Source organism: Sciurus vulgaris (assembly GCF_902686455.1).
Source record: "Sciurus vulgaris genome assembly, chromosome: 5".
NCBI classification, from domain to species: domain Eukaryota; kingdom Metazoa; phylum Chordata; class Mammalia; order Rodentia; family Sciuridae; genus Sciurus; species Sciurus vulgaris.
The window spans coordinates 20,279,758-20,486,589 of record NC_136465.1 but is presented as its reverse complement, the minus strand read 5'-3'; the positions used below and the strand labels follow the sequence as shown (position 1 = coordinate 20,486,589).

At 37.6% G+C, this 206,832-nt stretch overlaps 2 protein-coding genes and 4 long non-coding RNA genes across 12 annotated transcripts; 3 read left to right on the top strand and 3 right to left on the bottom strand.

Moving 5' to 3' along the window:
- Positions 1-17,053: 17,053 nt before the first annotated feature.
- On the bottom strand, positions 17,054-31,385 carry MSMO1 (methylsterol monooxygenase 1). Of its 3 annotated transcripts, none has more exons than XM_079143367.1 (7): positions 31,258-31,385; positions 28,441-28,535; positions 26,544-26,829; positions 22,668-22,816; positions 21,117-21,243; positions 19,072-19,226; positions 17,054-18,056 (listed from the first exon to the last, which is right to left on the bottom strand). In XM_079143367.1, the coding sequence occupies exons 3-7, from the start codon at positions 26,796-26,798 to the stop codon at positions 17,864-17,866; spliced, it is 879 nt and encodes a 292-aa protein (XP_078999493.1). In that variant the 5' UTR covers positions 26,799-26,829; positions 28,441-28,535; positions 31,258-31,385; the 3' UTR covers positions 17,054-17,863. The 3 variants fall into 3 exon arrangements, with proteins under 3 accessions (XP_078999493.1, XP_078999494.1, XP_078999495.1); XM_079143368.1 differs by having other exon boundaries at positions 28,441-28,539; positions 31,258-31,324; XM_079143369.1 differs by lacking the exon at positions 28,441-28,535 and having other exon boundaries at positions 31,258-31,345.
- Positions 31,386-31,516: 131 nt separating this feature from the next.
- LOC306663030 lies at positions 31,517-37,230 on the top strand. The gene is made up of 2 exons (XR_013764332.1): positions 31,517-31,866; positions 36,782-37,230. It is a non-coding gene; the product is annotated as an uncharacterized lncRNA (long non-coding RNA).
- KLHL2 (kelch like family member 2) lies at positions 37,090-134,100 on the bottom strand. 3 transcript variants are annotated; one of them, XM_079143352.1, is made up of 15 exons: positions 133,846-134,098; positions 122,223-122,348; positions 110,870-110,976; positions 98,141-98,262; positions 74,872-75,034; positions 58,612-58,721; positions 55,201-55,317; positions 53,875-54,036; positions 48,759-48,876; positions 47,466-47,663; positions 46,928-47,029; positions 45,438-45,566; positions 44,476-44,616; positions 39,515-39,658; positions 37,090-38,208 (listed from the first exon to the last, which is right to left on the bottom strand). In XM_079143352.1, the coding sequence occupies exons 1-15, from the start codon at positions 133,869-133,871 to the stop codon at positions 38,180-38,182; spliced, it is 1,794 nt and encodes a 597-aa protein (XP_078999478.1). In that variant the 5' UTR covers positions 133,872-134,098; the 3' UTR covers positions 37,090-38,179. The 3 variants fall into 3 exon arrangements, with proteins under 3 accessions (XP_078999478.1, XP_078999479.1, XP_078999480.1); XM_079143353.1 differs by having other exon boundaries at positions 53,887-54,036; XM_079143354.1 differs by lacking the exon at positions 39,515-39,658 and having other exon boundaries at positions 133,846-134,100.
- Positions 114,015-116,747, bottom strand: LOC306663029. Its single transcript, XR_013764331.1, has 2 exons — positions 116,243-116,747; positions 114,015-114,947 (listed from the first exon to the last, which is right to left on the bottom strand). It is a non-coding gene; the product is annotated as an uncharacterized lncRNA (long non-coding RNA).
- Positions 134,101-134,414: 314 nt separating the features above from the next.
- Positions 134,415-139,206, top strand: LOC306663028. Its single transcript, XR_013764330.1, has 3 exons — positions 134,415-134,800; positions 135,541-135,693; positions 136,982-139,206. It is a non-coding gene; the product is annotated as an uncharacterized lncRNA (long non-coding RNA).
- Positions 139,207-171,036: 31,830 nt separating this feature from the next.
- LOC306663027 lies at positions 171,037-205,402 on the top strand. 3 transcript variants are annotated; one of them, XR_013764328.1, is made up of 4 exons: positions 171,037-171,357; positions 172,097-172,249; positions 196,668-196,703; positions 197,587-197,819. It is a non-coding gene; the product is annotated as an uncharacterized lncRNA (long non-coding RNA). The 3 variants fall into 3 exon arrangements; XR_013764327.1 differs by lacking the exons at positions 196,668-196,703; positions 197,587-197,819 and adding an exon at positions 204,663-205,402; XR_013764329.1 differs by having other exon boundaries at positions 196,668-197,819.
- The last annotated feature ends 1,430 nt before the right edge of the window (positions 205,403-206,832 follow it).

Genomic DNA, 206,832 nt, shown 5'->3' with positions numbered 1-206,832 from the left:
TTGAATGGGCATTACCGAAAGGACTGAAAAATCAACAAGATGCGCGTCAAAAGTCGAATGCATAAAAGAAATGTGTATACACACACACACACACACACACACACACACAATGGAATATTATTCACTCATATAAAAGGATGGAATTCCATCATTTGCAGCAACATGGGTAGAGCTGGAGGATATTAGTTTAAGTGAAATAAGTCGGGCACAGAAAGACAAAGACCACATATTCTCACTTATATGTGGCAGTTAAGAAGTTGATCTCATATAAGTAGAGAGTAGAGGAGTGCTACCAGAGCCACTGGGAGGCAGTGGGGATGGAGGATGGATAACATGTACAAGGACAGGAGAAATAACTTACAAGCTTACGTAGCACAGTTGGATAGCTATGCTTGACAGCAATAAGCTGGATATTTCAAAATAGCTAGTAGAGGATTTTGTGTGTTCCCAACACAAAGATTTAAATATTTGAAGTGACAAATATGCCAATTAACCCTGATTACACATTGTATATGGGTACCGAAATGTTACGCTGTATCCCATAAATATGTACAACACTGTGTGAATTCAAAGTAAAAACACATGTTTAAAAATCATTTCATTGAGGATTCTTCTAAGCTTCAATTTTTTGTTTTTTCTATTACCTTGCCTCAGCAAATTAATATTTTAACTCCCTGACTATTGTTATGGTTTTGATATGAAATGTCCCTTAAAGGCTCTTGTGTCAGACAACGCAAGATTTTTCAGAGGTGAAATGATTGGATTATAAGATCTTTAATCTAATCGATGGGTTGATCCACTAATGTGGGTTAACAGGTGCGAACTGTAGGTAGGTGGGGTGTGGCTAGAGGAAGTAGGTCACTGGAGGCTCTCTTTGGAGGCTCTCTTTGGAGGTTCTCTTGGCTTCCTGGTAGCAATATCCTGAGCTGCTTTCCTCCATCAAGCCCTTCCACAGAACAGGTGATGTTCTGCCTCATCTGAGGCCCAGACCCATGGAGCTGGCCAACCATGAACTGAACCTCCGAAACTGTGAGTCCAAATAAACTTTCCCTCTCTAAATTGTTCTTGCTTGACCAATAGTTCTTGGTCACAGTGACATGAAACTGACTAAAATAGCTATGTTTATATTTTATCAAATATGTACAGAAACCCTAACAACCTAATGACTGTCCCTTCTTTAATCTAGTTTTACTCTTTCCTAAGAACTAACTTTTTATCACCTCATCTTCTTCAGGCTGCCTCCCCAAACCTCCATGATTCGATTAGTCACTTTAATCTTCCTGCTCTAGGCACACATGACAAAACCATGCATGGCTGGCTGGGCAGCCAACAAGGTGCTGGGACAACAGAACCAGGGAAAGGAAGGCTCAGTTGGAGCTTCGGACTGACCAGATTATGAAGGAGAGGAAACAGAGCCAGCAGGGAGGCTGAGTCAAAGCGCTCTGGTGGAAGACAAGCCACCAAGGCTAAGGGCGTCCCTCCACCTGGGTTTGCCTCTGTGCGTGGCCTCAGCTCCAAACACTTCAGAATGGAACTCCAAAGAACATCGTGACCTAGGTTTGTTCCCACCCTCCCCCCAGTCCCTCCAATCTTTCATTATCTAGACTATTCCACCCTCTCTCTTACTGCCAGATCTTAGCACATTGTTCTCTTTACTTGGACGTCCTTTGCCCTTCTGCCTACCTCCATTTCTAGGTAACTTTTAGTTGTCATTCAGGTCTCTCATTACCCAGTACACAGTACTTTCCATGAGAACCTTCTCTGACAATCTCCACCAAGTAGCAAATATCCTGCAGCCACAGAATTCCAAAACTTCCATGCCTCTCTCTGCTTTCAGAGGTTTTAAATAAAAACTTACTTAATTATCTACAATCTCCTTAATACCCTACATCGTGAGGGCAGGAATCATCCCCCAGTGTACCCTAGAGTTTTGTAGGACACATGATAGAAACAAGATAAATATTTATTGACCAAATGAATGAATTCTTGAAGCAATCAAACCATGGTTCTCTGATACTCTGCCATTTAAGTGGAGTTTCCACAATTCAAAAATAATTTGCCCAAAAATCTACATTCATCAAGCTGCAACCTTTTCCATAATAGCAGAAACAGCTGATGGCTGTGGTTATATGCAGATCTGAGAAAGGTATTGTTCTGAACTTGATGAAGAGCCCAGCATACCACCCACTCTGCCAGTTCACATGGAAATACATGTTGTAACCAAGGAGAAACCACAGCTCTCCTGACTTCAAAGTCCTAAGTGGGTGAACTAGTCAGGACTTGCTTTGTTGCATCAAAATAAACTGAATTCAAATAAACTAAGTAAATAGGAAGGAAGGAAAGAAGGAAGGAAGGAAGGAAAGAAGGAAGGAAGGAAGGAAGGAAGGAAGGAAGGAAGGAAGGAAGGAAAGAAGGAAGGAAGGAAGGAAGGAAGGAAGGAAGGAAGGAAGGAAGAGAAGGAGGAAGACTGACTCACTCTCTCTGTAAAGACCAAGAAATGCTTTGTGACTTATTTCTAAAATGCTTTTATTTCTGGAAGAGAGTGTCTCCTAATATCCCTTGGCCAGGAATAGACGTTCATCGCTGCCAAGTTTCCAGTCTGCAACTCTTCAGGCTGTAAACAATTAACGCTGTAAAGCAGGCACACTGCCATATTAAAAGAGAATACATCTTAATAGTGAGGTCTCTCAACACTGCTGCTGCCCTGTAACCTGTCCTCACGGCACCAGATTAATGCTTTGGAGAACAGTTCTTTGCTAATCCTCATAATCTTATCTAAGGAACACTTTCTAATGTATGAACTTAGTGCAGTAATCAAGGGATAGCTGGAGAAAACTATTTTAAATGATAAAAATCAACAAATAGAATTTTTTTACTTGAAAAAGATTATTCATCTGGATAAACCGAATCGCAGTAGGGGATAGCCACTGGGCTATCTAGTCCAGAGTTATTTGACTCTTTCTCCTGCACAGCACTCCTCACAGTAGGAACATCACTTTCATTTTGGAGGTGTTAAAAGAGTTGTTACAGAGAAAGAGTGAGAAAGAAGGAATGTTACAAAGTAAGACATGATTCATTTGGACTTAAGTGAGAAGACTAAATAGGATCAGGAACATCACTTGAATAGAAAATTTCTAATAAAGTTGAAAACAAGGTCAACAAGTATTTGTTGTTATTAAAACTACAAAGTTATAAACTGTGGAGTTAATAGGTCTTAAGTTGAAATGTATACTTGGTAATGACATCAAATTATTTTAATGCATTGAATATTGTCTATCCATCACATGTCCCATGAAGCAATTTACAAAAGTTATAAACGTTTGTAGGTATGTCCGTGGCAAAGTAATAGTATGCAAGGAAAAGGATCAGCATTTGTTCTTCAGTTTTCCTATTCCTTGAATCTAATAGGTTGGCAGCTCATTTGAAAAATACTAGTGAAGTAATTTATAAACTCAAACCTCACTTGCTCTCTTTAATTTGTCTTTTGTTGCTTTCATTGTTTTTATCATGAGTTGGGTACCTTGCTGATTTTTTTTTTTTTTTTTTTTTTTTTTTTTTTTTTTGGTATAGTTAACTATTTACTTCTTCAGATTTTGCAAGGTACACATGATTATTTCCACTTGACATACAAGGAAACAAACTCAGTCAAGCATCTTGTCTAAAGTGATGCAGGCAATTCAGACAACAAATGGCAGTGTCTGACTCCAAATCGAGGTCTGTGCAGTTCTTGGGCCCTTCCTTGAGACCCACAGCTTCAGGTAAAATGCTGTCACCAGAGGGCAGGCAAATACTATCCAATGGTGAAGTTACTTTCCATTGATCTCAAATGGCAGCCCCTGGTCATTTCTGTCACAGCAAGGAGATTCAGACCCTGTGTAGGTGACTAAACCGGATGACTTTTACAACCATTGAGACACCATCGGTGAAATGTTTTCATCAATTCCAGAGACTCTCACTTTCTTCCGGGTGAGTGTTCAAGCAAAAAGAGGTAGAAAAATAGCTTCCCTCTGAGTTACACTCTTAAAAAGGGATTGTGATGAGCCGTTTAAGTAAGCTCTATTCTAGCATCAATTTCTAATCTTCTACTCAGAATTAAGAAAATAATGTCCCTCCATTGTTTGTTGCAGATTAAATTTTGTCCCCCAAAAGAATGTTGAAGCCTTAACTCCCACTACCTGCGAACATGACCTTATATAGAAAGAGGATCCTGGCAAATGTTCAAAGTGAGATAAGGTCACTAGGGTGGGCTGTAACCCAATACCATTTGACTGGTGTTCTTACAAAAGGGGAAATTTAGACACACACACACACACACACACACACACAGAAAATGTCACCTGAACATTCATGTTCACAGAGATTGGAGAGATACATTTACAGGGCAAGCAAAGCCAACGATTGTTCTTACTTGCCCACAGAGATAGTGCCACATTATTAACTTGCCTTAAGCAACTTTTGGCCAGCCTCACTACATTGGGGTTACATGTGGCAACTGACAAGGTTTAGCACCAACCACCCTTTGAGTTTTTAGGATATAAAATTTCATCAAAAATTAGGCCCCTCAGACCAACTATACTTATAAAACCTAAATATACCATAAATGAATTACAACAGCTTTGTGGACATGTTAATTGGTTCAAACCCTTTCTGCCCATCCCTCCAAAGGATTTGACCCCCTTGTTTGACTTGCTCAGTCAAGACTCCTGCCCTTCAAAGAAAATTACCCTAACTCCACAAGCCTTGCAAACAGTTAATCAATAACTGTCTTGCTAAACAGACAGGCTTTAAGGGGTAGAAAACATGAAATTTTGCAAGTCTTGGTCACAGTTGCAAATGCATGGGATTCTGAATTTTTTCTTTCTTTTTTTTGGATGGGGCTTGAAAAATAGTCTAGTAGAGCTGGGCATGGTGGCACACATTTACAGTCTCAGCTACTCCGGAGACTGAGCCTGGAAGATCACAAGATTGAGGCCAGTCTGGGCAACTTACCAAGACACTTAGAAAAAAATATAATAATAAAAAGGTTGGGGATGTGGTTCAGTGGTAAATTGCCCCTGGGGTCATTCCCCAGTACCATGAAAATAAAAATACACACTGAGACTCAGTGGTAGAGTGCATGCTCATAATGCGAAGCCCTGGGTTCAATCCCCAACACTGCAAAAATAAGAAAAAAGAAAGAGCCTAGCACATTCCCGGATTTCTGCTGAGCACACAGCTGCAGCCTCCAGAGGCCTGGATATTTTCCTCTGTGTGCAAAGGCACATAGTCTCTTTTGGCTCGTCACTGAGACCCCCATTTTTTGGTGGGATCCATCCTTGAGTACTGGGGTTTGGGCTCTGTTTGGAAGTTCTTTTTGCAGGAAAGCCTGCTTCTGTGCTGACTTGCAAGATTTTGCGTTTGTTCAGGCAAAAACTGGTCAAAACGGTTAATATGTGATTTGTTCCCCAAGGTTTGAAACATTCAGTGAAACTTTTTAAAAATTTGATTGCATGATGTATTATTTTTTTTTTTTTAGAAAGTTATTGTTTGGGAATAATGTCTTTTTATACCAGGAAATAGTTATCCTGAATGACGTTGAAAACTTCCCCTTCCCTTTATTTTTTTTTAATCAATACATGTTAAAGTAACGAAAAAAAAAAAAAAAAAATAACTGTCTTGCTGACCTCCAAACACAATGTTATGATGAAAGCCATCCCCTGCTAGGGATTGTCTTATTGTCCCCAGGGGCACCCCTTGGTGTCATTTGGCAGCAACATGGCCCTCTGTTCTGGGTACATCTTGTGTGGGTCACTGTCACAAAATCACCAGCAAACTGGAAAGCATTATTCTTATAGCACTTAAGATAAGATATTATTGTAATAAAGTCTTCAATGCTGAGCCAGATACTCTGGTACTTCCATTAACACAAATTGAAATCTTACACCTCATACAGAACAACACTCAATTCCAAACCTTAATCTCTGACTTTCCAGGACAATTAGATAATCATCTTCCTCCTAACAAGATACTTCAGACACTACAATCCCTGGATATTTCTCCTCCAAAAAATGCCTTTCCTTCCTCACCACCCATACCCAATGCCCCATGTGCATTTACCGATGCCAATAAGCAAAAGTTTGGGGTGCTTATAAAAACAGTAAATGAACCAGACATCACACATCTAGAAAACCATACAGGGTCTGTTCAACTAAGTGAATTGAGGGCTGTAATTCAAGTATTTCTTCTATGCCCAGAAACGCCCATTAATATATTTTCTGACAGCAAATACACTATACAAGTGGCAAAACACTCACCTTTTCTGTGTTCAGACTGACCAATAAACCCATTGATCAAGCCCTCCACACCTTAAAGGAACTTCCTGAAAGCAGACAGTTTTCATGGTATATTACCCATGTATGATCCCACACAAATCTGCCAGGGATCATTGCTCAGGGTAATGATAAAATAGACAAAACTTATCTCATGTTACTCCATTTCGTTGAGTGCCTTAGAGCAAGTATGCATACTACATACTAAGTTTCACATGTCAGCTAGCAATTTGAAGGTTTTGTTTCCTGAACTCACTTTGGCACAATGTAAACACATGGTGCAAGCTTGTAAACATTGTGCCCCTATGGCACCACTTGGTCCCTTACAACCTCAAGGAGTTAATTCTAGAGGCCTATCCCCTAACAAGCTCTGGCAGGTGGATGTTACCCATATTCCTTCATTTGGCAAATTAAAATATTTACATGTCATTGTGGACACCTATTCCAAGCTCACTTTTGCTATTGCACAGTCTGGAGAAAAAACCTCAAATGTAATAAAGGCTATAAAAATGGCTATGTTAATGATGGGAGTTCCTTGGGTCATAAAAACTGATAATGGGCCTTCCTATACCTCTTCCAGCTTCCAGCAGTTCTTAACATCACGGGGTATCTCCCACACAACTGGCATTCCATATAACCCACAAGGGCAAGGAATAATTGAAAGGACCAATCGCACATTAAAGGAAATGTTGCAAAAACAGAAGGACATTCATATATGCCTGGACCCTAACCTCACACTCACACACATTCTATTTACACAATGGAGTGAGCCCCGCATACAAACATTGGGGCTCCTTTCCTTCTCTGAGCCCCTTACCCCTGGTACACTGGAAAGACCCTCTTACAGGTGCATAGCAAGGACCACACCCTCTTATCACCCAGGGATGAGGGTTTGCTTGTGTTTTCCCAGAGTCCACTCCTAACCCCATTTGGATACCAGCCAGAAATGTCAAGCCAGCCACCACTAGCCAAATTCCAAAGATTAAGCCTATCGGACAAGAAATGACGCCGACAGGCCCTGCATCAGAGAGCCCACAAGATAATACGGGGTGACATAAAGGCATTAGCCACCCAAGCCATGGAGATGTCACCATCTGGGGACCGTAGCCCAGGCACTCTATTCTTACTCGTGTGATACTATAACTGCTAAACTCTCAGGTAAGTACCACACAGGTAAGTTCTCCCCACCACCTTTGGACACTTGTTCATCAACCCCCCATTCTTCAGATTGTCCATAATCGGGCTCCTTCATTTCCTAGGTTTTCCACTGTGCCAAATGCCCCAACAAAGTCGCCCATTAACATCAGCACTGATATAAAGAATTCTCTAAGTTTCTTGCTTATAAACACAACTTTTATAAATACATCACTTCATACTGATGATCACATCCAATTCAATTGTCCAAGTAAGGGAGGCGACTTTCTACAGTATTGCTGGACTAATAACATCTTTGTCTCCTGAATGACCTAGAATCCCTAGAAAGATGCAAGGTGTGTGACTTAAGTCACCAAAAGGCCAACAAATCAGGCCCTGGTGGTCCTACATTGGCTAATCCCATTTACTTTCAGGGACCACTAGACAACATCAAGGAGACAGATCTCTATCCAGATGCCCCCAATGACACAATGAAGCCCCCCAATCTCCAATGTACCCTTCCCGATTGCTCCAAACCTAACACATTTAATTACCCTCCACCTCGTGTTCTATGCCATGGACCCTACGTGACTGAAATTAGTGGAACACTGACTTATCACGATGCAGCCATTCCTGTGGTCTTCACTGATCTATCATTCAATGATTCATCTGCAGCCACGGTATTTCACTTCGAGGCTGATAGTGCTAGTAACCCTTTCGGCATAAAAAAAACTGTGCAACAAGTACGCTTGCACAGACCTTTCTCCTCTGAAATTCCTGAATGCCACTGTGTATGGAGATAAAGGCCATCACCACTGGCAAGATAAAATGTTTGTACATCCTCCATTTTATGTTATTCAAGTTTCAAACTTCAATTCGACCACCCTCGCAGGTGGCATGATTAACTGCGCACAATGAAGCTGTGCTCTTGCTAACCATCTGGATATTAAGGTCCCACTTCATATCATGGTTCATACCCCCTCATTTCTGTATACCATGGTTACTGACAAGGATCTAATATTCCCTATCACGTTAACAGAATCACTCTCATCACAACCATCAACTGGATTCCACCTGCGAATAGACTTCTGAATCTCTGCTGCTAGCTGCTGCCCTGATTGCCTCCATTGCTGCTACAGCTGCCTCCTCTGCTGCCTTAATCCAGTCTGGATCCACTGCTACTGCCCTTCAACAAACTATACGCACCTCCTCTGATTTGTTCTGTGGCCTTACATCATTAGCCGCACTTACCTTTGATGGCATACACAATTCACAAGCCCAAATAGACATACGACAACAGCAAATAGATTATTTCATGGTAACAGAAGGTTTTCGATGTGCCATTATCGCTCAGCCTTCATCTGTTTGTATAACAGATGTTACTGTTCGTAACCTTACACACGCCAGAGATTCACTTGGGCAACGGCTGAAGGCTGAATGGTCACAAAAATTTCTCAATGTAACACGCCTCATTGAACAGGAAATCACAAACATGACAAAAATCAGGGTTAATCAATTTGATACAACTACAATACAACGAATATGGTCAAAGCTAAAAAACATGCTGAATCCTACAAATCTGATAATGTTAGGACTAGTCTGTATACTCTTCCTTATCATTCTTGCAGTTCTTTAAATGTTTGTGGTCCATTTTCAACAAGAGACTCACGAGGGTTCAGGTCGATCAGGTCCTCCTTGTCCAAATTAATAAAAATGGGGGAAATGTTGGGAGAAATCCTGAGTCTTGGCTAGCAGCTATGAATGTCTCAAGTGTATAAGGAAAACCTTCACACGTTCACGCCCGTCAGGAATACCTACGGAGAGGAGCATTCCACTCTGGTCACTTAGGAAAGTAAACAACTATCCCCAAATTTACCTAGTGTTCCAAGGGAACCTGTATAGGGGCCTGGTGGTCTGATCCCCTGTGGCACATTGTGATTGGGTTAAAAATCTATAAAATGTATGGTTTCTCCTGCAATAAACGAGTTTGCAGGTTGCTCACCACAAGCCTACTTTTACCCAACTCCCGGGGTCTGGGTTATGACTCTGTCGGCTCTTACCTGCACCTGAGTTAGCTTGGCACCCCTACAGATTGTCAGCAAACTCTTAGCAACAAGGAAAGAAGCAAGAACAAATTTTTCTCTCTGAGAACTGGGAAGGAGCCAGACCTGCCAACTACTCTCATCTTGGACGGGAAATTTCCAGAACTGTGAGGGAACACCTTTCTCTTGTTTAAGCTACCTGGTTTGTGATGCTTTGTTATGGAACCCTGGCAAGATAATACACTGTTAACTGATTCAAACAACAACAAAATAGCTTTATTGAGATATAATTAACACACCTGTACAACTCACTCTTTTAAAGTAAACAATCCACTGTCTTTCAGCATATCCATAAAGTCGTGCTGCCATCATGACCTAATTTTGGAGCATTTTCATCTTTTCTAATGGAAACTCCAGAGCTTCTGGCAGGCAATCCCTGTTTCTACAGCTAACTCCTCACCCTTACCCTGAGCAGTCACCAATTCACTTTCTCTCTCTATTAATGTGCCTCTTAGGGATATTTCATATAAATGGCATCATACAATATGTGGACTTTTGTGACTGTCTTCTTTTGCTCAGCAGAACATGCTCAAGGGTCATCCATGCTTTAGCATGGATGAAAGTATTCCAGCGCATGGACAGTCCATATTTTTTTGTCCATTCATCAGTTAGTACACTTTGGGGTCACTTCCTCTTTTTGGTCTACTATGAACAATGTTGCTATGTACATTCATGTATGAATTTTTGCATCCACATCCATTTTCATTTCTCGAGTACATACTAGGAACGGAATTGTTGGCTCACATGCTAACTCTGTGTGTAATATTTTGAGGAACAAACAAACTCTTTTCAAAGCAGTTGCCCAATCTGACATTCTCCCCAGCAGTCTAGGGGATTCCAATGTCTGCACATCCTTTCCGACACTTGCCACCGTCTGTCTTAATTGTAGTCATCCTGTGACTATGAAGAAACATTTCACTGTGGTTAGGCTTCCATTTTTCTAATGAATAATGTCGAGCATCTCTTTATATTGACTGACAATTTGTTTATCTTCTTTGAGGAAATGTCTGTTCAAACCTTTTGCCCTGTTTCGTCCGGATTATCAAATCTTTTGTCCAGATTATCTGTTGTTCTTTTTATTATTAATATTGAATCTAAGTTCTTCATACAATTGGATACTAGACCTTTATCAAATATAAAATGTGTCCATTCTGTGGATCGTCTTCATTTTCTGGACAGTATTATTTGCAGCACAAATTTTTTAGTCTTTTTAAAATTTTTTAAAAAAATTTTTTACAGCTGCATTTTGATTCATTGTTCAGAAATGGGACTAATTTATCCAGTTTTTTTTTTTTATTTTGTGCCTGTACTTTTGGAGTCATAACTACTATGAATCACTGCTTAGCTCAAGACCAATTCTTAAATTTTCTCCTAAGAATTTTGTCATTTTGGTTTTACCTTGCTATGATCTATTTTTAGATAATGTTGTGTATAGAGAGGGGTAGGGGTCTACTGTCATTCTTTGCATGTGGACATCTGGGTGCCCCAACACCCTTTGTTGAAGGTTATTCTTTACACCTTGAATTCTCTTGGTACCTTTACCAAAATTGGCCAACCATCAACATGAGGGTTTTCAGCTGAATTTCAATCCTATTTCCTTTATCCGTGTAGCTCTCCTTAGGTCTGTAATTCAGCGTCTTGATACTCTATAATTTCATAGTAAGTTTTAAAACTGAAAAATGTGAGTCCTTCAACTTTGTTCTTGTCAAAATCGTGTTGACTGCTCTGTCTCCTAAACTTCAGTATAAATTTTCAGATCAACTTGTCAGTTTCTATAAAAAGGTAGCTGGGATTTTGATGGGGATTACACTGAATATGTAGATAAATTTGGGAAGTATCATCATCTTAGCAATAATATATATTTAATTAAAACTAAATTATCTACATTAGAACCATAGAGCTGAAAGTATCATTTGACATAACCCAGTTCAAACTCATCCTTATTTCAGGGGCTTCTTCCTTTATATACTGATTAAGATTCTATAGATGCTGCCTAAACCATCAATGAAGAAGCAGATAATCAGCTCTAGTTGTAAGAAAGTTTTTCGAATAGTTGGCACACACTTCTATAACTGTACTTTCTGGTGAAATTCTTTCTTCTGTGATAATAAAGAATGTCCACCATGGGGCTGGGGGTACATATAGCTTGGTGGTAGATGTTTCCCAGCATGGGAGAGACCCTGGCATTGAAATGGGGGGGATGAAAAAAGAAAGAAGAAAGGAAAGAAGAAGGAAGGAAGGAAGGAAGGAAGGAAGGAAGGAAGGAAGGAAGGAAGGAAGGAAGGAAGGGATACCCACCTCACCTCTTTTACACACCATTCAGATATTTGAAGGCTATTTTAGTCAGCTTTTCGCTGCTGACTAGAAGACCTGACAAGAACAACAGAGGAAAAGTTTATTTGGGGGCTCACAGTTTCAGAGGACTCAGTCCATAGACAGCCAGCTCCATTCCTCTGGGCTTGAGGTGAGGCAGAACATCATGCCAGAAGAAAATAGTGGAGGAAAGTAGCTCACGTGATGATCAGGAAGCAGAGAGAGAGAGAGACTCCACTCAGCCAGATACAAAATATATACCCCAAAGCCACACCTCCCCAGGGACCCACCTCCTCCAACCACACCCTACCCGCCTTTAGTTACTGCTCACTTAATCCCCGTGAGAGGATTAATTCACTGATTCAGTTAAGGATCTCATAACCCAATCATTTCACCTCTGAATGTTCTTGCATTGTCTCACGTGTGAACTTTTGGGGAACACCTCACATTCAAACTGTAATAAAGCCACTTTAGATATTTCTAATTAGGCCTGTTTTCTCTACCCAGTTCTGTGTGATGTAACTTTCTGCAATAATGGAAATGTTCCCTAATGCGGCTGTCAGATATGCCAGTGACCACCAGGGTTAATGATTACTGGGTTAATGATTACTGTACTTGAGACAGCTGCTGTAGACTTCCTTCTATGTTTCCTTCAGTTCTTTTGTGGCATTATTGCTAAACCATCAACTATCTTTGACTCTTCTTCTTTGGAATGTTAGTCAAGCTAGAATGCACTAAACACGAGATGTTCATCCATGTCCACATAGGGCCAATCGAAGCAGAGTAAAAAGAGCGTTGCCTTCTCTGTAATTTAGACTTCCTTAGGCAATTCAGTTTAAGACTGTCTTAAAATGTTGAGGTGAGCATGGAGTTAACTCTTGCAGTCTGCTAAAATCATAAGGCTTTCAGGTTTATATTGCTACTGATCTTGGTCCATAACTTCCCCATCTGTGCAGCTGAACTTCAAGTCGAGGCAAATGGTTACAGAGGGTCTACATTCTGTCAGGCAAAATGAAGTGCTAGCTTCCTTCCCCTCCATCTCAGTCACCAATTTGACAAGTGTGCCAGAAGTGGCCTTATCCAAGTCAGCAACATGTCTAACAGGACAAGACTACAGGGAAATCTTCAAGTCAAAACACCAGACACCCTCTCTGGTCAAGATAATTTGAATTCAGTTGTCCAGCAAGCTAAGAATCTTAACTGTATTTCTGGCCAAAAGTAGAAAAGTGATAAAGGAGGTAGTCAAGCCCTTGATCAGAGTAGAGATGAAACAGATGTGATCACCATGGAGCTGTGTGATTTTCTTCTGTGTTTGTGTGATGTACATCAGATAAAAATCCAATACCATGTCATTGTGAAATACTGAATACCAGCATTCCCAATCTCTGTTCAATACTCTTACAAACCCTTAGGCCCCAGTTCCCTTCTCCAACTCTGTAGAGGCTGTCTGGTCACCTAAAATGGTTTCACAGTCACATTTGCAAATTCTTTTCCTCATCAAAATTGTAATTCTTCTGAACCCAGAGACTTCAAAGCTCACTTAAAGGCATTGGGCACTTTGTTAAATATTTCCTCCTCCATATTGGAATTCAGTTCCCTCCTGACAGAGCCACTTGTTTCCTTTTCCAATTTGAAGATTGTTTTCCTGTGGTAGAGTAATAACCAAGTAGTTCAGATCCCGCTCTAATATACGAACAGTGTATCATCTACTCCCGAGTAGATATTAATTCCTTCCTTTATGCCATCATGGTACTTCGTATTACCAGACGGATTATTTCATAGCAAAAGAAAGCTCAGAGAAACGTCATGGAATACAACACTGATTCAAACCTTCCAAAAGACTCAACAGTTATAAATTTTCTTCATAGAGTGGACAGAGTCTTTTGTTATGCTAAATGGACACAAGGGCTTTCTAATATATAATTTGTTTCCTCAAAGAACATATCAAACTGCATATTTCATAAGGACCTGAACCAATGAAATCAAACTTTAAGATGCCAAAGCCCTAGAATGAGTCAGATAGCCTTCAGGCCTGGTTCTAGCTTGGCATATACTTCAGGAATCCCCTTGTTGCAGGGAATGGTGACCCATGCTTTTAATCCCAGTGACTTAGGAGGCTGAGACAGGAGGATTCCAAGTTAAAGAAGGCTGGGGATATAACTCAGGAGTAGAGTGCCCCTGGGTTCAATCTCCAGTACTCAAGAAAGAGAGAGAGAGAGAGAGAGAGAGAGAGAGAGAGAGAGAGAGAGAGAGAGAGAGAGAAAGGAAGAAAGGAAGGGAAGAAAGAAAGGGCAGGAAGGGAGGGAGGGAGGGAAAGGGAACCCTTTCCTTCCTCCCTTATCTTCTATTACCACTTAAAACTTTCTGAATTAATTATTAATCTGGCAGCTTAAATGCCACCCTGACAATAAGTTAGCTATTATGATGTTGTTAGTTTTGATCACAGACACTTACTGAACGCCTACCTTGCATGCTCAAAGCACTATGCCAGGTGTACAGAGGACAGAAGGGAGATGACTCCGAGCGGGAAATCCCAGCTTTGCCACTTACTACCTTTGGCCACGTTAATAACCTCACTAGCTAGTGAGGAATAAGCCTGAGCAAAGGTACACAAGGGTGAAAGTACAAAGTGCAGAAGAGAAATCTTTGGCTAAAGATAACAATACGAGGTGGTGCATGCCCAGGAGCAGTGGAGGCGAGCATCAAGGAACTCGGAACTCGAGTGGGAGATTTCAGTCATCTGAAGTAGAAATAAGACCTCAGTAAGGAAAAAAAAAAAAAAAAAAAGGGCTGTGCTGGTAGGGTGAGCCTTTCGCCAGCTCCTTAAAGGGAATTTAAAGATTTAAAGTAACAGCTATCATTTATTACATCACACACTCATGGGAAGCGTCGTCCTTATTTCTCAACCTCCCTGGAAAGTGCTAGTCTCATTCCACAGATGAGGAGACAGGTTGGGGAAGGGCTTTGGGAAGTGGATCTATTATCAGCAACAGAGGAGCAAGGCCTGCTGTCACAGCATGAGCAGCCTTGTCTCCTGGCATTGTCCCTACAGTGTAGGCAACAGTCTGCTGCGAGCACAGGCATGGTTATCGTGTGGCCCCATGAGACAAACTGCTTATTTTCTTAAGGGTTAGAAGGTGCTATTTCATATATCAGCTCGTAGCCTCTCACACGCTTCCATCCAACTTTCAGATCTCAACAGTGCTCTAAGCATACATCCTGGACACTGGAAGGGCCTCTGGGGATTCGACCTAAGAATGACAGCATTTGACAGTCACCTGCCAGAGAGCATTCATTAGACCAAGGGCATGCCATTTTTCTGAATATTAGCTGAAAATCCTCTTTTGGAAGAACAAATCAGGAACTAAACCTAAGAGACGAGGGGGGGATCATTCTTCATGGAGAACATAGGTGCTATCTTACCCAGCTGTGGAGTTCGAGAATGTGAATATGGCATTTAAAAGCCCTAGGTTCCTCCGGCCTGTGATATTAACAAGAGGTTGTTAGCCTATATCCCACTGAGAATGGAGGATCCCAAGTTCCAGGCCAGCTCCCAATCATTTGGGAGTTGAGCTAACAGACTTATTATCACAGGCCTTGTCTTGTCCAAAGGTATAAATAATTAGCCTGTATTTTACTGTTCTACGTATACATGAACATAACCTACTATTTGTTTTTTGGGGTGGGGTACCGGGGATTGAATTCAGGGCCACTCGACCACTGAGCCACATCCCCAGCCCTATTTTGTATTTTATTTAGAGACAGGGTCTTAATGAGTTGCTTAGTGCTTTGCTATTGCTGTGATTGACTTTGAACTTGCAATCCTCCTGCCTCAGTCTCCAGAGCCACTGGGATTACAGGCATGTGTCACTGTGCCTGGCCTACTACTTGTTTTTAATCACAACATTAACTGTAAAATTAAAAACTGTTACTTTAATAAAGTCTAAGATAATCCGAGCAACAAATTTATCTCATTGTTTAGAGTAGAATCAATGCTAACGCGTTTTTGCGTTCTAATCTTCATGTTTATTTTTGTCCCATTGTGAAGTGCTAGAGACTTACTTAAGGTAATTTCAAAAGGTTTGGCTGTTCAATTATCTCGAAGTCTATTTTTGCAATAGCACGCTTGAATATGAGTCTTAGCACTTCCTGACTGGCTACTGCCAGTAACTTTCTTCCTTTTTGGAATACCACTCTTCTTAAAAAGTATCCTGATATTTTCAGACAATTCTGCAGTGAACATAGTAGCCACAAGTGCAGTTTCTACGGTCTATGAAGACCTATGAATTCTCAGTCAATTCTCTTATCTTAGAGAAAATGGCACCTAAGAGATTAAATGAGAACATGCATTAAAAGCCCATACAACAATTCAGGGTATACAGAAGTGCTTGAGAAGCACTAACTAATATGAAGAATGAGCTGGGGATGGAGCTCAGTGGTAGTGTGCGTGCTTGGCCTGCACACGGCTTGGGTTCAATCCCCAGCAACAAGGAAAATGTGAATTGGAGAGCACCAAGTTGTTCAAAAATGTTAAGCACCATTTCTAGCAGTAGGGGTCACTCTCGCCCCAAATCCTGAAAAGGAGTCACCGCTTATTGCTAATTCAGACATCTGTGTGCTGCATTTAGAATTTGGGGGGGGGGGGGGGGGGGAGAGGCAGGTTTTAAAAATCTTAAAACAGCACCAATTTAAATGCAGCTCCAAAACGGCTATTTGAGAATCAAGAGATCACAAATTTGTGTGCACGCACACACAGGTAGAGGTATGTGAACCATGTACAAATTATATCACATGGCCTAGAAAATGACTACATAGTTCAAAAAATACTAACTATAACCACTGCCATATACTAAGAATTAACAACTCTTCATTTGATACACGAGAATCTGGAATCTAAGATTCTAGATTCTGATTCTATCAGTCCTAGAAAAGTCTAGCTTTATTTGTGCACCTGCACAAAAAACATGCATTTTCTAAGCAGAGCAGACTTCATTATCTGCTACTTTACTAGGTCAATGGAATTTCCCACAATAGATAATCCTGATAAACACACATTGAAACTGGCAGGAAACAGTAAGTGAAGCACTTCAGAAAATAGAACTATTCCTTTTATTATAAAACAATAATTTAATGACTTCTGTACTTTCCCTTATAATAATAAGTTGACAGTTAAGGTTCAAAACTGGAAACCAGACAATCAGACAAAAATCACATTTATTTCAGTAGCTCAAAGTGCAAATACAGCAGTCAGTTCACAAAATTTCAAGACACATTCTTAAAGAAAACTTGATAAACAAAAATGAAAGGGTAAATAGCAGAAATAAAGCTCAATATTTTTTAAAAATTCAAGTTTTGTAAAAACTTTAGACCAAAATATTCCACTAATATCTGAAATCTGAAACACTATTTATAGATGCTAATAATACCGCAATACAATTAATAAAGACTCTTCAAAGAAGGAATCATCCCAAACTGGCCAGTTCCAGATAAAAGTAGATGATCTTGATGTTGGCTATTTCTGATTTGGCAGACTCAGTCACTCACTGTTATCAGTTGATGTGGTTCAATTCATGATATTTCAATTTTAGGCAAAAATCTATAATAAATGTTTTAAGTCAAATATAAGGCCAGGACCATTATCAAAAATTTTCTAATTTGATAAGTATATACCTAAAAGACCTAAAGACCCATGTCAACTTCAGGCCTCTGGTATTATCAGGGAAAAAGACATAGATTAATATTTCTTCCTTTACTTAAAAACTTTTTGTAGGGTTAAAACTTCCTCATGAAAATGGTACTTAAATATATAATTATTTATTCCTACATATACAGAACTTGTATGTAAAATACAAAAAGTTCCCACCAGGAAGATAATTAAAGGTTGTTAATGTTGTTTTATCATTTAGCAGCCAAGACACTTGCTTATTTCTGCTCCCCAGAAGCAATGTTAGCTACCAGTTTCAATTCAGGAAAAGGTGAATCTTCAGGGATGTGTACAAGAGACATTTATTCAGTCTTTTTCCCCATCTTTTTCTTTTCATAGTAGGCATGAAACTGAGAGTCTGTTCCAAAAATCCTATCCCACCATGTAAATGTTGAAGCATAATTTCCAACGAAGTTCATGTGGTGGAAATCATGATGCCGAGAACCAGCATAGAAAGGGATGAGGTTTAAAGGGTTCAGAGGAATGTCATAACCACTGAAATAAAATGATAAAGACTGTTAATGAAAAATACACCTCAAAGAACTGACATTTTCATCGAGTCATGAATGTCAAGTAACATTCCACTTTGCCTAAGTCAATTTGTGACATGTTTGCAAAGGCAAAAAATGAACAGAAAAAAGATGCATGGTTTAGAAACCACTTAAGGAAATTTGAAAAAAAATCAAAAAAGCAAAAAGCTTCAGGGCTGGGGATGTTGTTCATTGGTATGTACTTTCTAGCATGTACAAGGCCCTTGGCTTCTATCCTCAGCACCATTTAAAAAAAGGAGACAGGAATGACTGTGGAATGAAAGGGACATCAGTAATAATTTTTCAGCTGAAAGATATTCTCTGCCTAGGTCTTATTTTTGCCACTAAGTCATTCAAAAACAATTCTCAGAATTTGATATTCTGCATTCCCCAGTTATAACTGGAAGCCCCACATCAAAATGCAATGAATGCTATTTTGAAATAATGAAAAATTAGGATATTAAGCATTTAAAATGACATTCTATATGAAAAATTTACCACAACATGCCTTCCAATCCTCAGAAAGGAAGCATCTAAATATGTCCATACTACAAGCAGGACTGTCATCTTGTGCTTTTACAAGTGTCGGGGAGCAGAGGCTAGAAATAGCTTTATTCACTGAAAGGTAAAGGTTTCAATATACTTATTCAAATCAAGAGTTAGATTTAGGTTTATTACAGAAGGATACAGAAATTGATGGTCTGGAATATTGATTTGGCCAAATAACACACTAACACTATAAAAATGGTCAACATACTGGGATACAAAAACATCTTTATTACTTTAACTTTTATCCAATGATATGTTCTTATTTTCTTAAAATTAGTAACATGCAACAGATCAACTTCTATTAGTCTACTCAGAAATACAGATAATCTTATCACTGTGATAAATCTTATCACCCTCTAGTCCGCCATCTTCATCACTGTGAAAATAAAGAAATTTAATAACATCTTCTGCCCAAAGAAACCACAACTCACCTATGGACATCAATAGTTTCTATCAAGCGAATGGTCACCCAAGCCCAAAGAAGAATCACATGATCACACAAAAGCATGATTCCAATAAAAAATCCAGTTCCAAGAATTATGGTTTCCAAAGGATGTGCATATTCAGCTTCCATTCCAAATGGAGCCTAAACAAACAGTGCAAGAATTCATTAAGACATTGTGATGGACAATTTCACATGTCAACTTGCCTAGGTTAGAATGCTTATTGTGTGGTCCAACGCTACTTAGTTTTTGCTGTGAAGATTTTGCTATGAAGGTATTTTTTATATGTAGTTAATATTAAAATCAACAGACTTTAAGTAAAGATTATTCTCTAGAATGAAGACAGGCTTCAACCAATCAGCTGAAAGCCTCAGGAGCTAAGGCTGAGGTTTCCTGGGGAAGAAGGAATTCTCAGGTGAGCAATACAGAAACCTGTTTGTGTTCCCAGCTTGCTGCTCTGTAGAATTTGGACCCAAAATTGAAACATCTTTTTGTTTTTTTAAGTTGTTAATGGACCTTTATTTTACTTATTTATATGTGGTGCTGAGAATCCAACCCAGTGACTCACACACATTAGGCAAGCGCTCTACCACTGAGCTACGACCCCAGCCCTACAACATCGATTCTTACCTTCATTTCCAGCCTTCCAGCCTGCCCTGCCAAGATTTCAGACTTGCCAGGGACCAACAATCCCATGAGCCAATTCCTTAAAATAAATCTCTCTGCATGCATGTGTGTGTGTGTGTGTGTGTGTGTGTGTGTGTGTGTGTGTGTAATTGATTTCACTCCCTTAGCAAATAAACACATTTATTCTATTTATTCATAGTTTTATAAAATTACATTGTTTCTATGTATAATAATGACATCTAGTCAACAAATATAAATAATGGTAGTTCTCAACAATAAGTATATTTTTGTTCCTACCTATTGAAAGATCTAGGACATAAAAATCTTTAAAACTATCTTTAATGTTTAAGATAATAGCATTGAACAACTGACTTATTTTTGTTTTCATAGTAGGGATTGAACCCAGTGGTATTCTACCACAGAACTACACCCCAACCCTTTTTATTTTTTGAAATAGAGACTTGCTGAGTTGCTGAGACTGGCCTCAAAATTGTGATCCTCCTACCTCAACCTTCAAGTAGGTGGGATTACAGGTGTGTACCAATCCAACTGGCCTCTAAGTTTTTATTTATGAATTTGTATTTGTTTTGCCAAGAAAAAGATGCCTGATTTAGTACTCCACGTACAAGAGTCCCTCCTTAACCATGGTTTTCCAAGGTTTCAGTTGTCCCAGGGTCAACCACTTTCAAAAATATGAAATGAAAAATTTCAGAAATGAGCAATTCAAAAGTTCTTAAATTGTGCACCATTCTGAGTAGTATAGTGTAACAAAATGTTGGTTCATCCCTTCTGGGATTTGAATCATCCCTTTGTCCCATGCATCCCGTACATTTGTCTATGTGTGCATATCTTGAGGATTAGTCACTTAGTAACTGTTTCAGTACTTAGTATAGTATCCCATCTGTGGTGTCCACTGGGGCTCCTGGAATGCACCCTATGGATGAGGAGAGACCACTTTAAACAAAGTTATTGCAAAGCAGTTTGGATTTTTTTTTTATTGTTTCTGTTGGAATCAGCTATGTGATAAAATTACATGAAAACTAAGTCAATAATTGTTTAGAAGTTTAAACACTAAAGGTTTATTGTTTGGGGATCTCATGTAAATGACCCTAATATTACTATAGCCATTATCAAACAACTAGGTATCTATTTGTGTCAATACAGCATCCTGGGACTGAGATGAAAATCCAAACTTTTTCACATAACATTTTTCCTTAAGCTCTCAATTTACCATGAAATTAAGAAACTGAAAACAAATTTTTAAAAATGCTTGTGTGTTTGTGCGGTTCTTACTAATCAAGCCAAAAGAAAAGGAAATAAAACATCAATGACAAGTTTTTTAAATGTTCAGGCAATAAAAGTAGCCATTTTGCCTTTAAAAAGCATTAAATATGATTCTAACATACCTGAAATTCATGATGAATTTTATGAATATATTTATATATTCTTTTATGGTGTAAGAGTCTATGCAGGAAATAGTGCCAGGTATCCTCGATGACTGCACAGCCAAAGCATCGTGCCAAAAGCATACACCTTTGGAATGAAAATATTGTAATATTATGAATATGAAACAATTCAAACAACCCAGACTTTTACTTGGAATCACTACTTGAGACATTATTAAAAAAACAAAATACCCAGCTACCAGTTTGACATAATTGTATACATATTAATCTACAAATTCTCAAAACTGCTAGATATGGCTGTATGATATAAACTGAAATAAAGTTCAAGAGAAAGACCACTAGTCAGGCACAGTGGTGCACACCTGTAATCTTAATAACTTGAAAGGCTGAGACAGGAGGATCCCAAGTACAAAGCCAGCCACAGCAGTTTAACAAGACCCTATGAAATTTAGACCCTGTTTCAAAATAAAAAATTAAAAGGGCTGGGGATGTAGTTCAGTAGTAAAGCGTCCCTGGATGGTGTGCACCTTGCAATCCCAGTAACTTCTGAGGCTGAGGAAGGATGATTCTGAGTTCAAGACCCCATTTCAAAAAAAATAAACCAACTAAAAACTCAGATTAATAATAGTAAGCTACTTTTTCTACCAGAGAACATAATTTAAATGAAATGGCAAAAAATAATTTATAATACACATACATAATACTTAGGATTTCTTTTATATGCTGAGTATCCATTAATGTATAAAAAGTATACAATCATCCCTCAGTATCTTCAGGGGACTGGGTCCAGTACACTCCATAGATACCAAAATCCACAGATACTCAATCCAGTTATATAAAATGATACAGTATTTGTATGTAGTATATGTATATGCATATCCTCTGGTATTTAAATCTTCTCTAGATTACTCACGATACCTAATACAATGTAAATAACTGTTATGCTATATTGTTCAGTGAATAATGACAAGAAAAAAATGTACATGTTCAGTAAAGATATAATATTATTCTTTAAAAATATTTTTTGCATCTGCAGCTGGCTGAAAACAGGAATGAGGAACCCCTGGGTATGGAGGGGTGACTGTATATACATTGGTATACCTGTACTCAGTTATGTCAGGTACAGATAGCTGAATTTAAATATTATCTGAGCACATATACACTTATATATGTGTGAGTGGCTATGTGGACTATGGACACAATTTTATAACCACAAACTATTCTCCCATCTCTCATTTTCATACTTAACATGTATGCGCTATTTCTTAAGACAAGCATATGTATCTATACACAAATAAGTATGTACACCTATACACAATTTTATAAAGGATGTGACAGAAACTTGTGATGTCCAAAACTTATCTTTCAATAAAATATTACACTAAAATATAGAAAACATGGGAACACTTTACTTCTGCAACAGTTTACTTTTCTAATACTTATTTACTTCCAATACTTAGAAGAAACATTAATTAAAGATAAATAGTAAGCATGATTTAATTGGAAAGCAAGTCAGAACTGAGTACAAATATCAAATTTTTATGAACATACCATCTTGGCATTCTTTCCCAATCATAAGGAATATTGAAATACTCTGTAAAATAATAGGTTCCACAAATCAAAGGCAGTTGGATACAAAAGTGATTAAAAAGAAGTACTTTAAAGCATTTCCATTGGTTTTCCCATGTTTCTGGTTTATCCTAAGGAGAAAAATCACAATATTTAATATTAGTCTATTATCATTAGCTTAGCTTGATGAATATAAGAAAATTTCTAGTGTTCATAACAGACTTTAATTCTATTTTAGTTATATGAATTTTATGTTATAGTAGCTAAGGCTCTGGAATCACAAGATCCTTCCTTCTAAATTCTCAACAATTTGTCACTACTTTAGGTAAAGAAATTGTTAATAGTCATACTGATCTGAAACAAACCAAAGAAGTATTGCAGAGGGAATTAATTCTCCAGGCTTTGTTACCAAGAGATCATGCACTTATTTTGCCAAAAGTCTCAAAGAAATAAGTTATGCTAGGGTTATAGCCGGTGACCCCAACTGATGCATCTGTACACACAGCATCAGAAGCAAACTGCCAGCATTCATGCTAAGAAATAAGTACATTTTCTTCACATACAATGTCAGAATTATATTCAACACTGAGTTGGAAGAACTTCAGAGATGTGCCCCAAAGATGAAGTTCACAGATTTAAGTAAAGATGAGAAAAGTGAGATCAATATGAGAAAAACTCATAAGACTAGCAAGTCATTATCAAAAACACTAAATTTATGAATTTAAAGTTCTGCTTGTAGATAAGAAAAAGTACTTCTGGTTTTGTAAAAAGATGGTGATAACAAGTATTAGTTGTCACTTTGCTTTAAACATTCATACTTAAAAATTAAGAAATGTGCCAATGAAAAACTCTTAACTGAACCACAATATCCAAAATATGGGAAGTATTGCTCATCATCAGAGTCCCAAAGAGGTCAGCCATCTTGTGCAGGACTATAGATTATAGAGTTATTAGCAGCATTTGGATTAACAGAAATCTAGGTCTCTTGATCCAGTTGTTTTGAAATTCTTAAGAGATATCTTCCTGACAAAAACAAGAAAAATCTTTATCTAAGATTTAATCCAGAGACTCGGGCTCTAACACCAGACTGCCACTAACCAATTAACTACCTGGGGATGCTTGCTTCCTCAACAATAAGAACAAATATAATTTTACAATTGTATTTTTGCTCTGAGTATTATTTGGCCCCATTGCTCCAAAACTTCCATCTGTGATTAAGTACAAAATAAACTGAAGATTCAGGCTTGGAGTGGCAAGGAAGTTTCTAATTTCCTGGGGAGAAGCCAAGTAGGCATAAAAACTAAAGTTTAATCAATTATAGCAAATAAACCCATAATGCTATACTCTTCAGTTTATATTCATTAGAAAAATGGTTAATAAAAAATTCATGCCTAGTGCAATATCAAAGCTTATTATATTTTACTTTAAAATATTTTTAAATGTCTTACTTTTTCTATTTTTGTCAAGAAGATTATCTCTTAACTGTACCCTAACAAGGAAGAATACCTTCTTTAGGACCATGGACTTCATAAGTTTTTAGCACATTTATCTTTGAGGAAAGTTTTTGGAGAATTTTTATTAAAATGTATGATTTTCTGAAAGAAAGAGATCCTGCAAGGCCTACTTCACTTTTTCATTCCTATATTTCTTCTAACTAGTAAACACATGTGTTAACGGTCAAGTTCTCTATTCCTTTTTAATATTTCATTACCAACTAGCAGTTTCTATTTTGGGGGGATAGGGCAATTTTAAAAAGAAAAATGTTTATTTTATGTGTTACATAATATAATTTTTAAATATTCTATCTTAGAATTTATAGAGCACTTAGCAATCTTCTTCTAACTTCAACGCTAATCAGAATATTTGCCTTCAATATGTAAAAACTGCCAGGTGCAGTGGCATCCACTATAATCCCAGCTACTCAGGAGGCTAAGGCAGGAGGATCACAAGTTTGAGGTCAGCCTTAGCAATTGAGCAAGATCCTGTTTCAAAAAATAAATAACGAGGGATGGCAATGTAGCTCAGTGGGTACCTCTGGGTTCAATAACCCATATGGGGGTGGGGGGCGGGAGGAAAGCCAGTGTAAACCTACACTGACTTTTTGCGATGTATTATTTTGTTGTTTTGCAGTGTAAGAGTTAGAACCCAGGGTCTTTCACATGCTAGGCAAACAACGTACCACTGCAATAGCCCTTGGTTTCTTTTTAGATCCCTTCATCTTGTGAAAACTTGTACTGATTTGACATTACTATTTTAGTAATGAAAAAACATTAAAGGAGGGTATGCTGAGTACAGGCTTGCTGCCAGACTACCCAGTCTCTATAAAGAACTAGTTGTAACCAACTAGATTACCGCTTGCTCTTTCTTCTGCCACATACCATTTTAATGCCCTTCCCATACCCAGGACTGAAAAAGTTTTACTTTGGGAAAGTTACCTCCTCTAATCAATGAGTCAGCTGCAGAGGCCAATAAGGAAGGAAAAGGATGCTTCTGCTGGCCAGCCATGTGGCAAATCAGCCCTACAAATAAATGCATGGATGACATGCCAGCAGCCAAAATCACCTCACACTCATCAGACCTTAAGACATATATACTAAATTCTGCCTCTCAAAGCAAGCACTTTTATTAAAAGTACGTTGGAATTTCTGTGATCTTCAAAGAGGCTACTAGGGTCCTTTTGGTCACATCCTTTTCAATTCCTTCATCTTTTACCTGAACCCCTTGCAGTATCCTGAGAGGACCAATGTTAGTACTTGCTAAAAGTGATTCACTAGGAGAGGTGATAAAGCAATAGAGAGACAAAATGCATGCACTCAGCTAATACGATGAACACTCTCATGTGTCTACTTTATACCAAGACTACGTGCCCTGGAGTTTTAGTTAGTGTGACTTTTAGAAAAGTGAAAGTGGCATTTAAAACTACCATTGCCTTACCAAACACTGATAATCCTTTCATTCTCTACACTTGTGCAAATTCTTCACCACCCATGTATTTATTAGTGGAACTTACTCTATTCTTTTTGCCTAGAATTGAGAAGAGGCACTGTGTACATCTCGCTACCTTGCCATCTACACGGTGTGCCTCCTAGAGACATTGAGTGCCCTGAAGCGAACACTACCACCTGGGATCACCTCCTTACCTGACATAATCTGATTATTTAGGGAGTGAAACAAAACTTCCAATAGCCCTGATCAAAGTTTTTGCATATTAATATATACTTAAGATTTGTTGGGACATCAGAGTTTGGGGTGAACTACAAGATAGTAGCAACAAATTCCCATACCCTTCTTTCCTAGCTAGCTGTGTGTGTGTGTGTGTGTGTGTGTGTGTGTGCGCGCGCGCGCGCGCTTGCAGGAACTCTGGAAATTAAACCCAGGGCTTTACACATACTAAGTACACATTTTACCACTGAGCTACACTCCTAGCTGTCCAGCCAGCTTAAAAAGGAAAAGTTATAAGCCCAAATTAAATAAATATCCCATCTACTTAAAGCCCAATTTAACAAGCAATTCCTGAAATATTATCAATAATAAGCTAAGACCATGATACCCAATACAGTATCAACTAACAATGTGACTACTGAACGCTTCAAATTGAGATGGGCTAAAATAAGTGCAAGTACATGCTAAATTTCAAAGACTTATGAAACAGGAACATATTTCATTAAGCGTGTTTTTATTTTGATTGCTTGGTGAGATGATAATTTACATTTAATGGATTAAAAATTTTAATTACATATGTGGTTTCACTATCTTTCTACTGGATAGTATTGATTTAGAGCTTTTCAAAACAAAACTATATTTATCTTAATAATATTCAGCAATACTAATTGTAATATTCTAGTCCATCATACTTACCTTCTGAATTTTGTACTTTCTCATGTAAGGTATAAATTGAAATAAAAATCCAGGTAAGCAGAACAAGAAATAAAGGGCTTCATGAACTATAAGGGATCCCCACGTTGCAATCTGGAACTTTGTATAATTATTCAACATGTAGTTCCAAGCATTTTTAAATGGCTCTTGCAGAGGATTCTCAGGTAAAAGTGAATCTACATACTCCACAGCCAGTGATGCTGAACTAAAGATGCCGACACTTTCATTTGTTGCCATTTTTCAAATCTCTGCACACAGCCTTATAATTCTGAAACAAGTAAACAAATAAGCTGAACAATGAAATTCTAAAAAATTTGTAAAATGCACTGTTATATAAATGATAATTATTAAACAAATACCAATTTTTCAGATTCTAAACATGTGATTAAAAAAAAAAAAATCTACTGCATTGAGCTCCCAGCTACTCAGGAGGCTAAGGCAGTAGGATTGCCAAGTTCAAGGGGGGCCTGGGCAACTTAGCAGGACCCTGTCTCAAAATAAGATGGAAGGAGGGGGTTAGCACAAGCACACACCTGGCAAATATGATCACATAAAAATTAAATATTTCTGACTGGGGAATAAAAAGACACTCATAACCAAAATCAGAGATCAAATGACAAACTTAGAAAACTATTTTCAATACATGCCAAAGGGTTACAAAGTGTACTTTAGAACAAGACTAAAAATCTCCCCAGCATTATGGGAAAAAAACCCAAAGACTAAAAACCCAATAGAAAGTGACAAAGGTCTTTCACAGGCAGTTTAGAGAAAAATACAGGCAAATGGTCACTAAATATACAAGAAGCAGCTTAACTTAACTTAACTCAAATGAGACAGAGATCCCCAAATAAAGATGCATTTTGACTGAGTAACAATCTTTAAAAGCTTAATAGTGGGCTGGGGAGATAGCTCAGCTGGTAGAGAGCTTGCTTTGCAAGCACAAAGCCCTGAGTTCGATCCCCAGTACCGCAAAAAAAAAAAAAAAAAAAGCTTAATAGTGTCCAATGCCCATTACCCACTGCTGTTAAGGGTGTGAGGAAGCAGGCATCATCACACATGATGTGGGGAGAATGGGGGGCAGGTGTAAACCAGTTTATCATCTGAGGAAAACTCAGCGATATCTATCACAATCCAAAAATGACTATATCCTTTGACTCAGCAATTTGCTCACTCAAATGTAAAAGACATATATGCTAAGATGGAAGGAAACATTGCTTCCAATAAAAAGAACAAAGAGGAAAAAAGACATGTCAATCAGCAAGAGATAAGTAAGACATTCACCCCAATAGCAAGTTGCAGAATATGTACAGCCAAGAGCTCCACTTAGGCTTTTGTGAAAAGGGTATTTTATCTATGCACTCTCATGCTTGTGCACAGAGGTACACACTCAAACAAAAAATGTACAGAAAGGCACAAGGGGAACAATTTGGAGTGGTAATCTATGAAAAAAGATTACATGAAGAGAAAGAATGTGTGTGTGTGTGTGTGTGTCTCTCTCTCTCTAGGGGATGGAGTATTATGGAAAAAGAAAATCTCACTTTCCATTTTGTATCTTCTGTACAATTTACAGTCATGTTGTACTTACTATACATAACAAATATTAGTTTCATAGGTTACCAATGAAAAACAATCAACCAGATATTGTGACACACCTGTAAATCCAGTTACTCTGGAGGCTACAGCCAGGAGGACCAAATTCAAGGCCAGCCTGGGCAAATTAGATCATCTCAAAACAAACAGATTTAATCCCCAGAACCACAAACACATACAACCTTATTAAGAATGTCACTCTCCTGAAAATGTTCAGTGCTGCACCCAATTTATGAACTGTGACAACCCACTCAAAGAATAAATATTTTGGCAGTGCATTGGCACTCACCTGAAATCCCAAGGACTTGGGAGGCTGAGGCAGGAGGATCCCAAGTTTGAGGCCAGTCTCAGCAATAGCAAGACTCTCAGCAACTCAGTGAGACCCTGCCTCAAAATAAAAGAATTGAAAAATGAGCTGGGATTGTAGCTCAGTGGTAAAGCACCCTGGATTTGATCCCCAGTCCAACAATAATAATAAATAATAATACTACTAATAAGAAAAAGATATATTTAAAGGCATGGAATAGTTCCTAAGAGTACTTCAAATGCTTTGAACTCTGACCTCTTATCCTATTCCACATAGGATATATGAAAAAGCATAGCTAACTTCTTCAGGTCTCTGAATTCACTTTCCATCCTTATTCTCATCTTTGTACTTCCTCTTCACTGAACCCATTCTCTCAAATCTAAAAACATGTACAAGTCTTACTTTCTTGAGAAGAGCTTTCCTAACCTCTATCACCTCTTCCAGGCCACTGGTGCATTTCTCTCTTTGAACTCATGGCTTCTTTCTAAGAGGAGAGCTGTACACACTGGCACTCAGCAATCCACCTACACTAAGAATGTCTTCAGTGACCTCTGAAGTTGCAAAATAAGACAATCATTACAATCTTCATTTTTCTTGAGATTACTGCCAAACTCAACAATGCTGAACCAACACCACTTAACTAGCAGTGTGACCTTGAACAAGTTACATAACCTCTCTGAGCGCCAATTTTTATCATCTGCAAAAATAAAACAATATTATCAACTTAATAATATCAACTTAGTCAAACTCAGGATCCTCTTGCCTTAACCTCCTGAGTAGCTGGGATTACAGGTGTGCCCCACCTTGCCCAGTTAGTTTCTATTCTCTTCACTACACTGAATTTATTCTAACTAAAATCATTAGAATCTCCTAACTGCCAATCTAACAAGCATTCTTTGCAGTTTATTGTACTTAACCAAACTGGAAGATGTGATATTTCTATTCTTTAATTCTCCCTAGTTCTTGGGATTCACCCTAACAAATACTCAATTTGTGTTTACTATGTGCAGTCCCTGAGCTAGTTGCTGTCCTCATCCTGGACTTCCCAAAACATAAAATCTAGTCAGAAATGCAAGGAAGTAACCAAACCATCCTAAAATGACGTGATAACAACAATACAGGGGAGAATACAGAGTGCTATAAAGACACAGAGGAACAAGTAAGTTTCTAAAGAAAAGTGCTGTCAAAAATGAGATATGGGCCATGAGAAGGAGTAAAGCGGGGAGGGGTGAGGAATAAAGGAGATGTTTTGAGCAGAGGGAGCAGCAGATCAAAAGACTTATTGGAAGTTGAGTGCTTCCTGATTTCGTACGAGTATGGTATAGCTTTTGAGGAAGAAAGTCTTGAGAATTGAAGCTGGAAGTTTCCAAGTGATGATACCTTCCTTACTCCCAATAATTGCAAGTTTACCATGAGCAAACTATTTCCTGTTTAAAAAGATATACTGATATCTGCCATCTCTACTCTAACCCTCTCCCCACAACTCCAGGTTCTGATTATCAAAAGACTACTGGCCATCTCCACCTAAGACACTTCAGAGGGACTGTCAAACTCAACATTCACAAGTTCAGTAACTGCTTCACAACTCCTCCCCAATATTCTACTTCCTTTAATGACTAACTGGGTGAATCACACCTTCACCTACTAAATCATCTCAAAGAAAGTTCTCAATCTCTCCCACCTGGCCTTCCTGGACTGTGTCTTCCAGCTCTTACCAATGTTGAGACACTTGGTTCAATTAACATGCTGGAGTTTACCCTCCAAAAACAAGGGAGGGAAACAAGAGAGGGATACCTTGCTGTCAACTAACAAAGGCAAAAAACAGAAATTAAAGAGGAAGACGGGAAACAAGGTTTTACGAGAATGACTTTTCTGTCTTCTCATCCTTGGGCAACCTGCTTGACTGATTAGTTTCTCAGAAAAAAAGAAATTTAGTTATTGTTGATTCTCTGAGAAACCTTCAAGTTCAGCTGTCAGTCAGTGTCTGTCCTTTGGCACTTTACCGTAATGAAGCCCTGACTGTACCAATGCCCTCATGTTTTGGAGATGCCTTGCCTCCAGTTTTGGCCTTTTTAAACTCTAAGATAAATGCCAGGATCTATCTACACAGCAGGGCTAAAACACTCGAGGTTCAAGGGGGCAGTTTCCCCACAGATAAAGACTAAACCCCTTTGAGAAGCACAAGAGGCCCGGTCGGACCTCTCCGTTCTTCATTTCTCCCGTTCTCACGACCCTACTCTTCACCTAATATCTGAGCACTACAGATTTCTGAGCTTCTTCCGTCTATACCCAGAGCAACAGCATTCCCTTGACCTAAGGTCCTCCTAACCAACTCCTATGCATCCGTCGGTAACCTCCCACACGCCCTTCCCAGTCCCACTGGCCCCAAAGCAGAAACAACACATCTTATTTCCCCGAGTTGTGTTTTTGTGAGTTTCAACACTCACAACTCAGTGCTGTAACCACCTTCTAACGTGCCCGGTCTCCCGATGGCTGCAAACTTCAAAACGCCAAGACGCACGTCCCCGCCCTGTTCCATCCCTCGGCAATCTCACTGTTGTTCACCTGCTCCTTTCCAATCAAACAGCACCCACCCGCTTCCCCTTTCACTGGAGAATCGTTCACAGCGATTACATAGCACTCTGCTCCGGTGGGGACCGGTGACCGGTACCGGCGCGGCTTCCCGCCCTGCGCGCGAATCCACGACCTGACCCGCTCCTCTCCATCCCGCCGATCACCGGGTCGGAACCCGCCGGCTCCCACGTCCTCGCGCACAAGCCGCTCTCCCGGCCCCCTTACCTGGACGTTCGCGAGTAGACTGCGGGCCACCGTCACCCGCACTCGGCCAGGTGCTGCGGCCTGGGAACCTAACGCTCCTGGATGGGGGTGGAGCCTAGAGAGCGAGGCCGGTCCCTCCTGCCGTTATTGGTCTGCAAGGGCTCTAGCCCCGCCTTCTACGCGCGGTGATTGGTCAGTACCGTTGCCGAAAGCGTGTGACTCGCGCCAACGAATCCCTGGCGGTTCCAGCCATTGGCTCCACGGATGGAGTGAGGATAGTGAGACCCCGGCGTCCAGCCAGTGGTTGGTGCCGCAGTGCGCCTGGAGGCGGGGAAACGCAGAAGCGCCTGACAGCGTGAGGGGGCGGGACGAACTCCGTCCGGCTCGCCGCCTGGCGTCGCCTTGGCAACTGGGGCCCCAGCGGGACCCCATCCTGAGTGAGCGCTGCCGGGAACAGAGTACCAGGCCACTGTCCCGGGAAGGCTACGTTATTAAAACCCGGGAAGAATGGTACAAATGAGTTTCTGAACTGTTTTGACTGTTCTGTTTACAGATGGTGTCGCCTTCCTCGGCGACCAGCAACAATAGCTGTTATTTTATTGAGCGTCGTCTGTTTGGAGGAAGTAACATGTGTATCCTTTCTTAAAATCCCACAATAACTTGGTGACATAGCACGACTGTTATTTTAGTGATGACAAAATAAGGATCAGTGGTTAGATAATGTACGTCACAGCTAGTGACTAGATTTGGTTTTTCCACCTTTTTCCCAGCCCCAGGTATCCCTTAATAAATCCTTGTACCGGAAGAAAATTTCAAATGCAATGTAAATTCTGCAAAACCCAGAGGTAGTGGCCATTATCCCCATTTTGCACATGAGAAAACAGAGGCTCTGAAAGGCTTAGAAAATAATTCTAAGTCAAGGGAGATGGCAATTATGGGATCGTTAAAGCCTTGACCTAACCCAGAAAGTGAGCTGGGAACGCCCAATGTGGGCATTGCAATGGGCATTGCGATTACTTCCCAGGACAATGATGGCTGGAGGACATGGGCTGGGGCTTGACATACTTTGTCTTCATCTCTAGGCATATTTCATACCATTTCTTCCCGCTGTGTACTGTGGTGTAATAAGCCTGTGTGTAGATGTGATGATACATATATATAGAACCTAAGCTTTCAGGTAAGGAAAAGGTGCATTTAAAAATACACAAAAATAAATCGCATAAGGGCACCATTTGAGCCAGTGAAATTCCCTTTTTTCCCCCCACATCTAAGGTATAATTGACATGAAAATTGTAAATATGGATAGCATGCAATGTTTTAATATACATGCATATCATGTAAAGGCCCTTTCTATAGTTTCTTAAGACAGGATGCTATTGTTCCTCTCCTTGCTTTTGAACAGACCAGCCCTTCTTCCTGGAATAATCAGCCATCCTTTCCCTTCCCTATCAACTGAGGTACCATCTTCTTGATGAAGTTTCCTCTTGAAAGGTGTCTTTCAGAGGTCCAGTGTGACCTGGACCCACTCATCTAACTATTCCATGTATTTGGCACACACATTCTTTGTAAATTATCAGGGCAGGGATCATACCAAAGGGAAAGAAATGGGATCTGTCCCTTGGGTGGACAAAGACAGAATCCTGTCTTTAGGATGCTGACAGAAGGTGAATCATGTGCATGCTGTCGTGCCCCTACCAGGACCTTCCTTCAGCACTTAAGAGCCACTCCCCGCCCCACCCCACCACCTCTGCCAGAGCACATAGTGAGCTGCTTGAGTACAGTGCTGATTGATGAGGAAGCATAAAAGTCCAATCCTTCACCCCAGTTTAGCACTGCTTTACTTAAACATTCCAGCTTCAGAACTCCACACCTATTGGCCAAGTCTGTGTAACTGCACTGTAGCCCAGTTTTTCCCCTCTGCCCAAACCTGCTGCCCTGTCAAGTAGCAGTAACAACATACACCATGAGGTCAGACTTACTTAGCTTGTCATTTATTAGTGAGTGCAGTATCTGGTATACAGAAAGTGTTCAGTATCTCATTCAAGGGATCAGGAGTATAGCTTAATGGTAGAATACTTGCATAGCATGCACAGGTAAGGTTCAGTCCCTACTCAGAACCTGCCCTCCACCCCCAAAATGTGCTCAGTAAATGCTGGTTATTAGTTCTGACTTAGAATTCTGCCACAGAAGATAAGTTTTCTAAATCAGAGCAGAGATGTATGTGTAGAGGAGTTAAATACTTTAAAACACTGAAGATTTAGAGGTGAAAAGAAATGTACATATGGTAGCTTTGAAAGAATGGACATTTTTTTAAGCTGTCTGTTTTATCTCAACTCCCTAAGGTTTCCCTCCCAGTAATGGGAACAAAGCCATTAAAGCTGTTCTCTGTTCCCAAACAGAGAGTAAAAGAGTAAATTGAGCCTGATAGCCAGATAGTGCTCAAACAGTAGGATTACCAGAAACTATTGACCAGAATCTACAGCCTGTTGTAAAACATTGTGAAACATGTTGTCAGCAAACCCAGACCCCCTTTGAAATTTCCTGGCAGCTTTGTTCCCCCTTTCCCCCTTTCATGTGCGACCCCTCCCAATGTGTGGTTTCTGCCTTTATAAACCTACAAGATTTTCTGCTAGGGACTCGACTCCTCGAGTTGGGTCCCAGCGCGCTGGAATAAACACCTCTTGCGGTTTGCATCAAGTGACGCCTCCTGCGGTTGATTGGGGTTGCCGTCCATCCATGGGACAGAGTTGGGGTTTCCTTTTTGGGGGGCCTTACAGCTTAACTCACTTATTTCCCTATATTGAAGAAAAGATAAGCTCAGAGAACAGTAACATTAGTTGCAACTTACTGAGGACCCTGTTTGAAAAACAATAATATGCATATTTTTATCAAATTTCACAATAACTTTGTGACATAATACTACTGTTGTCATTTCAGCAGTGATAAAAATAAGGATCAGAGGTTAAGAATGTACTGAAAGTTACAGTCAGCAAATGACACAAGGGAACACAAACCCAGAGCTTGCCCATGGGCTTGTCAATACATCACACTCCATTTTTCCTTAAAAAAAAAAAAAAAAGTGGTGAAGCCCAGAATTAGAATTCCAAAATCTTGACTCAAAATCTTGACTCACTCTCCCACACAGCTTCCTCTATAAAATGAGGCACTGGCAGCCATTTAAGTCAGTACAAGACAATTTGTTCAAGACCAAACAGAAATAAGGCAACCTTAGCACACGGCCATGTAATGGTATGCTACTGTACGCACCTATCATCAGTGGCTGAGATCACAAATACTAGGGTTCTCATGCTAAAAGGGACAGGAAGGAGGTAATAAGTACTAGAAATTATATATCAGTCTTCAAGGAACAGGGAGAGAGCTGACTTCCAGCAACTTTCATACCATCCTTCTTAACCCTAGCCATCACAACAGCCAACAAAGCAGACCAAGCAAAGTAGGTGGCAGAGCTACTTCACAGCGCAGGCACACTAATCCAGCCTTGAACTCTGCTCAAAGCTGAGGCTAGGAACTCTGAGCCAGCCTTGAATGCGGCACACAGCTGGGGCTGCTTTCTTGGTGAGGTTTCTAAGATACCTCTCTGAATTAACTTCTGACCTCATTTTCATATAATAGAACAAGCTGGGAGGCTTCTCTGTGTTAGAGGAATAAACAAAACAAAACAAAAACACAAGATGTTTCAAACTAGAAAGACAAAGATTGGCCTGGGGGAGGAAACTACCTTTGAAGGTCTTTGAAATCATTGTTATGAATCCTGCTACTGACAAACTTCTGCAAACTAATAAACTTCAAAGAGAAAATCAAGACAAAGAGGTGTTTGACATAAGTAGCTAAGACTTTGTTACCCTAATAGATTATATTTTAAGAAAAGCTTTTGAAATTTTTAAATAAATCTTTAATTCACACTCATAGTTTCCTAGAACATTAGTGTTTAGAAGTGTGATATAATATGAAATATGCTTGGTCTTTGTCCTGTTACTGTCACAGCACCCCTAAAGCCCTTGGGATTTCCTGAGTGATAATGTCTTGCTATTTATTCATTATGTATATTAATAATTATGAATAATAATCATGAATAATGAATAAATAGCATAATGATCACACCTGAGTTTATGCTAATGAGACTTAGGGTAGGATCCCTAATATCCTCAGAATGGTACCAGTCACCAGAAAAAACAGTTGATTAGAGAATCAGAGGGCTGAAACTTTCAGCCCCACCCACCAACCTCTGGGAAGGGGTCTGGGCTGGAGAGCAAGCTCTGCTAAAACTCAGGAACAAGGTTTGATGAACTTCGTGGTTGTGAACACAGAGGTGCTGAGAGGGCAGCAGGCGCGAGGAGGACATGAAAGCTCGGCCCTTTCCCCTCCCCCACCCCCATCTCACCTTTTCTCTTAATCTGTATCCTTTATAAAACCTTTGAACCAGTAAGTGTGTTTCCCTGAGTTCTATGAGCTATTTTTGCAAATCAATCTAACCAAGGAGGAGGTCGTGGGAATCCCAATTTGTAGCCAGTTGGCTCAGACCTGCAGTGAGCATCTGAAGTTGGGGCAGTCTCCTAGGGCTGCAGCCCCAACCTGTGGGATCTGACACTATCTCCAGGTAGGTCTCCAGGGAGATGCTGTTAGAAGTGATTTTTAGGGTGTCCACTGGCGAATCAGTTCGTATGGGGAAAACTCCACATTCACGTGGTCACAGAAGTGTTCTGCATTGCGAGAGTACAGTAGGAGAAACTGTTTGGTTTTTTCCCTACATTTTTTACAAGAAATGATTAGGAAGGATAATGCCCTCATACTTTTCTTGGTTCTGCTGTCAGAAACATCTAACAGAACTCCAAATTCATTAGACCTGTAGCAGTTATTGACAATAGACCTGCCAGGAGGCCATACTAATGCAGAAATTAGTGTTTTCAAAGTGAACACAGATTTTTTCTGGCTAAATTCTTTATATTTTCATTTATAATAGAAGGCACAACCAAGTATTTAATGTGGGCCTGTTTAGATTTGAAAGAATCTATATTAAAACTAAATAGAAATGGTATCCATCCTCTTTTCTCATGATTACCAACTATTTGGGCAACAGCTCCTACTTTTTTAAAAAGCTTTTATTAGTGCATTATAGTTATATAAAGTTCATTTTTAATGCTATTACTAGTGCATTTTAGTCATGTATAACAGATGGGTTCATTTTGACATAATCATACATGCGTGGAATTTCATTTGCTGCATTTCAGGCCCTGGTGCCTCCTCTTTCTTTTCCCTCCTCCCTCCCCCATATTCCCCTCCTTCCTTTGTTCTACTGGTCCTTCTTCTAATTATTGACTTATGATGCCTTATTCATATTAAACTTTTAAATGGCTCTCCTGAGAAATGTCCAGTCTTGTCTCATCTCCTCCTTTCCTGCCCCTCCTCCTTACTCTGTCCAGCTCTGTAGCTGTCCACCCCGACCCCACTCCCATTTCCGTAATTCTTTTTGTATGCTTCTTAGTTGCTTTGGATAAGTTATTCTGTTCTTGATCTTTTTATCCAGTGCTACTCGCTTTATCTTTTTCTGGCATCCTGCTTATTGTGAGGGACAGAGAAGTATATGAAGCTTAAGTTTCATCGATCCTTCAGAGATCTTCCTTGATGGTTATATGTTCTTAATAAATCACTGTCACTGCTATCAATTACTGATTTCACGGCATTACCTTACAGGCTACTTTGGCAAGAAATTTTTAAAAACACAGATTTGGGAGGTCACGAAATGCAGATTTTACAAAAGAACAGAAAATGTTAACAGGCAACTTTCTGAGTATCAAACTAAATAGATAAAAATCAAAGACATTGTAAAACAAATAATATACAAACTTTTATTCAAAGATAATTCAAGAAAGACATGTTTTGGTCATCTTTAAAGTAAGATTAATTGAAGATCTCAGAAAAACTGTATCTGATCAACACACATGGCTACTCACAGAAAGCTCTCTCTTCTGTTAATAGCAGCTAAATTTATACACACAGAAAAAGTTCTTAAGACCATGCAAATTCAGTTGAATTCCATACATTCATTATATTCATCAAAAACCTGCAGTATGTTCATGCCAAAGTGTTACTTTAGGAAAATAAAAATAAAAATACACACCAAAACATGACCAAGATTAAACTAAAGAAAATAATAAATAAGCATAATTTATACTTTATTTTAAAAAGTTTGGCATCACACATATTCAAGTGTGTTACACCATGTTCATTCCTCAGAAGTGGCATTTTAAAGTGTTAAGCATTGTTAAATATCAAAAAATACAACTCTGTTTTACAATGTAGTACTGGCATAATTCAAAGTACTGTGCCAATTATAAATAGTATAATCAAGTTTCAAACATCTTTTCAAACATTTAAAGGAAAGCATATAGACACACATTTATATGCACACAATTTATTATATTCATGTAATCAAAGATATTTATAAAAGCAAATAGTTTTATCCCTCAATCACTTTGTATACTTACGCAGATATTAATACCTGTTCAAAGATTTTCAGTTCCTGGGTATACAGATTTTCAGGAGAAGGAATAAAGATAAAATTTAATTTTACAAGAACACACATTAACTTTATCCTCCTTCACAAAATAATCCATAGTCATTCCAGGCTGATGAGAACTAGTCTTTATGAAAGCAACTGTTAGCTAAAGACTACAGAATAAGTACTGCAGTCCAGGTTTCTTATTAAAATTCAGTCAGCTGCTGCTCATTGCAGAAAAAGCCTACACGGTGCTTCTACCAAAAATAATCTTCAGTATCCGAGGCCTATAAAGGCAGACGATCTTATCTTCTGCTGAGCCTTAAAGTGCAGCTACAAGTGGAGAAGTGCTAGATTCTCAGTCACTTCAGAAATACTTGTGGAAGCCTGTTTCTCGTGTAAATATGCCGAAAATGTCCTCCAGGCTCATAATGGTTTATCAATAACTGTGACCCCTGAGCAAAGAAATGAAGAAATAAAACAGACATCACAGGCAGCATTCTGTAACTCTACAAAAATACTGAATTTTATAATGCCAAAGCCACAGGGACTGAACAAACATGATGTTCAGAATCTCTTTACAGTTTAATGTTACTATCATTTCAATCTAAATGACAGTGAATTCTAGTTACAAACTGGGACTACATCTGACTACTTAATCCAGAACTAGAATTTATACATACAATTTGGGGAAAATAACTTTATTTAGAAAATACCAAAATTCACCTAATAATAAGGCAGAAAGAAAATAGGGGATGATGGACACATTCATTATCTTGATTACGGTGATGGTTTCATGGGTGTATACATATGTTGAAAGTAATCAAACTGTATATTTAAATATACATTATTGTATGTCAGTTATATCTCAAACTGTTGAAAAATTCACCTATTGAGTCGTGTTATTTTGGGATCCTACTGTAATAGTTCTTGGACGATGTATAAACAACAGTGATGATTAATTAGTATAACAGACTTCTTTTTTTCTCCACTATTGGATTGATTTTGCTTAAAAAGCATTCTAGAAACAAATATTTAAACACTGTCATCAGAATAATAAAAATACAACATACAGTTTTAAGACTTCATATATATATATACATATATATATATATTCATTTCTCTTACTAAGAGAATGGAAAATTATATTTTCTAATTCAACCAATGATATGCCTAAGAAAGAAAAATTACTCCACGGCTTCACTATACTATCTCTTGGAGCCTGGTCATGGGAAGATGTTGTAGGGATCACATCTTTGGGTGGGAAGGGTTACCAGAAATCATACCCAGGTGCATTCTTACCACTGAGCTCCATCCCCAGCCCGTTTTATTGTTTATTTTGAGACAGGGTCTAAGTTGACAAGGCTGGCCTTGAACTTGAGATCCTCCTGCCTCAGTCTGCCAAGCAGCTGGGATTACAGGTGTGCACCACTGTGCCTGTGGGATCATACTTCTTGGCTATCTGAGGAATTAAAGCCTAGCCACATAAATGTATTCCTCACCACTGCATACAGATTCTAGTTATTAAAACTTATTGTATGCTCTGTACTGCAAAGATGGGATTTTAACTAAACGACTACAGATATAGAATGACAAATGAATACTGGTGCTTTATTTCAGAAGATACATACCCAATATAAATTATTTTGAGAATAAGATATAACATATAAGTTGAGAAAAGTCTTTCTTCTTATTAAAGAAAACCTGTTAAAAATGTCATCTTTTTATAATAGAAGACTAAGAAAATTAGACAATTATTACCTGCATAACTTCTCCCTGTGCTCATACAAGATGACACAACTGTCCATTTATCTGTTGTTGGGTTATAATATTCTACCGATGCCAAGTTACAGGAACCATCATCCCCTCCAACAACATATAACAGACCATTAACTGCACAAACTCCTTTAAAAAAATTATGCAGAGAGAAAACAATTATTTAAAGTCTTTGGATAATCAGGAACAACCCTGTACATGTTTGGTGAGGTGATAAAGAGAAACTTCTTCCTTGAAAGGAGCCAGGAAGAGAAAATGAACATGTAAAGAATTCCTTTTGTCTCTGAGAGTCTAAGTCCACTGCTAAGCTCTTACTGCATGTCATTTATGAAGCAGTTGCTTCACATATGCATTATTTCATATAATCTTCATGACAACCTATGTTGTACATTAGAAACTGTTTTAATCTTCCCTTTATTTTTTAAAAATAATATAAAATTAGAGGTCAAAGTCATAACTCTCATAAAATCAGCTTTTTTGGGACTCCTAAGGACAAAATATGTATTAATAGAGGGTAAAAATTATTCTTAATTTTATTAGTATACCAAATGATTAGCTATCTTATTTTCTTTAAAAGCAAAGAACAGTATTATCTGATTACTAGAATAACTCATTTCTGCAAAAATTCAAAAATTTCTAGAATGATCATTAAAATTTTTATCTCAACTCTGGCTGACTTTTATCTGTGCCCCATATATACATATATAAATACACCAAGACACTTCCTTTTTTAACCCCAAAGTAGCTGATACTATATATGCTGCTTAATACTCACCCTGACAAACAATATACCTTGGCTATTTCCCCAAGTTAATAAATACTGATCCACTCAATTTCAATGGCTGTATAGTATTCCACATATACAATAACATAATTTATTTACTCCTCCTCTATTGATAGATATTTGGTGTATTTTTTTGCTCTTGTCAACAGTATTGCAATGAATAAGGATCCCTCTGCATAGTTTTTTGAATACATGTGCAATTCTTTTTTTTTCAATTCTTTTTTAATATAAATTCTAAGAAAACAAACTACTGAATGAAAAGAAAATGTCTTTTAAAAGCTCTTTATTTCAATTTAATTTTGTCTATCTTAATAAATGTTTGGAAATATTATGAACTGGTACTAGAGGGTGTCAAAGAATCCAGAAGAATGGTGTTCTACCACTGGTCTCTGTAGGTTTAAAGATGGTTTTGCTAACCTAGTTAATACATGTTTACAGATTTTTAACATAAAAAAACAAGCCCACATTACTACACAGTATTTAAAAGTGTACTTGAATGGAGGGGACTGTCTCTGTTCTACTCAACTGTGTTACTAATGTCAAAGGAAGCAAATTCCTACCTTTTCATTCCTGTACCCTCTTAGGTACTGGCAATTAAACCAAGGTCCTTGCACCCAAGGCAAGCACTCTACCACTTAGCTATATCCCCAGCACTTTTTATATTTCATTTTGAGACAGGGTCTTGCTAAGTTACCCAGGTGACCTTGAACCTGCAATCCCCCGGCCTCAGTCTCCCAAGCAGCTGGGATTACAGGCATTACCACAGTACCTGGCTAAACGCACACCATTTTGCAGTAGTTCAAATACTTGAAAGCCAAGAGCCAAATACTGCTGCCACACAAGCGCCCCAAAGTTGTTGTATTTGTATGCAAGTCTGTATTGTAGCTCACTGACAGATGACACATAACTATGGAAAGACAAAATGGCCTCCAGAATGCCTCAGCTGTGACAGATGAGCTTCCCCCATTACATCTACAAGGAGCTGACAGATGAAAGAACATTCCACCACAGAAGAGGAACTCCCTCTCTACACACATTTGAATACACAAGCTGTATATTCAGAAGATGTCATTCTACTAATCCACTAATTCACAACACCAGAATCTTTTAGGCAGATGGAAGCCAAATCACTCTGCCAAAGGATGAGCTTTCCTGCAGTCTTCAATAGTTCCAGTCTATTTGGTATACTTTGTCACAAACATGTACTGAGAACCTATTACAGGTGTGCTAAGTGTTCACAGGTTATTCATAATCTTACTTTTCCTCCATTCTTGATGTCCCCAATTCACCATACATATGAAAACTTAAGAAATCTGATTTGTATGTTGCTTGCTAATTCAAATTTTTATGATGTTCTCATCTTTCTTATTTAAAACTGAACTCATGTCCTGCTCTCCTTACCAGTCCAGCCCTTTTGTCCCAATTTAGGTGGCTGGATGAGATCCTTATCTTAGGATATTAGAAAGGAAGGGCTGGACAGGTCTTACCAGAAATTTGTTTTAGATCAGAAATAGGGAATGGGGGTTACTTTTTAAAAAACATTCTCTTATGAGCTTATGTGAAAAATTAAAAAATGTTTATAGTAAAATCATATTGTATTTTTCAAATGGCAGAAGTAAATTATTCAAATTCCATTGTTTGCACAGAGAATAATAGGTTTAGTTGACTGAGAAAGAAAATAAAGACTAAGTTTCTATATTTCCCTCTCTTTCTGAGAATTACCAAATAAAGTTTGATTACCTACTCTTCAAATCAAAGTATGAAACTTTTTAATAGACTTAGAACACGTCTTTTTCCTAAATCCCACACTTCCCTTTTTTAAATTAAAAAATTTTATATTAAAAAAATTTAAAAAGTGGGTTAACAATAGCTCTCTCTGTAGAAATTATCTTTTTTGTTCTTCTGGCTAATTTTGATTTAAAAACAATAAACATGTATACAGAAAATACTATTTAAATCTTTAAGAAAATAATAATAGTTCAAGTTACAAATTATAGTTTCCTAAGCCAGAAAGGCATGTGCACATATCACCATAGTTTTTCTAATTCCATATGTACTGGAGTCAAGCACTCATTCTACTAAGAGCCCAGAACTGTGCATCTTACTGTGGAGTTCTAGATTCTATCTTACTGAGGGTTTTGTTTTTTTTTTTTTTTTTTAAGCGCCTCACCAAATACAACTGACTGGATAAAGTACAAGTTCAAATAGAGTTAAATAAATTCTGCCCTGTTGCTGACAGTTTTTCAGTCTCACGTACTTATTAGTCTTCCTTAGTAATCACATTTAAAGTAAGGAGAAATTAACCAGAGCATTTGGAGGGGGGGGTGCATTGTGAAACCTAACCCAGTGGTGTAAGATGAGTTTGAGAATCACAGGGAATTTTAGACTATGAGAAATGCCATGAAGGTAAGTGCATTTTGAAGAAGACTAACATTTCCCAGTCATCCAGCTATCCTGAATCTATTTTTCTATTTGTATGTCATTTCCTTGGATCTTTATTGATAGTCATGTGCCACATTAACCATTTTGGTCAATCATGGACCACATATATGGTAGTGGTCTCATAAAATTATAATGGAGCTAAAAAAATTCCTATTACCTAGTGATGCTGTAGCCTGGTGCATCTGTCCTACTACCATAGTTCAATTCATTATCCATGAGTCTATGGTAATACTGGTGTATTACAAAAAAAAAAAAAAAACCCACTGCACAGCCAATGTATAAAAACTAGCACAATTAAGTACAATATAATATAATAAACACCAAGTTACTTGCTTATATATTTATTGCACTTTAATGATTTCAGAATGTATTCCATCTACTTATATAAAACAGGTTACTGTCAGTATGTCATGTTAAGCCAGAGCAGCCTCAAACATCTTGTGTTTACTGTGGCTCCTGATGGCATCAATATGAGGACATGTGAAGTGACTGACCACTATATAATATTCTAGGTTTGTGTTTGATGTTTGCACAATGAGAAAATCATTTAATGAGCATTTCTCAAAATGTGTCTCTGTCATTAAGTGAAAGGTGACTATAGTTACTTTTCTAATCTTGAAGACTTTTCTGTTCTCAAAATTATATTCTGTTATTTGCTTTGGTTTGGACCTGCCGTGTATCCTACAGGTTCGTGTGTTAAAGGTGTGGTCTCCAATGCAGCAATGTTCAGAGGTGGGGCTCTTGGGAAGTGACTGAATCAGGAGCACTCTGACTCTAACCTAATGGATCATCATTGGGGTTACATAACTGATGACATTATTGGGAGGTGGTGGAAACTGCATGAGGTGGAACCTGGCTGGAGAAAGCAGATCACTGGGGGCATGCACTGGAATGGTTATTTCTTGTCCCCAGCCCCTTCTTCTCTCTCTGCTTCCTGGCTGCCATGAGGTAAGCAGATTTCCTCTGTCACACCTTCCACCATAATGTACTGCCTCACCACAGGCCCAGAAACAATGCAGCCAGCTGACCGTGGACTGAAACCTCTGAAACCGTGAACCAAAATAAATCTGTCTTCCATTAAGTTGATTTTCTCGGGTATTTGTCACAATGAAAAAAGGCTAACTAACACATTGTTATTGCTTTAGTTTTTTCTATTTTCAGGAGATCTTGAACTGTATCAAATTAGGATTACCTCTTCAAGTTTCTCCTTCAGATTCAGATAATCAACTAGCTTTTAAACCTGGAATAAATATTTAATCAACTAGACAAATGACCTGAGAACTGGGATCTCCAGTATGTGATACATGGTAGGCACTCGAAAATGCCTTGTGGTAAGTATGGATGAATTCAAATATCAAATAAAGAGAATTCTATACCCGTAACAAATTAGTATCCATATTCACCACGAAAGATATTTGCTAGCAGAAATTATAAGTTAACTGAAGTGTGATGGCAACATGTTATATTCCAGTTATGATAGCAGGCATTCACTTTTATAGGATTATTATATAAGCTTCTGCCTTTAAAGAATTCAAAGTCTATCAGAGAACACAGATCAGAAAAAGAAAAGTGGAACAGAATGTATTTAAACAAAACAAAACAAGACAAAAGAAAAAACAAAAAAAAAAAAAAAAAAGGAAAGGAAAGAAAAAGAAAAATGGAAATATACAGCAATACTAGTAAAACTTCCAAAATTTCTATAACTTAAGCTAGACAATACCTGCATTTCTTCTGCACATGTTCATATCTGCAACCTGTCTCCAGGCATTTGTGGTGGGATCATATACTTCAACACTTTTTCGTACTAAAGGGCCATCATGACCTCCTACAGCATATAATAAGTTGTTTAACACACCGACACCTATAAAACACAACCAAACAACTATAGTAGAGAAAAAGTGACAAGAAATATGTACCAGTTTATGTAAATGTCTTATAAGTAACATTTTTGAAATTACAATTCATAATAGAAGGCAACATTAAAGCATACAATTTAAGAAATGGAAATGAATAGATCTGAATAAACTAGGATTTCAATAAGAACTATCACTCTGAAAAAAGATGCATGTCAAAGAGAATAAAAATAATATATAGGTGAAATACAGGGCAAAAGTCCTTTAATAGAATCCTCTTGAAAACTTCCATAATAAAAGTAACTCAGTGTAATATTAAAGCACCCAGTTTCTAAGAAATGGATAGCTTATTATTTAGGAAGTTCCCCAAAAAAAAGAAAAAATCAAAGGAACAACGAACATTATATAAATGAAACAAAGAAGGCTTTTTTGGCAGTACTAGGGACTAAACCAAGGAGTGCTCTATTATTGAGCTACGTCCTCATTCCTTTTTATTTTTATTTTGAGACAGGGTCTTGCCAAGTTGCCCAGGTTGGCCTTGAACTTGCAATCATTCTGTTTCAGCCAACTGAGAAGCTGGGATTAGGTGTGAACCACTGTACTCAACAAAGGAACCCTTTCATAAAGCAATTAGATATTAAATTTTACTTTGTAAAAGTGCACAAAAGTACTACCTACCACTACTTGCATAATTCAAAAGACAATTTGTAGTACCATTAAACTCAGCATATATTTGCAGATAACATAAAGAGATATCAATGAATCACTGTATCTGTTTAATTATTTTCCATCATTTTGTGCTTTAATTGCTATATGGAGTTCAATTTACCTGCTCCACTCCGTCTGGTGCTCATTTCTGCTATATAGGTCCACTCATTTGTTGTAGCATTATAGCATTCTACTGTGCTAAGACACTGACGTGAAGCTCCATCATAACCCCCTACGGCATAGAGCAAACCTAAACATGGAATCACAAAGAAAGCCAAATTTACAAAAATGCTATTTTTTCAAGTCATATAATATTTACATATTTTCTCCCATGGTAGCAGAGTTTCCTTTTAGAGTGATACTATTTTTATAAAATATATTAAGGCCTTCTCTTAATGGTAGTAAATGACCAAATTATATTATGAAGATCTGCAGAGTGTATATGATGATGCTAATTTTAGATTTTCATCAGTAACTTAACAGAACAGAAATTACACTCATTTATCCTTAGATAACACTAGTTAAAAGTGGCAACATCCTGGAAAACAATTAAATAAAGTTATCTTAATAAATTGGAAAAAAGCTAAATTATGAGTTAATACCAGAATACCATGAAATACTTAGCAAATTAAAAAAAAAAGAAAGAAAGAAATATGTGGGCTGGGATATAGATCAGAGGTAGAACACTTGCCTAGCATGTGTAAGGTCCTGAATTTAATACCCAGCACAGAAAATGGGGAAACAACAACAACAAGAAACCCAGGAAGTACTAATAAATGTGTAATACAAATGACGATGAAAACATGCTAAGTGAGAGAAGCAAGTTACGATGCACCACATGCCATAAAATTTCATTTATAAAATGTCCAGAAGAGACAAATCTACAAAGTGGCAGGAAGTAGATTAGTGCCTGTTGAGGGCCAAAGAGGTCAGGGATAACAGCTAAGGGAAGCAGGGTTGCCTTTGGGGTAATAAAAATGTGCTAAAATGAAGTGCTGTGATAGATGTACACAGAATTGTATCCATTATATGAACAAACTGTATGGTATGTGAATTATATTTTAGTAAAATTATTTTTAAGTGCAGAGAATTATACCTGTAGTAAAGAGGAAATGAGAAGCCACAAATTTGCATAAGCCAGTATTTTTTAAAGAAAAAAAAGAGCCACACCACAGCTTAGTATTTGTAGGACTCGTTAAATTCTACTGGGGAACAAGGTAGGGTTTATATATATAAGTAACTATGGCAATCCATCCCTAAAATGTTAAACAGCCCTTCTCCAGCTATACAATTTTGTATATATATCACCTGATTTTTTTCCCAAACAAAAGTATTAAGATTAGTCAACAGTCTTATATAGAGTACATACACATACACTGACAAACACAGAGAGAGGAGGGGGAGAATAGAGAAAGGGCCTTATACAGGTTAGTTTATACAAACAAGCTAATTTTAAATAATTACAATTTTATAGTACTTACTATTTTTTCTTTTCAAGTTATAATTTGCTTGCCCATTTATAAGATGAGTGGTTAGATTACTAGAACTCTCCAGAATCAAGAAACAATATGTACCTGGAAGTGTTCACCTGAGAAAACTGCCAGAACCTACCTCCAACAACACCCACACCAACACTGCTCCTCCTCGTGTTCATTGGCGCTACATGAAACCATTCATTAGACTTTATGTTATATGCTTCCACAGATGATAAACCTATAATAAAATACAATACTCTTAATTTCCTCCTCTCAAAAATTTAGTTGTTCTCTCTATAGATATTATTAGGGAAAAATACTTCAGGCCTTTTACATTGGGCTAAAATTAAAAAGGGGAAATGGTAGAATAGAATCATGTTAATTATGTGATAAATAGGAACAGCTTTTTTTTGAGGAACTCCTTCCTATTCAAACTACTGTCATTTACAAGCTTTTTAAACATGGTAAGATAACTGATACTGATGCATGATAAAGGAAATTTATATACTCAGCACTCTGACATACGTCATTCAAAGAAATTCTTGATGCAATTTTAAAACATTTTAAATATAATGCCCATTATGTGGGCACTCAAATGTGCTATAATTTGCTCTGTAAATATGATCACTATGTTAACTGTAACAGCAATGTAGAAAAGATGAGATGGAAATTACCTGTGCTCCCGTCAAAGCCTCCCACTGCATATAACAATCCATTTAACACAGCTGCTCCCAAAGTGCTTCTCCGGTCTCGCATGTTAGCCACACTGGTCCACTGGTCCTTCACAGGGTCATAGGAATCTACAGTGCGAACTCTTAATGAGCCATTAAAGCCACCAACGGCAAAAACAAGTCCAGCCATGTAGACCATCCCTGCAAAAAGAATGCAGCATTTGATGATGAATATGTGACCCAACTACTACCACTATTGGAAGACTGCTTTCCAGTAAGTCTACAGTGATTGTTAGACCATGCTACTCATAGGTGGAACCTGACTGAATAAGTCCTAAAAAATACTATTCGTTTGTAAGAATATATAATCACAAGTGCACAATGATGTATGTATAAGGAATTCATTGTAGCACTGCTTATAGTAACATAGATTAAAAAGTTTTAATATTTAATTAAAAATGAATGGGCTGGGGCATGTATAGCTAAGCAGTAAAGCACTTACACAACATGTGTAAGGCCACGGGTTAGATCCCCAGCACAGAAAAACAAAAACAAAACCTAATAAACTTATACTACATCTAGACCAAAATAAAGTACTAACCAACTTTATTCTTTCTTTTCTTTGTAGTGCTAGGGATCAAACCCAGGGTCTCACACATGCTAGGTAAGCACTATGCCACTGAGTTAGACCCCAGTCCAAGACAAATCTGAAAAGAATGAAGTGACTCTAGATATACTCATATGTAATGATCTCCAATATATACTCAACCATCATAGAAATGTTCCACTGCATTTAAAACTCGTTTTGCTAAGGGAGATAGGAATTTATGGATCAGATTAAGTCCTGGGAAAGATTCCCAACATTTGCAAATGCCTCTTCTGATCACATTTTTAGCTAAATAAGATATATTTCAATAAATGTTCATGAAACAGATGCCTGTATGAAAGCAACTGTGGTTTACAGCAGAGTCAGACATCTCCTAGAACTAAGGATCCCAAGCTAAAGAATTACCTTCTCAACATTTCTGTAAAGGTAATTAGAAAAATATCCAGCAAATTGCCAGCTCCTCCAGTTTATTCTAGATAACCATAAAGATATCTAAAAATGAAGGCAGAGCAGCTATCCCTATCAATGTCTCAGATGAATTGTATGAGGCCTGAATCCCTACTTAACCACAGAGTGGCTTGAATCAAAACTTTTCTAATAGTCTGTCTTCTAATTAATAAAATAAGACCTGAGAGAGAAGCTCTCAAAGACCCAATAATGGAGAACTGTGCACAATGCATCATGCCTACCTGCCCGGCATCTCCTGGAAGGCAATTCTGCTACTTGGTGCCATCGTTCTTCCTTAAAGTCATAGCATTCCACACTTCGAATAGCCTTTGGTGCTTGGCCCCCAACCACCACCATCAACTGGAAGGGCAGAAATATAAGCACTTGAACAAATGATTCTTACATGTTCTGAGATTTAATATGTCCTACAAAGACTGGTGTAGGGAGTGTTAGAATGAGATGGCAGGGTGAGCGGAGGGAAAACAACCCCCTAACAACATGTAGTAAACATCAACCACAGGGAACATGTTAGAACTACAATTCCATTATTTAGCACATTTAGTCAAAAATAAGGATTTCAGAAACTAAAATAAGTTTCTGATCCTTGAAGCAAAAGCGGTATTTAAGCCAAAAAACAGCAGGCAGTCAGCACTGGCAAGGCTGCGGTAGATCACAGGGCTTGCTATAAACCTGATCCTGGTTTTGCAATGACCAGGGATTAGATTTCCACAATCAAGGACAGAGAGAAATAAATATATGTCACTGGGTAGGCGAGGTGAAGAGGACAGTAAGGTATTAAAAGAAAGACGGAAAAATATCCAAAAGGAGTGATTGACAAAAGAGCATAGATTCCTGAATTCCAAGGAAAGAGATCTCCCTTGATGTCCCTCAGATAAAATGACCAATAGGACAAATAATGGAGATGCTACAAATCATAACAAATGAATACACTATACTCTCCTGCTGAGAATAATGAGGTCTATAATAAATGTCCTCAATTCAATTCAACAAATATTTATTAACTGCCTATCATTTGTATCTGTCCAGAACTGTGCTAGGTATTATATGAGAAATGTAAGACATGGTCTCTGCCAGTCAAGAGCTGAGAGATTTCACTAAAGAAAAAGGACCCATGAAATAATTAAAGAACAAAATACAATTATATGTGATCAAAAAGTATATGATTAGTACAGATGGTAATTGGTTTCTGCTAATCAGAAAATGAAAAGCTGCCACCATCAAGCAAAATCTTCAGTCAGGGAGGGGAACCAGGGCCTTGAGAGATGGATGGGATTTAGAAACTTTTACTGAGTATACCCGGGTACTTCCTGGCACCAATGAAAATACAGCTGTCAAATCAGGGAGGTGTCAGAGTTAATAATGTCTCATACGGAAAACTGTAAAGAATGACCAGCACTTTGAGAAAAATGTGATGAGATGATTATACGAAAAACAGATGTTAAAAAAAAAAACAAGGGCTGGGGTTGTGGCTCAGAAGTAAAGTGCTTGCCTAGCAGGTGTGAGGTGCTGAGTTTGAGCCTCAGCACCACATACATACAAAAAATAAAGGTATTATGTCCATCTACAACTAAAAATATTAAAAAACAAAACAAAACAAAAAAATCAAAACAGAATGATGGAATAACTCATACATACAAACTGGGGAGATCTGCGACTTTGAATAATGGCATAACTATTCTTAGAACTATAGAAAGATGGATACTTAGAAAATATGATTCTTGAATCAGAGAAAATCCCAAGTTTTCAAAAAGGAGCCTATGTTAGTTATTTAATAGCTGGAGGGTAGAAAGAATCTCTAAAGATCTTAAAATAAGATTGAACATAGATCAACCACACAATTTATTTCAAGTCTATCATTCTTCTAGTGCTGAATTCAAATAAGCAGAAGGAAGAATTAGCAAAGGAAACCCATAATGCCCTCCCCTTCTACCACCAAAAGAAAAAAAGGAGGGGACAAGGTTATTAAATCACAGAATTATAATGACATCAAGATCAACCTTGTATTTAGGGATCTGTGTTCAAAACTGCCTGAAGGTTTATACAAAAATCTTAAATATTGTTATCTGATAAAGATCAATTTAAAAAAAACTCAGAATATTTATTTTACATCCTAAAACAGCACTGATTTATAGATTTCATGATTCTCAAATTCTGAATCTCATAATTTCTAAACAATAGTTGTTTTGCACATCAAAATGAGGATGGAAGTGAAAATGTGTTACTACAGAGAACAGTAGTAACGTGTCCTTCACTGAACCAAGAGACGCACAAAGAGGTGGGGATTGGGAGTCCAGCAATCAGAGAAGGGAGAAGGTACAATGGGAGGACAAGAGAGCTGGGACAGAGATCAAGGCACTGGGCTCTAGACAAACGTGCTAACCACAAGAGTTGTTCATAATGCTGACACCCCACTTATCTGTAAAACACACCTGACCCCATTTGAGAAGCAGCACACTAATTATGCTATAAAAGAACATGGAAACAGGGAAAATCTTACATGGCAAAAAGTTACATGTAACATTTGAGGAGGGTAAGAGCTATGAAGTTAAGCAAATTCAAGTGATCATCCTGAAATGTGGGTCAATTAAATTTTGTTCTTTTTGTTTTCTCTACCTATTAAATATTTGTTTTAAATGTTTCTGAAAAATCAAATTTTATGATTTCATTGGAAATTTTAGTAGACTCACTGAGTAAAAAATACATACCTAAAAATAAGACAGTATTTGTAAAAGTACAGATTCTAAAGAGAAAACAAAGTACACTACAAAACAAGTTTTCTCATTGAGGCTCAGATACAAGGATGCCTTACACAATCCTAACACTATTTACTGAGAATGCAAAACTAATGTTTAACATACAAAAAGACCCAAACATGTAATTAGTATGAGTTCATAAAATGAGATCCTAATATAAAAAGGACTAAGTCACTGTGATAGAAAAATTATCCAAATCTCACAATAATTTCCTCAGCACTACCACCCCATCTTGTTTCCTTTGACTCATCTGTTTGATGATAAAATGTATCATTACTATGAAATACAGATGCATAAGAAATTAATCTTTGCTTCATTCTTGCTTGCTCAGAATTAGTCCTGAATACAGTCACCTTACAGCCAACAGTGCTGCTGAAAAGCTTCCTACACAAGCACCTTTTCAAAAATATGCATGAATAAACAAACAGTGAGAAGGGATCACTTAGGTGAGACATGCAAAGTTGAAACAACAGTGCTGCTCACTATTATCCACGTCTGTTGCACACCTTGCTAGCACAGAAGCAGCATGTAAGAGAACCTCCATGAATCTGTCTACCCACCACAAAATAAAAGCAACAGAATTGCCAAGTCAAGAAGTGTAACACAGTTGGAAGGGCAAAGTCATACCAGTAAAGTCCAGGAAAACTAAACTGAATAGATGGCACAGCTTCATTAAAGAGAAAATATTTTACCAAGAATTCTTTAGGAGGTTTACAAAAGCGACATGTTAATCCCAGAAATTGTAAATTTGCTTTCACTCAAATTTTCTCTGCAGTATAGTTAAAGATAACAAAGCTGAAGATGCCAGAAGAGGGAATATATAAGAAGACAGTTTTTTTTTATAAATAAGAAATGATTAAAAACTATTAAACTAGAAAGAAGTTACAAAGACTAGCATTAAAAAAAAAAAGTAATTCTAAATTTATGGCCAAGATTCTGAACACTTTTTATAAAAATTGTTTTTTATAAGAATAAAAACACCAAATAATATGAACAAATACGAAGTAACAGAGAATTATAAAGATGGCTACTTATTAAAGCAGGTAAAGGGGTTTTGGAAAATATAAACACTCATAGAATCAGCAGACCCAGATGGCATGCATACTGAAGTGTTAGGGAACTAGCTAGTGTACTTACTGAGCCACTTACAATTATTTTTGAAAAATCTTGGAGAACTGAGGAGAGATCAGAAAATTTAAAAAAGGCAAATACCAACTTCCAAAACAGGGTAGGAGTGAATGCCTTGCAAATATTTTTTTTAAAGTAGTAATAATTCTCAGTAAAAATTTAGAATATTTTGAGAAAAGCATTCAAACTTCTAGAGAATAAAATGATGAGTAACATGCAGATGAATGCAAAAAAAGAAAATACCAAATTTGAATCCTTTTGATTCTCAAAAACTCAATCTTACCAAATGTTATATGCCAAATTCTCATTTTTGGTTTAGATAATAAATGTAATCATATGGACTGAAATTTTCTACAAATGGATTGTCAGTGGGTGGGTATTTCTAATGAGGTGTTACCAGGGCAAGTGCTGAGGTCCACTTTAAATTAATGCATTTACTAATGATCTAGAAAATTAACTACAATGGTATAATGGCAAAATCTGCAGTGACCTCTAAATTGGGACTGATGTTAACATTGAGCAAAACAAAAAACACCAATTAAGATATGAATCAATTAAAAATGTAGATTACAGAAATAAAACTTGGAAAAACAGTAAAAGCATTATTATAAGTGGAAGAATTTTAAAGACATAATTCAATGGAAAGGATAGAAGTAATAACTACAGATGTGGAAAAACAGGTTAATTCTTATTTCTTAAGAGGTAAACACAAATCGATAAATAAAATGTTATACTATGGATCATTCTGATTAGACCACACACAAAATGGGGCTTAACGTAGTACTGTAAAGAGGCAAATAGACCAGAAAGAACTGCAGACAGAGAAAGAAATGAGAGGTCATTCTGAAAGAAAAATCAAAGCAGTAAATCATGAGTGGCCACAACTAAAAAACTGAAGGTACAAATATAAATTTGCCACAGGAAAACATGGACACTGGTGGTATGGGAAGATACACAGGAAATCTAAGTTGAAACGGCTACGTATGAAGTATGGGAAACTCTCAAACAGTATACAATAAAGAATATGAAGAAAAATTGAATGAGCTATTTTATTATCCTTAGTTCTAATATATAATTCCATGAAACTACCAGGTTTTTTTGTTATATATCCTATAATTTCTTACACAGAAATATTCCTGCTTAGTCTGATCTTCTTCTTTTGACCACAGCTAGTGTTTCCTACTATAAGAAGAGCTAGTGAAACTCAAAGGGACAAGACCCAGCTGCCCTCCATTCCAGAGGAGTAATATCATGCAGTTTATTAAGAATAAATGAAGCATACAAACCCCACCCTCAACATATAAAATTAACAAGGAGATTAAATCATATATTCTACAATGCATTCTTAAGCATACTGCATCTTGCAAGATAACTAAAGTAAGCGTGGGAATTCAGATGATCAAAAACATTAACAGCTTACTATAGGGCTTAGGCTGAAGTAAAAACAAGTACGAACAATAGATCCTACTTTGGGAAGGTTCATGGGTGTCCTCAGTCGGGTACGGACACTCTTCATTAATATCCGCTGCTCTGTTGGCAGCAAATGATACTTCATAGCTTCAATGAGGTAATCTTTGCAAGCACTGCTATTCTTGACCAATGCCTCCTCTTCAACCCTCTGTAAGGAGATAAACCCCATAAATAAACAACTATTTCATGATGTAACTACTGAAGAAACAAAAGTAAAGAAGAGGAAACAGCAGTAACCATCTTCTCTGTATCACTCTTTACTTTTGCTCATGTATGACTCGCAGAGAAAAACATGTATAAATAAAGGAGAAGAACTGCAATGAAAATTATAAACATCAAGGTCAGCTAGATAATATGAACTCTAAACATCAAGTTACATAGTAAAAAAAAAAAAAAAAAAAAAAAAAAAAGCAAAACAAAAATCCAATAAACAAAATTTAGATAATGAGTCCTTCAAATGGGAAAGGCAAAACTAATAAGTTAACAATACTTTTTTCAAACTCAAGAGGGCAAATAAAATATCTGGAAAAGACTCAAAAATACTTTAAAATATTTGTTCAAAAGAACAAAGCCTACATCATAAATAAATCTTGTCCTGACTATGCCTGACCTCAAATGCAAGACAGGTTTTTAAAATTCATTTCTTTAACACCAGAGGACCAATAGTTACACAGATTAATTTCAATAATGCATTTTCTAGTAATTCTAAAAGATTCAGATCTAACCTTTTAATAAAGAGATGTTTCTTTAGATGGTTTCAATTACGAAAATAATGCTGAAACATTCCTATAAGAGTGCCAATAAAAAGTAAATTTAAAACTGTTCAGGGATTAATAAGGAATCATTATTCCTATTTTATTTCAAATAACCTTTTTTTTCTTCAGCTTAGAAATTAAAAAAAAAAAAAGAACTAAACACATCTCGCTGTGAAATTATTCTATTAAGTAGAATTTAACAGCATTTGGGTCAGATCTTAAAATTCCATTCCTGCTGGGGAATCAAAAGAACAAAGCAAAGAAGATGTAGAACAGTAACACAAAGTCATGGCCCATTTATCATATGTACTTAAATGACCACAAATACTACCTCTTAAAGCTGTATTATCTACTTAACCAAATCGGAAAAGGGGGCTGAAACAAATTTCTAAAGAATGGGGAATGTTAAAAAGAGAACAGTTCCCAAAGACTGCAGGTGTCCTAACTGGCCCTCCTTCCTGTATCCTGCAGATCTTATCAGTGTGCGACTGGGATCTTCACACTGTCAGGTCAGTGACAGGGCATTATGCATATTCCTAAGTTTTGCATGTTTTTACCTGAACCAAATACTCCCGAGGAAGCAAAGGTAACCGTACGTGTTCCATTAGTCGAGCCATCAACTCTTGCCTCACATCCTTGTCATGGTTCACCCATGCTATTACTGCTTCAAATACCTTGCAGAAAATATGGAGAAAGAAAAAATAAGTAATGAATTATATACCCAAGCATCTGGACAAAATATACTACATGTTATACACAACCCTTGCTAAGACACCCAAATTTAATCCATGGCTTAAATTTTATCAAAATCCTGATTTGCAACATACTTACAAAGCCATTCACTCATTTCTTTGTTTTTTTAAACATGGAATTTAGTAAGTACTCTAATAAGTACTGTGTACTTAATAAGTACTTTTCATTTGATATTTACCAAGCATTTTACCAAGTACATTATCTAGGCTCACTGAACTTGAATGGCAGCTGTGATAATATGATGATACATGATCTATTTCACTGTTGATAACTTTCCAAATTGAATTTTGTTCTACTTACACAGATTTAAATCTCAAGTTCCTTTGGAATAAAGCACTCAAATAATAAAATAAAGTGATATTTGGAATGAAAACCATGTAGACTTATACAAAACTCATTTTTCAATTTTTCTCTAGGTTTACAAACCAATGTTGAACCATACACTTAAAAATTGAGGATCTGCACAATAGGTTAGTTCTACACTCTCATAATAGTAGGATATTAAAATGTAATAATGGTGTGAACTTTTTTACAACTTAAGAAGGGCATAACTACTTAAAACATATTTCTATGAGAAAGCTAATAAACTAATATGAAGACAGTGTTTTTCTATAAAATTTCCTCCCAGAGTGATGAATATAATACCTGTTAATCTTTAAAAGGTTATGAAAAATGTAAAAAAAACATGCAAATGAATTACTGGAGGCAAAAATGTTTTTTTTGAATACAGAAATAGAGAAACTAAAAATAGCACACACTATAATTAACTTCCCTCTTTAATTCATTCTGTCAACAAATACTTATTAAGTACTTCTGCGTGCCAGGTGTTAGAGATAAATAAGTGAACAAGACAGTCTGCAGTCTGTCAATTCTATCTATTATTTCTCAGTTCTGTTTTCTCTCCTGTTTCCATCATCCTATGTCAGACCCTACTGCTCACCAGCATGACTTCAACATTCTCCTCTCTGACCCTCACCTTGGTTCCTTCTGCTTACCATCACCAAGAAAGCCAGTCTGCAAAAGCTGGTCCCCTAAAATAATCACGGCTCCCAGAACCCACATCTTCAGGTAGTAACCTCCCACAAAGAATGCAAGATGCCCTGTGCAACCAACAGAGAGCAGCAGAAGCAGAACTGTATGATTTCTGAAGGTCACCAGAAGCCTTGTGGCTTTTTACCTGGTGTCTTGCAATGTTCGTTTGGGTAAGCCAGATGTCATATGAGAAGTCTGATTACTTGAAACCACCTTGCTATGAGAAACCAAATCAAGACAGAGAGAAGGAAGGGAAGTTACAAATAAGGACATAGAGAAAAATAGAAAACAGTCTCAGCCCAGGAGTCAGAGTCAATGAAGGAGCCACCTTGGACATTCCAGAACCATAAGATGCCCTGTGCAGAACGGAAGCCACAGATCTCTGGCTCAGATGTTACCATGCCAGATATCTTCAACCATTTGGGCCACCTTAACTGAAGCCTCAGGAATTCTAACCATAAAAGTTTGGACATGATAAAATGGTTATTGCTTGTGCTACTACATTCTGGGGTATCTTATTAGGAAGCAGCAAAAAACAGAACAGCCCTCATGTTATTTCTCTAATGCACATATTATCATGGTATCTTCTTGCTTGAAACCTGTGAAAGGCTCATCATCACTATAATGAAGTTAATTTTCTTTAACACACTGAGAAGTTATTTTATGATGTCATCTTCCCATTTCATCTCTTACCACTGTCCCAAACCCATTCTAAACTCCAATCATACTTAAACAAATTGGATGCAATTATTCTTTCATATTTCTTTATGTTTGCATATTCTGTTACCCATCCCTGGGATACTCTTCCCATTATCACCCATTCTGACTCTTCTGGCAAACTCAAACTCATTTTTAAAGACTTAAATCACACATTTGGACCAAACATACCATCCATCCCCATGCCATCCCCTCCAAAAATTAAATGTTCCTCTGATGCCTTTTATGCATTTAATAATCATTTATTTACCCCACTGGTTGTCCCATTAGTCAACAAGTAAAGAAGTCCATTCTATTAATCTTAACATATTTAGGACCTGAAGACAATGCCTGGTATGTAGCAAGCCCTCAATACACACCTATTAAATGTAAATAGCAATGTCATTCTTCTATGTATTTCTTATTTTTAATTTCTTTTTCTCCATATTTCTTATTTTTAATTTCTTTTTAATTTTGAGACAGTGTCTCACTAAGTTACCCAGGTCAGCCTCAAACTCATGATCCTCATGCCTTAGCCTCCAGAGTAGCTGTGATTATAGGGGTTCACACTATGCCAGGCTTCTCTTATGTATTTCTAAAATGCTAAGATTATGCATCTCACATACAATTTTCCATATTTTCTCACATGATGAATATTAGAGTCATGTGTCTTTTCATCCCCAGGTATGAATGTCTTGAGAAATAGGATAGTTATATATGACTTTATATGCAAACTACACAAAAGAGAAACTCCATTTCCTCTAAGCAAACTGTTTTGTGCTCTAATATTCATGTGGTACAAAGACCACCCCCCAAAAATTAAAATAAAACAACAACAAAAATCCCAACCATCTGAGAGAAGTTTCTCTCGGCTATATGAAAGATACAGAAGGATGATAAAGGCAACCCAGAATGTGGAGACAGAAGGCCAAGTCCAGAAGCAGCAGCTGCACAGCAGGAGGGAAGGAAAGAAGGAAGGAAGAAGGGAGGGAGAAAGAGTAGAGGGGAGGTAGGAGAGAAGAAGGACAGGCATGCACTAGAGGAGGTGAAGCATAAGTCACAGGAACCAACCTAAAGGAAGATTATAATCAAGGATGTTCAGATTGTAACTGGCAAAACTTTGCCTCCCTGAGAAACCGTTCAACTCACAAGATGGTAGAGTTAATTTAGTGAGAAATACTGGTGTTTAGATCCTAATTCTTATAGGAATCTAACTGCAGAAAGACACCTATTTCCCAAAGGGTACTTGTTTCAGTGTGTAAGCTCTTGCTGGGGGTCATGTATAAAATTCTAATGTCTAACAATTTGGGAAACCTTCCAAGAAGTGAATATACAGAGATAATTAGCATGTCAACTAGTTGAGTTTCTTAATCTCTAGATCAAATATGACTGGCTGTCACTACAAACAGGATCACAAATTTATGAAACAAAAGGAAGGAAACATAGTCCATCAAAATTTGTTAAAAACTGAGAAAAGAAAAAAATACCTTCTCTTCTGAAGAAATGGTAAGTTTGTCACTTGAGATTAAGCTGCACACTTGTTCAATGCCTAGGTTGAGAAATTCTTCACTAAGTACGACATCTGCAAAATGTTGCTCTGTTTGGGAATTAAAATAAAAATTAATGCGTTTACACCAATATCCCATTATCACAGTTTCTTAACTTAGTCTAAACTACAAATGAGAAAAACAACTGCATTTCCTCCAGGGAAGAACTAACCTCAGCAAACTCAGAGATCTTGGGGGAAGTTTCTACGGGGATGTGTTCATGATACAGCAAAGCAACAGCACATGTGGAAGGCTGCCTTAATGAACAGGCACTTAGCTCTATCAGTTCTCTTCTATAAAGTACACTTTAGAGTTAAACATCTATTCCTTATATGGTGATAACCCAATCAGTATTTAAATTTGTAAAATCTTTTGATATCAGAGTTGTATCTGATAGAAAATAAGGTTTCAAGGCCTACCACGTGTGAGACACTGGGTTTGATCCTCAGAATCACATAAAAATAAATAAATAAAATAAAGGTAATGTGTCCATCAACAATTTAAAAAAAATAGTCCTTATTAGTATTGTTATCCCTAAGTTCTAAAGTAAAAACTTGCTTTACAAACCCAGTTTATCTTCTAGGTCTTCATAATTAAGCACAGGCTAATAGTACTTTTTAAAAATATTTTTCAAGGATGAAATAAAAGATTCACTTCAAATATGAAATAAACACGAACACCATAAAATACCATAAGAAGGACTAGGCGGCATCCCCTTTAGAACAGTTGAAAAAAATCTGTGTTTTCAAAAACCTCACAAATAACTATTCACTTTTATATAAAGTTTCATCACAAGATGACTTTAAATATAATAAGCAGCTCTGGAGTCATTACAAAATGATTGGATTTACAAAAATCTAAGAGACACAAATTTTTTTGAAATTCAAAGTCTTGGTTATGCAAGGTATCACACTAAAATAAATATAAAAAATCACAAAAACAGCAAATAAATCAATAGAACAGAATAGACAGTCCAGAAATAGCACCACATAAACTGATCTTTGACAAAGAAGCAAAAGAAATTCAACACAGAAAGGGTACTCCTTTTAACAATATCCCAACAACCAGTCATCCACATGCAAAACAATGAATAAAGACAATGATAAAGACCTTATATTCTTCACAAAAATACACTTGAAATTGTCCATAGACCTAAACATAAAAATACAAACTTTAAAACTCCTATAAGTTAACAGAATAGAAAACCTAAGAGACCTTGGATCTGTCTGGTGATGACTTTTTTAGATACAACACTGAAAGCATGATTCATGAAAAAAAATTTAATAAGCTGAACTTCATTAAAATTATAAACTTCTGTTCCCTAAAAGATTCTAAAGAAATAAAAAGATAAGCCCCAGTCTGGGAGGAAAATCTCTGCGAAACACATATCTGGGTCAAATGGTGGTTCCATTCCAAGTTTTCTGAGGAATCTCCATACTGCTCTCCAGAGTGGTTGCACCAATTTTCAGTCCCACCAGCAATGTATGAATGTACCTTTTCCCCCACATCCTCACCAACATTTATTGTTATTTGTATTCTTGATAACTGCCATTCTGACTGGGGTGAGATGAAATCTTAGTTTTGATTTGCATTTTTCTAACTGCTAAAGATGTTGCACATTTTTCCATATATCTGTTGATCAATTGTATTTCTTTTTCTGTGAAGTGTCTGTTCAGTTCCTTAGCCTATCGATTGTGTTATTTGCTTTTTTGGTGTTAAGTTTTTTAAGTTCTTTATATATATCCTCGTGATTAATGCTGTATCTGAGGTCTATGTGGTCTACATATTTTCTTCCATTCTGTAGGCTCTCTTCATGTTACTGATTGTTTCCTTTGCTGAGAAGAAGCTTTTTAGTTTGAATCCATCCCATTTACTGATTCTTGATTTTACTTCTTGCACTTTAGGAGTCTTGTTAAGGAAGTCAGATTCTAGGCCAACATGGTGAAGATTTGGGCCGTTTTTCTTCTATTAGGCAGAGGGTCTCTGTTCTAGTACCTAAGTCTTTGATCCACTTTGAGTTGATTTTGGTGCAGGGTGAGAGACAAGAGGTCTAATTTTATTTTGTTACATATAGATTTCCAGTTTTCCCAGCACCGTTTGTTGAATAGGCTACCTTTTCTCCAGTGAATGTTTTTGGCACCTTTGTCTAGAATGAGATAACTGTATTTATATGGGTCTGTCTCTGTGTCTTCTATTCTGTACCACTGGTCTACTTGTCTGTTTTGGTGCCAATACCACACCATTTTTCTTACTATGGCTCTGTAGTACAGTTTAAGGTACATTTAAGGTACCCAGCTATTCCACTTCATGGTTTATACCTAAAGGACTTAAAATCAGCATATTACAATGACATAGCCACATCAATGTTTATAGCTGCTCAACTCACAATAGTTAAACTATGGAACCCACCTAGCTGCACTTCAACAGATGAATGGGTAACAAAAAAAATGTGGTACACACATACACACACACACACACACACACACACACACACACGATGGAATATTATTCAGACTTAAAGAAGAAATTATGGCATTTGCTGGTAAATGGATGGAGCTGGAGAATATCATTGTAAGCAAAGTAAGTCAAACTCAAAAAATTCAAAGGCCAAATGTTTGCTCTAATATGCGAATGCTAATTCACAATAAGGGAGGCAGCTAGGGAAGAACAGAGTTACTTTAGGTAGTGGGGAATGAAGAGAAGGGAGGGGGTATGGGGTAGAAAGGATAGTAGAACGAATCAGACATTAATACCCCAGGTACATATATAACTATACAACCAGTGGGAATCTACATCATGTACAACCAGAAGAATGAGAAATTATACTCCACCTATGTATGATATATTGAAGTGCATTCTACTGTCAAGTATAACTACTTAGGACAAATTTTAAAAATGAGTAAGAGACTAGAAAGATCAAGCACACTGATTAGGTGATGAGGACCCAATTGGAATCTCAAAGACCTGTAAGTAGATATAAAGTTATTCAGGGAAAGTTACACTCCGTTTCATATAATATCCATTAAATTCTCTCAACAAAAACAAAACAAAACAAAACAATGGTGCCCAGAAAACAACTCTAATCACATAGTTTATTATTTAACTGTTGTGCTTCTATTTCATAAAAGACTGCATTGTGCTTTTTTGCACCTATATCGTACTTTATTGTCCCTGAAGTTGTAACTTGAGTGTATCTTTATTTTCATTTTAGGTCATATGGTTTGCAGTTTTGCAACAACTGAAACAAGTTGGAGTTATAGTAATTTGAAGACAGGCTAGTCTTTGAAGTCTATATTTTTAAGGGGCTTGAATTAGAAACAAACAAACAATTGATTTACTTATTTACTGTGGTTAAAAGGACCATTATGCTGGGGGTGGTGGCACATGCCTGTAATCCCAGCAGCTCGGAAGGCTGAGGCAGGATGATCACGAGTTCGAAATCAGCCTCAGAAAAAACGAGGTACTCAACAACTCAGTGAGACCCGATCTCTAAATAAAATACAAAACAGGGCTGGGATGTGGCTCAATGGCCATGTGCCTCTGAGTTCAATCCCCAGTATCCCCCAAACAAAAAGGACCACTACATTTGCTTGTAAATCAGTCATAACTTGAGAAAGGATAGTTTTTTTAGAGCCTCATAAAATGTCTACTTGCTACCAACATATTTTCCATTTTGACTCAATAATATATTAGTATTCAGTAAATGAAAGATAAAAATAATCCCACATATCTGATAAAGGACCATTATTCAAAATATATTAAGAACAAGTGTTCTTGTTCAAAGAAAATGAACAACCTAATTTTAAAATGGGCAACAGATCTGAATAGACATTTCATCAAAGAAGATACAAAGATGGCAAATAAGTATATTAAAAGATGTTCAGCATTTTATGTTCTCATAGGGTTACACATTAAAACTTTGATAAGATTTATATATTTATTGAACTACTAAAGTTCAAAACAGACAACAGTAACTACTGATAAAGATGTGGAGCAACAGAAATTCTTCTTCATTGCTGGTAAAAAGAATTTGGCAGATTCTTCCCAAAATAAACATACTATATACATTACTATATAATCCAGCAATTTCAACCCTTGTCATTTACTGGAATAAGCTGAAAATCCATGGTCAAACAAAAACCTGTACATGAATGTTTAAAACATCTATGAAAGTTAAGTATACAAAATAGGGTCAGTGACATCATAGCCAACTAAAATGGAGTTAACAGAAACATACATATACCTGTTTCAAAACTGTCTTGCAAGCCCAAGCCTCCAAGGGCCTAACTCCATTATTACAAGTCTTACCTAGCAGTTACAGTCACTTGCCAATCAGGACACTGCTAGCACCAAGAACTCTCTTTTTAAAAAACAATTTATATAACATTCTCTTTCTCCCCAAAATTCCAACATTTTCCTTTGTTTTCATTATTTTGCAGACATACTAGAGGCTACCCTGATCTATACGTATGTCCTAAATTGCAACTGTATTCTTTGCATATCCCCAAACAGACCCTTGGCTTGGACATCCATCTTTCTCTAAAAAATATTATTTCATGTTAACACAGCTTTATTTATAACTGCCAAATCTTTGAAGCAACCAAGATGTTCTTCAATAGATGAGGATAAATAAACTGTGGTAAAACCATACAATAGAATATTATTCATCTGAAAAAAGAAATAAGTTATCAGGCCATGAAAAAATATGGAGAAATCTTCTAAACACATATTGCTAAGTGAAAGAAATCAATCTGAAAAGGCTACAAAACTGTATAATTCCAACAATAAGACATTATCAAAAAGGCAAAAGTACAGATGATAGAAAGATCAGTGGTTGCCAGCCTATGTCAAAGGAAGGAAGAGAGATGAATAGGGGATTTTTTAGGGCAGTAAAAACTATTCTATAATGAATGCATGTCATTAAACATTTATCAAAACCTACAGTATATACTGCACAAAGAGTAGGTAAGCCCTATTATAAACTACAGATTGTAGTTAATAACAATACATCAATCCTGGCTCATCAATGTACTACAAACGTACTACATTATGCAAGATGTTAGTAACAGGGATAACTGGTGGAGTGGGGAGACTGAGAGAGAATATGAAAACAGTACTCTCCTCTCAAATTTTCCATAAATCTAAAACTGCCCTAAAAATATAGTATACTTGTTAAAAAAAGAAGGCACTAAAAGAGAACAACATTGTGATACATTTGTGATTAAACCTGAACATGATCAAAAGTCAAACTGCAAAGAAAGTCAATAATAAAAACTGAGGAATAAATGTAAACATCTACTTTTAAGAGATCTAATCTTTATAGTATAATAGTAATTCAAAACCTAGTACAAAAGAATTTTAACAAGGTTACAGATTTTAAAAAGTCATCATAATTAATTGCACAGGTTCTTCTACATCTAAAAATATTCTATTTCCTGACCTTACCAGAAGTTCATGCAAACAATCATTTCAAAAGTTTTTTGGTATGCTAACAAAAACAAAAGAGAAAACTCTTCAATAGTTGAATCTGTTTACTGAAGAGTGAATTTAAGAAAAGCATATAGCAAGATCCTTTAGACTAAAAGTTCTAAAATACTGAGAAATAAACCCATTTTAAGACCATTTAAAATAGCATATAATTTTTAAATATGTATAATAATTTGGTTACTCAGAAAATACACAGTACATACTGAATAAAAGAAATGCTAACATAAATCTCTTTCACCCTACTAACAATATTTCACCTCCAAATATATGTCTAAAATGGTTTTGGACTAAGTTTCTTCTATAAATTATAAATCTGAAGCAAAGTAAGGTATTGTTGGCCTCCTTATAATTTTCATGTGGGAAGAAATTCTCCAGGAATGATGAACGGAAGAGAAAACACAACTTCTCTGTACTGTGACTATATATGTTACCTTAGCCTCTGCTTCAAGGATCAGAAAAAAAATGGACTTGTTAAAAAACAAACTTGAGGAGTGATATTGGTCAAATGATATTGTTATATTGTGTGCATACATGAATAGGTAACAACAAATCCCTTCATTACGAACAACTATAATGCAACAATTTGAAAATGTGAAAAGCATAAAAGAAATAAAAATAAAATTGAATTAACAGTAATATATATGAATTATATACAAATTTACATAAATTGTTTTAACCTAATATGATAAAAACAAACTTGGAGATTTTTTCTGTAATTATTTAATAGTACTTAGTAGCATGATGGCAGCCTTACTATGAACCAATTAATTAAAGATTGTTACCCTAATTTGTCATTCACAAATGTCTTTCCCAAAGCCCACAGTTCAGAAAAGTTAGATGAAGTTTTCAAAGTGGGTAATTTGTTTGAATATTAGCAAGGGCATACATTTAAAAGTTAGGACCCTATCCAAAATCAACTGTGGGATCTAAATTCATTGTGTATTCTTTACTAGTATATAAAAGGAGGTCAAGAGGGCACAGTCAATAGTCAACTATACTGCATTGATGAAACTGTAACACAGCTACTACTCAAACAAATGAACACTGTCCTTCACAAACTAGACAAATTAAAGGACAAATGAAGAAACAAGAAACGTTCAAGTTCAAAGTAACTTTGTAGACATATACATATTTTTAAGTTGTTTATTATTAATGTTATTATTAATTTATGTTATTTCAATTCCTGCCAACCTTCTATGGAAACGATCCCTCCTCCTTAGAAAAATCTTTCTGTATTGATATCTGATGTTTACACTCCCATATTAAATTTTCTTTGGAAAGAGTGTGGTAAATATGTGATGCATCCCTAAATATGGAGGACATTATTTGGCAGTATCTGGTGGAAATCAGTTTACTTTAGTACTTTAGGGCCTTCTTTTCCTCTATTTAGATTAACTACGTATTTCTTCAAATGTTCTGCTGCATTAACTGGTAGGAAATTTAACAGGATTGTTGCCTTTAACATACTTCCCCAGCATCCAGAACCCAGGACCCAGCAACCTAGGCAATCAGGAAGCCCCAGATGATTAGCTGAGTCACTTTGAGTCATATGTTTAGAAATGCACTGTTGATATTTTAAACTCTGGCTATTCAAGTTTGCCCTCTGAATAATCTAATTGGAGTATTTATTAATCTTTCCCACTAAAACAAGGTTCTTCTACACACCTATAACAATTCACACAATTCATACGGCATGAGTCTGTTCACAAGCCAGCATACCTCATGAACATTCTAGGATTGCCATTGCTGGCCCAGTCCTCTTTGTCTTCACCATGGCTGGATGCTCAGATAGTGCTAAGCACATGTCTGCTGCCTAGGTTGCAGTTTTCCTTGTTTCTTGCTTCTTAGTGATCCATGATTGCTCTGCATGATCCTATCAATCCTAAAACTTACCATTCACTTAGCATCAAACTGAAAACATTAAAAATCATATCCAAACTAATTACTGTATTTTCAAAAGCATATATCATTGTTCCTTTCTTTTTTATAACCGTTATAACAAAATTAAAAGATTTCATGAAAAAAAAAAAAAAGTTTGTTGATTTAAGCTTCCGACAAGCACTACTGACAACTGGAAATAAAAAAGTGAACTGAAGCCAGGCACGGCAGCGCATGCCCGTAATCCAGCGGCTCAGGAGGCTGAGGCAGGAGGATCACAAGATCAAAGCCAGCCTTAGCAAAAATGAGGTGCTAAGAAATTCAGTGTGACCTTGTCTCTAAATGAAATACAAAATAGAGCTGGGCATGTGGCTCAGTGGTCGAGTGCCCCCCAAGTTCAACCCCCAGTAACAAAAAAAAGGGGGGGGGATTCATTATTATTCAGCTAATGAACCATTTCTAATGAGTGACATATCTGAATAGTATACTAATTAAAGCATATCTAAATAATATACTAACAACCTCTCTTTGAATGAGACCTAGATGTACTTTACCACCTCCACAATGGTGATTCTCAAACTTAATGTTGAACGTGACCTTTCCATTTTTGCCATCAAAGCATCCCGCTTTTTGAGTCTGGGTTAGAATGAAACTACTGTGAGAAAACCAGACAGGTATTCTACAAAATGAATAAAACTCACTATCAAGAAGAATCATCACACAGTTGAGTACAATCATACACACCCACACAGAGACACGCACAGTTACATGAATCTGCCATGTCTTAGGCAATTTATGTTTAGGCTTCTCTGAGGAGAAGAATGGAAAGTGCTTGTTGTGAAAGCACCTATATCTAATTCTTTGCAACTAATGAAATGATCTTATCATTTTGGTGGGTAAAAGATTACCTCTATTTGCTGGAAATAAAAGCAGCTGATGTCAAAAATTTAGGGGCAAAAGATGCTGTACAAAATTGTTATGGCAAAATAAAAAATCAAAATACATCTCTAAAGGAAATCTCTTGGTCATCTCAGACCTGTGGGTGAGATAAGACCACAGATTTAGTCCATTTATGTGAGACACATACATAAGGCACATCACTTCCCAAATATGTACACAAAAAAGCACAGCTGCCTACCAAAATAAGGCCTTGGGTATAGTTTTCAAAAAATTTTAAATTTACATATTTAAATTTGTAGGTATCAAAAAAGCAACGGAAAACATGTTCAGATAGAAACTGGGTCACAGGAACTCTGTGGGAAGAAGGCAAGAAGGCAGTGCTGCCCATGTGTTATTTTATGTTCTTGATCCATCATCATCCATCATGACATTAAATGCTCTTATATTACATTACTACTAATAAAAATGATATGACTGAACATTTCTTGCCTACTCTCAAGCCACAAAAATAAGGCAAGAGATTTTTAAAAACTGAAAAACAAAAAACCCTACCATGAAACACTGTGCTACTTCAAACTGCTGGAAAGAGACTAAATTAGCACAAGTTCTACAGAGAGCATTTTTGAAATCCTACAAATTATACTTGGCCACTTATAAAATGACACTTATTTCATTATGTTATTCTCTCCTACACTGTTTTTTGGGTCCCCCCCCCCCCCCGTTTTTACAGTGCTGAGAATCAAACCCAGAGCTTTGTATATGCTAGGAGCACTGTCTTTTAGAATTACATAAGAGAGCTAATCAGCAGGAACCGGTTAAAAATATAATATATCCATACAATAGAAAGTTCTGCATCTATTTAAAAAAACAAGGAAGTTCATGTTACAAAAGCTCCAGAAAACATTGCCAACTAAGTAAAAACAAAGCATAGACCAGTAAATATAACATGTTAGCTATTTGTTATATAAGAAAGAAGAGAAATAATACACTGTACATTGAGAAGATATAAAAGCAACTAATAAAAACATACATAGCAAAGCATTTACCTGCAATATGAGGCCAAAGAGCAGGTCATCTCAGGAGTAGTCTGTCTCTTCTACTCATAGCTATAGTTACTTCCTATATTTATAATCTCGCTTCATTCAACTGCTCTCTATTTTCTTTACCCTACTTCTCACCTAGTTACCTACCTCAATATTGCTTCTAATCCTTTCACCCAATATTGGCAGATCATCCTGCTTGTAACATGCAGCTTCACTGTGACATTAATTTATCTTCAGTAGTTTACTGATGGCCGCCGAATAAAATTCAACTTCATTATACTGGCATTTAAAAATCAGTTTCTTGGGCTGGGGTTGTGGTTCAATGGTAGAGTGTTTGCCTAGCATGTGTGTGAGGCACTAGATTTGATTCTCAGCACCACATATAAATAAATGAATAAAATAAAGATCTATCAACATCTAAAAAAGAAATCAGTTTTTTTTCCCTAACAAATACCTTAACAGCAATATAGAATAAACACTATGCCATCAATACACAATAGACATTAAATACACACACTGCACAGGTGCAACATACAGATGCATCCTTCCAGAGAGAGAGAGTTAAACTCTAAAGCAGTAAGACTGACCAGTGAGTCTAAGTCAAACAGTCAAGTACTGTCTAGAAGAAATTGACTCAGGGAGTACAGATTTATGAAGAAATAGGAGAGAATGAGAAGGAAGAAATATAGTCAGCACAAACTCTAAAGCAGTTTAACTTTCCTGTTTGCTTCTCCACAGCAAATAAATTAAGATTATTAATAAATAAAGGACAATCCCTAGGATTTGTCACACCAGGTCAATAGAGCTCATCAGGTCAGGCTCTAATCCCAAGTTAAGTACAGTGAAATCTACAATATATGTTAAAAAAAAATCCTCCTTGTTCCATTTTGTATCCTGTAATAATGTGTAAAGTACCATTTGTATTTGATTTCTAAAGACCAAAGACCTTTTTCTTCACAACTGAACACCATGAGGGGTCTCTGTAATTCCTCTACACTCCGCCTAAGGCAGAATCCCAAAAAAAGTCATGGCAAGTGCATGACTATCGATAGTATCTCAATCCATAAACTTCTTATTCTTGATAGACAAAAGTGTTTTTGTAAAAATATACCTGATCTTCATTTTCCTAATTAATAAATTACAGTGTTAGGTTAGATAGCTGCTAAGGTTCTCACAAGTACTGACACTCTGTGTTTTTGGATTCTCAACACTGTTAGTATCCAATGGAAAATAATTCATAAGTATCTTCACCAATTTCATTAATGCAGACAGTTCTGGAGAAACCAAAAATAGCTCATTTCAGTAGAAACACTGACCAAAAAAAAGCAGAGCAAAGATTGTACTTAGTTTACTAGGGCATAAATAAGGACCACAATAAGTACAATATAAAAATGATGAATTTTTTAAAGACATGTCGTTTAAGTCAGCATGAATTTAGTTAAGAAGCACTGTACATCAAATGCTTTCAGTTATCCAAAGGAAAAACCTTCTGCATCAGAAAATTAACACTGTAATAGACAAGACAATCAGCATGAATTCTTTAGTATGCATATCACATAGTCAAGGCTAGTAATATTATTAAAATCACTCAATCAGTAAAAGTTTCTTTCAAGAAGGCAGCATTCAAATCATGGGCTCATTCTAACAGATATTTACCCTAAGCAGTGATTGCCAGCCTAAACTATAGAGAGATAAACAAATAACTAAAAAACAAAAATCTGCACAAGAAAATGTTCTAAGAATTGCTTTCATAGAGAGTAGGTCATAATCCAAACATAGTGAATTTGGGTGTGGGTTTATTATAATTGGAATATAAACTTCTTATAAACAAAGGCTAAAGCCTGTTATTGAGCCTGTTATCTATCACCCATAGCAGTTTGGACAATAAAGAGAGTAGCTTTGAAATGACTGACCACTGGGTCCAAGTCATATAATCAAGTATTGTCTGGAAGAAACTTACTCAGGGAGTACAGATTTATGAAGAAATACAAGAGAACCAGAAGGAAGAAATATAGTCAGCACAAAGGTTGAAACCATGGAGTTCCAAATATGACAGTTCAATATGCTCTGGAAGATTATGGTCTGAGATAACAAGTGAATTTATGGAAGAAAGATGATGGCCACAAGGAAATATGAACAGGGGCCTCAAGGGAGCCAACAGTAGATTTTGAAGCTGCTGGCAGCAGGAGAAACAAAGTATAGAATGAAAAGATAATCTGGATGTTAAGGACAAAGTATGCCTAGAAGTCAAGAAAGAACATGGGCTAGAGAGAATGCTGCAGACCACAAATGTCCGTGCAGAAAAAAGACATGGCAGCAAGAGACCAACAGTCTGGAAGTAGTAACCTTCTACTCATGTTCCAGAGAGTCCAGGCTGTGGCTTCAAAGACATTCCCCTCCAATATGAAGTTGAGGTAAGAGGAGGAAAACTTCATTTAAGAGGAAGGAAAAGGGAATGCACATGAAAATAACCAGGCAGCTAAAACAGCTGGATCTTTGACAGGTCTAGTGGAAACGTGAGAAGTGGTGTGGGTGCTGTATAAGGTGTTACTTTGGGGGCCAGGGAAGTATTAACAGAACAGGGTAAAGAGCAAGAAGCAAACAGGAAACAAACTGAAAGTGTCTGGAGAAGAGCGCTTCTCCCCAGGTAGTCCTGTTGCTGAGAAATGCATTGCTCACCAACCCAGAATTCTAGCTAGAGCACTAGCCCAAAATGACAATGTGAATTTTCCTAAACGTATTAAAACTGGAATTATGGAGTTTCTCTGATTTTCAGTATGGAAGTGATGAGGTACAGGATGACTAAGAAATTACAACAATTTTTCCCTTAAATAAGCTTGAAATTCAACCTCTGGCAATTCTTGGTGATCAACAAGAAAGTCTAAATAAAATTCATATTGTAATTTATAATTAAAATCTAATTTCCAAAAAAAGAGTCTTTTGCTGTTTTTTTGCTATTAAAATACATCTAAACTGTAAGTTCAATTTTTATCTCCTTTATAGTTCTGGGTTGCCCAAAATGCCAAAAGCAAAGCTTTTCATGATTTAAGAAATCATTAAAATATGGACACCACCAGGAAAACTTCTCTGTGAGAAGTAAAAAAGAATTCACAAACAAGCAGTCTCCTAATAAGTCAGTACAATACTTGGAGTTTACTAAAATTTTTCATTTTTAAAAAAATAATCTTAGTATGAAATTAACTGTTGAAGAGCCTAACAAAGGCTGACCTTAGTTCAGCACACCATGCCTCCAGGGCAGGTCACTGGACCTGGCTGGTCTAATCACTTCTGTTGTCACTGGATTGAAGCAGTTTACCGCTTGCCTTAGAGAAGCACAGTGGCCAGTGAGACAGGCTGTGGCTGGCAGCCCCTCAGTGTGGATTCCACCCCTCCCCACTGGCTTTCCAGCCTTCTTACCTTCTCTGAAGAGCTCTGATATTGTGAACACTGGAAAGCTTATTTCTAATCTCCATGTGAAAGAAAGGAGGCAAATCTTAGTCAGCCTCTCTGGTGGGTTTTTAAGGAGTAGGCATACTCTAGGTTCTAGACCATTCTGAGCAGGATCATCTTGGATCAGAAAGCAACCCAAAGGTATGAAGGCTTTCTTTCCTTACCTATCCTTTCTCTCCCTCAGATCCTCTCTCCCCTCCCTTCTTCTATGTATTTATGTATGTATGCAAGTACTGATACTTCTATTGCTATTTTCTTTCTTTTCTACTTTCTTACTCAGATAAGCTTATGGCAGGCTCTGCTCAGCTCTCAGTTTATGATAAAGAAAAGAAAAATATGTTGACTTTTTCTATTGCCATTGCCCCCCTTCACTTTGTCAGATCTTTTCACATGGTATATGATTTGAGCTGGAAGTAATTTAGGAGTTTGGGTAGATTTTCTGGATACATAAAGTACTTGAAGATAAACTAAAAATCAACTCTTTGGCAGCAAAAGAGAGCTATGGACAACTTCCTAGGTGGGGTCCTTACCTCCCCATCTCCTATTACTTGAAAAACATACACCTTAACTATTAAGAACAACCGTTTTTTAGCATTATTCTGGATTATTTTAGAACGTTTGTTGCCACAGGTATCAATACATCAAAGATATAGAAATGACTTCATTATATGTAGTTAGATTTCATAATTATATTTGTACTAAATAAAAATATAGTGGTGAAAGTATGTAGATGAAATGTGACAATTGCTTCAAAATAATGTAAGAGGATGCAAAAAGTTTGTCCAGCTATATATAGACTAGTGATTTGTGTACTTTTCTATATGTATCTTAGATTTCATTAAAAAGTTCACATATCAAAAAGTAACGGAAAAGGGGAAGTAAAAAGGGTTATAACTAAAACAAGATTACCCATAAGTTAATGACTCTTGAAGTTGGATTATGAGTACTATTTTATTTTTGTACATTTGTAAATTTTCATAATAAAAGATGTTTTAAAATTGTACTTATAACCCTAAGAAACTCAAGCAAATAAAAAATTCAGACTCGTGGCATAAAAGCAGTGCGTCCTTAAAAGTAGATTCTGATTTAAAATACAGTGCACTAAAAATGAGGAATCAATGATTCTGTGTAATTTTGCTAAAAGTGGCAATTATTATTCAAAAAAGAATTTTTGTAGAAGGATTCTACTAAGATACAGAGATGTTCTAACTCTGGGGGAAATTTCTTCTTATTCTGTAGTAAAATACAATAAATGTAAGATTTTAAATCAGAGAAGGAAATAATCAAACCTAACTTCTCCTAATAACACAGCAAATGAGTTGGTCCTAATATAAGCAAAACTAAGAGTACTAGTACATCCTAAGAATTGCATTTAGGTATCTTTTGCATGAATCCTACTTTATTCATTCTCTCCCCAGGGACCTTTTCCCCATTAAGAGTCAATTATATTTACCAAGAACTACAGGGTCAATTAGCATTCTGAAAAAGATATAAATAGCAACTGCTGCATGCAGAGAAAAATTACCCCAAATGTATAAGCCTCCTGGGATTTCCCATAAGTCACTTACAACAGGTGTATTATGTCTAGCAGTTTATGGAGACTGGATTTAGAAGGAATATTTTCTACTTAGCTGAAGAACATAATAGGTTGCATTAGAATGTACCAATGAATTAAAATACCTGTTTTTTCTTAAAATGCCTTATCTCATGCAAAAGGTTTACACCTTATATTATAATGCAGGCATTTCTCAACTTACAGAAAGGTTGCTTCATGGAACTCAGATTACATTTTCCCACTGTAAACAATTTTACAGAGTAGTGAGGCCATCTTTAAGAAATATGTAAAGCTAAAATTCATTGAACCTATTGTGCTTTACTGAAATACTGGGGGTGTTCCCTGCCTTCACCTAACCACTCACAATTACTTGGTTAATATAACAGGGATTCTAGGAATATGTCTCTCCATTGCTCTGTGCATGTGAAAACACACACACCCTCTTACCCACATCTATAAACCAAAGTTCCTTTTCTCATTAAAGTAAGCACACTAAAGGAAGCAGGGCTTGGAAAAAAGGATTTTGCATCTGAAGGCTGGGAGAAGTAGTATGCTAGAGCTTATTAAGAGGCAATGAGGGCTGAGGCTGTGGCCCAGTGGTGGAGCCCTTGCCCAGCATGTGAGGGGCACCGAGTTTGATTCTTAGTACTACGTAAATAAATAAATAAAAATAAAGGTCCATTGAAAACTTAAAAAAAAAAAAACAACTTTAAAAAGAGGCAATGAACATTACAAACTTCTGTAGGTATGGTTCTACTGAATCCTGAAGATGTCGGACAAAAGTCTTGCAAGCAAATGGTATATTACAACTTCTACCAGTTGTCTTCTAGAGAGATGGTTGGTTTTTTTGGTTTTGGATTTGGTTTTGGTTTTTTTGCACCAGGTACTGAACCCAGGGTTACTTAACCACTGAGTGACATCCCCAGGACCCCCATCTTTTTAATATTTTATTTAGAGACAGGGTGTCGCTAAGTTGCTAAAGTCTCACTAAGCTCCTTAAGGTAGCTTTGAACTTTCGATCCTCCTGCCTCTGCCTTCTGAGCTGCTGGAATTACAAGTGAGCACCACCATGCCCAGATGGAAAGATGGTTTTTATAAAAAGCTTAATAACTATTTTCTCTCTTACCCTGCAGGGAGACACTCTGTTTGCTTAATAAACTTCCTTATGTGGAAGGAAAAAAAAAGCTTAATAACTTCCTAATAATCACTTCTACTTATGTATTTTTAAGTTTTTATAAACTCAAAGAAAAATAAAGCATAGGTTATATCCAAAGATCTAACATCATTCTCTCCTCCCCAACTATAGCAATGGGGGTCAGAGGGTCCGCATGTAGCTGAAGTGATGGCTCCCTGACAGGATCCACAGGCATCCCTCTGCCGGGTCAGAGGCCAGAAGGTCTTGGCAATGCAACTGCTATCTCAGGAGAGGGCTGCCTACACTTGTGATCTATTTTTCCACTCTACCCAAACACATCTGATTTCACTGCCTTGACATTTTTAAGCCACAAAATTGTTTTTAAGGATGCAGGAAAAAGACATAAAAAATCACAAAGACAAAATAACTTAATTTCACATGAATACATTTTCTCATATGCCTATTCTTTTGACAATTTGAAAGAAAAATACATAGGGATTGATACTTACATAAAACTAACTATTCTATTATTTAGTCCCAGTAGCAATTTATAGTCACTTTAAAGTTGAGAATTTTATGTTTCAATTATACAGTGCTACACTACCATTTTAAGATTTTAAATGTATTTTTTTCTAAAACTCATATTCAGAAACATGACATGGCTTTACAGAGACCACTGTAGAAGCACATCAGAACTCAAGAGTTCCACATTCCTCCTGGTCTCAAACTCAGCTGAGGTCCACTCCACTTGCCTGCATAGGTGTTGGCTTTGTTCAGGAGATCTGTGCATGCGTGCATATCAGCAAAAGCCCGGATTCCTAAGCAGTTGACAGGGTGAAGCTGGGATTCCAAGAATTCACAGCATGTCTTCTTCACATCCTGTAACTGTAATAGACCAGCTGCTGGGAGAAGGACCTGCAACACACAAGGGACAAGTGCTTAGGACACTGCTATTTACTGCTTCTCCAAAGGGCACAAGAGGTTCAGTCATTCACACCCAAATATTCCATAAAAACAAATGTAACAATTATTTGCAAATTATGGTGATGACTCATCATTCTCTGTGATTTCTAAGGAATCTTTCAAAGTTCTCCCCCACAGCTGCAAGGATATATCAGATCATACTGAATTTATGATTTGTTTAATAAACAAAATGTTCCTTTGAATTTTTTTTAAAAACACCCATTATGAGGATGCTAGGGGGTGCTATCGTTCAATGAAAATGGTTTTGTTTGCTTACTAAACAATCCCGAGCTTCAGAGTTTTATAAGGAAAGAGTGAGCCCAGAATAATACAGTACACAACAAAGCCACAGTTTTCAGAAGGCCTGCTATTCCACTGTCTGAATAATACAACAAACTGCTTTTCTTAGGAGGTAGAACAACTTTTTTATTTTAACCATTTTTTAATAGTGCATTTTAATTATACAGAAAATGTGTTTCACTGAGGCATATCCATAACATGTATACAGCATACTGTGATCATAACTACCAAGGATAGAGCAATTTTAAATTCAACAAGAGTCTCTAGCTACAAGCAATTTCTCTAGAATGTAATATATGTACTAAAATATAAAGCATAAAAGGTAATTGCCTAATAACTTTTAAATTTATATTTGTATTCCAATAACTCCAAGCAATTTTATATTAATTATCTGTTGTTCTGTAGGATTAAAGCACTATCCTCACCAAAAATATTACAACTAACATTACAACTCCTTTTCAAATAGGTCAATAATGGAGCCATTTTTTCATATAAGTGAATGAGGAGAGCACTATTTTAAGGACCAGATTTGAAAATGAAATTGAGGAAAAATCATTTAAAAAGTTATTGAATGTCAGGTACAGTGGCTCAGCATTTTCGCAAGGTTTTAAACAACTTAGCAAGATCCTGTCTCAAATATAAAAATGGGGGAAAAAATAACAGAATGAATCAAACAACATTACTCTATGTAAATTTATGATTACACAAATGGTATGCCTTTGCGCCATGTACAGAGAAACAACATGTATCCCATTTGTTTACAATAAAAAATAAATAAATAAAAAATAAAAAAAAATTTAAAAATGGGATAGGAATGTAGATCAGTAGTTAAGCAACCTCTGGGTTCAATCCCCAGTACAAAAAAGGAAAGTTTTACATATCTACTGTTCTTTTATAAAGGCCATTCCCCCCAAAATCAACTACTAAACAATGATAAATTTTAGAAAAGATTATATTAGCATAAAAATAACCTTCTAAGTTCCTTGAGGAATTACTTTAATATATACCACACTGTAGTACAAAGAAAATAACTACAGAAAACAATAGCTGATGAATACCTTTTACGATTTTCCTAAATTTATATAATGAGACATAAATTTGGAAAAAATGATAGTACTCATGTCTTTCTGTATCACACATTACCTGTATTTTCTTAAATGAAGCACATGGGCACTCACTCTGGGATCTAGAGGTCCTGAGTGTGTGTGCCAAACATAACCAAAGAGTAATGAATAGAACTAAAGACCAAGAGGGTGATATTTTCTATTTTAGTCCAACTCTGTCAACTACTAATAGTTTTCTCTGAAAAGAGGAAAATGATACCTAGAGACTGCCTTTTCCTTCAAAGAAAACTAAAATATAAATAACATGGTTATAGTCAAACCTTTTGCACAATATGGAGTGTGGTTCATTATGTTATGAGAATGAATCTCCACGGAAGGTTTTAATTTGTTGATAATTTTCAAATTGGAGGTTTTTCTATGCTGGTATAATGGTACTCTAAAGCAACATAAAGCACATTCCAAGATGCTTAACAGCACAGCCATTTAATTCAGCAAATACATATAGTTTAGAAAGTGGTCTTCAGCGTAATATTCAATCTGTGAAATTTACACAAATGGTAAAGATCACTCATCTAATCTACATTTTCCCAGGGACAAAAAAGTGCAGTTCAGTAGTATTCAAATTGTTTGGTAAAGCAGAAACACAGGGAGGAAAAAGTGGTTGAGCAGAAACAGACCTGCTTACACACTGCTGGCGGGAGTGTATTTTGGGTCAACTTCCATGAAGAACAATTTGTTTACTTCAATCAAATTACAAATTAACATAACCTTTGACTCAGCAATTTAACCCAGAGATACATTAATGTGCAAAATTTCCTATATACAAGATATTTTCATTACAGCATTACTGTGGGTAACAGAGGAGTTAGGGAAAAAGCCTGAATCATAAAGAGACTGGTTAAATAATTACAATCATCCATTCAATGGAATACTTGGAGTTACTCAAAAGAAGAAATTATACAAATGGGAGAGTTGATAAGATATATTCTTTTTTTTTGGAACCAGAGATTTAACTCAAGGGGTTTACCCACTGAGTCACACCCTCCCTCCCTTTTTATTTATAGACAGGATCTCACTAAGTTGCCTAGAGTCTTGCTAACTTGCTGAGGCTAGTCTCCAACTTGCAATCCTCCTGTCTCAGGGTCCCAAGTCCCTAGGATCATGATACAATATGTTCTTAAGTAAAACAGTATGTTCTTAAGATACAATATGTTCTTAATAAGTGATTAGTACATATTATGCTACACATGGTACATATTCACATTTACATATACACCATCTAAAGCAGCTAGAACAGGTTTTTAAATTTTTATCTCCTTTACTGATTTTAACTTTTTCACTACAAAGTCCAGATCTACCTTATCAGGAGATCAAACTCATAAAATTATAGAATCTCAGCTCCAGAAGGGACTGATATAACTCCAATATAAAAGTTATTTCAACAGTGGGCAACTAGAAACATAATTTTTATTGATGGCAGTAATGAATCAAATGGTTCCATGCTTGGCAAACATATAAACATAAACTTAGTCAAATGTATACAAAGTGCTTATTCATATTTTTCTTTTGTCAATAAATTCTTTCAAAATGAGTCTGTTTTATGATGTAATTTTACTAGTACTAAACTGTTTCGCTTATATAATTGGTTACATACAATTTCAAAAACAATCACTAATTGGCCCAACTTGCCAAACATGACAGTTCATGACCAACAATTAGTCGTAATGAAAACAGAAAAGTAGTTAGGGCCTTGCCAATGACCTAGTTTATTTTGTGTATTAGTTGAGCAGCAGTTAAAACAAAATAAAGGATGCTCAGACTTCAGATGAAACATATTCCGTGATCAAAATCACTTGGACAGCTGGCAACCTGCAAGCTAGACCTTGGAATTAAATCAAATCAAGTCTCCTAATTTATCAGTTTAACCCCCACGTGGGGCTAAACAGTTTGTACAAGTCAAATAGTTAGCCATTGAAACCTAGGGATACAATCAGATTGGCCAACTCTTTGGTCAGCTATAATAACTTCCACCCCATATTTAGGTGTAGAAGGAAGGCACTTACGTAAATTTCTAAATATCTCAGATTCTTTTCATCATAGTAATAAAGATAAACAACTACTTCGATAATGCATTCTTAGTTGCTTCCATTTACTGAGCAATTACTGTATCAAGCATGGAGCTAAACAATCTCAGGAAGGCTTGGAAAAGTTAGTCAACTTGCCTAAGGTCATATACTTTGAATGGGACAGGTCAAGCCTGCTACCTGAGCATTAATTCACCAAGACAGATACAACTACTTCAGAAGGCACACAGACCTTATGTTCATGGTTAGGAATATAACAGGAATATATTTTAAAAGTTACCTTTCATTTATTTCAATAATACAAACATTCTTTCATAAGTAAATTTATTTAAATAAAAATGAGGCCAAAGTAGAGAAAAACATTAAATATTTAATAGTATTCATGGTACAGAATATAGCAAAATTCTACAGGATACACGTAAGTGACTGAAATTTGGAAAACACTGATTTAGGAGATGAGATTTAACATTTAAATCTTTCATATCTGGTATCATGCTGATCCCTATGATTCATATATAAGTGAAAAATAAAAACATGCTTTAACCTGGTGTATTCTAACCCCATGACTTATTTTCTACCGAACTGGGTAAATTGTACTATTAATAACAAAGTGGAAAACACCTAGCAGAGCAAAGAAGTGATTTCTGAATTTCCTCCGGGTCACAAAAATATCTTGGGCATTGTCACTTCAAGATTCAACAAATAAATTTACATCTTAAAAACTTATTTTTCTGGGCTAAGGTTGTAGCTCAGTGGTATAGTGCTTGCCTACCATGTGTGAGGCACTGGGTTCGATTCTCAGTACTACATATGAATAAATTTTTAAAAAATAAAGGTCCATTGACAACTAGAAATAAATATATGTACATATATATATTTTATATTTCTGAGTTCTCTAGGGTAAAGGAGCAGCTGAACAGTGATACTTCTTACATGAAGTAGAATTATAATTACAGTAAATGCACAGTGGAAAATTTCCATTTATTTATGCTTCACTAATATAAACCGGAGATTAACAAACATAACCCTAAAGTACTCTAAGACAAGGAAGTATATTCTAAAACATGTAATAAAAAACATTATAATTTTCTATATATTTGAATGTTAATGATAGTCTGCGAATCTCAGAGTGGATTAAATCCTCTAGCACATTTATAGAGGGAAAGCCACATTCCCAAAGCCCGAACACCTCTCTTTGGTATATGGAGCTCTAGGAGGAACATAAAGTAGGTGACTCTCCGAGATTCTCCACTCAGACCCTGGTGTTCTCACCATGGGCTCAGCCCCTTTCAAGTCGCTACTAATAGCTTTGCTTCATTCATTCGCTTCGCAGCTCTAACACAACTGGAACGAACTGATCTTGTGTATCTGTTCCCACGTTCGCTGTTCATCTCCCACAGGGTCATGTGTTTTATCCCTTGTGGTATCCCCAGGTCTAGAGCAATATGTAGATTTTGTGGACAAATATTTAATGATTTGGAAAATATCCTTCATAAATTAACCAACTTGAATGTAAACTCATTTGTTACTTTAGTGGTATGTGCATTTTTAAAAGACAGACGGGGATGTAGCTCAATGGTAGAGCACCTCACACATGAGTTTCTGGGTTCAGTCCTCAGTAGCAGATTAAAAAAAAAAATGATAAAATGAAAGAGGTACATTCTGGATGTCCTCTGTGTCAGAATTACCAACACTCTATTTCTAGGACTGTGTCTGTATGGGACACTTCTAGTATCCTACCTCAGATCCTCTCAGATCTAACTCTTACTCTGGCTGCCACTGTAACGAGCAGGTTCCAGTAGCCTTGGGTCATCTTTGTAAAGATGTAATGCCTCTGCCATACCTTTGTCCAGATGCCTACCTGGACTCTGGTGATGCACTCAGACCTGCACATCCAGAAGCATGGGAAATAATGCTGGAGGATCACCCTTCAGCAGTAAAGAATGGTCTGAAGGAAAATAAACACTTTTCCCTTTAATTTCTAAGCAGATAGTTCAGAGACATATTTCATACAGCTCCTCTAAAGGGCCTGGCAAGAGTAAACACATTATGCCTAGCTGTGGCTGGATCCATACCATACCTCTCAACTGGACACCCTCCTTTCCAGTTTGAACCCCGACTCACTCACTGCTACTCCCTGGATCATTTACCAAATGAACCAACTGCACAAGACTTGCTTTCAAAGTAACCCCCAACTATTGTACTAAGCAACAGAATAAACTGTGAATGTAGATATTTTAACTATAAGAATGTTAACTATAGTGCTGTTTACAATATCAAAAGCTGAAAAGAATCTAAATGTCCAATAACAGGAGACAATGAAGCAAATTCTATAATGTCAATAAAACTGAACACTTTGCAGCTATTAAAAAACATTTGGGCCAGGCACATACAGAATCCCTGCTACTTGGGAAGTTGAGGCATAAGAACTCCATGTTCAAGACCAGCCTCGGTAACTGTGTAAGACCCTGTCTCAAAATAGAGTTGAGGATGTCACTCAGAGGTAGAGCACCCCTGGGTTAATCCTAATACCACAAAAAAACTTAGAAAGGGTTGTTAGACAAGCATTTGATAACTTGGAAAACGTTCCTAACATACAATTATGTACCAAATAACATGTCGGTCAACAATAAGCTGCCTATATGATGCTAGCTGTACCATACAGCTAGGTGTGCAATAGCTATTTCATTCAGATTTGTGTAAGTACACTATGTTTGCACACTGATGAAATCATCTAATGACGAATTTCTCAGGATTATACTCCCATCGTTAAGCAATGCATGGCACTAATTAGCATAAAAAGCTAGTTTCTAAAACGAATATTCAGTTTCTTTTCTTTTTTTTTTTTTTTTTTTTTTTTTTTTGGTAAAACACACAATACATAAACACAAAGATAATACCAAGGGATAAAACTACCATTGTTTGTATGTATTATCTCTGGTTAGTGATAATATGGAGGTTTTCTATTTACTTACTTCTATTTATTTCATATTTATTTTATATTTATTTTTAAAATTTTCTAAGTGTTCTATAATGGATATATACCATGAATGATAGTCATGTCATTCAAAAGAAAGTCAGGAAGAAGCAAGGAATGCCCTTCTACATCTGTAGAGTTCTAGTAAAGGTAACAGTGGGTAAGGAGAGCTGTTTAAGAAATGCAGCTCCCCAGTTACCCCTCACCCTGGCCCATCCTCTGAGTACCAAGAATCTCACAGGTATTAGATTAAGTTGTCCTAAAATATTTTGCAGGACATTAAGTAGGCTCTCCATAGCATTATTCTTGTTCTTGTGAGAGCAGTCATCTTTAAATGCTTACATAAATATGAAGCAGAAGAACATGGCAGTGAACTAAATAAAACAGTGCTAAAATCATTGAGTAAAACAGGGAAAAATTTTTTCATTAGATATGTTGATTTCCAAAACATAGAGACAAGTTAAAGACTATACATTTTATATTCAGGAAATGCTTCTGGTAATGAACAAAGAAATGGGGTAAAACAGCCATCACTGACTAGGGAAGATGACTAGAACACTAGACAAGGACAACGCCCAAGCCACACAATGAGCATTCGTGTGACACTCATACACAAACCAGCTGCACGTTTTAAAGTAAGATGCTTTCATCCTCCTTCACATTGTTTGACAAGCCAAATTACACATAAGATGTTTCGCTTAGACAAGTACATTCCTTCTGCTTGGCTATTAGGAGCTGTAGTTTATTTTCAGCTTGGGCATTTACTCCATAGGGGGAAATAAGTTATGTAGTAAGACTTAAATCCTGAAACATGAGCCATCTGTTTATTAAGAAAAGACTACCAAGTGGCTGACTGCTCCACAGATAAGGCTTGCAGATAGATGCCTAAGGATGCATGAAACATCAAACTCACAGCTCAGTCTCTGTTAACTTCGTTATAAGCATATTGCTAAAAGGTAATTTTCATTAATTTGTCAGCCATTTTACATCTATTATCAAAGCACCTGTTTATTTAAAGTGCCAGAAATGACCTAAAAACAAACAAGGAAACAATTGTCCAAAGGGCATGAGCAAAGGGAAGATATCGTAACTTTGATTAGTACATACCTCCTAAAATCTGCATTCAGTACCCCATTTACAAATAAGTCAAGCACCACAAGTTTATTTCCTCAAGTGGCTGTTTGCCACTCATTGCTCAGTTACTTTCAGAAACAGTGTACTAAATGGCTAAAAGCCACAAATAGGAAGTGCCAGCCTTGGCATCCTACCATCTCCTAATTCACTCTTCCGCTTCTTAAAACTAAGCCGCCCAACCAGGAACCAGTCCTCTTCTCTCTGCACCCAAGTATGACTCTCTACCCAGATCTGACCTGCCTTTTGTGAATGCTAAGTATTTCATCCTCTAAATACACCTAACTGGACTCTCTCCTCCCAACATACACTTCCCTGAGCTCCAGACCCTGGGATAGCTGCTGTCAGTTGAATTCAAAAAACAAACAAACAAATCTCTTACTGGCTCACTATGGTTAATAATGCACGGCCTTCCAGAAAAAAATTCCTTCAAGAAGTATTTAAAGTTTTAAGAAAGGTTGACTCTGAAGCAGAACATACCTGCAACTGATAGAATTTCCAGTAGTATAATCAGTAAGGTAGGAAGGCAAAGAGATTATGGAAAGAAGATATTTGGGGGTAATGGCCTGCAGGCAGTCTGCAAGTCATCTCTCCTACATTATCCATTTTACAGCTGCTATTTCCATCATTTTTAACCCAAGGTTTCTCTTAAAACTCCAACTTCCTTGACAGTGGCTCAAATGGATAATGGAGACAGAGCACCTACCTTGCAGAGTCATTGAAAATGTTAAATAATTTGCTCAGCCATTGAACAGCATTCGTTACGTGATCACGTAGCTCTAATTCAGGACTCTTTTCCCTCGGACTTGACTAGGCACTCACAATGGAACATGAGCCTTTACTCTCTCCCTCACAAGACGATGTTCAATCCCAGATCACTATTAATAGGTGACTTGCTTTTTTGATCAAATATTCCAAACACAAAAGATAAAATCATAATTTTATAAAATTTGCCGAAGTAACAGAGTATGTAAAAACAAGAAAATAAATATAAATTAAAACAATGAGAAAGCAGTTTATGACTACTGATGTAATTTTTTAAAAAACATACATTCAAGTCAGGGTATAGTAAGCCTTGGCCCCTAGCACACTTTTGCTGTCACTGTAAACTAGTCAACTCTTCTACAAAGGAAATAAGCCATTCATTAAGGGTTACCCAAAAAACCATAAAAGCTTAAAGCATCAATCTTAGAAATAGGCTTCTGTAAATTCACCCAGAGAAAATAGCTCCAAAAAACAGAACATGCTGTATCAACCAAAGAACTTTACATTAAACAGAAACAACTAATGAGCTAACAATATGGCAACAATTGAGTACACTGCAGCAAATACAGATGATAAAATGTTATGATCAGTAATAATGAAAACTATAAATTAACTGTAAAATAACATTTACAAAATATTTGCTATAACATACAACCATATTATAAAATTAAATGAGATACGATTTTAACATATAACCATATTAGAAAAACTTAATGGACATCAAGTAACAAAAGAATAAACACAATTTATTTCTCCTAACACACAGTGGACCTAAGTAAAGAAAGTGACCTACTAGTCAAATGACAATTCCTGCCCTTACATCCTGAAGTTCTAGAGCTGGTAGCACTAGATCTTGATGCAATTGTCTCTAGTCAGAGAGAATATCCCAGTATAATTAAGCAGCTCAACCCAGTTGGCTTTATGTCAATGCTTATGTGACCTTGGGCACTAGGACACATTGCTCCCCAGTCCCAATTGCAGCCAACCTGCCCTACCCTGCCTTTGTCCTATTAGGCATCAGTTCCCCGTCCTGCCTTGCTGGGCACTGACCAGTTCTCCCAGAACCTGAAATCCCTTGCTCCTTGTTCAGAGCATATGGAGAGTCTGCTTTCAGATTCTCCTTTTGTCTCATTCCAGCCAGTACCTCTGTGTGGTTCAGCCTTCACTCACCACAGGCCCCGTCTATCCTAATGAGCACTCATTCACTCACTATTCATTTAACAAATATTTACCAGGCACCAAAATGTGTACCAATTTCTAGTCTACGTTCCAGAGACATGGGAGTGAACAAAACATGCAAATATACCAACCACCTGAGAGCTCGCATTCTAACAGGCAGTGCTTCCGTTTAGTGGGGGCATATCCAGTTTCCCTCATCCCAACACCCCTGCCCTTCAAAGTGCTCTTTGTATCCAGACGCACGTATGGTAGGAATAAAGCTGGAAGAGGTAGGAGCTATAGATATTAATCCTAATCTGTCACTGAGTTCCTATAAAATCTTGGGGCAGAACAGTTAATATGAAAAGAATGCAGAAACCATACCACGGGCTTTAATCAGGGAGTTCTGGGCTTGAATCTAGATAGTTCCACACTAGCTGTGTGATCTTAGAAAATCACTCAGCCCCTCTGAGCTACAATCCTCTCTAAAAACACTTCTTTCTCCAGGATGTTATAAAAACTAAAAGAGGTCAGTAGTTGGCAAAGTGAATGAAACACATGGTGGGCAGTCCCTTCCTCTCAAATGAATAATGTGTACTATTTCTATTATCACTTGTAATAATTAAACTACTTCAATCACCTCTCCTTTAGTCCCTTCTCTTTAAAATCACTAGAATTTTTTAAAAATCACTTCTAGTCTCTCAACAAATGTGTTTTGCTCCTAATCATCAAAATCTCCTTCTGTATCTCCACTGGATCCTTCAGAATTCCTTCTTTTCACTCAGAATTCCTTGAATAACTAAAGAACAGACTAATATGAGTTCACATCTACCTTCCAAAACCATAATTTAAACTATTTAAATTACAATGGTAAGTTAAGGCACCAACCCACTGTCTAAATAAAAAAAATAAAAGACCAAAAAGTACCTTCTGTAGGCCTCAAAACTCGTTTTTAAAAAATTAAAATATAGCCAGGCGTGGTAGTACATGCCTACAATTCCAGCAGCTTGAGAGGCTGAGGCAGGAGGATTACAAGTTCAAAGCCAGCCTCAGCAACTTAGTGAGACCCTGACGCAAAAAAATTTTTTAAAAAGACTGGGGATATGGTTCAGTGACTAACCCTGGGTTCAAACACTGGTACCAAAAAAAATAATATATATATATATATAAAAAATATAAGAAAGCAAGTTTAGGAGACCAAAATTATCAGTTAACTCAAAGAACTGAGGTTAAGATATAAGACTTTTTTTTTTTTTCTGGGGGTGGGAAGTTACCAGGAATTGAACTCAGGGGCACTCGACCACTGAGCCACATCCCCAGCTCTATTTTGTATCTTATTTAGAGACAGGGTCTCACTGAGTTGCTTAGCATCTTGCTTTTGCTGAGGCTAGCTCTGAACTCATGATCCTCCTGCCTCAGCCTCCCACGCTGCTGGGATTACAGGCGTGCAAGAGACTCTTAATACAAGAGATATCTCTTGCTTTTCAAAGGTGGTGCATGGCTATCTTTATAACAATTGTGGAAGATAAATGCCAAATTACATGCCAAATAGAATTGTCAAAATAATTTATCTTCATTACCTTCTTTTTGTGGCAGTCATGCCCTAGGTCAGGGGAAGTAATCCAAACATCTCCCTGAGGCACTGAATTACTATATTACATACAACTCCCTACTCCTCTCTTCTTTATTTCTGTTCTTTCCTCTTTTTTCTCTTTCCTTCTTGCCTTTCCTCTATGACTACACCTTTTCCATAATCTTTCTAAACTGATTTGCATCATTCTGAGGGTATACCTTTATAAAAAAAAATTGTCAGTTATGATTTATGGTGTGTAAATTACACCTAAGGTACTTAAGACCAATGCTAAGGACTGCAGATGCAGTTCAGTGGTATAGCCCTTAGATCAACCCCCAGAAATACACACACACATACACACACACACACACACACCCCACACTAACAAATGAACCATTAATGGATGGCACTCATAAACCACAAAACAGTTTTACAATGGAAGATAATAATCCTATCTAATAAAATCAAAAATAAGAAATAATAATGAAATTAATTTCTTGACCAAATTTCTACACTAGTATTCATAAACTTAAAACAGGGTTCACTAACTTTATAAATACAAGTTAGTGATAGAGCTACAAGCTATTTTCACAAGAAATACAGTGTTAATAAACTGTATATTCTAAGGAAAGGCATAAGTACACTTAAACCAGATTATCAAAAGCACAGTGAATTTACTAACCTAACAATGAGGTTAGGATATCAAAGTTCAAAAGGTAATTACATTTTCAAAAATTGTATATCAAAAATCCTAGAGTTGTATCCCATTTGTTTACAATAAAAATGAATTTTAAAAAAAATCCTAGAGTTGGGTGGGAGGGGTGCAAGAATGGAGGAAGGAGGGACTGTATAGAGGGAAAAGAGGGGTGGAAGGGGTGGGGGAAATAACAAAATGAATCAAAAACTATTACCCTATTTAAATGTATGATTATACAAATGGTATGCCTCTACTTCATGTACAAAGAAACAAGATGTATCCCATTTGTTTACAATAAAAACAGAATTAAAAAGAAAATCCTAGAGTTTATGCTTTTGGCTGTCTCAAGCCAAACATGCCAGACCCACAGACAATGTAACTCTAGACTCCCATCACCTAGACTGATTTAGAGACATACCCTGCCTGAACAATGGCAACCAGACTGATCCAATCTTGCTATCTCACACACATGGTTCCATGCCTAAACAACATAAAGCAAGTATCAAAGATGAATTTTAAAAAGTCCACCCAATAAAAACATTTACTTGTATTTTCTCATTACTACTCAAATTACCACAATGCTATTATAAGATGCAAAGTCACAATCAGGATGAAGGCATTTTTGATTCATCAAGAAAAATGCTTTTTACATACCACACAAAGTTAGTTATAAAACATGAATCTCAAAATGACTCAACTGTATAGACATCTTCAAAGACTATATATTTTAATGATATAAAGCCACAACAAGTAACTTACTTACTAATGCTTAAGTACATACCTTTGTCCCAAACAAGAACTTTAAATACTTCAAATATGATACTTGTTTTATGAAATGTCCTTATCAGGCTTCTAAGTTTTCTCAAACTAGCTGACTCCAATGCCTTTCCATACTAAATTTTAAATAATAAGCTTTTCATTTGTTCTGTACTCCTAACTTACACGGAGTAAAATGGAATAAAATATAATTGAATTAGAATGACTGGAAAACAGATGTTCTAGATGGTCAAATATTTTTATCAAAATTATGATTACCAAATTCAGACTTAAAACATGACACAACATCAAAACTTAGTTGTAAATAATTTAAAATTTTATGCCTCTGGATAATAAGAAACTTATCTCTATCCTAATGAAGTATTAAAAGATTTCTGGGTTTTAGAGTATCAATCAGATAACGCACTTCAGTGACAGGATTTCCCATTGATATACCATAAACCGCACTAATGCTGAAGGTTTGACTCAGGAATTTTTATGTATATTTTTGTTTTAACCTGTGTTTCACAAGCACACCATCTGCCAAACCTTTTGCTCACAAAAGACTTACTCTATCTCAGAAGGGAAGAACACAAACAGAAAAGCAATAAGCCTTCCTCCACAGACTCTGCTAGGAAAAACACCACTTTCCTTCTTAGGCAACATCCATCAAACCAATGGAATGGGTTGTAATAAATCAAAGACAGCACATGGTACTACAGAGTGTTGTCTGCACACTAACTCATACAAACAAGACCCAGCAAGTAAAGAGAACTCCATGGCAAATTAAGAATATTTTTATACATCTGATTCAGAACCTAAAGAGTGAGGAAAAGGTCAGATGAGCCGTTTTCTACCCAGTGATCCCAAACAATCTTAACTAGTTCTTCTTCATGGCCTCAAGTCTTTTTATTGCTGCCCATTTTTATTTCTACTTAATATTCGCCAGGCATTTTAATATTTTTGCAAGCTTTAACTAGTATATTTTATGGCATTCCTATGATGCAACAAAGCATTATTAGTCTTATTTAATTGCTGAGAAACAGACAGAAAGGTTAATGGCCATTCTTGTAGTAAATGGTAAATTTAAGAGTTGGGCTCTGAATTCTAATATGATAATTAGCCAGAGTCCACTGGCCCATGAAGTTTTCTAGCACAGAACCATTCCAAGGTTTTATTAGTTTCTGAGTTGTTCAATTTAATCTAAATATGCAGCATCATACATTAACTTAAATAATTTTATCCTAGGAGGCCACTGAAAATACTTACGATACTGCTCAGTAGATGTTTTTGTTCTCCTTGAAGATGAGTCTTGTACTGAACTTCTTTAACTCCTTTAGTATTTGGGCAACTTCTAAATGAGAGTGAAGAATGGTCATCCAATCAAGATGACTGAAGGGCAATGTGGAGCAGATCTGGAATGTGGCTGTAACTAAACTTAAAACACAATCAAGTGTATGATTATAGTCTCTGTCAGAAGAAATTATTTTTAATTTATGGTTTAAAATGGTCTGCATTATTAAATCTCCACAAGGAGACACATAAAAATCCAAAATACTAGGGACCCTGCTCTCTAGTTGAGAGTCATCACTGTGGCTGGGAGAATTTCTCGCATCCTCAAGTCAACTACTAGATTGCAAAAAAGTCATAAATGGATTAGCTGAAGAGCAATTACTATGCAAGGTAGAGATAATGCATTTCATGATACACACCAATTAAAACACAGGTTCTGTGATGGGATGGTAGTTCAGAAGGGCTCTCTCTCTCTCTCTTATCCCTTTTGAACTAAAACACTCTCCCTGTGATTCTGTGCTCACCAAATGATCCTCTGATTACAAATTCCATCATTTATATGGAATCTTGAATAGACTTGAATAGAATTTCTTACTCTAATATCTTCAACTGCTTATAATAACCTACTAAATTTATTTCTTGGTCCACTGATTACCAACCACACCTAAAAAAAACATGCTTCTTCAGTGCCAGAAATGTTGCTCCCCACAGCTGCCTCCTTTCTCCTGAAACCCAGCTTCTCTGAAGTCCTCTCACCCTCCTTACTGGAATTATCTAGCAATCTCTCAGTCATTCCCACTCATTTACTGATCACATTTTCAAACCTAAATCACTGTTCTGTTCTCTACCACGATTTGACAATTCTTGATAACATAAACATCCAACAGAGAGACCACCTCAGTTTTTGAATTCCAACTATCTCTTTCTCTACCCCTTCTCAACTACCACTCATGCAGTTTTGTTCTAGACTCTGTTATACCAGAAAGAGGAAGCAAATGTGGATCACAGCCAATCACCAAGCCAAGCTTACTCTGGCTAGTCAATCCTCAGCCACTGTGTAAATACCTAAGAATAAATGGATTTTTGATTAAGCCATGGAACTTTGGTACAGTTTGTTTCACAGCATTTTTATGGCAATAGCTAACCAATATATTCGTCATCTCCATAACACTATGTAGAAGTGGCTAAATATAACTTAAGAATATCACATGACCACTCGAGCTAATCTTTATGACTTATGAATCTCAGATGAGCTCTCAATATGGCCTGATAATTCTCCTACACTTCACTAGTAAATTCACTTGCATCCTTTCCAAGACTATGATTTAACATCTTTAGTCTCCTTTCAAATCTTCAGCATCCCTTTTCTTCATCTTCCTCTTGGTTGATGACTTGCCACAGCCTTTAAAAAGAGATGCAAGCTGAAGTTACCTAATCTTTCCACCAGCCAAGCCACTAACCTGCTTACACCTGTAAACATAGTCTATCTCTCCTCTGATTAAAGATGCAGCACATCTTCCAGCTCCTACCCAAGGCAAACCCCCTATTTGTTTTAGATCTCAACCTTTCTCACTTTTGTAAGGACTTCCCAATTACACCCTTTCTCTCATCATTATCTGCTTTCCTGCTGGGTCATTCTAGCTGATATATAAATGTGCTTTAACATACTGCCACACACACACCCACACACACACACAAATTCCTACCCTTTAACCCAGTGACCCCTTCAGCCAGCACACTGCTATCCACCTTCATAGCCAAGTGTTTTGAAGGGATTCTCTGTGCTCTCTTCAGTCTACTTCCTCTCAGCACAGTCCAATCCAGTTTTCATTTTCACTATCACATCTGAATAGTTTTTTCAAGGTCATTAAAGACAAGTGAGACACTATAATTCACCATCCACCCTAGAATTTTTCTGAGTAAATAAGGATCAAAAATTCAAGGCAACCCTGGGCAACTTAGCAAGCTCCTGTCTCAAAATAAAAATAAAAAGGGTTGGGTGTATAGCTCAGTAGTAAAACACCCTTGGGTTCAATACCCAGTATTGGGGGCGAGGTGGGGATAGGGAGTTCATGAATAAATTTCACTGGCTCTACCTCCAAATATCTAAAAAATCTGACCACTGTTCATCATCTCATACCCAAAACCCAGACCCAACCCACACATTCTCTCACTTAGGTTACTCCAACAGGTATCTAAAGGAACTCCCAACTTTTATTACTACCTTCTACATTCAACCTCCATACAGCAGCTGGACCAGACAAGCAATCTGTGTAAAGCATGAATCCTCTTCTAAAGCCCAACAAACAAAATAAAATCCAACCTCCTTACTATAGTTTACAAATCCCACTTTTTCTGATCTGATTCTGTTTCATCTTTTTTCAACTCTCTCCATAATCTACTCTCCTTAAATAATAACACTTTTTTTTTTTTTTTCTGACTCTTAAATATGTCAAACTCATTCTCAGGTCCTTTGTACTTGATGCTCCTTCTGGGTGGAATGTTCTCTGCCTTGATCTTTGCCTCACTCTCTACTTCCTTTAGTTCAACTCCACTCAAATGACTCCTCCCCAGAGAATGACCATGTAAATTTGGCCTGTTTATCTGTGGGTTTATTATTTGTCTTGTCCCTACCTCTCTCCCACAGTATAAAGGTTTTCAAGACAGTGATCTTGTCGACTCTGTTTGACTCTGCATTTGTCAGTAGCTAAAACACTGCCTAGCATATAATAGATGTCCTATAAATGTTTAATAAACTATTGATTAAAAACTGAAATCCATCAGAATCAATACCAGTAGTAGAAGAAAACATGCAAACTCAATAGCTTAGAAGCAGAAAAGGAAAAAGGCAAGCCATGTATAAAAAGCAGAAAAATAGCTATCAATTCTTACCTGATCTAGCTTGGTCTAGGTACAGATCTAATAAACCTTAGATCTTCAAGTTCAGTCCAATTTAGTCCTAAAACAGTCCTAACCAAGACCACCACGTTTATTTGGCACCTAATCAGTGTTTATGGCCTGGCATTAATCTTGCTGTCCTAAACATAATATGCTCCCCTAAGTACATTCATGCTTACCAAGCCAAAACATGAGCCCCAAAGCCCCAAACAACAAGTCCCAGATCCTAGGCTTGCTGTCCTTTTGCCTATGGGAAGACTCTCCACAATCCTAAATTTAGTTGCCTCTGGTCATGGTAACTGTCTAGTCCCTATCAAGTCTCACTGCAGATAAGTCAGAACATAGGAGTTGTAGGCTTGAGTCAGTATTTACCGAGGGCAGCTCTTCCTGGACCAAAGACACCATGAACAGTCTAACGGCAGGTTCCACCAACACCAACGCCACCAGGATGCTCCCACTGCATGCCCCTTGCAGTACTTCATTTGGATCTGAATTTATCACTCACTCTTGAACATTTAATTTGAACTATATATTACCCTCAGCTTTAAAACTGGTTAGTATTTCGGTTCCTAGTCCCATTCATTTTTGGCTCCAATTCTAATCTCAACCATGTTTTTGGTGAGGTTCATATCTCACTTCTACATAAACCAGTTATCTCATAATTATGTTCCCCAAGTTCTTATGTAAGGAATAACAGCATTATCCTTCTTTTATAGGCAAGAATGAAGCTCAGAGAGGTTAACCAATTTGGGCAGGTTACATGGCATTTAAATACCAGAGCTAAAATCCAAACTCAGTAAAGTATTTATTTATTATGCTTTGCTCCCTGCTCTTTTTTTGTAGCACCAGGATTGGTTACTTAGCAGATACTCCACCAACATCTGATTAACTGATAGGGCATCTTAAAAGTCTGATTTTAAAAAATCTAATGGGTGTCAGGCACGGTGGCACAGGCTTGTAATCCTGTAGTGGTTCAAGAGGTTAAAGCAGGAGGATCACAAGTTCAAAGCCAGCCTCAGCAAAAACAAGGCGCTAAGCAACTCAGTGAGACCCTGTGTCTTAACCAAAACACAAGACAGGGATGGGGATGAGCCTTAGTGGTTGAGTGCCCCAAGTTCAATCTCTGGTACCTGCCCCCCCAAAATCTAATAAGAATTTCATTTCAATGTTCATCTATATAATATAGAAATACACACAGCAAAAGCACTCTGGCCAACCTCCCTTTAACCCATGTGCCTGATTAACCAACTCTTTCCATGACCTCAGAAAAGAGTACCCTGTAATACACTTGCACACATTTGCTCCGCCAGGTAAGCTGCATTTTACCAACACACACGTTGGATTTGCTCCCACATCTGTTTATGACAATTGAATTTGTTATTAAAATTAAACTATTTAAATAATATGTAATCCAATAAAATGGGAATGGAGAAAGAGTTGTTTCTATGAAAACTAAGTTGATTGCTTTAGAGTGACTTGTGACTGCACAAAAATAATTTTTGTTTCAAATTAGGTGTAGGAGGAATGAAAGAGAAAGTATATAATTCAAAGAAGACACTGCACTGAGATTTCAAGTGTCTCAGCTCTTGCTGTATTTTTTCAAAAGCTGGAAAATTATAGTTCATGCAAAATTATGGTTTGTTTTGTGTAAGAAAGAACATGTATGTCTCCACTCAGTTGACCATGCTTAGTTTTAGAACAAAGAATTGATATACAGTTGTATGTTTATAGGTTCTGGATTAAAATAAACTATCTAGGGTATGCACGTATTCTTTTTCAATGATTTTTCCACTTTAATAGTCTTTTATTTATTAAGTTAACCTAATTAAATTTTTTTTCAACTACGCCAGTGGGCCTGGTACCAGGTAAATCCCTCCACGAGATACACTTCTTTTAGGAACACTACATGGATAAAACACTATACAACATCACCTCTAGCACTTCAAAAACAACCTGTTCTATACCAATAGAATGGACACTCTATGCTGGATTTTCCACTGTACTGAGATTCTGTTAAACATTCAGTGAATGTATTATCAATAATTGATTTTAAATGTCTCTTAAAACACTCATTTGAATTCTGTTCTGTTTCTAAGAAAAAGAGATATTTCTGCCTCAAATAATTCTTATTTATGCAACACAGAAGCCTCATGAACTGTTTAAAAGTCATCCATTCAAAATTATCCAATGTTTCTTAAATTCTTCTGAGAAGATAAAAGTTCTAATATTGACAATACCTATTGAACACTTATAATATTAATTTGGAAACCAGAGCACTTCTTATATTGCCACTGTTTATTAAAATCCTCATCTTTGTTTTTCACAGTAACATCAAGTGAAAAACTCTTATCTATTTTTAGCAAGCCACAACAAATATGCAAAAGCTGAGAAGTGAAAATGTACGTAACAAAACTACAAATTTAGCAATGAAGTAAATGCTTTAAAAAATTCAAGATCTAAAGATACTCCAAAAATTGCCCAACATTTTGAATAATGAACAAAATTTCTTCTGTTACAAAGGTATTTATATTTTTCAATTCACAAAATCTCTTAAATTTGTAAGCTATATTAGTTAACAACTTAATAGCTGCTATGATGTTGAAAAAAAATATTTAACCTTTTTTAGGCCTATTCCTTCAATTTAAAACTGGGTTAATAACATGGCATAAAAACATCAAATGAGATACACATGCACACACATAATGACAAGCACATAGATGAAGATATACACATTTGAAAAATCTGTTTAATACATATTCATATATACACATACATTCACATTTATATATATATATATATATATGTATATGAAGGCAAATTTTTGCTTCTGGTTTGTGTTTGTTTATTTTTTTGTGGTACTGGGATTGATGGATCTGTTTTTATTTGTTTGCTTGTAGTATTCAGGGGTACAAACCACTGAACTGCATCCCCAGTCCTTTTTATTTTTATTTTTTTATTTTAAGACAGGGTCTCACTAAGTTGTCCAGGTTTGCCTTGAACTTGTGATCCTCCTCCCTCAGCCTCTAAAAAGTTGGGATTACAGGTGTGCACCATCACTCCAAGCCTAAGCCAGGTGTTCTAACAATGAAGAAGGAGCAACAAAGGTACATGAATTCTCTGAAAATATGCAAAGCTTAGTGTACACAGGCGTATTATGTGCCCTTTCCTTAGGAAAGTGTCGACAGTTTTTCATCAGTCCCAAAGGCATCCATGACTCCCAAGAGCTTAAAAGCCCATTTTATGACAGACTTTGGTTTTATTTTCTCTATTCCCCAGATTTATAAATTTTAAAAAGTTTGCTTGGAAACTTAAGTTATATTTTTTTTACTCAGCAGCAACAAGGAAGTTGAATTAAAAGCACAGTCATGGTAAAAAATGTTTTTCTTCTCTTTAGAAAAAATAAATTACTATAAATTCATTGAGTTCAAATTATCATCCATCTTTGCCATATATAAAATCAAATACCCAAACACAAACTTTAAAAACCTAGCCAAAAAAAAAAAAATCAGTAACACACACATACACACACACAAATCAGAGAAACCTGAAGTAGCTTTATTGCTTATATAACAGAGTAATGATCATCCCTTCTTTGGAGTTAATTTTTGAAATTACTCATTCCCTCATTCTGAGTCAAAATCAAAAACCTTCACTTCAAACAGCTATCATGTTGTTTTCAATCCGTGTAATAAGGAGACTGTATGGAACCATAGAAGGGAACCAAACCAGAAATCAGGAAAACTGGGTTATGGTGCTATGCAGACTCCAGGGCGGCTGGAACTCAGCATTCTGTGGTGCTATGAGTTCTATTCAGAAACATGCAATCCCAAAGACACTTGCTTCCTTATTCACTGCACTTCATTACTAAAATAGAAACTTACAAAAGGGAGGTCACCTAGCAAAAGATCTGATTCTAGGTCTAATGAGAAAATATACCAACAGTAATAAATATTTGAATTACAGAAAGTTCTGTCCCCACTTTAAGCACTCTAAGGAAATACACACTCAGAGCAGTACCAACGTAAGGCTTAGTCATTTAAAACTTCAGCTTAACATTTTAATAACATTAGATACCTCTACCATGCTGCTCCTTTACTTAACGTGTTCAGCACTTTACAAGAAATATTTTTATATTTATAAGTATAGACAGATAAAAAAAACAGGCAAAAGCAGTTTGATGTATCTTGATATGCAAAGCCTCATTTTTTAGTTCACTGGAAAACACTTGTTATGGAACAGGCAGCTTATTTTAAGCAATTTTATTTTGAAACTGACTTTTCCAAAACAAGTGCATTTCAAAGAACTATAAAATAGGGCTTTACATACGGATGTCCCTATGCTAAGAGACATTCCTCCCTCTCTAAAAAAAAAAAACTACACAAATGTTAAGAATTTTTCACAAGTCTGCCAAATGCAACTCTTAGAATATATTTCTGTAAGAAATGAGCAATGTAAACAAAAGGAAAATTAGCATGGCAAGAGGTTTTCTTAAAGGCTATGACTAATATTTCAGAATTAGAATGTGATAGTTATTAAAAGAAGCATGAGAAGTTTCTAATTCCTAATAGGCCAACGTCCCCATTGTGATAACTACTACAAATAGCATTCAAGGCTGAACTCATAGATTAGTCTCTTGGGCCTAAATCATCTTGAGCAATTTTCTTCCATGTGGCCCATTATGTCAATCAAAGAACTCAGTAATTCATTTGATGAAGGTAGATCTAGGACACAATGAGACCCATGCACTAAAATCAAAAAAGCAGCAGCAAAAAGAAACCAAGGTAAGTTCTTGTTGAAAACAATGCCCCAGAATCCAGCAAATAGTTTAACTCTACAGAAAAATCCAGAATGTGCTGGCATGTGAATATTATGATGTTAGGACTTATCCCAACAATTTCTTCCATGCTAACCAACATTCATCTGTCATATGTTATAACATTCATCTGTTATATGTCATATGATTAATATACCTTTATATACCACCCCAATATTGATCAAGATTCTTCAAATGTTTTACCTCATAAACAAGATTTCCAAGAAACGGCTAATGAGACAAGCTAGAGGACTATCACTAGGAAGCCTTATCCCTGCCCATATTTCACATTTAAAAAACCATAGCATATCTTAGCAAGTTCAAACACAAACTACACAAACACAAAAAATATTTTGTAGTATATTTGAATTGGATAGAAGGGATAAAGATTAAACCCTACTGTCCTATTTGTGCAAGCAGAATAATTTAGAAATTATTTAAGAATTTACTTCTAAGTTCTTTTGTTGTCTTCAAAACACAGCATTCCAACTGAAAGAATATAAATATTTTGAAGGCAATTTGGTATCACTATTTAAAATTAAAATATGCATGCATGTTTTGATCAACTAATTTCATTTTAAGGAATCTAGCCTATGAAATTTTTGGATACAAATATAAAAAAAATCCATCCACTACAGCATTTTTATAAAGGTACAAATTTATATGTGTTACTACCATATGGGCTACCACACAAAAGAATGAGCCAAACCTACAGGTAATGCAATGTTAACAACCAAGATACTTTGTTCAGAGAGAAAAGCAAGCCATAGAACAAGTACAGAACATGATTATCAAGTAAAGAAAATTGTGTGTTTGTGTGTGTGTGTGTACACACACACATTCACGCACACCTTTGAATGAATGCATGGGAAATGGTTTGAAAGGATTCATCGCAACAGATAACAGAAGTTATACTCTGGGGAAGAAGAGTGGATCAAAGTGTAGGTTGGGATAGGTCAAAAAAGAGGGCAAATCTGAGAAGGCACTTTCACTTTTTATTCCACATCCATCTGTATTATTTGAACTACATATATATGTGTATATATATATATATATATATATACACACATATATATATACATATACACACACACACATATATATAAAAAACCTTTTTTAAGAAAGAAAAATACATCAATTTTTAGCTAAATTCCAGAATTACTTAAAGAGAATAGCAAAACAGAGTAAAAAAGACATGCTGGCAGTCAAAAACATCCTTTCTAGACTTTACCCTTCGAAGAAATAAAGAAATATTGTGGGCAGTATCAATCAGTAGTTCTAAATGAATGACAGTGCTTTTATGAAAGAATAAGCAACACTCAAAAAACTAAAGGATTTGTATCTCAGATCTTTAGGAATACAAAAGATAGTGAAATCACAAACATTATTAAAAAGATGTAATCATTCAAAATGTCCCATAGAAAATTATAATTTAAACAACGAATTCTATTACTTTGGTACAAAATGTATACTGTGTGAGTTGTTTTTTCTTTTTTATTAAAAATTGTCATGTATACAGAACTAAATGATGTAAAGTGTTTGCTCTTACCTGCACATTTTCTTCTGTAACCTGAATTTCTGCAGTGTAAACATAATCAATTAGCATCCTCAGGGTCCAGCCGTCCACCTCTTTTATCCGAACTCTCTTTGCTCGGCTCTCACTCATCTCACCTAAAACACAAATAAGTAAAGTGATGTTAGCAAGACTCTACTCTGGAAATATCAGTGCCAAGACAGACTGACCTTCTTGCCACACACTATATGTGAGGCAATATGATCAGTCAATTTTGCTACCCTAAAACACTCCCCTAACTCTCCCAAAAGCTTACCTGAGCAAATCACAAAATGTACTTCTGCCACCTACTTGTACCTGAAAAATTACATCACAGCAACAAACATGCCATGTGTCCAGCTGCATGAACTACAACACGTGTTTGCTGTATATCAGTAACTGATGCTACTCATGCTTCTGAACAGTGTATTTTATTTATGAATTTCTAGTCACTACTAGAAGAAGAACGTCACTACCTTTGGCTAATGGCTACAAGCACTTGCTGAAAAGGACCCACTTGGTTAGTTCATTCATTCAGCACATAGATGCCTGCCAGGAGCCTGTGAAGCCTGTGCCAGACACAGAGACTCAACCCTCAGTGGGAGATCAGAAGCCTCATGCAGGAAACAAGGAGAAAACAAATTACATAAGATGCTGAGATTAGTCAATGGCAAAAGCTTATTACAGAGATCTTCTAGCCCACATTCAGTTCCTGTTTGTCACTTGCAGAAACCTCATCCTGAGGTCATTTCCATACCAGTACTTGTTACTACAGTCAGGTACCCTTTTGCAACACTGCCCGATAAAAAGTGGTTCAAGACCTCCTCCTAATACGCACTGTGGAAAGAAATGGGGAATTAGAATAAGAGGCAGAAATGAGAATGGATGAGCCCTAAACCAAGGGGACTTGAGGAGAACAGGAAGTAGGTTTGAGGGCCTAGGGGTATAATACAAAATCGCCTAAGATATAAGAAGACACAAAAAACTGAATGGGGTGAGGAAGAAAATCTCAATTACAAAATAAAAGGGCAATCCAAGAACAATGCTGAGTGCCATGAGACACTCTCAGCAAAAAAATTTACTTCTAGAATTCACTAGGTTTTAAAGCTAAAGAATCCAGGTAAAATGGTGCATGCCTATAATCCTAGGAGGATCACAAGTTCAAAGCCAGCGCCAGCAATTTAGCAAGGTCCTAGACAACTTAGTGAGACCCTGTCTCAAAGAATAAAAAGGGTTGGGGATGTGGCTCAGCGGTTAAGTGCCCCTGGATTCAACCCCTGGTATGTATGTATGTATGTATGTATGAATGAATGAATAAATAAATAAATAAAGTTAAAGAAAAGGCATAAAAATAATGCCACCACCCATCACCTTCACCTTAATCTATTTTCTCCCCTTAAAAAATTTCAGTGACCTCAGGGTTGGGGTTGTGGCTCAGTGGTAGAGTGCTTGCCTTGCACATGTGAGGCACTGGGTTCAATCCTCAGCACTGGGTTCCATCCTCAGCACCACATAAAGATAAATAAGTAAATAAAAATATTGTGTACATTGACAACTAAAAAATACTTAAAAAGAATTATAGTGACCTCAAGATTTCTTGAAAGTTCATTTCTTTTTTACAAACGGTGGGCTGTTAGTGACCACAAACTATTAGAAAAGCCTATGGGGCTCCTTGATTACACAACATGTCTATGCAAACACAAACCCTGGGAGGAAAGAAATAATAATAGTGATGTACATTTAACTACATACTTCCCTGGAGATTATGTGACAAGATCTCAAAAAGAAGCTGTTCTTCTTAGAGCCAAAATATCTCAAAAACTACCCCACTACTTCCCAGGGGGAAAACATCCATCAGTACTACAAGGGAAGGGGACTGTTAATGAGAAGGAAGCACATGGCCTACACAACACACAACAGGGAAAAAAGGAACTGAGTTATACGTTGCTACAGCAATTTTTTTTTTCTCTTTAAAGAAAGAAGAGAATGGAAGAATATGTAAAAATGATTCATCTGCATATATGGCACCTTCCTGTATCCCATATTTTGTGGACAGAGGTGGCTTGCATAATCTGAAGTTAGGACACTATGGTGATCCCCACTTGACTTTACACAGTAGGCCATATCTAACTCACTTACTCATCTACAGGGCCCCTGTGACTTGCAAAGCCCTGCAAGGCCTGGGGCCATCTGATCATAAAGCCAAGTACCTAGTTCTCAGGCATGACTTAGCTTAGACGAACGAAAGCAGACTTTAATTTACTTATATAACCGAAAAACAGTCTCCTGCCAAGCAGTTTTTAATATTATGGATTTGGGGGGAAGCAAGTACTGGAGATTGAACCCAGAGGGGCTCTACCACTGAGCCACATCTCCAGTCACTTTTATTTTTTGACATGAGGTCTCACTAAGTCATTGAAGCTGCCCTCGAACTGGCTATCCTGCACCCTCAGCTTCCCAAGTCACTGGGATTACAAGGAGGCACCACCACATACAGTTTACTATTATGGACTTTAAGGTATAGTTATACTACATACTTTATTAGTTTGCATATTTCCTTATGTGTCATTTTAAAAATTATTTCCCCTGAAAATTTATCTGCTTCCAATACAATCTCAATTACATAGTACTTTTAAAGTTTCTTAATCTTTATTATTTCACATTAATTTACAAAAACAGTAACAAAAACAAAAAGCTTGCTGTCAACTGTATTCATAAACTAAAAATTCTAATGATATTTATGAATCAAAGCATATACTAAGAGAACCGTAAAAGCTACTTATATCTAATTCTCACTGTTACATAGTATGTTAATTACTGCCCTTTGCTATTTTTATGGGGGAAATCTTTAAACAGTATGTCTTTGTAAGATTTATATTTGATAATGCATTTTTTAAAAGCTAATGTACAGTTTTTCCTGTACCATTTGTAGCTTCTCACAATCTCCCAACACTTTAGTCTGCTTACATGTTTTGGTCATATACCTCCAAATCCATTATTAGATAACTCTAAAGTTATACTAGGATATCCACAGGGACACTTATACTAGAAACCTGCGTGAGAGTCTTCCTTGATTCTTCCCCTCTTCCTTACCTACCAGTCCCATCATTACCAAAACCTGCAGAATTAGCCTCAGATGGTATCAAACCAATTCTCCCACCCTCTCTCCATCCCTTCTGCCACTGTGCCACTGGGGTCCTATCACCTCTTGCAACATTATCACTCCCATTTCTTTTTCTACCTCTCATGCTAACTCCACAAATCTGATCACAGTGCTCAAAGTCCTGCGACCTCTCCCAATCCAAGCATACAACTCCTCCATATCCAGCCTCTAATCCCGTCTCTCTCTCTCCCCCTTTAGACTTAAAATACACTAATAAGGAACTGTTCACAGTGTTCTACACACACCAAGCAATTTCTCACCTTTGTTGAGCTTTTTCCTCTTGGTCTCCCACCCCCCCTTCCCCAGGTTAATCTCCACACATTCTTCAAGATTCAGCTAGAACCTCTTCAGGCAGCTTTATCTGCTGGTGGCCAAGGCTAGGTTAGGCTTTTATCCTAGATACTGTTGGGTTTCTCATGTATATCCACTGTCATAATTAACTCTTTACCTACTTCTCCATACCTCAGTTCCTGAGGTTCCTGTGAGCAGGAAGCCCCCACAATGCTTGATATATAGTAAACAAATAAATATTACTTGAATGAATAAGTAAATGGATAAATGAAAAGTAAAATAAGCCAATTTGAAAAGTAGCATCTTTCTGGGGATGTAACTCAGTGGTAGAGCATATGTAAAACCCTGGGTTTCGTCCCCAGTACCACTGAGTGGGTGGGGGAGGGGAGGCAGCAGAGTTACTCAACATAATTATTAATGCCTTAGTATAGTCTTGAACATGGGTACTCCAGTTATGGATTTCAGTGAACAAATATTTATTGAAAATTCACTCTACATTTCAAGCTGAACTAAGCACTTCCACAAGCAAATACTGTATCATCTCTACATAAGAAATGAAGTTGGCAGGGTTGAGGTTAAAGCTCAGTGGTAGAGCACTTGCCTCGCATGTGAGAGTTACTGGGTTCGATTCTTAGCACCACATATAAATAAATAAATTAAATAAAGCTCCATTGACAATTTAAAAAGAACATATTTGAAAAAGAGAAATGAAGTTGTCTGAATCATAAAAGCTTAAAGACATTATGTTTGTGTAACACAAAGATACTATATTATATGTAATATATTTAATATAAAGATAAAAAGATATGCAATATATAATAAAAAGATGATGTATATTGTATTAATATATAATCTATATAATATATATGATATTTATTCAAGACTCCTGAAACCGAAACCCTGAACAAACTGGTGATTTCATTTATCCGTTCTGAATAGGATAAATGGAAAGTGAATAGGTTTGAGAGGATAAACACTAAGCTCTACTAAAAATATAAAAAAATTAAAAAGTCTGTGATTCTAATTTTTATTATTGTTTACCAGTAAAAAGTACTGGGGAAAAAACCACAAATACAGAAGCTCTGACTATTCTGAATACCTAAGAAATTAAAGACAAATTGGTAATTATACTTAATAAATAAATTTTCTTTCATTATTTTTCAATTTCCATTTGTCATCTATTGTCATATAACCATTACTGTCCTTGATGTTCTTTATGGCCTGGGGTTACAAAGAAGCTACTGGTACACAGGCAATTTCGGTCTGGCAAGGTGGCCCAGAAGACCTCACCACTTTCTACGGTGGTCATGCTACGTAACCTCCAAGCTCTACAACTGATCTAAGGCCAACATGGTAACCATGTACCCCAGTCAGTTCTGTTTAGTTTGGACAGTTTCTGGAAAGATTTCCTAGTTCCTCAAAAGGGAGGGAAAAAACAGCCCTCCTCTTTCTTCAAGATACTGGTTTTTCACTTTTGTAGGCATCTTACATTCAGAAGGAGAATCAACCTTAGGATAATATTTTTCTTGAGGGCAGGAGGGTAGAGAGAAGGAAGCAGGTTCCTAAGGAAATTCTCAAGCTGCAGTTCAAGTCAGGCCTGGTGCCTAGTGACCTTCTTACTAAACCTGTTTGAGTGGTATTTTCTATTGCAGCCTGAAGCATTCTGACCTATGCTCTTTATTCACAATGCCATTGAATAATCTTCACAGCAATCATCGCTATCAGAAGTTATCTTTTCTGTACAAGTTTACTAGCTTGTACAGTAGCCTTTCTCCTCTCCCTGGTTAGAATCATGAGAATAGGGATTTGTCTGCTTTGTTAATCTCTATGGTCCCCAAAGCCTAGGAAAATGTCCAGCACATGGAACAGGCTCAATAAATACTTCTTGATGATGAATATATGTAGGAATATTAGATAAACATAACTACATATACAACTTTTAAAAACTGCATTTCTTACTTATTCAAATGTACTATTCTAATTTACCTTACTGAATCATGTTCACTGTGACAATAGTCATCAAAATTCACCATGTCCACCTAGGATCTGACTTCCTTAACAAGACCCCTAAAGTGCAAGAAGTTAAATCAAGAATCAATAAACAGAATGGATTCAAACTAAAAATCTTCTTTCAGAAAAAGAAACAGACAATAATGTGAAGAGAGAGCCTACAGGTTGAAAGAAAATACCACATGCACCCCAGATAAAGCACTAATCTCTAGGATATATAAGGAAGTCAAAAAACTTAACACCAAAAAAATAACAATAATAACCCAATCAATAAATGGGTTAAGAAACTGAACAGACACTTCACAGAAGATACACAATCAATCAACAAATATATGAAAAAATGTTCAACATCTCTAGCAATTAGAGAAATGCAAATCAAAACTACTCTTAAGATTTTATCTCACTTGAATCAGAATGGCAATTATCAAGAATACAAGTAACAATAAATGTTGGTGAGGATGTGGGGGAAAAGGCACACTCATACATTGTTGGTGGGACTACATGTTGGTGCAACAATTATGGAAAGTAGTGTGGAGATTCCTCAGAAAACTTGGAACGGAATCACCATTTGACCCAGCTATCCCACTCCTCGGTCTATACCCAAAGGACTTAAAATCAGCATACTACAGTGACGCAGTCACATCAATGTTTTCAGCAGCTCAACTCACAATAGCTAAACTATGGAACCAACCTACGTGTCTTTCAACAGATGAATGGATAAAGAAAATGTGGTATATATATACGATGGAACATTACTCAGCTTTAAAGAAGAATGAAATTATGGCATTTGCTGGTAAATGGATGGGGTTGGAGAATATTATGCTAAGAAAAATAAGCCAAATCCAAAAAACCAAAGGCTGAATGTTTTCTCTGATATGCAGATGCTAATTCACAATAAGGAGGCAGGCAGCACTAGGGAAGAATAGTTACTTTAGATTAGGCAGAGGGGCATGAAGAGAGGGAAAGGGATATGGAGGTAGGAAGGATGGTAGAATGAAACAGACATTATTATCTCATGTACATATGTGACCGCATGACTGATGTGATCCTACAATATGTACATGTTAGAAAAATGAAAAATTATATTCCATTTATGTATGTTTGTCAAAATGCATAAATGCATTGTCATGTATTACTAATTAGAACAAATAAAAGTATTAAAGCAAACACACACACACGCACACATGCACACACACAAGTCAGGATCTGTGGAGCATGCCTGTAATCCCAGCAGCTCAGGAGGCTGAGGCAGGAGGATCACGAGTTCAAAGCCAGCCCAAGTAACTTAGCAAGGCTCTAAGCAACTCAGTGCGACTGTCTCTAAATAAAATACAAAATAGGACTGGGAATGTGGCTAAGTGGTTGAGTGCCCCTGAGTTCAATCCTCAGTAACCCCCCCCCCCAAAAAAAAAGCACATACAAAAATGATAGAAATAAAACTTCTGATATTTCCCACTACATTTCAGAAATTTTAGCTCTGTGGCACTAAATAGCCTTTTAAATGCCACATTTATAACAGACAAGTAATCTAAAAACACAAGAACCCAATATTATATGTTCTTTCTCAAGTAAAGGTTAAACCTGGCACTGCTCTAAAAAGGCTCACACTTCACAAGGTAAAACCCTGTGACTACATCATGGAATTATTTTTCACTTCCCTTCTCCACTCAAATACTTGGAACTACAATGAGTAACAGAATACTTTTTTAGGTATTTAATTTGGATGAAAATTTCACCTATGGTACATGGTACATAGGGGTCAACAAAGAACAACTGTACATTCCTCATTTCCAAATAGGCTAGTCACTGGAAAACAACCCTGTCACGAAGAGAATATAAATATATATGAAGTTTGATAGGTTGGAAACATCCAAAGGTCTACTTGTTAGCCTTACTATAATTTTTACAATAAAGTTTAACAGGGCTCAAACCAAGAACAACAGATAAAGAAATAATGGGTTAGGCATAGAAGTATACGCCTGTAATCCCAGTGGTTTGGGAGGCTGAGGCAGGAGGATCACAAGTTCAAGGACAAGGTCAGCAACTTAGCAAGGCCTTGAGCAACTAAGTGAGACCCAGTCTCAAAATAAAAAAAAGGGATGGGGATCTGGTTCAGTGGTTAAGTGTCCCTGGGTTCAATCCCCTGAATCCCCTGTACAGAAAAAAAAAAAAAAAAAAAAGAATGGATTTATATTCTTTAAATATTCTGGCAAATATTTAAATGAACATATGTACTCCAAATTACCTAGACCAAATCTCTGTATCGTTTTTACCTAATCTCTGTAAACTGTTGAATATATAGTGTATTCTAAAATAGAAGGAAAAAAGTATGAAAATTGTCACAAAGGTTAATAGCACCTACTGCTAAAGAGCCATAAGTTTAGCCTAAATAATATGCACATAAAAAGATGTTCAACATCATTAGGAAAATGCAAATTAAAACTACAATAAGATGTCATTTCATACCCACTAGAATGATCCACTAGAATAAAATATAAAAAAGACAGACAATAACAAGTGTTGACAAGAAGGTAAAAGAAACAGGAAACTTCTTCCATTGCTGATAAAAATGTAAAATGGGAGAGCTACTTTGAAAAACAGCTCAGCAGGGTTTTGCTTTGTTTTGATAGAAGGGATCAAACCCAGGACACTTTACCACTAAGCCACATCCCCAGATCTTTTTTATTTTTTTATTTTGAGACAGGGTCTCACTAAGTTGCTTAGGGCTTCACTAATTTGCTGAGGCTGGCTTTGAACTTGTGATTCTCCTGCCTCAGCCTCCCCAGTTGCTGGGATTACAGGTGTATAATACCACGCCCAGCAGCTTATCAGTTTTTCAAAACACTAACTATAAATTTACCACATAAATCGGAAACTCTACTTCTAGGTATGTGCTCCCAAGAAGTAGGAAAATCTATGACCACATAAGGAATTGCACATGAATGTTCACGGCAGCATTATTCCTAATAGCCAAAGATTGAAATAAAACAAATGTCTATCAACTAATGAATGAACAGTCAAAATGTGATACATCCATAAAGTGGAATACTACTTAGCAATAAAAAGGAAAAAACTTTCCTTTGAAACATGGATGAACTTCAAAAATGCTATGTGGATACTGAGCAAGAACAGTGATACAGGAGGCATCACAATACCTGATCTCAAATTATACTACAGAGCTATAGTAGCAAAACCAGCATGATACTGGCATCAGAATAGACATGAAGATCAATGTAATAGAAGACAGAGACAAACCCAAATTTATACAGCCATCTTATACTTGACAAAGGTACCAAAAATATAAACTGGAGAAAAGACAGATTTTTTTTAATAAATGGTGATAGGAAAATTGGATGTTCTTATGTAAAAGAATGAAATCGGACCTTCATCTTTCACTCTGCAAAAAAGTTATATCAAAATGGATCACAGACTTAGAAATTAGACCAGAAACCTTCCAAGTGCTAGAAGAAAACATAGGGTCAACAGCCCATATAGATATAGGCACCAACTTCTGCTACAAAACCCCTACAGCTCAAAAAATAAAGCCAAAAATCAATAGTGAGATGCCATCAATTAAAAAGCTTCTGCACAGCAAAGGAAACAAGAGAGTGAAGAGAGATAGGAGAAAATCTTTGCCAGCTCTTCCTCTGACAAGGGATTATTATCCAGAATATATAAAGAACTCAAAAAACTCAATGCCAAAAAATCAAATGGGCAAAAGAACTAAACAGAAACTTCTCAGAAGAAACACTAATGGCCAAGATATACACGAAAAAATGTTCAGCATCTCTAGCAATTAGGGAAATGCAAATCAAAACTACACTAAGATTCCATCTCACTCCAGTCAGAATGGCAATTATCAAGAACACAAATAATAATAAATGCTGAGAAGGACGTGGGAAAAAAGGTACACTTTTGCACTGTTAGTGGACTGCAAATTAGTACAACCACTCTGGAAAGCACTGTGAAGATTCCTCAAAAAACTAGTAATGGAATCGCCCTATAACTCAACTATCCCACTCCTTAGTGTTTATCCAAAAGATCTAAAGTTAGCATACCATATATATACAGCGGCACAATTCACAATAGCCAAATTATGGAATCAGCCCAGATGGCCGTCAACAGGTGAATGGATTAGGGAAATGTGGTATACTACACAATGGGTTTTACTCAGCAGTAAGGAAGAAATAATGACATTTGCCAGTAAATGGATGACACTGGAGAAAATCATGCTAAGTGAAATAAGCAAAATCAAAGGTCAATGTTTTCTCTCATGTGTGGGAGCTAGAAATAAGGGAAAGAAGGCTTTAGGGGAAGGGATCAGACAGTAAAGATACAGGGACTATCAATGGAGTAGATCAGGTGTAGGAGAATGAGCGGGAAGTAGGAAGGAAAAGGGGAAGATAAATGGAATGAATTTAACAGTCATGTTATATTCATGTATAAAGATGCCAAAGGGAATTTTACTCTTGAGTATATGTAGAAGAAAGTTTAATACAGGAGGGAGGAAGAAAGGAAAGGGGGGATGGGGATGAAAATAAAGTTTCTCACATATATGATTTTGTCAAATGAACCCAATTACTATGTATAGTGATGCTCTGATAAAAAAAGAAGAAAAATGCTATGTGGGAAAAATGATTATTGAACTATACACTCAAAATGGGTAAATTTTTATTATATGTAAACTATGCCTCAATAAAGTTGGGGAAAAAAACACAATTGAGATACTCAATTCACTTCCAACAAGCAAGTAGCAACAGCAGTTTGACCACAAGGAAGGTCACACAGAGAGGACGGTACTTCACTAGGAAATTCCTAAATTAGGCCAACACATTCTAGATTGGATCCTCGTCTTACAAACCTAGAAACTCTCTCTAGAAAAGTGTCTAGAAAACTCTCTCTAGAAAAGTTTGAGATATAAACCCAGAGACTGAAGTGAACCAGGGAACGTAAAACTGCCTAGTCTCAATTCATTAGCAGTGCCTTTTCAGATCAGGCTCAGCTGAAGGGGTCCTTTCAAATTCCTTCCTTAACTTGGTTCACAGCTCTTCTGCTCTTTCATCCATTCCTGATTTCTTAATTCTGTTCAAGAACAGCAAAACTGCACAAGACTGAAAAGTGAGGGGGACTCCATCCTCCTCTCTTCTTCCAAGACACATGGAAAGTGTCGCCAAGTCCACTCTCTCCACATGGCCTTTCTTACGGTTTGGATCTGGAATGTCTCCTCAAAATCTCATGTGCAAGGCAGTGCAGCAATCTTCTGAGGTGAAATGCCTGAATTATGAGGGATGTTACCTCACTGGTGGATTAATCCATTTGATGGATTAACAATTTGAATAGACTACTACATGGTAACTGCAGGCAGGTAGGGCAGGGCTGGAGGAAGTAGGAAACTGGGGGTGTGGCCTTAAGAACTATATCTGTCCCTGGCCCCTTTCACTCTCCCCTCTACTTCCTCAGCTGCCATGAGCTAAGTAGCCTTCCTCCATCACTCCCTTCCACCACCACGTTCTGACTCACCTAAGGTCCAAGGACTGAGAATTCTGAAACCATGAGCCAACATAAACTATTCCTCCTTTAAATTGTTCTTTTTAGGTGTTTTGGTCACAACAACAAAAATCTGACTAACAATCTTCTGCACTCATCTTCATCTGTGTAAGTGAAACATCAGAACCCTTCTCTCGATGCTGCCCAACACAGTCCTTACCACCAGGGCCACTGGTGTGGGAACACAAGTCTGTGCACACTGTTACCTATTTCAAGTACGCACATCTCATTTCCCCAACTACTATCGGGACAGGAAGCACATTCAGATTGTTTTTGTATTCTTTGAAGTACCTAGTAATATGTTAGGCACAAGAAATATGTAACGGTCTCTAAATATCTTTTTGTTTTTGCCTTTTGGTATCACTTTATTTAAATTTGTATTTTCTGTTTGTCATACCAATACAATAAGATTATAAATTCACTGAAGGAAGAGATAACTTCACTGCTTTATACAGGATTACAGATTTTATTTTTTGTGGTTTCAGTTACCCACAGTCAACCACAGACTGGAAATATTAAATGAAGAATTTCAGAAATAAAGGATTCATGAGTTTTATATTGTATACCATTTTGAGTACCATGTTGAAATCCTGGGCTGTACTGCTCTGTTCCCACCTGGGAAATGAATCATCTTTTTATCCAACATATTCATGTGTATATGCTACCCATCAGTTAGTCACTAGTAGTAGCCTAGATTACCAAATTAATTGTCATGGTATCTCAGTGCTTATATTCAAGTAACCCTTATTTTACATAATAATGGCCCTGAAGTATGAAGGTAGTGAAGCTGGTAATTTCATTATAGTCTATTATTATAACCATTCTATGTTAATACAATTGTTCTGTTAACAATATTACTGTTGTTAATTTCTCACCATGTCTAATTTATAAGTTTATAGGTATACATGTATGCATAGGAAAAAAACAAAGTATATGTAAGGTTTGGAATTATCCACAATTTAAGGGATCCACTGGGGATCTTGGATGATATCCCAGATGAATAAGAAAAGACCATATAATTAAATTTGTTTTTTAAAAAATGAATTTATGAACCAGGCACAATAGCACATGACTGTAATCCTAGTGACTCAGGAAGCTGACACAGGAGGATCACAAGTTTGAGAACAGCCTCAGTAACTTAGCAAGATCCCTAGCAATTTAGGGAGATCCTGTCTCAAAATGAAAAATAAAAGACTGGGGATGTAGCTAGTTCAGTTTATGAGAGGCATAAATCACTTCTTTTCCAAAAGTATTAGTGCTATATATTTTTATAGTTGCCAAATTAAAATGTAAATGTATAGATAAACCACTCTGTTTTTTTTAATATTTCCAAACAAAAGACATTAAACATTTTAATGAATGGAGCAAACATGAAATCATCTGAAAAAATGTAAAATAGTAAAAATGTTTGTTTTGCCCAAATTACAAAGTGCAAAAAGCTGTCATAAGTGGTAGGTAGGAAAGCAAAGTGAACAAACGTGTGCAAATATAAAGCCGAGCACAGACCTGTATATGTAATGCATGCTTATATGTATACACATGTTTACTGATCACAACAATGAAAAACAAAAATGAGCAGGAATTTGGAATAAAGCAAGTGTATTTTTTTCCAACTGAATTCAATTCACTTCATAAAAGTAAAATGCTATTAGCAAAACAGAAAGAAAAGCTCAGACTGCATACATTAAAAAAAATCCATAACTAAAATGTCATACCTGTAAACATGGCGTGAAAATAAGGACTACAGGCGGCCAGCACCACTCTGTGAGCAGAGATTTCCATGTCTTCTGCCACAATTGTGACATCACACAGCAAATTTTGACTGTTCACAAAGCAGAGAGAAAAAAATTTAAATGCCTCTAATAATAATATGTATTAAACATCCTATGAAAAACTATTAGACTAAAACTCACTTTTGGAACTTAACCATCCTTTAGAACAAGATCCCTAAACATGAGGTATATAAAAAATAATTGTGATAAAGGCCCAAAAAGCTTTGGGCCCTTACTCAAAATCTTGCCTTTGTTTAACTCAAAATCTTTCCCAAATTGATTACCTATTTCTAAACTAAAGGAAATTCTGGCAGCAAACCACCAATGAACTATAAAAGGAGAGGTAGTTTAAACAGACTACCAGCTTAAGAGGGAGATGTCAGTCTGACATTAAGGCTAATTGTTATTGATGGTCACTGGTCTAGATGATGAGATTTCTGAGTTTGTTATACTATTGTCTGTTTATTTGAAAATTCTCCATAATTAGAATGTTCTCCAAAACAAGTTCAATACTTATTCAAATGCTATGTAATTATTTTAAATTTTAAAAAATGGTTAAAAACTAAATTGAAACAATCCTACCTCCAAAAAAAAAAAAAAAAAAAAAAATTTGAAATGACCCTGGGTCATCAAACAAAGGTAAAATTACATTCAATTACATATCCTGCTTAAAAGGCATTTGGGCATTTGAAGCTTAACTTAGAACATTTTACCAATGCAAAATATCTCATTCCTCAAGACCAAAATACACTACCACATACAAAATTAAAAAGTATTTTGTTACCTCAAAACAAACCATTATTCTACCACTAAATTACACCTACAATTTTTAAAACATCTACTTTAATTCCCTTAAAAACTCATGGTGAGCACTCTGTACATGCAATATGTGGTGCTAGATCAGACTCACCAAGTAACTAATGCCACAGAACATTTTTTAGCAAAAAATGCTGCTAATACTTATTCTAGAACAAGAAAGTCTCAAAGCCTAAAACCTGCCTTGCTAGTAGCATGTCATGAATGAAACAGGAGTGGGGGATGTGAACATCTTTTTCACACCACAAATATCTGAGCACTGAACTTCTCTGTAGATGTATACAGTATACAGATCACAAGGGGCCCCCTCTTCAATAATCCTGCCTATTTTTTGCAAGTTTCCTTCAGTAACTCCCTAGTACCTTGCAAGCAACATTTTCACATGAACTTTTAACGAAGTCCTTGATTTTTCCACTTGACCATATTGCTCACAAATTTGTTACCATGGGGCTCACACTGAAACTTTTTGGAGAGACAACTAAAGTCTATTCTCTTTCTAGTTCAGGAGAAACTGGGGAAAAAAGGAGTACCATAGCACCAGTGTGACTGCATTCCAGAGCCTCATCATCTATAAGCCTGCTTTGCCATTTGGACTGAAGTATGGTTCACGGGTGGTACTGATTTAATGGCTCATGATGGTATCTGAGATATCAAGCAGCTCCCATATCAAAGTCAAAAAAGGAGGCACAATGACTTTAACCTGGAATTCCTCCAGATCAAAAGGAGAACTGACAAAGTCTACCATCAGCTCAGAGAATAAAAACCACTCTACATTCTATGAATTCCACAGGTTCACAAATAATGAGAATGAGAATGTCAGCAGTGTTAACAGGAGGGGACTATGCAAAACCTTCCTCTGCTTGTGTGTTTTTCAGTTCTTTCCTTCACAATGCTATGAGGTAGATATTATTATTATTTTGACCCCCAAAATATGTAGCTGGGGAAACCAAGGTTAAAGAAGAATAACTTAAGGCTAAGGATGTAGCTCAATGGTAGAGCACTTGCCTAACATATACAAGGCCCTGAGTTCAATCCATAACACCACAGAAAACAAAAGATGAATAACCTGCCTAAAATGTCCCTACAGGTATCAATATTAGGATTCAAATCCAGAGAAACCATTCCAAAGTCTCTTCCTGAAGTTGGGTGGTTTTAAGATTTATTAAAGGCCGGGGAGATAGCTCAGCTGGTAGAGTGCTTGCCTTGCAAGCACAAGGCTCTGGGTTCGATCCCCAGTACCGCCAAAAAAAAAAAAAAAAAAAAAAGATTTATTAAAGCTTGAATAAAATGGGGAACAGAAATTATAAATTAAAAGTAACCACGATTTGTTTTTTTACATGCTATATATATTAGAAACTATTTTTTAAGTTCTCTATATAGCTGATAAAAGGCTCTATTTAGTTGACTTTTAGCACTACCTCTACAGAATATTTAGAAAAATCAAATATTTATATATTAATTCAACAAAGCACCTTCAAACCATCTCTGCCCCTAAGAAAACTAACAAAAAGGACTGACAATACTGGCTAAAGTGAAAACAATACAATAAAGATGCCACGGGAAAAAGAAAGCAACTAAATCAGAGTAGGGGTTAGAAAAGCTTCTAGTAGCTACTATTTAAGCTAAGTTCTAAAAACAAGTTAGCGGGATCAAGGAGCAAGAGATCCCAAACATATAAAAAGAGAACGGTTAAATGCTGTTAAGACCAGAAGCAGCAAAGAGAGCAGGGGAACCGCAGACCAAGAAGAGTAGGGAGAGAAAAGGCAGGAGAGAAGAACAGAAGGAAAGGCAGGCAGGGTCTGCAGAGTTACACACTGTGTCTCTAAAATGAGGCCATCCAGGTTTTTCTGTTGTGACCAGGGGATCTGAACAAACTCAAACATGAGTCAAGTACATCGTTATGAACACATTACTTTTACTGATAATCCTTTACTGCTTTCCTTTCAGGATGGAACTTAAAGTGGAATTACAGTTGAATACCTCAAAAATCACCCAATTAATTACTGAGCTTCGATTACATTACTCAATGATCTAATCCTTCCAGCAAAACACCTGCTGGCTGTCACATAATTAGCCTGGCCTTACTGGCTTATTAGTTGATACTAGTTAACTAATAAGGTTAAGACATCACGAAAATAATACCCAGCCACACCCTGGCTTAGGTCCCAAAAAGTCTTAAGGGTCACATTACAAATCAAGGACATACTTACAGTGTTCAGTTTTCCACCTTTTTATTTCCAGCAATAACATATTTTATTTTCTCCCACTCGGATTTCTTTTTTTTCCATACTTTATTTTTTTCCACTTTTTTTTTAATTGGTGCATTATGGTTATACACAATGAAGGGATTTGTTGTTACACATGCATACATGCACACAATATAACTTGGCCAATGTCACTCCCCAGCACTTCCCCCTTCCCTCCCCTTCTTCCCTCAGTATCTTTCCTCTATTGATCTCCCTTTGATTTTCATAAAATCCACCCACAACTTTCTTTTTTTTCTCCTATTTCCACATGTGAGAGAAAACATATGATCCTTGACCTGAGTTTGACTTATTTTGTTCAAATGACATAATTTCATTTTTCTTTATGGTTCAGTAAAACTCCATGATATATATGTATATATACCACATTTTCTTTTTCCTTTCATCCACTGATGAACACCAAGGCTGATTCCATAGTTTGGCTATAGTGAATTACGCTGCTATAAACATGGGTATGAATGTATCACTATAGTATGATGACTTTAATTCTTCAGCATAAATACCAAATGGTATGTTAGGTCATATGGTTTCATGCCTAGTCTTTTGAGGAACCTCCACACTGATTTCCATAGTGGTTGTATTAATTTATAATCCCACTGACAGTGTAAGTGTTCCTTTTTCTCCACATCCTCTCTAGCATTTATTGTTTATATTCCTGATGATTGCCATTCTGATTGATGTGAGATGAAATCATAGTATAGTTTTGATTTGCATTTCCCTAATGCTAATGATAATGAACATTTATTCATATATTTTATATTTCTTCTTTTGAGAAGTACCTGTTTAATTTGCTCATTTATTAATTGGGTTGAGTTTTTGGTATAAAGTTTTTTGAGTTCTTCATATATTCTAGATATTAATCCTTTGTCAGAAGAGCAGCTAGCAAAGACTTTCTCCCATTCTGTGGGTTCTCTCTTCACCTTCCTGTTTCCCTCTAGCACCTGATGAGATGAGTTGTCAGTCAGAGTCCATGAAGCACACACACACACACACCAGAACCTAGAAATGTGCCCAAAGTCAGCACCAGAGGAACAGCGTCAGGTGCTAGGATAAAGAAACAAGACAGAAAAATAAAAAGAAACGAGGCACGAGGCTAGAAGGCAAAAAAATTAAAAACTAGTTAGGAAGCAGAGGGTGAGCAGATGTGGAGTCACTGTTTGGGACATGGCCTCAAGATCCAGTACTCAAAGATGACAGAGATCTGACCAATCTTACCAGTGGGCACCACTAAGTATAACAGCAAGTATAAACCAATGTGTACAAGTCTGGCCCTTACCTCTTTCCAATGTGCATTCTCACAAAAAGCTGAATGACTTTTAGGTGAGGAGTAGTGGACTATGAATGTTAAATTCTGACACTAAAACAAGAGATTTGTTTTAGCAGCCCACACCCAGAGTCTACCAAGATGAATTTCCAAGTTTCTGTTCCTATTACTTGGAATCTAATCAGAGGATGGACTGAAGAAAGAAAAGACTTTCAAAATAATAAAGTAAATTAAATTGTTATTTAACAAAATTTGTATTTCTTCATTTGTTCATATCCAGAGAGTACTTCCTGGGTGCCAGGCACTGTTGTCAACTTACCACAACAAACAATATAATGTCTGTAACAGCAAGTTTACAAGTAAGTGGGGAGACACATAAGGAAACAGGTAATTATAAAATGAACCCATGATCATTTTGATGACATGATGACACAATGGTTAAGTGTGGAGTGTCTGGGAACACACAGGAGACACTGAGCCCAAGCTTATGGGAAAGCTTCAGAATGGAAGTACTTTCCACATTCAAATCTTAAAAGAGAACAGGAATTAAACAGCCCTTATGTAAAATTATCAAATGGCACTTATAAAAAGAAAGGCACTCCATCTCCTAAATGAAACAATATCATGAAAACTGGTCCTTCTCAGGGAAAAAAAAATTTGAAAATGAATGAAAATATATCAAGACTTCCTTTGGTTTTCTGATATAAAAGGAATGAATTCCTAAGACTAGAAAAACCTATCACTGCTTTTAAAATACACAGAGCATATCTTCTTAAAATGTGACAGCAGACTTTGAGATATCAAAATTAATTAGTTGTCATATGAAGCAAGAATTTACTTTCAACTGGAAGTGGGGGCGGTGAGGAAATTACATGGCATCTGTCCCCCTTTCTTTCTCAGGTGCGAGTGAAAATTTGGAGGCGTTTCTTGCCATGAGAAGAATCAGAATGGCACCTGAGGTACCACTGGCACCTGATGAGCTGAGTGGTCAGGCAGAGTCCATGAAGCACACACACACCACAGTCAGCACCAGAGGAACAGCATCAGGTGCTAGGATAAAGAAACGAGACAGAAAAGTAAAAAAAAAAAAAAAAAAAAAAAAAAGGAGGCATGAGACTAGAAGCCAAAGAAATTAAAAACTAGCTAGGAAGCAGAGGGTGAACAAATGTGGAGCCACTGTTTGGGACATGGCCTCAAGATCCAGTGCTGGCTATGCAGTACCTAGGGAGGTGGGGTCAGATGATAAGATCCCTGCTTGCTGATTTCATCAGTCATGTTTACCCAAATCTATGGCTGACAATGTCATTTAAATAGGCAAAGCAGATGCATGCTGGCTAAAATGTCAATAACCTCAACAAGCAACCAAGCTCCATAATACACATCACCATTATCTTCCTCCTCCTCCTCTTTCTTCTTCTTTTTTTATCTCCCCCCCCCCCCCCCACACACACACACTTAAAACCATGATGGTAGGTAGCATCTGTGAATTCTTGGAGCAGTTAAACACAGGGAAAACCTGGGTGTTAGGTGTAGTAGGATTCCTGCCACAGTAAGAGTCCTGAAAACTAGTACTAGCCCCATCCCCACAAGAGATTTATACCTGATGAGATTTTCAAACACAAAGCAGGAAGAGGTGATGGTCAACTTGGAAAGTCATAGGAAAACCAAACAGAGTCAAAGATTCAGAAACTGCTTTAAATGAGTAAAAAGTCACAGAACAGAGAATCTATCATTCTTTCCAGATAGAATCAAAATAGCAGAATGAGACTGAAAAATGACAAAGTGGAGCACAAGAAGACATTGGGGAAAGCATGTCAGTAAATTATCTGAAGGGAAGGGACATTTCAAGATTCAGGGACTTGCACGAACTGGGTTACAGCTGAGAGAGGGAGAAGATGATTATTTAGAAATAAAATTAAAGGAGATATTAGGGACAGGAGAAAGATGGCAGCGAGAGGGCAGAGTAGAGAGATGAAAAAGTTACCAGATTTCAGAAGGGAACCGGTCAGGAAGGGTTAAGCATCCAAGCATGTGGGTGGAAAGTGTGGCTACAGGGTACAAGAGGTAGATCTAAACAAAGTTTGTTTTTAAAACTTGTGAAGTAAGTCAGGTGCAGCGGCTCATGACTATGATCCCAGGGACTCCGAAGGCTGAGGCAGGAGGATTGCAACTTAGCAAGCCTTGTCTCAAAATAAAACATAAAAAGGGCTGGGGATGTGGCTCAGTGGTAAAGCACTCCTGGGTTCAACCTTCAGTGCCAAAAAAAAAAAACAAATGAACAAACTTGGTGAATTAAATCACAAGTAGATACTCTTAACTATAATAATCTCCAAGGAAACAGCCATAGTAAGAGCTTCTGACTTTCTGATTAAGCGGGGATACTGAAGGCAAACTGAGGCAGCTGTCTTTTGTGTGCAGTCAATATTCAGAAACACAGAAAGAGAAGAAGGAAAGGAGGTTGATTTAGTAAATTCATTTACTACTGTCCATTCTTCATATTCTACGAAGTGTTTAATGATCCTCTCCATGCTCAATAAACACCACTTAAAAAGAAATCAATCCTGAGTGCTTAGGAAACACTGTAGAATATTACCAGTTAAGTTGAAACTCTAGGCTTCAAAACGTCTCTTGTGCTTTCTTAAATAAATGAGTATGCTTGATTTGAAGGATCTTCCCAACTGCCCTATCCTCCAAAGAATATCTTATATTCCTTTAGAACAATATGCAAACAAAAGAACCTGATAATGTTCTACTATTAAAAAATACATACTTGAATAAAAAAATTCACATCCTAAGTAATTTCCAAAAATTCCTTTTAAAAACAGTGTTATAGCTGGGCAAGGTACCTCACACATAATTCAGTGACTAGGGAGGCTAACATAGGAGGATCATAAATTCAAGGCCAGCCTTGGCCATTTAGCAAAATACTGTCTCAAAGTAAAAAATAAAAAGTACTGGAGATGCAGCTCAGTGGTTGAGCACCCCAGAGTTTAATCCCCAGTATCAGTAGTAGTAGTAGTAGTAGTAGTAATAATAATAATAAAAAACAAAAATAAAATTTTAAAAAATGTTATAAAGGTATGCAGAGAAAGGCAGACTCAAGTTCACTGTTCAATTCCTTTGCCATATAAGTAGCAAAGTACGAACAACCAAAGAAGAGCCATAGGGCTGGAGATATAGCTCAGCTGGTAGAATGCTTGCCTCACATACAAAAGGCCATGGGTTCAATCCCCAGCACCACAAAAAAAAGGATCCCAAAGAAGAGTCACAATTTAAATTTTTCATAGATAAACAGATAATCTAACCTTAGTAATGATCTAGGTCCATGATGTATAAATTCTGGAGGAAAATACAATGACCACTTTTTTTTTTTTTTTTTTTTTTTTTTTTTTTTTTACTTTTTATTGTAAAATAGTAGGATTTATTCAAGTGAGACAAAAAAGACACAGCTCACCCATGGCAAGAGGGGTCCCAATAGGGTTGTCTAACCACCTCTTTAGGAGAGCTTCAGGTTCTTCTGTTTAATCATCTAAAACGTAAGCACTGTTATTATAATTTTTTTAAAAAATTAAATGCTTAGGGATTATGCAGGACATTCAGGTAAACATTTGCATATAAGAAATCATGATTTATGCTTACTGAACATTTTCAAGTCCCAGAGTCAAAATTACATTTCTTCTAAGTAAAACTAATTGACAAGCTTCCCTCTACTCAAACAGAATCTTATTTCACACCCTAGAAATGTTTTTGAATTTTTAAATTTATTTTATAGACAAAATACTACTTTTTGACAGTTGCCTTTTGGTCACCTCGAAAAGCTAGCAGTCTAAGCAGGGTGCAGTGGCACACGCCTGTAACTCCAGCACCTCAGGAGGCTGAGGCAGGAAGACTGCGAGTTTAAAGCCAGTCTCGGGTGGGCGGGGTGGGGGGAAGGGAAAAAATAACAGAATGAATCAAACAACATTGCTCTATGTAAATTTATGATTACACAAATGGTATGCCTTTACGCCATGTACAAACAGAGAAACAACATGTATCCCATTTGTTTACAATAAAAAAAATAAAATAAAATAAAAAAATAAAAATAAAAAAAAAATAAAGCCAGTCTCAGCAAAAGTGAGGCCTTATCTCTAAATACAATACAAACAGGATAGGGATGTGGCTCAGTGGTCAAGTGTCCCTGAGTTGAATCCCCAGTACCCTACCTCCAATTAAAAGATAAAAATAAAAAATAAAAAATAAAAAGCCAGCCATCTAATTTTCTGAATAAAATATATATGGAATATAGCCTGCTTCTTTGGCCCCTCCAAAGAGTCAATACACTGTGGAACACATACTAAGCAATCTTCAAGGGTCTATTGGTTTGATTTTGAAAACACAGGTGTTTTTGAAAAACTTGTCTCCTTCCATGCTTGGGAAATGTGAAGTTACAAACTGAATTCCCACCAGAAATGTGTTGCTGAACATTCTTTCACAGCTCTCATGGGTTGTTCCTTTGACATCCCTAATCTTACCATGCTACTCTTTTTCAAAAACCTTTATCCACTGTCCAGAGGATTAAATCCAAATTCACCACATTATTCAAGCCTGCCTCAATCCTGCCTTCTTGCTTTTCTATCTTTTCTGTAGACTCCCCAGCACTAATGCTTGACTCATGTGATCCAACAGGTTAGGTTTATCCCTTCCCCAGCTCATGCAGCTTATCACACAGAGAAAGTTCTTCTTGTTCCTATATGAATCCAACTGCATGCCCATCAGGCCCTAGCTGAAGCCTACTTCTGTGGACCACTGTGGATGCTCCTGTGAAAATCATTTTTGGCATCCACATTTTGTAGTCTTCTACTACCCCACCACCCTCTTTGTTGTCTCCACAACTCGCCAGATACCCAAAAGGGATGGAGAAAGTCTGATACTGTTTTTGGATCCCATATAGCCTTTTGGGCATGTGAGCTAATTTCAAAGGAGAACCAAGAACTCAGACGCCTGATGATGTATTGTTCAGAAGGGACTGCAGGGCTGTTAAACTGAATAATTTTAAGCTATTCAAGTTCATAAACTGAATTATAAAGCTAGGCCTCTGGACCTCCTATCTTTAAAAAAATTAATTTGAGAAAGAAAGAAAGAAAATGTTATGGTTGTTTTTCTTTAAAACAATTTTAATTATAACTTAAATCTTATAAAACTCCTATTCCCACAACCAAACAATACACACCACTGTAACTGAAAGTGACTTTTCCTCCTCAAACTGTGCTTCCATAAGCCAAAAGTTTCCAAAAGCATTCTCTAGCGCACAGCTACTATTCTACCACTGTTGAGGGGACGGCCCAAGAGCAGAATGGTGAGAATAAGGAAGTTCTCCCTACCTAGAAGTCAGGAAACCACTCTCAGCTACCCTTTCCTGGCAACAGGAAGTTAAAGTAAGGACAGGAAATATTAGTGACTTTCAGCTGCACAAGGAACAGGCCTCTTCAGAGATTTTCTCCCCCCCCCCTTTTTTTTTAAAGAATTATTCAAATTGGCTATAAAGTGTAAGAAAAGAAGAACATGACAATGACATTAGGGGGAAAAACAAATGTTCTGATGAACCCCAAAGACAGTTCATTTTTTAAAACACTGTTGATTAGTGACTTCAAAACAATCTGGTTATAGACCTGACAGCAAAAGCTGGGACTATTCAAAGATTATTCTTTGTTTTGAAATGGTGCAAAACAATGAACAAGGAGGTACTACTTCACAGCCATATCATACCCAAAACAGGGCAAGTAGGAGTATGAAGGAAAGAACGCCACAAGACCTGCAGGTAAGCAAGAAGAGATCTCCTAGGCTCAAAGAATGTCAGAGCAGCAAGGACCTTACACACCATGCAGTCTACTCTCCACATTTTACAATCAAGCCTCAAAGAAGTGAAACAATTGGTCTAAGGCCAAAAAGCCTGTCCCAAACTCAGGCCACTCCCCTCAGAACCAGGTATTACCATCCTATAGTTTAGTGAGTCATCCCATCTTCTCAGGGTCAGTCATTCCTGTCGCCTCAGGGAATCCTTTCCTAACCAGTGTCGTCCACCCTCGTAGCACAAAATGGCCCTCTCGATATGCCATGACAATTTACAATACAAAAACTTTGATTTTTTCTTAATGTCTACTTCCTACAGTCAAACCTAAGCCCACATGCACAGCAATCATATCTGGTTTTGCCCATCATTGTATCTCTAGTATCTGGAAGATATATGTTTATTGAATCAATAATTTACTTAAAGAAGACACAATCAAATAATGGGTGTAAAGAGCGGCCCTTTAGGAAAACCTAACAATTTAAGCCACTCCCTTCTTAGACAAGCTTTCAACATTTCAGGTTGATACAAAGTACTTTCACAAAAGCAAAATTAGGAAAAAATAAATCCTTCCTAAAGCGCTAAGAAGAAAAACCAAGACTGTTAATAAATACATTAGCCTTTTAGTTATTCAATCAGCTCTTAGTGTCACTCTTTTCACTGCAGTGGCAATGAGACATACCTGAGAATGACGAAAACAATGTACTACTCCTAAAAACATTGCTACTACCATCATCACTAAAAAAAAGAATTACATTTTATTCTATTTAACCCAAAATATCCAATATTATCATTTTAATATGTAGTCAACATTTTAAAGAATTATTAAAAATATATTTTGCACTCTTTTTTGCACTCAGTCTTAGTCATTGTGTATTTTCCACCTACGGAACATCTTAATTCAGACTAGCCACAGTGACTAGTGGCTACCAGATTAGACAGAGTTGTCCTAAATGCTATAATTCTAATAAATCTTAAGCTTTTTTCCTTTAGAAAATTTGCAAACAACCTTTTGATGTTCCCTGTATCAAACAAAGAAACAATGAGGGAAGAGGGTTTATATTCACTACAAACTCAAACGTAAAGGGAAAAGACTGACAGTAAAGTACATTAATGCAATACCTTCTTAATTCATTCATGACTTTAAAAGCTTTCTTCATGTGCCAAGGATTCACTGTCACAGGGCAGTGTTTTTCAGTATTATCATCTTTTAAATCGAGAGGCTTCGGATGACCTTGCTTTGTGCATCTGTATACAAAAGAAAAGAACAAAAAACAGAAAAAGATCTTATTAAAGATAATTCGGTTCTAGCTTATCAAGAAATAAAATGAATGCTTCCCTCCCCTACTCATTTAGAAGTCTCACTGATAGGATATCCCAATGTAAGATTAAGACAAAATTAAGAACTCTCTCTGATAGTAACTATGCTTTTGACATTAAAAAAAAAAAGTGGCTAATTACCTCTCTGGTGTCAAAGTTCTGTCAAAGATGAACACAGAAAAATCAGCAAAAGTGGCTTAGAGATATCACCAATAAAAATGCTGAAAAATCATCTTCTCATTTGGAAACTGACTTGCTTTTAGAATCTGTTATAGTTACACGCTGTTTACGAACCAAGACAGTAGCAGATTTACACAAACTTCAAAAATTACGATTCAATTTAAAGTTTGCTCTCCACCCACGAGGATGGTTACCCCATATATTTTGGAGCTACACAAATAAGAGATTGATCATGTTAAATAATATTTATCAAGTACTTACTATATGGCATCCACTGTGCTTACTTTCATTATAATCCTCACAATTCTGTAAGCTAATTACTGTTATTATCCCATTTAACAAATGGAGAGATTGAGGCAAAAAAAGCTGGGTTCATCTGGTAAATGGTAGACCTGGATAAGAGTGCCCCCAATCTAAATCACTCTAACATTCAACAAAGGTTATTTAATTTCATATTTAAACTTACAACTTTTAAGGGCACTAGGCTATGCTACTATCATTTTATGAATTATTCTTCCCAGAGTTGGAGCCAAAATTTGACAAAATAAGAAGATAGGGTGGTGTGGAGAATTAACTACAAACTAATGGTCATGGGGAAAAGTTTTGAAGCGATAGTTATGTAACTATAAATTTACTAAAATTCATTGAATTGTACAATTATAATGGGTAGATTTTATGGTATATAAATTATTACTCAATAAAAATCAGGATACCAAATCAAGCCTGAAAAAAAGACCATACTTACATATAAATCACACAAAGAATAACAATCAAACATAAATAGCTGTGCTATTCTGATTTATGGCTGTGCTCTGCTTGCTTTCCTAACCCTTTTTATAAAAGAACAATTCCTTTTTTTAAATACCGTATTGTTCATTAATTCATTCAAATTTTGTTAGTGCCAACCATCTACCAAGCACTATTTTTAAGGCACTTGAAATGCATCAATGAATAACACAAAGACCCTTGTCCTTGCTGTGCCTGCCAACTAGTTGGGGGGATGGGGAAGACAACAAACATGCAAATCAGTAAAGCAGAAGGCATGTTAGAAAATTAGTGCTATGGGGAAAAGTAGGGCAAGGTAAAGAGTAACAAGCATGCTGTGATGTAGTGTAGGGTGTAACTTTCAGTATGAAATACAGTGATCAGATGAGGCCAAAATGAGAACTGACATTTGAACAAGAGATGAGGAGGTGAAGAAAGTCCAGATGGAAGGAACAGTTAGAACAAAGGTTAGGATGTGTCCAGCATACTCCAGGAACTCTGATGCCTGGGTGGCCAGAGCAAAGGGCTGGGGCTGCAGAGAGGCAGATGCAGCCGTGTAGGGCCTTGAGGGACATTTTAAGTACTTCCGCTTTTACCTTGAGTGGAACAGGGAGGCTCTGCAAAAGAATGACACAATTCAACTTATGCTTTCACAAAATCACTTGACCTCTGGTTAAGGATAGTCTAATGGGTCAAAGATGAAAAGGGGGCAAGTATCTAGGAGCATGCTGCAGTGATGCATAAGAGACAACAGTGGCTCAGAGCAGGGCAACAGCAATAGGTGATGAGAAGTAGCTAGGTTCTGGATATTTTGAAGATATAGCCAATAAGATTTGTTGACAGAATGGATATGTATGCCAAAGAATGACCCCAATTTTTTTGGCCTGAGCAAGTGGAAGAATTGAGTTTCCATTAATTGAGATGGGGAGGGCTGTAAGTTTGGGGTAGGAAGATAGAACAGCTCAGTTTTTATACAATGCTGGTATTAAGACATCCAACATCCAAGTGAAGATAACAAGTCATCAGATAAAGACTGGAGTCTAGAGTTGGAGAGAAAAAGCTAGCTGGAGATAGCAATTTGGGAATCACTGATTACATGGATGGTGTATGAAACCAAGGAAATGAAGCATTCAACATTAAGATGACCTCTAAAATTAACCATACTAATTATCCTTGCTCGTTCCCCCATACCCCAGAATTAGCACTAGTTGTGGCACACTTGAATCTTTGAGGGTTCGCCTACTAGAAGTAGACATCAATTCTACTTCCTCACCACTTGAGAGTTTTTAAAGGAATCCAACAAATCAACTGGTACAGGTGACCACCTCGGAAGCAATGTTCACAGCTGGAATGGGAGAATAAGGAGGTGTGCTCTACCAACTATGGCCTCTGAGAGTCAGGGAGAAGGTTAAGCAAAGGTCTTAGGGTTGGGGATATAGCTCATTTGGTAAAGTGCTTGCCTTATAAGCACAGGCCCTGGGTTCGATCCCCAGCACCGAAAAAAAAAGAAAAAGAAAAGGTCTTAGAAAGGGGAAGCAATGGTAAGTCTTCTTTAGAAGCCAAAAAGTAAAAGAACATTCACATTTCAAGAAAGAGACTGTGGAGATACTTTATAGTATGTTAGGCAGATTCTCATTCTCACTATAAAGAAAACATTAGAAAACCAGGTAAAAGGGAAATTTGTGTAGATATATGAAACCCATGCAAACTTTCTGACCATATAGCACTGAATGCCTGCATTTATAACAAGATAATTATATCTGCTTCTAGTTTAATAATCAAAAGCTTGCAACAGAAGAAAAATATACTGAAAGTTAGCAAAAACTATCAGAGGAGTTTTCAATGCTCAGAGTAGTAGCAAAAACAATTCTTCCCTACCAAAAAAAATTGTTATTTAAAAGTCAAGAGTGTTTATATTTGCTTAAAAAATTAGGAATTTAAACTCCTGGCATTACAGAATTAACTTTCAAAGCAGCTGACATATAACAATCAATACCCATATTAGTACTACCTTAAAAGCTATTCTCAGCTCCCACTTTTTTTGATGTGCTCCAAGAAACTCTGCAAAACACTTTATTCAAAGGCTTAAAAGAATAAGTAAGAAATAACACTGAATTTTCTTTTTTAAGTGTTCTCTGTACTAAGAGCCACTTAACAAACACAGCACCTTTACCGCACAGGTCTATTTTCAACATCGATGCCCTTTCCATAATTTTCCATTTCCTATGTGGCTTTGTGTTAGATGGTCTCTCATTCAGAAGCAAAACTGAGTAACAGAAAATGACACATCAAGTCTAAAACTATAGATGTGAAAAATGTACATATACTGGGAACACGAACTAAGTGGGAGGTAAAGGTTTAACCTTTAAGTGATACCACGCAAGCCCAGAGTTACACCTTCTCTTTCTTCCCTTCTGGGGGAAAAAAAAAAAAAAGGAATGAGCTTTACCTTCCAGAAAAGCTTCTCATTCTGAGAATCACCCTTTTTAAAAATATCAACAAAAGATACTTTTTCAAGTTTCTTTCACACAACTCTGCACTCCACAGCTAGTCTTGCAATTATCTAACAGCCTGTTATTATCAAAACATTCTTAAAAAGTTGAGGTTTCCAAGGATTTGGATTTCATCATACTGCTATGCTCTTAAGAGATAATCCTAAAACCCTTCTTAAATGACTAACTTCCACAAATTCTCAGCTTCAGGCAAGGATGGCTTCTCAGATGATCACTTGGTCACTGCCTAAGAACACTACTGGCAATAACTAAATTCTCAGAGAGGAAGAAAACACTCTAGCAGGCTTGTCTTCCTCAAATAGTCAAGATTTCATAACCAAGCAAAGGTTTAAACCTACTGAAACAATTTTCAGGACACCTTCAAAGATTTCACATATTTCTTATTTGCTTTGGAACAGTGATTTTCAATGGAGAATAGAAAGATGAGACTAGCCCAAGCAATTTTTTCAAACTACACACAACCCTCACAAAAAGGGTCAGGTAAGTCCTTTTTAGGACTGAATATCAGAATGATGGCATCTCCAGGGGTAGGAGCAAAAGGCAGCTATGTATTATTTTTAAAATAACACTCCCCAAAAACTAGGTGATGTAATATGCTCTACCACCCACTTCCCTCCCACCCCAGGACAATCATCCCAGATTGAGAAGCAGCACTTTGGAAAATATGGGCTGTTTATGTTGTTTAGGGTTTTCTGGTGGAAACAATGCTACAATTCATAAAAATGACACAGCTATAAAATTTAACAAGGGACCAAAGCCATTTTCACAGTCAGGACATAAATACTTGGCCCCTGGGTAGCCACCATCTCTGCTCTCCCCTCTGCCTGTTCACCTCAAAAGCTGCAAGACTCCCCTGCTTGCCATGAGTCACCCACCATTACTCACAAATTTCTGCCAAGTTCACGTCAGCAGCTGTTGTTTTCAAAGTCACCATGCATGCTGTACTGCTTTGAAGTTTCCCAATTACTTTGTAATATTTCTCCTGATTTCTCTGTTGTCTTCCCAGATCAGCTTGCTTAAGAAACTGGTATCTTATTAACACTGTTCCCATACACAAGTTCAGGCTATCCTAAGAGATTCAACCACAACTAATATAACTAGTATTTGCTATGTCATTCTACAGTTTCCCAACAAAATGCTCTCACATCCTTCTCCTCAACCAAATAACCACACATTACTTGGAGGCTGTAAAAGTACAGGGCTTTCTTCATTGGAAAGACCATGCCTTGGTTTATGCTAGGGTTGTGGCTTCAGTTTTTGCAATCACCTAAAGTCAAAGAGACATTCTGCAAAACTTTTTGAAGCATATGAAACTTAAACTTTTTTCATTAGGCACAAAGTTAGCAGACAAACTATAATCTGCAAACTTAAAGAACATATTACCAAAATATGGCTTCCAAAAATTGTTATTGTCTGCCCCATAGACACAGAACTTATATAGGCTGGGGACAGAAATTAGAGATAGAACACATACTTAGCATGCATGCATGAGACCCTGAGTTCAATTCCCAGCACAACAAAAAGAGAAAAAGAAAAAAAAAAAAAACTTGGATTTTAACCCTCTGAACTGAATACGAAACATAAGAAAAACGTCCTATTCTCCATCAATATCATAACAATACCACCGCATACATTAGTTGTAATACATATATTGTTAAAGGCTATATTTCTGATTTTCCACAGCTGGAAAAAAAAATCTAGAAAAGCTGGAAATGCCTCATTTTATTAAAATGGATTAGCAGTTAAAAAAAAAAAAAGAAAAAAAAAAAAAACACAGCCCTGAGCCTCCTGGAGGACAGAGGGGAAGCACACCTCCCTCTTCTCCCTCTTGGATTTAGCAGTATGGCTTCATGTTAAGTGTGGGGAAGCACTGGCAGGAGGAGGAGGCTGGGATGTCTTGAGGTGGAGAGGTTGATGGAAGTTGGAGTATAATTGCTCTCTGATAGTAGAACAATAGCGCTGTAAAAAGCTCTGCTTCAGTTCAACTCAGCTCTCTCCCTCTCTCCCTCCCACCTATATGACAAACAGCAAAATCAGGCACTTTTTGTCCCTGACAGTGACTATTAACCAGGAAGGAGAGGAGGAGAGAAGCATGTCTTATGCAAGGTCAATCTTTTAAAGAATATTTTATAAACAATTAACAATGCACTGGCAGAGTAGGATATTTGTGAAATGCTAAAATAGGGAAAGGGAGGTTGATGCTCTATTTCAAACATGTCCATGTCTTTTATCACTCATATTTTTGACCTCTCTTTTGCCACTTTACCTAGTATTGCCCTCAGTTGGTTGGTAAGAAGGGGCAGCAAGATGACCTGGCAATTAGTTGATGGGCTAAATTTCTAGAAATTGAATGAAGAAGAGGACTGGAAACAGGTGAAAGACCTAAATTATAGTCTTGCCTATGCCAAATACTAAACAAATGACCCTGGATAGTCACTTAGCCCCTCTGAGCTTAAGACTGTTTACTTTTAAAAACTTACCCCACAAATATATCTAATGTGGAATGTAATATGAAAGTCGAAGATAACAATACCTTACCTACTTATCTCAGGAAGCTGTATAAGGATTAAACACCATATGGATGTAAACATAAAGTTCTGAGGAAAAATGTTAAAGTTAGAAGCTAAACTGAATATGAAGATATACTTTTGTTGTTTTTGGCCTTCCTCAATTTTAATTGCAACATTCAATCAAAGTCAATAGTAATACTCAAAATGACCAGTACTATTAATAAATCAAATGTTAAGTAGGCACCTGCTACATAACTTGTACCAAGCAGGGTGAGGGATTTAAGGGAAGTTGAATCAGGATCCTTCAGTTTCCATCCATCTGGGTAGGCATATCCAAAAAACCAAGGAATGGCCCCCATCAGTATACAGTTGCAAGATTATGGGCTACTGATTAGAAATGTTATAGGAATGCAACTATGAGCTGGAAAGAGCTGGAGTAAATAGGAAAAACTTCGTGAAAGCGTGGTCTCCAAATGGGCCTTGAAGGAACTCCAAGTCGTTTTTACTGGGAACAGGAGAATGGAGACTAATAGGAAGAGGATGGAGAGTTCTGGTTTATGATAAGGCAGAGTTTAGTCTAGTAGGTTAAAGTACATAATGGATAAGACAAGGTAGAAATGATGGAAAGCTATGACCTACCTGGTTTTGATAAATCATTTTACACAACTCTAGAATGTTGGAAGTTAAAACTATAGGTGGACTGAAAAGAGAGAATACAGAAAGTTCACAAGGAGACCACTAACAAAATGCAGGTATCAAGGGATAAAATCCACTCATGAGAATGGCAGCCAATCAGAACAGGCACTTGAAACCAAGACTCTACAGTTCCTGTGGACTGATACAAGGTGAAAGACGAACAGAGGGAAGTCCAAGGCTATTCCAATGATTTGTGTATTAAGAAACAGAAGAATGGCTGCCCCACTGGTGAGTGGAAAGGTACAAAGGGAAACTGGTTTAAGAACAAATGTTATGAACTCAATTTTAGAGACACTGAGTTTTAGGTCTGAGCCAAGAGTAGATAATCCATTAGAAGCTCAAAATTTCATCCAGGTGCAGTGGAACATACCTGTTGCTGGCAGCCTGGGAGGCTGAGGCAGGAAGATCTGAAGTTCAAGGTCAACCGTGACAACTTAGAGAAGGCCTATCTCAAAATAAAAATAAAAAGGCTGGGGATGTAACTCGGTGATAGAGCCACCCTGGGTTCAAGCCTCAGTTTAAAAAAAAAAAAAAGAGCTGCAGTTTTCAGAATTCACTCTTTTAAGTTCCCAAACATCTCCAAATGCATGTCCTACAGAAAACACTTCCTTTAACCCATGTTGAGCTATAAGTTTTCTTTCACTATTATCCTGTGAGCCACTACTGTTCCAAACTATCTGAAATATCTTTGCCTACTACTGGGGAGATTCACCTAAGAATGCCCAATATGCACTCAAGACTAATTTTTAAAAAACAAGAATACACTCTAATACACTTTATAAAAGACGAACAAATGAATATTGGGGTAAGCCATAACAAGGTTCCCAAAGCACAGTAACTGACTCACAATGTTAAAGTCATCTGATTCAATGGATTACAAATGCCAGGTTTCAATTAATTTTTTTACTTATCTATGACAAAATGAGGACAATACAATAAGTCTTCAAAAAACTTAATGTATTCAACTTAAGGACCATCTTTTTATTCAGAGATTACACCCTTCCTTATATTTGGGGAGTGATAGTAAAATGCCCTTTCTTTCATTAAAAAAAAAAAAAAAGTGGCAATAGTTGGTAATTATTGTTCTGTCAATAGTTATTCTATTTGTCAAAACAAGAAATAGCAGTTATACGTTGGACTTCACTTTTTTTTAAAGCAGCTGAAAGAAATCCAAAACTCTGAGAACCTCTGCTCTAATCCAACCAATCTTTTGCTGCCCAAATTCCTTAGAGCATGGTCAACAAGTTGTTTGCCTGTTTGAACACCTCTGATAAGAGTCACAAGTGATGTAGAATCATCCACTGAAAAATATACTATTCTATCTGAGGCACATCTGCTTGGTTTGGTTAAGGAAAAGCAAAAAAGCAAAGCCTATAGTGAGCTGACTTGGGCCAGATGCAGTGGCACTTGGGAGGCTGAGACAGGAGGACTGTAAATTAGAAGCCAGCCTCACTAACTTAGTGAGACCCTGACTCAAAATTAAAAAAAAATTTTTTTAAAGGGCTGGGGTTATTCAGCTCTTTTTACTCAAAGTACAGCACCCCTGGCTTCACTCTCCAGTACTGTAAAAAATAAAATAAAAAGTAACCTGACTTGAGATAAAGAAGCCAGTAACAAAACAAAGGTCAAGAAAACTGTTGAGAGAGAGGAGACAAAAAGAATGCACTCAGTCCTATGCCTCACGGTATTCCTGCAACTTAACAACTATGAAAATCCTTTATACAAATAACTATAAGAGTTAGAAGATATAAAACAATCCTGAGGGCAGGGATGATCATTTCCTTCTACACATGGCAGTTTACTACCTGAAGTTCCCTTATTAATCTACATTTAGGTATAGCTGCACACCTTTCAGGTTTGACCACAAGCAAATGTCACATGGTCTTGGTATATCCAGACATCAAAATGCAACAAAATCTAAATGCCACATATACACAAGGTTGCAGAAAATAATGAGAAATACAAAGTCCACTGACAATATGAGAATCATAATAGAATGAAGACAACTTAGAGGCGAAGAATAAGCACAAGAGATCAACCAGAAGGGAACAGGAATCTAGGCAAAGATGCCTACCACCCAAAGACAATGTGTTAACAGGCCAAAGGGGAGCAAGGTGTACTGGAGAACAACGTAAACTTGGCTGTTAAAAAAGCACAAGCAAAAAGCACCACATACAGTGCCAGGCAGAGACAGGCATTTATATATTTACAGATTGAATGAAATAATAAACAGAAACTCACACAAAGAGAATTCTGAATCTCTGCTTTCAACCACATCATCTGTAGCACTTTAAGTCCAGGGAGAACATCTTTCTTTGCCTTAAAGCTCAGGCTAAAAATCTAACCCATGAAAAGCCAAGTGATCCCAATAACTTCCATAGGTCTCTGTCCTATCCCAGCTCTAGCAGTGAAGTACCCTCCCAAAGACTCTACCTGCATTTCAAAAATCTGCAAAAATCTGGCACCCTTCATCCCAAATGGAAAGAAGTTAATGGGAGTAGAGGCAACAGGCCAGAGCATGAGAAGTAAAAAAAAAAAAAAAAAAAATAGTTCTGACAAAAGGTAAGTAACGATAACAGGTTCCGGAAAAAAAAACTAGTTCTAGTTCTGACAAAAGGTAAGTAACACGATAACAGGTTCCGGAATTAGGCTTAATTCTGGATAGACCAAATGAAAATAAAACCTATTTCTATTTTAATCAAATGGATGGAAACAATTGGAAAAAAAAAAGTCTCAGCAACTTTAGCCACCCAAGATTCAAAGGAGTTTCAATAACTCTTCCATCCATGAAGGCATTCCAGGTTTTCCCTTATATCTCAGCCTCACACTGTTTCTGCATTTTTTTTTTTCCAGTAGTGAGAACAGAACCCAGAGATCATTTACCACTGAGCTACATCCCCATCTTTTTTTGAGGCAGGGTCTCGTTAAGTAAGGCTGGCCTTGAACCTGCAATCCTCCTGCCTCAATCTCCCAAGTGCCTGGAATTACATGACATCCACCACCACACCTGCCTTTCAGCACTACTGATGGAGTCTCAGTGCTGAATATCGAAATTACAATTAGCTAATCTGCCCTAATTCAGTTTATCAATATTAGCATGCACACATCTCATTTTTTACTTCAATTTAAGTCATTTTCTGTCTCTACTCCCTCCCTCCAGAGCCTGATTTTCCACACCCTTCCTTTTACCTGAATTTTAAGATTCCCTTGTTCTTGCTTTAGTTCACTGTTTCAAAAGTAAAAGGGACTGCAGATGACTGATATAAAAAGGGGGCAGATTTACTACGGATAACAATCCTACATACTACATATTATATATGATGTACTGTCTATATAGAGAACTTATCAACCATAAGTGCTTCTGAACCTGAGCAGAAACCTCATATGCTTCTGCTATGTTTTTGCTGCTGAATCTAACAATCCACCATCATGTTTTCTGGGGGTTCAGGAGCCTTTCCCCAACCTGCTGGAGAACAGGATCAGACCACAGAGCCTCAAAGCCACAGCAATCAAGAAGCAGCTGAGCTCCTCATTTTTCTATCAGCCCAGGAGGGTCAATTCAAGAGTTTTATCATCTGTCCCTTAGATCCCCATGACCTGTTCCACTCAAGCTAAAAATTCTGTAATGTACTTTGAATCTCATTCGTTCTCCTAAAAGGACTCAACATCAAAAAATTTTTTTTCAGCACAATTTATCCATATTTTGGCTGGAATTCTACCAAATAGCCACCAGAGGCTGGTGTGGTACAACTGCTATGGAGTGAGGCTAGCCAAATCTAACTAAAAAATGTAAGACTCCACGAATAAGCTCTCATGAAAAGGTACACCATTCTTTACAATGAGGTTTGCGCTTTGAAAAGTCAAATTCAAAGGACTCCTTCATAAAGCCTTAACATAACGGAAGCAGATCAAAACTGAAATTTTCAAACTCGTGGGGATTTACCTTGCGTTTTGACCATATTTAAAAAAAAAAAAAATCTCGTACTGAATAATGCAACATCTTCCACGTAATTTCTCAGCTTTTTTTTATTCCTACAAAGTAATTTGGTTGCAGGTGATTTTGAATGTACTTGGACACCCGGGAAAAAGACACCTGTGCCTTGGCAGGTCGATAGACGATTAATTTGCCCCAGGTAACAAGGAAACAGAAGATGCTCTTGATTTCTGGATAAAATTGTCTGCAGTGCCAGGTAGGAGGTCACATGCCCTGAACGGCCGCAGCTCATTTAGAGTGATGTAAAAGCTCCTCCGATATTAATTTTGTTAGAAATTAGGGAAACAAGCAACCTGAGATCAATTCATTTAGACGCGGGGAGTCGGGTACTTTCCAGCTGCCTTTTTTCGCCGGAGTCCGCGCAACCTGTCCGTACCTATGAGGAAGGGTGGGCAAGCAGGGCACCGGCCGCCTCTGCCTTCCGGGGAGGATCGCACGGAACGGGCAGTCCCCCCATGCCCAGCCCCATCCCGAATCTTCTATTCGCCTGGGACCGGGAAGACCGCCCTGGAAACCCTGGACACAAGTCGCTGCCCGGCCAGGCTGAGTTCCGCCGCCTTCGGCTCGGGACTGCGGGCAGGGCGCCTCGTCACGCCCCGCATCTCCCACCTCCCACCCCGCCGCCCCCGGCGCCTCGGGGCTCCTCCGCCGGCCGGCACCAGGCGGCCGCCGCGAGCAGCTCCGTGGCCCGCGACACGCGCCGCAGCGCGGGCGCGCTTATCCGCAGCGGCGCAGCCCGCCCGCCACCCGCCCGCCCGCTCACTCACGCGGGAGGCAGCGGCGGCGTCTCCATTGTGGCTCCTCTCGGGCTTCAGAACGCAGGCACCGACCGCCGCCGCCAGCACCATTCCAGCCGCGGACGCCGGCACTGCCCGCCCGCCGAGCCGCGTTCCATCCGCCCCGGAGGGGGCGCCGCGCTCGCCTCACCGCGCGCCACCACCTGCGGCGGCGGCCCCCGCGGCCATGGCCCGCTCGGCCGGGCGCGCTCCGTGTGCCTGCGCGGCTCCCGCGCTCGCCCGACTGCGGGGCGGCAGCGGCGGCGACGGCGGCGGGACGGGCGGGCGCGCGGGCTCGGCCACTTCCGGGTTCGGCCCCGGCTGGCGCTGACGCCGTGACGGGACGGCGATGCGGCCTCCCGCGGCGGCCGGGGACACCTCCCTCGGCGCCTCCCCTTCCTCCTGTTGTGCTGCTGTCGCTGCTGCTGCCGCCCAGGCGGCTTCTGCTGTGCTGCTCTGGAGGCGGGCGGGCGGGCGCGAGCCGGAGCGGGGCGGGCGGGCCCAGACGCGGGGCCGGAGCGCGGGCGGCTGCCGCCCGCAGCGCGCCTGTGGGTCACCCGGACGGGGGAGCTGAAAAATGGGGGGAGGGGTGTGTGTGCAGGAAAAAGGCGACAGAAAGCACCGCGTAATGACGCTTGGTATTCACTTGCTGCTCTGCTTCTCGGGCATGTTCACATTCATTCTTTTAATTTGAGCATCTGCCCAGGAACATGGGAAGAGTAGGCATAACCATCCCCAGCCTTTCCAAACGGTGAAACCGAGGCAAGAAGAAATGAATATGCCTGTCCAGTAGGTCCCAAGCAAGAAGCTAGGTCTTCCTCCTCAGTATACCATTTATGCCTTGGATGAGTGAAGTGAGCACCTACTAGGCAAGGTTCGGGTACTGGGAACGTGGTAGAGAGCCAAACCAAGTCTCTGCGCTTGTGGAGCTGTCCATCTAGACATGGTAAGAGAAACCATGAACGAACTGTGCCTACTATGAAGAAAAATAAATCCGAGTGAGGAGAGGAGGTGCTGTTTTAGAAGGAGTGGTAAGGGAAGGCCTCTCCAAAGGTGTCCGTTAAACAGATGGAATAACATAAATCTTCAGTTATGCAAAGAATGCCCCAGGGCCGAGGGAAGAGCAATGCAGAGACTCCTAAGCAAGATCCTGCCTGCCTTATTAAATGGGAAGGAGAACGTTATGACTGGTTGTTCGAATATACCCGCTGGAAGCAGAACACCTGGGAACCTGTTAGAAATGGGAATTTTCAATTCCCACTTAAAGTCTGCAGAATCAGGACTCCTAGAGGTGGGGTCCAGCAATCTGTGCTTAGATAAGGCCCTCTAGTATACAACTGAGGCAGAGCGAGGGCAGGAAACAAGTTAGGAGTGGGCGTGGGGTCGGAAGGAGTAGTCATGGACCACAGAGGCTTTGTAAGCCATGATGAAACGATGTGGCTTGCTAAGATGAGAAGCACTTGGAAAGTTGTCAGCAGCTTGATCAGATCATTAAAAGGATGACCTTACTGAGATTTATTTCAAAATACTCCACCAAAAAAAATTTTTTTAAGTGCATAAATGAAAGAAGATTGACAAAATGTCAATTTGGGGGGCTAGGTGATGGGTGTGTGGAGATGATCATCATTTATGTGTAGTTATGTATACGTTTTAAAATGTTCAAAAGTTTTTGTTTTTGTTTTAAAGATGACTGCTGTATGGGCAATATGCAAAAGGATGCAAGAGAACCAGCAAGATTAGCCTGATGGGAGGAACACAAGGAGGGTCTGGGCTAGAGTCAGATTGAAAGAAGTCGTCACATTCTGACCTATTTATTGGATAAAGCACCAGGAACTGCTGGTAAGATTCCAAATGAGCATAAGAGAAAGAATGGAGTCAAACATGATCCTACGAGTTTGGGGTTGGTTTGTTTGGTTTGGTTGGTTGGTTGGTTGGTTGGTTGGTTGGTTTTGGTGCTGAGGATTGAACCTTCCCTGATCCTAAGGGTTTTGATTTGAGCTCTAGGGAGAATGGAGTTGCTGTTTACTGAGGGTGGAAAGATTGGGAAACAACAAATTGGGGGGAGGAGTATTTGGACTCTGACTTAGATATGATAAACTCGAGATCTGTTCAACATCCAAATGAAGACAGGTGTAGAGAGTTAAAATGCATGTCTGGGGTAAATATAAATTTGGAGGTTGTGGTATGTAGTTGGTATGTAAAGTCACAGAACTGTTTGAAATCAACTGGATAATGTAGCCAGAGCAAAGGAACCAGAAGTGAACCCTGGGAAAACTCCAACATTAAGAAAATGAGGAAAATCGAACAAAGGAAATGAAAGAAGAACAGCCAAGGGGTAGGAAGAGGGCTCGGGAGGTGTCCTGGTAGCCTAGTGAAGTGTTCCAGGAAAAGGCCACTACTTTGATATGCCTTAGTGTGAGCTAACTTCTGTATCCTGGTGGCATTATTGATCTACCATGTGTGTGGGTAGTTTCTCTAGTGTTAATGATGTCTTTGTTCAGGACAGAAATAAAACTTCCTACTTTATAAAGTTGTAAAATTAAATGAAATAATCCATACAAAGCTTCACATGCACAGTAGAAACATTTAACCAATGTTAGTTACTATTATTCCAAGTGCACAGTAGAGACATTTAATAAATGTTAGTTGCTATTATTTTTCTACACATTTCTGTGTCATCAGTTATACCTGATTCCACTAGAAACTGGAGTTAAGTAGTAGAGCAAAACATAACACTAACTTAATTATGCCAGGCCTTTGCCCTGACTTCCTTCAGCATGCAAACTGAGTGGGCAGGGTTGGGTGATCATTTCAAGAGCTCTTTTTTATGGGGACAGGGGTGGGAGGATCTTCTACTGCTTTTGTATCTTTTACTTGAAATAATGTTATATGTACAATAGCTACTTAAATTTTTTTTTTAAAAAAGATGCTTCAATCTGACAAAGGATGCATATCCTTCAAACCATACCCCCTTTCGCCTCCTCCTCCTCTGGGTTAGTTTTGTCTGTCACATGCAGTTCAATCTTACTTTGGGTTAAGAGTCAGCCTACAAGCTCTAGTATTCTAGTGTGTCATACCAGGTAGATTTGAAGACAATACACATTCTTGTTTTGTATCTCCACTCCAGGCTCCATTTCCTCCAGACTAGAGAAGAGCTTGAACTCTCAATTTAGATCCTGGAATCTCCATCAGACTTGGATTTAATCAAATATCTCATCTAAGGATCTTGAAACAATTTGAAAATGTTAACTTTTGTTGTTTTCTGCAGACAGTGACTGAAGCCTTGGCTTTTCAGGCATAAACAGACCTACCTAAGAGCAGTAGCAATTTATGAGGCCAAAGTTTCCATTTTCATCTTTATGTGGGCCAAGTAACTTCACAAAACTGGCCCTTGGCCAGATGCAGCCTCCACACCATTCACAAGAAAAAGTAAACAAAAAATACTTGACAAGATTAACAAATCCAGCAGTACTGAGGGTAGAATGTGGGGGGAGGGGAGTCTGTAACTCTCTTTTCCTTGATTTACCTTATCCTGTTTTATGCCTCGTTTTAACATATCCTGAGGAGTAGCTACTCAGGACCACTAAGAAATTCTCATTTCTGTTTTCCTTGGCATAAGAACTGACTGGATATTCAAAGGTGTTTGACCTCTCCCTACTCAAGTTTTTAGCTCCATGTACCTACCTCTTAGGGTTTTATCTGTTGTTCTGTTTTGTTTTTTTTATTTTGGTGTTTTTGTTGTGCTGGGGATTGAACCCAGGAACTCGTGCATGCTGCACAAGCTCTCTAACACTGTAAAACACCTTCAGCCCTTGGCTGTCTTTAGATAAATCTTTCACCCCTAGCAAAGGAATGAGATCTTATAAAAGTACATCCATTTGTTATACCATTGAAAAATAGAACAATTCCTCAGACATATTATGTACCTGTAATCTAAAGCTAATTTAAATGAACAGAATATATCACTTGTAAAGAAGATGAGACCACACTGGTGAATAAATCCATGACAGTAGCTGTTGGCAAAAATTACCTGGACTTAGTTGAAATCAAATGTTACACCAGAACTCATACATGATGTAGCAGGCACAAATACATGCTGTGGTAAGAATCAGGGGACTGAGAATTGCTCCTATAAAGACAAGATTTTGCCTCACCAAGTAATATATATCAGTTAGATCCTGCATTTGAAAATCCTTCCAGTATAAAGATGGCAAATTTGAAAAGAATCACTCATTCAAAAATAGATAAACCAGCAGGTTGCAGTGGTGCACACCTATAATCCCAATGGCTTTGGAGGCTGAAACAGAAGGATCGAGAGTTCAAAGCCAGCCTCAGCAAAAAGGAGGCACTAAGCAACTCAGTGAGACCCTGTCTCTACATAAAATACAAAATAGGGCTGGGGATGTGGCTCAGTGGTTGAGTGCCCCTGAGTTCAATCCCCAGTACCAAAAAAAAAAAAAAAAAAAAAAAAAAAAAAATAGATAAGCCAGGTAAGATGGCATAACCTATAGTCCCAGCTATTTGGGAAGCTGAGGTCGGAGGATCTCGTTGAGCCCAGGAACTCAAGGCTAGCTTGGGCGACATAGCAAGACCCCATCTGTAAAGAAAAAAAAAAAAATTATGGAGATAGAAAGTAAAGAAAAACTATTTTCTATGCTACTGAGTAAGCCTAAAATGTGTTACTTCAGTTGCCTTACTAACTTTAAATAGGGGTTTTTGCTTTTATACTTTTGATTTGAAAGCATCCTACTTACATAATGTATTATGAAGCATTTCTAAATATTTTTGAGACTTTGCTATTTAGCAAATGGATTTGTCAATACATTAAGGGATTTATTACAAGCTTTGTGGTGTTAAATGGGGCAATATGAGTTCTGCTCCAGAGCAATAGAAAATCTTTAGCTGAAGGGGTCCTTTGTATCCATGAGCTCAGCTTACCCTACAGAGGCTTGCCTTCTTGTTTTTGTAGTCTTTAAGATGTCAGCTTTATTTCCAGCACAACACACCTGCCCATTATCCTGAAGTCCTCAGAGAAATGAAAGCAAATTGTTTGCTGAAAAGTTTAATTGAAAAATCAATTTGAATTGGTACAGGAAGTATACAAAAATAGGTTTCACACTAATGTATATCAGGTAAACAGTTTCTCTGTGCTTTTTTAGGAAAAGGATATTCACTTAATCTATTCTTACTTTTACATAGTTATGTGGCATCTGTTTATGCAGTGTGGTGATGTAATACCTCATTATAGAATTATTGAGGACTAAACATCTTTCTACCCAGTCAACAATACTTGGAGGGTGCGAAGACAAAGAGCAAGAAAAAATTCTGAATAAATTGTGAGAAGCATTATTAACTTGTTGTCATTCATTTCAAATTATGCACACACACACACACACACACACAAACTTCTACCCATAGCTTCCATTGTTCATCACAGCAGACTGCCTAATAGCACCAACCCTAAGCAAAATTGTGAAGTAAGCTTGTTTGGCATTCTGATTTTCTCCTTTTTTCCTGTCAGCATCAATACATCTCTCACCTCTAACGCTAATAGGCTACAGGTCTCAGTATCCTCATTCCATCCCTACTAAACTTAGAAATTATCTGTTATCAGTTTAACAAACAATTAGTAGATTATGCTTTAATATAAATGGCTTTTAGACATAAGGTAACTTCATATTGATATTATTTTAGCCAAATAATATTATACTCCATTGCCTAATCTCTTTACCACTAGAATGCATTCCAATGCCTTCTCTACTATTTTAATCACGAAATTGCTAAAGATGAATTTTGATGTTCAAATGTTATTTTCCTTACTAATGGTATTACTATATAACATTGTGAAAGGGGTCTTTTACTTTGCAAAAGAACAATGCTAAGAGGTGAAAAAAATATTCATCTTAAATTCCAGGCCTTTTGAGCCCAAACTTCCAGGAGTTTATATTACTTGTTCAAATTGTTCACATGGTAATATAAAAAGATAAGTCTTGAATTTTCACATAAATCCTAAAATTTGAGCTCAGCCCAAATCTTGGAATTATTTTTGCAAGTAAGGATCCTTTGCCAAGAAATCCTTTCTAGTTCTTAATCTGGTACTAGTGAGCTTCTGGATTCAGAGCAGCGTGTTTAATGCAGGATGTAAGTGGTTAGTCAATTCCTGAGGCATCCATAATTCTTCCTTTTCCTTGTTAAGATCTTGGTAATAATCCAACCCAAGAAATAGAATTGACTTGAGTCTGCATATGTATGAGAGCTATTCTTCATTGAACTAAAATGAACCGAGCTGCCATTTTGAAGTCTTTGTTAAAAACCAACTAAAATTAAATCATGAGAAAAATATTTCTAGTCATATTTTCTGAGGCAAACTGATTCAAGCCAATCTTAATTGTATTATACTTAGATATATCAACTCTTTTCTATACCAAATAGGGAAAATATTGACCATGAATCATTAGTTTAAAATTGCAGTTACTAACCCCACACACACACTACCTATGCCCCTAAATGCCCATTTTGATTTATTAATTGACAAACTATATGTTTCATTTATTTCACTTGCTGTCTGATGGTCTCCTTGGATATAAGCTCCAGGAAAATGCGGATTTTAGTCTTGTCTGGTCACTATGATAGCCTAAGAAAGTGATCTGGCACATTATGCACTCAACAATAGGGCTGTTGAATGAATGAACTGGCCACAAATATCTACTTCCCATAATACAATTCCAACTCAAAGTCATACGATGTGCATTTTAACTATATCTATATATTAACTTTTACTTGTTTTAACTTTTGGAAGCATATAAACTTTCTTTATAAAGGGTTGCCCAGAAATAAGGAAGGTACAAAGAAATTTTATTTCAGTCAATCATCCAACATGTATTGAATGCCTTCTTTGATGAATACATTGTGATAGTAGAGTTGGTGAGATGAAGTTTGGGGTTAGGAATTATAGAAAGCTTAAAGGCAGAATTCTTTCTTGAAATGTGGTAATCAACAGCAGACACACGCACAAAATAACCCAACATATTAATGAAAATAATTTTAAAATACAAACTCTTCACAATAAAATAAATGCCTAATGTGTGCACTTAAGAAAGTTATGTAGTAGAAAAGAATATGTGGAGAAGTGGAGAGTAAAGGGGGATTTTGAACAAATTATTCCAGATAAAATACTAACAAAGCTGAAATGTTAAGGTTAGATCCCAGGGATCCTTGATGGATTTTAGACCTTATATGAAGTCCGTAGGTAGTTAAAGTGGGGAATATGTGTTTTCTGTGTGTGCATGTGTGTGTGTTTGCCCAGGTAGTAAAATAAATAAATTCTACCATAAGACTTAATCTAGCATGGGTATAAAAAATTAATGACCAATGGAAGAACCTGAAAGATGGACAGGAAGATAAAGTGGCCAAATATCCCAACATATATTAAGCATATAAAATTAACAAAAATCAGAAAGTCCTGTGGGATCAATATGGTGTGTGGGCGATATGGGCAAGAGGGTTCGCAGCATCCAGGAAGGGATTCCAGTGAAATACCCAACAGGAAGGTGTACAAAAGCCAGGACAAGGACATCTAGTACAAAAATGTAATCACCCTCATAAAGTCAGTGGCCCCTGGAGAATGGTAATGTGACTTTCTGTGGTGAGCTACCTTGTTACTAGATGAAAACCTTCCTTCCTGTTCTTCACATTTCTCTGTATAGGTTGGCATCCCTGTTGCTTTCTTGATTGTTAATTTTTAAAATTAAGCAAATGATACATGTTTACATTCTTATAGTAAACATTCCAACCATGACATGAAAACTTCCATTGACCTCTCTCCCAATCTTCTCACCAGAGGTAACATGTTAACCACTTTATGTGTGGTCTTTCAAACATTTCTCTATGCAGTTGCATATATAAGTGGTACACAAAGGAATAGATGGGTTTGTTTTTGTTCCAGGTAGGTGGGCTCATGCTGGATGGTACCTTCAGCCATTAGCAGCAGCTAAGGAAGCCTTACTCTCAGTTTCCCATAGCTGTAGGGAACCCAGGCAAGTAGAGCTCAGTTGCAAGGTACCAGTGCATCCAGTATTTAAATGAATACATAATTTCAGGGGAAATTATGAACATAAGTTTGAGGAATGCCTCAGTTAACCAGTACACTGCCAGGTGGATACTCCATTGCATCTTGATTCTTTAGACAATTTCTGCCACTCTCACCAAAACATACCCACTCTTTTAGAAATCAAATATTTACTCTAAACCATAGGGAATAAGATTCAAAGCCACCACTTTCCCAGTAAAGATAATTTTTGTTTTTGAAATTTGATTCTACATTGCCAAAAACCTTAGTTATTTCTAGATTCTCTATTTTTTCATATCTTCTCTTGTAGTCTGTACTTATTCTTTCCATAATTTTTCATACCAGTAACCTAGTCTAAGACAGTATTGAATGAGGGTTAGGAGACCTGAGTTGTGATCTATCTATTTAATGAATATTGGTCAAAAAGTGCAGAAATTTTATTCTTTTTATGTTTTCATTCCCATTTAAACCTTCCTAAAGCCATAGTAATTACATGCTTACCTAAAATAATGATTTACTTTTTTTTTTTTTTTTCCCAGTGCTGGGGATTGAACCCAGGGCACTCTACCACTGAGCCATATTTCCAGCCCTTTATATTTTTTGTTTTGAGATAAGGGCTCACTAAGTCCTGAAACTTGCATTCCTCCTGCCTCATCCTCCTGAGTAGCTGAGATTAGGGGCATGTACCACTGCACTGGCAATATGATTTACTTTAAAGTATGTTTAAATATTGCACAACATGCATTTTTTTAAAATCCATTTTTAAAGTTCTAACTGTGGGAAGTTATGTGTGTTCCTAATTACAGTTTATTTGAATGTGTGGTATTTTTGGAACAGTGAAGTACCATACTTTAGGGGGGTGGGATGAAGATAATTTGTGTATTTTTATATGAACTAAATTTTCTTTAATGTTCAGTGTCTAGGATAATTTTAAATTTCATTGGTTTTGTTTTATATTATAAGTCGTGAACAAAAATATCTTTATACAATGTGATTTTCTAAATCCTTATATGATCACCACTAAATATTTTGGTCATTGTGGTGATTCCGTCATCTTTGAGAGATTTTTATCTTTTATGGAATTCCCTACTATGTAAGTAGAAGTATTTTACATAGAATCAGCAAAAAATTACTTATATTTCACCCATGACAATTATGATCACACTCTTAGAAAAGTAGGGCTGACACCACTTTTCAAACTCACCTAGTCCATTCACCTAATTTCAAAGGGGACTATGACTGATTTTAAACACATTCAAGGAATATTCCAGAACTTTCTCCAGGAACATATTGCACAATTTTACAATCCTTTTCAAGATTCAGTACTTAGCACTGTGTTTGCTGTAGGAGTCAGATTTAAAAAAATAACCTGCCAGGAACAGCTTGCCCACCCCAGGGAAATTTTAGGTATATATCTAAAATTATAGAGGAATATGATTCATGTATGAAAAGATAATTTGGGGGTGGGATTATCCCAGCAGCACTTTTTGTAGGAGGCATAACTTGATCTGGACTTTAGGGTATATATAGGATTTAGATTAGTAGAAAAAAAAAAAAAGGTGGAGGATAGGATTCTTATGTAGAAAGAGAAAAAAACAAATGACAGACTAAACAGAAATGATGCGTCTACTCTACCTGGACTTAAAGGTAGTAGGTCAGAGGGGCTGGAGATATAGCTCAGTTGGTAGAGTGCTTGCCTAGCACGTACAAGGCCCTGGGTTCAATCCCCAGCACCACCAAAAAAGGTGGCTGGGCAGCTAAGGCAAGATATTTTCCCAGGGGTCCTCCAAAAGTTGAGCAGGGGTGGTTTGAAATTGATTGAATAAGCTAGAAACCACTAAGGCATTTTAATAAGGGAGTAAGATATTCAAACATTACTGTACTAAGATTGATCTGGCTGAAGTGGACAGACCAAGTTGGGATTTGAGAGATTTTAAGGGAAGAACATCGATTTACGAGTCATTACATGTGCATCAAACATTTTAAAAAATAGATATTCCCTATGACACAGTGATTCCACTTCTAGGAATTTATCCTAAAGAAGTAATTATAGTTGCACATGAGTCAGCTACCAGAATATTTAGTGCAGTATATTTATATAATAACAATTGGAAACCCAAATAGCCCAATAGGTGACTGGCCAAATATTAGTATAATACCACCACATAGTGGTTTTAGTGTAAGAATACTTAATACCATAAAAAAATGAAACACTGATGAAAGGGAAAAGCAAGTTACAAAATACCGTATAGTGTGATCCTATGTATGTAAAAGAAAAATTGTATGTGTGCGTTGGTATGCATTTCTGTGTGTAACTGGTAAATTGAATAAAGATAGCACATTTTGATTGCATAGAAAATGCAATTTTGTCTATTTTCCTTTTACCCCATTTGTTTATTGGTGTGATTTTTTTCTTACCCTAAGATGAAATGTTGAACAAGTCCATGACTCTCAGATAATAAAAAGTTCTCCAGTCAATTATAGTTCTAAAATGCCACAATTGAGTCTTAAATAATAACCAAAATTGCAAACTTAATTTTGTGTTAATTTTTCTTACCCTCTCCAATCTTGGACCCATGTAAGTCTAAAATCTAAACAATTGAATCTTAAGTAATAGCCAAAATTCCAAATTTAACTTTGTGTTAATTTTTCCTTACTCTCCCCAATCTTGAACCCATGTAAGTCTAAAATCTAACACTGGGGAAAGGGGTAAAAGTGGCCAGTTCCTTCTGCAGATACATTTCAGACTTAGGATGTTTAAAAAGGAAATTTGAATTCTAGAACCACCTCTACCCTAGGATCACTAAATTATCCACTGCAATTTTTCATTACCTTCTGTGAAAAATGGAGCTAATATTACTTGACCTACCTACATCTTAAACTTATTGTGAACATCAAATTATATCCTAGAAGCGGAATTTTGTTTGAGTAGAATATTATCAAATATAATTCACTAAACTAGGGATCCAACAATCAAATGCCTGCTGGAAGCTGGGGAGGTAACCGAAATGATTTAAATCAGGCTAGACATAAGATGATAAATAGCAACAGTTATCCAACCTGAATATTTGAGAGGCAATACATAGTGGTAGTGAATATGGTGAATTGGAGGTAGAGAACTTTCACCCCGTGAGAAGCAGCAACTAGTCCTCCAATCTGAGTGACCCTGTGCCATGTTCAAATACAGACTATGCTGCTAGGTCTGATCTTTCAAGAGAAACAGAGATTCTGATTTTTATTGAAAAATCTCCTAATTTTCCATGTTAACTGATTTCAATATTAAGCACCACATAGGTCAACAATATGGGAGTTGAACTAATAATGCATAAAGGCTATACTAGATTATTCTACATTAGATTATAAGTGAGTTGAAGACAGTAATTTTGACTTCTATCTCTATGGACTCAGTACTTTATGCATTGTCTCAACACACCTGATGCTTAATAAATACTGGTAAAATGAAGGTTTGCATAATGCTAAATTGAAAGACTATTTCTGGAGAGGAAGATGTCAACCAACTCACCATTACCTCTTTTGTAAGAGTTCTTTAAATATGTATAAACTTAATTGTAATACATCCTTCCTTTATTTTTCCCAAGGGGTCACAGCAGAACAGAGAAAAGATGTAGAAGAAAGAAGGGATAAATAGAAAATAGGAGGTTAGTGTGAGCAGAGACGCAGTGGTAAGTAGAATATTCAGCTTAGGCTTCATTGAGAAATGAGATTTCAGCAAAGATAGAGTCAGGAGCAGAGGGCTCAGTCTTTGGAGGACTTGTGGACCTTTGTAAGGACTTTCTAGATTTTACTTTGAGTGAACGGGAAAACCACTGCTGTGTTTTTCTACTCAAATGGTGATGTAATCTGACTTGCGTTTTCCTTTCATTTAAAAAGAACTCCTCTGTTGAGAACAAGCTATAGGGCAGAGATGAGTGAGGTAAAAGCAAAAGCAGGGAAATCTGCGAGGTATTGTCATAATCCAGTTGATCTGGGATGGTGATGCTGAAGGTGTTTTGAAGACAGACTTATTCAGGTGGAAGTCTGTAGACCCTTCTCTAAATACCTTTTGTGCACCAGGTAAAAACTTTAAATTTTGTGGTACTAGGGATTGAACCCAGGGGTGCTGAGCTACAACTCCAGCCCTTTTTATTTTTTATTTTGAGACAGTTGATCAGATTGATCTCAAACCTGAAACCCTTCAGAGTCACTGGGATTACAGGTGTGCACTACCACACCCAACTTAGAATCTATTTTGTTTTTATATCAGTTAACTATTACTACATAACAAGCCAAACACAAATGAAACAACTTGAACACAACTTATTTGCTCAAGATTCTGTGGGTTGGCAATTTGGGCTGGAGCAATCTGTCTCTGCCCCACATAGTGTCTTCTGGGATCACGGGTATATTTACGATCACTTGCCAGTCAGCTGGGGCTGACCAGTACCAAATGTCTAATTTGCGCGACTAGCAGTTGGTTGGCGATATAGGGCCAACTAGAACAGGTGTCTCCAAATCCAGCAGGCGAACCCAGATTTCTCTAGGTGATGGCTGGGTTCCAAAATGCAGTGAGTACATAAGTCAATGTGCATGTTCATACCAAATCTTTGTTTGTGCCATTGGCCAAAGCAGGACACATGGCGGAGCCCCAAACCAACGTGGAATGGAATTTCACAAGAGCATGGATTCAGGGAGGCTTCGTTCAAAAGTCTGCCATCATTGCAGCAATCCACACGATCTTTATGAAAACCCTGTGAGGTAGGCACTACTAAAATCCCCACTTTCGGCCAGGCTTGGGGTGCATGCCTACAGTCCTGGCTACTCAGGAGGTTGAGGTGAGAGAATCACTTGAGTCCAGGAGTTTGAGGCCAGCCTGAGCAACATAGGGAGATGCCATCTTCAGGTTGAGGTGGGGGGATTGTCCCCATTTTTTCAATGAGAAATAGAAATCCAACAGAATGTTAAGAAACCCACAACTGATAAGAGTCATAGTCAAGATTTGGACCCTGACCCTGGCTTCAGAGAGTGTGTTCTTAAGTACTATACTGAGGAAAAGGCATGGGAGGGCCATGGAACTGTGAGGGGCCTCCCACATGGCCAAGGTCCTGCCCTGCAAGCGCAGGGTGGGCCAGCAGTGGGTGGAGGGCTTGTGGGTAGGGATTCCTAGAAAAAGAAATGAGAATCGATTCAGCCAAGAAGTGGAATCAGAGTCATGGGCAGGGGAAAGGAACCCTGAATCAAACTGCAGAAGGCAGATGCAGGCAAAAATAGAAGTCGGCATCTTGGAAGCCAGCCCCACAGAATGGAGCGACCACCGCTCTCCTCCCCACAGCTGCTCAAAGGCCAGAGGGCAAGGTTGCATCCCCGGACAGAGGTGCACCTAAAGAATGATAGCTCGTTTTGTCGTGGCTTATCTGGAATCGTGGTCATCATAGCAGAAATAAAATCCAGTTTTACTCCTTTTTTGTGAGGGTGCGGGTGTATGTAAAAACCGGGAAGAGTGAATGTGCTGAAATAACAGTGAGCAGCTTTGAGCAGCCTCTGAGTGTATTTATAGACATCAAGTACACGAAATACACCCACATCATACACCTCTCCCCAGGAATCCAGGATGTATGAAGAATAATACAAGGTGTACGTTTGGCAGTCTGTGCGCACACAGGATGTGCTGGGTGTAATCACTTTTAAAATCCTTTTTGGTACCTGACCAGTGTTGTAGAAAAACTGTAAAGTGAGTTATTGGAAGGCACACAGGCAGAATTATTTCAAATGTAAGTTTTTTTTTTTTTCTGTTTTCAACCATTGGCTCTGAGGTAATCTGTCTCAGCCTTTCAAGGTCAAGATGGTATCAGCTGGGACCCCCGGAGAATGAATTGATTACAGGATAGCAATGGGTTGGAACTCTTCCTTTTCACCCCATACAGATCTCCACTACCATCCTTTTGCCGTAAAACATATAGATTGGCCAGGTGCCATGGTGCATGCCTGTAATCCCAGCATCTTGGGAGGCTGAGGCAGGAGGATAGCAAGCCTCAGAACCAGCCTCAGCAACCTAGTGAGGCCCTAAACAACCCAGCAAGACCCTGTCTCTAAAAAAATACAAAAAAGGGCTGAGGATGTGCCTTAGTGGATAAATGTCCCTGAATTCAATTCTGGTACCAAAAATGCAAACAAACAAAAATATAACTGTACGGTTCAAAAAAAGTTTATTTATTTATTTTTGGAACCACAGATTGGACCCAGGGCCACTTAACCACTAGGCTACTCTCCTAGTCCTTCCTATTTTTTTATTTTGAGACCAAGTCTTGCTAAATTGCTTAGGGCCTTGCTAAGGTGCTGAGGCTGGCCTTGAACTTGTGATCCTCCTGCTTCAGCCTCCTGAATTACTGGGATTATAGGTGCATGCCCATGCACCCATCAAGAAAATTTTATTTTATAGAAGAGTAATAAGCTCTCTATACAGAGTTGTGTGGCTTTAAGATGAAACAAACAAGACTAAGTGGGGATCTAGAGAACTGGAGGGACAGGTATCTCATTCAGAGAGGGACTCCCCCAGATCCTCACATTCCGAAGATTTGAGAATGAAATCATTATACTCAAGCACTCTACCACTGAGCTACATCTCCAGCTCTTTTTATTTATTTATTTATTTATTTATTTATTTATTTATTTATATTTGAGATGAGCCCTCTCTAAATTGTTGAGGCTGGCCTCGGGTTTGTAGTCTTCCTGCCTCAGCCTCCTGAGTTGCTGGGATTATAGGTGTGTGCCACTGCACAGAACTTGATTTGTCCTCACTAAAGGCAATAGACATGTGCATTGTTTACCAGAAACATCATCAGTTCTTCACTTGGAGGGAAAAAAAGGAAGAAAGTCACTGTGAAATCCAGGCTTAGAACAGATAGTACAAAAGAATAAGGGCATCTGCTTTTCTGTCACCAATTTGTGCAGTGCAAAGAACAGAAGAGATTGGCAGAGACTCAGAAATGCTCAATCTGAAAGACAACACAGGCACATGGTTGCCTTTTCCACACATGTATGCCTCGATTTTAATACAGCAAACACTTTCTGAGTGCCTACTTCATGCTGCTGAGGGGTGCACAGAATTCACGGAAAATAAAACAGCTTCAGCCCTCAGGAGGCGAACACTTTGACCCTCTGCTTTGCTTTCCAGGGCTTTGTGGCAATTAAAGCACACTCTCCTATTTCTTGGAATTACATCGGTTGATTTGTTTCATTTTGTTTTGGTTCCATCATTGTTAGGCCACAAGTTTCTGCAGATATTTGATGAGTGGTAGACTCTATTTTTCACTTCTAGCCCCTGACACCTGATTTCCCAGGAGAAGAAACAACAGATTAGCAATATGTTATCTGTTGGGAAATGATCAGTGACTCAGTCCTCGGGGTTTCTAAATTCACAAGAGCTCACTGACAGGAGAAAACATCTTTCCTGCGCACATATGAATATGTAACAACAAATCTCATCATTATGTACAACTATAAGGTACAAATAAAAATATGGAAAAATAAAATATTTATTCCTGTGAGTTGTAAAGTCCTTCTCTAGGTATAAACCATCTTCCCTTTAACATAATTTCATAATGATGCCTCTTTTAACGTAATAACACTAGCAAAAGTTTCAAATCCATTATTTTTTACTTTGAAATGATTATAGGTACTCTACATATGACTCATTTGTCTGGCTCTGTGACAACAAGTAATAACTTGAATCAGGTTTGAGTTGCATCCATTACTAGCTAACTAACTGTCAAAGGAGAAACTGAGGTCCTCTGACCTTTAGTATACTAAAAGTCCCTAAAATATTTTTTTTTCTTTTCCAATCATAGCTTGGGGATAACGGGATGCTCTGAGGGAAGACTGAATAAACTATCTCCTGGATTCATAGGAACAGAGAGAAATAAAACAGGTAGAATTTATAAAAGTCATTTATTGAAAGGAAGAAAGAAGGAATGAGGTCTGGCTACCTCCCTCCCTTCCTTCCTACCTTCCTTCCTTCCTTCCATTATTTCTCCCTCTTTCTTGTCTTTTCCCTCCAGCAGGAGGAACCCTCGCCCCCTCTGAGTTCCTCAGCTCTGCCCTCCAGGCTGAACTTCTCCTTCTCCAGCTCTAGTAGGGATTTGCTGAGCAGCTGCTTAGAACAGGGAAAGGCTGGTCAACCAGGAAAAGCAAACCAAAGTTGTTTCTCTTTTGAATTGGCACAAGGTTAAGGAAAATGTCCATTTTTTTAAAAGTGGTCTTGGGAATCATTCTTTTTTTCGAAAGATTATTAGTGTCACATACACTGCACCCTGTTAGACTGAAGACTGAGAGCTAAAATATATACAAATGACCAAAACATAAGTAGAAAGTTATATGAATTCTTGAAATTTGAGGTGAAAGAGATCCCTTTAGGTTAGGAAAAGCAGGGCAGGCAGGGGTAACAGAGAAGGGGCTTTTGACTTGAGCCTCTAAGGATGACTAGGATGTCCACAGCACAGAGATGGATGGAGGGACAATGACCTGCTTCTTCATGACTTGGAACTCCCATCTCCCTGAGATTCAATATCTCTTTCTATGAAAGGAGGATTTGAGGATCTAGAAGGTTCTCATGGCCTGACCTCCCCCAACACATGCATCCCCCTTCTAGCTAACCTGGGATATAGACTTCAGTTGAACTTTAGCAATATTTGCCTGGATTTTGACCAAGATATTTCCCACCCTTCTTATCTTTAGGCCACTCCTTTTTTGTCTTTCTCTGCTTCCTCTCATTTATCCTCTGTAAGTTAATAAGGAAGCTACTACAGCTTGTTTAAGTGTATGTGTCAGCCACTGCCAGGGTTTAGCTGTGTATCAACCACTCTATGGGTTAGTGGCTTACCACATTCCTTCTCACACGCACAGACTTCTGAGTAACTAATCCAGCCTAGACTGTGCTGGGTGGCTTCACTTCCTCCTCCAATCTTTATTCGTTGGCTACAGTTTGTTCTTGTTATCACTTTTACATAATGTTGTGGATTCTTACCTTGTCTACACCTTCTCCCAACATGTTGCATATGAGGAAGAAGATACAGAAATAATCATTATATAAATCAACACAAAACCCACATTTTCCAGAATTCTGTTTAAGGTTAAAATGAATGTCCTAGAAATAGCTAAAATCAAACCATAAGGAACTGCCGTCTGGACTTCTTTCCACAAGGTTTAAATACATGACATAGTTACCATTCTTGTGTGATAAAAGTCATGATAAGGATTCTAGTAATATCTCATTGAATAAACTTAGTATCTAAAAAGTTGGGCTAATTCATGGCAAGATCACGACCTCTGTACTTTTCTGGAAGAAAATGTTTGCTAAATAAATTATTAATGAAAAAATTAAATCCACAGGGAACTATTACCTTCCTTGGGAAGCACTTTCAAGCACTCTTGAAATTCCATAACAGCATTTATTTGCATATGAGTGATGAAGTAATTAAAAATGATCTTTATCTGTTTGTTAAAACAGTTTCAAAAGGAACTCTCCTTGGAAAATTCATGAGAATCAGCTCATATTCCAGGAGAGCTTTAAAATACAAACTACTAGATCTCAAAAAGAACTTCATAAGTCAAACTTTAATTCACTGGAGTCTCTCAGATAATTATTCTGAATTAAAGTTTTCACCTCGTGAAGCAATTTTACCCACCTACTGACAACCTTTAACAAAGCGCTTTAAGAAGGATAACAAATAGAGAATTACTTTGGATATTTTAACCCAGATAAGTCAGCCCAGACAAACTTGGTTACATATGATGATACCCAACTAAACCACCCTGCCTGAAAAGAAGGGTTTTGAAAAACACAAAGCTAAGAGGATTATGGAGGACCCCATAATCCCAACTACTCAGGAGGCTGAGGCAAGACGATCACAAATTCAAGGTCAGCCTTGGTAATTTAGCAAGACCCTGTTCAAAAAAATAAATAATAAATAAATATTCTTAAAAGGTCTGGGGATATAGCTCATGAGTGAGGGCTTCAGATTCAGTTCCCAATACCAAGAAAGAAAAACAAGAAAAAGAATTAGCCTTCCAGAGTGGCTTTACTTATATCTTAATATATAATTGTATCCATATCTTCTATGGAATATAGGTGGAATAATGTTCCTGTTCATTATTCTGGAACATAGTTCTTCTCCGACAGTTCAGTGTAATTCTTGGGAAGCAAATGCTTGTGACTGTGAAAACGTGTGTACTTGCTCTGCCAAGTAGTACGTGCCTTTGATCACCATTTTGTAACTCCAGGTTCTGGCAGCCATGGACTTGTTACCCTGCAGTGTTGATTCCCTGTGCATTGTAGTGAGCAGCAGTCTTTACTTATTGCCATATATTTAACTTTATGATGATTTATTGTTTGTGAGCCTATGTTTCTTTCTTTCTTTTTTTTTTTTTTTTTTCTCTAGGTACAAGCAATTGCACACAGATGCTAGGCCAGTGCTCTGCCACTGAGCTATATCCCCAGCCATATATATATATATATTATATATATATTTTTTTTTTTTTTTTTTTTTTTGGTATTTTATTTTGAGTCAGGGTCTCACTAAATTGTCCAGGCTGGCCTTGAACCTGTGACCCTCCCATTGCAAACTCCTGACTAGCTGAAATTGCAGGCAGCTGCTACCATGCCCAGTTCTTTGTTTCTCTATAAACTTTAAAATTAAGTAAATTTTCTGAATTGTCTCTCTCCCCCACAAGTGTTTACTTGTTTTTTTCTCTCCCTCCCCCCTTCTTTTTTTTCTTCCTCCTCCTTCTGCTCCTCTCTGTCTTTCTCTCCTCTTTGTTCATTATTACCAAATCCTCATTCTGTCACTTTCCCAGTCCCACTAGTCCCCATCAAAACCCTTAAACTTTTGCAATTGCCACTTGGCAAGGATGATGTTTATCTGTTTCAATTCTGAAAGGCAGAGCCAAATATTTCAACTTAGCTCGGCCTTTAGTCAAGTTAATCAAGTCACAGATTAAGCCATCCAAATTCACAGCTTGCTTATGAACCAGACAAGTATGGGAACGGGGAGGAAACTGGAACGGAACACTCTGAGTACTGCAAGATCCTCCTCGTCCCTCTGTCACCTCTTCAACCAAGAAAATTGTCTTAAGCTCTCAGTTAAATGACCAGTTCTTTTTAACTCTCCTTCTTTTAGAGTAATTTTCACTATTTATTAGTGCCTTTCAAATCTGTTTCATCCTATACACCTAGTTTTTTTTTTTTTTTTCCCAAAACTTTACTTTCTGTAGATTTGTTACAAAAATCAAAATGTTTCCACCAAAATATACAATTATAACATTGAATTCTTTTGCTGGCACATACTTAGAGATTCTCATCCATGATTCAGTGAGGAGTAAAAAGGACAAGGTTTGATCTTCCAGTCTTCTACACAGACCTCTTCGAGAATCACCAACTGGTCCAACTGTACTGCCTGTCAGTAAATCTCCCCCCCCCCCCCAAAAAAAAAAATTCTACAGAGCATGCCATTTTTGTTGCAGATATTCCAAATTACACTAAACTATGAGTTTGGGCTGTAAACAGGGACTTAGCTAGTCTCTGGGGAAAATGTTCAAGCTTGAAATGTTCTATAGTTGGTACTGAAACTTACAAGAATGACTTTGTATTTTGCAACTAATAAAAACTAGTGGCCCACGATAGCCCTTGTGCTTCCAACTGTGCTAAAGAGACTTTAGAAAGCTGTTTGAGTTGTCTAAACCAATTTTCTATCTGCAATTTCTTTTCAAAAACATGTAGTTCTACATTGTAGTTTCCATACAAAATTGGCTTGTGCACATCCCTGAAAAAAAAAATGAGATCCAGAAGTTAGTGATTGACTAATGGATAAGGCTGAACAAATTGGAACAATGTGGAAAACTTGCCTCTGCTAGCATTGCTCTGACCTTGGGAACTTGGGCCTTTCTAAAGCTTAAGGTTTCTTTTTTTTAACCTCCTTGGCAAGATATGTGTCTATGAATGTAAAACATTGACAATATTGGTTTATGCATGGTTTTTATTTGTGGGACTATATTTTGCCTTTACATTATCAATATGCAATAAGCACATGCATAGCATTTTTCCTTTTTGCTAAAAATAGATTACCAGTATTATCTCATGAACTCTAACTGCCCCCCACCATGTAATATGTTCATGTTTATCACCACCTCTCTCTCTCTCTCTCTCCCTCTCTCTCTCTCTCTCTCTCTCTCTCTCTCTCTCTCTCTCTCTCTTGGGCTGACCAAATCTAAAAATAAAAATGTCTGTACAAGCAATGTAATACTGCCACAGGTGTAAATAAAATTACAACAGGGTCTAACATTTATCAATTATGTTGAAGAAGAACATAAAATTTGACTGAATATATGTCATTTGCAGGAAATTTCAGACAAAACTATCTTTAAGGAATGTCTGTTGGCATTATTAGACAGAAAAAAATAATAACTCCTAAGTAAGTATATGTGAAAATTTAAGAACTATAAAGCTTATATTCATTGCTTTCAATATTATGGAGATTCTACCTAATAGTTGCTGGCGTGCAGAATTGCTTCAGGTCAGGGAAAGGAAGATTAAATCTGTTTCTAAAACTATTCCATTCCCTCTGGAATATAATACCTTCTTGAAATATACTTGATATTTCAATTACAAATCCTCGTTTCTTTGCCAGAAATATATTTCTGGCAATGATGGGTAATGTACTAGGCCTTGGATGATGCTATTTTTTGGCCTCTGAGTGCAAATTGAAGTCTCCTCCATGGAAGTCAATGATGCTTTACAATGACGTTTTTCTGGCCTTTGATATGTCACTTCAAAACTATTTTTCACCATGAGAATGTGTGCAAAGTCAAAATATTTACCTTTCTGAACACTGTCTCTTTTGATATAAATGTGATATTTTGGCGGTAGAATGTTTTAAAGGGATATGTGAACTCTTTAGGGTGGCATTTTGGGGTACAGAGATACGTGACTGTCTGAACCACCTTATTTCAAGTGCACTCAATTCTTCTCAATACTGCTTTGACTACTGAGCTTTTGTGCGTTTATTTAGAACTGAGTGTGCTTTGCAGAGATGTTCCCTTGATTTGATCTTTGCTCTTGTGTCCACGCCAGACTTCTGAAATGTGCTGTGCTGCACTGAAAGGAGACACATGTGGGTCAATTTATTAAAACTAGCTCACTGTTCTTAAAATCCGGTGTATGCTCTTGGGTAAACAAAGAAGAAAGTAAAAACACATACCTACAATCCCATCACCATAAGAAAAACTTCTAGTATCAGTGTGGTGAATTTCTTCCAGACATTTCTATCTGCAAGCATACACATTTTGTTAACAAAAAAATATTTTACATAAATGAGCTCACACTCTTCTGAAATGTGCTTCTTATCCATCAACCATTTGTTCCGTGCACCTTTCCATCCCCATCAATATAGAGCTACTTTGATGTTTTACAGGCTGCAGTACCTACTGAAAGCATGAATCACTCTTTAATTAATTATCCAGGCTGTTTATGAATTTCTATCGGTGGTTCTTAAAACCATAATGAAAAAAGAAAAAAGAAAGAAGTCACAATGAGTATCATTACAGTTTCAATCTGTCCTCACTTATTCAGTTATTTCCTTTGGATTAATTCCTATATGTGGAATTTTTTTAAAAATCATTTTATGTGTACTGCCAACAAATCCTCTAGGAACATTGTACCAATTTATATTTCCACCAGTAGGGTATTAAAGTATCCATTTCCTGAAACCATCTCCAACTCTGAATGTTATTAACCTTTTTAGTATTTGTCAATTTGACAAAAAATGACATTTCAATGATATTTTTAATACTATTTGGCTAGTATTTAATTAGTAATTAGGTTGAATATCTTATATGCTTATGCATCATTTGGATAACATCTTTTTGTAAACTTCCTATTTATTCTCTTTTGTCATCTTTATTTTGTTTTTACCCCTATGTGTAAAATATTTTAGCCCTTTGTTTTGTAACATGTTGCAAAACATTTTCTCAATTTGCCATGTCCTTCTTTCTCATAGTGTGAGTTGGGGTTTGTTTCTTTTTTGTTTGTAGCACTGAAGTTTAAAGAGTCAAAGTTATTGATCTTATCCTTTTGATTTCCAAATTTTTGTGACACAGTTTTAAAAGGCCTGCCATACTCTGAAGGCACATCCATCTTATTGCACATCCATCTTTTATCTGTCACACATCTGTTATCCATCTAGAATTTTTTTTTTTTTTCTTTGTACTGGGGATTGAACTCAAGGGCACTTAACCACTGAGCCCACATCCCCAGCCCTTTTTTGCATTTATTTAGAGACAGGGTCTCACCGAGTTGCTTAGCACATTGATTTTGCTGAGGTTGGTTTGAACTCACAATTCTCCTGCCTCAGCTTCCCAAACCGCTGGGATTATAGGTGTGCTTTTTGTGTAAAGAGTTGATGTCTTTTTTTTAAGTTGACAAAAAAATTTTATATATTTATGGTGTACAACATGTTTTGAAATATGTATACATTGTATAATGGCTAAATCAAGCTGATTAACATGCATTATCTCACATCCTTACCATTTTTTGTGGTAATAACATTTAAAATTTGGCAATTTTGAAGTATATAATACTTTGTTAATATCTATAGTCACCACATGGCACAAGAGAGCTCTTTTTCTCTCTCTCTCTCTTTTTAAGGTACCAGGGATTGAATCCTGGGGCGTTTAACCACTGAGTCACATCCTCTTCCCTTTTAATTTTTATATGTTGAGACAGGATCTTGCTAAGTTGCTGAGTCTGGCTTTGAACTTGAGATCTTCCTGCCTAACTTCCCAAGCCACTGGTATTACAGGTGTTAGCCATCACATCCATCTCAATAATAGAACTCTTTAACTTCTTTCTCCTGTCTAGTTGAAATTCTGGATCCTTTGATTTAACATTTCTCCAATTCCCAGGTCCTGCTTCCAACTCCCATCATGCTGAGGAGTTGAAATCTTAATTTTTTTTTTCAGACAACACCTTTTGTCCGGAACCCTTACTGAATGATCATAGTTGTTTACTACTTATTTTAATGCAACCTCTATCATATAAATGAACATGTGAATATATCCAGCATAGTGATCAAAGCATTTTATTTGGAGTCAGGCAAACCTCAATAAAATTCTATCATTCTCTTCCTATGGCCCTTCTTGTTAAGTTTTTACTACTGAAATCAATGTTTTCTTTTGATCTGTTCTCTAACTAGGTAAGTACTTTTAGAAACATAATCAGAATATTGATTTTGAGTATATAGTTTAAAATAACCTGCAAAATCTTTTTTTTGAACCCAGGGCCTTGTGCTTGTGAGGTAAGCACTCTACAACTGAGTTATATCCCCAGCCCAAACACAAGGAACAGGCCTCTTCAGAGATTTTCTCCCCCCCCCCTTTTTTTTAAAGAATTATTCAAATTGGCTATAAAGTGTAAGAAAAGAAGAACATGACAATGACATTAGGGGGAAAAACAAATGTTCTGATGAACCCCAAAGACAGTTCATTTTTTAAAACACTGTTGATTAGTGACTTCAAAACAATCTGGTTATAGACCTGACAGCAAAAGCTGGGACTATTCAAAGATTATTCTTTGTTTTGAAATGGTGCAAAACAATGAACAAGGAGGTACTACTTCACAGCCATATCATACCCAAAACAGGGCAAGTAGGAGTATGAAGGAAAGAACGCCACAAGACCTGCAGGTAAGCAAGAAGAGATCTCCTAGGCTCAAAGAATGTCAGAGCAGCAAGGACCTTACACACCATGCAGTCTACTCTCCACATTTTACAATCAAGCCTCAAAGAAGTGAAACAATTGGTCTAAGGCCAAAAAGCCTGTCCCAAACTCAGGCCACTCCCCTCAGAACCAGGTATTACCATCCTATAGTTTAGTGAGTCATCCCATCTTCTCAGGGTCAGTCATTCCTGTCGCCTCAGGGAATCCTTTCCTAACCAGTGTCGTCCACCCTCGTAGCACAAAATGGCCCTCTCGATATGCCATGACAATTTACAATACAAAAACTTTGATTTTTTCTTAATGTCTACTTCCTACAGTCAAACCTAAGCCCACATGCACAGCAATCATATCTGGTTTTGCCCATCATTGTATCTCTAGTATCTGGAAGATATATGTTTATTGAATCAATAATTTACTTAAAGAAGACACAATCAAATAATGGGTGTAAAGAGCGGCCCTTTAGGAAAACCTAACAATTTAAGCCACTCCCTTCTTAGACAAGCTTTCAACATTTCAGGTTGATACAAAGTACTTTCACAAAAGCAAAATTAGGAAAAAATAAATCCTTCCTAAAGCGCTAAGAAGAAAAACCAAGACTGTTAATAAATACATTAGCCTTTTAGTTATTCAATCAGCTCTTAGTGTCACTCTTTTCACTGCAGTGGCAATGAGACATACCTGAGAATGACGAAAACAATGTACTACTCCTAAAAACATTGCTACTACCATCATCACTAAAAAAAGAATTACATTTTATTCTATTTAACCCAAAATATCCAATATTATCATTTTAATATGTAGTCAACATTTTAAAGAATTATTAAAAATATATTTTGCACTCTTTTTTGCACTCAGTCTTAGTCATTGTGTATTTTCCACCTACGGAACATCTTAATTCAGACTAGCCACAGTGACTAGTGGCTACCAGATTAGACAGAGTTGTCCTAAATGCTATAATTCTAATAAATCTTAAGCTTTTTTCCTTTAGAAAATTTGCAAACAACCTTTTGATGTTCCCTGTATCAAACAAAGAAACAATGAGGGAAGAGGGTTTATATTCACTACAAACTCAAACGTAAAGGGAAAAGACTGACAGTAAAGTACATTAATGCAATACCTTCTTAATTCATTCATGACTTTAAAAGCTTTCTTCATGTGCCAAGGATTCACTGTCACAGGGCAGTGTTTTTCAGTATTATCATCTTTTAAATCGAGAGGCTTCGGATGACCTTGCTTTGTGCATCTGTATACAAAAGAAAAGAACAAAAAACAGAAAAAGATCTTATTAAAGATAATTCGGTTCTAGCTTATCAAGAAATAAAATGAATGCTTCCCTCCCCTACTCATTTAGAAGTCTCACTGATAGGATATCCCAATGTAAGATTAAGACAAAATTAAGAACTCTCTCTGATAGTAACTATGCTTTTGACATTAAAAAAAAAAAGTGGCTAATTACCTCTCTGGTGTCAAAGTTCTGTCAAAGATGAACACAGAAAAATCAGCAAAAGTGGCTTAGAGATATCACCAATAAAAATGCTGAAAAATCATCTTCTCATTTGGAAACTGACTTGCTTTTAGAATCTGTTATAGTTACACGCTGTTTACGAACCAAGACAGTAGCAGATTTACACAAACTTCAAAAATTACGATTCAATTTAAAGTTTGCTCTCCACCCACGAGGATGGTTACCCCATATATTTTGGAGCTACACAAATAAGAGATTGATCATGTTAAATAATATTTATCAAGTACTTACTATATGGCATCCACTGTGCTTACTTTCATTATAATCCTCACAATTCTGTAAGCTAATTACTGTTATTATCCCATTTAACAAATGGAGAGATTGAGGCAAAAAAAGCTGGGTTCATCTGGTAAATGGTAGACCTGGATAAGAGTGCCCCCAATCTAAATCACTCTAACATTCAACAAAGGTTATTTAATTTCATATTTAAACTTACAACTTTTAAGGGCACTAGGCTATGCTACTATCATTTTATGAATTATTCTTCCCAGAGTTGGAGCCAAAATTTGACAAAATAAGAAGATAGGGTGGTGTGGAGAATTAACTACAAACTAATGGTCATGGGGAAAAGTTTTGAAGCGATAGTTATGTAACTATAAATTTACTAAAATTCATTGAATTGTACAATTATAATGGGTAGATTTTATGGTATATAAATTATTACTCAATAAAAATCAGGATACCAAATCAAGCCTGAAAAAAAGACCATACTTACATATAAATCACACAAAGAATAACAATCAAACATAAATAGCTGTGCTATTCTGATTTATGGCTGTGCTCTGCTTGCTTTCCTAACCCTTTTTATAAAAGAACAATTCCTTTTTTTAAATACCGTATTGTTCATTAATTCATTCAAATTTTGTTAGTGCCAACCATCTACCAAGCACTATTTTTAAGGCACTTGAAATGCATCAATGAATAACACAAAGACCCTTGTCCTTGCTGTGCCTGCCAACTAGTTGGGGGGATGGGGAAGACAACAAACATGCAAATCAGTAAAGCAGAAGGCATGTTAGAAAATTAGTGCTATGGGGAAAAGTAGGGCAAGGTAAAGAGTAACAAGCATGCTGTGATGTAGTGTAGGGTGTAACTTTCAGTATGAAATACAGTGATCAGATGAGGCCAAAATGAGAACTGACATTTGAACAAGAGATGAGGAGGTGAAGAAAGTCCAGATGGAAGGAACAGTTAGAACAAAGGTTAGGATGTGTCCAGCATACTCCAGGAACTCTGATGCCTGGGTGGCCAGAGCAAAGGGCTGGGGCTGCAGAGAGGCAGATGCAGCCGTGTAGGGCCTTGAGGGACATTTTAAGTACTTCCGCTTTTACCTTGAGTGGAACAGGGAGGCTCTGCAAAAGAATGACACAATTCAACTTATGCTTTCACAAAATCACTTGACCTCTGGTTAAGGATAGTCTAATGGGTCAAAGATGAAAAGGGGGCAAGTATCTAGGAGCATGCTGCAGTGATGCATAAGAGACAACAGTGGCTCAGAGCAGGGCAACAGCAATAGGTGATGAGAAGTAGCTAGGTTCTGGATATTTTGAAGATATAGCCAATAAGATTTGTTGACAGAATGGATATGTATGCCAAAGAATGACCCCAATTTTTTTGGCCTGAGCAAGTGGAAGAATTGAGTTTCCATTAATTGAGATGGGGAGGGCTGTAAGTTTGGGGTAGGAAGATAGAACAGCTCAGTTTTTATACAATGCTGGTATTAAGACATCCAACATCCAAGTGAAGATAACAAGTCATCAGATAAAGACTGGAGTCTAGAGTTGGAGAGAAAAAGCTAGCTGGAGATAGCAATTTGGGAATCACTGATTACATGGATGGTGTATGAAACCAAGGAAATGAAGCATTCAACATTAAGATGACCTCTAAAATTAACCATACTAATTATCCTTGCTCGTTCCCCCATACCCCAGAATTAGCACTAGTTGTGGCACACTTGAATCTTTGAGGGTTCGCCTACTAGAAGTAGACATCAATTCTACTTCCTCACCACTTGAGAGTTTTTAAAGGAATCCAACAAATCAACTGGTACAGGTGACCACCTCGGAAGCAATGTTCACAGCTGGAATGGGAGAATAAGGAGGTGTGCTCTACCAACTATGGCCTCTGAGAGTCAGGGAGAAGGTTAAGCAAAGGTCTTAGGGTTGGGGATATAGCTCATTTGGTAAAGTGCTTGCCTTATAAGCACAGGCCCTGGGTTCGATCCCCAGCACCGAAAAAAAAAGAAAAAGAAAAGGTCTTAGAAAGGGGAAGCAATGGTAAGTCTTCTTTAGAAGCCAAAAAGTAAAAGAACATTCACATTTCAAGAAAGAGACTGTGGAGATACTTTATAGTATGTTAGGCAGATTCTCATTCTCACTATAAAGAAAACATTAGAAAACCAGGTAAAAGGGAAATTTGTGTAGATATATGAAACCCATGCAAACTTTCTGACCATATAGCACTGAATGCCTGCATTTATAACAAGATAATTATATCTGCTTCTAGTTTAATAATCAAAAGCTTGCAACAGAAGAAAAATATACTGAAAGTTAGCAAAAACTATCAGAGGAGTTTTCAATGCTCAGAGTAGTAGCAAAAACAATTCTTCCCTACCAAAAAAAATTGTTATTTAAAAGTCAAGAGTGTTTATATTTGCTTAAAAAATTAGGAATTTAAACTCCTGGCATTACAGAATTAACTTTCAAAGCAGCTGACATATAACAATCAATACCCATATTAGTACTACCTTAAAAGCTATTCTCAGCTCCCCACTTTTTTTGATGTGCTCCAAGAAAACTCTGCAAAACACTTTATTCAAAGGCTTAAAAGAATAAGTAAGAAATACACTGAATTTTCTTTTTTAAGTGTTCTCTGTACTAAGAGCCCACTTAACAAACACAGCACCTTTACCGCACAGGTCTATTTTCAACATCGATGCCCTTTCCATAATTTTCCATTTCCTATGTGGCTTTGTGTTAGATGGTCTCTCATTCAGAAGCAAAACTGAGTAACAGAAAATGACACATCAAGTCTAAAACTATAGATGTGAAAAATGTACATATACTGGGAACACGAACTAAGTGGGAGGTAAAGGTTTAACCTTTAAGTGATACCACGCAAGCCCAGAGTTACACCTTCTCTTTCTTCCCTTCTGGGGGAAAAAAAAAAAAAGGAATGAGCTTTACCTTCCAGAAAAGCTTCTCATTCTGAGAATCACCCTTTTTAAAAATATCAACAAAAGATACTTTTTCAAGTTTCTTTCACACAACTCTGCACTCCACAGCTAGTCTTGCAATTATCTAACAGCCTGTTATTATCAAAACATTCTTAAAAAGTTGAGGTTTCCAAGGATTTGGATTTCATCATACTGCTATGCTCTTAAGAGATAATCCTAAAACCCTTCTTAAATGACTAACTTCCACAAATTCTCAGCTTCAGGCAAGGATGGCTTCTCAGATGATCACTTGGTCACTGCCTAAGAACACTACTGGCAATAACTAAATTCTCAGAGAGGAAGAAAACACTCTAGCAGGCTTGTCTTCCTCAAATAGTCAAGATTCATAACCAAGCAAAGGTTTAAACCTACTGAAACAATTTTTCAGGACACCTTCAAAGATTTCACATATTTCTTATTTGCTTTGGAACAGTGATTTTCAATGGAGAATAGAAAGATGAGACTAGCCCAAGCAATTTTTTCAAACTACACACAACCCTCACAAAAAGGGTCAGGTAAGTCCTTTTTAGGACTGAATATCAGAATGATGGCATCTCCAGGGGTAGGAGCAAAAGGCAGCTATGTATTATTTTTAAAATAACACTCCCCAAAAACTAGGTGATGTAATATGCTCTACCACCCACTTCCCTCCCACCCCAGGACAATCATCCCAGATTGAGAAGCAGCACTTTGGAAAATATGGGCTGTTTATGTTGTTTAGGGTTTTCTGGTGGAAACAATGCTACAATTCATAAAAATGACACAGCTATAAAATTTAACAAGGGACCAAAGCCATTTTCACAGTCAGGACATAAATACTTGGCCCCTGGGTAGCCACCATCTCTGCTCTCCCCTCTGCCTGTTCACCTCAAAAGCTGCAAGACTCCCCTGCTTGCCATGAGTCACCCACCATTACTCACAAATTTCTGCCAAGTTCACGTCAGCAGCTGTTGTTTTCAAAGTCACCATGCATGCTGTACTGCTTTGAAGTTTCCCAATTACTTTGTAATATTTCTCCTGATTTCTCTGTTGTCTTCCCAGATCAGCTTGCTTAAGAAACTGGTATCTTATTAACACTGTTCCCATACACAAGTTCAGGCTATCCTAAGAGATTCAACCACAACTAATATAACTAGTATTTGCTATGTCATTCTACAGTTTTCCCAACAAAATGCTCTCACATCCTTCTCCTCAACCAAATAACCACACATTACTTGGAGGCTGTAAAAGTACAGGGCTTTCTTCATTGGAAAGACCATGCCTTGGTTTATGCTAGGGTTGTGGCTTCAGTTTTTGCAATCACCTAAAGTCAAAGAGACATTCTGCAAAACTTTTTGAAGCATATGAAACTTAAACTTTTTTCATTAGGCACAAAGTTAGCAGACAAACTATAATCTGCAAACTTAAAGAACATATTACCAAAATATGGCTTCCAAAAATTGTTATTGTCTGCCCCATAGACACAGAACTTATATAGGCTGGGGACAGACATTAGAGATAGAACACATACTTAGCATGCATGCATGAGACCCTGAGTTCAATTCCCAGCACAACAAAAAGAGAAAAAGAAAAAAAAAAAAAACTTGGATTTTAACCCTCTGAACTGAATACGAACATAAGAAAAACGTCCTATTCTCCATCAATATCATAACAATACCACCGCATACATTAGTTGTAATACATATATTGTTAAAGGCTATATTTCTGATTTTCCACAGCTGGAAAAAAAAATCTAGAAAAGCTGGAAATGCCTCATTTTATTAAAATGGATTAGCAGTTAAAAAAAAAAAAAAGAAAAAAAAAAAAAAACACAGCCCTGAGCCTCCTGGAGGACAGAGGGGAAGCACACCTCCCTCTTCTCCCTCTAGGATTTAGCAGTATGGCTTCATGTTAAGTGTGGGGAAGCACTGGCAGGAGGAGGAGGCTGGGATGTCTTGAGGTGGAGAGGTTGATGGAAGTTGGAGTATAATTGCTCTCTGATAGTAGAACAATAGCGCTGTAAAAAGCTCTGCTTCAGTTCAACTCAGCTCTCTCCCTCTCTCCCTCCCACCTATATGACAAACAGCAAAATCAGGCACTTTTTGTCCCTGACAGTGACTATTAACCAGGAAGGAGAGGAGGAGAGAAGCATGTCTTATGCAAGGTCAATCTTTTAAAGAATATTTTATAAACAATTAACAATGCACTGGCAGAGTAGGATATTTGTGAAATGCTAAAATAGGGAAAGGGAGGTTGATGCTCTATTTCAAACATGTCCATGTCTTTTATCACTCATATTTTTGACCTCTCTTTTGCCACTTTACCTAGTATTGCCCTCAGTTGGTTGGTAAGAAGGGGCAGCAAGATGACCTGGCAATTAGTTGATGGGCTAAATTTCTAGAAATTGAATGAAGAAGAGGACTGGAAACAGGTGAAAGACCTAAATTATAGTCTTGCCTATGCCAAATACTAAACAAATGACCCTGGATAGTCACTTAGCCCCTCTGAGCTTAAGACTGTTTACTTTTAAAACTTACCCCACAAATATATCTAATGTGGAATGTAATATGAAAGTCGAAGATAACAATACCTTACCTACTTATCTCAGGAAGCTGTATAAGGATTAAACACCATATGGATGTAAACATAAAGTTCTGAGGAAAAATGTTAAAGTTAGAAGCTAAACTGAATATGAAGATATACTTTTGTTGTTTTTGGCCTTCCTCAATTTTAATTGCAACATTCAATCAAAGTCAATAGTAATACTCAAAATGACCAGTACTATTAATAAATCAAATGTTAAGTAGGCACCTGCTACATAACTTGTACCAAGCAGGGTGAGGGATTTAAGGGAAGTTGAATCAGGATCCTTCAGTTTCCATCCATCTGGGTAGGCATATCCAAAAAACCAAGGAATGGCCCCCATCAGTATACAGTTGCAAGATTATGGGCTACTGATTAGAAATGTTATAGGAATGCAACTATGAGCTGGAAAGAGCTGGAGTAAATAGGAAAAACTTCGTGAAAGCGTGGTCTCCAAATGGGCCTTGAAGGAACTCCAAGTCGTTTTTACTGGGAACAGGAGAATGGAGACTAATAGGAAGAGGATGGAGAGTTCTGGTTTATGATAAGGCAGAGTTTAGTCTAGTAGGTTAAAGTACATAATGGATAAGACAAGGTAGAAATGATGGAAAGCTATGACCTACCTGGTTTTGATAAATCATTTTACACAACTCTAGAATGTTGGAAGTTAAAACTATAGGTGGACTGAAAAGAGAGAATACAGAAAGTTCACAAGGAGACCACTAACAAAATGCAGGTATCAAGGGATAAAATCCACTCATGAGAATGGCAGCCAATCAGAACAGGCACTTGAAACAAGACTCTACAGTTCCTGTGGACTGATACAAGGTGAAAGACGAACAGAGGGAAGTCCAAGGCTATTCCAATGATTTGTGTATTAAGAAACAGAAGAATGGCTGCCCCACTGGTGAGTGGAAAGGTACAAAGGGAAACTGGTTTTAAGAACAAATGTTATGAACTCAATTTTAGAGACACTGAGTTTTAGGTCTGAGCCAAGAGTAGATAATCCATTAGAAGCTCAAAATTTCATCCAGGTGCAGTGGAACATACCTGTTGCTGGCAGCCTGGGAGGCTGAGGCAGGAAGATCTGAAGTTCAAGGTCAACCGTGACAACTTAGAGAAGGCCTATCTCAAAATAAAAATAAAAAGGCTGGGGGATGTAACTCGGTGATAGAGCCACCCTGGGTTCAAGCCTCAGTTTAAAAAAAAAAAAAAGAGCTGCAGTTTTCAGAATTCACTCTTTTAAGTTCCCAAACATCTCCAAATGCATGTCCTACAGAAAACACTTCCTTTAACCCATGTTGAGCTATAAGTTTCTTTCACTATTATCCTGTGAGCCACTACTGTTCCAAACTATCTGAAATATCTTTGCCTACTACTGGGGAGATTCACCTAAGAATGCCCAATATGCACTCAAGACTAATTTTAAAAAACAAGAATACACTCTAATACACTTTATAAAAGACGAACAAATGAATATTGGGGTAAGCCATAACAAGGTTCCCAAAGCACAGTAACTGACTCACAATGTTAAAGTCATCTGATTCAATGGATTACAAATGCCAGGTTTCAATTAATTTTTTTACTTATCTATGACAAAATGAGGAACAATACAATAAGTCTTCAAAAAACTTAATGTATTCAACTTAAGGACCATCTTTTTATTCAGAGATTACACCCTTCCTTATATTTGGGGAGTGATAGTAAAATGCCCTTTCTTTCATTAAAAAAAAAAAAAAAAGTGGCAATAGTTGGTAATTATTGTTCTGTCAATAGTTATTCTATTTGTCAAAACAAGAAATAGCAGTTATACGTTGGACTTCACTTTTTTTTAAAGCAGCTGAAAGAAATCCAAAAACTCTGAGACCTCTGCCTCTAATCCAACCAATCTTTTGCTGCCCAATTCCTTAGAGCATGGTCAACAAGTTGTTTGCCTGTTTGAACACCTCTGATAAGAGTCACAAGTGATGTAGAATCATCCACTGAAAATATACTATTCTATCTGAGGCACATCTGCTTGGTTTGGTTAAGGAAAGCAAAAAGCAAAGCCTATAGTGAGCTGACTTGGGCCAGATGCCAGTGGCACTTGGGAGGCTGAGACAGGAGGGACTGTAAATTAGAAGCCAGCCTCCACTAACTTAGTGAGACCCTGACTCAAAATTAAAAAAAATTTTTTTAAGGGCTGGGGTTATTCAGCTCTTTTTACTCAAAGTACAGCACCCCTGGCTTCACTCTCAGTACTGTAAAAAATAAAATAAAAAGTAACCTGACTGAGATAAAGAAGCCAGTAACAAAACAAAGGTCAAGAAAACTGTTGAGAGAGAGAGACAAAAAGAATGCACTCAGTCCCTATGCCTCATCGGTATTCCTGCACTTAACAACTATGAAAATCCTTTATACAAATAACTATAAGAGTAGAAGATATAAAACAATCCTGAGGGCAGGGATGATCATTTCCTTCTACACATGGCAGTTTACTACCTGAAGTTCCCTTATTAATCTACATTTAGGTATAGCTGCACACCTTTCAGGTTTGACCACAAGCAAATGTCACATGGTCTTGGTATATCCAGACAAAATGCAACAAAATCTAAATGCCACATATACACAAGGTTGCAGAAAATAATGAGAAATACAAAGTCCACTGACAATATGAGAATCATAATAGAATGAAGACAACTTAGAGGCGAAGAATAAGCACAAGAGATCAACCAGAAGGGAACAGGAATCTAGGCAAAGATGCCTACCACCCAAAGACAATGTGTTAACAGGCCAAAGGGGAGCAAGGTGTACTGGAGAACAACGTAAACTTGGCTGTTAAAAAGCACAAGCAAAAAGCACCACATACAGTGCCAGGCAGAGACAGGCATTTATATATTTACAGATTGAATGAAATAATAAACAGAAACTCACACAAAGAGAATTCTGAATCTCTGCTTTCAACCACAATCTGTAGCACTTTAAGTCCAGGGAGAACATCTTTCTTTGCCTTAAAGCTCAGGCTAAAAATCTAACCCATGAAAAGCCAAGTGATCCCAATAACTTCCATAGGTCTCTGTCCTATCCCAGCTCTAGCAGTGAAGTACCCTCCCAAAGACTCTACCTGCATTTCAAAAATCTGCAAAAATCTGGCACCCTTCATCCCAAATGGAAAGAAGTTAATGGGAGTAGAGGCAACAGGCCAGAGCATGAGAAGTAAAAAAAAAAAAAAAAAAAATAGTTCTGACAAAAGGTAAGTAACGATAACAGGTTCCGGAAAAAAAAACTAGTTCTGACAAAAGGTAAGTAACACGATAACAGGTTCCGGAATTAGGCTTAATTCTGGATAGACCAAATGAAAATAAAACCTATTTCTATTTTAATCAAATGGATGGAAACAATTGGAAAAAAAAAAGTCTCAGCAACTTTAGCCACCCAAGATTCAAAGGAGTTTCAATAACTCTTCCATCCATGAAGGCATTCCAGGTTTTCCCTTATATCTCAGCCTCACACTGTTTCTGCATTTTTTTTTTTCCAGTAGTGAGAACAGAACCCAGAGATCATTTACCACTGAGCTACATCCCCATCTTTTTTTGAGGCAGGGTCTCGTTAAGTAAGGCTGGCCTTGAACCTGCAATCCTCCTGCCTCAATCTCCCAAGTGCCTGGAATTACATGACATCCACCACCACACCTGCCTTTCAGCACTACTGATGGAGTCTCAGTGCTGAATATCGAAATTACAATTAGCTAATCTGCCCTAATTCAGTTTATCAATATTAGCATGCACACATCTCATTTTTACTTCAATTTAAGTCATTTTCTGTCTCTACTCCCTCCCTCCAGAGCCTGATTTTCCACACCCTTCCTTTTACCTGAATTTTAAGATTCCCTTGTTCTTGCTTTAGTTCACTGTTTCAAAAGTAAAAGGGACTGCAGATGACTGATATAAAAAGGGGGCAGATTTACTACGGATAACAATCCTACATACTACATATTATATATGATGTACTGTCTATATAGAGAACTTATCAACCATAAGTGCTTCTGAACCTGAGCAGAAACCTCATATGCTTCTGCTATGTTTTTGCTGCTGAATCTAACAATCCACCATCATGTTTTCTGGGGGTTCAGGAGCCTTTCCCCAACCTGCTGGAGAACAGGATCAGACCACAGAGCCTCAAAGCCACAGCAATCAAGAAGCAGCTGAGCTCATTTTTCTATCAGCCCAGGAGGGTCAATTCAAGAGTTTTATCATCTGTCCCTTAGATCCCCATGACCTGTTCCACTCAAGCTAAAAATTCTGTAATGTACTTTGAATCTCATTCGTTCTCCTAAAAGGACTCAACATCAAAAAAATTTTTTTCAGCACAATTTATCCATATTTTGGCTGGAATTCTACCAAATAGCCACCAGAGGCTGGTGTGGTACAACTGCTATGGAGTGAGGCTAGCCAAATCTAACTAAAAAATGTAAGACTCCACGAATAAGCTCTCATGAAAAGGTACACCATTCTTTACAATGAGGTTTGCGCTTTGAAAAGTCAAATTCAAAGGACTCCTTCATAAAGCCTTAACATAACGGAAGCAGATCAAAACTGAAATTTTCAAAACTCGTGGGGATTTACCTTGCGTTTTGACCATATTTAAAAAAAAAAAAAAATCTCGTACTGAATAATGCAACATCTTCCACGTAATTTCTCAGCTTTTTTTTATTCCTACAAAGTAATTTGGTTGCAGGTGATTTTGAATGTACTTGGACACCCGGGAAAAAGACACCTGTGCCTTGGCAGGTCGATAGACGATTAATTTGCCCCAGGTAACAAGGAAACAGAAGATGCTCTTGATTTCTGGATAAAATTGTCTGCAGTGCCAGGTAGGAGGTCACATGCCCTGAACGGCCGCAGCTCATTTAGAGTGATGTAAAAGCTCCTCCGATATTAATTTTGTTAGAAATTAGGGGAAACAAGCAACCTGAGATCAATTCATTTAGACGCGGGGAGTCGGGTACTTTCCAGCTGCCTTTTTTCGCCGGAGTCCGCGCAACCTGTCCGTACCTATGAGGAAGGGTGGGCAAGCAGGGCACCGGCCGCCTCTGCCTTCCGGGGAGGATCGCACGGAACGGGCAGTCCCCCATGCCCAGCCCCATCCCGAATCTTCTATTCGCCTGGGACCGGGAAGACCGCCCTGGAAACCCTGGACACAAGTCGCTGCCCGGCCAGGCTGAGTTCCGCCGCCTTCGGCTCGGGACTGCGGGCAGGGCGCCTCGTCACGCCCCGCATCTCCCACCCCCCCCCCCCCCCCCCCGGCGCCTCGGGGCTCCTCCGCCGGCCGGCACCAGGCGGCCGCCGCGAGCAGCTCCGTGGCCCGCGACACGCAGCCGCGCGGGCGGCTTATCCGCAGCGGCGCAGCCCGCCCGCCACCCGCCCGCCCGCTCACTCACGCGGGAGGCAGCGGCGGCGTCTCCATTGTGGCTCCTCTCGGGCTTCAGAACGCAGGCACCGACCGCCGCCGCCAGCACCATTCCAGCCGCGGACGCCGGCACTGCCCGCCCGCCGAGCCGCGTTCCATCCGCCCCGGAGGGGGCGCCGCGCTCGCCTCACCGCGCGCCACCACCTGCGGCGGCGGCCCCCGCGGCCATGGCCCGCTCGGCCGGGCGTGCTCCGTGTGCCTGCGCGGCTCCCGCGCTCGCCCGACTGCGGGGCGGCAGCGGCGGCGACGGCGGCGGGACGGGCGGGCGCGCGGGCTCGGCCACTTCCGGGTTCGGCCCCGGCTGGCGCTGACGCCGTGACGGGACGGCGATGCGGCCTCCCGCGGCGGCCGGGGACACCTCCCTCGGCGCCCCTTCCTCCTGTTGTGCTGCTGTCGCTGCTGCTGCCGCCCAGGCGGCTTCTGCTGTGCTGCTCTGGAGGCGGGCGGGCGGGCGCGAGCCGGAGCGGGGCGGGCGGGCCCAGACGCGGGGCCGGAGCGCGGGCGGCTGCCGCCCGCAGCGCGCCTGTGGGTCACCCGGACGGGGGAGCTGAAAAATGGGGGGAGGGGTGTGTGTGCAGGAAAAAGGCGACAGAAGCACGCGTAATGACGCTTGGTATTCACTTGCTGCTCTGCTGCTTCTCGGGCATGTTCACATTCATTCTTTTAATTTGAGCATCTGCCCAGGAACATGGGAAGAGTAGGCATAACCATCCCCAGCCTTTCCAAACGGTGAAACCGAGGCAAGAAGAAATGAATATGCCTGTCCAGTAGGTCCCAAGCAAGAAGCTAGGTCTTCCTCCTCAGTATACCATTTATGCCTTGGATGAGTGAAGTGAGCACCTACTAGGCAAGGTTCGGGTACTGGGAACGTGGTAGAGAGCCAAACCAAGTCTCTGCGCTTGTGGAGCTGTCCATCTAGACATGGTAAGAGAACCATGAACGAACTGTGCCTACTATGAAGAAAAATAAATCCGAGTGAGGAGAGGAGGTGCTGTTTTAGAAGGAGTGGTAAGGGAAGGCCTCTCCAAAAGGTGTCCGTTAAACAGATGGAATAACATAAATCTTCAGTTATGCAAAGAATGCCCCAGGGCCGAGGGAAGAGCAATGCAGAGACTCCTAAGCAAGATCCTGCCTGCCTTATTAAATGGGAAGGAGAACGTTATGACTGGTTGTTTCGAATATACCCGCTGGAAGCAGAACACCTGGAACCTGTTAGAAATGGGAATTTTCAATTCCCACTTAAAGTCTGCAGAATCAGGACTCCTAGAGGTGGGGTCAGCAATCTGTGCTTAGATAAGGCCCTCTAGTATACAACTGAGGCAGAGCGAGGGCAGGAAACAAGTTAGGAGTGGGCGTGGGGTCGGAAGGAGTAGTCATGGACCACAGAGGCTTTGTAAGCCATGATTGAAACGATGTGGCTTGCTAAGATGAGAAGCACTTGGAAAGTTGTCAGCAGCTTGATCAGATCATTAAAAGGATGACCTTACTGAGATTTATTTCAAAATACTCCACCAAAAAAAATTTTTTTAAGTGCATAAATGAAAGAAGATTGACAAAATGTCAATTTGGGGGGCTAGGTGATGGGTGTGTGGAGATGATCATCATTTATGTGTAGTTATGTATACGTTTTAAATGTTCAAAAGTTTTTGTTTTTGTTTTAAAGATGACTGCTGTATGGGCAATATGCAAAAGGATGCAAGAGAACCAGCAAGATTAGCCTGATGGGAGGAACACAAGGAGGGTCTGGGCTAGAGTCAGATTGAAAGAAGTCGTCACATTCTGACCTATTTATTGGATAAAGCACCAGGAACTGCTGGTAAGATTCCAAATGAGCATAAGAGAAAGAATGGAGTCAAACATGATCCTACGAGTTTGGGGTTGGTTTGTTGGTTTGGTTGCGGTTGGTTGGTTGGTTGGTTGGTGGTTGGTTTTGGTGCTGAGGATTGAACCTTCCCTGATCCTAAGGGTTTTGATTTGAGCTCTAGGGAGAATGGAGTTGCTGTTTACTGAGGGTGGAAAGATTGGGAAACAACAAATTGGGGGGAGGAGTATTTGGACTCTGACTTAGATATGATAAACTCGAGATCTGTTCAACATCCAAATGAAGACAGGTGTAGAGAGTTAAAATGCATGTCTGGGGTAAATATAAATTTGGAGGTTGTGGTATGTAGTTGGTATGTAAAGTCACAGAACTGTTTGAAATCAACTGGATAATGTAGCCAGAGCAAAGGAACCAGAAGTGAACCCTGGGAAAACTCCAACATTAAGAAAATGAGGAAAATCGAACAAAGGAAATGAAGAAGAACAGCCAAGGGGTAGGAAGAGGGCTCGGGAGGTGTCTGGTAGCCTAGTGAAGTGTTCCAGGAAAAGGCCACTACTTTGATATGCCTTAGTGTGAGCTAACTTCTGTATCCTGGTGGCATTATTGATCTACCATGTGTGTGGGTAGTTTCTCTAGTGTTAATGATGTCTTTGTTCAGGACAGAAATAAAACTTCCTACTTTATAAAGTTGTAAAATTAATGAAATAATCCATACAAAGCTTCACATGCACAGTAGAAACATTTAAACCAATGTTAGTTACTATTATTCCAAGTGCACAGTAGAGACATTTAATAAATGTTAGTTGCTATTATTTTTCTACACATTTCTGTGTCATCAGTTATACCTGATTCCACTAGAAACTGGAGTTAAGTAGTAGAGCAAAACATAACACTAACTTAATTATGCCAGGCCTTTGCCCTGACTTCCTTCAGCATGCAAACTGAGTGGGCAGGGTTGGGTGATCATTTCAAGAGCTCTTTTTTATGGGGACAGGGGTGGGAGGATCTTCTACTGCTTTTGTATCTTTTACTTGAAATAATGTTATATGTACAATAGCTACTTAAATTTTTTTTTTTAAAAAAGATGCTTCAATCTGACAAGGATGCATATCCTTCAAACCATACCCCCTTTCGCCTCCTCCTCCTCTGGGTTAGTTTTGTCTGTCACATGCAGTTCAATCTTACTTGGGTTAAGAGTCAGCCTACAAGCTCTAGTATTCTAGTGTGTCATACCAGGTAGATTTGAAGACAATACACATTCTTGTTTTGTATCTCCACTCCAGGCTCCATTTCCTCCAGACTAGAGAAGAGCTTGAACTCTCAATTTAGAATCCTGGAATCTCCATCAGACTTGGATTTAATCAAATATCTCATCTAAGGATCTTGAAACAATTTGAAAATGTTAACTTTTGTTGTTTTCTGCAGACAGTGACTGAAGCCTTGGCTTTTCAGGCATAAACAGACCTACCTAAGAGCAGTAGCAATTTATGAGGCCAAAAGTTTCCATTTTCATCTTTATGTGGGCCAAGTAACTTCACAAAACTGGCCCTTGGCCAGATGCAGCCTCCACACCATTCACAAGAAAAAGTAAACAAAAAATACTTGACAAGATTAACAAATCCAGCAGTACTGAGGGTAGAATGTGGGGGGAGGGGAGTCTGTAACTCTCTTTTCCTTGATTTACCTTATCCTGTTTTATGCCTCGTTTTAACATATCCTGAGGAGTAGCTACTCAGGACCACTAAGAAATTCTCATTTCTGTTTTCCTTGGCATAAGAAACTGACTGGATATTCAAAGGTGTTTGACCTCTCCCTACTCAAGTTTTTAGCTCCATGTACCTACCTCTTAGGGTTTTATCTGTTGTTCTGTTTTGTTTTTTTTATTTTGGTGTTTTTGTTGTGCTGGGGATTGAACCCAGGAACTCGTGCATGCTGCACAAGCTCTCTAACACTGTAAAACACCTTCAGCCCTTGGCTGTCTTTAGATAAATCTTTCACCCTAGCAAAGGAATGAGATCTTATAAAAGTACATCCATTTGTTATACCATTGAAAAATAGAACAATTCCTCAGACATATTATGTACCTGTAATCTAAAGCTAATTTAAATGAACAGAATATATCACTTGTAAAGAAGATGAGACCACACTGGTGAATAAATCCATGACAGTAGCTGTTGGCAAAAATTACCTGGACTTAGTTGAAATCAAATGTTACACCAGAACTCATACATGATGTAGCAGGCACAAATACATGCTGTGGTAAGAATCAGGGGACTGAGAATTGCTCCTATAAAGACAAGATTTTGCCTCACCAAGTAATATATATCAGTTAGATCCTGCATTTGAAAATCCTTCCAGTATAAAGATGGCAAATTTGAAAAGAATCACTCATTCAAAAATAGATAAACCAGCAGGTTGCAGTGGTGCACACCTATAATCCAATGGCTTTGGAGGCTGAAACAGAAGGATCGAGAGTTCAAAGCCAGCCTCAGCAAAAAGGAGGCACTAAGCAACTCAGTGAGACCCTGTCTCTACATAAAATACAAAATAGGGCTGGGGATGTGGCTCAGTGGTTGAGTGCCCCTGAGTTCAATCCCCAGTACCAAAAAAAAAAAAAAAAAAAAAAAAATAGATAAGCCAGGTAAGATGGCATAACCTATAGTCCCAGCTATTTGGGAAGCTGAGGTCGGAGGATCTCGTTGAGCCCAGGAACTCAAGGCTAGCTTGGGCGACATAGCAAGACCCCATCTGTAAAGAAAAAAAAAAAAAATTATGGAGATAGAAAGTAAAGAAAAACTATTTTCTATGCTACTGAGTAAGCCTAAAATGTGTTACTTCAGTTGCCTTACTAACTTTAAATAGGGGTTTTTGCTTTTATACTTTTGATTTGAAAGCATCCTACTTACATAATGTATTATGAAGCATTTCTAAATATTTTTGAGACTTTGCTATTTAGCAAATGGATTTGTCAATACATTAAGGATTTATTACAAGCTTTGTGGTGTTAAATGGGGCAATATGAGTTCTGCTCCAGAGCAATAGAAAATCTTTAGCTGAAGGGGTCCTTTGTATCCATGAGCTCAGCTTACCCTACAGAGGCTTGCCTTCTTGTTTTTGTAGTCTTTAAGATGTCAGCTTTATTTCCAGCACAACACACCTGCCCATTATCCTGAAGTCCTCAGAGAAATGAAAGCAAATTGTTTGCTGAAAAGTTTAATTGAAAAATCAATTTGAATTGGTACAGGAAGTATACAAAAATAGGTTTCACACTAATGTATATCAGGTAAACAGTTTCTCTGTGCTTTTTTAGGAAAAGGATATTCACTTAATCTATTCTTACTTTTACATAGTTATGTGGCATCTGTTTATGCAGTGTGGTGATGTAATACCTCATTATAGAATTATTGAGGACTAAACATCTTTCTACCCAGTCAACAATACTTGGAGGGTGCGAAGACAAAGAGCAAGAAAAAATTCTGAATAAATTGTGAGAAGCATTATTAACTTGTTGTCATTCATTTCAAATTATGCACACACACACACACACACACACAAACTTCTACCCATAGCTTCCAATTGTTCATCACAGCAGACTGCTAATAGCACCAACCCTAAGCAAAATTGTGAAGTAAGCTTGTTTGGCATTCTGATTTTCTCCTTTTTTCCTGTCAGCATCAATACATCTCTCACCTCTAACGCTAATAGGCTACAGGTCTCAGTATCCTCATTCCATCCCTACTAAAACTTAGAAATTATCTGTTATCAGTTAACAAAACAATTAGTAGATTATGCTTTAATATAAATGGCTTTTAGACTTAAGGTAACTTCATATTGATATTATTTTAGCCAATAATATTATACTCCATTGCCTATCTCTTTACCACTAGATGCATTCCAATGCCTTCTCTACTATTTTAATCACGAAATTGCTAAAGATGAATTTTGATGTTCAAATGTTATTTTCCTTACTAATGGTATTACTATATAACATTGTGAAAGGGTCTTTTACTTTGCAAAAGAACAATGCTAAGAGGTTGAAAAAAATATTCATCTTAAATTCCAGGCCTTTGAGCCAAACTTCCAGGAGTTTATATTACTTGTTCAATTGTTCACATGGTAATATAAAAAGATAAGTCTTGAATTTTCACATAAATCCTAAAATTTGAGCTCAGCCCAAATCTTGGAATTATTTTTGCAAGTAAGGATCCTTTGCCAAGAAATCCTTTCTAGTTCTTAATCTGGTACTAGTGAGCTTCTGGATTCAGAGCAGCGGTGTTTTAATGCAGGATGTAAGTGGTTAGTCAATTCCTGAGGCATCCATAATTCTTCCTTTCCTTGTTAAGATCTTGGTAATAATCCAACCCAAGAAATAGAATTGACTTGAGTCTGCATATGTATGAGAGCTATTCTTCATTGAACTAAAAATGAACCTGAGCTGCCATTTTGAAGTCTTTGTTAAAAACCAACTAAAAATTAAATCATGAGAAAATATTTCTAGTCCATATTTTCTGAGGCAAACTGATTCAAGCCAATCTTAATGTATTATACTTAGATATATCAACTCTTTTCTATACCAAATAGGGAAAATATTGACCATGAATCATTAGTTTAAATTGCAGTTACTAACCCCTCACACACACACTACCTATGCCCCCTAAATGCCCATTTTGATTTATTAATTGACAAACTATATGTTTCATTTATTTCACTTGCTGTCTGATGTCTCCTTTGGAATATAAGCTCCATGAAAATGCGGATTTTAGTCTTGTCTGGTCACTATGATAGCCTAAGAAAGTATCTGGCACATTATGCACTCAACAAATGCTGTTGAATGAATGAACTGGCACAAATATCTACTTCCCATAATACATATTCCAACTCAAAGTCATACGATGTGCATTTTAACTATATCTATATATTAACTTTTACTTGTTTTAACTTTTGGAAGCATATAAACTTCTTTATAAATGTTGCCCAGAAATAAGGAAGGTACAAAGAAATTTTATTTCAGTCAATCATCCAACATTTATTGAATGCCTTCTTTGATGAATACATTGTGATAGTAGAGTTGGTGAGATGAAGTTTGGGGTTAGGAATTATAGAAAGCTTAAAGCAAGAATTCTTCCTTGAAATGTGGTAATCAACAGCAGACACACGCACAAAATAAACCCAACATATTAAATGAAAATAATTTTAAAAATACAAACTCTTCACAAATAAAATAAATGCCTAATTGTGCACTTAAGAAAGTTATGTAGTAGAAAAAGAATATGTGGAGAAGTGGAGAGTAAAGGGGGATTTTGAACAAATTATTCCAAGAATAAAATACTAACAAAGCTGAAATGTTAAGGTTAGATCCCAGGGATCCTTGATGGATTTTAGACCTTATATGAAGTCCGTAGGTAGTTAAAGTGGGGAATATGTGTTTTTCTGTGTGTGCATGTGTGTGTGTTTGCCCAGGTAGTAAAATAAATAAATTCTACCATAAGACTTAATCTAGCATGGGTATAAAAAATTAATGACCAATGGAAGAACCTGAAAGATGGGACAGGGAAGATAAAGTGGCCAAATATCCCAACATATATTAAGCATATAAAATTAACAAAAATCAGAAAGTCCTGTGGGATCAATGATGGTGTGTGGGGCGATAGGGCAAGAGGGTTCGCAGTCACAGGAAGGTATTCCAGTGAAATACCCAACAGGAAGGTGTACAAAAGCCAGGACAAGGACATCTAGTACAAAAATGTAATCACCCTCATAAAGTCAGTGGCCCCTGGAGAATGGTAATGTGACTTTCTGTGGTGAGCTACCTTGTTACTAGATGAAAACCTTCCTTCCTGTTCTTCACATTTCTCTGTATAGGTTGGCATCCCTGTTGCTTTCTTGATTGTTAATTTTTAAAATTAAGCAAATGATACATGTTTACATTCTTATAGTAACATTCCAACCATGACATGAAAACTTCCATTGACCTCTCTCCCAATCTTCTCACCAGAGGTAACATGTTAACCACTTTATGTGTGGTCTTTCAAACATTTCTCTATGCAGTTGCATATATAAGTGGTACACAAAGGAATAGATGGGTTTGTTTTTGTTCCAGGTAGGTGGGCTCATGCTGGATGGTACCTTCAGCCATTAGCAGCAGCTAAGGAAGCCTTACTCTCAGTTTCCCATAGCTGTAGGGAACCCAGGCAAGTAGAGCTCAGTTGCAAGGTACCAGTGCATCCAGTATTTAAATGAATACATAATTTCAGGGGAAATTATGAACATAAGTTTGAGGAATGCCTCAGTTAACCAGTACACTGCCAGGTGGATACTCCATTGCATCTTGATTCTTTAGACAATTTCTGCCACTCTCACCAAAACATACCCACTCTTTTAGAAATCAAATATTTACTCTAAACCATAGGGAATAAGATTCAAAGCCACCACTTTCCCAGTAAAGATAATTTTTGTTTTTGAAATTTGATTCTACATTGCCAAAAACCTTAGTTATTTCTAGATTCTCTATTTTTTCATATCTTCTCTTGTAGTCTGTACTTATTCTTTCCATAATTTTTCATACCAGTAACCTAGTCTAAGACAGTATTGAATGAGGGTTAGGAGACCTGAGTTGTGATCTATCTATTTAATGAATATTGGTCAAAAAGTGCAGAAATTTTATTCTTTTTATGTTTTCATTCCCATTTAAACCTTCCTAAAGCCATAGTAATTACATGCTTACCTAAAATAATGATTTACTTTTTTTTTTTTTTTCCCCAGTGCTGGGGATTGAACCCAGGGCACTCTACCACTGAGCCATATTTCCAGCCCTTTATATTTTTTGTTTTGAGATAAGGGCTCACTAAGTCCTGAAACTTGCATTCCTCCTGCCTCATCCTCCTGAGTAGCTGAGATTAGGGGCATGTACCACTGCACTGGCAATATGATTTACTTTAAAGTATGTTTAAATATTGCACAACATGCATTTTTTTTTAAAATCCATTTTTAAAGTTCTAACTGTGGGAAGTGATGTGTGTTCCTAATTACAGTTATTTGAATGTGTGGTATTTTTGGAACAGTGAAGTACCATACTTTAGGGGGGGTGGGATGAAGATAATTTGTGTATTTTTATATGAACTAAATTTCTTTAATGTTCAGTGTCTAGGATAATTTTAAATTTCATGTTTTTGTTTTATATTATAAGTCGTGAACAAAAATATCTTTATACAATGTGATTTTCTAAATCCTTATATGATCACCACTAATATTTTGGTCATTGTGGTGATTCCGTCATCTTGAGAGATTTTTATCTTTTATGGAATTCCCTACTATGTAAGTAGAAGTATTTTACATAGAATCAGCAAAAATTACTTATATTTCACCCATGACAATTATGATCACACTCTTAGAAAAGTAGGGCTGACACCACTTTTCAACTCACCTAGTCCATTCACCTAATTTCCAAAGGGGACTATGGACTGATTTTAAACACATTCAAGGAATATTCAGAACTTTCCTCCAGGAACATATTGCACAATTTTACAATCCTTTTCAAGATTCAGTACTTAGCACTGTGTTTGCTGTAGGAGTCAGATTTAAAAAATAACCTGCCAGGAACAGCTTGCCCACCCCAGGGAAATTTTAGGTATATATCTAAAATTATAGAGGAATATGATTCATGTATGAAAAGATAATTTGGGGGTGGGATTATCCCAGCAGCACTTTTTTGTAGGAGGCATAACTTGATCTGGACTTTAGGGTATATATAGGATTTAGATTAGTAGAAAAAAAAAAAAGGTGGAGGATAGGATTCTTATGTAGAAAGAGAAAAAAAACAAATGACAGACTAAACAGAAATGATGCGTCTACTCTACCTGGACTTAAAGGTAGTAGGTCAGAGGGGCTGGAGATATAGCTCAGTTGGTAGAGTGCTTGCCTAGCACGTACAAGGCCCTGGGTTTCAATCCCAGCACCACCAAAAAAGGTGGCTGGGCAGCTAAGGCAAGATATTTTTCCCAGGGGTCCTCCAAAAGTTGAGCAGGGGTGGTTTGAAATTGATTGAATAAGCTAGAAACCACTAAGGCATTTTAATAAGGGGAGTAAGATATTCAAACATTACTGTACTAAGATTGATCTGGCTGAAGTGGACAGACCAAGTTGGGATTTGAGAGATTTTAAGGGAAAGAACATCGATTTACGAGTCATTACATGTGCATCAAACATTTTAAAAAATAGATATTCCCTATGACACAGTGATTCCACTTCTAGGAATTTATCCTAAAGAAGTAATTATAGTTGCACATGAGTCAGCTACCAGAATATTTAGTGCAGTATATTTATATAATAACAATTGGAAACCCAAATAGCCCAATAGGTGACTGGCCAAATATTAGTATAATACCACCACATAGTGGTTTTAGTGTAAGAATACTTAATACCATAAAAAAATGAAACACTGATGAAAGGGAAAAGCAAGTTACAAAATACCGTATAGTGTGATCCTATGTATGTAAAAGAAAAATTGTATGTGTGCGTTGGTATGCATTTCTGTGTGTAACTGGTAAATTGAATAAAGATAGCACATTTTGATTGCATAGAAAATGCAATTTTGTCTATTTTCCTTTTACCCCATTTGTTTATTGGTGTGATTTTTTCTTACCCTAAGATGAAATGTTGAACAAGTCCATGACTCTCAGATAATAAAAAGTTCTCCAGTCAATTATAGTTCTAAAATGCCACAATTGAGTCTTAAATAATAACCAAAATTGCAAACTTAATTTTGTGTTAATTTTTCTTACCCTCTCCAATCTTGGACCCATGTAAGTCCTAAAATCTAAACAATTGAATCTTAAGTAATAGCCAAAATTCCAAATTTAACTTTGTGTTAATTTTTCCTTACTCTCCCCAATCTTGAACCCATGTAAGTCTAAAATCTAACACTGGGGAAAAGGGTAAAAGTGGCCAGTTCCTTCTGCAGATACATTTCAGACTTAGGATGTTTAAAAAGGAATTTGAATTCTAGAACCACCTCTACCCTAGGATCACTAAATTATCCACTGCAATTTTTCATTACCTTCTGTGAAAAATGGAGCTAATATTACTTGACCTACCTACATCTTAAACTTATTGTGAACATCAAATTATATCCTAGAAGCGGAATTTTGTTTGAGTAGAATATTATCAAATATAATTCACTAAACTAGGGATCCAACAATCAAATGCCTGCTGGAAGCTGGGGAGGTAACCGAAATGATTTAAATCAGGCTAGACATAAGATGATAAATAGCAACAGTTATCCAACCTGAATATTTGAGAGGCAATACATAGTGGTAGTGAATATGGTGAATTGGAGGTAGAGAACTTTCACCCCCGTGAGAAGCAGCAACTAGTCCTCCAATCTGAGTGACCCTGTGCCATGTTCAAATACAGACTATGCTGCTAGGTCTGATCTTTCAAGAGAAACAGAGATTCTGATTTTTATTGAAAAATCTCCTAATTTTCCATGTTAACTGATTTCAATATTAAGCACCACATAGGTCAACAATATGGGAGTTGAACTAATAATGCATAAAGGCTATACTAGATTATTCTACATTAGATTATAAGTGAGTTGAAGACAGTAATTTTGACTTCTATCTCTATGGACTCAGTACTTTATGCATTGTCTCAACACACCTGATGCTTAATAAATACTGGTAAAATGAAGGTTTGCATAATGCTAAATTGAAAGACTATTTCTGGAGAGGAAGATGTCAACCAACTCACCATTACCTCTTTTGTAAGAGTTCTTTAAATATGTAAACTTAATTGTAATACATCCTTCCTTTTATTTTTCCCAAGGGGTCACAGCAGAACAGAGAAAAGATGTAGAAGAAAGCTAAAGGGATAAATAGAAAATAGGAGGTTAGTGTGAGCAGAGACGCAGTGGTAAGTAGAATATTCAGCTTAGGCTTCATTGAGAAATGAGATTTCAGCAAAGATAGAGTCAGGAGCAGAGGGCTCAGTCTTTGGAGGACTTGTGGACCTTTGTAAGGACTTTCTAGATTTTACTTTGAGTGAACGGGAAAACCACTGCTGTGTTTTTCTACTCAAATGGTGATGTAATCTGACTTGCGTTTTCCTTTCATTTAAAAAGAACTCCTCTGTTGAGAACAAGCTATAGGGCAGAGATGAGTGAGGTAAAGCAAAAGCAGGGAAATCTGCGAGGTATTGTCATAATCCAGTTGATCTGGGATGGTGATGCTGAAGGTGTTTTGAAGACAGACTTATTCAGGTGGAAGTCTGTAGACCCTTCTCTAAATACCTTTTGTGCACCAGGTAAAAACTTTAAATTTTGTGGTACTAGGGATTGAACCCAGGGGTGCTGAGCTACAACTCCAGCCCTTTTATTTTTATTTTGAGACAGTTGATCAGATTGATCTCAAACCTGAAACCCTTCAGAGTCACTGGGATTACAGGTGTGCACTACCACACCCAACTTAGAATCTATTTTGTTTTTATATCAGTTAACTATTACTACATAACAAGCCAAACACAAATGAACAACTTGAACACAACTTATTTGCTCAAGATTCTGTGGGTTGGCAATTTGGGCTGGAGCAATCTGTCTCTGCCCCACATAGTGTCTTCTGGGATCACGGGTATATTTACGATCACTTGCCAGTCAGCTGGGGCTGACCAGTACCAAATGTCTAATTTGCGCGACTAGCAGTTGGTTGGCGATATAGGGCCAACTAGAACAGGTGTCTCCAAATCCAGCAGGCGAACCCAGATTTCTCTAGGTGATGGCTGGGTTCCAAAATGCAGTGAGTACATAAGTCAATGTGCATGTTCATACCAAATCTTTGTTTGTGCCATTGGCCAAAGCAGGACACATGGCGGAGCCCCAAACCAACGTGGAATGGAATTTCACAAGAGCATGGATTCAGGGAGGCTTCGTTCAAAAGTCTGCCATCATTGCAGCAATCCACACGATCTTTATGAAAACCCTGTGAGGTAGGCACTACTAAAATCCCCACTTTCGGCCAGGCTTGGGGTGCATGCCTACAGTCCTGGCTACTCAGGAGGTTGAGGTGAGAGAATCACTTGAGTCCAGGAGTTTGAGGCCAGCCTGAGCAACATAGGGAGATGCCATCTTCAGGTTGAGGTGGGGGGATTGTCCCCATTTTTTCAATGAGAAATAGAAATCCACAGAATGTTAAGAAACCCACAACTGATAAGAGTCATAGTCAAGATTTGGACCCTGACCCTGGCTTCAGAGAGTGTGTTCTTAAGTACTATACTGAGGAAAAGGCATGGGAGGGCCATGGAACTGTGAGGGGCCTCCCACATGGCCAAGGTCCTGCCCTGCAAGCGCAGGGTGGGCCAGCAGTGGGTGGAGGGCTTGTGGGTAGGGATTCCTAGAAAAAGAAATGAGAATCGATTCAGCCAAGAAGTGGAATCAGAGTCATGGGCAGGGGAAAGGAACCCTGAATCAAACTGCAGAAGGCAGATGCAGGCAAAAATAGAAGTCGGCATCTTGGAAGCCAGCCCCACAGAATGGAGCGACCACCGCTCTCCTCCCCACAGCTGCTCAAAGGCCAGAGGGCAAGGTTGCATCCCCGGACAGAGGTGCACCTAAAGAATGATAGCTCGTTTTGTCGTGGCTTATCTGGAATCGTGGTCATCATAGCAGAAATAAAATCCAGTTTTACTCCTTTTTTGTGAGGGTGCGGGTGTATGTAAAAACCGGGAAGAGTGAATGTGCTGAAATAACAGTGAGCAGCTTTGAGCAGCCTCTGAGTGTATTTATAGACATCAAGTACACGAAATACACCCACATCATACACCCTCTCCCCAGGAATCCAGGATGTATGAAGAATAATACAAGGTGTACGTTTGGCAGTCTGTGCGCACACAGGATGTGCTGGGTGTAATCACTTTTAAAATCCTTTTTGGTACCTGACCAGTGTTGTAGAAAAACTGTAAAGTGAGTTATTGGAAGGCACACAGGCAGAATTATTTCAAATGTAAGCTTTTTTTTTTTTTTCTGTTTTCAACCATTGGCTCTGAGGTAATCTGTCTCAGCCTTTCAAGGTCAAGATGGTATCAGCTGGGACCCCCGGAGAATGAATTGATTACAGGATAGCAATGGGTTGGAACTCTTCCTTTTCACCCCATACAGATCTCCACTACCATCCTTTTGCCGTAAAACATATAGATTGGCCAGGTGCCATGGTGCATGCCTGTAATCCCAGCATCTTGGGAGGCTGAGGCAGGAGGATAGCAAGCCTCAGAACCAGCCTCAGCAACCTAGTGAGGCCCTAAACAACCCAGCAAGACCCTGTCTCTAAATAAAATACAAAAAAGGGCTGAGGATGTGCCTTAGTGGATAAATGTCCCTGAATTCAATTCTGGTACCAAAAATGCAAACAAACAAAAATATATAACTGTACGGTTCAAAAAAAGTTTATTTATTTATTTTTGGAACCACAGATTGGACCCAGGGCCACTTAACCACTAGGCTACTCTCCTAGTCCTTCCTATTTTTTTATTTTGAGACCAAGTCTTGCTAAATTGCTTAGGGCCTTGCTAAGGTGCTGAGGCTGGCCTTGAACTTGTGATCCTCCTGCTTCAGCCTCCTGAATTACTGGGATTATAGGTGCATGCCCATGCACCCATCAAGAAAATTTTATTTTATAGAAGAGTAATAAGCTCTCTATACAGAGTTGTGTGGCTTTAAGATGAAACAAACAAGACTAAGTGGGGATCTAGAGAACTGGAGGGACAGGTATCTCATTCAGAGAGGGACTCCCCCAGATCCTCACATTCCGAAGATTTGAGAATGAAATCATTATACTCAAGCACTCTACCACTGAGCTACATCTCCAGCTCTTTTTATTTATTTATTTATTTATTTATTTATTTATTTATTATATTTGAGATGAGCCCTCTCTAAATTGTTGAGGCTGGCCTCGGGTTTGTAGTCTTCCTGCCTCAGCCTCCTGAGTTGCTGGATTATAGGTGTGTGCCACTGCACAGAACTTGATTTGTCCTCACTAAAGGCAATAGACATGTGCATTGTTTACCAGAAACATCATCAGTTCTTCACTTGGAGGGAAAAAAAGGAAGAAAGTCACTGTGAAATCCAGGCTTAGAACAGATAGTACAAAAGAATAAGGGCATCTGCTTTTCTGTCACCAATTTGTGCAGTGCAAAGAACAGAAGAGATTGGCAGAGACTCAGAAATGCTCAATCTGAAAGACAACACAGGCACATGGTTGCCTTTTCCACACATGTATGCCTCGATTTTAATACAGCAAACACTTTCTGAGTGCCTACTTCATGCTGCTGAGGGGTGCACAGAATTCACGGAAAATAAAACAGCTTCAGCCCTCAGGAGGCGAACACTTTGACCCTCTGCTTTGCTTTCCAGGGCTTTGTGGCAATTAAAGCACACTCTCCTATTTCTTGGAATTACATCGGTTGATTTGTTTCATTTTGTTTTGGTTCCATCATTGTTAGGCCACAAGTTTCTGCAGATATTTGATGAGTGGTAGACTCTATTTTTCACTTCTAGCCCCTGACACCTGATTTCCCAGGAGAAGAAACAACAGATTAGCAATATGTTATCTGTTGGGAAATGATCAGTGACTCAGTCCTCGGGGTTTCTAAATTCACAAGAGCTCACTGACAGGAGAAAACATCTTTCCTGCGCACATATGAATATGTAACAACAAATCTCATCATTATGTACAACTATAAGGTACAAATAAAAATATGGAAAAATAAAATATTTATTCCTGTGAGTTGTAAAGTCCTTCTCTAGGTATAAACCATCTTCCCTCCTTTAACATAATTTCATAATGATGCCTCTTTTAACGTAATAACACTAGCAAAAGTTTCAAATCCATTATTTTTTACTTTGAAATGATTATAGGTACTCTACATATGACTCATTTGTCTGGCTCTGTGACAACAAGTAATAACTTGAATCAGGTTTGAGTTGCATCCATTACTAGCTAACTAACTGTCAAAGGAGAAACTGAGGTCCTCTGACCTTTAGTATACTAAAAGTCCCTAAAATATTTTTTTTTTCTTTTCCAATCATAGCTTGGGGATAACGGGATGCTCTGAGGGAAGACTGAATAAACTATCTCCTGGATTCATAGGAACAGAGAGAAATAAAACAGGTAGAATTTATAAAAGTCATTTATTGAAAGGAAGAAAGAAGGAATGAGGTCTGGCTACCTCCCTCCCTTCCTTCCTACCTTCCTTCCTTCCTTCCATTATTTCTCCCTCTTTCTTGTCTTTTCCCTCCAGCAGGAGGACACCCTCGCCCCCTCTGAGTTCCTCAGCTCTGCCCTCCAGGCTGAACTTCTCCTTCTCCAGCTCTAGTAGGGATTTGCTGAGCAGCTGCTTAGAACAGGGAAAGGCTGGTCAACCAGGAAAAGCAAACCAAAGTTGTTTCTCTTTTGAATTGGCACAAGGTTAAGGAAAATGTCCATTTTTTTAAAAGTGGTCTTGGGAATCATTCTTTTTTTCGAAAGATTATTAGTGTCACATACACTGCACCCTGTTAGACTGAAGACTGAGAGCTAAAATATATACAAATGACCAAAACATAAGTAGAAAGTTATATGAATTCTTGAAATTTGAGGTGAAAGAGATCCCTTTAGGTTAGGAAAAGCAGGGCAGGCAGGGGTAACAGAGAAGGGGCTTTTGACTTGAGCCTCTAAGGATGACTAGGATGTCCACAGCACAGAGATGGATGGAGGGACAATGACCTGCTTCTTCATGACTTGGAACTCCCATCTCCCTGAGATTCAATATCTCTTTCTATGAAAGGAGGATTTGAGGATCTAGAAGGTTCTCATGGCCTGACCTCCCCCAACCCACACATGCATCCCCCTTCTAGCTAACCTGGGATATAGACTTCAGTTGAACTTTAGCAAATATTTGCCTGGATTTTGACCAAGATATTTCCCACCCTTCTTATCTTTAGGCCACTCCTTTTTTGTCTTTCTCTGCTTCCTCTCATTTATCCTCTGTAAGTTAATAAGGAAGCTACTACAGCTTGTTTAAGTGTATGTGTCAGCCACTGCCAGGGTTTAGCTGTGTATCAACCACTCTATGGGTTAGTGGCTTACCACATTCCTTCTCACACGCACAGACTTCTGAGTAACTAATCCAGCCTAGACTGTGCTGGGTGGCTTCACTTCCTCCTCCAATCTTTATTCGTTGGCTACAGTTTGTTCTTGTTATCACTTTTACATAATGTTGTGGATTCTTACCCTTGTCTACACCTTCTCCCAACATGTTGCATATGAGGAAGAAGATACAGATAAATAATCATTATATAAATCAACACAAAACCCACATTTTCCAGAATTCTGTTTAAGGTTAAAATGAATGTCCTAGAAATAGCTAAAATCAAACCATAAGGAACTGCCGTCTGGACTTCTTTCCACAAGGTTTAAATACATGACATAGTTACCATTCTTGTGTGATAAAAGTCATGATAAGGATTCTAGTAATATCTCATTGAATAAACTTAGTATCTAAAAAGTTGGGCTAATTCATGGCAAGATCACGACCTCTGTACTTTTCTGGAAGAAAATGTTTGCTAAATAAATTATTAATGAAAAAATTAAATCCACAGGGAACTATTACCTTCCTTGGGAAGCACTTTCAAGCACTCTTGAAATTCCATAACAGCATTTATTTGCATATGAGTGATGAAGTAATTAAAAATGATCTTTATCTGTTTGTTAAAACAGTTTCAAAAGGAACTCTCCTTGGAAAATTCATGAGAATCAGCTCATATTCCAGGAGAGCTTTAAAATACAAACTACTAGATCTCAAAAAGAACTTCATAAGTCAAACTTTAATTCACTGGAGTCTCTCAGATAATTATTCTGAATTAAAGTTTTCACCTCGTGAAGCAATTTTACCCACCTACTGACAACCTTTAACAAAGCGCTTTAAGAAGGATAACAAATAGAGAATTACTTTGGATATTTTAACCCAGATAAGTCAGCCCAGACAAACTTGGTTACATATGATGATACCCAACTAAACCACCCTGCCTGAAAAGAAGGGTTTTGAAAAACACAAAGCTAAGAGGATTATGGAGGACCCCATAATCCCAACTACTCAGGAGGCTGAGGCAAGACGATCACAAATTCAAGGTCAGCCTTGGTAATTTAGCAAGACCCTGTTCAAAAAAATAAATAATAAATAAATATTCTTAAAAGGTCTGGGGATATAGCTCATGAGTGAGGGCTTCAGATTCAGTTCCCAATACCAAGAAAGAAAAACAAGAAAAGAATTAGCCTTCCAGAGTGGCTTTACTTATATCTTAATATATAATTGTATCCATATCTTCTATGGAATATAGGTGGAATAATGTTCCTGTTCATTATTCTGGAACATAGTTCTTCTCCGACAGTTCAGTGTAATTCTTGGGAAGCAAATGCTTGTGACTGTGAAAACGTGTGTACTTGCTCTGCCAAGTAGTACGTGCCTTTGATCACCATTTTGTAACTCCAGGTTCTGGCAGCCATGGACTTGTTACCCTGCAGTGTTGATTCCCTGTGCATTGTAGTGAGCAGCAGTCTTTACTTATTGCCATATATTTAACTTTATGATGATTTATTGTTTGTGAGCCTATGTTTCTTTCTTTCTTTTTCCTTTTTTTTTTTTTTTCCTCTAGGTACAAGCAATTGCACACAGATGCTAGGCCAGTGCTCTGCCACTGAGCTATATCCCCAGCCATATATATATATATATATATATATATTTTTTTTTTTTTTTTTTTTTTTTTTTTGGTAATTTTATTTTATTTTGAGTCAGGGTCTCACTAAATTGTCCAGGCTGGCCTTGAACCTGTGACCCTCCCATTGCAAACTCCTGACTAGCTGAAATTGCAGGCAGCTGCTACCATGCCCAGTTCTTTGTTTCTCTATAAACTTTAAAATTAAGTAAATTTTCTGAATTGTCTCTCTCCCCCACAAGTGTTTACTTGTTCTTTTTCTCTCCCTCCCTCCCTTCTTTTTTTTCTTCCTCCTCCTTCTGCTCCTCTCTGTCTTTCTCTCCTCTTTGTTCATTATTACCAAATCCTCATTCTGTCACTTTCCCAGTCCCACTAGTCCCCATCAAAACCCTTAAACTTTTGCAATTGCCACTTGGCAAGGATGATGTTTATCTGTTTCAATTCTGAAAGGCAGAGCCAAATATTTCAACTTAGCTCGGCCTTTAGTCAAGTTAATCAAGTCACAGATTAAGCCATCCAAATTCACAGCTTGCTTATGAACCAGACAAGTATGGGAACGGGGAGGAAACTGGAACGGAACACTCTGAGTACTGCAAGATCCTCCTCGTCCCTCTGTCACCTCTTCAACCAAGAAAATTGTCTTAAGCTCTCAGTTAAATGACCAGTTCTTTTTAACTCTCCTTCTTTTAGAGTAATTTTCACTATTTATTAGTGCCTTTCAAATCTGTTTCATCCTATACACCTAGTTTTTTTTTTTTTTTCCCAAAACTTTACTTTCTGTAGATTTGTTACAAAAATCAAAATGTTTCCACCAAAATATACAATTATAACATTGAATTCTTTTGCTGGCACATACTTAGAGATTCTCATCCATGATTCAGTGAGGAGTAAAAAGGACAAGGTTTGATCTTCCAGTCTTCTACACAGACCTCTTCGAGAATCACCAACTGGTCCAACTGTACTGCCTGTCAGTAAATCTCCCCCCCCCCCCAAAAAAAAAAAATTCTACAGAGCATGCCATTTTTGTTGCAGATATTCCAAATTACACTAAACTATGAGTTTGGGCTGTAAACAGGGACTTAGCTAGTCTCTGGGGAAAATGTTCAAGCTTGAAATGTTCTATAGTTGGTACTGAAACTTACAAGAATGACTTTGTATTTTGCAACTAATAAAAACTAGTGGCCCACGATAGCCCTTGTGCTTCCAACTGTGCTAAAGAGACTTTAGAAAGCTGTTTGAGTTGTCTAAACCAATTTTCTATCTGCAATTTCTTTTCAAAAACATGTAGTTCTACATTGTAGTTTCCATACAAAATTGGCTTGTGCACATCCCTGAAAAAAAAAAATGAGATCCAGAAGTTAGTGATTGACTAATGGATAAGGCTGAACAAATTGGAACAATGTGGAAAACTTGCCTCTGCTAGCATTGCTCTGACCTTGGGAACTTGGGCCTTTCTAAAGCTTAAGGTTTTCTTTTTTTTAACCTCCTTGGCAAGATATGTGTCTATGAATGTAAAACATTGACAATATTGGTTTATGCATGGTTTTTATTTGTGGGACTATATTTTGCCTTTACATTATCAATATGCAATAAGCACATGCATAGCATTTTTCCTTTTTGCTAAAAATAGATTACCAGTATTATCTCATGAACTCTAACTGCCCCCCACCATGTAATATGTTCATGTTTATCACCACCTCTCTCTCTCTCTCTCTCCCTCTCTCTCTCTCTCTCTCTCTCTCTCTCTCTCTCTCTCTCTCTCTCTCTACTTGGGCTGACCAAATCTAAAAATAAAAATGTCTGTACAAGCAATGTAATACTGCCACAGGTGTAAATAAAATTACAACAGGGTCTAACATTTATCAATTATGTTGAAGAAGAACATAAAATTTGACTGAATATATGTCATTTGCAGGAAATTTCAGACAAAACTATCTTTAAGGAATGTCTGTTGGCATTATTAGACAGAAAAAAATAATAACTCCTAAGTAAGTATATGTGAAAATTTAAGAACTATAAAGCTTATATTCATTGCTTTCAATATTATGGAGATTCTACCTAATAGTTGCTGGCGTGCAGAATTGCTTCAGGTCAGGGAAAGGAAGATTAAATCTGTTTCTAAAACTATTCCATTCCCTCTGGAATATAATACCTTCTTGAAATATACTTGATATTTCAATTACAAATCCTCGTTTCTTTGCCAGAAATATATTTCTGGCAATGATGGGTAATGTACTAGGCCTTGGATGATGCTATTTTTTTGGCCTCTGAGTGCAAATTGAAGTCTCCTCCATGGAAGTCAATGATACTTTACAATGACGTTTTTCTGGCCTTTGATATGTCACTTCAAAACTATTTTTCACCATGAGAATGTGTGCAAAGTCAAAATATTTACCTTTCTGAACACTGTCTCTTTTGAATATAAATGTGATATTTTGGCGGTAGAATGTTTTAAAGGGATATGTGAACTCTTTAGGGTGGCATTTTGGGGTACAGAGATACGTGACTGTCTGAACCACCTTATTTCAAGTGCACTCAATTCTTCTCAATACTGCTTTGGCTACTGAGCTTTTGTGCGTTTATTTAGAACTGAGTGTGCTTTGCAGAGATGTTCCCTTGATTTGATCTTTGCTCTTGTGTCCACGCCAGACTTCTGAAATGTGCTGTGCTGCACTGAAAGGAGACACATGTGGGTCAATTTATTAAAACTAGCTCACTGTTCTTAAAATCCGGTGTATGCTCTTGGGTAAACAAAGAAGAAAGTAAAAACACATACCTACAATCCCATCACCATAAGAAAAACTTCTAGTATCAGTGTGGTGAATTTCTTCCAGACATTTCTATCTGCAAGCATACACATTTTGTTAACAAAAAAATATTTTACATAAATGAGCTCACACTCTTCTGAAATGTGCTTCTTATCCATCAACCATTTGTTCCGTGCACCTTTCCATCCCCATCAATATAGAGCTACTTTGATGTTTTACAGGCTGCAGTACCTACTGAAAGCATGAATCACTCTTTAATTAATTATCCAGGCTGTTTATGAATTTCTATCGGTGGTTCTTAAAACCACAATGAAAAAAAGAAAAAAGAAAGAAGTCACAATGAGTATCATTACAGTTTCAATCTGTCCTCACTTATTCAGTTATTTCCTTTGGATTAATTCCTATATGTGGAATTTTTTTAAAAATCATTTTTATGTGTACTGCCAACAAATCCTCTAGGAACATTGTACCAATTTATATTTCCACCAGTAGGGTATTAAAGTATCCATTTCCTGAAACCATCTCCAACTCTGAATGTTATTAACCTTTTTAGTATTTGTCAATTTGACAAAAAATGACATTTCAATGATATTTTTAATACTATTTGGCTAGTATTTAATTAGTAATTAGGTTGAATATCTTATATGCTTATGCATCATTTGGATAACATCTTTTTGTAAATTTCCTATTTATTCTCTTTTGTCATCTTTATTTTGTTTTTACCCCTATGTGTAAAATATTTTAGCCCTTTGTTTTGTAACATGTTGCAAAACATTTTCTCAATTTGCCATGTCCTTCTTTCTCATAGTGTGAGTTGGGGTTTGTTTCTTTTTTGTTTGTAGCACTGAAGTTTAAAGAGTCAAAGTTATTGATCTTATCCTTTTGATTTCCAAATTTTTGTGACACAGTTTTAAAAGGCCTGCCATACTCTGAAGGCACATCCATCTTATTGCACATCCATCTTTTATCTGTCACACATCTGTTATCCATCTAGAATGTTTTTTTTTTTTTTTTTTCTTTGTACTGGGGATTGAACTCAAGGGCACTTAACCACTGAGCCCACATCCCCAGCCCTTTTTTGCATTTTATTTAGAGACAGGGTCTCACCAAGTTGCTTAGCACATTGATTTTGCTGAGGTTGGTTTTGAACTCACAATTCTCCTGCCTCAGCTTCCCAAACCGCTGGGATTATAGGTGTGCTTTTTGTGTAAAGAGTTGATGTCTTTTTTTTAAGTTGACAAAAAAATTTTATATATTTATGGTGTACAACATGTTTTGAAATATGTATACATTGTATAATGGCTAAATCAAGCTGATTAACATGCATTATCTCACATCCTTACCATTTTTTGTGGTAATAACATTTAAAATTTGGCAATTTTGAAGTATATAATACTTTGTTAATATCTATAGTCACCACATGGCACAAGAGAGCTCTTTTTCTCTCTCTCTCTCTCTTTTTAAGGTACCAGGGATTGAATCCTGGGGCGTTTAACCACTGAGTCACATCCTCTTCCCTTTTAATTTTATATGTTGAGACAGGATCTTGCTAAGTTGCTGAGTCTGGCTTTGAACTTGAGATCTTCCTACCTAACTTCCCAAGCCACTGGTATTACAGGTGTTAGCCATCACATCCATCTCAATAATAGAACTCTTGAACTTCTTTCTCCTGTCTAGTTGAAATTCTGGATCCTTTGATTTAACATTTCTCCAATTCCCAGGTCCTGCTTCCAACTCCCATCATGCTGAGGAGTTGAAATCTTAATTTTTTTTTTCAGACAACACCTTTTGTCCGGAACCCTTACTGAATGATCATAGTTGTTTACTACTTATTTTAATGCAACCTCTATCATATAAATGAACATGTGAATATATCCAGCATAGTGATCAAAGCATTTTATTTGGAGTCAGGCAAACCTCAATAAAATTCTATCATTCTCTTCCTATGGCCCTTCTTGTTAAGTTTTTACTACTGAAATCAATGTTTTCTTTTGATCTGTTCTCTAACTAGGTAAGTACTTTTAGAAACATATAATCAGAATATTGATTTTTGAGTATATAGTTTAAAATAACCTGCAAAATCTTTTTTTTGAACCCAGGGCCTTGTGCTTGTGAGGTAAGCACTCTACAACTGAGTTATATCCCCAGCCCAAAAATGATCATTTTTTAACCTCCCCTCCAGCTCTCTTGATTCCTTAGATTAATATATTACTGGCACCTTTATTTTATTTCTGATTTTAATGAGTTAAGAAAACATTCATCTAATTCTACTTTCCTGAGTGTTTTCATTAGAAATGGATCAAATTTTATTAAATGCATTTATGGCATTTATCAAGATGATCATCTGGCTATTCTCTTTGATTTATTTATATAGTGAATTTTGTTAATAGTTTATAAAACTGTAAGCCACATTTGTATTTCTGGAATAAATCCCACTTGGTCATACAGTATTGGTCTTTTAATGTGCTTCTGGATTTTGCAATAATTTAGTCATCTTAAAACTTTGAAGTTTTATGTATATACCATAGAGAATTGAAAACACATGTTCATGTGAAAATGTATACACAAATGTTAATAGCATTGCCCATAATAACCCCAAACTAGAAACAACCCAAATATTCATCAGTTGATAATTAGATAAACAAAATATGGTATATCCATACAACATAATATTATTCAGAAATAAAAAGGAATGAAGTCCTGGTACACGCTACAACATGCATAAAAATATTGAAAACATTCTACTAAATGAGTGAAGACAGCAACAAAGGGGAATATATTGTATGATTCCATTTATATGAAATGTTCATGTGTTAGTCAGGTTTTCATTGCTGTGATCAAAATACCTGACATGAACAACTTAAAGGAAGAAAGCTTTATTTTGGCTCACAGTTTCAGAGTTTTCCATCCATTGTCAGCTCCACTGAGCTGAAGCAGAACATCATAGTGGAAGGGTAGTGGAGAAAAGCTGCTTAGCTCATGACAGCTGGACAGCGAGAGGAAGAAAGAGGCCAGGGATAAGATATATTCCCCAAGAGTATGTTCCCAGTGACCTGCTTCTTTCAACCATGCCCCACCTTCCTACAGTTTACAAACCTCCTCCCAGTAGTCCATTCAAATTATTAATCCATCAGATGGATTAATCCATCAAATGGATTAATCCACTGATGAGGTTAGAGCACTCATGATCTGATCACTTCCCAGAAGGCCCACCTCTGGACATTGCTGCATTGGAAACAAGTCCTCAACCAAAGAGGTTTTGGGGGCTCACTCCAGACCCAAGCCATAACAGTCCACAATAGGCAAATCCATAGAGACAAAAAGTAATTAGTGGTTGCTAGCGACAAAGGGGCAGTGGGCAGTGAGAAGTGACTACTAATGGGTATAACGTTTCTTTTGGGGGGTGACAAAAATGTTCTGAAATTAGATAATGTTCTGCTAATGGTTGCACAACTCTGGCTATATTTAATGTCATTGAAATACATACTTTAAAAAAAAAAACAAATTTCAGGCTGGGGATGTAGTATGGTGGTAAAGAGCTTACCTAGCATGTTCAAGACCCTGGATCCTATCCCCAACACTGAAAAAAAAATGAATTTTATTATATGTAAGTTACATTTCAGTAAAAAAATTGTTATTTTAGAACAATTACATAATTATGTCCGTATTGAGTCACAGATGGGAAATAATTATTTACTCTTTTTGGTCCCAATTTCCAAAGGCTAATCTAGGAACTGTGAAACCCTCTGTTGAAAACTAAAGTTTTGGTGCAAGAAGAATATTTAAAAGTCTAAATCTCTTGACGAATGCAGACAGAGAAATGTATGGATTTCTCCAATACTATGCATGGATCAGCAGTAGAGAAAGATAGGGTAATTCTTCTCTATAAAGCTTTACCAACGAAAGGCTTTACATTTTATAAGACATGAACTTAAAACACATTTTCTCAAATCCAGTTGATTATGTGACTTTGGTTCTTGCCCTAAAAGTTAAGGGATGGATGGGTGGGAAAGACCCATAAAGGGCAAAAGGGACAGTGACATGTGTCAGAGAAGTATACTCTAATACATGAAATTCTCTCCATGTTTTATACTCTTTTGGGGAAGGCTACAACTTCTCTTGTCAGACCCCAGCACCATCCTGAGCTAGTCAGTCTTCACTACAATCTCTAAAAGATCACATCAACTCATGTAAGTCATCCATCAAAACCCAAGTGATCATGTTGCTGCTGTTATTGTCAAAAGATCAAGTTGCTCGGGGCAGTCAGAGTCTAGTCTAGGGATCTTTTAGGAAAAAGTAATCAAGTCTGAGTTTAATACTTAATTCCCAATTCAGTAGGGTATGTTAACGAACACTGACTAATTTGGAAATTACGGTACTGTAGAGTGCAGTAGCACTGATTTCAATTCTCACACAGGAAAAATTCTACCACTGCGATTATCCTCACCTGCAATCACTGGGTAGGCAGCCATGTGTCTTTGAGAAACCTGGATTTTTGAAATATCATTTTAAGGGGATTTCTTGTCTAAGAGTTGTTATGGCAGGGTATCCACCGTAGAGGTCTTCTTTAATAAACAATTAACACATACAATTGTTTTATAAATAGTACAGCATAGGACGATCACTACTTCCACTACAACTATTTAGAGTGGTAGTTAGAATCATAATTACATAGGGTTAGAAACATTCTTGTACAGAATTTTTGAACTCTATTATTAACACATAAAAGAGGCTTGGGGTTTCTAGTCATCCATCAAATAAAGATAGCTGGATCCTTTATTATGATGACAAGTATTAGAGAGGGGAAAAATGTTACGAAATGTGTTTTCAAGAATAAAGATGTCATTATTTATTCCCTTATTTGTTTTTATTTATATTTTTATTGATATATTTATATTTTGTTGTGTAGGACTGGAGATCCAACCCAGAGTTTCACTCATGCTAGGCAAGTTCTGCAGCACTAAGCTACACCTCCAGCCCTGTTCACTATTAATAGACATAAATTTTAAGATGCTTTCCTATATTGGTGATAAATTTGCACTGACCTATATCACTGTCTTGCCAAGATTTTCTCATCAGGGAAATACTTGTGTGACAGATGAGACATCTGAAATTTATCTCTCATTAACCAGAAGTGGGTCACCCGGGCTCCTGTACATGGAGGATATCGGCTACGAAGGTCAGGGTTATGTTTTGGGTTGGGTCAGCCACGCAGAGAGGTTGGCTCCACCATCCCTTCTCTCACGCTTTCCTAGCCTCAAACTCCGTGAAGTTCAGTGATAGGGAGAATAGAGATGGTTTGAGGCATATATGAAAGTAAAGGAGCTTATTTCATGAATGACCTGATAATCAGATTGTATTTATGAAAGCTTGATAGTTTGAAAAACAAAGTGAAATATTTCACATTACTTGATTTTAAGACTTAGTAAAATGCTAGAGTAATAAAAAATAGTGATATTAATGAGGAATAGACTAATGAAATAATAGAAAGCATAAAAATAGACTCATATGTATATACATATGTAGGATTGAATAATTATCAAGATACCAAGATCATTTAATTGAGGAATGATGGTCTTTTTAAACAAATGGTACTAGAGTAGTTGGATTTCCATAGGGGAAAAAATGAACTATTGCTGTGGTTTGGATCTTAAAAGTCCCCCAAAGTCCCACGTATTGAAGGCTTGTCCCAAGCAAGGCATTACTAAGAGGCGGTGGAAACTTGCAATCACTGAGAGGCATGTCCTTGAAGAGAACAGTGGAACCCCAGCCCCTTTCCCTCTCTCTTTCCACATCCTGATCATGAGGTGAATGGTTCTGTTCCACAGCATGTTCCTCCCACAGACTCCCACCAAAGGCCCAAGGCAACAGGGCCAACTGATCACGGATGAAAACCTCTAAAACTGTGAGCCAAAATAAATCTTTTCTTTTTATAAGTTGATTATCTGGGGTATTTTTATAGTGAACAAAAACTGACTAACACAACCATACACCTCATAAACAAATTTTAGCTTAATATAAAAACTAAAACTTTTGGAAAAAAAAATAGAGGCGAATACCTTTGTGATCTTGGATTAGGTAAGGGTTTCTTAGAGTACATGCAAACAACTAACGATTAAAGAAACAAATTTAAATTAGACTTAAAACTTTTGTTCTTTGAGGAAATAAAAAGGGAAGACACAGAAACTCTGCATTTCCTTTCTTGATGGTGACCTGAAGACACTATGACAGGTGATAGACAAGGGTGAAAAGAGGTGTCAGTGAAATGAGGGCCAACTGTCTAGACCACCTCAAGTCTGACCTATTTTGATGCCTCGGTGGTATTCCTGTTTAAACACAAAAATAGTTATGAGGTCCTTTCTATGATCAAGCACACAATGCACACAGAACAAAAGAAATAAAGCTGAAAGTGAACAGGCAATTGACTGGCATGAAGAGAGGAAGATACATGGGCTCATTTTATGGAGCTAAGGTAATCTTGATTCCAAAACCAGATAATGCTGAGTCAAGAGTGGAAAAAATTGTAGACCATTTTACTTGTGAACCTAAATAAAATATAAGCTATCTAAATCCAAGTGTGTACTTAATAATTAATATGTCATGATCAAGCTGGAGTTATCACTGCAGGAATAATTGAACATCAGGAAAAAAAATAGAGCAATTTGCCACATTAGTAGATTGAAGGAGAAAAATTATACAATTATCCAAATCAATGCACAAAAATGCATTTGATAATGTTTGACATCCATTTATGATTTAAATAATTAGTAACCAAGAATGGCTGACAGGCTGGGGATGTAGCTTAGTGGTAGAGTATTTGCCTAACATGTGTGAGGCCTTGGGTTCAGTCTGCAGTACCATTAAAGAAAAAAAAAAAAGGAAGAATAGAACTGACAACTGCCTTAAAGGTCATATACCTGCCTACAGCAACATCTGAAGGATGCATTTCCTGTAAGCTCAAGAACTAGAAAAGAATACCTGTTTCCATTTAACATAGTCCTGGCAGGCTTTGACAAAGCAAACAGAAACAAAAAAGAGAAAGATGTATAAGAATTGGAAGAAACAAAACTGTCATTATTGCAGATAGTGTGAATTTCTACTTAGAAAAAAATAATAAAATCAATAGAAAAATTATTAGAATGAGTAAAATTGATTTAGCATGGTTACTGGTTGTGTGATTAATTTTAAAAATCAAAATTATTTCTCCACATCAAAAAGTAATCGGAAAATACTACAAAATCTCAGATATTATTTGCAACTACAACAAATACATAAGGTGTTTGAGAATTAATTTAACAAAGAACACACAAGTGTTCCATGTAGCATACTTTTAGACTCTAATATTGGGGACAGAGGATAATTGGAATAAAAGAAGATAAATTCTATGTGCTTGGATAAAAATTTTTTTAGTTGTAGATGGACACAATATCTTTATTGTATTTATTTATTTTTATGTGATGCTGAGGATTGAATCCAATGCCTCACACATGCTAGGCAAATGCTCTACCACTGAGCTATAACTACAGCCCCATGGGACAATGTAGTTTTAAATAAATGAAAAATTCCCCTAAATAAGCCTATGTTTAAGACAACTTCAACTAAAAGTAACAGTTGGATTTTTTAAGAAATTTAGTAAGTTTATGCTAATGTTCACATGAAAGCATAAATATCCAATAAACAATGGAATACCATACTACAGTTATTATGGTTTGGATATGAGATGTCCTCCAAAAACACTCATGCAATAGACAATGCAGGAATGTTCAGAGTTAAAAGATTAGACTAAGAGAGAGAATCTGATCATGCCACGGATGGATGAATGGTTTGAGTGTATTACTGAGTGTTCACTCTAGGCAAGTGAGGCATGGCTGTAGGGCCATGCCCTTGAGGATTATATTTTATCCCCGGCTCCTCACTTGCAGCCGTGCGCCGGGCAGCTTTCCTCCCCGGTACTCTTCTGCCACGATATTCTGCCTCACTACCAACCCAGAGCAGTGCAATCCCAAGACTATGAACTGAACCTCTGAAACTCCGAGCCCAAAATTAAACTCTCCTCCACTTAGTTATTCTTGTCAAGTATTTTTGTCACAGAGAGGAAAACCTGACTAACCCGGCAATGAAAAATTACAGATACTAAAACAAAATGGATCACTTCAAAAATAAAATGTTGAGCTGGGGCTGTAGCTCAGTGGTAAAGCACCTACCTGGCAGGTGTGAGATCCTGGGTTTGATTCCTAACACCACAAAAATGTATGAACAAACCAATAAATAAATAAAGTTGAGTACATTCATATGATGGTATAATTCCGTCTATATGAAGTTTATGAATTAGAAATCCATACACAAGTAAAAAAACTATAAAGAAAAGCAAAGATATTATCACCCTTAAACCTATGACATTGAAGCTAAGCATGGTGGCACATACCTGTAGTCCCAGGCATTTGGGAGTATGAGGCAGAACAATTGCAAGTTTGAAGCCAAACTCAACAACTTAGCAAGATCCTGTCTCAAAATAAAAAATGAAAAGGACCTGGGCTGTAGCTCAGTGGTATAGTGGACAGGTTCAATTTCCACTACCAAACCAAACCAAAGAAAACTAATGACCTTGGCCCTTTGCGGGGCTGAGAGGAGATTATATTTGGGAAAGAATGCTGGAGTACCAATAATATATACAATTGTTTCTTTATCACAATTTTTGAAACTGTATTTTTGTTCTGCATTGTATATCTTAAAATACAATGTTATTTTTTTGCAATTTTCTAATAAATCCATTTTTTAAGTTATGTTTTAATTTTGATAAAAGAGAAAAAAAAAGGCCATTTTTCCATACCAGAGAACAAGGCATCGCACAGAGCTATGGTAGTTTTTTAATTTAAGGGAGGAGAGAGACTGCTTAAAAATAGTGGAGAAATACTACCTCAGATGGAGAAATATAAAACTGATGCTAGCATCACAGGCAAATGTGGACCCCAGGTGGACAGGAGACCTGAATGGGAAGGATAAGAACCATAAGGTTAGTAGAAGAAAACCTGTATAAAAGTGGGAAAAGAGGTATTCAAACTTTAAAAAGACTAATGAGGCAAAGTACTGATAAATTTGGTTACAAAATAATAAGGATTTCTACTTTAAAAAGAACACAATGGAGACCATTAACGGACACATAACAGATAAGAAGATAACTGCAGTGCTAAATCCAACAAGGAATTGCTCTTCAAGGAGCACCTGCAAATGAACAGGTGGATGAAGGAATCCCCAGAGGCATGGTGCACCTGCGTAACCCCAGCCACTTGGGAAACTGATGATGGCTTGAACCCAGGAGTTCAAGGTCAGCATGGGCAGCATAGCCAGACCCTGACTCTAACAACAGAGGGGAGCAAGAAATCCTAGTAGAATCATGGGCAAAAAACTTGAGGCCTGGGGATGTAGCTCAGTTGGTAGTGCCTTGCAAGCACAAGGCCCTGGGTTCAATCCCCAGCACCATCCAAAAAAAAAAAAGAAAGAAAGAAACCCAAGAGACTAACAAATATATAAAGCACCATTTGAATTTGTTAATAACAAACCCCTTTATATCGCACTTGCGTTCATGCTATTGATGAGAGGAGAGTGGGAACCCTAGGTAGGCTGCTCACCAGAAAGAACAATTGATTAGAAACCTGGAACTTTCTTTCAGTCCCACCCACTGATTTTTTCCTGGGAGGGTAGGGGATGCTAGAGAATAAATTCTATAAAAATTCTTTAATAAGGAGATTTGGAGAGCTTCCAGGTTCGTGGGCATATTAAAGTGCTGGGGGTGTAGTGGGTCCCGAGATGACAAGGACGCTCCTCACCCCTCCTTCACATACCTTACCCTGTGCATCCCTTCCATTTGGTTGATCCTGGCTGTATTCTTTATGACAAGCCAGTAGACCTCAGTGCTACTCTGAGCTCTGTGAGCTATTCTAGCACATCATCAAACCTGATGAGGGTGTTGTGGGACTCCCTCATTCTGGTTAGTCAGAAATGTAAATGAGCCAGATCTTGCTAGTGGTAACTAAAGTGAGGGAGCCTTGTATTACTGAGACCTTGAAATTGTGAACCCTGATGAGAATTCCAGGTGAAGTCAGAATGGAATTAAATCACTGGACATCCGATTGGTGTGGAGGAGAATAGACTTGCCTCTTCATATTATCCTATATTCTTTAGCAGCTTAATAAATGAATCGGAACAGAAACAGAATAGAAAGCTCAAAAATAGACCCATATAAATATAGTCAACTGATCCTTCATAAGGGAGCAGAGGCGATATGACGGAGTTAGGGTAAGTCTTTTCTACAGATGGCACTTCAGCAACTGGACATCTACATGCAGAAAAAGGAATCTAGACACAGACCTGACACCCTTCACAAAAGTTAATTCGAAATGGGCCACAGATCCAAATGTAAAATGCAAAATTATAAAACTCTTAGAAGATGTCTAGGAGAAAACAGATGATGGCATAGTGCTTTAGATATAAAACCAAGGGCACAGTACATGAAAGAAATCATCCATAAGCTGGACTTTGTTAAAATTAAGAACTTCTGTTCTCCAAAAAAAAAACAATATGAAAAGAAGTCAATCTTAATCTGTGAAACATAATGCTGAATTATAAAAGCGAGTTGCAGGACATTCCTAATAATAATATATCATAAATGTGTAATTTTTAGAAGTAAAGGAATGCTGTATTTTTGAGGTAATAATAATAATTAGAGTTTGTCTGGGGCTCATTCTGTAGAAGGAATTATTCTGTATGCCCTTCATAAGGTCATTCATTAATTCGCCCACTCTCTGAGGAAGGCACTATTTTTATTCCCTGTTGCAAATATGAGAATATACCACTCATATCTGCTGCTGGGAATGAGGTTGACTGATCACCCCAGCTGCTGTGCTCAAAATCCAGCACCTCATTTACTCTGAAGTCACACTTCCCACATGCTGTTCTCAGCCTGTGTATGAATGTGACAGGGACCTAAGGCAGGACTCTCCTGTGATATGGGGACGACCCATGTGGGTGATTTTGCCTAGCTAAAACATCCTTAAAACTCTGCAGTCTGAGACCATGACTCTCCAACTCTTCCTCCTCCTCTCTTGCTTCAGAGAGTCAGAACAACTCCACACTCATCTCTTCCCCAGTCTTCTAGCTCTGTCATTGACAGCCTCCAAGATGGCCTCTAAGGATCCCTCACTTCCTGGTACCCATATCCTTGTGTGCCCATATCCTTGTGTAGGTCTAGGGACCTGCTTCTATTGAACAGAATACAACAAAGTGACAAAGAGATGGGATTTTACTTCTGTGAATAAATTGCAAAAAACTACAACTTCCATCTTGAGCACTTCACCTTTCTCCTTTGCTGTGAAGAAAGGCAGCTGCCATGTTGCAAATTGCTCTTTGAAGAGAACCATGTGGAAAGGAACTGAGGAAGGACAACAGCCAGTAATGGCCAAGGCCCTCCTCAGTCAACAGTCCACGTGGTACTGAGTTCTGACAGCAATCTTGTAAACAAAATTGGATCCCAAAGTCAAGCCTTCAGATGAGACCACAACCCTGGGTGACATACTAATTGCAGCCTTCTGAGAAAACTCGAAGAGAGGAACCCAGCTAAGTCAATTCCATTTTCGTAACACAGGATTCTGAGATAATGAATATATATTGTGCTGTCACTAAATTCCAGGATAATTTATTATGCCGCAATAGGTAATGCAAGAGATTCACTTTTTCCCTCACAGGTGCTCTCCCAACACACCTTTGTGTGTTTAAAATCATCTTAGTGCCTGGTTTTTAGAGGACTCAACCTAATGTATTTTCCTTTACAGAAAAGAAAACTTGAGACCTAGAGAGGTTAATTTTGGGGTTACAAATAAATTTTAACAAGTAGGTAAATTCACAAATATGGAAACTGACTAATGAAAATCTACTCTATACTTAACTACATTATATTTTAAACTTGGCAGGGTTTGGAAGTGATTTTCCAACAAGACGGTGACACATTTGGGTAAGGTGTGGAGTATTATTCTGGCTTTGCTTGGATGTATATGGAAAAATATATTAAACAGTATTTCACATTCTATGGGTATAAAAATTTCTTGGGGACCTTGCTACAATGCAGGTCCTGTGCCTCAGTGGAAGTTCATGTTCAGGTGATCTAGGGTTGAGCTAAGTAATCTTCATTTTGAAAAATGAAGAATCAGGTAATTCTGATGCAAATTTGAAAAGAAATAGAAATTTAGAAATATATGGAAATTCGGCTGATTGGCTAATACACTCCAGTTGAAGACACATCAATAGTCAAACAGATCTGGGTTTATTGACTCAGTTCATTGCAACCAGGGAGACCACACACCATGGAGCACTATGGGGAAATCTCATTTATAAGAGATGGAAGAAAATTTCTCAGGAATTTAGCTTGTTTTAGGCATTTTGGGGGAGGCTTCCAGAAAACAGGCATTTGGCACTGATTGAAGACAGTAAGAAGCAGACCATTCTATGATTGAGTATCTTTAATAATTTTTATCTAGAAGGTAGGAGAAATAAAAGTTGCAAGTGGTAAAGAACCAGCAGTTACTCTACTGGGAGAGAGAATATTTGATCATTTTTATGGTTTTCCAGTGGCCATAAAGCTTTTCGTTGAGCTCAGACACAGTTATAGAGTGGTTTTGGTTCTGTCTCACTTCATCATGGACACAGAGTGACCTTATTCAATACTGGTGCTCTAAGATTATTTATGTTCAGCAGGAGAATGTTATGAACTACCCTTAATGCCATCGACCCTAAGGCCCAGTTGTTGGTACAGGTCATCTCCCATCTGTGCAGAATTGCTTTTCTCTTTCTCACTGTCCTTTTCCTCCTTCTTCCTTGGTCCTGCCACCTCTCCTGATCCCATTTTTGCCAGCATCTGTACAACTGCAAGTCCAGCAATGCAGACACTGGGAAGAACAGACCTGCTCACCACTCCTTTCACAAATGACCCGTCGAGTATGTGAAAATATCCCATTCTCAGAAAGATACTCACTCCTGTGTTAACTGATAATACACAGACATACATAGGAGAGAGGAAAATGCTCCCCAACCACCCACAATGAAATAAAAACAATAGGATACTTTAAATTGCTATGTTAAGTGAAGAAATTTTGTCTATGCTATTGCTCTTGGCATATAGTAAATGTTCAGTATATATGAAATGTGACATTGGTGGTGATCTTGGGGAAAAAGGGAGAAAGTAGTGGTGTTAAAGGAGTCGGAGGTAGTTTATCTAATTTTAAATCCTCAAAAAAATTACATCCACATTTAAAAATAGCTCTAAAATATGTCATAGTTTAAAAAAAAAGGTATGTGTTTAATGATCAAAAGGTCATTAGGAGAGGGCTGGGATTGTGGCTCAGTGGCACAGCGCTTGCCTAGCATGTGGGAGGCACTGGGTTTGATTCTCAGCACCACATATAAATAAATAAATACACAAAGGTTCATCAACAACTAATGAAAAAACTTTTTTAATAAAGGTCATTAAGAGGCGAGGAAATGTGCGTATGTGCTTATATGCATATGTAAATATACCACAAGGAATTTTATGTATGAGTAGAAACAACCAATCAAAGCTAAATAAATGAGTGACAGGAAGATCAGTACAGTGAAGGAAGGAGCAAGGAGGGAGGGAGGGAGGAAAGGGAAAAAGCAGGGGGAGCATGAACTAAAATCAAATTTCATGCATGTATGATTTTTTCAGGATGAACTCAACTACAGTGTGTAACTGTAATACTCTACAAAAAAAGTCATTAAGAAAACCAAAACTCCTTGGTTTAGATTTCTTAGAAAAATGGAATCTACTACTTTTTTAAGAATCTTAATTCATCAAATTAGATGTCCCACTTAAAATCTGCATACTACAGAAATACAGCCACATCAATGTTCATAGCTGCTCAATTCACAATAGCCAGACTGTGGAACCAACCTAGATGCCCTTCAATTGATGAGTGGATAAAGAAACTGTGGTATATATATACTATGGAATATTACTCAGCCATAAAGAATGATAAAATTATGACATTTGCAGGCAAATGGATGAAATTGGAGAATATCATGCTAAGTGAGATAAGCCAATCTCAAAAAGCCAAAGGACGAATGATATCGCTAATAAGTGGAGGTTGACACATAATGGGGGGGAGGGAAGGGTTAGAGTTAGGGTTAGGGAGGGGTGCAAGTATGGAGGAAGGAACTACTGTAAAGAGGGGTGGGAGGGGTGGGGGGAAGGGAAAAAATAACAGAATGAATCAAACAACATTGCTCTATGTAAATTTATGATTACACAAAGGGTATGCCTTTACGCCATGTACAAACAGAGAAACAACATGTATCCCATTTGTTTACAATTAAAAAAAAAAAAAAACACCAATAAAAAAGAAAGAAAAGAATACTGTTAAGGAAAAAAAAAAAAAAAAAATTAGATGTCCCATTGGTTCCAAGTCTGTCTTGATCTATAACTAAAGCTCATCGGTTTGCATCATGATGTAAATCGTTGGTAAATCCTGATCTTTGTAAATGGAGTGAAGGTCACCGTTAATGTGTTAACGTTACTAGCTACAAATGTTTGAATTTAGGTACTCTCTGAATGCTTTCACTTGCTCTGAATTCAGGGAGTGAAAATATCGTGTTCTCATCGTTAAAAAATATATATATTTGCACATTGAAAATATGTGTCAATGATACAGCTGAAAGGGAAATGAGGGAAACAACTCCATTTGCAATAGCCTCAAAAAAAGAAAATAAAATACTTGGGCATCAATCTAACCAAAGAGGTAAAAGATCTCTACAATGAAAACTACAAAACATTGAAGAAAGAAATTGAGGAAGACCTTAGAAGATGGAAAGATCTCCCATGTTCTTGGATAGGCAGAATTAATATTGTCAAAATGGCCATACTACCAAAAGTGCTATATAGATTCAATGCAATTCCAATTAAAATCCCAATGACGTACCTCACAGAAATAGAGCAAGCAATCATGAAATTCATCTGGAAGAATAAGAAACCCAGAATAGCTAAAGCAATCCTTAGCAGGAAGAGTGAA

What these genes read in the sequence shown, in the direction of transcription:
- MSMO1 (XM_079143367.1), bottom strand. Translation starts at nt 26,798, where the DNA reads ATGGCAACAAATGAAAGTGTCGGCATCTTTAGTTCAGCATCACTGGCT. An exon ending in GAAAGTACAAAATTCAGAAG is followed by an intron (nt 22,817 to 26,543) that starts GTAAGTATGATG and finishes TTTTCTCCTTAG; the next exon opens with GATAAACCAGAAACATGGGA. An exon ending in GAAACTATTGATGTCCATAG is followed by an intron (nt 18,057 to 19,071) that starts GTGAGTTGTGGT and finishes ATTTTATTTCAG; the next exon opens with TGGTTATGACATTCCTCTGA.
- KLHL2 (XM_079143352.1), bottom strand. Translation starts at nt 133,871, where the DNA reads ATGGAGACGCCGCCGCTGCCTCCCGC. An exon ending in TTACAGAAGAAAATGTGCAG is followed by an intron (nt 75,035 to 98,140) that starts GTAAGAGCAAAC and finishes TGTGTGTTGCAG; the next exon opens with GTCCTTCTCCCAGCAGCTGG. An exon ending in CAAAGCCAACACCTATGCAG is followed by an intron (nt 58,722 to 74,871) that starts GCAAGTGGAGTG and finishes ATTCCCAAACAG; the next exon opens with AGCAACATTTTGCAGATGTC.